Source organism: Molothrus ater, chromosome 21, assembly GCF_012460135.2.
Source record: "Molothrus ater isolate BHLD 08-10-18 breed brown headed cowbird chromosome 21, BPBGC_Mater_1.1, whole genome shotgun sequence".
NCBI lineage: Eukaryota > Metazoa > Chordata > Aves > Passeriformes > Icteridae > Molothrus > Molothrus ater.
Genome location: NC_050498.2, coordinates 5,954,310 through 6,165,511, shown reverse-complemented (window position 1 = coordinate 6,165,511; position 211,202 = coordinate 5,954,310). Strand labels below are relative to the sequence as shown.

Genomic DNA, 211,202 nt, shown 5'->3' with positions numbered 1-211,202 from the left:
AGCGTCAGGCTGGAGCAGGAGCCGGAGGCTGAGCCAGCTGCTGGCACAAACCCCGACTCTGACCCACAGCTGGGTGAAGCGGCCAGGAGAGGAGCGAGGGTGACTCTCTGCCCCTGGAGGGGCAGCTTTAGAAGGAAATTCACATCTTTAGATGAACTCACCTCTCAAAAACCGTGCCCTGAGGCCATCCTGACCCCCTCATTCCCAGTGCTCCTGTGGAAAGGCAGGTTCAGCTCCTCACCAGCAGGAAAACACGTTGAGTTGGACTTGCTAAGGTTAACACAGCAATATGCAAAAGCTAAATCCAACTGCAAACACATTTCTTCTCCACAAACAGAAGCTCAGATGCAGACAAACAGCCTGCAGAGATGTCAGTGCTGCTGCAGGGTCACGGCAAAGGGAACAACCCCACAGGACATTCCCCAGATTTGTGCTGCCTGCCAAGTGGCAGGGGAAAAAATCAGCCAAAGGAATTCAACATCCCAAAATTCGGTCTGGGAAAAGCCACAGTGAAAGAGGAGAAGCATTTCTCTCCAGAGGTGTGCATGGATTAGCTCAGGTGCATTTTATTTGCTAAGAAAATCAATATTTGCCGTGCAAGCAGATACATGTATCCATGACAGGGACAATTATTTTCATTCTTTGAAAAGCTCTGCCCTGCAAGTCCTGAATTTCCAGAGTACCCAGCACTTGAAAACCTTTTAAATATGCTCAGAAAGCTGCTGGGAGCCCAGAGAAACCCACAACTCCTTTCAAAGGTGGCAAAATCCTTGCAAATCTCTTTTCCCTGACAGCTATTGATGAGGAATAAATGTCCTTTGCTCCCAAATGCAGAGGGATTTGAAGCAACGATTTCAGGATGAAACAATCTGTCTCGTGTTTCCAGTAAGTTTGCCTCGATCCATTAAACAGCACTTTTCAGATGGCTTTATTGGTTTTTCTTTTATGGCTTTCACTGTGACTCACACAGATTGTCCCTTTTAAAGCCTTTCCAATCAAACGGTGCCTCGGGGCTGGGGGAAACGCTGCTCTCCGAGGGAAAAGGGGGAAAAGGGCGCTGCTGGAGGGAGCAGCTGGAAATCCAGGCTGCAGAGGGTGCCCCACGCTGGGCTCTGCTTCAATCAAAGCTCACCCAGCAGCCACAGACCAAATAACGCAGCAAATATTGCACAAATCTTGCACCCAGAGCTGGCTGGGTGCACACAAAGACCCCGAGAAGGGAAGGGGGGAATGGCTCGGTGGGACATTGGTTTAGTCCCAGGAAGTGGGGAACGATTCCCCCTGGGCTCAGCAGGGATGAAGGACGAGCCCAGGGGCAGCTCAGGGGGAGCAGGACGGGGCTGCAGGGTCACAGTCTGGGGTTTGCTGGGCCCTGACAGGAGCAGAAGTGGCTGCTTTTCCCTATTTCCCATTGTTTTCCCATTTCCCCCTGTTTTTTCCCTGCTTCCCCGTAGTTTTTCCTTTCCCATTTCCCCCTATTTTTTCCCTGTTTTCCCCTGTGTCACCCCGTTTTCCCCCCTTTTTTCCTTGTTTTCCCCTCTTTTCCCCTGTTTTCCCCATTTCCCCTCTGTTTTCCCCCTCTTTATCCATTTCCCCGTTTTTCCCTGTTTCCTCTGTTTTCCCATTTTTCCCTGTGTCCCCCTGTTTTTTCCTTGTTTTCCCCTGTTTCCCCCATGTTCCCGTTTCCCCGTTTTCCCCCTCTTTTCCCCCTCTTTTTTCCATTTCCCCCTGTTTTTCCCCGTTTCCTCTGTTTTCCCCTGGTTTTTTCCCTGTTTCCCCCTATTTTTCCCATCACTGCCACAGCCCAAGGCTGTTCCCATTCTCTCACTTCCAGCTGTGTCTGGGGTTGCTGGTGGCAGGAGGAAGCAGGAGCATCCCTGAGCTCTGGTGCTATGTAGGAGCTAAAACGATGCTTTTTTTCTCCATCTCATTTCCAGATGTGATCCACAGCACCCACCAGACTTTTCCCCCACATGGCAGAGCCCAGCTGGGCAGTGCAGGATCCTGGGCAGCTCAGACTGTCCCAGCATTATTATTTATTAGATATTTATTAGATATCTAATAAATATCTATCTTTTTATTAGATAATTTAGATTTTGCTGCCCGGCACCACCCCAGGGCTCTCCTGGGGAGCTGCCACATCACCCCAGCTGCTGAGCCAAGGCCCAGCACTGCTGGCCTGACCTCTGCAAGCTGGGATCTGGCTCGTTCACAGCCCAAAATGAGGCTTTTTTCCCCTCCCTGGACTCCCAACCCAACACTCTTCCTGCCACCAACTCCACTCCAAAATATTCCTGAATTCAAGTCCCATGTGATATTTAACAGCTTGCTGCTCCAGATAGCCTGGCCCTCATCCAGGAGTATTTTACCTTAATTCCACCTCCCAATCCCAAGAATGCAAAGAATTTCCCCCTGGCTCTGTCCAGCTCATTCCAGGAGCCCTGAGCAGGGTGAGCTGTTCTTACCAGAAGTGTTAAATATGATTTTTTTTTCCCCCTCAAATCCCTCAGCAGCAGTGGCAGGACCCCATTCTGTGTCTCACATGAGAAGGATCTCTGATCTCTCCTTCATGGAGAAGCAGCTGGAGGAGGTTCAGTGCTTGTGGTTTTCATGTCTGAGGTCACTAAAGGGAGTTTGGAAAGGCAGGGAGGGGTGAGGGGCTCAAAAAAAAAAAAAAATCTCTGTTAGCTCTGTTGTAGAAGTTTGGAGCCTTCAGAGAAGGAACTGAAGGGAGGGATTTGGAGGATATGATAAAGCACACACAAAGGAGCAGGCTTGGATTTCAGCTCGTCCTGTGGAAATTCCTTTGGGTTTTGGGTAAAGTTCCAAAATGCCAAGCCCTGTGTGCCCTGTGCTGGGCATCCTTCCCTGTCCCTGCAGCCCTGGGAGCTCCCTTGGCTCAGGGATGTGCTGAGTCCACCCTGGCATCTGGGCTTTTATGGATGGGAACAAAACCACGGGGAAAACGATGGGATTGGCACCTTCCTGCCAAAGGGAACTGCCAATCCTTGCATCAGCACAGCCCTGGAACCCTCAGTGTGCCTCGGGGGATGCCAGGGCAGGATCCTTGTCCACATGCCAGCTCCGAGATGCCCCTGGGCTGGGGGCGATCCCAGAGCCCTGAAGCAGGGACAGGGAATGGGATTGACCCACAGCTGGCACCCAGCACCACAGATGGACCCCAGCAGTGTCTGCAGGGGCAGGCTGAGCCAAAAAACCCAACCTGGACATTCAGGAAAGACTTCAAATTCCCAGAGGAGGAGAAAAGCCAAGAACTGTGTCCACAAGGCTTTGAGTTCAGGGAAAACCCCCAAGACATGAAGCTGATGAGATTTTGCTGCATCCCAGGAGAATGAGACATTCCTGCACCCAGATCCTGCCTTGAGCCTCACTCAGATGATTTTAGGAGCAGAGCAGACCTGTGAGCCACACAGCCAGCCAGGACAGTGTTTAGCTTGGAAGGATGTTGGTGTCTGGCTCAGCTTTTCCCAGAGGAACACTCATTTTTATTGCTTTTCCCTGCAGAGCCCATGCAGAGCCTGCCCTTGGCAGGGCAAGGTTTGTCCAAAGCCACCCAAACCAAGCCTGGGAATCCCTGTGGGAGCAGAAATCCCATTCCCAGGGTTTGCCAGCAAAACCCCTCAGCTGCCAGCACAGGGATCCCCCAAAACTGCAGGTTTGCATCACCCTGGTGCAAACCTGAGTGCATCTGCAACCTCCAGATTTCCCTGGATTGCCTGCCAGGGATCCCTGGCTCCTGCAGGGTTTGGACTCATCCTGCTCCAGCACCATGTCAGGAGGATTTAAACTGAGGGGATCCAAGTCAGGAGAACAAGGATTTCATTTTTACAACCTGACCTCACCTGCTTGTGGCTCAGAGAGATCAAGGTGATTTTTGCTCCAACCCCAAAAAGCAGAAATTTCTGATAAACAGCTCCATATTCCCCAGGTCTGACTGATCCCTGCTGGCTTCTACATGGGACAGCTGTGAACTGACCTTGCCACACGTCTGGAGAAATAATTCTGGGGGCAGGAACATCTCCATGCTCCCTCATCACAGGCATTTTAGGCATCACACGGATTTATTTCACAGGAAAACTTTTTCCCCCAGCTGCAGGAGCCCCTGGAGGTGCAGATCTTTGGGATTTTCCAGCTGCTAGGAAGTCCAATAAATACAGAAGGAGCTGTTTTTCCAGCCATAGGCATCTCCCCAGTCCTTGGCTTGCAGACAGCTGCTGATGTGGCACGAGGACGTGTGCGGGAGGAGAGCTCATCTCCGGCACGGGGACATCCCACAATAACCCACTGCCTAATTCCTTCCCCTTCCTTAGGCTTTCCTGAGGAAAAAAAAACCCTAAAAAAAACCCCCAAACCAGTATTACAGAGACTGGCTAAGCTGGAGTTTTTATAAAGTCTCTCCTGAAGTGTGATGTGTGATGCTCTCAGCCGACCCTTTAAGAGAAGAGGGATTTCTTATTTATTTCTTATTTATTTCCTATTTATTGTCCCATGAGATTTAAAAGGCTAAAAATTCCCCATGGGTGGCAAGATCAAGGCCTGAGTTTGTAAAGCTTTAGCACACTGGCCTCCTCATGAGATAAATCTCCATCAGCTTGTTCATAAAGAGCTCAAAAGCAATGATCTCATCTGCACCTGGAAAATGGCACAAGGGACTGAAAGCAGATCACAAAGCCCCCAAAAAATAAAATAAAAAACCCCACTGCCAAAGACACGGGATCAAAACTCTGAAGGAAGGTCACTAATGCTGCTGATGGGATGGTGCAGCCCTTTTCTGTGAGGTTCTTAGGGGGAAGTTCAAATTCCCACAGTTAAAGATGAGACAAGGCAGGATTTAAATCCCATCCCCACCGTGGTTCCTGGTTCCAGATGTGTTTTCACCATTCCCTGCCTCCTGCAGGGCTGAGCTTGATGTGCCAGCTGCAAGGAACTGAATTAAACCTGAATTCTTCAGTCAGAGACTCATCCTGTTTTGTCTAAAATGCATTTTCTTATTCACAATATCCACATAAAATGCTCTGGAAGAGGCTCCCCAGGGAAGGGAACTCACCAGAGTTCAAGGGCATCTGGATTCTCCTCTCACATGGAGCACTTTAGGTAGGGGTGAAGAGCAGGGAGTTGGACTCAATGATCTTTAGGGATCCCTTTCAACTCAATCTATTCCATGATTTTATATCCCATTCTATAAACACTCATATAAAAATATAAATTAAATAAATATATAAATATAATTATAAATATAAAATATATATAAATATATAAATATAATTCTGCTCCAGGCTGTTGGTGCCCACCCAGCCTCCCTCACTCCTCTCCTCAACAGGACAGCAAGGAAAAGAAACTGAAAACAAAGCTCAGGGGTCAAGAGAAACTCAGGAGCCACCCAGAGCCACCAAAGCTTCCTGGAAGAGGAGCAGGCACAGCCCCTCCACCACCTGTCCTGCAATTAAAATTCCAAAATTGTCCCAAAACTCCAAAATTGTCCCAAAAGCACCTTTTGGAGCCTGGGCCAGGACACAGCTCCTGCAGGGACTGAGAAAATGGGATCAACCCTCATGAAAGCATTTGGGGAACCCTGCCAGTGCCTGCATCTGATTGTTTGCCTCAACTCCAGCCAGCTTTAATGCAACATCAGCTTGGAAGCTGTAAAACATCAGACAAACAATGTAAACCAATGCAAGCAGCAAGATTTAACAGGAAACAGGCTGTGCTCTTGGTTTTCTGGATGGGAGAGCAGCTGGCTGGGGCAGGGATGATCCCATCCAAAACTCCTCACACCCATTTGCTGATTTGCAAGGAGAAAAAAGGGGGCTGAAGGCTGATTTCATAGGGGGGTTGGTGTAAATCATCTCTTTGTGGCTTCAACTGGGACAAAAGGCAGAAAAGTCACAAAAAGAGACAGATAAAATATTATTAAACTAAAAAAAATAGCAGCAGGAGGAATGGGATGCCTGGAGATGTTGGGATTTCCTGCTTTTCGAAGGATTGGCAGTGGCATCGAGAGGAATAAATGTCTGTGCCCTGGAACTGGAAACAGCTGCACTTAACACCTCTTTGGGGGATTTGAAGGCTGGCAGAAAGCTCCAGGAGGAATTTTCTCCTGCCAGCTGTGGCCAGGGCTGAGCTCTCCAATGGCACCCGGACCCAATGAGGCTCCAAACAACACCAGGGACAGAGCCAAGACCTGCTGGGAGGGCTGGGAGCCAAGGGATGAGTGTGAAGGACAGGCCCTGAGATGGTCATTGGGGTCAGCCCAGCTGATCTAATCCCTGAATCCACTAAAATCCATTCCCATCCCTTTCCTCACCTCCCTGCTCCTGCTGCAAGGCCCCAGCAGCGGAGCCTGCTCCAGGGATACCCCACAGGGGAACGCTGCTGAACCTCACTGCTCCCAAAATTCAGCCTCACCTGGGCTTCCACTTCCATGGATCCCACCCAGCTCCTGGCAGAGCATCCCAATCCTCCCCAGAATCTGACCCAAACTCACAGCACTGCAGGATTTCATCTTTTGAGGCTCCACCGGGTGATTCCAGGCAGATCCAGCCCTTCCCACTGCCCCCACAGATGCTGGAGAAGGGCTCAGACTGGATGATCTCTGTCCAAGCAGAGGCAGGACATGCTTTGGGATTTTGGGGATCTCTTCCTACCAGCTGCTTTTCCATGGATCCCACCCAGCTGCTGGAAGAGCATCCCAATTTCCCCCCAAAATCCAACCTCAACTCACAGCACTGCAGGATTTCATCTTTTGAGGCTCCACTGGGTGACTCCAGACAGATCCAGCCCTTCCCACTGACCCCAGAGATGCTGGAGAAGGGCTCAGCCTCATTTCCAGCGGCTCAGAAGGATCTCTGCACACACTCTGGGATTTTGGAGATCTCCTCCTACCAGCTGCTCCTTCCAGGGATCCCACCCAGCTCTTGGAAGAGCATCCAAATCTCCCCCAAAATCCAACCTCAACTCACAGCACTGCAGGATTTCATCTTTTGAGGCTCCACCGGGTGATTCCAGGCAGATCCAGCCCCTCCCACTGACCCCCAGGGATCAGCAGTGCTGGAGAAGGGCTCAGCCTGATTTCCAGCAGCTCAGGATGATTTCCAGCAGCTCAGGATGATCTCTGCCCAAGCAGAGGCAGCTCAGGACATGCTTTGGGATTTTGGGGATCTCTTCCCACCAGCTGCTTTTCCTTCCCCACCCACTTTTATAGGAGCCTGCTGGCTCCCATTGGCTCAGGACACCCTTTTTATAGCAACCACTCTGCCCCATTTCAACTGCATTCAATAATTCCTCAGCTCATTGTCCTGCAGAGATTAGTTACACATAAGCATATTTGAATGATTAACTCCTGGGCTCTGCTGAGGCCTCAGCAGAAAATGCTGAATCCAAAGGCTCCCTCTGACTCTCCCTGCCTCACCACTGCTCCCAAAATATTGTGGTTTTCCTTGGAGCCTTTGCTCCTGGCCTGCTCCAACCAGCTCAGCTGGCATTGGAGGGAAGATTTCAGCAGGGAAAAGGAGAGGAAAAAGGCTGGAAAAAACTCAAAACCCAAAGAGGAAGAAGCAGTGTTTGAAGAGTCAGTCTCAGTGGCTTCCAAGGGTGACAACGGGGCAGCACAGGGATGGGCCTCCCATGGTAACCCTCCAGCAGCTTTGGGGAGCATGAGGAGCATTTGGGGCCATTTCCAGGGGTTTGAGCTGCTCTTCCCTGTGCTGAGTCTCACACAGGTGGTGAAACAGGCCAGGGGTGCTGTCCCACTTGGAGCAGCCCATGGGGAGGGGAAAGAGACAAATTCCTGCTGAGCCCATGGCTGGAGCCAGGATGCTGAAGAGGGAAAGGGAGAAGGTTTAAATTGGCCTGGATTAGCCCATTTTCATCCCCCAGCCTGCTCACCCAGCATGGGCAGGGGGGAGCAGGAGCTCCTGGGGGGGTTCTGGGTGATGAACAGCAAACCTGCAGGGAGGAAGAGCTGGATCCCATCTGGAGGGGATGATGAACAGCAAACCTGCAGGGAGGAAGAGCTGGATCCCATCTGGAGGGGGTGATGAACAGCAAACCTGCAGGGAGGAAGAGCTGGATCCCACCAGGTTCTGTGTGGGTGTTTCCAGCCCTTCCTTTTCCTTCCCTCTCTCATGGCTGCTGCACCCCTGAGCCAGGCTTTGTGTCAGGACATGCAGGAACCACACAAAAGGGAAAATGCAGATGATTTTGAAGGGTATTAAAAAGCCAGCAGATGATAAAGGGGATTGAGACTGAACACTGCAGCTGGTGAGGCTGGAAGGGCTCCAGAGCCCAGGGCTCAGCCAAGCCCAGGAAGGTGAATCCTGTCCCACTTTCCCCACGGGATAAGGGACACCAGTGCACCCAGATGGGGACTGGCATGTTGCAGAGCATCCAAGGTGCCTGTTCTGCACATTTCTCCAAATCTCACGTGCTTTTTGTCCACCCCAGACATTTCAGAGCTCAGTGTGTGTTGCTCATCCTTGTCCTGGTCTGGGGCACTCAGAAAACTGAAAACATCAAATTAATAAAAATCCAGCAATTTTTTAGAACCCTCTCAACCCTGTACAAGAACAGATACTTGACCCACAGCTGTCAATAAAAGCCCTCAGGCTCCTCCTCCCTCCTTCACAGGCAACAAAAAACTTGGGAGATGCTTTTAGACCTGGCAAAAAATCTCTCTAGTCCACGTTTAAAGCCTCCAGCACATCCCCAGGAGTTAAATTCAACTCTGGTTATGGGTAGCAATGAAAGAAAAAAATAGGAAAAGCCTGATACTGGCCAGCCTGAGGTGCACAAAGCCTTTCCTGAGTCCTCTCTGCCAAAACCCAAAGTGTGTCACAAGTTTAGCTCCCAGCTGAGGCTGCTGCTTCCAAAGGGAAGTGGATGTGGTGCCAAGCAAGGCAGGCAATTTCTGGGATGCAGAACGTGCTCTTTGCACATTGCCCTGGCACAGCTGCCACCCCAGGGCAGGCAGAGGCAATAAAAAGTTTCAGCAGAGAAAATGCAACACAGAAAAAGATCTCTGTGTGTGTGCATGTGTGTTTCAGAAGCAGGATCCAGAATAATCCCAGTTTAGGCTGGGATGGATTGAGCTGGAGGGGCCCAGCACAGCCAGGGGAAGGGGATGGTTCTGGATTGGATCAAATTCAAGGCAGTGGAGTAATTTTTGACCAAATGAATGAAAATTCAAGAGAAAACTGTGGTTAAGATCATCCTGAAGCTCCACATTATCCCAGCAGCATCCTGGGACTCCTCCCTCCCACCAGAGCAGCCTCAGCTGCCCAGAAAGCCCCAATTCCAGCCCCAAGGAAGTGCTGACCCCACAGGCACAACACCAAACCCTGCAGCCTGTCCAGCCTGTCCCTTCCCTCTGTCCACAGCCCAGAAACGAAGGATTTGCAGCCCCTGCCAGCCAGGCTCCCACCTGCCAAGGGCCAGGGAGCAAATCCCAGATTTCTGCATCCCAGCCCTCAGTGAGAGCACCTGAGTGAGGTGAAACACAGAATCCATGGTGGAGGAAGGGAAGGCACTGCCACAAAGGGTGGGAGCTCAGGAGATCACAGGAGCAGCAGCTCCAGCAGGGTCAAGCAAATCTTGTGGAAAAAACCACAAATTTCCAATGGGGTGGAGAGCAAATGAATTAATCAGGTTTGAGCCATTTCAGTGCTGGCTCAAAGAAAAACCCCCAAAGCTCCAAATTCTGTGGGTTTGCTTTTCCTGCCTCAGGCTGCTCACCTTTGAACACCCAGTAAAGTAATAAACACAAAGTAAATGAATTTTTCCTCCCTGCCTGTCCCATTCTGCACTCAGTGGTGGGCACATGCTGGAACCCTGGCTGCTCAGAATTTTAGATTCTCTGTGGGGACAGTCACTGACCCCCAAGAGAAAACTGCATTTCACCTGAGGCTGTGGAGAAAAATTAAATTGAACTAAAATTAAATTCCAAAATTAAATGCTAGAACTGGCATTATAAGTGTGTAGTTTGAATAGAAGTGTGTAATATCACATGGTAGAAAACTTGGAAGTTTAAAGTTTTAGAATATAGCAATATATATTAAAAATATATATATTATATATAGTAAAATGTATATTAATATAATATAATATAATATAATATAAAGTTTGATAAGATAGAAGTATAATATATATAATATAATATAATATAATATAATATAATATAATATAATATATATAATAGAAGTAGAATATATATTATATGTATTTTATATTTATATAGATATAAATACACATACATATACAAAGTTTGATAAAATAGAAGTTTTAGGGTATAGACTGGTCCTTCTTCTTCATCTTCTTCTTCACGAGTTTAGGTAGTTTTGTGTAATTAGATAAAAAAAACCTGCATTGCAGGCCACAAGTAATTAGTTATTAAATTAAAAGTAAAAATAATTTAAGTATAATTTCTTAATTAGACAGTTTATCCTTAAAAAGCCTTGTAAAGAGAGATACAGCTCCATTTTAGTTTGGTAGAATGAAGTAGTGCAGAACTCACAGGCTGTAAGACTATGATATAGAGAAGAAAGTCCAAACAAGAAATATCATCTCACACATTTAATCCCCACCTTAACAAAAAAAAAAAAGTCCCCAAAAATCCCCAGGCACAGCCTCACACACAGCCCTGAGCTCCAGCAGAGCTGCTCAGCTCAGCAGGAGGGATTTCCTGCATCTTCCTCACAGTTCCCTGCGCACATCTGGCTCCAGCAGATCCATTCCCCTTGCCCAGCACCAGAGCACAGGCAGGAGCAGCAGCTCCTTCTCCTCCCATAAAATAAAACCTCTTCTAATAAAATTCTCCAGCAGGGACTGCCAAAGAATCCTCAAGAAATGTGAATTTATGGGAAGAGAAAGCCCAGGTGTTTTGAAGTATCAGATCAGGGATTCTGGCAGCTCGTTCCCCTCTCTCAGCACAAGAGCAGCCCTGAGCAGGGCCAAACACACACACAACAGGGGAAAATAGTGAGGGAGAGATAAGAAATGAGGAAATGAAAAGGAATATCCACTTCTTAAACATTCAGGAAGTGCTGAGTTTCTTCTCAGAACACACATTTACCTTTCTTGCACCCCCAGAGCCACTCAGTGCCACCTTCTCTGTTCCAAGATTAGGAGGGTCCATCTCCTGTGGTTAATTAAAGGGATAATGAAGGGAATAAAAAGCAACGTGGGAGACTGGCAGATCTTCTGTGTGATATTCAGGACATTGGGAAATGGTGTCACATCAGCAAGGTAAAATCTGCATAAATAATTTCTGATCTGGGGGTTCTGACCCAGAAAAGATCAAACAACACAACTCAAACCTGTCCTCAGAGCAAATCCTCACCTGAATTTACAGGTTGAAAACTCATTTCTTGATGCAGTGCATATGCCACAAGCCCAGAGCCTTTCAAATGTTGCTCAGCATTGGATTTTTAGGGGAATCATCGTTTACAAGGCATGGATGGATTCACAGAGGGCTAACAGCTGTTAACATCTGGAACTGATACCGACAGAAAGGTTCACTCCAGCAGCACGTGAGGAGTTCCTGCATCCTGTACAGCACCCCACAAGCACAGAGCTGCTGGCAAAACCCCAGCCCAGCAACAAATCAATTCCCAAGCTGGAACACCCAGCTTCAGGGATCTGTTGAGTTGTTCTTGTTGGCTGAAGGTATTTACAGTCTGCTCCAGCTGCTTTTGATATGTTCAGAACAAATCTCAATAACTTCACTTTAGATCAAAATGTAAACACTTGCTGCCCAAGGCTGCAGCCTGTCAAACAAAATCAGAGGCTGCTGTGAGTAAAAATGTTAATTTTAAAATTAATTGTGTGTCTTTCCATGCTATGATCCACTTACCTCTCTTTTTCTTTCCCTTTTGGAGAGAAAAATATACATTGAGGTATCACAAACCCATCAAGGACTTTCCCCCTCCAACACTAAACAAACCCAGCCCAAATGTACCTTTAGTCTCCAGCCTTGGAAGGCATTTAATGTACGATAAATGATCTTTAAAAGACAACAAATAGATTTTTCCAATAATTTTCTTTCCTCTCCAAACATCAAAGAAGCTTAAATACCATGGAAACAAATATGACAAATCCCCCAGACAGTGGAATTTATCAGTCCCTTTCATACACTGCACAACTGAAGCTCAGAAAGCACAAATTCTCTGCATAAAGACACAAAATAAACCCATGACAGAGCTGAGGGGAGGAAAAGAAGATATTGTGATTTGATCTTGTCTGTGAGTCACAAAACTCCCAGGATGTACTTAAAATTTTATTTCTATTTCCAGTACATCATAATAATTATAAAAGAATGGTCTGCAGCCACAATTTAAACCAGTGGCTGACTTTGTGTGGATATTTACACACAAATGATTTATTATAATCACCAAGGTTTTCAACATGAAATACTTGATCCTGAAATCCTTCATCACACAAAAAAGCTCAGGAAATTCTGCTTCATCCAGGCCTGACTCTCATTTTCCCAAACCAGATCAAGAGCTCAGTGTTGCCTCATTTATTCCTCCCTCTCAGGAGTGCCTTGTCTGGGTGTGAATATTGCAATAAATGTTCAGAGGGCAAAGAGACACCTCAATATTCTGCTGTTTGGGCACTCACAGCTTTGGTTTCACAGCTTCAACCCCCCAGCTCCCTGGTTTCAGTGCAGTTTGCTGAATCTGGATCTCTTTTATTTAGAAGGGACTCTCAGACATCCTTGAGTTGCTGTCCCACAGATCCTCTCAATTCCATGATGCCCAGATTTGGGAGCTCCTGTGCATCCCTGCTCTGCAAACAGCCCAAAATTGGCTTTGCACTGCTCTGGAAGCCACTTGGGCAGCTGCAAAGCTGAAAGGAATTCTCATTGCAGCCCTGCTGTGCTGATGCTGTGGGGAATGGAAAAATCCCCAAAGATGCAGAGCCCCAGCACTCCTGAGGCTGCTCCACTGCAAACCCTGCACTGCCAGCCCCGTTCATGACAGAACCCCCAGACAATAGTGTCCTTTTCCCTGCTTCCTCGTGAACAATTGGTTCCCTCATCACCTCCAAATCATAAAAATCTGAATATATTTTACAGTTATGTCCCATACAGGATTGAACTGGTATCAAACCCAGACTAACAGCAGCTGGTTCTCTTCTGCAAGTGCTGCCTGCTATGCCTGGTCACCTTTGTCTTCTGCTGCCATTGCTGAGTCCCTGTGCTGCTCCTCTGGGTCCCCTGGCAGGATGTTGGTGACTGTGTGCAGGAGGGACTCGATCTGCTCCTCTGTCAGCCTCTCCTCGCTTTCTTCCACCATCTGCAGGTCAAAAAAAAAAAAACCAAACCCCATTGGCATCATCAAATCCACACTTCCTCCCTCAGGGAGAAGGACTCAGCTCAGCAGGGAAGACTTTGTCAAGACACAGCCTGAGCTCATCACAAAAGCATTTTACAAAGCAGAACTCTTGGAATATTTTGAAAAAAAAAAAAAAAAAAGAAAGAACTCCATTGTTCAGCACGACAATTGGCACTGTGTAATGAGATCCTGATTTCCTTACAGCAAGGAAACACCACCCTGGGAACAGCCTGGCTTACCCTAAAGCCTCTCTCAACCTCCACATCCTTGTCCTGAGCCAGGCTTTTCCTTTAACTCAGATGCAGCCTCACTTTCCTGACCTTTCTCCCAAATTTCTGTGTTTTCATGGGATATCCTGAGGGATTCCCTGGACCTTGGCATCTCATCCAGTACCTGCATGAAATAATCAGCCCATAAAAGAAACCACCTCATCCTACAGCAGCAGTACTCCACTGGAATTTGCTTGGACTGGGAGACTCCTGGATATAAAGACACTTAAAAGCTCTGAGCAACATCAAAAACACTGTCATGACTCAACTCCATGATTCCAGGAGATTAATTAGGGACCTACTCCCACTGTGGAGCTGTGGCAGCTTTTCTATCACTGCTACCAGTAAAACAACTGCCCTAATTTATAGGCAGCTGTCAAAAGGAAAAAAAGCTTGTTAGAGGACTGGAAAAGCAAGTCAGAAGAACTCTTCAAACACAAATGAAACCAATTAGGATTGTGGGGCTTGACTTTTCTTTTTTTTACAGCAAGTCCTTGAAAATGGCCTTTGAAGAGGAGTGATTTATAGTCATGATGGTTCCAAGGCAATGCAGGTTTAATCAGCTCTAGCTGTAAACTGCCAGCTCTTGAGATGCCTTCCGAAAAGCAGAGTGGGACTTCGACTCATTTTTGTGCAAAGAGGACTCTGAAGAAAAACAATCTGATCATCTTTCATCAGGATCATCCACAGATCTGCACACACACAGAGAATCCACTCCTCAGCAAAAGGCAGACACTGAATTTCCATTTGTTAATGACTTTCTGGGGACTATCCCCATCAAAGGATGAAAATCCCTGTGGAGCGGCCTTCCAAGCTCAACAACTACTGTAGGACACAGGCTTGAACAGCAGCCCTGGCTCTGTTCCCCAGCAGCTGCTGCTCTGCACTCCCTGTGCTCACACACACTCAGATCCTCCTGCCCTGGCTGGGGGAGCCCCTGGCAGCTGAATCCTGCCAGCAATTCCCCCAGGGAATCATCTCAGCTCACCTTGGAGCATCAGCTCCACACCAGAAGCGTGCAAGTGGAAGATGTCCCTGGAACTAAATGTTCTTTCAAGGTCTCTCCCAGCCCAAACTATTCTGGGATTGTGATTCCATGATCCAATCTGCTCCAGCCACTCCTTGGTGCCAGTGCTGCTGACAAATCCCTCCTCTCCAATGACCTCTGCTGTTCAATCTCACAGAGCATTACCAGCCTGGCTTTCAGACTGGATTCTGGGGATATTCATTTCTGTTACACTCCATTTTCAAGGTGGGGTAGGTGCTGTGGGAGCAGGAGCTGCACAAAGAACCAGCCCAGGTGCTTTGGACACCTGGCTCACTCCAGGTAGGATCACTGAACCAATGTCTCCCAGATTTGGTGCCATCCCTCAGAAAACAGCACTTGGCCTTGTTTAGATTTGATTTTTTGCATCCATAAAGTCCAACCCTTCTTCCCATTTTAATTTTATCTTTATCTGTCTCTCCTCTCCCTTTTCCCCCTCCACTTTCTCCTTTAGGTGCTTGCTCTGCTGACATCAGAACTCCAACAAAACCCAGGGATTTCTGAGCAGCTCTTACCAGCTCCTGACTTTAAGCAGAACACGTGAATTCTAATCCCTGTTTTCTTCTCTGCTCCCCAGTGACTCCAGATGAGTAATGCCCCAACTCCCAGCATGAACAAGGCCTGTGATGTGATTTTTGTGGCCCAGCACGAGGCTGACAGACTGCAGGGACAGACACAGCAGCTCTGGGGGCTGCTCTGCAGCCCCAGAAATCCCAGCTGAGCACGAAGCTGACGAAAGAAAATCATCTCTGCTGTTTCAGATGCTCTGGTGCTCTAAGTGATTTCATTAAAATGTTGGTTTAGAGATGCCAGACCCTGCACTGAGGAGGGGATGGAGCTCCCAAATTCCCTTCTGCTGACACATCCAGAGGAGAAGTGGGAATTCCTTCAATTCCTGCAGCAAAATTCACCTCTTGGTGCCTCTCCAGCAGCTCCCAGCAATCACCAACAGACACAAATCAACACTTAGCAGGATGGACAGACAGCTTCTTAGTCAAGTTGATGTTTCAGCCTTATTTTGTTGTGATAATATTTGAGATTTCAAAGGCTCAAAAGGACAAACTGTGAAAATTAATTTTTTTTCACTCTTTCAGGAAGTGAAAAAACCAGCCTGAGATGATTTATGACAACATAAGCAGTGAGGAAGCAGCAAAGCAACAAGCCAGAAGGAAAATTTCCAAAATTAAGCCCAGACAGCATGTAGATAAAGAGGCAAAGGAAACTGTCCTAAAGGAAAACAGATCTCAGGGGAACAGGAGGTCACTCATTCTACATTCAGCAGATGTTCTCTCAGCCTTCTGATTTACAGCTGAAAGACAAAACACCTTTGATGCTGAGAGCACTGAGAAATGTGGTGCTGAGAAGAGAAATGAGATGTAAGATGCAGCCCAAGAAGCAAAAAAACCCCAACTGGATTCAGGTGCCTCCTTTTCCAGCAGCAATTTTACCAATCTTGGAGAAAATCTCCAGCCAAAATCTCCCTGCCCTGGCTGAAGCTGCTCAAGAGCCAGACTGAGCCCATAAGCAGCCAGGAATGCAAAGTTTATAGCAAAGAAAACAAAAATGCAAATGTTTGAAGGGAGGGGATGAGCTCAGATGTTGATGTTGGCAGTGCCACCCAGCCCTAATGGGAACAGCTCCCCCTCTCAGAGGATGCCATGGGAAAAGTTTGGGGTGTTTCTGACCCAAGTTTGGGGTGTTTCTGACCCAAGTTTGGGGTGTTTCTGACCCAAGTTTGGGGTGTTTCTGACCCAAGTTTGGGCTGTTTCTGACCCAAGTTTGGGGTGTTTCTGACCAAAGTTTGCGCTACTTATGACCCAAGTTTGGGCTATTTTTGACCCAAGTTTGGGCTATTTATGACCCAAGTTTGGGGTGTTTCTGACCCAAGTTTGGGCTATTTCTGACCCAAGTTTGGGGTGTTTCTCACCCAAGTTTGGGCTGTTTCTGACCCAAGTTTGGGCTGTTTCTCACCCAAGTTTGGGCTGTTTCTGACCCAAGTTTGGGCTATTTCTGACCCAAGTTTGGGGTGTTTCTCACCCAAGTTTGGGCTGTTTCTGACCCAAGTTTGGGCTGTTTCTCACCCAAGTGCTGCTGGCCTCAATATCTGCTGATTTGGGTGAGGAGCAGAAGTGGGGAGTGTGACAGAAATATCATTTCTGCATTAAAAGCCCCCTGATTGTCATAAATAATTGTCACTGCTGCTTGTCAGCATTCAAGGCTGTGCTGCCCCAGAATAACTCCAGGGGTTTAGGAAAATTTGCTGCAGCACATCAATGTCATTCACAACCACACCCAGTGTGTGCTACCTGTGAAATGTGATTATTGACTCAGCTCAGGGCTCACTCAGCATTTCTATTCACCCAAATTAGAGCAGTTTGATACTCAATTTCCATTGTAATATATTCATGAAGTCACCATTGCTCCCATTTAGTTTCCACAATGCTCTACTTTAATCAAAGAGGAAAACTTTATAAATGAATTGGTGTAAAATTCTCCCAGCTCAAACTAAAAGCAGCACGTTCCCCCTGCAGCTCAAATTGAATTCTCAGAAATTCACAGCCAGCCCATGAAGATAATCCCAGGGATTAAAGTGTTTATTCATAAATTAAGGTTTAAATCTATGTTCACAGTGCCACAGACAAATGGGAGCACAAAATCACTCAGGACTGTCTAAATTCCTTTTCTTACTCAGTGAAACAAGGACAAACACCCTTAACTCAAACCATACCTATCTTCTGTGCTTACTCAAATAAAAGCAGAATTTAAGAGACTTCATCCTCCTCCCTGTGCTGCTTTCAGTGCTAATGTTTATTTGGTTTAGTCTCCTGAGCCATAACAATAAACCAAGAATGAAGAATAAATAAAGCCACACTGAAGAACCCCAAAAAAGTCCTGAAGGAACTGAGAAATTCTCTCAGCATTTGGTCAACAAACCTCAGCATCAAAGAACAACCTGTGGGTTAAAAGCTATTGTTCATTGGAATAAGAAGCTAAGAATTAGATTTTTAAATCATCAGTTAAGTACAGTAATAAAGGAAATAGGGGCTCTGATCATTTCCAAAGCAATCAAGCACATAATTTACCTCCAGTGGGGGAGGAGATGTTTGATGAGAAAATCACTGTTATTTCCTCCTTTGAGCAGTGATTTGAAACTGCTCAGCACCACATCAATAGGAAAAGAAACACATTAAAAAAGAAATAAAGTAAAAGACTGAATGATTGAATTAATGTCCCTCAGAGATAATTAACCAAAGGCAAGGCAGAATACATTGTTGAGAAAATAAACTGTTTAAACCCCCTTAGGATCTTTCATTTTCCAAAATATTTTCCAGCATAAAAGACAATGTGCCAGCCTTTAAGTATGAAATTCTCCAAGGTAGAAATACATTTTTAAAAAGCACAAAATCAAAATCTGCTTTTCCACTCAGAGAGAATTGTATTTTATATATTTATATTTTATATATTTATATTTTATATATTTATCTATAAATATATATTTATTTCTTTAAATGTATATAAATATATATTTAAATATAGAAATAAAATAAATATTAAATATATAAAACATATATATTTAAATATATCTATTTATATATTATTTTTAATATCATATTTTATGTGTAGGCAGGATAACAATGAAGGTAGGACAGGAGGGAAGAGACAGACAAAGCCATGCAGTGACCTGAGAGCTCCAAAAGGTGACTGCATTTAAAGAAGGGAAGAAAAGCCTGCAGATGGCAATAAAATAAATCTGTCTAAGCATATGAAGCTAACAAAGGTGTGAGACAGGCTCTAATTGTGGTTTCTGTCTGACAAAGCTCCTGCTTGGGCTGCTGGTGGCCACTGATCTCCTCAGCTGCAGTCATTGCTTTCAGCATTGTCAGCTCTGCTCTCTGGTGACACAAGAAAAATGCTCCTATGGTCCCTCTTGAATCCTTCTCCTTTTTTAATAACAAATCTGATCCTGTTCCTCCTCAGCTTGGTTCCAGGGCAAGATTGCAAACAGATGTTCTTAATGCAAGAGATCTTTATTGAAATAATATCCTGAGTGTAACAATCTCTTTATTACCACAGGGGTTTGTACTCCTGAGGAGATGTTTGAGAGAACAGCAGCATTTATTTCTATTTAGTGACAATTCCTCTTTGCAGCTGAATTATTCTTAGACTGACAATGGCTACTTTCCATCAGAAAGTTGATATCCACTTCTCATCCTGCATATTGCTCATTTCTTTTTAGAATTTTTGATTTTAGTGTAACAAAAAACCATTTAAAACAGGGAAGATGTAAAAAAAATAAAGTATTCCATCACAGAGCTGCACAGCAAAAATATGAAATATATTCTTCTTTAAAATACTTTTGTAAGTCACCTTTAATGACTGGATTGGGCATTTTAAATGAAACAAAGAGTGGTGGAGAATTGGTCTGAGAGGGCTCTGAGAGGAAGCTGAGTGGATTTGAAGCTGTGGCTGTAAAATGTGCATAAAATAAAAGGATCCATTCAATCACTGGCCCATGAGGAAGCAATTCCTGAATTATCTCCAAGGTGAAAGCTGCCTGCAGCTCAGTTTGGACAGGCCCATTGGTACTCACCAGCTGGATCTCCACTGCACTCACAGGCCTGTGGTTCAGCAGCTGCAGCTTTTCTGCCCTGGTGAAGTGAAGAAAATCCCCATTAGTGGCTGCTTTGAGGATGCCCTCAGTGGCTGCAGTGATGCAAACACATTCCTGATAACCGAGGGATGAATGTCACTGCCAGGAATGATCCTGGCTGGGGCTGCAGTGTGCCTGAAGGGCCATCATTTGGATATTTTCATGATTTGGGGACTTGGCTGTGCTCAGCCACGCTGCTGCTGGCCCAAGGGGGCAAGCAGAGACCCTCAGATCATTACTGAGCAAGCATTAATTAATTAACTGCTGCTTTGTTAAAGCTCTGCAGAAATGTTCACTCAGCAGACAGCCCAGCCTCCTGCCATCAACACACAACCACAAGAACAATTTCCATACCTAAGGAGTTCCAATCCCACCAAATGGCAGCAACTTGTTTGTTCTTTTAGCTCCTTGCAAATACAAAATTCCAACAGGGAACTACAGTTTGGAAAAAAACCGAAATCTTGGCATTTATTACCTTCTCCAAGGCAGAAATACATTTTAAAAAGCACAAAATTAAAATCTGCTTTTCCATTCAGAGAGAAAAACGTGGAGCAATTTGTTCCTTAAAAAAAGATGATGTTCATCTTCAGCATTAAGTAAAGCTGAACCATTCTCATGGTGAGCTGAACATCCCTGACTTTTTATTATAGGGCTTTTTAAAGCATATTTAAATGGATTCTGGAGGGTTTAAATAAAGCATATTTAATCTGGTTCTGGAGGGTTTTCCCCTGGGGGATTTTAGAAAGGAAACCTCACAGCTTTTAAGAGAACACAGGTCACTCCATGTTTACAACCACCAATTTCTGTGTGTCTGGAGATACCTCAGAGATATAATTTCATTTCAAAAGGCCTCTGCCACTGGCTGCTGGATGATCCAGCTTGAATTTCCATTTTCATCCTCACTTTCAGCTTCAGAAGAAAAGCTTGTGAATTTTCAATCCAGCATTTGTGACATATGAACAGTCCCTAACTGTTAATATGAAAGCTCCAGGATGACCTACTATTTATTTATTTATTTATTAGCTTGCTTTGCTTTTGGAGAGCCAAAACACATTTCCACTGGTGATGGGAAGCAGGGAATCCACCTCCTTTTTCTTCCCCCCCTGTTAATCACTCAAATCCATTTGGTGTTTCCAACATGAGGCCATGGAGAGCAAGGCTGGATTTTGCTCCAAACTCAGAGCACTTTCCAGGCAGAAAGATGAGGTGTTTACAACTGCTGCCATCTACCAGAGTCATAAAAAATCAGGAATAAAACCCCAATAATGACAGGAGATGAGCACTCAAATCCTTGACATGGAAAGCAGGTGACTGGAGGAATCAACCAGAGATAAAACTCACTTGTGTAAAAGCAAAGCTAAAGGCAGCACTGCCATGCAGAGCTGGGGAAAGAATATTAAATAATACCTTTATTCTAGAAAAACCTGGCCAATTCAGCTGGATTTTTGAAAGATTTTTCCTCCAGAGCTGGGAATTCCCTGCCTTGGTGCCTGATGGAGGCAGAGCTGGTGCTTTCAGTGTTCTCTGCTTTGCTCCCTGGCCAAGCAAATGTTGGTGCTCAATTTCCAGAGCTCTCCAACAACTCCTCCCTGTAGAAACCTCCCTCCTCCTCCTCCAGCCCTACTTACAAGGACAGACTGTGATGAATTCATATTTTACCCAAGTTTCTCTCACATGACACTTCAGAGCCTTCTCAAACAACTCTTTCTTCTCTTTTGCAGCAAAACCCATCCCAATCCTCCAGCTCCACACAAAGCACATTATCTGACTTTTATTGAATAAATTTCCTCATCCTCTTCTTTTCAAAGTAATATCCTTGAAATATAAACCCCAGAGCCGAATAAAGAGGATCAAATGGCAAAAGCCATTTTATGCCTGAGCTGAAGAATGCAAACCTGATTTATCCAGAGCTCTTTCCAAGCAGGTAGGGCTGTGTTTATCACAGGAAGATTACTGGCACAGCAGCAAGCAGAAATAAATTAACACCAATTACACATGGTGACTAAAACAATCAATTAGTGCAACTGCTGGTGTTTCCTGAAGAAATTGAGGGGCACAACAAAAAAAAGGTCACCTCTCCAAGAGGTTTTGCTTATAAGCCATGAACAGCACTCCAACTCATTAGGGATAGACAGAAATTTTACACTCAGGCCAAACAGATCCTAAAAGCATCATTTCAGGGGATTTGCAGTTTTTATAAATGTGTACAGAAGGATGAGAGAGAACTGACAGTGATTAACACATTCAGATGTGGCATCTGAAGGATTTCATGGCTGGTTTTGATCAGCAAAGCTCCCTACTGGAAAATGATGCAGAACAACACAAAGGAACAAGCAGCAGGGTGCAAAAAAAAAAAAAGCCCCAAAAGCTGCATAAATGCCATATTTCATCTAGAACTAATTAACACCCTGACACAAGGATCTTTAGACATGGTAATGTGTAATTATGAGGGAAGCAATGAAACAAACACTCCCAAAATGTCTCTAAAATGCATTTTATAGGAAACTGGATTGCTCAGCCCTCAGCAGAAGGCAGAGGTTTGAGTGGGAGCTCAGTACCCACTGCACCTTTTTAATATTGATCCCAAAAACTGACTGCTGGGACCAAGCTCTGGGTCTGATCCCAAAAAACTGACTGCTGGGACCAAGCTCTGGGTCTGATCCCAAAAAACCTGACTGCTGGGATCAGGCTGTGTACCTGGAATTTCCTGATCCCACAAAGTGACTGCTGGGTCCAGGCTCTCTGTGTACCTGGAATTTCCTGATCCCACAAAGTGACTGCTGGGATCAGACTCTCTGTGTACCTGGAATTTCCTGATCCCACAAAGTGACTGCTGGGACCAGGCTCTCTGTGTACCTGGAATTTCCTGACAGCACACACACAAATTAAAACCTGAATAACCACAATTTCATCAGAGATTAGCTTTAAGTAAGGCAACCATGCATTAGGATCAGCCCTGATTGCAGCGTTTGGCTTGGGCACAGACCTAAGCTTGAATTTACTTCATGCTCCATTAAATCTAAAAAGTAAAATTAACTTTTCCCAGCTCCCATGAATTCATCTTTACACTTCCTACAGCACCCAGGGCACGCTGATGCTTGTTAAATAAAAGGGGAAATGTCCCAATCATCCAAACAGAAGGTGAAGAACATTTTCAGCCTCATTGCCCCCAAATTTCAGCATCTGCATTTTCCCTGCCCTGCCTGGATTTCAGTACCAGTTTGGAACACGAAAGCTGCTCACTCAAGAGGAGAATCCATACAAAAGATGAGTGACAGGGAAAGCAATTTTCTCACATAAAAGCAAGATCCCACTAATCAGAGTTAATGGGCCGTGCTGCAGACTTGTACAGGACCTGCCTGCTGAGAAATCCCAACATGGCAATTCCTGCTGAGAAATCCCACATCCTGCAGCCCTGGGGCTCAGCTGCAGCCAGGAGCAGCTTGTCCAGCATGGAAAAATGCTCTGGAGTGGGTTTGGGGACACACACAAAGCTCAGGCTGCAGGGGACAAGAACCTGTGCAGTTATGGGAAGGAAAAGGGGTCTGAGGTCTGTGTGAGGGGAGAGTGCTGGAGGAGGTGAAAATGTTGAGTTCCAACCTAAAGATCCTAAAAAAACATTTCTATAGGACAAAAATCACCTCTGGGACATGTTCAAGATCACAGAGAGAGCAGACAGCACAATCCTACACTGATACATCCAACCTAAAAAATAATATAAATACTTCCATGCTCTTGTGGAAATTCAGACAAAATGCACCATTTTCTGTCAGCACTAAGCAAACTTTTGCAGTTTATATTTAAACCAAAATCTCCTCTGTGTGTTGGTATTGCCCTTTTTTAATCTGCTGAACTCCCAGAGTGTTTTTCCAGCAAGAGGTCTGGGTAAGGAGAGAAGAGTGCCAAGATCCAGCAGAGAGAGCTAAAAAAACCCTTCAAACATCTGTGCCTGAGCAGAAGCAAATTTATCCTGAGGAATGGGTGTCTGAGGGTTACTAGGAAAACCATGAAGTAACAGCTGGACACACAACCAGGGCTTTGATTCCTGCTGGAAACATAAATCCCATGGTCCTCAATCAACCACGGCAACTTTTAATGCCTGAGTGCTGAGCACAGGGCCTGGCTGAGGGAGGATTCCCCCAAAATGGGAAAATTCTCCACAAGGATTCCCACTGGAAAAGCTGAGAATAATCTTCTTAAAATCACTTAAATGGTGCTGCTGTTCAATGAGCACGTTGCTTACTTGCTGCTGAATATTCATTTTGAAAGCTCTGGAGGAGACAAAAATTACCAAGCAAATCCTTCAGCCTTTCATATTGCAGAGGTTTCTATCTGTTGTAGTTTTTGGCAGTCATGAGGGAAAACATTTTCTAGAAGTACTGAAGATTTTCAGCTCAACACTTCCTCAACTGTGTTGATTTAAAGACAAAAAGGGCAATGTTCCTGACCAGTTCTTTTAAAATTATAAAAATATGCAGTGATTGGAAATTTGGTTATCCCAAAATTAGATACAAGATAGGATATCAGTGGCAGGAAGAAGCACAAGTGGAACCAGTTTTCATTGAACCACAATTATAGAACTCCAGTTTAACAAATGTTCTTTTCATGCAATGCAATTCACTATAACTTACAAACATGAAGCCATTCCAGCACTAAGACTGGAAAATGAGCTGCTAGTGGCAAACTCTATTTCCAAGTACAACATGGCTCACTGAACTGGAGCTTCAGCCAAAGTCTGAGGCCTCAGCAAGGTAATAATAAAATTCATTATGTGGGTTCAGAGCTGTAGTTTTAAAAAAATCTCAGTTCTACAGTTTGAATTTTACCAAAGTAATGATTAAAAACTATTGGAAAAACTGTTTTACCACACCTTAGCTGTATCAGTGAAATATCTGGCTTTGAATTTGCTCCATTTAGCAAGGCAGCTTTCTGAAATGACTCTGGAATATTTGTTTGCACACATTGATGTTTTTAAAATCTTTTAAATTGATTTTTTTAAATTCTGCCTTTTAGGAAAGTTTTTTTTTGTGTGTCGATAACACTAAAGAGACAAATCCATCACAAAATGGATGCTGGTCTATTAACTTGGTTTTTTTGAGGAGCAACAATCAGTGATAGCAGAAGGATTTGAGGTGATTTGCCAGGAACTGCAGAATTTGCCAGAATTATGTTACCAGTTCTCTCACTGGAGCACAGACATCACGTGCAGCCTGACATCCTGCAGGGCTGTGGAAGGAAAAAGAAGAATTCCTTTGATTGAAAGCTGTGCTGTGCCTCAATTCCTGCTGCTTCCAGCTGGGGATTCTCCCATCCACGAGCACAGCCTAGTGCTGAGGGCAGCAATCACAGCCTGGGCAGGGAATGGCACAGCCCAGGCAGGGCTGCAAATCCTGGCCTCCAAAGCCCTGGGTTTAGGAATAGGCTAAGCCTAATTAACAGCATCAACACGCTGCTTAATTGTTTCCCCTCTGATCAGAGGTGGAGTCATGAGAGGAATGTAAAGGGCAGGGAAGCAGTTTGGGGTGACTGGGTGCTGCTGACCCTTTAACCAGAGTGAATTGTCTGAGAACAGACCCCAATTCACACAAATTAAATCTAATCAGCCACTGCAGAGAGCTGTTAGCAGCACAGACAGTGTCTGAGCAGCTCAGAGAGCACATTTTGGGGTGCCTTACCCAGAAAGGAAGCAGCAAAGGGAGTCTGGAGCTCATTACTCTTGGTGGGAGGAAAGGTCATTCCAGGGATCACACAAGCAAGGTCCTGAAGAGCAAACACTGCAGCTCTTTCCTCTCCAAGGGAGGGGAGCTCTCTGCACACAGCTGGAATGAAATCCCTGAGCACCACCTCCAGCCCACAGAATGGAAACCATCAAAGCCTTTTTATTTAACAAGAGGAGCAGTGTGGAAATGACCTTGGTCAGGAACCAAAGGCAGCTCCAAACTGCCTTGGAGGCGTCACTGCTTTAAGTGGTTTAACAGAAAGTGCCCTAAAGAGAAATTGCACCCCCTGTGCTCTCTGTGCTTTGGGGTGAAGGGGCTGCCAGGGGGGCCCTGACATCTCTGCCTTCAAATGCTGCATAGAAAAGATCAGAAAACAAGAAATGCCACACAAAACAATTCTGGGTTTTATTCTGTAAAGCACGTGGCAGAGTTGGGAAGTTCTTTACCAGATAAAAGCTGTACAGGATGCTCACAAAACAAATGTGAATTCTCCCAGAGTAAATTTGTCACCTACACCACTGGCTGGCTCTTCACTCTCATCCTGCTGCCATCATGCACAAGAAATGATTTGGGGATAATTCCTTTGCTTCAGTGCCTCAGGAACAGGACACACAGGATGATACCCAACCCCAAAGGCACCTCAGAGCATCCATAAAAGATGGAACAGTCCAAAAGCTCATTTAAAGTTTGCAACTGTTCCAACCTTCCCAGCTCACTGAACAAGCAGCTGTGGGAAGGTGAATATTTGGGCAGAGCTTCTACAAAAGTGCTCAGCACTGTGGGAGACAGAGAATCTGTAGCTGGAAGTTTCTCTGTTATAATTGAAATTGTTCAGTATTCCACTCTAGGAGATCCCATCCAGGGGAGCAGTTACAGTGAAGGTACCTAAAGTGGTAAACTAAGAGTTAATGCTCAGGTTCTGGTCAAATTCTACCTGAAAAAGTTTAGAAATGAGCTTTAAATCAGAATAAACACTTTGATTTTTAATGGGAGTTTTACACCAACATCATTCAGTTTGTTTTATTCTGAAAAATCCTACTCTGCTGGTTCTTCCTAAACTGCTGCCCTGCACTGACAGCAAAGGTTATTTCCCTTCAGAAAGGGCTGGTTTACACCCAGAAGGGGAGGATGCTCACTACTACTCAGGAAATGTTTGCTGCCAATTTTAAGACCTCTCAGTGCCATACTGCCACCTCTTTACACCTCTGGTATTTTTACTGCAGAGTATTTTCTTTTCTCCATGCTTCAACACCTCCAGAAAATAATGAGGATACATAAATGAATATCCTGCTGGATAAAATGAGCTCCAGGAGGGTCAAACACTGATTTAGTGCCCTGGCAAAGAAAGCCCTCCAAGCACAGTTCCAGGGCAGGATTCCCAAGGAGCAGCAGAGCTGCTGCTGGGCTGGATGTGCCTGGCTGTACAGAGGGGGCACTGAAAGTCCTACAAAAAGCTGCCAATCTGCTCCCCCTGCTCTGGACAGCCTAAAAACCTCCCTGCAGCACTGCAGAACTCTCCCTGTGCATCTTGTGGCACAGCCAAATGAGTGGAAAGCCTTTTTCCCAGAGGATGAACTCCTTGGGAGTCCCAGCAGGGAATAAAAACACAGAATAAAAACTCCTGCTCTGAAGGGAAGGAGGAGTCATTTAGAAGCACTAAATAAAAAATTAAGGGTTTTTTCTGCTTTAGAAGTCAGCAGTGATCAGAGCTCTCCAAACAAGTGGCCAACTGATTCCACTTCTATTTACATCAGGCTTCAGTCCCACTCTGCAGAGCTCCAGGAGGATTATGTGCCTGGAGAACAGGCACCCACAGATGGGAAAAAAGCCCTTGGAGCCTTGGAACTGCAAAGGAAATCTTTTTCTTTCCAGGCAGAACTTCCAAAATAACAATTGGATGTTCAGCTCCACAGGAAACTGCTGGGGAGGAGGGGGGTGGTTGATGCAATATTTAAATAACTGAAGTGTAGATCTCAGAGATCCTGGACAAACAGCACATAAAGATGGAAACACCCACAAGTGAAGGAAAATTTAAATAATGGCAGAAAATACTTAAAATCCATGAATCAGATCATCACACCGTCCACAGAGATCAGTTTGGCAGCATTAATTGAGTTTTTACTCCTGTTCAAATGCACAGCTTCACTTACTTGGTTAATTTATGGTCTTTCATTGCTATCAGGAACTCCCTGACAGTCTCAGGACTCTGGTACCTGCAGGGTGTTTTTGAAATGTACTTCAGCGTCTGCAAGGGACAGAAAGAAAATATCTATTATTTAATACATCTTTAACAACCAATTAATTATTAATTACTTAATTAATACTTGTTTTACCAGTTGTGTATGGAACAGGTACTCTGAAAAGTCTTGAGAAAAACTGGAAAATCAGTTCAGGTTTGGAAATCAACTTTATCTGAGCTGTTCAAAGCACAAAACTGCAGTTGAAGAATACAGGAAAGGGCTGAGTTTTAGCTCTGCCTGCTAAAAAACCCCTCTTGTGTTTGTGAGATATTTGCTTGGTTTGCTGCTTCTTTGGATTTTGTCTTTAAAAGCACACAGGAAATTGAATTCATCTTAAACCCAAGTTTTCATGTGCCCAGTGCCAGGAAAATTTTCACTGCCAGCCCAGAAGATCCCTCTTTAAGATCTCTATCCTTGTTTTTATCCTTTACCTGCATTTTTGGCAATTTAAAGATGACAGAAGTAGATTCCACAAGGATATTTTGCTATTCAAAATTAATTGAAACCATTAAACTTTGATCAGTTTTTTTCCATGTAACACCCACCAACCTTGACAGCAAATGTTCTATTATTTGCTTTATTTACAATAACAACATTGAGCAGGTGGATAATGGAATTACATTACACAAAGTAATCTGAACTGAGTAAAAAACCAATTAGTTGATTAAAAACCCCACAAAAATTCCAGTTCATAGCTGACTTTTCACTGGAAGTGATTTTAAGTCTACCTAAATATTTATTGTTGCTTGAATTAAACACCAAAATGAAGAGTTGGAAATAATTGTAATTTATTTTTCCTTTCTTTAAGCCCTGACCTTTCCAGATTAAATGAAACTGTTATTCACCACCAGTGATTGAAATGAAATTATTATATTGTCATGTCATGTAATTATTTCACAGGAGTAATTTCTCTTCCAGATTCATCTTTTTTGGCAACTTCAAATTGATGAGAAAGCCAAAATACAGAAAAGCAAAGCTCCTTTTATGGAGTTACTTCAGTGCCAATGGATCCAAATCTGCAGGCAGCTTGTGAAGAAATCCAAAGACAATCCTATAAAATCAAATTCTGCTTTTCTTTCAGTCAAACCTAGAAAAATCCAGCCAGAATTGACACCAGCTGCACCCCAAGCACCCCATAGATATTTAACAGCTAGAATAACAAAGCAATTCAAGATTTCAGGTGCATCCTGATCAAATTTACTTACGGATCTCCCTCAGCTGTTTCCCAGAGGTGCAGGAAGAGACTGCCAGTCTCCATGAAGATTTAATTCCCATTTTTAGTAAGCCCCTATTTTGTTGAATGCAAGGCTCAGGAATTACAACCTCTGTACCTTTTTCAAACAAAGCCAGAACTAAAACAAAACCAAAGCCTAGGCCAGATCTTATCCACATGAGTGGTTTCAGGGCTCAACAGAATTACTCATGCAAGCAAAGGCAAAGTGCTTTCAGCTGCCTGCCAGTCATTGCTGCTCATGCAATTCTGCAGCACACACACAATGGCTCCCTCTGCAAGGCTCTGAGAGGCTGCTAATTTATTTTAAATACATTTGTATTTGTAGTGTAAGATTTGTATATGTATTTGTATTACAAGATGTTAGAATTCCTTCCCAGCAAGGGATGAAATGTTTATTCCCCCACCTGGCACCCAAGTGATGTTACCTGTACGTGGGGTTTGGCTTTTCTTTGGATCAAAATCCAATTTAGATTATCTGTTTTGGCTGGGAATTATTGATTTAGTTCTGTTAATTAAAAATACCACGTAATCTGTGCCTCAGCTTTGAAATCATCATCTTAATTACCACATTAAGTGATATCACAATTTCATCAGATGATAGCAAGCTCTGCCCTGTGTCTTAAAAGGATGGAATTTTTAGAATTCAAAAAATCCTAACAAAATTAAACAGCTGAAAACCAGGGGGGTTGAAATTTTGGAATTCTTTTATAGATTTTAAAAGCAGCAGCTGCCTAACTTTGCCCTGACAGCACAGTTACCCTACAGCCACAGAAAAGTGGCAGATAAAACATTTTATTATGATCTGAATCAGGGGAAATTTGATACTAAATTATTAATGTACAACTCTAAGGATGTGAATTGTTGCAGCTTGAGCTACCTGGTAAAAGGATTTTCCCAGTGCTGCTCACCTCATACATGATTGTGTTCAGATTCTGCTGCCCAGAGCTCTGCTTGGTTTTGCCACTCACTTTACGCTGCTGCTTGAGATCAGTAAGTAACTGGTACACCTAAAAATAAAAATAAAGAGGTTTAAAGCATCTGAGAGCATTTTACCTACAAATATTACAGCAGGAAATCATAAATGAACAGGAAATTCCTACCAGTCAAACAACAAAAAATGTGAGGTTGCTCTGGTGGATGGACCAACAACTGGAATGAGAAATGTTTTGGCCCCAGAGTGGTGAATAAGGATGTAAATTGTTTTTTTAAAGCTGTGATTATTTTGAACAGATGAATGGAACTTTTTCAGGTGTTTTGCTTCAGGCTTTGCAATATATCCAGAGTCAGTACCCAGAGCAAAGCAACAGAGCCCTTCTCACTGTTCATCCCCTCATTTTTACCTGGCTTCACACAAGATCCAGCCTGGAGAATTACAAACGGACAAATCCAGAGAAATAAAAAACCAGACAGTGAGAAATATGAACATAATCAGCTACAAACCCTCCATGACTTCAGACCTCTATGGAAAAGGAACACCTGTCAATGCTGAAACCAAACTCAGGCTGTGAGCTTTGCCAACAAACACAAAAGGACAACAGAGATGGAACTTGGTGTGCAGAGCATCCCTGGACTCACAGAACGTTGGCTCTGCAGTGGAACTGCCACTGGGAAGAGGAGCAAATGGAAAGGGATCAGCAGTTGGAGGGAATCAGTACTTTTAAAAATCGTATTTGCTATTTTTGGGACATGATTTCAACAGCCAGGCACTGAACAGCAGTTTGGGTGACAGGGCATCCTCTGTTTCTCAGAGGAAATTCAGCAGAGTTCTTCCCAGATGTCTCATTAACACTCCCCAGGTGCTGCTCTGCTGTTTGCAGGATAAAACACTTCAAGATTCATTTCAGAATAGAATGAAACAGCTGCAATAAAAAGCAGCTGCAGCAATACAATAACACAGACAAAATAATCTCAGTTTTTAAAACTGCTCCAAAAATTAAATTAATCAGCAAAGCAAAATATTTCCATTACCTGGCTTAAATTAAACCAGGTAAATTAAACATTTCTTTCTACTCCCCTTAAAATGAGAGAGGAAAATACTTCAGAATAATCTCAAGACCAAACAAACAGTACTACAGCACCCATTACTAGCAAAACCTCTTCCACATCTTCTTTAAAGGTTTTTTTTTCTTGAAACCAAACCAAACACAAGGAAGACTAAACCCCCTGCAGGTTTCAGCTTCCAAAGATTATACAAGGGACTGATGAGAGCTTGGAATTGCTGCTTTTAAAGCAGAATAAAGACAAACTTACCTCAAAGTTACTCAGCAATGCAGCATTTGCATCTTTTCTAAAAGGAAAAATGGAAACAATTTATTATGTTCCAAATGGAACTGTTTGAAGCTTTTCTTTGCACACTCACAGACACTAAAAGAACTTAAAAAAAAAATCTTATTTTGGTGATTCTATAGATGCCATCTCTGGAAAATATTTTCCACGCTGTCAGTAAAACTGTGACATAAATATTGAGCATATTTTGCACACTTTGCCCCATAAATCATTACACACTTGTACAACACACTCCTTTCACTCAGTCACCCTATTTTACCCACTCACCCAATTTCACACACTCAAACCGAATTGCTTTGCTTCTTCCTTAGAAAAAATGCCTCTGATTTTATTAAAATAAAAACTGATGAGAAAAAGAATTTAGATTACAAGCACTATTGTCTTTATCAGTCAAGAGCACCCTGAGTATTTTAGTACCACGGACACGTGTGTGTGTGTGTGTGTGTATAGACACAAAGAGGGCTTTAACTTTTATGTGTTGTACTGAGTGAAAAAAACCAATTTATTGCATTTCCTCTTTATTTATTCTTCCCATCTTCATGTGCCTGTTCCTATATTAGAAGGGCAGGGCTGAGTTTCCCATTTTCTATTTCCTCAGTCCTCATTAAGCAAGAATCCTTATCCAAGGCTGGCAGAACCAAGCACATCATGCCTTTATTCCTCCTGGATATTGTAAATTTATATATTTAAAGTAAAAAGAGGGAGAAAACCTGCCCCAGAACATCCTCTATTCCCTGAACAACACGTTCTGCTGAGCAGTCAGTAGCCACAACAACAGAAAGTTTCCATACAAAAGGAAAAAAAGGCCTTTCTCAGGTCTGTACAGCAGCTTAGGAAAAAGCAAAAATAAATACAACAAAAAAGGTACAATGTGATGTTAAGCACCGAGAATGGCCTGAATAGAACTGTCACGTTCATCACTTTCAAATGGTAAATGCATCCACAAACTTCCACAGGTTCTAGCATTGTTTTTAAATGAAAAGGACCTTCTAAAATACGCTGAGATGAACTTCAACTTCCATTTCGCTGACCCGAGTGAAACTTCAGCAAGTGAGCTCAGGCACGCATTAGTTTTTCATTCATGTTTCACAAACCATATATAGCTTTTGTTGGGAGGTAAATGCGAGTCTTCAGAATGTTTGCATTCAGCAGGGCCCTACAGAAATCCCCGCGGATCAAAGACATTCTATAGGGAGAATTACGTATGGAATTCTTCGGCTGAAACAAACACGCGGCCATGCAAGTGAGGCTGCGGAGGCGAGGGTTGAGAATGAAATTATTTAAGACAACTGCTCTCCTTCTTTCCTTTTTCATTCCAATCAGCTTTGCCATTCAGAAAAAAACCCTTTTTTTTCACTTCTGCCAACGAGTCAGTCTCATATCTTCAACAGCTCTGAAATACCAGAATTATAAACAGATCAATTTTTGCAATAGAAATAAAATTTCCTTCGGTCCTGACTCACATACCAATTTTACAGTCAGGAAACAAGGAATCCTCAATAATGGATTCTAATGTGTATTTTAAAGCAGTCAGCTCAACACTTTGCTTAATTTTTATGTGATTAAGACTTAAGCAGAAAGGTAAAGATTTTCATGGTAACACAAAAAATATAAACACTTTGTAGAGTCTTTAAATAGCTCATATTTGCCCAAATTTTAGTCTGTACCAAAATACTCTTGAGCAGGGCTGCATATATAAAAAATATCTTAGTACAGGGCATCACACCTTTGCAAATATCACTGACACTTCATATTTTTAAGTCTGCTGCTTCACACATGTTGTATATTTAAAGAACACAGTTTTCTGAGTTGCCTTCTCTAATAACAGGTAATTCTGGTAAGAAATACAGAATAATTCCGGTAAGAAAAATCCACAGTAAGAACTTGGAGAGTTGCAAAGCTTCCCTTCCAAATCAGGCAGGAGGCAAAAGAAGATTAATAAAAACTCAGTGGATGTGTAAGAAGCATCACAGATTTTTTTTTATTAATGGTATCAAAACCATTTTTCTCAGTGTACAACAGCCAGAACAGCTCATTTCTCTGCAGGCTGCTATTCATATTAAGACTGTCATACAAACCTGTACTTCAGCAAATGTTTAATACTTTTTATCAACTTCTGTTTTTCATGCTCATAGTAGAGAAGATTTAATGATAATAAAGTATCCCTGCATTACAGGACTGCAGGAGCTCAGTGACTTTGGGCAATACATCCCATGAGTGCTGCCACCCATTAGAGAAATTAAAATTAAATTAAACCTAGAAATTTAACCGGCCCCACAGAACTTGTGAGATTTTAAGCTTCAAAACAGGTCAAATCTTATAGTTTTATACCCAAAACACACAGTAAGAGGGCCTGAAAGAGCCACCAGCCAAAATTCTGACTCTCTGTTTGCAATCTCTCAAAATTCTGTTTGCAATCACTGGCACAAACCCCTCAGGTTTTTTCCTTCTCCAGCATTTCCAGCTCCTACACAAAGCTCACGGGAATTATGAAAAATTCCCATTTTGCCTCTTGCAGGGCAGAGGGAGCTGGAGGGACAGGAGGGGACAGGAGGCGACAAGAGAGAGATTCAGGCCGAGCCACGCTGCTTTTCACCCCAACAGCCTGACAGGAATAAAATAAATTTAATAAAATAAACCCCTCCAACATTGAGCAGAACTCACTGCTGGGGGCAATAAACCTCTCATGGATTTATTGTACCCTCACGGATTTATTGTAACCTCACACCCCTCACGGATCCACTGTACCCTCACACCCTCATGGATTCATTGCACTCTCACACCCCTCACGGATTTATTTGTACCCTCACGGATCCTCACACCCCTCACGGATTTATTTGTACCCTCACGGATCCATTGCACCCTCACACCTCTCACGGATCTATTTGTACCCTCACACCCCTCATGGATTCGTTGTACCCTCACGGATCCATTGCACCCTCACACCTCTCACGGATTTATTGCACCCTCACACCCCTCACGGATTTATTTGTACCCTCACACCCCTGATGGATTCGTTGTACCCTCACGGATCCATTGCACCCTCACACCTCTCACGGATTTATTTGTACCCTCACACCCCTGATGGATTCGTTGTACCCTCACGGATCCATTGCACCCTCACACCCCTCACGCACAGGCCGACATGGATGTAGCCCCACACACCACATACAGATGTACACACACACACACCCCACGCCCACAGAGATGCACCCACACACCCCATGGAGATTTTCCCCGCACAAATCCCGCTGAGATGCCCCGCAGCCCCGCTGTGGCCACAGCAGGGCGGCTCCGAGGCCCGGCCGTGCCCTGTGCTCCCCCCTCAGGCCCGTCCTTACACCTCCATCTTGTCCTCCGCGGCGCGGCCTCCCCGAGGATCCTCCCGCTACCCTCGGGCAGCCGCAGCCCGGCGGGGCACGGCGGGGGAGCAGCGGGCCAAGACCCGGGGGAGCTGAAGGAGGATTTGGCGGCCGCGACGGAAGCGGAAAAGGAAGGAGAAATAAGGAACTTGAAAAAAAAAAAAAAAAAGACGGAGGCGGGAAAAGATCGACTGCATTGGCCGGGAATCGAACCCGGGCCTCCCGCGTGGCAGGCGAGAATTCTACCACTGAACCACCAATGCCGGCGATGAAGAGGTTTCTCTCACCGCAGCTTTGTGCATACATCAAACAGAAAATGGTTTAATTTCTCTCGAAAATCACCCAGATTGGCAATTAGCCGCTATTAACTGTGATAAAGGCAAAACAGTACTGCGAAAGTACTTTCTAATCAAATCTTTAACCACGTGCGGAGTGCTGCAGGGCTGAGGTAGTTGTGTAATACTCCTGCTGTCCTTTAAAGCACCCGTACATCAAATTCATCAGCACCGTGCCTTCCCCAGCTGTCACCGTGACTCTTTCCCATCTAAACCTTGTGCTATTAAATTTTCCAAGAGCTCTTTTCATCCTCAGTAAAACCAGTGAAACTTCAATGGGTGCAAACAGCTGAAAATCCCAATGGAAACAGCAAGGAAAATTACCTGGCCAGGGAAATATTAATTCCTTAATTTTGACATTATCTCTCAGGGAAAATTTCATATGCAGACACAGCACCTCTGACTCCCTAAGCAGTGTCATACAGATATATTTGCTTGCTTGCAGCTGGGATTTAAGATCCTTTTAGGGATTTAGGGAACTGAATGGGTCAGCCTTGTGCCCACAACCTCTGCCTTGCAATTCCAGCACAAAGCCCACCAGCCACTGTTTTCTCCATGACCAAACCAGACAAAATTAAACCTTTTCTTCTCCTTGGGGTGCTGCAAATCCTAAACCAATTCAGAGTAACATGAGCAAACTGCTTTAGGAACAGTCTCCAGTGCCAGGACAGTGGGCAAGGAGCAGCTCCCTGTTTTCCAGAAACTTCCATCACCAGATTTGGAAGTGCTGGGCAAAATTTAAAAGCCAACCGCAAAGGCTTTTCAGCCCTTTTAATTTGAAAACCCCCAAAAAAAAGTTTTGGTGGGCATGTGGACCCATCACAGACAGATAGAAATTTATTTATACCTCAGATTAATTTATTGTGGCGTCCTGTGGAATTAAAAAGAGCCAGGAGAGAGGTCTGAGAGCTGCTGGTGTGACTCAGAGCACAGGATGTGATGGATGCTGCCCTTTTTCATGTCAGGATTAACTGGCCTTGTAAATTGGCCAAAAGTGGCACAGCTAAAGCTCTGTGGCTGCTCTGCCACGTCCCAAACCCTCCACGTGCAGCTGCCTGAAAGAAGGGAAAGGATGGCAGGTTTCATGTGAAAATAGTGCATTTCCAGACAATCATATTTCAGGGCTTCATTCCAGAAATCTGCCAATCCTTGTTTGCCTCTCGCCACTCTCTTCAGCCAAGGGTTCAGGACCTTCAGCACAATAATCCTAATCCTTTACATCTCTTTATATCTCTCCCCCAGCAGCAAATTATTATATTTATTTCCACCATTTCACCAAAATTTCACTTTCCTGACATATTTTTTCCACCCCTTCCCCAAAAATTCATTTTCCTGACTCATTTTTTTCTACCCTGTCACCAAAATTTTGCTTTCCTGACACATTCTTTCCACCTTTTCCCAAAAAATTTCAGTTTCCTGACACATTTTTTCCACTTTTTCCTCAAAATTTCTATTTCCCGACACGTTTTTCCACCCTTTCCCCAAAATTTCGCTTTCATGACACGTTTTTTCCACCCTTTCCCAAAAATTTCACTTTCCTGACATGTTTTTTTCCACTTTCCCCAAAATTTCGCCTTCCTGACACATTCTTTCTATCCTTTCCCAAAAATTTCACTTTCCTGACTTTTTCCCACCCTCTCTGCAGAATTTCGCCTTCCTGATATATATTATCTATCCTTTCCCAAAAATTTCACTTTCCTGACACATATTATCTATCCTTTCTGAAAAATTTCACTTTCCTGACACGTTTTTTTCCACTTTTTCCCCAAATTTTCACTTTCCTGACACTTTTTTTTCCACTTTTCCCCCAAATTTTCATTTCCCTGACACGTTTTTCCAACCAGTGCTGCTTTTTGCAACCCACGACGAAGACTCCGCTGGGGATGAAGGAGCACCACACAAACACCTCTTTTTTTCCAACAGCTTTTTTCCCCCAATGGAGATTTCCTAAACGTTTCCCAGTGGAGACAGGAAACCCGGCAGGCTGTAAATACAAGCACGGCTCAGCTCCATCTCCGCTGAAAGAGGAATATCAAGAGAGAACCCACGGGGCAGGGGCTGAGGTGAGAAGGTCACTTTGGCTCTAATTGCTGCTCTTTAGGTGGTAGACAGTGATGCTACACCATCCATAGGGAATGCAGACATGGGTTTTTCCAAATGTGCTTAGCATGTCAACATTTTAACATTGTGATTGTTGCCAGCAAGGCTTGGGGAGAGAGGGGCCTCTATTAACTATTGAAAGCAGGGGGCCCAGGACTTGCTATTGACAGCAGATCTGCAGGGTATTTGTGTTCTTTGTCATGAAAGATGTTTACTGTGTTCAGCATTTCCCTCAGCACCCTATGGTGGTTATTTTTTTTCTTTTTTTTTTCCCCTTTTTTTTGGTCTTTTACATTTAAAAATTAGTTAAAAACAAAGTTGGAAGTTTTTTGAACAAAAATATGTCAGCAGGGCTCCGTGTCAGCCGAGCTGACGGTGCACGTTCAGCCCATGGAGCTGTTTTCTTTCTCCAAAGCAAAAAGACAGCTAAAAAAAGGATGTTTTTAAAAGAAGGTGCACTGTAGCTGTTTCTGCCATCCTTTTCCTTCACAGTCCTGTTGTGAAAATTGGAGTTCCAGAGCCACCAAAGCTCCTCTGGAGCTGCACTCCCTCAGCATTGCACTCTTCCAGCAAAAAAGTGAAATAGTAGAGAGAGACTGATTGATTAAAGAAGTACAAATAAAGTTCAGATCTTTGAGAATATCTGAACTTTTCCTTCACATTTCTGTTGTGAAAATTGGAGTTCCAGAGCAACTAAAGCTCCTTTGGAGCTGCATTACCTCCGCATTGCACTCTTCCAGCAAAAAATACTAGAGAAAGACTGATCGATTGCAGAAGTACAAATAAAGTTCAGATCTTTGAGAACATTCAAATGTATTTAATTAAACTTCTCTGTGCTGCATAATTGGCAATTTACTCTCCAGTACTTATTTTCACCTCAAAAAGGGAAAATATTTGGAATATTGATGTGGGAATCATTTGCCATCCCTGTGCCAGAAAGGAAAAATTGGGAGACTTTTCCTTCAGAACTTCCCCAGTATTAACTGTGGGATGAGGATTTTGAAGTTAATCTTTCTGGTTCAAATAAATCACTGAGAGGCAATGATGGGAAGTGGAGAGACATCCAAACCAGAACAAATGGAGAAGACAGTAATGACAATGCACTTCAGTTCGCATTAGAAAGTATATTTTGCACTTTTCCCCTCAAAAAAGTTCAACTCTCCAGCTCCAAGATCTTTAAATCCTATTTCTTCAATGTTCATTTTTAAGTTGAGGAATTCTGCTTGTATTTTGGTTTACTTCCACTCTCATGATAAAAATATTCATCTACATCCTACATTGATTATTAGAGAGAAAACATAGTTATTGCCTGTTTGAGCTAAAAATGAAGAGAGAATTCATCATTTCCTAGATACACACTGGGGCAGGAGCTGAGCAGAGCACTCCAAGCCAACTAATCCCTGGGAAGTTTGCTAAATCCACAGTGGCATTGCTCACAGATCCCATGTGGATGGAACATCCCCTGTCACATGTAATATCAGACACAGGCTAGCTAAAAATCTTATTTACACCCCCTCGTTCTAGTTACAAACCCAGTTCTTAATGTTTTCACAACACATTGGCAATCTCCTGACAAAGCCCAGAGTGAGGACAAGGACACTTTGAAAAGGTGAAGACAAGAAAGGTGACAAAAATGAGGGATTTCACAAGAGGAAACAGGACTGCAAAAGAATTGGGAACTGTTTCAGTTTCCCAGTGGAAAAAGGAAAAGGGGATGAGCTGTAGAACTGAGAGAACAGTAGAAAAAGAAGAGGGTCAGTTTAAGGGAGGAAAATCCAACAAAAACGTGGATGAGAAAGCTGGAATATGTTTCCTGAGCTCTGTGAGAGGTTTGGACAACGTACATGGAAAAATATTGCACTGCAGGAGCTCACTTGGAGAAAGCAGCAAATATTGAGCTTTCCGTGGAGGGGCTGCAGAAAATGCTCTCTCTGAGGAGTTAATGAGAAATTCGTGCTGAGCCCCAGCTTTGCTGCTCTGAAAGGTCCCTTGTGCTTTCCACCAGTCACCTCTTTCCATGACATTGAGGGTGTGATGAGTTTAAGATAGAGGCTATTGCCACAAGTAGAACTCCAAGCCCCACAGCCACTGCCCGAGGCTCTCAGGTGACCCCACAACCTGGGGACAGCAGGGGAGCCCCAAATCTGGGGCTGCAGCATCTTTCCAGGTGGGGTGAACACTTTCATCCATGCAGAGATGGGAAACAAGAGGCTCCCGTCTGTTTTTCTGTGTTTGCTGGGTGTCCATGGGCACAGAACACCGCATCAGTTCTGTTTATATTGAAGATTGCTCGTTAGAGGGGTGTGACACAGAGAGATGGATGCTGCCAGAAAAGCATTCCAAGGATGTTCCTGGTCTCTCCACAGCTCGGGAGCTACGCCAGGTGAGAAGCACCACTCGAGCATCCCTCCCAAGCTTCCCTGTCCAAAGCACCCCCAGTGCCCGAGCAGCGCAGGGGTGGGAAGGGACACGGGGGACACGGGGGGGACCCGAGCGGGGCCGGCCCCGGGCACACCCCGCCCCGGCGGGGCGGGCCGAGCCGCCAGCCCCGAGCCGAGGGCTGTAAAAGCGGGGCAGCGGGGCCGGGGAGCAGCGAGCCACAGAGCGGCCGGGGCTGCGTGCGGAGCAGGTGAGCGGTGCCCGGGGAACCGGGAGCGCACCGGGAGCTGGGCAGGGAGCCATGCCCGGGGAACCGGGAGCTGGGCAGGGAGTGATGCCCGGAGAACCGGGAGCGGGGCAGGGAGTGATGCCCGGGGAACCGGGAGCGGGGCAGGGAGCCGTGCCGGGAGCCGTGCCCGGGGGAACCGGGAAAGCACCGGGAGCGGGGCAGGGAGTGATGCCCGGGGAGCCGGGAGCGCACCTGGAACGATGCCCGGGGAATTGGGAGCGCACCGGGAGCGGTGCCCGGGAAATTGGGAGCACACCGGGAGCGCACCAGGAGTGATGCTCAGGGAACAGGGAGCGCACCAGGAGTGATGCTCAGGGAACAGGGAGCGCACCGGGAGTGATGCACGGGGAACAGGGAGCGCACTGGGAGTGATGCTCAGGGAACCGGGAGCGCACCGGGAGGGGTGTCTGGGGAACCGAGAGCACACCGGGAGAGATGCCCGGGAACCGGGAGGGGCACGGCGGCAGCTGAGCATCTCCGCGCTGTCCCGCAGGTTGCACCAAGTGCCAGCATCGCTGCACAAACGAGCAAAACGTCGTCCGAAATGGCAGCCGAGGTGAGGGAGAGCTTGGCTTTCTCTGCTCCCTTTGGAACGGGTGGGATCAGCATCCCTGGTGTGGTTCTGAGGGATGTGGGTTCGGGTGGTCCTGGCAGCGTTGGACTCACTGATCTTGGAGGTCTTTTCCAACCTTCACGATTCTGTGAGTGGTTTTCCGTGGAAAAGAGCACAGCGAACGTCTTTGCTGCAATAATCCACAGTCCCAGCTCTGATCCCGGCAGTGAAGATGTACCTGGACACCTCTTCCCACCCCAGCCCTTCCCTCCAGCAGCACCATTCACTCCCTGTCCCCTCTGCCCATCACGGCGGGTCCAGCGAGGAGATGCCAAACTTTGGGTTTTTTCCCCCCATTTCCCCCCCGCGGCAGCTCCTGCGGACAAATTCAGAGCTCCGGCACCCCGAGCCCTCATCCTGCCCCTCAGGCTCCCTCCTGCCCTTCCCTGCGCCAGTCCCTGGGGAAAGGAGCCGCTGCTGCCGGTCCCTGCCCGCTGTCCATGGTAGCTCCGCCGCCCGCCCGCCGAGCCCTTCTGGGGCTGCTCTGGGGTTTTCTCTTCCCTTTGCATCTCATTCGAACATTTGTAACACCGAAAGACACCCAGGCCTCCCTTTCTGCAGCCTGCTCCTTTATCCTGATTTTACGTGAAAACGTCGTGGGCTCTGGAGCTGCTTCAAACGCTGACTTCAGACACTTTGTAGTTACAGGAGTGGCTTAGGTGGCTTGTGCTGGCCCACAGCTCCTTGTCAGCTGAATATTTTCTTCCAGTCTCCCTAAAAGAGTGGGATTGTTTCGATTTTTTTCACTTTATCCCTGACTCCTTTACCTCTTTTTTTTTCTTTTTTTTCCTTTTTTTTTTCTTTTCTTTCTTTCTTTCTTTTTTTTTTTTTTTTTTGGTCAGAGTCCATCAAAGGGTCAGAGATCAGCAGCTGCCTTAAAATAGAGTTCCATGCTGGTCTTGCACCACATGCCCTGATGTTTATTTTCAGAGAGTCCTGCAGAAGTCAAATATCTTGGAGGATCCCCCCCCAAGCCAGGCCTGTAACCTCAAGGGCTAAATTCTAGTGACAGTGACATGCTCTAAGTCCAGGGTATAGACTGAATAAAACCATTCCTGAGATGCTCCTCAGTTTTACTCTGACAAGGATGACATGAATTGATTTTTAGGGGATATATCCATAAATCTGTGTCTCTTCCCTTCATTTCTTGCAGGGGGACAAAATGATGGCAGGAAGGTTTGTGGGGAGCACAGATCCCATCATGGAGATGCTCAGCGCTTCCATTACTGTTGATCAGAGACTGTCTGAGGTGGACATCCAGGGGAGCATGGCTTATGCCAAAGCCTTGGAGAAGGCTGGAATCCTGTCCAAAACTGAGCTGGAGAAGATCCTGAGTGGCCTGGAAAAGGTATTTCTTCCCTTCACAACTTCTTGTATGTGCTGGAATGAATCTTTCCTTACCTGACAGCATCTTGCTGTTTTAAAGAGTGCCTTTAAATGTCCTCGTGTCCTCTTCAGACTGAGCAGTCACTAGGAATCATTTCAGTGGGAACTGAGAACATCCTTTTCCTGCTGGCACGTGGAATTTTGAGTCTGGCTGCCCAGCTTGGCAGGAGGCAATGCATAGCAGGTGTAGGGGGGAAGAGGAGGCAGGAGAGAAGTGCTTTTATAAAATATCCATTGTTGTTGCTCACCCACCTTGGACAATGGTGAGTCTGTACAATGCTTTATAGGAAAGGTTTTGTGGATGATGCTAAAGAAATCACTGATATTTAACTACAATTTTTCCTTGCAATGCTTAAATCCTCCATAACACTGCAGGGTTATCATGGATAGAGAGGTGAATCCCACCAATAGCATGGACTATCAGGATGCAGTGAGCAGCCTGAATGCCAGAGTTTGCATGAGACTTCTGGGAATGCCAGGAGCTGGGATTTGCTGGGGACACTCACAGCCCCAGGCACAGCAGGGTAACTGTGATGTTTGTGCTGCTTGCAGATCTCTGAGGAATGGTCCAAGGGAGTCTTTGGTGTGATCCAGACTGATGAGGACATCCACACTGCCAACGAGCGCAGGCTGAAGGTTTGGCTCCTCCAGCCTCCTCTTCCTGATCCTCCTCTGCCTGACATTCAGGCCTTGTCCCTCTGGGAAATCCCTTTAGAGCTGCTGGCACTGAACACCCTGGGGCACAGCCAAGGGTCTCCAAGCCCCCTTTTGGGGCTGTACAAGCCCAGAACCCAAAGCTGCCCTTCCCCAGAACACATCCCAGGGTTACTCACAGGATCCCGGAGCTGAGTCCCTTCCAGGCAGGGAGATGTGCTCCTGTGGATTGTCCTGTTTAGAACACAGAGATGCTGACAGAAATCCTGCTCTTGTCTTCAGGAGCTGATTGGAGATGTAGCTGGGAAGTTGCACACTGGCAGAAGCAGGAATGATCAGGTATGGACAGAATATTTTTGTTTCTCCTTCTGTATTCCTCCTCTACCTCATTTCAGGAGACCTCAGCCCAGAGTGACCTCTGGAACTGGAGAGCAAGAAATGCTGACACGACCACAGAAATACAACCAAATGATGAGGAGAAGATACACATCCCCACCACAAAGGACAAGGAGGGGTTTGCCTTGCTGTCACTGCATATGTGACATTCTTTGTGGCCAATCCCCCACAGGTTGTGACTGACCTGAAGCTGTTCATGAAGAATTCCCTCTCCATCATCTCCACGCACCTCCTGCAGCTCATTAAGACCCTGGTGGAACGTGCTGCCATGTGAGTCCTTTCCTCAGTCCCTGTTTTCCATTACTTTGGCCTTTTTGGGGCAGCAGATTCTTTGGTTTCTCCTTTGTCTGACCCCACTGGGCAGCAGCAGGGTCTCCTGTGCAGGGAGTTACAGCCAGGCAGGTTGGGGTAGCCCAGGGGACACAGCAGCCCCTTTTTCTCTAGAGTTCACCTCACAGAAACTTTCCTCATCCCTCAGAGAAACTTTCCTTCATGTCTGGCAAAGGAGTTGAGGCGGGAGGTCCACACAAGATTCTGGAAGGCACCAAACCCATCTGAAGGAGTGGAAAAAATGTTTCAGGTTTTTCTGTAGGAGAAAAAGCTCAGCTGTGTTACCTCCCTGTCTGGCTCTGCTCCTCACACTCCAGAGCTGGGGTGGGCTGGAGAATCCTTGCCTGCCCTGAGGGGTTGCTGCTCCAGGCAACTTTCCAGGAGAGTTTCACCGCTCTGGAATAGCTAAACCCAGTGTGCTTGGTTTGAAGGCTGACAGGAGATGGACCAGCACAGGCTAAAGATGCTCAGTTTGTGCAGCACAGGCTAAAGATGCTCAGTTTGTGACCTTGCCAGGAGCCCTGGTGTGGCCCTGTCCTCCTGCTGTCCCTGCTGCTCACCTCTCTGTCCCTTCCCTCCCAGAGAAATCGATGTGATCCTGCCTGGCTACACCCACCTGCAGAAAGCTCAGCCCATCCGATGGAGCCAGTTCTTGCTCAGGTGAGCACCTCCCACCCTCCCCACCCTCGGGGCCCTGCTCTGCTGAGGGGACAGCCAGGGCTGGGGACAACCCCGAGGGAGCCCTGCAAACTGGAACAGGAACTCCCTGTGTCCCCTGGCTCTGTCCAGGCTCCACTCCAACCTCATGTTTGAAGGGGGATCCCAGGCTCCAGGCATGGCAGGATAATGACTGGAAAGGGAAGAGCCATTCCCTGTTTCATGTGCTCTCTCCCCCTTGTCCTTCCCCAGCCATGCTGTTGCTCTGACCCGCGATTCTGAGCGCCTGGGAGAGATAAAAAAGAGGATCAATGTCTTGCCTTTGGGAAGGTAAGATCTACTGTTTGTGTGATCATTTGGCCTTGCTTTGCTCTGCAAAGACTTCAGGGGTGCCTTCCCTGCTTCCCAGAGCTCAGCTTTGCATGGATATGAAAGGAGGATTGCTTGATTTCTGTTTCTCTCTCCCCTGGCAGTGGAGCTCTGGCTGGAAACCCCCTGGAAATCGACAGGGAGCTGCTGCGCAGTGGTAAATGTCATCCTGGGCCTGAGGGGCATGGGAGTGCCTGTCCCAGCTGGGAGGGAGGGATTGGCACCACAGTGCCCCATCCTGGAGCCAGAGCCTTTCGTTTTCAGGATTTTTGATGCAGAGACAGGCAGTGCCAGTGAGGTGGGAGGAAGAGCAGCCCCTGCTGCACTCTGCCTGTCTGGGATCATAACAAAACCCCCACTAAACATGTTTGTGTTGCTGGGACTGCTCCAGGGCTCACAGTCACCTCCTCTGGGGCAGCCTGGTGCATTCAGGCTCCTGCCAGGGCCAGTGTGAGCTCCTGTGTCCATCCCCTTCCTTGCAGAGCTGGACTTTGCCTCCATCAGCCTGAACAGCATGGATGCCGTCAGCGAGAGGGACTTTGTGGGTAAGCACAGCCAAAGCTTCCCAGCATGGGGGGAAGCAGCTCCTGACACCTTTGCAGTTCCCTTCCTTAATAAGGGACCTGAAATCCGTCACTAGGATGTAAAGCCCCAGTCAGGGCTCCCTGGCTTGTCCAAGCACCTTTTCCCCTCCTGATTTCCTGCCTTCCCTGCAGTGGAATTCCTCTCTGCTGCCACCCTGCTGATGATCCACCTCAGCAAGATGGCTGAGGATCTCATCATCTACAGCACCAGCGAGTTTGGCTTCCTGACCCTCTCTGATACCTACTGGTAGGTTTTTGGTCTCTGGTGAGGGATTCTCCTCAGCTCCCTGTGCTGGGTGAGGCAGTGCTTGGGGTCTGTCTGTGCATGAGGCTGACCCAGCACCAAGAGCCTGGCACAAAGGCAGCCTCAGGGTGAATATTCCTCAGCAATGGACACTAATTTGTCATTCTGGTAACTTAACCAAGCTTACATTCACCAGCAACTCCTGTCCAGGACCTGCTGGCAGAGAGAACTTCCTCCTGTGCTGGGAATGCTGCCAAGGCCCTTCCTTGCAATCCCAACAGACTCCTTGTCTGCAGGGTGGCACAGCCACAGCCCTCCCTCCCTGGGATCACTTAGTCTGGCCTGCAGACACCACCCTTGCAGTGGCTTGGAGGGGGAGCCTCCTTTTCCTTTCTCTGTGAGAGGTGGGACAGTGTGGGAGCTCCAGACAAGGTGCAAAACCAAAGGCTTTGCTGTGGGAAACATGAGAAACTCGGCACCCTCTGTTCACTGATTTCCTACACCCTAAAGAGGAGTACAAGGAAAGGGGATTTAGAGGTTCCTTTCAGAGGGCAGGAACAGGGATTTCAGCCAGAGGGTTTTGCTCACCAGTGCACTCCACACACCTTCCCTGCAGCTCTGGCAGCAGCCTGATGCCTCAGAAGAAGAACCCCGACAGTCTGGAGCTGATCCGCAGCAAAGCCGGGCGAGTGTTCGGACGGGTGAGCCCCAAAAAGGAGGAGGAGGAGGGAGAGGAAACTGCTCCTGCTGGGGCTGGACAATCTCCTTTCTCTTTGCCTTTTTCTTTGAAAAGAGCTGTGGGTTCTGGGGCTGTGCTTTGCTCTGTGGCTCACTCCCTGCCTCTGCTGTTCCCTCTGCAGTTGGCTGCAATTCTGATGGTCCTCAAAGGACTCCCGAGCACCTACAACAAGGACCTGCAGGTAGAGCCCTTGTTCCTCTCCACAGCATCTCTCCTGCTGGCTGGAGGAGTCAGCAGAGCTGGCTGGGGGGTTTTTGGGCTGCACTCAGGCTGGCTCAGAGCCATTTCCATCACTGTTCCACCACAGGAGGACAAGGAGGCTGTCTTTGATGTTGTGGACACCCTGAATGCTGTGCTCCAGGTTGCCACTGGAGTGATTTCTACCCTCCAGGTAAAGCTTCATCGTTTAAGTATTAAACATGGAGCACATTCTGTGAGTAACACAGGGGATGGGGCTCCAGACTGATCCTAAAATGAAAATTCTTCAGTGCCTCACCCACACTGCTCATTTTGGTCCCTCTTAGAGCTCATGTGCCCCAGGAGGAGCTGATGGTAGATAACATCTCCCTCTGCCCCTCCTTTCTGCAGATCAACAAGGAGAACATGGAGAAGGCACTGAGCCCTGAGATCCTGTCATCTGACCTGGCTCTCTACTTGGTTCACAAAGGAGTAAGTGCCAGAGGGAGAGCTGGAGCTGGGATTTCTGTGGATGCAGAACTGCTCAGTGAGGAGCTGGGATGAGACCCCAGGGTGATGAGCAGTCAACAGCCATGAGAGCTGAAAACACATCCTTTACATGCATCTCAAGCAGTGCTACCTGGGGGACTTCATAGGAATTTACACCCAAATTACTTGATCATAATTTATTCCTAAATCCTCCCCTCTTCCACGCCAGCACTGCCAGATTCAGCTTGCATTGCCCTAAGGGAAAACAGGCCCAGCTGAGAAAGCAGCACATGCATTTTCCTCATGGAAAAGCAGCCCAGCTGCCTGGTCACTGAGTGCCACCTCTGCTTCCCCCTGCAGATGCCCTTCAGACAAGCCCATATTGCTGCTGGCAAGGCCGTCCACCTCGCCGAGACCAAAGGCCTCACCATCAACAATCTCAGCCTGGAGGACCTGAAGAGCATCAGGTTTGTACCTCTGTTATTTCATTTCCCGGCACAGGCAGGGCTCAGCCTCCCTGATCTGCCTTCCCCAAAGTGCCTGGGCTGGGCAGCACCTCAACATCCTCCTGTCCTCAATATATCCCAGCTGCTCCTGCTGGGGCTGAAACACTGGAGGGGAACAATTCCAGCAGGGCTGGAATGGCCATGGCCATGGGCAGGAGCTCTTGGGAAGGGCTGGGAGACACCTCTGCCCTGAGCAGGAAGCCCCCAGAGGGCTTTGGCTCTGAAGTTCCTCGGTATCCCCATGGCGCCAGCAGAAGCTCAGGAGCGTTTCCCCTGGGGCAGAGGCTCCATCCTCACTCCCTCAGCCTCTCCCCGGGCTCTGGGCACGGGGAGCAGCCCCTGAGAGCCCCCGCTGTGCCCCCAGCCCCCTGTTTGGCAGCGACGTGGCGCAGGTGTTCAGCGTGCTGAGCAGCGTGGAGCAGTACACGGCCGCGGGCGGCACCGCCAAGAGCAGCGTCTCTGCCCAGATCGAGCAGCTGCGGGAGCTGCTCAAGAGGCTCAAGGAGCAGGCTTAGAGTGTGGGGAGAGATCCCGTGCCTGCAGCAAGCAGAGTGCCTGTGCCACTGGTCTGGAGTTAATAAACACTGCGGTGTCTGTAGTTCACTGAAATCCTGCTCTTGCGTCTTGGTTCTTCAAGAGTTCACCCTCCCTTTTCTCCCCAAGAAGCCACCAGCGCTGCTTTTGCCATTCCTATAACTTTTAACCTTCACACTTCAACAAGTGACTCTGAATATAAATAGAAGTCAGCAAGCAGGCAATAAAGAAACAACCAAAAGGTTAATAAAAGAACTCAGACTCACTACCCAGTGGTAAAATAGCTTAGACACTTAATAAATAAAAGTAGCTAGAAAACCAACCATGAGAAAATTGCAAGAATTTTATTCATTCTCCCTCCCTCTTCAAAGAGAGAGATCAGAAAATTACCTAGATTATTGAAATATTATAGATTTAGGGATACGCACAAGTAGCAAAATTTGTGTATGAAAAAAATTGACAGAAGGAGATGATATAAAGCAGACCAAAGAAGATATTGTTAAACTAAAAGAGTTAAGTTAAAACTAGCCTAAGTACCAGCTTTAAGCTTACCTTTGTTAGAAAAATCCTTTATCATTTATACATAAATACAGAAAATGGAGTAGCTCATAAAATTTTAATTCAAGAGTAAGGAAGAGTAAAAAAATATCTGGTAGCCTATATATCAAAGATGTTAGACTCAGTAAGCCACAGCAGAATCAAAGGACTTGTGAAGAAACCTGAGGAATGGACTATCACATTTAAACTGGGTGATACTGAACTGACTTTCCAATGGGGACTGAGTGGTAATAGTTTGGAAAAAGGCAAATGATCCAAGAAATGTACAAAGAATAACACTGAATTAAGAATTAAGACAACGCTTATACCACTGGTTTCAAGCACTGCCTGAATAAAACACTTCATTTGGGGAGGAATACTCCAGACAGAAGGATCAAAACTGTTTTTGTGTTCCGACCTTAGCCTGAGAATTGTACAGGGGAGAAGGGGAATTACCATTTCCATCAGTAAACTTTATTTGATTCATTCCAATACTGGACATGCTAGCTGGGTTATAAGTAAATGCTTGAATTGTGAGAATAATTAATATTGTAGTTCACAAAATTTATGCTCTTATTGCAAAAAGTGTTAAAGTAATAACTTAGCTTTGTGGATGGGAATTATTAGTGCCTGGTGAATGAGAGATACCTGAAGAACAGTAAGAGACCACAGTTAAAGGGTGTCAAAACCAATTTGCCTGGAAATTAGTTAAGAGAAAGTGACAAGGAAATAGAGGGCAAGACCAGATTGGCCTCTGTATTTTGCCACCAAGATCAAATACACCTGCTGTGGGCTGCAACCTCACAGGCCTGGGAGGTGGGAGTATGAGCCATACTGGGCCTCTGTTATTCCTGTTTCTGGCACTCATTTGTGGTCTTTTCCCTTTTGGGATACCAGCAAGATTGTGTCACAAATGCTGCAGAAAGCATCACGTGGAAAGAAACCAAAGTTCCTCTTTTATTACACACAGCTATGTCAACTGCCACTGTTATAACCCATCCAAATTAAGAACCTGTAGGCAAAACGGAGTAAATTATTGGATTACAAGAAGCTTAGGAAAAAGTGGTAATAGATTTGGAATTGAATGTCCAAAAGGAGAGAGATGGATTTGTTTTAAATTTAATCTTGAAGATATGGTTCAAGATTTGGTAAAAAAACAAATAATAAACAAAAAGGTAAAACCAGCACAGCAATTTAACTTTGTATTGACCCCAAATTATCTATTGAGTCGTATTACAAGACTCCAAGCAGTTATGATAGCAAATGGAGCCACCCAGGCTTAGAGTTATTATCAAGTCAGCTAAGCCAAACAAAACCTGTAGTGTATCAGAATAGGATGGTTTTAGACTATTTATTGGCCAAAGAAAGGGGTGTTTGTGGAAAGTTTAATATATCAGATTGTTGAAAATTGATGAGCACAGAAAAGTCATTCTAGAAAAAGCAAAAGAAATCAAAGAAGAAAAAAAATATATATGCATGTAATAACCGAGGTACCAGTCCAAAAATTAGAAAACAATGTTAAAACCTAGCTGGTAGGGTAATGTATTAGAAGAAATTAAGATCTTTCATTTTATGTGTTACAACTGTTTTTTATATTTCTTCCTTGTGCAATCCCCTGTTTTATTTTGCCAGCACAGTCCAGAAGATGCAAGTAGATAAGAAATATTGCTCAAGCCAAATGATTTACAAAGAATAAGAGTGGGGATTGTGAAAAATGCATGTATTTTATGATTGGCTTTTCAGAAATAATAAAATTAATATTATATGTGTTGTGTTAGAAAGTAATGCTGTATTAATTCTCTTAAGTAGTGTGGTAAATACAGTTTTAGGTTACAAAAACTGTTAAAATAGAAACTATGCTGTGTAAGATACTTTTTTAAAAGAAAGGACTTGCAGTGAATTAGCAGCCACAGGACACCTGAATCTTCCAGAGAAAGAGAATTTATTGCTCCATTATCAGAAGAAATGAACTTCTTCCTACCTCCAAGGCGCTGTTAGGATTAGAAGGAAGAAGTTGATGATGAGCAGACAGAATCCTGTGTTTGAGTGGATTTATGCATCATGTATGAAGTGTATGACTGTGCAACAGGCTGTTGCTTTTAAGGGTTAATCCTCTGTTAACGTGGGTCCTTTTTCGGGCTGGTGCTGCCCAGAAAAAGGTACCCGGACGTCTGTAACTCTTTGTTTTTGTTATCTCATATTGTCCTAATTCAAATTGTCCAAATTATTATTACTCTAATTGTATTACTATTTTTATAACCATTTTATTACTATTAAACTTTCAAAAATTTCAAAAACAAGTGATTGGTGTTTTTCAAACCAGTCTGTTAGCTGAAAATTATTAAAAGATTTTTGTGAGTTTTCTAATTTTGGCATTAATGCTGTCGAATTTTCAGGATTTACTGTCTCATTTTGGGTCGAGAAATCTGTCCCAAACACTGGGGGGACTCTGGGGGTGTTTGGTAACAGTTCTTTATCGAAATTCTTTTGCGTTGGGATCAAAGGGTTGGCATTTGCAGGGGCAAAAGAATTCTCTGTCTGTCCTGTACTTATTAAAGCAGCTGTCATATTCCAACCTCCTCCTCCTCGTCGCACGGTTTGTGTGCATGGATGTGGCTGTGCAGACGAATCGTGACACAAAGTAGTCACACTCGGTGCTAGGGGTGTGGGAGGCGAAAACGCGGAGGCACACCCGCTATCGGTTGTGCGAACTTACGCGCTGCGGAGGGATCTCTCGGTGCCCGGCAGAGGGAGAGATGCGGAAGGATACATGCAAGGCGCTGCAGTTTTCGCCTGCCGCGGTGCTGTGTACAGACCTGGTGGCGGCAGAAGTGGCGTGACAGGGCACAGGGATGCCGGCTGTGGCCGGACAGCGGCACACAGCAGCTCGGAACCGGGACCGCGCTGTATCAAAGCTGCGGCGAAAGCAGTGGGGGGTGGCAGCGGGGCCGTGGAGATAGAACTGCGCATGCGTGCGGCTGATCCCAGAAGCAGCGCTGTGGTTCGATGAGTCGGCGCGGAGTGATATCATTGGTGCTGGGGTTGTAGCAATTGCGCATGCGTGGGTTGAGTCACTCGATCAGCGCGGGCAGTCATCATGGCGGGTGGGCGGGCCGGGGGGTGCGGGAGGTGGCGGAGCTGCGGGAACGGGGCTGCGGCTGCGGAAGGGAACGCTGGGACGTCCGTGGTTGCAGGAGGCGGCGGAGCCGCGCCATCCAGCAGCTCTGAAGCGGGAGGGTGCGGGGGGGAAGGCGCGGCTCGACCCACCATGAAGCGGCGGCGGCAGGAGCGGGGAAGCGACCGCGGGCGGCGCTGACGGGAGGCTGCGCTGGAGGGCGCGGCGCCGGCACGGGGTGGCTGGGCGAGCTGGGGCGCCCCGGTCCCAGCGCAAGCGGTGCTGTGCCGGGACCGGGGGATTGCGCCGAAACGCCGGCAGGGACAGGGTTTGCCGTGGGCGTTTCCCCTGCCGCGGGGCCCGTGGGCAGCTCGGGGTGCGCTGCGTGCGCTTAAACGCCAGGGTGGGGGGGCGGCAACGTGCACAAGGGGCAGGCGTGCTCGGCACCGCAGATCCGGGAGCCGCAGGGGACTGCAAAGACGCAGCAGAGGCGGGACTTGGGCCACCACCGGCCCCGCTGTGTCGGCAAAGGGGGCGGGAGGGACGTAGGGGGCGGCAGGAGCGGCCGCACTCGCGGGTAACGGGGGAAAAAAGCGGCGGGATCCACGGGGGCGGGAGGGGGCGGGGCCGCGGTGACGCCGGTGGGCGGGCTCGTAGAGGCGGGATTAGGGGGCGGGGCCGCAGTGACCGGGACAGCAGGGACCAACGGGATGGCAAAGGCGGGGATGGCGGGAGCGGTGGGAGGGGCCGCGAGGTCCGGAAGGGGAGCGGGGGCGGGGCGGCAGGGGTCAGCGGGACCGCGGGTACCGGAGCCGTGGCGTCCGATGGGGGGCGTGTCCCGTTGGAGACTCGCGGCAGCAAGGGGCGGAGTCGCGGCAGGAGCAGAGCTCGGCACGGCAGCTGCTGCGGGCATTCCCCGTGCAGCAAAGAGCTCAACCAGCGCCCAGCAAGCTGGGACCAGCTCCGCGGCAGCCAAATCGCGGCGGGAGATACTAATAAAGTGCTTTATGACACCTTTTGTGACAGTTGTGCTTTATGTAATATTTTGCGACAGTCGCGATTTACGGCACCTTTTACGACAGTCGCGCTTCACGGCACCTTTTAACGACAGCTCTGCTTTACGGCATCTTTTACGACAGTCGCGCTTTACGGCAGTTTTTGCGACAGTCGCGCTTTACGGCGCCTTTTACGACAGTCGCGCTTAACGGCAATTTTGCGACAGTGTTGCTTTACGGCACCTTTTACGACAGTCGCGATTTACAGCACCTTTTGCGACAGTGTTGCTTTACGGCACCTTTTACGACAGTCGCGCTTTACGGCACCTTTTACGACAGTCGCGCTTTACGGCACCTTTTGCGACAGTGTTGCTTTACGGCACCTTTTACGACAGTCGCGCTTTACGGCACCTTTTACGACAGTCGCGCTTTACGGCACCTTTTACGACAGTCGCGCTTTACGGCAGTTTTGCGACAGTCGCGCTTTACGGCACCTTTTGCGACAGTCGCGCTTTACGGCAGCTTTTACGACAGTCGCGCTTTACGGCAGTTTTGCGACAGTCGCGCTTTACGGCACCTTTTGCGACAGTCGCGCTTTACGGCCCCTTTTACGACAGTCGCGCTTTACGGCAGTTTTGCGACAGTCGCGCTTTACGGCACCTTTTGCGACAGTCGCGCTTTACGGCCGCTTTTACGACAGTCGCGCTTTACGGCAGCTTTGCGACAGTCGCGCTTTACGGCCGCTTTTACGACAGTCGCGCTTTACGGCAATTTTGCGACAGTGTTGCTTTACGGCATCTTTTACGACAGCCGCGCTTTACGGCCGCTTTTACGACAGTCGCGCTTTACGGCAGCTTTGCGACAGTCGCGCTTTGCGGCCCCTTTTGCGACAGTCGCGCTTTACGGCAGCTTTGCGACAGTCGCGCTTTACTGCACCTTTTACGACAGTCGCGCTTTACGGCACCATTTACGACAGTGTTGCTTTACGGCAATTTTGCGACAGTGTTGCTTTACGGCATCTTTTACGACAGCCGCGCTTTACGGCCGCTTTTACGACAGCCGCGCTTTACGGCACCTTTTACGACAGTCGCGCTTTACGGCCGTTTTGCGACACTGTTCCTTTACGGCCCCTTTTGCGACAGTGTTGCTTTACGGCAGTTTTGTGACCGTCGCGCTTTACGGCACTACCTTTTATGGAACTTTTATGGTACTTTACAGCACTTTACGGTTTTTATTTTGTTTTTCATTTATTTTTAATTAATTTAATTATTTTAATTTTATTTTTTATTTTGTTTTTATTTTTATTTTTCTATTTTTAAAGCGTTTCATTTTACTTTTTAAATTTTATTTTAATTTAATTTTTAGTTTTAATTTTTCTATATTTAAAGCTTTTTATTTTATTTTTTAAGTTTTATTTTTATTTTTTTATTTTTAATTTTTCTATTTTGAAAGCATTTATTTTATATTTTAGTTTTATTTTTTATTTAATTTTTATTTTTATTTTTAATTTTTAAAGCTTTTTAGTTTTTAATTTTATTTTTATTCAATTTTTTAAATTTTTCTCTTTTTAAAGCATTCATTTTATTTTTGTTATTTAATTTTTATTTTTAATTTCTCTATTTTTACAGCTTTTTATTTTTTAAATTTTATTTTAATTTAATTTTAATTTTTTATTTTTTATTTAATTTTGTTTTTTATTTATTTTTTTTATTTTTAATTTTTCTCTTTTTAAAGCCTTTCTTTTATTTTTTAATTTTGTTTTTTTAAATTTTTTATTTTTAATTTTTCTATTTTTAAAGCTTTTTATTATTTAATTTTATTTTTTATTTAATTTTTATTTTTAATTTTTTTATTTCTACAGCTTTTTATTTTATTTTATTTGGTGCTGCCCAGACCAACTCAAGCTGGTGATTGTGGTGGTGTTTAAGGGTCTTGCATTACGGCACTACCTTTTATGGAACTTTTACGGCACTTTACAGCACTTTACATTTCTTATTTTATTTTTCATTTATTTTAAATTAATTTTTTTATTTTTAATTTTTCTATTTTTAAAGCATTTATTTTATTTTTTAATTTTATTTTTTATTTAATTTTTATTTTTAATTTTTCTATTTTTAAAGCTTTTTATTTTTTTAATTTTATTTTTATTTAATTTTTAAAATTTTTCTATTTTTAAAGCATTTATTTTATTTTTTAATTTTATTTTTAATTTAATTTATATTTTTAATTTTTCTATTTTTAAAGCATTTTATTTTTTAAATTTTATTTTTATTTAATTTTTAAAATTTTTCTATTTTTAAAGCATTTATTTAATTTTTTAATTTTGTTTTTTATTTAATTTTTATTTTCAATTTTTCTATTTTTAAAGCATTTTATTTTTTTAATTTTATTTTTATTTAATTTTTAAAATTTTTCTATTTTTAAAGCATTTATTTTATTTTTTAATTTTGTTTTTGATTTAATTTTTATTTTTCTATTTTTCTATTTTTAATGCATTTTATTTTTTTAATTTTATTTTTATTTAATTTTTTACATTTTTCTATTTTTAAAGCATTTATTTTATTTTTTAATTTTGTTTTTTTATTTAATTTTTATTTTCAATTTTTCTCAATTCTTATTTTCAATTTTTCTATTTTTAAAGCATTTTATTAATTTTATTTTTATTTAATTTTTAAAATTTTTCTATTTTTAAAGCATTTATTTTATTTTTTATTTAATTTTGTTTTTTTATTTAATTTTTATTTTCAATTTTTCTATTTTTAAAGCATTTTATTTTTTTAATTTTATTTTTATTTAATTTTTATTTTTAATTTTTCTATTTTTAAAGCATTTTATTTTTTTAATTTTATTTTTATTTAAATTTTTTACATTTTTCTATTTTTAAAGCATTTATTTTATTTTTTAATTTTGTTTTTTATTTAATTTTTATTTTCAATTTTTCTATTTTTAAAGCATTTTATTTTTTTAATTTTATTTTTATTTAATTTTTTTACATTTTTCTATTTTTAAAGCACTTATTTTATTTTTTAATTTTGTTTTTTATTTAATTTTTATTTTTAATTTTTCTATTTTTAAAGCATTTTATTTTTTAAATTTTATTTTTATTTAATTTTTAAAATTTTTCTATTTTTAAAGCATTTATTTTATTTTTTAATTTTGTTTTTTATTTAATTTTTATTTTCAATTTTTCTCAATTCTTATTTTCAATTTTTCTATTTTTAAAGCATTTTAATTTTTTAATTTTATTTTTATTTAATTTTTTTTAATTTTTCTATTTTTAAAGCATTTATTTTATTTTATTTGGTGCTGCCCAGACCAATTGACGCTGGTGATTGTGGTGGTGTTTGAGGGTCCCCAGGATGAGGGAAGAGACGAGAATCTTGACTCCACCTTTCAGAAGGCTGAAATATTATTTTATGATCTCTATTATATTAAAAGAAAATGAGATATTAGAACTATACTAAAAGAGCAAGGAGACATCAGAAAGCTGGAAAGGAATGAATAATAAATACCTGGGACTGCTCACAGCCCTGACACTGCTGGACTGTGATTGGTCATCAAGTAGAAACAATGCACAGGAGACCAACCCAAGATGCCCCTGTTGCTAAACCATCTCCAGCCCACACTCACAGCCAGCAGATTGTTACTGGTTCCATTTCTGTTCTGAGGCTTCTCAGGAGAAAAATCCCAGCGAAAGGATTTTCATCAAACACGTCAGTGCCAGGTGATGGCACAGGCAGCATCGGCCGGCCGAGGGCACTGTGTCATCCCTGCCAGCCCAGGTGTCACAGCAAGGAGGAGAGAGTTCAGCCTGTGCTCACACTGCAATACAGAGCAATACAACACAACACACACATTAACACAAGATTATAACCTTTTTCTATTTTCATTACACGTGGATTTATTGTTACAGGAAACCCAGAACAACAAAAGCACCCAAAAAACAACACTCATCTACCATTAACACCCCCTTCACATTACACATAAACTCACCATCCCTCCCATCACAACTGCTAAATTACACCCCAGCAATCATTGGTCCTCGGAACGTGGTTCCTGGCAGCCTCCAAAAAATCCTCCTGCCTGACCAAAACCCCGGTCCCTGGACGGTCCACACCCAAACTTAGGCGATGAACGTCGCCTCACAGACTGACCGGGACTGAGGATAAAAAACCCAGCCGGGGGGAAAAAAAAAAAAAGAAAAAAAAAACCTAGCTGGGGATCTTTTATTCTAAATTTAAAAATGAGTTGAAAAGCTTGAAAAGCAAAAGTCACACAAGGTTAAATCCAGTCAGCATGCGCTCACACACAGAGACGAGCAGACGCAGATAGACACAGGCACATGCTCTCACACACGCTCACACACTCTTCCCAGTTAAACGTTCCCTGCGGCCCGTACTCGAGACGTGGATGAAGAACGTGCTTCGACACATCTTCTGGCTGCGCTCCTTGACGTCAAATGGTAGATTCTGGGGAAATCGGTAGCCTCAGGGACCTGTGAGACAACAGGAAGCAGTCAGCGAGTGGCTATCTGAGCACTAGGACTTGTCCCCACTCTGGACCAATAAATTTTCTACCCAAAATCCCATAAAAGACAGATGAACAGTAAAGTTTTTATAACTGTTCGACCTAATGTGACTACGTGCCAGGGCAGGGCAGCTCCAACCATAAGTGGTACAACATGGGTACACACAATACAAGCCGACGCATACAGTGCAAGTGTACATAGAGTGTAAGTACATACAGTATAAGCCAGCATAGGTACACTCAGTGTAAGTACATACAGTGTAAGTCAGCATAGGTACACGCAGTGTAAGTACATACAGTGTAAGTCAGCATAGGTACACTCAGTGTAAGTACATACAGTATAAACCAGCATAGGTACACTCAGTGTAAGTACATACAGTATAAGCCAGCATAGGTACACTCAGTGTAAGTACATACAGTGTAAGTCAGCATAGGTACACGCAGTGTAAGTACATACAGTATAAACCAGCATAGGTACACTCAGTGTAAGTACATACAGTATAAACCAGCATAGGTACACGCAGTGTAAGTACATACAGTATAAGCCAGCATAGGTACACTCAGTGTAAGTACATACAGTGTAAGTCAGCATAGGTACACGCAGTGTAAGTACATACAGTATAAACCAGCATAGGTACACTCAGTGTAAGTACATACAGTATAAACCAGCATAGGTACACGCAGTGTAAGTACATACATTGTAAGTCAGCATAGGTACACTCAGTGTAAGTACATACAGTATAAGCCAGCATAGGTACACGCAGTGTAAGTACATACAGTATAAACCAGCATAGGTACACTCAGTGTAAGTACATACAGTATAAACCAGCATAGGTACACGCAGTGTAAGTACATACAGTGTAAGTCAGCATAGGTACATGCAGTGTAAGTACATACAGTATAAACCAGCATAGGTACACGCAGTGTAAGTACATACAGTATAAGCCAGCATAGGTACATGCAGTGTAAGTACATACAGTGTAAGTCAGCATAGGTACACGCAGTGTAAGTACATACAGTATAAACCAGTATAGGTACATGCAGTGTAAGTACATACAGTGTAAGCCAGCATAGGTACACGCAGTGTAAGTACATACAGTATAAACCAGCATAGGTACACTCAGTGTAAGTACATACAGTATAAACCAGCATAGGTACACTCAGTGTAAGTACATACAGTATAAACCAGCATGGGTACACGCAGTGTAAGTACATACAGTGTAAGTCAGCACAGGTACACGCAGTGTAAGTACATACAGTATAAACCAGCATAGGTACATGCAGTGTAAGTACATACAGTATAAACCAGCATAGGTACACGCAGTGTAAGTACATACAGTATAAGCCAGCATAGGTACACGCAGTGTAAGTACATACAGTGTAAGTCAGCATAGGTACACGCAGTGTAAGTACATCCAGTATAAGCCAGCATAGATGCACACAATATAGGTACATACAATATAAGCTAGGACTTGAGGTAACTCTCTGGAAGATACTAATTCTTGAGCCCTATACCCTTTGAGAAGATGGAACCTATAGAACTACTGCAGTCACGTGAGGAGGGTGTAAGACGCTTCCTCCAGAAGTCCAAGAGAATGGCATGGAAAAAAAGACACTACCAAAGCTGGTAGTGAGAAGGAAGACAGATGAGAACATCTTGTCCCCTGGAGTTTATAAACACTGGGGTGTCTGTAGTTCACTGAAATCCTGCTCTCATGTCTTGGTTCTTTGGGGTGAGGATGGGCTGAGCTCAGCCCATGGGAAGGGTGTGGGCTCTCCTCCCTTCCTGCAGGGGATGTGTCTCTTGCAGGGGAGGCTGGCAGATGGGGATTGTCCCTTCTTACTCAGCAAAATTCCTTTCCCACCCCAGCCTTTCAAAGCTGGAGTTTTGCTCAGCCCCTTGTCCCCATGCTGAGGCAGCAGCATGTTGTTGACTCAGAGCTGCAGGTCTGGAACACACAGGGAACAGAAATAACAAAGGTGTTACCTCACCAACTTTGGGACAAGGGCTGCAGCACAGACAGGACAAACTGTCTGCAGCTCAATCTCCAGCCAAAGTACCCCAGGAGACACAGAGTGCTTGCACCTTTGGAGCATTTGTGCTTTTAACACATGGAAGAAGGATCAGCAACAGCAAAATTCCCTTTTACCAACTTCTCACCACTCAATCTCTCCTTGTTCTGGCCGTAAAACAAATCCATTCACCTGGCATTTAAACAGCACATTTCAATTACCTTTCCACAAACCTCTTTGGTGTTTGCTCCCTTCCTCCCTGCTGTGTTCCTGTTTTGGCCCATGTCTCACTCTCCAGACTGGTCACCTGGCCAGGAAATCACTTTTGCACTCTCAGCTGCCAGGCTAAAGGAATAAGAAAGCCACAGGTAACACCAGTGCTCAACACCTGCAGTCAGAAGAACAGAGATTTTCCCCTCAAAGTTCTTTTTCCTCCCATAAACTTTCTTGATTCATGCCACTCCCCTTATTTTTCCTGTTTGTATCTTCTGGTTCCTTCTCTTCAGATCCTCAGCTGAGCAGATTTTCTCTTGCTCCCAGCAGCAAAAGTCTGGCATTGTCCCTCATGGTGGCACAGAGCCAAAATGAAAGGAAAGGGGAAGCAGCAGACTACCACATTTTAGTCTCTTACTTAAATAAGCAGTTTACAGTCACTGGTACTCCCCACCCATCCACCCTTTTCTTAAAATTGTGAAATATTTCAGATTGGAGGACCCTGTGGAGCTCCACAGACATTACAGAGTGTGGTCCTTCAGATTTTCACCACCACCCTCCTCTGACTCACTGGGATTTGGGTTTTGGTCTCAATGCCCTGCTCATTACAGGCCACAGGAAGGTGCTTGATCCAGGAATTCACTTAGGCTGATTATCAGCTGGGTCATTCTGGATGTGAATCTCGTGCTCAACATTCTTCCAAACCCTCAGCAACCTCCTGTCAAGGCTGGAGTATGGACATCCATAAAGGATGAACATGAAAAAAGGAAACATTACAAGTGAGGAACTCCAGAAGGAGAAGGAACCTGGCAACAAAATGGTTCAGAGTTTTTCTCAGTGCAGACAGTGTGATGGTCTGTGCATTCTTAAGTCTGCAAGTCTGAAGGAGAAAAATAAATAATCATGGGTGGAAATGTTTGAGAAGCAGTGAATTAATTGGTGGCTACATAGAGAGTCTGAGCCTTGCTCCGGATGGATACTGAGGGCACTACATGGGAAATGCAGCTGCGAAAGGACCTTGTGGGGCCGCCAGAGGCAGCTGGGTGTCACCGGCAGTGTCCTGCTGCTCCAGACAAGGACCCGAGGACCTGGATTAGGCTCCATCCCAGCTGTATGGCACCAAGGCTGGTTAAAGGACAGCAAACCCCGACAGGGGACAGGAAAGCGGGGAAGCCGTTCCTGAGTGTGCTGTGAGGCACAGGGACAAGCCCGTGCCGCTGCACAGCAGGACCAGGAGCGGGGCTGGCCCGGGGACTCCCCGCCCCGGCGGGCGGGACGAACTGCGGGGCGCCGGGAGCGCGGCGGGATTGGAGCTGGGACCGGGACCGGGACCGGGACTGGAGCTGGGATCGCTACCGGGGCTGCGATCGGGACCAGGAATCCAGCTGGGATCGCTACCGGGGCTGGGATCGGGACCAGGAATCCAGCTGGGATCGGGACCAGGATTGCAGCTGGGATCGGCACCGAGATTGGAGCTGGGATAGGGATTGGAGCTGAAATCAGGATCAGGACAGAGCTGGGATCGGAACCGGAGCTGGGTTTGGGATCGGGACCGAGACCGTGACTGGATTCGGGGCTGGAGCTGTGATCAGGACCAGAGCCGGGACTGGGACCGGAGCTGGGATTCTGACTGTGACCAGGATCGGGACCGGGACCGGAGCTGGGACGGGGATCGGGATTAGAGCTGGGATCAGAACCGGGAGTGGATCCGGTATCGAAGTCGTGACTGTGACCAGGAGCGGGACCAGGACCGTGCCCGGAGCCGCCCCGCAGCGTCCCCGGCGCACACGGAGCCGGCCCGGCCGCGATGGCAGCAGCAGCCGAGGTGAGCGAACTTTGCATCCCGGGGGTGTCGGGGGTGCTCAGCCGAGCGGAGCTGACCCGGGGCCTCCGCGTTCTTGCCTCTGTCTCCTGGGAAAGGCCGATCCTTGTGCCTGGGACTCGTGCTCAGGCACTTCCCAGCAGCTTGTGCAAACAAACACTGCTCGGCACAAAAGCTGCATTTTCAGTTTCCTTCCCTGCCCAGACGTGACCGGGCATCGTGGCGAGTTCACTTTCCGCTCTCCAAATCGCTGCTCCACGTTCCCGGCAGTGTTTGTCATTGCCAGGCTGCACAGCCACTGCTCCAAAGAGTCCTGGAGATGTCCGAAATGAACCTTTCAGCTTTGATTTCTGGATTGTAAATGTGTATGTTGCAATGTTTCTGCTGACACCCTTCTTGCTTTGATGGGAAGGTTTAAGTACCTGGATACTCCTGATCCCCAGTCAAGTGCTGAGGCTCTGGAATGGCCTTTAATTTAGCATTCATTTTGCTCCTGGGTGCACCAAATGAGTGTTGAGGAGCTCTAACACTTCTTTTTCAATTCTGATTCCCCTCCCTGTCCTCCCTCAGCTTTCTAACAAAGCTGCCTTTTACACATGGCTACTCCTGACCTCTGCAGGCTCTCTCCTGTTGTCCTTCCATGCATAGGGACATGGAAACAGTCACCAGGGAAAACTTTTTTGAGGTTACTCAACAGTGTTTTGTCTGGCTGGTAAAGCCCTGGCACAGATCAGCTTCCAGCTCCTTGCTGTCCATGGTAGTTATAGTGACCAGCATGAGAAGAAACTTGGCCAGTGGTGATTAAAAAATCGAGTAGATTAGTAATTATCCACTCTGCAATGCAGCTGTATTTAGTCCCTTCCTTCAGGTGTCCTCCAATTCCTTTTTGTGCCTGGTAGCACTGGAAAGTTGTTTTTGAAATCTTGGATAAATTGTCTCTGCCCAAGTAAAATTCTTACCCACTTCAGTGCAAGCCTGGCAGAATGAAAACTTCTTGGGTTGTCTTACCTGGGCAAGAAAAAATCTGAGCTGACACAGCTCAGGTGAGGCCAGGCAGGCTCTGAATCACTGCTGGAGAAGCTCCCACACAACACACACCCCACACACCCTGCTGTGGGCACAGCTGAACCCTGCACGAGCCTTTGGGCACGGGCTGAAGTGGGTGACACATTCCAGGGCGTGAGGTCACCACAGGAATACTGGCTTGGATAGGAAAACTCCACTTTTGCTTCAGCGCTGAAACACAGCTCTTTGTCAATCAAAGAAGAATCTGTTAGTTAAACAGCCCCAAAAGGATATAGAGGATATTAATTTCACTCTAATCCTACTGACTGTTTAGTTTCTCCTCCCTTTACAAGGCCTCAAAACAGAAATCTGTGCTAGTCTTGCTTTGTTCCCTGATATCAATTTCAAGGACTCCCAGCAGAGTCCTGCAAATGTAAAAAATCTTGGAGGGTTCCTGGGCCAGATCTCAGAAACACTGACAGTGATGTGTTCTCCAGCTCTTCCACCACTTGCCAGAGGTCCTGAAGTCCAGGGGACTTTCTGGTCAGTGCTGTCCCACAGAAAGGAGTTGAGCATGGGCTCTGTATCAGACAAATGGACCACAGGATGTCGTTTACTGCACAGGATTTATCTGGAGTCATTAGGCCTCTTTAATTGGCTTTTTTCTCTCTCAGGGGAATAAGCTTTGGGGTGGAAGATTCAGTGGAAGCACAGATCCCATCATGGAGATGCTCAATGCTTCCATCAGCTATGACCAGAGGCTGGCTGAGGTGGACATCCAGGGGAGCATGGCTTATGCCAAAGCCTTGGAGAAATCTGGGATCCTGTCTAAAGCTGAGCTGGAGAAGATCCTGGGAGGCCTGGAAAAGGTAATTTCTCTCATTCAAAAACCTCAGGTGAATGAGTAGCTCCTGAGAGCAGCCTCCCTGGATTTGGTAACTCCTGTGGCTGACTGGTGTTTGTGCTGCTTGCAGATCTCTGAGGAATGGTCCAAGGGAGTCTTTGGTGTGATCCAGACTGATGAGGACATCCACACTGCCAACGAGCGCAGGCTGAAGGTTTGGCTCTCCAGCCTCCTCTTCCTGATTCTCTGCCTGACATTCAGGCCTTGTCCCTCTGGGAAATCCCTTTAGAGCTGCTGGCACTGAACCCCCTGGGGCACAGCCAAGGGTCTCCAAGCCCCCTTTTGGGGCTGTACAAGCCCAGAACCCAAAGCTGCCCTTCCCCAGAACACATCCCAGGGTTACTCACAGGATCCCGGAGCTGAGTCCCTTCCAGGCAGGGAGATGTGCTCCTGTGGATTGTCCTGTTTAGAACACAGAGATGCTGACAGAAATCCTGCTCTTGTCTTCAGGAGCTGATTGGAGATGTAGCTGGGAAGTTGCACACTGGCAGAAGCAGGAATGATCAGGTATGGACAGAATATTTTCTTCTTCTTTTGTATTCCTCCACCAAAATATTGAATTCTTTAATTCAATATTTTTATGCCATCTCTCTCATGCCCTGACACACTCCAGCCTGAATTCCCTTTAAATTAAAGATGGCTTTAAACTAATGATGCTGCAGTGACTCATCCACCCAGGGGAGTGGGATCTGCAGGGCTGCATTCTGCTGGTAAAAGGCCACAAAATTCCACTGACATCTCTGAAAGCCTTCAGAACCCCTGACTCTGCTGGCTGGGTGATCTTTCAGGATCAGTCTTCCTCAGGATGATCAACTTGTGTTGGTTGGTTGGGAATTTTCTGCTTCAAATTTGACAATATCTGAGAAGCCCACTGAAAATAACAGATTTTGGTTCTGTCCATGTAAAGCAGCAGCAGCTTTCACAAATCAGTGACCAGGGATGCATCCCACAGGAGGAAGATTTCCCTTCCCATCACACAGAACCAGGAGGGGATAATGGTGCCAGGGGGTTGTGCTGAGCAATATTTGGTCACTAAATCTGTCCTGTTGTGCTTGGCCTGGCTGTGGCCAATCCCCCACAGGTTGTGACTGACCTGAAGCTGTTCATGAAGAATTCCCTCTCCATCATCTCCACGCACCTCCTGCGGCTCATTGAGACCCTGGTGGAACGTGCTACCATGTGAGTCCTTTCCCTCAGTCCCTGTTTTCCATAATTTTGGCTTTTTGGGGCAGGACACTCCTAGGCTTGTTGTGTGACTGTGCAGCTGCAGGATCTTCTGTGGCCCTGTCCTCCTGCTGTCCCTGCTGCTCACCTCTCTGTCCCTTCCCTCCCAGAGAAATCGATGTGATCCTGCCTGGCTACACCCACCTGCAGAAAGCTCAGCCCATCCGATGGAGCCAGTTCTTGCTCAGGTGAGCACCTCCCACCCTCCCCACCCTCGGGGCCCTGCTCTGCTGAGGGGACAGCCAGGGCTGGGGACAACCCCGAGGGAGCCCTGCAAACTGGAACAGGAGCTCCCTGTGTGGCTCTGACCAGCTGGGAATCCAAACATGGATTGGACAACTCCCTGTTCTCCATCCTTTGGCCATTCTCACCTCCTGGAGTGGGATGTTCCATTTCCATTTTCCAGCTTCATCTCCCTGTTCCATCTCTCCTGTCCTTCCCCAGCCATGCTGTTGCTCTGACCCGCGATTCTGAGCGCCTGGGAGAGGTGAAGAGGAGGATCAATGTCTTGCCTTTGGGAAGGTAAAGTTTATTTTTTATTGTGATCCTCAGGCATCAGTTTGCTCTGAGATAAAGACAAGAGGCAGATCTGTCCATCCCCTGAGACATTGGGGTTTCTATTCCGTGGACACTGCAGCCCAGTTTGCCTCTCCAAAGACTCTCACCATAGAAATACTTCTCTATTTCCTGAAAATCAAGGATTACAAGGCTTCAATTAAGAAAATCTTCCTCTTTTGGAGGGAAAATCTGGTTTAGTCCAGACTTCAGGGTTTGATGAGCCTCAGACCACACTGTGAAATCAAAGTGAACTGGGGGAGGGAAATCTTCAGACAGGTGTCATCACTAGGGCTCAGTTTTGGTCAGATATCAGTTTGGATATCATGGGTGAATTCTGGTTCTTTCTCCCCTGGCAGTGGAGCTCTGGCTGGAAACCCCCTGGGAATCGACAGAGAGCTGCTGTGCAGTGGTAAATGTTATCTTTTTAATAAAAAATAATAAAAAATGATTACTCATAATATCTGGGATTTTGGGAAGCATCAGCACATTGTCCTAATGTTATTTGGATGTGCTGCAGCACTTGAACAAGGGGGTGGAGGGAAATGAATAGATAAAAAGTCACCTCCTCTGGGGCAGCCTGGTGCATTCAGGCTCCTGTCAGGGCCAGTGTGAGCTCCTGTGTCCATCCCCTTCCTTGCAGAGCTGGACTTTGCCTCCATCAGCCTGAACAGCATGGATGCCGTCAGCGAGAGGGACTTTGTGGGTAAGCACAGCCAAAGCTTCCCAGCATGGGGGGAAGCAGCTCCTGACACCTTTGCAGTTCCCTTCCTTAATAAGGGACTGAAATCCGTCACTAGGATGTAAAGCCCCAGTCAGGGCTCCCTGGCTTGTCCAAGCACCTTTTCCCCTCCTGATTTCCTGCCTTCCCTGCAGTGGAATTCCTCTCTGCTGCCACCCTGCTGATGATCCACCTCAGCAAGATGGCTGAGGATCTCATCATCTACAGCACCAGCGAGTTTGGCTTCCTGACCCTCTCTGATGCCTACAGGTCGGTCTCAGCTCTGGGCAGGGAGCTCCTCCCTCAGCCTCTCCTCCTCAGCTCCCTGTGCTGGGTGAGGCAGTGCTTGGGGTCTGTCTGTGCACGAGGCTGACCCAGCACCAAGAGCCTGGCACAAAGGCACCATCAGGGTGAATATTCCTCAGCAATGGGCACTAATTTGTGATTCCCTCAACTCAGCCAAGCCTGTGTTCAGTCCAGCTCCTGTCCAGGACCTGCTGGCAGAGAGAACTTCCTCCTGTGCTGGGAATGCTGCCAGAGGCCTTCCTTGCGTGGCTGGGTTTGCAATCCCAACAGACTCCTTGTCTGCAGGGTGGCACAGCCACAGCCCTCCCTCCATGAAGTTGCACTAATACTTAAGTCTGACCTGCTGATACGATCCTGGAGGGGGAGGCCCCTTTTAAGTTTCTCTGTGAGAGGTGGGACAGTGTGGGAGCTCCAGACAAAGTGCAAAATCAAAGAGCAACTCAGTCAGTTCACTGACTTCCTTCACCCTGAAACACAAATACAGTGAAGAGGGTCCTACATGTTCCTTTTATAGGGCTGGGTCAGTGATGATGAGTGTGTATGGATGAAGGTTTTGCTCACCAGTGCACTCCATGTCCCACCCAGCACTGGCAGCAGCCTGATGCCTCAGAAGAAGAACCCCGACAGTCTGGAGCTGATCCGCAGCAAAGCCGGGCGAGTGTTCGGACGGGTGAGCCCCAAAAAGGAGGAGGAGGAGGGAGAGGAAACTGCTCCTGTTGGGGCTGGACAATCTCCTTTCTCTTTGCCTTTTTCTTTGAAAACTGCTCCTGTTGGGGCTGGACAATCTCCTTTTTCTTTGCCTTTTTCTTTGAAAAGAGCTGTGGGTTCTGGGGCTGTGCTTTGCTCTGTGGCTCACTCCCTGCCTCTGCTGTTCCCTCTGCAGTTGGCTGCAATTCTGATGGTCCTCAAAGGACTCCCGAGCACCTACAACAAGGACCTGCAGGTACAGCCCTTGTTCCTCTCCACAGCATCTCTCCTGCTGGCTGGAGGAGTCAGCAGAGCTGGGCTGCTCAGCCTGGGGGTTTTTTGGGCTGCACTCAGGCTGGCTCAGAGCCATTTCCATCACTGTTCCACCACAGGAGGACAAGGAGGCTGTCTTTGATGTCGTGGACACCCTGAATGCTGTGCTCCAGGTTGCCACTGGAGTGATTTCCACCCTCCAGGTAAGGATTCTTCTCATCCTCTCACTATTCAACATTATCATGGTGCATATTGTGTGAGTAACACAGCTCCAGATTGTTCCCAAATAAAAACTCTTCAGTGCCTCACCCACACTGCTCATTTTGGTCCCCTCTGCCAGCTGCTCAGAGCATTCTCTTAGAGCTCCAGATGAATTCCCCTCACCCTGCCACTAACATGCCCCAAGGAGGAGCTGATGGGAACGTGTCCCTGGGATTCTCCTCCTGCAGATCAACAAGGAGAGCATGGAGAGGGCGCTGAACCCAGAGATGTTGGCTACGGACCTGGCTCTGTACCTGGTTCGGAAGGGAGTAAGTGCCAGAGGGAGAGCTGGAGCTGGGATTTCTTTGGATGCAGAGGAACTGAGCTGAGTCCCCTCTGCTCTGTCCCCTTCCCCTTGCAGATGCCCTTCAGACAAGCCCACGTGGCCTCTGGCAAGGCTGTCCAGCTGGCTGAGACCAAAGGCATCACCATCAACCACCTCAGCCTGGAGGAGCCTGAAGAGCATCAGGTTTGTACCTCTGTTATTTCACTTCCCTGCACAGACAGGGCTCAGCCTCCCTGATCTGCCTTCCCCAAAGTGCCTGGGCTGGGCAGCACCTCAACATTTCTGAGGTGACAGAATATCCCTGAATATCCCAGCTGCTCCTGCTTGGGCTGAAACACTGGAGGGGGACAATTCCAGCAGGGTGGAATGGCCATGGCCATGGGCAGGAGCTCTTGGGAAGGGCTGGGAGACACCTCTGCCCTGAGCAGGAAGCCCCCAGAGGGCTTTGGCTCTGAAGTTCCTCGGTATCCCCACGGCGCCAGCAGAAGCTCAGGAGCGTTTCCCCTGGGGCAGAGGCTCCATCCTCACTCCCTCAGCCTCTCCCCGGGCTCTGGGCACGGGGAGCAGCCCCTGAGAGCCCCCGCTGTGCCCCCAGCCCCCTGTTTGGCAGCGACGTGGCGCAGGTGTTCAGCGTGCTGAGCAGCGTGGAGCAGTACACGGCCGCGGGCGGCACCGCCAAGAGCAGCGTCTCTGCCCAGATCGAGCAGCTGCGGGAGCTGCTCAAGAGGCTCAAGGAGCAGGCTTAGAGTGTGGGGAGAGATCCCGTGGCACTCGTCTGGAGTTCACTGAAATCCTGCTCTTGCGTCTTGGTTCTTCAAGAGTTCACCCTCCCTTTTCTCCCCCAGAAGCCACCAGGGCTCCTTTTGCCATTTCCTATAACTTTTAACCTTCACACTTCTGAATATAACTAGAAGTCAGCAAGCAGGCAATAAAGAAACAACCAAAAGTAAGCAGGCAACAATAATAAACCTAAGCTGCGCTTAAGGGGAGGTTTAGTTTGGACATCAGGAGGAATTTTTCCCAGAAAGAGTGACCAAACATCAGAACGGGTTGTGCAGGGAGGTGGAATCACCATCCCTGGAGGTGTTTAAGGTAAGAATTTATGTGGCACTCAGTGCCCTGATGTGGGTGACAGGGGCGTGTTGGGTCACAGGTTGGACTTGGTGACCTCAGAGGCCCTTTCCAACCTAAATGATTCTGTGTCAAACAAACAAACAAACAAACAAATAGTGTAAATAAGTAAGCAAATGAATAAATAAGTAAAAGTAGGTGATAAATACATTTAAACACCTAAATAATAAATAAGATAGGAGGGGAGGGGACCACTCACCTCTCGATGAAATCCAGCTATCCAGAGCCTGAAAGTTCCTGGAGGCGCCTTTACACCGGGACACTGGTGGCTTTGTCCGGAGGCGACCGTGGGACAGAGCCTGTCGGGCTCTGCAGTCGCTCATCGCGCTGGGGCGGGACCGGGACCGTGACAGGGACCGGGACTGTGACAGAGATCGTGACAGGACCGGGATCGCGACAGGGATCGTGACAGGGATCGGGACCGTGACAGAGATCGTGACAGGACCGGGATCGCGACAGGGATCGTGACAGGGATCGGGACCGTGACAGGGATCGTGACAGGACCGGGATCGCGACAGGGACAGGAACGGGGCGCCCCTCAGCCGCGGCCCCGCCCCTCTCCCTCAGCCCCGCCCCTCTCCCTCAGCGGGCCCTGCCCACAGCCAAGATGGCGCTGGCGGCCGCAGGCGGCGGCGGGGCCGGTCTGTGCACGCTGCTGATGCTGCCGGTGCTGCTGCTGTTCCTCCCGGGCCTGGCGGCCGGTGCCGCCGGGATGCTGCAGCCCCGGGACACCCCCTCCCGCGAGCGCAGGGAGCTCGGCGGCCTCTGGAGCTTCCGCGCCGATCTGTCTCCGGGCAGGGACGCCGGGTTCGCGCAGCGCTGGTACCGGCGGCCGCTCCGGCAGGTAGCGGGGAGCGGGGCGGGCGCTGCCCACCCCGGGCACGGGCTGCGCTCCTTCTCCTCAGAACCGGGCTCCGGCCCGCTGTAGGGGCTCCTCTTCTTTCTTCCTCTTTTCCTCTTTCCCTGCTTTCCTCCCCACCGGGCTGCCGTTCTCCTCACGGTGCTGGCCCTGCGCAGGTTGTTCTTGAGGCAGCTCCTAATTAGCAGCTGACCCTGCTCCGAACTGTTCTTGGGGCAGTTCCTAATTCGCAGCCCCTGATGATGCCCCCGGTGCTTCTCCGAAGGTGGACACCCTTTGAATGAGCCCCATTCACCTCCAGGAGCCTTGCACAGCTCTGAGCTTCCAGCAGCACAGAATCACCACAAATGTGCCTGGAAAGGCACTGGGAATTGTTTATTCCAAAGTTTCAGGGTGCTGGTAGAAAAGTTTTGGTGTGACTGAGATCTGCTTGGAAATAACTGCATTGCCTGACAGAAAGGAGTTAGGGATTTTATGCATAAAATATATAAGTCGTTCATTATTTCTGTTTTAGCCTTTTGGCCGATTTTGTTGCTGGATTGTGGAAGGAGAGAAGAGCTGAAGGGCACTGTGCTGCTGGAGGTTTTGCAGAGGAGAGGAATCCTGAGCTGTGTCCCTTCAAAGAGAGGCTTAGATGAGTGCACTCAGCCTGTTTTAGAGCTCAGAGAATCTCCCTGAAGGACACTCAGGTTCTGGCCAGCCCAGGCAAGGGTTTTCCTGCACCACATACTAGAAAATCCTCTTGCCCATCCAAGGATTTTCCCACTTGGATTTTCTGATGAGGGCACCGGGCTCTGCAGTGGCAGTGCTGAGTCAGCCACGCACATGATGCCCACCCTGGGTGCCCAGACCTTCCTCATTCCATTTCCTGAGGCTTCCTCAAGGAAGGAGAACTGCAGAACTCCTTTGTGCAACATCCTGAGTGCAGAAAGTGCTGAAAATGAACAGCTCTGTTTGGCAACAGCATCTGGATTCCTCAATATTCAATGTACTGTGACACTGCCTCCCTCTAATCTTCATGTTGAAATAAGCAACTGAATGGATTCTCTTGTAATTCCAAGGAATCTCTGTTGTTTCATGCAGTGAGAAAGGCTGGGCTGATCCCAAACAGTCTCCACGGGGAGAAAAATATCCCAAAATATCGGTTACTGCCCAAAATATCTATTATTTTGTTACACTTTTACTACAGCTCTTAGCTGACAAACAGCACCACAACTCCCCCGTTGCTCTGGAGCTGTGCAGGAAAAAATTGCACTGAAACAACAACCTGGGCTTGGGTTTTTCCCTCCTCACTTCTGTGATTCCACGATGCCAGGGCCATTAATGAAAACATTTCATTGTACAGCAGGAGGGGAATAGAAAGCTGCAGCTGCTTCCTGTAGGAACAGGCAGGTTCATGTGCCTGGTGCTAATCAGGGCTTGTATAGGAGCTGTGAGAGATCTCAGCAGTTTTTAAACAGCTTTTCCCAAGTATTTTCCCCTTGGCAAAGGCACTGTAAGGCTGTCACTGGAAGGGGGCACCTCCAGTAGTAAAATTCATTTTTAAAAACTCTCTGTTCCTTCCTTTGCCACGCAATTCCTGCCAGACCGGCCCCGTGATTGACATGCCGGTGCCTGCCAGCTTCAACGACATCACGCAGGACCCCAGCCTGGAGAACTACATCGGCTGGGTGTGGTACGAGAAGGAGGTGCTGCTCCCCCTGCGCTGGCTGCAGGGCGATCCCGCCCCCAGGGTGGTGCTGCGCTTTGGGAGCGCCCATTACTACTCCATCGTGGTACGTGCCGGGGGATCGGCCCTAAATTGGGGCCTATTACTGCTTCCTAAATTAGGCTGGACTAAAGGCAGGTTTATGGTTTGTCAGCAAATGCGTCCCTGCCTCGATTTTGCATCCCCTTCTGAGCTTGTGCCCGTTTTCCCCCAGCAAGAATGAATTCCAGTTTCTCTGATGCTGCAGTTTTGGGGTTGGTAATTAACATTTCCTGATTAATGGATCTGCCCCACACTGTGTTGTGGTGGTGTTCACAGGGGTCTGAGGCTGAGGGAAGAGATGAGGATCTGACTCCATGTTTCAAAAAGCTGGTTTATTATTTTATGATATATATTATATTAAAGCTATACTAAAAGAATAGAAGGTAGGATTTCATCAGAAGGCTGGCTAAGAATAGAAAAAGAATGATAACAGAATCTCAAGACTGACTGAGACAGTAAGGACAGCTGGGCTGTGATTGGCCATTAATTAGAAACAACCACATGAGCCCAATCCCAGATGCACCTGTTGCATTCCACAGCAGCAGATAACCATTGCTTACATTTTGTTCCTGAGGCCTCTCAGCTTCTCAGGAGCAAAAAATCCTAAGGAAAGGATTTTTCATAAAACATCTGTGACACTGTGTCCCTCAGTGACACTTGATGTGACCCAGACCTAGCTCCCAGCAGAGGGAATCTCTCAAAGATCAAGGCTGATCCCTCAAAGACCCTCTGAGGATCAAGAGCCCAGGTGTTCCTCATAACCAGGCTTCCCTTCCCCGTGCTCTGCTGACCCCAAATTCCCAATAACCCTTTTTTTTTGTGTTTTTCCTTGTAGTGGGTGAACGGGGTGCAGGTGGTGGAGCACGAAGGGGGGCACCTGCCCTTTGAGGCTGACATCAGCAGCGTGGTGCAGGGCAGCCCAGGCTCCCTGTGCCGCATCACTGTGGCCCTCAACAACACCCTGACCCCCCACACGCTGCCCCCGGGCTCCATCCAGTACATGGCTGACAAATCAAGGTGAGTTCTGGGCTGCTTTACTGCTGGGTGTGGGAGAGGGGGGCAGTTTGTTCAGCTGCTGGTTCAGAAATGCCTCCATGGGGTTGTCTTTATGGTGGAGCTGTGAGGAGTTTAAGCTGTGGTGTTGTGAGGAATCAGCAGTGAGCTATTGCATCTGTTTTGTGCCCAGGGGGCTCCGATTGGGTGATTTGCCAGGCTGAATCCAGGGCAGGTGTGAGAAGCTTGGATTCAGCTGGGAGCTGCAACTCTCCTGAAGGATGAAGATCTTTGTTAACTTCTTTGTTAACTGCAAAATCCTTCAGCGTAGCAGCTGACAGACAGATCCAGCCTGTCATAAAGATATTTTACATTATTATTATTATTTTGCACTGCCTTCTGCTGTGTAGTGAAGTGTAATGCAGCCTTGCTCCTGTCTTGCTCACTCAGGTACCCCAAGAACTATTTTGTGCAGAACACCAAGTTTGATTTCTTCAATTATGCTGGGATCCACCGCCCAGTTGTGCTTTACACCACTCCTGCTGCCTACATCGATGACATCACTGTGACAACCACTTCATCAGACAGTGTGGGTAGGTCCAGAGCAGCTCCCTCAGGCTCCAAATGGAGGTGCCAAGGGCAGCCAAAGGGAAAACATCCTGCACTGGTCTGATTGAATTTGTTTCCTAGTGGCTTTTCGTGAGGCTGAGCTGTCTCCTGCAGTCTCTGATTGTTTTTTGTTTCCTCTGAGCCAGCCAGGGTGCAGTATCAGGTGTCAGTGGCTGGCAGCACAGCCAATTCCTTGTCCCTGAGCTTACGTGACCAAGAGGGGAAGGTGGTGGCTACAGGTGATGGCCCAGTGGGAGAGCTCAAAGTCCTCAGCCCCAACCTCTGGTGGCCTTACCTGATGCACGAGAACCCTGGATACCTGTACTCCTTGGAGGTAAAGTGGCATTTCCTCCTCTGGGGGTGTGTTTAATGGGGTTAAGGCACTGCCATATGGCCTGTCCTCTTCTCAGGGGCCCTGTGCGTGTGACCAGAGTGGCTCTGCTAATTAAGCACTAATCAAATCAAGCTTTGGCAGCTTCTGAAGGGGCTGGCAGGGAGAAGGGCATTGCTGGAGTGTGCTCTGAGCTGCTGACTGAGGGTCCAGTCCATCCCCTCTGGGGAGATGATGAGTTAACAGCTGGAGCCTGGGAGATGCTGTGGGAGTTAAGGATCAGTGGTGATGTTCAGGTGCAGAAATCAGGGAGGATGAGCTGCTCTGATGTTCAGGTGCAGAAATCAGGGAGGATGAGCTGCTCTGAGTTTCCAGGGACTCAGGGTCACACCTGGGAGCAGGGGATGTGGCAGTCATTGCCTGGCATCAAGGTGCAGGGCACAGAAATGGCCTGGGGGGATGCCATGGGGAAAAGACACTGAAGTTTTTTGGGATGAGCAAAAAGGGACATCCAGGGGGCTCATCCTTCATCCTCCAGCTTCCACACCTTGGATTTGTATTTTTGTTCAGTCAGATCCAGCTCCCCCAGCAGCAGCAGTGAGGAGCAGGCTGTGTGCTGAGGGCTGGGAAGGGATGTGGGGCCAGAATCTCCCTCCCAGACAGGGGAGGGAGCCCTGGGCATCCCTGTGAGGGCTCCCCCTGTTGCTCCCTGGACACACAGGTGAGGATGCAGGCCCAGCTGGATGGGGCCCTGCTGGAGGATGTGTACACGCTGCCCGTGGGCATCCGCACCGTGCACGTCACCAGCAGCCAGTTCCTCATCAACGGCCGGCCCTTCTACTTCCACGGGGTCAACAAGCACGAGGATGCAGACGTGAGTGTGACACCCAGGGCCACCTCAGCTCACACTGCCCAGGTGGCACCTGTGCTGCCTCCCCTCCCCTCTCCTCTCACACCCTCCTGCCAGGCTAAGCACTAAGGGGACACCCACACCATGCCCGGTCCTGCCATCCCTCAGGGCACATGGATGTGCTGGTGGAGACACTGAAACATCTCCCAGCACAGCTTTCAGCCAGACATGCTGACAGACAGACAGACAGACAGTCTGCTGTGAGGGTGGGGAGGCCCTGGCACAGATTGCACAGAGAAGCTGTGGCTGCCCCATCCCTGCAAGCCTTTCAGGCCAGTTGGACAGGGCTTGGAGCAACCATGGCAGGGGTGGAATGATAAGAGCTTTAAGGTCCCCTCTGACTGTGGCAGTGGCTGTCGGGTTCCCCGCCCTGGGCAGGGGAGCTCTGTTCACAAGGGCTGGTTGCTCTCTCTCCCCCCAGATCCGTGGCAAAGGCCTGGACTGGCCCCTGATTGTGAAGGATTTCAACCTGCTGCGCTGGCTGGGGGCCAACTCGTTCCGCACCAGCCACTACCCCTACGCTGAGGAGATCATGGACCTGTGCGACGCCTACGGCATCGCCGTCATCGACGAGAGCCCGGGGGTGGGCATCAAACTGCCGTAAGAGCTGCCAGCACGCCCTGCCCTCGCCCCTCTGCTCCCCTCTCAGCTGCTCCCCAGTGTCCCTTTACTGCTTTTACACTTCTGTCCTCAGTGCTGATAATGGGAGTACTTTGTTCTGTTTGGAAATGTCCCATTGCGCCACCGGTGGTGCCTCATGATGTTGGGCAATGCCTCATGATGAGGGCACTTTGCCACATTTTGCCACATGGCTCCATTAATGAGCCCAAACCATGGCCCTGAACTGTGCAGTAAACTTTGGGGAAATGAGGCAGAAGCCATCTGTCACTTTGATTTTTTAAGATTTTTTAAGCTTTCTGATGTTAACATTTTTGTAGTGAACTTCTCACACGCTTTCTGTAAATAACTCATTGTTTTGCATTCCTTTATAGAGGAGGAGAAATTTGATGGACTGTTAGTTTGTCCAGTGTCACTGGAGAGGTGGCACTGTCACCCTCCAATCCACTGTCACTTTTGGAAAACTATACATGTTGGAGTCAGAAAATAATCCTCCCTTCTTTTTCTTCACCCGGAGAGCAGCGGTGTGCGCTTGTGCTCTTTCGTGTCCTATAGTGACAGCCATCCCCAGCACCTGCTGTGCTGAGTTTTCCCAGGGAAATGGATGGATTTCACACCCTCACCTCCTTCTGCCTTGCAGAGAGAGCTTTGGGAACAGGTCCCTGCAGCACCACCTGGCAGTGATGGAGGAGCTGGTGCGCAGGGATAAGAACAGGCCCTCCGTGGTCATGTGGTCAGTGGCCAACGAGCCGGCCTCAGAGCTGCCCCCAGCTGCTCACTACTTCAAGTAAGTGCCTCTGCTCCTCATCTCTAGGCAGATGATGCCTCTTCTTCCTTTGGGATGGCTCAGAGAGGTAGTAAAGGGAGGGCAGGCATTTTTTGGGAACCCTGGAATTTTTTGGGAACCTGTGGATGCAAACTAAAATGGAACTGCTGCACGTGTGAAACCGATGCTCATAACTGTCCCAACGTGTTGGTTCAGACCCACCAAGTCTCCACAAAATTCCCAGGAGTCACTTGGTTTGAGCATCTCTTCTTGAGCTGAGGGTTGAGTAAAACCAGACCTGGTGAGAATGGAATGTTCCTTGTTAGCACTGGAAGGTGAGTGCTGAGTCCTGTGAGATTTCCAGCAAAGCTGTAAAATAACTGGCCTTTCATTCTGAACACAAGGGTCTGCAGTCAATGCTGCTTGTTTGTCCTGTGGCTTCCCACTTCAAAGCCACTGCTTTGAGTCCCTGCAGCCCCCTTGGTTTGTTTCTAAAGAGATTTAAGCTTTGGGTAGCCCAGAGGCAGCTGTATAATCAGCAGCAGACTGTCCCTGGGAGCTGAGGTGCATTAAGAGAGAACTGTGAGTTTCATTCTTCAGGAGGTTCCACCACCCTCCTGCAATGCCAGGGCAGCAGCAGAGCTTGACTCTCCCATTCTGTCCCATCTCCCTCACTCAGGGCTTCCTCAGAAACATCCCAGGAGTTGTTCAGAGACTTCCTATTGCCCTTTTTACAGTTTTGTCCTCAAACTCAACTGTCCCTCCACCTTCTGAGCTGCTGGCACCACCCATGTGCCTGTGCTTGGTGTGCTTCCACTCTGCTCCTTTTCAGGTGCCGTAGCAACCACTTGGTGACAGATATTCTCTTCATTTCATTCCAACTCTGGCTGCTAAATCAAAAGCAGCTCAGTCTGGGGGGTGGAAGGACAGAGAGCCTGGGGAGAGGGGGCTGTGCTGCTCCATGCTGTTGTTGAACTCTTGCTTTACTGTTTGCAAACAGGACAGTGATAGCTCACACTAAAGCTCTCGACCCCTCCAGACCAGTCACCTTTGTGACAGATGCTAATTACGCTCTTGATCATGGTGTAAGTTTGCTTTATTTTCTAGCTTTTTCTTTCTTTCTTTTTTTTAAAATTCACACATTAAATTTCCTTCTCTTGTCACTTGTTTTGTATTCCTTTCCCCCCACTCCTATCTAAATTTACTGGAGATATTTAGCAGGGAAAGGCTAAAGAAAAATTACATTTTTGTTTCTAGTAGAAATCACCTTATCCTGTAGTTGTAGTCCAGCTTGGAAAAAAAAAAAGGATCTGTAAGACAGAACAATTCTTTGTGTGCAGGATTATGCCCCTGGATTCCATTAATATTGTCATGCTTTGCTATGCCATTGATTCTGTTTACTAATGCTCAGGATTTTCACTTGCAATTAAGCCAAAGCTTAAACCTCTTTAAAATGCTCACAACCCTTGTGGAAGTCTAAAGGAAGGAAGCTTTGCTTTAATTCCTGCTTTCAACTGCTCTAGATCTTCTTTGGCAGATGTCTGTTCGTGTTGAATAATCTAAAGGCTCCTCCAGCTCCACAATTAAAGCCCTGGAGCTGGATAAATGATCACAATGCACTTTCCTTGCATTTTTGGGCCTTTCATAGCATGCACCAAGGATTTTTAACACCTGTATTTGTTTCCAGGGTAGAGGTAGATCCTTGTACAATAATCCCTTCTAGCAGGTGAGTTGGTGCTGCCACACATCCCTGATCCAGGTTACACTTGGATTTCTTCTAAAATGTCCTCTAATTAGCAGGAATGGCTGCAACTCTGAGGTTTTTCCTCCCCACTCCAGAAAAGAAAACAAACCTCTGATGGTTTTAAATATGAAGGAGCCCAGCAGGAATCTGCTTTTGGATATCCCATTCCCACTCTGCCCAACTGGAGGAGCTCAGGCAAACAAACCCAGAGAACAGATCTCTCATACACTGATGTGATATTAGAACTTTTTTTTTCTTTTATTACAAAACATGTTAAGAGAACATTGAACAAGTTACATACAACATCACTTTATTTTGAGGGGGCTTTGTGCCCTTTTATCACACTGTCCATGTGGTAGAAATGGCAAATAACTTGCAGAATGCTTTAGTCTTAGTATTGCACCATTGATGCACAAAATTTAGTTGCTAGTCAAAATATTTGACCACTCACTTGATAATCACATTCCAATACTCAAAAGAAAAGTACATCTAAATGTACCAGCAAGCCAGAGACATCTTGGAAACAAAAAAACTTCTAACAAACCTGAGAATGAAACGTGTTGATCTTGTCTAACTCTTTGCTGTGACTTCCTAATCTGTAAGAAAAATGCCAAATTAATGCTGTTAGCTCATTAAATTTATCCTTTCTTTTTTTTTTTTTTCTGGGAAAGAGATTATATTTGGAGAGCCTGAGTGATGGGGGAAACAATTAGTTCTATGTGTAATAAACCTGGATTCCATTAATTGAACCCAAAGGAGGATTTAGCTTTACAAGAGAAGGTTGAAGTCTGTGCCAAAACACTCTCACCTTGTTTTTTGCAGGCTCCCTATGTGGATGTGATTTGTGTGAACAGCTACTTCTCCTGGTACCATGACCCAGGCCACCTGGAAGTGATCCCACTCCAACTCACAGCCCAGTTTGAGAACTGGTATAAAACCTACCAAAAACCCATTATCCAGAGTGAATATGGAGCAGACTCAGTGCCTGGGCTGCACAGTGTGAGTGTTGTGGTGGGAACAGCTCTTAGAAGGCAGAAAATGGTAACTGGGAGAGGCTGGCACCACTGGGCCTGGCTTTGCTGGGAGATGCTTTAGCTGGGAGTGTCCAAAAGGCTCCAGGATTGGGATCCTGCTCCACCAAAACCAGGGAGCTCTGCCACTCGCTCTGTCTGCTAAAGAGGACTCCAAAATCTGTCCTTGGAAGTGCTAGAAAATGCTTAAATGAAAGCAGAGCCTGGAGAATGGAGGTTCCTGGTGCTGTCCCATGCAGGGGGGTGGCACTCCTGTCCCTGTCATGACAAAGGCCACCAGGGGAATTCCCCCTGGGACCACCTGGAGCTCTGTGTTTGCTGATGGTCACAACAGCCAGGTTAATGCAGCCCAGCCAGCAGAGCAGGCAGCCCCAGAGCTGCTGGTCAGGAATAGTTGTGAGTGGGACTGTTTGTGCCCTGAGCCTCTCTCCTGGCTGCAGGACCCTCCCCTGATGTTCAGTGAGGAGTACCAGCAGGCCCTGCTCAGGGAGTACCACTCTGTGCTGGACAAGAAGAGGAAGGAGTACGTGGTTGGGGAGCTCATCTGGAATTTTGCTGATTTCATGACCAATCAAGGTGAGATTTTATTTATATTCTAAACCTTTCCATCCTCCCTGGGAGTTTAGTGGTTGTGCCACACAAACACTGTGCTGAAGGCCCTGTGTTCACCAGGTTTTGTCACAAAATCCAGCATGACCTGGGAAGGTCCTGCCTGTGCTTAATTCACCCTTTCTCCTGCACAGATGCTCCCAGGAACATGGGACAATGCACAGGGGAAGCTTGTGAGGACCCAGTTGCTCCTGGTTTTTAGCCACCATTCAGAGCTTCAGGCAGCTGTCAGGGACATCTCACTTGCTTCCAGTGTCCCCTGCAGCTGCCCTGGGAACAGAGCACCTTAAATAATCATAATTTACTTGGTAGAGGTTCAGCAGCAGAGGAGCAGATACCACACTGGCACACAGCTGGCTCACCATGACACCCCATCCATTATTAATAGATAAGTGCAGTCACAAAGGAAGGGAAATTCCTTAATTCACAGAAATGAAACAGTCTCAACTCAGATCTAACAATGAACCTGTTCTGCAGTGGGTTGGGTGGTGAGCAGTCAGGGAGAAGGAGGAACAGCACTAAAATACCCTGCAGAGCACCAGGACAGGCATTGGAAAGCTCAGGGATGGCAGTGCCCAGAAAAGCAGCATCAAAAAGAACTGAGAAAACGTAGACAAGGTCAGACACAGATGCAGTTCCAGGCTCTCTACCTGTTGCAATCCTTTTCTATAATTTCCTACAAAAACTGAAACAGGAAGAAGGGATCTAGACACCACACAGGACAGTAAACAGTCACCACCATTTCCTCCATCCAATCTGAAGGTGGAGCCAATCTCCAGCAGATGTAACTCTGAGGATTGGGCACACCCCAGTGAGTGTCCCAGCCCAGCAGCTGTAAAACAGGAGCTGCAGCTGGGCTGCCCTGTCCCATCCACGGATCCTGCCAGGATCCCTGACTGTGCAGACAAAGTGCAGAGGTCTCTTCCACGTGGCCTGATTTAGTACCTACATTGTAACAGCTCCCAGCAGAGCCTGCTTTATACATTTCTGTATTTTCTAACTTCTCTGCAGGCACCACACGAGTTCTGGGGAACAAGAAGGGAATCTTCACCCGCCAGCGCCAGCCCAAAGCCGCTGCCTTTGTCCTTAGGGACAGGTACTGGAGGATTGCAAATGAATCAAGCTGTCTTCCTCCTGCAATAACATCACATTCCCTCTTCCTAAAATGAAAACAAAAGGTTTAGTGCCTGGGGATTATGCTGGATTCGTTATTAAATCTCTGTTTAAATAAGTTTTATGCCTGATTGAAGTCTTGCAAGTCCAGTGCGATTTCTAGTCCACCTGAAGTAGTTACTGTGATGCAAAAGCAGATCAGAAACTTTTGTTTCCTCTGCTCAGCCACCTCTGGAGGCTTCTTGTTTCCAGGCAGGAAAACAAATATTCACTTTCAAGGAGCTGAAGTTAAGAAATCCTGACTGAGGTATCTGTTTATGACAAAAAAAAAATTACAAATATTACATGATACAACTCAATGCTGAACTTAAAAAAATCTAAGTTACTCTAAATGAACATCAAATCCCTCTAAAGCAAATGAGGTTTTCCAGTTAAAGTCCCCTAAGAGTTAACACTATTGAGATCACAGCAAACTGTCCACAGGGTTGCAGAGGAGCACAGTGTGTGCAGCTGCTCTGGCCTGACAGGATGGATGTGTGAGAAATCCTGAGCATTCCAGCAGCCAGGAGGGCTGTGAGCCACCCACCACCCTCCAACAGAGAGTTTGGAATTCCTGTTCCAGCAGCAAGGTGGAATGTTACAGAGGGAGGGACTACATCAAATCAACTTGAAATCTATTTATTTTACAGTACCAAAACTGCCACTGTCAGACACAAACTGTGTCCAACAATGCCACTTCCATGTGGAAGGGCTTCCTTCATATTAAATATCACCACAGGAAGAGCAGCCCAGAGGGAAATTCTGTTCCAAAGCTTTCTGAGAGTGGCCTGAAGCCCTCTGGGGCAGGGCCAGGTGTAGATAAATCCCTGTGCTGCTGCAGTGCTGTCCCTTTAGGCCTGCACAGCAGCCTAGGCCAGGCTTTAGCCGGGCATGGATCTCACCAGCACTCAGCAAAACTCAGAATATTAAATCTGCAAACTTCCCAAAAGCAGCAGCACAAGGAGCAGAATAACAAAAGCAGAGGCTGCCCAATGCATTTGGGAAGTTCCAATTCTGGAGTTTGGTTATTGGAATTCACAGATTCTGGGTGGAAGTGGTGCCATGGCTCCTGCTCTGCAGCTGCCTCTCTGTGCCTCAGGGAAGTGACCAAATCTGACCATAAAAAGGAAATATTTGCTTTTCTCTTGTGTGCTGGCCAAATTCTGTTCCCTTCAGAGGTGGTACACGAGGAACCAACAGCACCTTCCACCCTGCCCCAGCACAATAAGGACACAGATGTTCACTGCAGACTCCACAACAATTTTTCTTGTGTTTTTAAGGGAAAAGAAACAACATTACAGCATTCCTCACACTGTGCTAGGCCTAGATTTTCTCTAGAACTAAACCCCCAGAATATAAAACTCTATGCACAATAAAAGGACATTTGTTCAAACACACCATGGTACTGCCAACTAGCAGTGTTTGAAAGTCATTTCAACTTCTCCATCATCCTTTAAAAACTCATTTTCTTCAATTTCAACAAACCTGACCAAAACACAGATGAGGATTTGACATTGGTCACTCCTTACAAAGCAGGGCTCAGCTCAGCCCCCCCAAAATCTGAGCACACATCTGAGGGTTAATTCCTGCTTGTTCTCAACGAACCCAACCCTGCCAGCAGCTCCCTCCCCAATTCCAGGGACACTCCAGCCCTTTTTCCAGGGATCTTGTGGTCTGTGGGACCAGCTTTGAGCAGCCCCAATAAAGCAGAAAGTGATAAAAATCACAAGATTGGGTGGGTTGTTTTTTTTGTTTTGTTTCTTTTTTTGCTTAAAGAACTGTAAACATTGAAAGCCTCAAGTCAACGCTGCTCAGCCTTTACACACAATGCTCAGCCAGACAAAAGCTGCAGGAATTCTACTGGGAAAACTGGGATCTGGGGAGAATCAAGTGCTTTAACCCTTCTACTGCTAAACACACACAAGGGCTTGGGGAAAAACCACACGACTTGGTACAATTTCTAGAAACAGAAGTACAGTACTGACATTAAAAACAGTTTCTAAGGCTCAGACTGAGTCCAAAAAGGCCTCTGGTTGGGTTCATTCAAGCTCTTATGTTTGGACTGCATGAATGCAGCATAAGAATGATTGCAGCAAGACATCCACAGGTAATTTCTACATTTATTTTTGTTGGTGTTTTTTTTTTTCTTTTCTTTTTTTTTTTTACCAAAAAAGTTATGTGCAACAAATAGAATTCATACATATTTACATGGTTTTTTTTTACTTGTTAGCAAAATTGTATCCTAAACCTCCAGTAGAGAATCTCTCAGCCTATATTGAGAAAAGGAACATCTGCCCAATGACTCCATTTTAAATGGGTGTTGGATTTGAAAGCACTGGGAATAAATAGTTGATGGAACATACTATACAGAACAAACACCTAATATTTAGGCCATGCTTAACACAGTTTTGTGGTAACAGAATACTTCATATCTTTTCTGGACCAGTTTAAACAACATTGGCAGAACCAAAGCCAAGCTCTGATCTCAGCCCACATAAATGAGGAGCAGAACTGCCTGAAGCACCTCACCAACCTCCTGGAACAACTGAGACTACAGCAGCACAAAAATGCCAACTCCAGCATTCAGAAACCTCCTCAGCAGAGATCTGCTGTCCCTTCAGATCCCAAAGGTGCTCAGGAATGTTTCACTGGCCTCAGTGCCACAAATGTTTCACTGGGAGAAACTCCCAAGAATATTCATTTCCTCCCTGGCCTTAAAGAGTAGCAAGTACCTTACAGTAAGAGGATTTCAGGAATGGTAAATTCCTAAGCAGGGTTTGGGATGAGGTTTTGTTGCCTTTCCAATCCGCCCCTCACTGTCAAATTTCCAACTCAGAATATTCCATGATCCTAAAGGAATTTTGGGATTCTGAGAGAGCCAAAGAGGGGCAGGAAGAGCCCAAATTCAGAACCTCTGTTTGGATACTGTGAATTTTATCCCTTCCATTCTCCTGAGTGCTGAAACCACAACAAGGATCTCTGTAACACCCCCTGTCCCTTACCAGCCCAAATATCGTTCACCTGCCTTTACCCAGACTCCTGCATCCTTGGGAAATTTTAGGATTTGCCTTTGGATTTGGAAGGATTAAAACCAGTATCAAGCACACATTTGCCACCATATTTTGGCTGGGGCAGGCAGGGGGGCACAGCTGCACTCCTGATTTCAATCACAGCCCATTTTCCTGGAAGGAAAATGCTGTTTCTATCATTGGGAGCAGCAAGGAAAGTGTCAAAAGAACTGGAAGCAGAAAGGTCCAAATTTCTCCTGCTAAGATAATTCTGCCCTTTATTCAGGCCAACTGCATTTCTGAAGCACGAGAGAGAAAGAGAAGAAATCAGGGCCATTTCTAGCAAATCACTTCCAGTAAAAAGGAACTGCAAGGGAAGCACACAAGACAAGAGAGTTCACAATTAAGGATCAGATTTGCAAAGCTGTGCACAAAGTGTGGCTGCAAATTCTCCCAGAGCCCAAACTCCAGCTCCATTTGCTCCCTATGTGCACACTAACAAGGACTGCTGGAAATCTGGCCCTAAACATTTTTACTAAACAAACTGAATCAACAGACTATGCCCACACAAACAAGCACAAGACACAGTGAAGTCAACACAATACTTTCAGCTGATGGGGCTTTTTCTCCTCTTTTTTTTCCCAGAATTGGACCAAGTACTCATGGATTAGACTTGTCTCCATGGCTGCTTGCTCTGAGACAGGAGCAACTTTCAGGCAGCACATGTTCACCTCTTCCTTGGATGAAAAGAAGATGCCTTTAGTGTAGATCACAGGAATGCATCGAAATAAAATCTATACAACACATGAAACACTGCTACTGCCTCAGGGCTTGGGAGAAAACAAAGCCAAGCCTTGAGGGACCAATTCAACATCATTCATTCCCCTTAATATCAAAGTGGAAGGCATTTGAGAGACAGAACTAAACATCAAGACAAGCTTTAACTATACTCTGGTCAATACAAAACTCATTTAATGGATTGTTGGCTAAAACTGTCAGACGAGGGACAAGTCATTTAGTGTTACATGCAACAGATGTTACTCACACCACACAACTCTGTACAGAAAAGCAGTTTCCACCTCTACCCTTGGTGCAAACCAGAATTATTTCAGTAGTAATTTAAATATTAATTTTGTGAATTTGATCTCCAACCTTGTTTTGCTCTATGGAAACACTGCTCGTTTCACAGTCAAGTTTATCCTTAGTGTTTAAAATCACTTACAATGGAAGTGTCTCTCTGACATTCATGTTTGAGAATGAAAATGCTAAAATGAGTTAAATTAGTTCTTTAAATAAATGGGTATGCAGTTGGAATTGTTCATATTTCGAACTGACAAGGGCAAAAAGCAGCACAGCACCAATTACAGAAAGTAGCTGAACCCACACATTTTGGTATCACACAGTCTGAAACACAAATATTTCACTTTTCCAAATCACATCAACCTTTTAAATTAAACTGAAAACAATACTGCTACCACTTCTCAGTCTAAAAACTAAAACCAGATCTCTTAATACTCTTCTATCCCCAGCAAGTTTGCTGGGAATTTTGTTTGTTCATTTTTAAAGCAAGGACACTTCTGCCTGCCAAGTTCAACACAAAGTATTTGGTTTAAGATTTGAAGACAGAAGGCACTTTTAACATTCAGCCTTAGAATACTGAGTGCAGAAACAATGTGTACAATTTTGTTCCTTTGTTTAAATCTGCAGTTTAATATTTTTTTCCCCCAATTAGTTCTTAGAAAGAGCAATGATAGCACTATATCACATTTCATTTTCAGGAGCACATTGACTTACTTATCCCATTAAACAGGTTGCCCTTCCAAGAGATCTTCTCTGTGTGTGTGTGTCAGGCCTAAAGTTCATTTCCCAATATAGCACAAACCAAAGATCCTGACCAAGATCAATTAAGGAACTGCTTTTTCAGTGCACTGCTTGGTTATCCTGCTCACTCAGTGGTTTCCACTGCAAATTGCAATTCTATACTGCAGCATTCACAGAACATCAAACATTAGTAACACTGGGTGGCTGAGCACAGCTTCAAATGGAACAGCTCTGCTTGGAAATGGAGTCCTCTCAAAGAACACTTCATCCAACCCCCAATCTGCAAATCAGCTTTTCATTGACCACATGAAGCTATTTTTGTTCTGTACAGAAATTAATGAGGTTGTCGTTTAATCAGCATACTTCAGGTTTCAGCTTTAATTCCATTTTTGTTACTGGAGACAAAAAAAAAAAAAAAAGGAAAAAAAAAAAAAGAAAAAAAAAAGAAGAAAAAAAATGGAACCAACCCCAAGCATCATTCTTGTGAAAGCACAACAGTGAGAGCAGCAACTCCATGTTCTTTAGAGGTCACTTCTTCCATCGTGTCAGTCGACTCTGAGCTGAACCCTCTGACAGCTCCTAACCAAACCCATGGGACAGTGAGTTCTCCAAGGATGAAACCAAGAGTTCTAATTTTATTTACAGTATAAGTCCTAGTCAAATCTAAGTCCATCAGCTAAAAAAAAAAAAAGAAAAAAAAAAGAAAAAAAAAGAAAAAATACACTTATTGTAAACATGGCAACATTAAATATGGTGATGCTAGTCTAGAATATTTCATGTCATGATCACATCTTGTTATACCTGAATTTATATACAGGATATTTTATAGCAAGTGTTACCCACTTCACAAGTGGAGGGGGAAGAGAGAGAGTCTAGGTTTTGCTGTGGCTAAAACTCCTTCAAAGTAAAGTTAAAGCTTGTCTTTGATTGTTATAGAGCTTTCTTTCATAACCGCATTGAAACTGAAGATTAGCACAGAGAAATTATCTGGGGCCCCTTGAAATTTATAATTCAAAATTTCCATTATGATTCTCGTGAGGGGGGAAAGGGGGAGGGGGGGGCAAAAAGTGTCTGATATGGAGAATAAAAAAATTACTGCAAAATAAACTTAATGGAAGTTGGGTCTTCAGACTGTCAGTCAAAAGTTCCAGCAGGGGTTATTCCTGTTTGGGTTGGAGTTGCCTCTTCCAGGCCTCGTTCAAATAAACTAGTCGTTTGTAGTTGATGATAAAGAGAATGAAGTTCAGCAAATATGTGAGCACGCAGACAATGCAAAATTCCTTCAGCACGAAGTACAGAATGTATGCCAAGTACAGGGACCCTACTACAGACACTATGGAGGATGTCATGAGGATTAGAGCTGCTACTGCACTTGCTGTCATACCTGCAACAAGAGAGACACAGTTACTCACCCCTCTCCACACAGGGCAAAACTGAATTCAAGCTCAGCCACTCAGCAACAGTTCCACGAAATTCTGGTTAAAACACCACCTGGGTATTTGGAGAGGAATATCTAAAGCTCTGCCTGACAGCCCTGTGATAAGGAGTGTGTGTAGGATTAACCATCCTCATATTCCTGAGTTATAGGGAAATTCGTGGTCAGGTTATTTCTGTCAGGATTAACAGCTTTGTAGCAAACCATAGAGTTACCAAGAAATATATAAAATTATATTTCATGCACTTTTTTGCCTGCTCTCTCCATTACTCCTCCAAAACTTGCCCATTTCATTTTTATTCCCTCTTTTCCACCATGCAATCCAATGCCAAATATACTGGAGTGAAAATACCAGCACAGAAACTGTCTTCACACTTAGATTATTAATAGCATATCAGGAGAAAATGCAATTACTCTTGTTATCAGTTGGGTTTTAAGCCCTTTGGACAGATGTATCATTAGAGTGCTGCTAAAAAAACCCCGAGATAGAAAAATCAGAAGCATTTATCTGGTTTCCTGCAGATTGTGCAATGGATATTGCTCTCCTCCTCCATCCCCACAGCCCTGCTTTGAGGCTCTGAAGTGAATGAATACTTACCAAGTAGCATTTGTAGTATATAAAACACCAGGCCAAAAACACTGTTGGACTGATTTATTGCACTGTCCTTTCCAAAGATGGAACCCAAGAGACCGAATCCTCGACCCCATCTGTAAAACAGGGAAACTAATTAACTCTTATGTGGTAGGCATAGGGACAGGCGTTCGGAAGATTTCGGGCTGTGACGGAAAAGTACAGGACTCCTTCTGCCCCCCTCCCCATAGATAAGGATCACACTTGGAATGTAGCCAGATGTGTAGCCCCCCTAACCTATGGATGCCAGTAACTTTCCACTCCATACTAACCCTAGAAAGTATAGCCAAAGCCCTGTCTGACGTAGAGAAGCCCCTTAGTCCATAAATACCCTCGAGACCCCTCAATAAAGGCCTTTAACCGTCCACCACATTGGTGTCAGCGTCCGTTATTGGCCCCGAGGGATCCCAAGGAGGAGATCGCCGTGCTGGACTCCGATACCAGGTCACCGCGGCCTTCACAAGAAGGCAACAATCTTATTTGCCCACCTCCTGCTTTCCAGCAGCATTTCCAGTTCAGGGCTCTTGGGGAAAGAAAAGGACACAAATTCTGACATGATTTATGTGGTGTTCTCCTGGAAAACCAAGCAGCAACAGGGGGAGCACTGGGCACAGCTTTATCCCACACTTGCTGATTAAAGTTGTTTGACACACCAGGAACTGCTGAGGGAACTGCACTGAACACCAGCTCTGCTTCCCAGGGCTGGAGTTTGGAGCTGTTTTGTCACAGAAACATTTCCTTCCCCCAATGACAGCTTTAGCAGCTCTCTGCACCACAGTCACCTGGACACAAGGTCACTACAAAGCTGAGGCAAGGATTTGTTCCACTCACTTTGTCTGCATCAGAGCAGGAGAAGAATCAGGACATAAATCTGTGGCTCAGCTGCTCCTCAAACAGCTCAGGAGGAACCCAAATCTGTCAAGCACACGAGCTGAGCGTGGCACCATCACAAGATCCCCAGCTCTTGCACAGTGTGACACTTTGAACCAACACCTGAAATCCCTACAAAGTGACTTTCAACTTCCCAGTGATAAGGCAGAAAGCAGCACAAGCCCTACAAAACTGCTGCTGCAAAAGGAGGAGGAAAGATTAAATTAGCAATTGTGTTTGTGCCAGAAACCATTAATTCCATGCCCTAAGGCAGATCATGCCATTATTTGTAAAAGCAAAGTGAGAACCCTATTTATTAGTGTCACTTGAAAATATGAAGTTATTTTGTTACTCCAAGGTAATTTAACTCACAAGAGCACACTGGGATATCTGCCAGCAGATTTTTGGAGCATCAAGCCAAGCCAACAAATGTAAGGTTTGCTTCACATTAGCAGCTTAACCGAGCAAGGTAACAAAGTGCCAATCCTCATCCTGCAGCAGCAGGAAACTCCAAGGAAAGTGCAATTTTCAGGAAGTTTCCTGCCCTAGAGGCGATGGCCCTGCTGAACCAGGACACAGCTCAGGTTTGTCCCTGCACATGGCAGGAATGGTGCTGATGTCACTCACCTGGGACCTGCCATCACCACATCACAAGCAGTTTTCTCACAGAAAGAGGCACCACAATGAGGATAATTTCATATCATCTCCAAAACACTTTCTAGTCTCACAGCCATCTGTGCAAAACCCATCATTTTAATTGCAGACTAATTCTGAATTTACTATTAATACTCTTGTGCTCTTCTCCCCAAGAAACCCAGCAGGTCCCAATTCTTAGAAAGCAGATTTGCTGTACAAACAGTCAAAAATTAAACATACTTTCAGCTAGTTTGGTTACAAATCTTTTAAAAGTGGAACTTTTGTGCCAATCTTAAGCTTCAAGGCAGCACAGACAATGAGGGGACAGAGCCTCAGCATCCCAGAGCTGCCAGGAAAAGCAGAGCAGAACTGCCTGGCCCTCTGCTCTCACGCCAGGGCAACTCTGGGGCTATGGAAGTTACAAAGAATTACAAAGAATCTCAGTTATGGTGAGATTTCCTTCCACACCTCAAAGGTTATCTGGATTTTAAGTGAGAACTGTTAATTTTTTAGCCTTCCTGATGGTCACAGCACATGTAACAATTGTCTTGTGTTGTCCAAATTCCAAAGGCTGTATTAAAGAGCCACACAAATACATTAAAGAAATTATCATAGTAGTATATAAAACTACTTTAGTATATATACTTTAGTAGTATACACTACTAAAACTACATAGTTGTATATAAAACTTCTACTTTCTACATTGAATAGTTTATTTTTCTGTATTATTACATTTATAGATGCTTCAGCCTGCCATCCCCAACTTCAGTTTATTGTTGAGAATTCATGTCAGGGTGACATTAAAATGATTTGAACACACTCAGGTTTTCTTGCACAACCCAAAGTGGGCAAAGGCTCAGCATCAGCCCAACTCCAACCAAGTGCAGGATGCTGAATGTGCTCTCACATCCTGTGATCTGTCTGAGAGCAAACTCCAGCTTAAAATATCAGAAATGGCATTTGAGAGAACCTGCCCCTGCAGCTGTTCTGCAGGAGAATAGTCCAATGTTGCCAGTGGAAGGATGATGAGTTCCAGCCCTTCCCAGGAGTCAGAGTCCTGGAGGGATCTGTGCAGAGCTGCAAGGTCAGAGCACAGGGAAAGCTTTTTCCACATGCAGGAGTTCATTAAGTGTCTCGTTGGCCTTGTAGCAGCTTTGAGGACATCAAGTATTAAATTTCAGCCCATGGAGTTCAGGTCTAATCTCAAATCTTATTCCACACACTTGGAGCCAGCTCAGCAGCACAGAACACTTTTCCCAGCCTTATAAGGTTTGGAGTGGGAGCAAGTGTTCTGCATCAAATGAAAAGCAAAGTATTTAGACTTTATAGATTTACTTTGTACACTCCCATTCCCATCTCATTTCCCTGCTGAAAAGCCTAAATTGTCCCCTAATTTTATTAAGGTTGTAAAACTCACAATGAACCAGGAACTTCTGCCAGCAAATGGAAGAAGGATAATAACTGAGTAGAGAGTGTTCATTTTCTCACCAGACTCAGGTGTGAATTGCCTGACTGATGAAAACTTCAAAGTCTAAAAAAATATGGCAAACAAATAGCAAGAAGTCCTAATAGCAAGATAAGCTGCAAAAAAATAAACTCAGAACTATTTCATGTAACCTGCATTTTACAAAAAAACCTAACTTAGAAGAAGTGTTATCATTTGCATTATTTATTTTTTTTAAATACAGAATGTAAACAAAATGACCTGCAGGAGTACAGAGCTGCTTGCAGAGCAAGATAAAAGCAGAGCCTGATTTCTGCAGGCTCTTCCTGGTTCTGCCTGGTGGCTCCATCCCTGAGGAGCAGGAGCTCCGTGCTGAGATCCAGGTCACTGTCACCCCAGGTGACTCAGAGCACTCTGACACACACAGGGGCCAAACCCACTCTCACCACGCCCGAGTTTCACTGCCATTAAAAATCTAAAGCAATCTGAGCTAATTACAAGGAACAAACCTTTAAGACATCTTTGTAAACTCAGTTCCCCCTCCCTATCTGCATGTACCACTCTGAATGTTCTTTAAAATGTTAAAAAGTGATTCAAGAAATTGAAAATGAAGTGATTCATCTCTTTTCCCAACATCTACAATTGAACACTGCAGTGATTTTTCAGTCCTCTTTTATCAAAAGGAGGTTTTGAAAGTTATTACCCACCCTCTAAACAATGCCCCTTTTGGTTTGAGGTACTTCACAAAGCTCAGCAATGTTGCATTTTCAGGAGTTTGAAGCAGTATTTGTGTGCAATTGTTACTTCTTAACAGGAAGACAAAAAGAACTGAGGTCACTGTGCTCAACAAGTGATGTACCTCCAATAAAATCTTACACTTTTACATCACTAAAATCATTTCAATCTCTTTTGCACAATTGTGAACATCCTCTGTGTCCAAAACAGGACACACTTGAAACATTTTAGCATAATTTAGCAGAAAAAATGCTAAAAGGGAACACAAGAACCTCATTTAGTCCACCAGCATCTCCAACATTTTAGAGGACAAGCAAACAACCTTCCAGTTTAACAAGTTACAAGTTCTGAGCTGTCAGCACTGGCTCCAAAAGCAGCAGAATTCCAAACCTGCCAAACCCACCAAGTCAAACAAACCAAGCAGAAAGTGTTTGTTTAGCCAGGAGTTGGATCCGTGTCCCCTGCAGCCCCTGTAGGAAATGCTGGAGTGTTTCTGTAGCCAAGCCCCGGCTCTGACAGTTGCCTGCAGATGTTTTGAGCAGTTTTCTCAAAGACAATTCCCAAGAATGATCCTCCTTGTTATCCTTCCTTGGCCTCCACTGTCCTTAAGCCTGATCATGTGCACAGGGTTCTGAGGATGAGGGAAGAGACGAGGATCTGACTCCATGTTTCAGAAGGTTGATTTATTATTTTATGATGTATATTACATTAAAACTATACTGAAAGAATAGAAGAAAGGATTTCATCAGAAGGCTGGCTAAGGATAGAATAGCAAGGAATGATAACAAATCTTTGTGTCCCAGACAGAGTCCGAGCCAGCTGGGCTGTGATTGGCCATTAGTTAGAAACAACCACATGAGACCAACCCCAGCCCCACCTGTTGCATTCCACAGCAGCAGATAACCATTGGTTACATGTTGTTCCTGAGGCCTCTCAGCTTCTCAGGAGGAAAAATCCTAAGGAAAGGCTTTTCCATAAAATGTCATGGCTACACTTAAGGATCAGCTGAAACTTCTGAACTGGGGTTTCACCTGCACCAACACTTGGCAGCCTCCCCTGAGGCCTTCCCGGGTGTCCCAGATGTTTTCTGAGCATTTCTGACCTCAACCACCACCCCTGGTGATGAGCAGAACCACATCCCCTGGATTTCACCTGGAAACCCCCCTGGGTTTTATGCCCAGAACGGAACCAAGCCCTGGATTTCCAGTTTAACATGGAAAGAACCACACTGGCTCAGCACAGGTACAGCATGCCTTGGAAAAAGGACAATTCCAGGTCTCATTCCAGTGTCCCCAAGGAGTGCTTGGAAATGCAATCAAATCCCTCAGGGGACCAGATTATTCAAAGGCTTCTCTGATCCCAGATCTCTGCATTTGTGCAGCAGCAGCTTCGCCAACACAATTCTCTCTCAGTTGTTGGGTTTGGTGCAAAAGTGCAAACAATAACCAAGATTCTGTGCTCAAACTGCAAGGAAAGAACTCAAATTTGGGTGGTTTTTGGGTAGTAGTAGTAGTTACTTAAGCAGTAGTTACTTCCTCTCATTTCAGGATTATTTCTCACCCCATGAGCATTATTTTGTTATCAACAGCAAGCACCCCTTACCACTTTGTAACCTAGAGGAAACAATAAATCTAATTTTATCAAAAACAAATAACAAAAAAAGCCTACACTTGATAAGTGATGTGCACATTTCCTTGAGCACCACTGGGTTTCTGAGATCATTTCTGGTCCAGAATGAAAGTTCTCAGAGAGGAGCAGAGCTCACCCCCTGCCCTCAGTGAAAAGCTCATAGAAAGGTCAAAGGATCTGTTAAGAAACTTTGGTTGCAACTTCTTTCCAGCTTCACCAGAGGATTTTGGATTAAATCTAATTCATGGCTTCGAGGCCACTCTTAACAGCCTTAATAAATTAAGTAAAAGCCTTCAATTAGAAGCCACAAAAAAGAAGATTAAAAATTCCCATTTGTAAACTTGCCAGGAGTGCTCAAAAACGTTGATACACTTAATTTCATGTTTAAATCTATTAGCAGCATTTAGCATAACCAAATGAGGTTTTCTTCTATATATCCTCCAGCTCTACTTCAGATAGTCTGTAAAAACTCTCAGGGTCTAGATCAGCAAAATATTAAGCAGACAGTGGATAATTATTTTATAGCAGCCTTTACAGAAGCACTGGCTATTCAAGATACAGGGCAACAGCACTGATTCCTTCCTTAATAATCTTTTCTATTAAGCTACCATAAATGAAGCCCAAGTCTGAATTATAAGCACTTTGTTAAATTTACTGTGCATGAGGCAGAATAATTCCTAACCCTATTACAAATTCCAGTGAAGCTGGAAATTACATATTTATGAAAAGCAAAAATTAACATGTTTGTGTGAGCACTGTAAGGATGGAAAAGAAAATCTTACCACAGCAGGGGCACTGCTGTGTTTTATAAAAGATGTGCCTCAGTCAATAGGTGTTGTATCAGTATTAAACATCAATTTTCTACTAGAAAGATGGAAAAAAAAAACCCAAAATATTTGAGTTTTCAGCTTCTGCAGCTTTAAGAGCAACTTTAAGACTCCAGGCTGGTTTCTACCAGCATTCCTGCACCGTCCCCTGTCCAGCCCATGGGATCAGCTCTGGATGCTCCCAGCTCACACCCTCTGCTCCCCTGTGCCCTGCCCGCAGTGCCAGCCCAGCTGGGGACAAGGGACACAGGACCTTGGCTCCAGGGCAGGGCTTCCCTTCAGCACAGGAGTGACTCTGGCTTTCCCTCCCCTCCCCTGTGGCACCAATTTGGCTCCTCCAATTTCTCCCTGCCCAATTCCAAACCAGAGATTTTCCAAGCTTCCCTCAGACAGCCAACTCACTAAATCCAGAATCCCTTTTTCGTCTCCTAACACCTTACACCAGTCACTAACACTTGCAGCTGAAAACCTCAAACATTTCTGGATATCTGCTTGCAGGGGCAGCAAGGAAAAGAGCTCCTGGGATATCAGGAATTTATTACTATAAACATGAATAACTGCCACATAATGTTCTTTACTTGGAATTAAGCAAACTTGACAGACAACACAACAGAACCTGTTTAAACATCAGCTTAGGGAGGTCTGGGAATTTTTCTCCATGCCTCATTTCCTTGGACAATGGGGTTGTTCTTGTCACTTTGATCCCTGTAAAGATGCACCAGAGCAGTTCTAGCAAGGTGTGCTCTGCTGAGAAACCAGCACGGGGCAGTTCTTTACCTGCAATTCACACCCACTCTGCAGAGGAACAGCTCTACAGCAGGACAAGCAACCAAACAGAACACAGGGTGTAAATTCAGTGTTTAAAGTGATTTATGAATGTGGCAGAACCATACAATAACAGTACACCTGTCACAGGCCACCCTTTCAGAGCTGCCCACAACACACCCCACGTTTAACAGGCATTTTCAGGAGCTACCAGGTGAATATTTTGGTGCATCCACAGAAAACACAAGGTGGATGTGAAACTTTTATAGAGGGAAGTGTCCCCACCCATGGCAGGGGCTGGGACAGGATGACCTTGAAGGTCCCTTCCAACCCAAACCATCCTGTCACATCACACTTTTCAAAGTGCCTCAAACACAAGACACCAATCCAAAACTCTGCCCATGAACAGAACAGGGAATTCCTAAAATCCCAATGACATCCAGATTCTCCAAATGCTATTTTGACTCTAGAACTCCTTCAGCAACCAGGCAAAGATCAATATTGACTATTGCCAAAGCCCTTCAGTGACGCAGCTGCAAATATTGCTAAAGATACACATGTGCCCTTTGCTCGTTTGTGCTGCTGTCTTGAGGCTCTTACAGCGTTCATTAATGCATGCCAGGCTGCTAAAGTCATTTAAAACCACTCTTTTATCCTCCAATTCATCAAGACAGAAAGGAAACATGTATTAGCAGATCCCAAAATCTCTCAGGGTATGGAAAAGAGCAAAGCCAAAGGCTCTGAGTCTCTGCATTACCACTTAAAGGTCACATTTTATTTCAAGCTGTAGCATGACCTGCAGGACTTGAAATGTGTTTTATTACTTTAATTCCCACTGTGAAAATACAGCAAGACCAAAAATATTTTTCAGTGGAAAACTATTAGCCAGTTTATAAAACAGTCAGTTTGTAAATGAAGCCATTTTTGACCCTTAATAATTCTCAACTATCAGACAGCAATTAATTTAAAGTAAATACAGCAATTAGGGAGGTATTGCCCTAATACCTGCCATTATCAGCCACTCCTTAGCAAATTCTATTTTTAAACTATTTCATGAACTTTCCCCTTGATAAAAATTTGAAATATGCTGACCATTCATGTTTTGGGTAAGGGATACTGGGCAGGGATCTCTCCAACATAACCTTCTGCATGAGTCAGGCTCTGATAGGAGATTTTGTGTGCTCCTCCCTCTGCATGCTGGCAGTCTTTACATTTCTGTTCTTGCTCTTGTGCCAATGCCAGATCTGGCTTAAAAGCAAGACTTGGAAATACCAACAGCTGGTGAGGAAAACTCCGCCCAAAATACCAGAAAGTCAGCTCAGGAAGGAATAAACTAATTCTAATTATTCTATGCATTTAAAATGAATCCTAACAGCATTGAGTGCTTTTTAAAGTTCAGCCCACTCTTGGAGTCAAAACTCAAGATGTGAAGATTGTAACATTCCAAATTCCATCAGCAAATCCAGCTTAAATAAAAAGTCACATAACCCAAGGAACCACCTAAAAGCCAAAGTAGGAGCAGAAGTTTCTCACCCAGTTAACTCTGCAGAGTTAACCCTAATCATTAGCTAATCAATTAATTTCTGACTGTCAGTGAAACAGCTCAATGAGAAAAGAAATATGGAAGTTAAATCTGAATTACCTGAGAAAAAGCTGGAACACAAATTTGAAACTTTACAACCCCAGTGAAATCTAAAATGTGCTTAAAAGCTCCTTTTAGAAATGAAGTTCCTGAGAAACTTTGGTGATGTGGGAACAAGGAACACTCAGCTGGAGAAAGTGACAGAGAACAGTGGATGGGGAGCTGTGGCCACATGGAAAATAAGATTAATTTCTTTGCAACTTCAATGCCTTGCCCTCCTGCATTACTGTTAAAGCCGAACTCCCCCTCTGTGCCCTGCACAGCCTGGAAAGCAAATTCTTCTCCAAATATGGTTGGAGTGAGCAGAACTTGCACGTTCCTTTTGCACAAACTCCTTTTACCACCTGCTCACACGATCACGAGCTCTCCTGGCATTTGCAGTGCTTCACTCCAGGCATGGTTCTCCTAGCAACTGCTGGGAGATCTGAGAGCATTTTATCCCCAACTCCTCACATTATCATCCAGAATTCCTCCAGCCAAGGATTCCCAGGTCTTACTCAATGTGTCAGCTGCAGCATTGCTAATGAACGCTGTAATTACCGAGCTCGGTTCCATAATTAGAAATAATTCCAATTATATCTTTAGGTAATTTCCTTCTCCCAAGTGTTCAGTAAACACGCATCAAAATTGTGACATGCAATCCCCTGTCACAACAGCAGCACAAAAAGCTGTTGGAGGACCAAGTCTGTACAAGAACAGGCTTCAGTCTCTGTTATTGTCTTTTTACCCCTTCATCTGTTACTTAATCCTTGAATTTCTGTTATTCTCTTTTTACCCTATATCTGTGATCAAAGTTAAATGCCTGATGAGAGTCACGTGCTTTAATTTCAGTAGCCTGAGCATAATTTAATCTATATTATTTGAATTTATCTGGTGAGTTTATTGAAGCTTTCTCCCTAGTTAGAGCCAAACTTCTCATTTCAGGTCACTTTCCAAGCAGAGATATGAACAAGCACCTTCACAAACTAAAGATGACCTGAGGCAGACAGAAAAGCAGAGTTAAAGCCTTCACTCAACCACAACATCAGGTGGCCAGAGATACAGATCTCTGTCACACAATCTCACTTCTGTCACCACAGAAGAGGATTTAGGAAAAAGAGCTTCCTGGATGTTTTGCCTCAAAAATTTCACAGCTCCCAGCTTGATAGAGGATGAGAATACTCCATCAAACTGGCTTGTTATGATGATACAGCAAGTACGTCTGTAAAAGCTGTGACAGCTTTTGCACAGGTTACACTGAGAGGGGAAAAAGGAAATCTCAAGTATTCATTCAGCTGAAGGCACTAACACAATAGTAACAAAATTCTCATTAAAACAAAGAGGAAGGATTTAATACATAGATTTGCTTAAGAACCAGATTCATACAATGACTCTCCTAACAGAAATAAGAGCTCTTGGCCTTTAGAAAACAACTGCTGAACTGGCTGGACATCTGCAAAATAAGTCAGGATTTGGACTGGGCTTGTGCTGCAGAGGCATCCAAGCCTCCTTTGAATGAAGCACTTCCTCTGGATCACCAAAGCATCTCCTGTGCTGCCAGGGTTCGTCCCAATGAGAACGCAAAACAGATACTGCAATTAAAGCTAACAAAGCGAACCACCCGCAACCGCACTTGTTTATGTTGTCCTTAACCACGGCTCACAGACACAGCACTCCACTCTGCCCAGCTTTTACCACTGAAACGCCTGTCACTCCACCTAATTGCCACTGATTACAACACAGCAATTGCGGGTGCCTCACCCTGCAGCCGTAGCGATCCCGAAAATACCCGTTCCCACAGGGGCCCTCCAGCCCCGGGACTGCCCCACACCGGGAGCGCTGCCCCGTCCCCGGCAGCCCCGGCCCCTCCGTGCCCCCGCCCGCCCCGCAGCCCCTCCGAGCACCGGCCCGGCCCCCAGCACGCCCCGAGGCATGGGAGGCAGCGCTCCGGGACCCTTCCCCAGCGCTCCCGCAGCCCTCAGCCCCTTCCCCCCGCGGGGGCGGCAGGCGGGTCCCACCCGCGCCTCACCTGGAGGTGATGGCGGCGGAGCAGCGCACCCGCTCGCTGAGGTCGCACAGGGCCTGGTAGTGGCTGTCGCGGCCCTTCTCGCGCTCCAGGTGGCAGGCGTACAGGGACAGCAGGATGCCGGCGGCGCACACGGCGGACCGCGCCACCCGCTCCCAGCGCGGCACCGACACCCGCAGCAGGACGGGCGCCGCCATCTTGGCCCCGTCCCTCCGCCTCAGCCCGCGACGCGCGCCCGGCGCGGCCCCGCCCCGCGCACGCGCGCGCTCCTCATTGGCCGGCCGCGCACGCGCGCGCGCTCCTCATTGGCCGGCCGGGCGGGCGCGCCACAACCCCCTCCCCTTTCCCCCCTCGCTGGCCACGCCCCTCGCCGCTCGCGCCAGACGTGGCGCCTCGCGACGACGTCACGTCAGGCCTGAGCGGGGGTGGGGGGGGGGGGCCTGGCATAGCGTCCCCTGGCGGCCGCCGCGAGCCCGGCAGAGTCCCCTCACACCGCCGCCCCCGCCCCGCCGGAATCCAGAGAGAAAACCGGGCTTTTCCAGCAGGAAAATTAGATTTTCCAAAAGGAAAATGGGATTTTGTAGCAGGAAAATGGGCATTTCCAGCAGGAAAATGGGCTTTTCAGCAGAAAATTGGGCTTTCCAAAAGGAAAATGGGCATTTCCAAAAGTAAAATGGGCTTTTCCTCACGTTTTTTCCCTCCAGTCTGGGACACGAGGAGACCGGGCAATTCCCAAAAATGCGAGAAAAGTCTCCCTGGCTGAGCTGACCCTCAGGGATGATGTGTCACTTCATGGAGCTCAGGTGATGTGAGCCTCAGCCCCGTTCTCCAGAGGTTTTTCCGTGATTTTGGGCAGAACGCACCAAACTCCCACACCCTGCCCAGAGCCCATCTGGTGTGCAGAGGGCCTGCTGCACTCCCAAACTCACCACGAGCTTGTCTGGGATGTGTCATTTGGACAAACAATAGAAGAAATCTATTAAAAGTTTGATTTTCACACCACAGCCTCGTGTTCCACTTGGCTCGGGAGCAGCTGCTGATGGTTCCCCCAGAGCTCGCTCAGCCTTGTGCTTGTGCAATGGGATTTCATCACTTATTTCCCAGATCTGGGATCCCATTCTGCCACACTGGGTCACAATCAGATGGACACAACCCAAAATCAAGGCTGGATCTTGTTTCTTTCACACCTTTCTATCAAAAGAAGCATCAGCACCTGACTGGTGGTTAAAGAACCACTTAATCCCTGTGGTGAACCCACATCAAAACAGCTGAAATAAACCAATATTTGCTTGCTGTGAACATCACCACAACCACCATTATTGCGGATTTTTTTGGGGATGGCCATCAGCTACTGGTTCTTGTGTCCTTCCCCAAATCCTTGTGAGCTGTGGGCATTAGCAGATGCGAGGGTGAGCCGGTACAAAAGGGAGCTCTGGAGTTTTCCCAAGGAAAGCAGCAGGACAAAGCACAATGGCAGCATTCATCCTGCCTGCAGTGCCATCCTGCCCTCATTGTTCTGCAAAACAAAACAAATCCAAGAGGGACGCGGTCACAAAATGACTTCAAGCGTCAAGAATCGCCCTGCCAGCAAAGAAAAAAAGAGTGAAAATTGAAAACTATTAATTAAAAAGCATTGAGAAAACCACTCATTAAGAAACGAGTTGCTTGAACTCTAGAAAAGCAAAATTATTGCTCAATTATTGCTCTCAGAGATGGAGAGAGGCCAAGAGCCAGGGAGAAGAAGCTGTCCTGCAGCAACACTAGTGGTCTGAGCTTCTGCAGATGTCCCTGTTCTGAGCATGGTTTATCATTTATATTTATCTCCTGATAATTCTCTCGTCAGCAACTGCTTTTCTGAGCTGTACTCCTGCTCTATAAACTCACAATGTTAGCTCTTCTTTCATCAGGCAACAGTTACATCCCCTGATGTAAAAGATGTTGAAATATCTGGTCTTTCGCCTCCTTTTTAAGTGAAGAAATTGCCAACAAGCAATTTTTTAACATGAATTATCATAACTGTTGACAGTGGTATCCCTTATCATTGCTGCTGGGTGTAGAAACAGCTTCATTAATACAATAGCTAATAAATTCATTTAAAAATTCATTTCTCTGAGTAGACAGTGTCTCTAAAGCAAGGAGACTCAGCCCCTGAGTAGGGATGAGGGGACAGGAGGGATCCTGGCTTTTTTTTTGGGGTGAAAATCCCATAGTCACAGAATGGTTGGGGTTGGAAGGGACTTCTGGAGATCATCCAAGGCAGGGTCACCTGGACCAAATCCAGGTGGGGCAGGAATGTCTCCAGAGAGGGACACTGCAGGTTCACAGCTCTGCCACCCCAACATAAAGAAATTCTTTCTTGTGTTGAGGTGAAACTTGTTGTGTTTTAGTTTATTACTCCTTGTCCTGTTGCTGGGCATCACCAAAAAGAATCCAGGATCATCCTCTGGCACCTCTTGGAGATGTTTCTATGGATTGATGGGATCTCCTCTTTGCTCCAGAGAAACCCATGAATCCATAGAAATAAAATAAAATCTGTAACTCTACCAAAGGGCTGAATTCTGAGAGGTTTTTGAGGCTCCTTTTCCTCAGAGAACGATTCCCTGAAGGCTGGAACACTTTCCATGGCGATTTAGGTGTTTATGGTGCCTGAAGATGCCAGGGGTGCAGGTTTATTGTGCTTTAGGTGTTTCTTGTGACCGACTGTCCCTCACAGATTTAGGAGTTTATTATTGTGGCCAACTGTCCCTCACAGATTTAGGTGTTTATTGTGACCGACTGTCCCTCACAGATTCAGGTGTTTATTATTGTGACCGACTGTCCCTCACAGATTTAGGAGTTTATTATTGTGACTGACTGTCCCTGAGAAATTTAGGAGTTTATTGTGGCTCAGGATCCTACAATAGCAGATTTATCGCTATTTAGGTGCTTATTATGGCTGGAGGTCCCACAAAGACGAGGGTTTAACACTATTTAGATGTTTATTATGACCGAGGATCCTACAAAGGCGGGTTTACGCGATGTGTTTATTATGACGGAGGTTCCTGCACGCACATATTTATCAAAATTCAGCTGCTTATTGCGGCTGAAGATCGGACAGACGCAGTTCTATCGCTATTTAAGCGTTTATTATGACCAACAGTCCCCGGAGCACGGGTTTAACCGCACTTTAGATGTTTATTTATTTACTGCCACCGCCGCCATCGCGGCCGCTCCCGCGCGGCGCCTCAGGCGGAGGAGGGGGCGTGGTCTCCGCTCAGCCCCGCCCCGTGCGCGCCGTCCCGGAAGTGACGCAGCCCGCGGTGACCTTCAGAGGCGGCGTGCCGGTATCAGACCAGGCCGTGCCGCTCGGGGCTTCCTCCGCTTCCCTCCGCGCCGCTCGGGGCTTCCTCCGCCTCGCTCCGCTCCCCGCCGCCATGCCCAGGGGCAACCGCAGCCGCACGTCCCGCGTGCCGCCCCCCGCTAGGTGAGGGCGGCCGGGGCCCCCTCTCTTTCTCCCCTCTCCCCCGTGCAGGCCGCAGTGGCCTGGCCGCCATTGTGCGGGCGGGTGACGCACCGGGGTGGTGGCAGCGCCCGGCTGGTTTGAGTTGGGCTGGCTGTGGGTAGCGGAGCGGGGTTGGGCGATTTGGGGGATGGAAATGGGTCTGCTCGACCGGCAGGGACAGGACACCAGCATCGTGGTGATCAGCCGCTTTTGGGGCAGATTGTATTTTTCCCCAAAACAGCTGTGTGAGCAGAAAAAAGCCTGTAATTCTGACCCTGTCTTGCATAAGACGCTCACCAGAACACCGAGTTTACTCTTTCAGTGTGTAACAGCGGTGTGTGTAATCCCAGCGTGATCCTTGGGGCCTCCTGTCTAGCACGCTCTGTGGCACTGTGTGTCCCTTCCAGCTCGGGACATTCCGTGCCTCACAGGAGGAACCCTGCAGCCGTGTGGCCTCTGCCCGGCATGGTTTGAGATGATGATGATGGTGAAGTGATGTTTCTCCTTGTGTCCCTGCAGCCGGGCACCCCCGAGGAGAGTCGCGTCTCCAGCACCGGCTCCTCGGGCCTCTGTCCCCGCAGCGGCTCCGCCTTCGGCCGTGGCGTCCCCGGCCCCGAAGCAGCCGGGGCTGATGGCCCAGATGGCCACGACTGCTGCCGGGGTGGCCGTGGGCTCGGCCGTGGGACACACCATTGGCCACGCCATCACCGGAGGATTCAGTGGAGGGGGCAGCTCTGAAGCTGCCAGGCCTGATGTCACTTACCAGGTGAGGGGAAGCACGGCTGGACACTGACTGATGGCAGCTCAGCTCCATGCTGAGGGAGTTACTGGAGCCTTAAACACCACATGAGTCACAGCTGGGGTGCTTACAGTCTTTATTTAATCTATATATATATATATATATATAACTATATAGAGAGTATAACTACAGACTGAATCTCCAAGGTAACTCGCCATGAGTCATCTTAAAAAGAGTTCATAGGGATGCAGGAGGGATGTGTGGCAAGGTGTTGGTGTTATTTTCTACTGTATTCCTCTGATTCCATGTTCCAGGTCTGATGTTGGGGAGACCTTTGCTCAGGTGCCATCCAGAGTTACTTGAATGTATCAAAACCACTCAAGTATTTGTAATTTAAAAAACTACTCTGAAAGTGATAATTCTCTGCTGGAAAATTGTTTTGTACTTTAGCCCTTCACTTGTTTTTCATTTAAAAAAATGAAGGTTTTGACTGAAATGCAGGGAAGAACCCTCAGCAAGCAGTGTTGGGGGTGCTTTGGCTTTGTTGGAAGGGTCTTTACAGAGCCATTTGGTGTTTCAGGAGCCCCAGGGTGCTCAGGCTGCCCAGCAGCAGCAAGGCCCTTGCCAGTATGAGATGAAACAATTCCTGGAGTGTGCCCAGAGGCAGACCGACCTCAAGCTGTGTGAGGGCTTCAGTGAGGTGCTCAAGCAGTGCAGGATTTCCAATGGTAAGTACACAGTGCTGGCAGGCAGCTCTTAAATGGGATAATCAGTAAAATTATTGTGGGAATGATGTCCTGGGGCTTTGATGCAGCTGGGGAGTCATGAAGGTGCTCTGAAGTCAGGTAAAGCAGCTGCTGTTCTGTTGGGCTTTGTGTTTGGGTCCTGTGGGGTGGAGAGGGGGGGAATTCCTGATGCTTTGTGCTGGTGCATGGCCTGAAGGTGACTGGAAAAGTGGCAGCAGCACATTTGGGGCATTAGCAGAGCTCTAAGGATAACAAAACCATCCTGTCCTGGGAGGGAGGAGGCAGCTGTGCAAAAGAGGCATGGAAAAAAAAAAAAAATTGCATGCAAGACATCATCACCAGTGCTCATGACTGCAGCTCAGCATATCCCAGCAAATGCATGAGGGAAGGGGGAACACCCTGACAAATCTGTCCTGTGGCAGGGAAAACACCTTCCATTCAGGGACCCAAAATTGACTGAAATACCTCCTTACCCTTCTATTCAGGGGTCCAAATCTCACTGAAATTAACTCCTTCCCTTTCAGGTTTGGCCTAAGCCTGCACAAGGAGGCTGCTGAAGATAATCTTGCAAGAACTGACCTATGAATGAAAAACAAAAAGCTTCAGTAATAAAGTTTAAAGCTGTCTGGTATCTTGTTAGTTCATATATTCACACTATCAGCTCTGTGGCTTGACTCCTGCCATAGCTGCCTCTGATGTGATCCAACTTCACAGCCGCAATTTAATTATTTAGCACAGAATGGAAGGGTGAATAATAAAGCAGAATGAGCTAACGTGGGTTTTTCTGGTTTTGCTGATTGTTGTGTTGAATGTATGTAATGTCTATAAATAAACTTCTCTCTCTAGAAGTACCTTGCTTTGGTTGAGTTTGAGTGCTGGAGTAGAAGGGTGAGGAGGTGAGAATTGATTTTGGCAGGGTGTTCTGCAGGTGTTTCTTTTTGTGGTGTAATAGGCCTGAACCATGAGATGATGTTCCTGTAGCCTTCCCTCCTGCCTGGCTCAAGCATGTGACAAAGCCACTGCTGCTACATGAAAATAATAATTATTTTTAAAGTATTTACCGATGTAAAGTGCAAACCCTCCTTTTCCCATCGGAGGGAGCTGCCACATCACACCTTGCTCAAATCCTTGGGGCTGATAAAGTAAACACCCTCCTGGACATCACTGGAAAAGCCTGGATAAGCAGGAACTGTGGTGGGGAATAACCCTGCTCTGAGAAGCGCAGTTCTGTTAAAAATACTTTCCCTAGCATTACCTGTTTTCCCTGATGTGCTGTTATGCTGTTGGGTGTTCTGCCTGCTCCTAAAGCACTTCGCCTCTCACTTGCAGTTCTGAAAGTGAAAAGATTAAAGCAGTGTTCAGAAGGGAGAGGAGTCACCTCACACAGTGGGGATGAGAACAGAACTGTGACAGGAGCAGCTTCGCGTCTGCCGATCAAGCTCCCATCTCATTTCTGGGGTGTTTTACCTTCCTGGTGAAACTGAAATAAAACCAGTGGGCAGTTTGGGCCAATCCGTGACAAGAGGAAGTGGGCAGGGGAAATTCGGTTAGATATTAGGAGGAAAAAAAAAAAATTACTGTTTGGGTGGTCAGGCACTGGAACAATTTTCCAGAGAAGTTGTGGAGGTGTCCAAGAGGCGCCCGGACCTGGCGCTGGGTGCGCAGAGAGCGGTTCGGTGCTCACGGCCGCAGTTCTGGGCCCGGCTGCCCTTCAAGCTCCCTCCCGCCGTCCCCATTCCCCGTCCCGCAGCCCCTCCCGGCCGAGCTTCCCCATGCCCGGGGCAGCCGCAGCTCCCGGCGGCCCCTCAGCAACGCCCCCGGGGAGGAGGAGCCGGGGCCGCGCCGTGCTCGGCGGCGCAGGGGTTAAACCGGGGAAGCTCCGCAGCAGCTCCGGGGCGGCCCCCGGCCCCCCCCTTGCCCGTTGCCCGGCCATGCCCGCCCGGCTCCTGCCGCTGCCAAGTCGCGCTGCGCTTTCTCCGGGGCCGGGCGGCGGCGGCCGGCCCTGAGCGCTCGGCTCCCGGCGGCTCCCAGGCCCGGGCCCGGCCCGGCGCTGCCCTCAGCGAGGTGAGGAGCGGGCGGCGCTGAGGGAGGGAGGGTTGTGAGGGGGGTCCTGCCCCGGGAATCTCCCGTGCTCAGCGTTCTTTGGCTCCGGGTCAGCGCCGGAGGGTCTGAGGGAGAGGGGCCGCGTTCCCCTGCCGGCCTGAAAGCTTGGTTTTTCTTGAGCTTTGCGGGTTTATTCCAACTGATATTTGAATATCTTTGTTGTGCTCGGAGATCCTCCCAGCTGCGGGCGGGGGGCGATGCCCAGCGCCTCACCCTCGGCGTTCCCCCCGGCAGAAAATCCCCTCAGGACCCCCCTTGCACTCTGCTCGTGAACCCAGAGTGTCCCGTTAGAGCCCTGCACCTGCTGCTTTTATAATTCCAGGGTGTTCTAAGCAAACTCCCGGGTTCTTCCCTGGCAGGATAAGGCAGCGCGCAGATTCCAGGCAGTGCTCCGTGGATGCTCCCCAGCCCTTCCCCACAACACCAACCCCCAGGACCTGGATTTTCAGAAATAATCAGATTTATCAGATTTTGGTGACACCCCCCCCCCTCCACCTCAGAGATATTTTATTTTCTCTACTTCCTGGTCCTGCCTCTCCTTTGTGATTTCAGCTTGGTTTGGCATTACTCACAATATTTCCAATAACTAAAACTCTGTAAGTTAAGTTCATGGTTGTTTAGAAATGTTAGAAATGTCCTTTTTAGACATCACCGGCAGCAGCAGCCAGTCACCCAAAACACACTTTGGTCCTTAAAACCAGGTCAGGAGAGATAACATATTGCTAATGAGATTTAAATGTATTTAGAGCTGCCAGTGCCCTGGCAGAGCTATTGAGAGGAGGGCAAAGGGAAGCTCACAGAACTGGGGATCTCCTGCCCACCTCTGTCCCCTCCCCAGCAACAACCTGTCATCCCAAAGGGACAATTTTGCTGCCCAGGCTTGTAAGAACTGCTTTCCATCCTAACTGCCCAGACTCCGTGTATGGGCACAGAAATGAGCTGTATAAAAATCCCTCCAAGCCTGAAATAGGAAAAAGAAATGGGACAAGAGCCTTTCAGGAGTTGTGGAGGCTGCTGGCAGCTGCACAGGAGTGTCTGAGGGAGCTCTTTGAGCTGCTGTCCTCACGCTGGCTCAGCTCCCACTGTCCCCAGTCCCTCTGTCCCCACCTGCACCCTGACCCGCCCAGCCCCTCTTGCTGCTTAAAAATAATAAGGAAAAGAAAGAGAAAAACAACAGGGGCAGATTCCAGCCTCCACTTGGGGTGGTGTTGGTGTGGGGTGCTGTTTCTGGAGGCTGCTGCTGTGAGCTGGGCACAGGGAAGGGATGAGGTTTTGGGGTGCTGCAGCATTTCCCAAAGCCTTGGCCCCAGCCAGGCTGGTTCTGCCCCTGGGGACAGCCAGGCTATGAGGGAATCCAGTGGAGTTTCTCCTGTTCCCAGTGGGATCTCTGCAGCATCCCAAGGGCAAAGCTTGGCTTTTCCAAGCAGCAAAACACTCCCTTTGGTTGGTCCAGGATCTTCCTTCTCTTCCTTCCTCCTAAATGGTTTTTTCTTCCATGAGGGATTGTTGATCCCAGCTCTGGGGGCAGTGTGTGCCCATCCTGGCTCTTTTTTCCTTGCAGCTCCTTTCTGCCCTTAGACAAGCCCAGAGTGCTGCCCTGACAGGAGCCAGAGATGACCAAGGAAGAAGATCTACCAGACTGGAACTCATCCAAGGAGTTTTATGAAAAATATGAGCCGAAGGAGGTTTTGGGCAGGTAAAGCTTTATTTTTGGCAAGCAGCTTGTTTTGGTTTCACATCCCCCAGTGCCACATAGGAACAGTGTTCCCTGGGAATCTGATACAAACAGGGCCCACAGCAGCATGGGGCTAAAAATAGCATGGAACAGCACTTTCCATCAGCTCAAAACCTTCTGTCCCACCGAGACAGGGTGACAGAGCGAGACCTGCTGGTGCATGAAAATCCCAGCCAGCCCAGGTGCCGGTGGCTGGGCAGGCAGGGATGCAACCCCCCCTTTTGTCCCTGGCAGGGGGGTGAGCAGCGTGGTCCGGAGGTGCATCCACAAAACCACGAGGCAGGAATATGCCGTGAAGATCATCGACATCACGGCGGGGAACATCTCCCCCAAGGAGGTGCAGGAGCTGCGCGAAGCCACCACCAAGGAGATCGACATCCTCCGCAAGGTCTCGGGCCACCCCAACGTCAGTAAGTCAGGCCTTGAGCATCCCCTCAAGGGCAATTTCTGCCCTGTGTGTTCCTCAGGGCAGAGGGGACCCCAAAACCAATCCCCAGGAAGGGTTTTTGGGGTGAAATGCCTGGATGATGCCAGGCACCTGCTCAGAGCGTTGTTTGCTCTCCCTCCACACACAGACTCCAGCAGTGCCCCCCAGGTTGTCTCCCAAGCACAACACTTGTGAAGATCAGCTCCTCATTAACTCAGTTAGCAATTTCTGCCCTGTGTGTTCCTCAGGGCAGAGGGGACCCCAAAACCAATCCCCAGAAGGGTTTTGGGGTGAAATGCCAGGCACCTGCTCAGAGCGTTGTTTGCTCTCCCTCCACACACAGACTCCAGCAGTGCCCCCCAGGTTGTCTCCCAAGCACAACACTTGTGAAGATCAGCTCCTCATTAACTCAGTTAGCAGTTTAACTGGATTGTTAGTCCATTGATGGACTCACACTGTGCTCACAGCCCCTGTGCTTTATTACAGTCCAGCTGAAGGACAGCTATGAATCCAGCACCTTCTTCTTCTTGGTGTTTGACCTGTAAGTATCAGCTGGCTCAGCACCCTGGGCCCACTCTCTCTCTGCAGATTGGTCCCAGCTTTTTATGGCCCAAAAATGGCAAAGTGGAGGGACAAGCAGCCCTTAAGGTAGAATCAAGCCCCAATTACTGCAAGCTCATTGTAGCTCTGCTGCCAGCAGTGTTTTCCCTCTGTCAGCGGCTCAGCACTGCTCGGGTTTCCCTGTAACCTTTGGTGGGAGCTGTCACACACCCCTGAGGGTTATTTATATGCTCAGTGGGACCAGGGTGTCTGCAAAGTCACAATTCCCAATGCCAGGACAGTGAAGTGGATGTCAGAGGAGTGGGATGGCACTGGGAGAGGCCCATCCCTGCCCCATCTTTGATGGTTGGACTTGGTGATCTTAGAGATCTTTTTCAACCTTAACAATTGTGCATCCAAAACCTGGCACAGCTTCTTCTCATTCTGCCTGATATTTGACTGAAATACATAAAGGCACTTTTACCCCTTGTTATGAAAGTTATTTTGGGCTGTTAAGTGGCACAAACCCCTGACTGATCCTCCCCAGGGACTCAGGGCTGGTTTGCTGTTGCAGCTCAGCCTCTGCCTGACTCTGTGTCCCCTCCCTCATGCAGGATGAAGAGAGGGGAGCTCTTTGACTACCTCACTGAGAAAGTCACCTTGAGCGAGAAAGAAACCAGGTAAGGCCAGGTGCACAAATCACCTTGCAAGAGCAGAGTGTGCTTAGAGGGGAGAGCACAGCACCCTGGGCTGTGTCCCTGTGCACTGTCCCTGTCCCCTTCCCTGGGATGGTGGTGCCAGTGGGTGTTTGGGACTGGGAATGAGCTGTCCCCATCCCCAGGAAGATCATGCGAGCGCTGCTGGAAGTGATCCAGTACCTGCACTCCATCAACATCGTCCACCGGGACCTGAAGCCGGAGAACATCCTGCTGGATGATGACATGAACATCAAGCTGACAGATTTTGGCTTCTCCTGCCAGCTGAATGAGAATGAGAAGCTCAAAGGTAAGGGGCTGGTGAGGTAGGGGGATGCTGGGCTGGTGAGTTTTTCCAGCCCCACTCTCTCCTTGTCACCAGTCTCACCTGGGGGTGCAAATTGGTGCTGTTTGGCTGCTTTTGTTGTCCTCACACACAAGTTCTGCCTGCACACAGTCTCCACGCCTCTCTCCTTGCCATGAAAAAGTTGCTGATCTTTAGGAAAACCATCCTAATCCATTCCACTTCTTTTTTCCTCCAGCTGATCCCCATTACCTCATCCACTTTCTGCCCCATTGTTTTACCCAACTCCTACATGCAAAGAGCCACATACCCAACAACAAGCATCCCCTCTCAGAAGCATCCATATAATTTTCTTTTGCTCCCTTTTAAGCCACAATAATTCACCAAAAAAGTCACCAGTGAGATGCACACAAGTTGCAATTCCTCCCTATGAGCACCATCCCTGCAAAGATCCCACCATGGGCAGCCTGGAGTGGGTGGGAATGGCACCTGGGTTGATGCTGTGCCCTGTGTCCCTGTCCCCACAGAGATCTGTGGCACTCCTGGCTACCTGGCCCCCGAGATCCTGCAGTGCTCCATGGATGATGAGCACCAAGGCTACGGGAAGGAGGTGGACATGTGAGTGAGCAGCTGTTCCCTAAACACACACACGTGGTTTGAGGCACAGCCAGGACTGTGCCCATGGGGACCTGTTGGCGTGTTTGGAAAGAATGAAATGATGCACCAAAAGCCAATATTGGTGGCTGTGAGGGGCTGTCTGGGTCACCAGGGGGTTCTGGCAGAGAGCAGGGGGAGCACCAGCCTGGGGACAAACCCATCCCCTCACTTTGTCCCCTTGTGGGAGCGAAAGCAACACTCCCTTTTCATGGAAGTCAGCTTGGGCTGAGCTCCAAGACATGGGGGTTTTAAACACCTTGTGCAGCCCCTGAGAGAGCAGCCAGCTCAGGGCAGCTCACCAGAGCTCTGCAGGGACTTTGCCACCACTTCTGGTGGCTTCAGGCTGCAGTGGTCAGAGTTGTGACACACACCAGGGCATTTCATCCCCTTTCCAGTCTGAGCCAGGACACCTGGCACTGCACAGCCTGAGCTCATCCAGCCTGGCTGGCACCACCAAACCCCACTCCCTTCCCTAAAAATCTCTGCAAGGCCCAAATACTCCATCTCAAGGCATCCTTCTGCAGCATCCAGGGAACAATTCCCCACCAGCTCAGCTCAAAACCCCCCTGCAGCTCAGCTCAGCTCAGCTCAGCTCATCCCCCCTCCCCAGGCACACGCAGGGCAGTTCCCTGCTGGTTTTCCAGGAGCACGGGGGTGATCATGTACACCCTGCTGCCCACACCTGGAGCACGGGGGTGATGGAGCATGGGGGTGATCGTGTACACCCTGCTGCCCACAGGTGGAGCATGGGGTGACCATGCGCACCCTGCTGCCCACAGGTGGAGCACGGGGTGATCGTGTACACCCTGCTGCCCACGGGGGTGATCATGCACACCCTGCTGCCCACAGGTGGAGCACTGGGGTGATCATGTACACCCTGCTGGCCGGCTCGCCGCCCTTCTGGCACCGCAAGCAGATGCTGATGCTGCGCATGATCATGAACGGCGATTACCAGTTCGGCTCCCCGGAGTGGGATGACCGCTCGGACACCGTCAAGGACCTGGTAGGTGCTCGGGCTGAGAAAACCTGGAGTGCAGGGGGCGTTGCAGAGCCCTGGGATAGCCCAGAGTGAGCGGCTCCCCCTGCAGATCTCGCGGTTCCTGGTGGTGGACCCGCGGCAGCGGTACACGGCGGGCGAGGCGCTGGCACACCCCTTCTTCCAGCAGTACGACGTGGAGGAGGTCCGGCACTTCAGCCCCTTCCGCAAATTCAAGGTGGGGATGAGGCTGGGAGCTGCAGGAGCCAGCAGTGGGATGGGTTTGGGAGAAACTGGGGGTTTGGGTAAGGCTGATGGGGATGGCTCTGCAGCCTGGGTGCAGACCAGGCACTCCCTCGCAGGAGGGAGTTAAGGGAGAAACTGCCTCTCACCTCCAAGAACATTGAAGGAGCTGCAGAGTTCAGCCTGGAGAAGAGAAGGCTCCAGGGAGACCTTAGAGCACCTTCCATTGCCTAAAGGGGCTCCAAGAGAGCTGGAGAGGAACTTTGGACAAAGGATGGAGTGACAGGGCAAGGGGAATGGCTTCCCACTGCCAGAGGCCAGGGTCAGATGGGATAGTGGGGAGAAATTCTTGGCTGTGAGGGTGCTGAGGCCCTGGCAGAGGTTTCCCAGAGAACCTGACTGCCCATCCCTGGAAGGTTCCAAGGCCAGGTCAGACAGGGCTTGGAGCAACCTGGGATAGGTGAAGACTGCCCATGCCAGGGAGTAAAATGGGCTTTAAATTCCCCTTTAACTCAAACCATGCTGTGACTCTGTGATTCCCTGGCATGAACCCCTGCCCTTTGCCAGCCCTGCAGAAACTAAACTGTGCCAGGCACTGAGCTCCTCCTGACTCCCCCACGTGGGGGGATGCATTGGGACCACCCCATTGTGGGGATTTCCTTGAATGCCAGGCTGTTCTGGGAGAATTCCCCTGAATGCCAGGCTGTTGTGGGGAAAATTCCCCTGAATGCCAGGCTGTTGTGGGGAAAATTCCCCTAAATGCCAGGCTGTTGTGGGGAAAATTCCCCTGAATGCCAGGCTGTTGTGGGGAAAATTCCCCTAAATGCCAGGCTGTTGTGGGAGAATTCCCCTGACTGCCAGGCTGTTGTGGAAGGATTCCCCTGAATCCCAGGACTGTTGAGACTCCTCTGAATCCCAGACTGTTGTGGGAGAATTCCTCTGAATCCCAGGCTGTTGTGGGAATTCCTGGCTGTTGTGGTGAGAATTCCCCTGAATGCCAGGCTGTTGTGGGAGGATTCCCCTGAATCCCAGGACTGTTGAGATTCCCCTGAATCCCAGGCTTTTGTGGGAGGATTCCCTTGAATCCCAGGCTGTTGTGGGAGGATTCCCCTGACTGCCAGGCTGTTGTGGGAATCCCAGGCTGTTGTGGGAATTCCCTTGAACCCCAGGCTGCTCTGGGAGGATTCCCCTGACTGCCAGGCTGTTCCCTGTGCCCCAGGTGATCTGCCTGACCGTGCTGGCCTCGGTGAGGATTTACTACCAGTACAGGCAGGTGAAGTCAGTGACCAGGGAGTTGGTGATCAGGGACCCCTACGCCCTCAAGCCCGTCCGCAAGCTCATCGACGCCTGCGCCTTCCGCACCTACCGCCACTGGGTGAAGAAGGGGGAGGCCCAGAACAGAGCTGCCCTCTTTGAGAACACCTGCAAGGCCATCCTGCTCACCCTGGCCACCGAGGAGGGGCTGTTCTGATCCCTGCCCCAGCCCCTGGTTTGGCTCACAGTAAGGCGAGTAAAATCTTGGAAAACAACATGGCGATTTCTGGGGTTTTTAAATTTTTTTTTTTCAAATACAAACCCAGGAAATAATTTGCTCCTGGGGTGTGTCTCGCTGGAGGAATGGGTTTGGAGGAGCCCCATTTAACAGAGCCAGAACCAGCTGCAGCTCTCCATGGGGAAGGCTCAGCCCTCAGGCACCTGCAGTGCCTGTTTTGGGACAGCTGGAGGTGGATGAGGGATCCCTGAGCAGTGTTCTTGCCCACCCTTGTTGTCGAGGCTCCTGGTCAGGTTTGGTGCAGAGCTCGTGTACAGAGGGTTTGTACTGGTTGTAACTCCTGGGAGAGGTGGGGCACTGCTTTGTCACACACATCTGTCACACACAGCATTTTGTCACTGCTCCAATGCCAATCAAGGTGCCTTGTTGTGCTTCTGGGAAGGCTCAGAACTGCTCCAAAGCTGTGAATTCCCAAGGGAATGGGGACTGATTATGTGCCCACATCACTTCCCCCCCTGGCAGCCCCACCCTGATGGTCACAGGGGGCTCTGGGTGTCCCCTCACTGGGGCTGGAGGTCAGAGCAGCTCTGGCCCAGTCCCACACATGCCTCCTCTGCTTTACATGGACAACAACAGGAGAGCTGGAGCATCTCCCACACCAAAAGGACACCAAAGACAAACCCCCCCTTCCTGCCTTCCCAATCACTGCTCCCACCCAGACATCCCAGCACTGAAAAGGTTGAAATTATTTTTAACTTTAGAAACAATTGGGGTTTAATGGAAGTGACAGCTGGGAGTTATTGTTCATCTCCACAGGAGAAAATGCCTCAGGTGTTCCCAGGGAGCCCTCAGAGCTCAGCTTTGCTCTGGCTTTTCCAGGCTGGCACGGGCGCGATGTCGGCAGCGCAGCGGAAGCTGAGGTTGTCAGAGGCAGAATCTGGTGTGTTCCCCATCCTCACAGGGGAAAAAGAGACCCAAAATTAGGGATCCTTCCTCATTACACGTATCCCTAATATGTTACAACACTTACAACCCTAATGTGACCTGCTAGAATAGCCTAGAAACATCATTCAATTCCCCATAATAACTTAGGGAAAAAGCATTTCATTATTAATACCTGTTGGAAAACACATGATTTGAGAAGCATTTAGGAATGGATTTATAGCAGGGGTGGTTTTAGCCATATTTGTAGTGTGCTCTCCCAACTGCTTCTCAAAAAAATCGTGTAGGAACAAACAAACATCTTTTAAAATAAAACCAACCCAGAGAAAATCCTTGTGCAGCAACACCTGGGCTCTGGCCAGACCTACCTGGTGGTGACACGAGCTCTGTGGTTTGCAGAGCCATCTGCAGTGTCAATCCACGAGGCCCCTCTCAGCACCTGCATCTTCTGAGCCCTGGCTGCCCTTCCTGGAGCTGGGAATTCTGATGCTGTCCATTCCCAGGTGTTTCCCAGCAGGTCATAGAGCCCTGAGATGGTTTTGTGTCAGCATTAGGAGAGCAGATGGACAAGAAAGGTAAATTTGGTGAATAGGAGGGGGAACAACATTCAAAGGAGCTGTTCAAGAGCGCGGTTTAATGGTGAGGCTGAAGAAATTCCTCACTTATTTTAAACTTAAATGTGTCATCATTTCCCATGTGCACAAGGACATGGCAGTCAGAAAATGTCCTTGGAATTGTTTTACATCCCACTGAGTTGTAAAACAACCCAGTTTTAATTGAAAGGAGGTGCTTTGGTGCCTGAAGCGCAGCAGGTGCACCTCAGCCAACTCCAGCCCCAACCATCGATGCTTTTCCTCTGCTCCAGATCCCACACATCTAAACCCTGCCCAGCTCCAGGATCTGATAATTAACATGAGTGGAGGGGGCCATCCCCAGAGCAGGGTGAGGGTGCTGTGTACCGTAGCTGTTCTGGGCAGGGAAGGCTGTCACCGGGGAGACGCCGTGGTAGCCGTCCTCAGCCGTGTCCCCCCGAGGGAAATCACCCTGGGGGCACAGAGATCACTGCCAGCAAAGAACCACCCCAGGAACAACCCCAAATCCTGCTCCTCACAGGGCTGTGCCACACTCCAAGCAGGCAAATAACTCTCTGGTGGCAATTTATGTTGCTCAAGAGAGATCAACCACCTGAAGTTGTCCCAAGTTCCCTCTTCAGACAAATTTATGTGTGAATTTTTAGAAGCAGTAAAATCCTGGTTTCCCAGGGAAGATGGGCTGAGCCTGCTCCCTCTGAGAGTATTTTTACACCCCCTCAGAAGCTCAGTTTCAGTACCCCCAGTGTTTCCCAGGACACCCTCACTCAGTGGCTGAGTGAAACCCTCCCTGAGGACAGCCCAGCATGGATGGGATGATCTTTAGGCTCTTACCTGCCACAGGTTTGTACGGTTTGGCTGGAACTTGTTTCCCCAGGGATACATCCTTTCTGCCAGGGAGGAAAAGGCAATTGTTAACCCTGGGTCACTCCAGCCAGGCTTTTAGGATTGTCCTTTTCTACTCAGCTTAAGACACTGAAGTTTTATTAATTTATTTTAATAATTATTAATATTACCACCCTCTCAGGCCAAAAGAAGTGGTTCAAACCCCCCTAGACCAACATCTGAAAACATCCCTGGAGAGAGGTTTGGATCTGGTGAAGTAATAGCACCCCATGCCTGCTTTGGGAAAAGCTCAGAGCCTGTGCTACGTACGCTGCAGGCCTCCCCTGGCAGCAAACTCCCACTCCTCCTCCGACGGGAGCCGCTTCCCCTGCCACGCACAGAAGGCCTGAGCATCGTTCCAGCTCACGTGCAGCACGGGGTAATCCAGCCTGTTCTTGATGCTGGAGCCAGGGCCTGAGGGCTGGGAGGGATTGAAGCACATTGGAATTCATTTTATGTAGTTTTCATTACAAAGGGAATAAGGGGTGGAAGAGGTGAAAGGATGGAAAATGGTTTTTCACTTGTTTTTAGTCAATAAGGTTTAGCACACACAACACACATGAACTACCAGCATGGAGAGGAGTCATTTTATCAGGATTTTACCACACCAGGATTTTACCACACCAAGATTTTATCACACCAGGATTTTATCACACCAAGATTTTATCACACTAGAATTTTACCACACCAGGATTTTATCACACCAGGATTTTACCACCAGATTCACACCAGGATTTTACCCACACCAGGATTTTACCACACCAGGATTTTACTCACTTGTCTCCAAAAAGCCTTCTCGATGGGCAGCCACCACGGGGCTGACTGGGGAAAGAAATGACACCAGGATTAAAGGTGAACTGGTGACACCTGGGCTGGTGACACCGTCCCACAGCAGGGTGTGTTAGTCTGGGAAATGCTGCAGTTTGAGCTGGGTTATCACAGACATTTAGATGCTGCTTTTGCACAGAGCAGAGGCATCTGCTTTTAAAAGTGAAAACAGATCAAGAGGCTCATGCTGTCCAGTTTTTCTGTATTAAAGCTGGATTACTGAAGTACTTTGAAACACATTTTACTTCCTCCCAGCTCCCTGGAGTCCAGACTGACAGCTCACAGAGCATGGAAACAGAGGAGTACACGAATCAACCCCAGCTCAGTCCTGCTGAGGTTCAAAAGCAAAACAACCCCAGACTAAAGAAAAACCTCTGAGAACAGCAGGCTCTGCAAAGAGGCAGCTGCTCCTCAGTGGAAAAGCAACACCAAACTCATCATAGGATTCAGATTTACCTCCAGTTTTTGGGTGACTTTTTTTTTCAGCTCTTCAGATACGAAATCCTCAAAGACAAAGCTCCAGCCAAATGCTTCTGCTTCTGTTTTGTATTTCTTTTCTCTAACAAACTCCCTGGCATAAACACAACATGCTCTGGGTGAGAGTTCTTCAAGCTCTGCCTCACAAATCTGCTCGTGCAATGAGTTCAGAGCAAAGCAAAAGGTACAAAACTTACAGACCCCCCCAGCTCCAGATGGTTTAATTTAGATTTAACAGATAAAACACTCCAGTGAGCATCTTTGCACAGATTTGATAGTTTTTATGTCACCTGTGCAGGTAAACTCAGCCTGCACTCAGGTTTCTATAGTTGTGGAGAGAAAAAAATCCCTTAAAAGCCAATAAAAGCTGTGGCTGCTGTTAGTGGAAGAGGAGAAGAAGAGAGGAAGAGAAGAGAGGGATGAGAGAAAAAGAGAGGAGAAGAGCAGAGAGAGAAGAAGAGAGGGAAAGAATAGGGAGAGGAGAAGGACAGGAGGAGGAGGAGAAGAAAAAGAGGAAGAGAGGAGGAGAAAAGGAGGAGAAAAAAAGGAAGATATGAAAAAGAGAAGAAAAAAAAAAGAGGAAAGAGAGGGGGAAAAGGACAAAAAATAGGAAATAAAAGTATGTCTGTAAGCTACACTGCCACGATGGTTCAGCTTGCACCTGTGACAATGATTTCCTATTGACAGACACATTTTTTTTTTCCAACGAGCACCCAAGCATTGGCTTTCAGACGCCAGGAACCAGCCCCAGAACAGCTGGCACCACATCTGGCCCTGCCCCTCCTCACGGGCACCCGAGGCTCGGCGGGCTCACCTGAAGTCCCTGTTTGTCACCGGGTGTTTGTCCAGAGCAAAGGGCTTCACTGTCACCTCCCTGGCGGGCACCTCCTCGCCGCTCCTCTGCAGGGATCCCATCTGGAAGGTGCCCCCGGGCAGCTGCACCATGCTCCCCCCATCCTCTCCGAGCGCTGAAAATGGAGAAATGCGCTACAAGGTTCATTTTTAAACACTGCCCAGGCGCAGATAGTGACGGGATGGCCCTGCGTGTGCTGCAAGAGGTGACAACAATCGGTGTCCGCACAGCTCAGAGCGTTTAAAATCCCATTGTCGGGAAGGGAGCGATCCCAGGCTGGGGGAGCAGCAGGGGCTGCGGGAGGGGGGATACGAGCGGGGATTCCGGGGGTGCCAGGGAGGATTTTGGAGATACCAGGGGGGATTTTGCGGACGCCAGGGAGGATTTAGGGGAAGACAGGGGAGGATTTTGGGGATACGAGGGGGGATTTCGGGGCTCTCACCGCGCTGGGCCCCCAGCACCCCGCAGCACAGCAGCACCAGCCCCGCCGCCGCTCCCATCCCGGGGCCCGACCCGGAGGCGCTGCGGGCTCGGGAAGCGCTTCCGGGGCATCGCTTCTGTACGAACGGGGATTTCTGCCGGGGCTAAAACTGCCGGGCACCGGGGCCACACTAAAGAGGCTTTTTGGGTAGTTGGGGGGGTTTTGTAAGGTTTTGTGTGTGACAGAGGAAGGAGGTTCCTCTTAACACAAAGCACGCTGTTTTAGGGAAAATCATCGCAGAGGGCAGGAGGCTCTCCCCCTGCCACAAACGCACTGGAAGCTCTGCCCAGAGCTGCTCTGGCACTCGTGATCCATAAATAACGTAGAACCACCACTATTAACCTTATAACAGGTCCTTCACACCCCTCAGACCATTCTACAGTGAACTCAGTTTTATTCATAAGCAAGTACAAAACTATTAAGCGATTGCCTTAATCCAGTATTTTTTTTTAATTTACTGAACAAATTCCAGGCCTGATCCCACCCCGTTCCCAGAGCAGCAGTAGCAGTAATTTCACAAAAGTCTTGAGTAGTAATTTCACACAATTGCCAAGAGTAGGACTCAGGAATGCAGCCCCCACTGCAGAATGTGAAGGTTTAAAGAACAGACACCCAAAGCACAGAACAGAACAGTTTATTGGGTAAAAATGGAAAGCAACTGCAGCCACACAGTTCAGTGAAATCAAAAATAAATAACTCCTTTTTAGAGCCAATCTTTGATTAAGTTGCTGAGATTTTGAGTGGCCGTGGTACCAAGGGGGCTGCCCCTCATGGCAGAGTGACTCCTGGTGCTGGGACATCCACCACAGCCAAGGCCAGGGCCCTGGGATGGATTCCCTGGAGAAATTCCACAGGGAGCAGCTCCAGCTCAGCCCTTTAGGGAGGACATCCCAGCTCTCATGATTTCATCCACCAGGAGAATGTTGCTGGCAATCACCGTGCTGGAAACAGGGAAACAGCAAATAAATATTGTTACAATTGCCAAACTGAGCTTCATTTTTGTGTTTCAAGACATCTTCCTGTACATGGGATCCCCAGTTCTACATCACTTGAACACACACACAGAGTAATGGTACAAGTGAAATCCTGCCAGCCTTACCATGAATGAAGCAGCTGCTTTTTGACATTGTAATTATCCCAGATTCCAGCTGCTGCAGCCACCATGGGTTCCCCTGCAACAGAAGTGAAGAGCCTTTAAGAACAGTTTACACAGAGAGTTTCTGCTGGCTGACATCTGATATCACTCACTAACTGTATCCAACAGTGTTACCATGTGCTTTATCCTCAAATCAGCACACACTGAACTACAGCAGCCTGACTGCCACGGCTTCTGTGCAGCTTTTCATCAATAAACTTTCTGCACTCAGAGCACTTTGTGCTTCAGAGCTGAGCCAGGTTCTTACTGGAGCATCAGCCTGTGGCTGAGTGAGTCCTTACCAGTGTTGAGATCAACCCCAGCGAGCTGCCCCGACTCCACGTGCTCTGCCTGCACCTTCACCAGCGTCTCCTGGGGATCATAGCCCGAGTTCTGAGCAAGCACCTGGCACAGAACAGAGGGATTGCCTTCACTTTGCTGATTACAGAGCCCTCCAGCAGAAAAAGCACTGAGTCTGTGTGTGCTTTAAAGCCACTTTATCACCCAGAACTCCTTTTACCTTAGGAATGATGAGCAGAGCATCAGCAAAAGCCTGAACTCCAAGCTGGGCTCTTCCTTTCACGTTGGGTTTGTGTTTCACAAGAGCATTGGCTACTGCCACCTCCAGGGCCCCTGCTCCTGGCACCACACATCCTGCAAGGGAAAATCACCTGTTTCAGTTTAAGCAGCTCGTTTTTAGTGCAGTTTGATCTCTTCCCTCCATATCCTGCACCTGAACAGGTGAGTCATCAACCACAGAACTATAAAATCACCTCACCCTGAACTCAGGCTTGGAGCAGGAACCAAGGGAGCTGATACCTAACTCCCTAATTTTGGGATGAGCTTCTAGAATCCTAATGATGATTACCAGGGAGGGCACTCACCATCCTCAATGGCGTTTTTGACAGCCCGCAGCCCATCCCTCACTGCATCCTTGATCTGGGTCAGCGTGTGCTTGTTGGGGCCCCTGATGAGCAGGGTCACCGAGCGGGGGTTCTCACACTTCTCAATGAAGGTGTACTTCTCCTCCCCCTGGGGAAAACACAATCAGGTTTGCCTCTCAGCCACTTGTTTCAGCAATTTGTCGACACAAATTAATAAACTGGATGCTTTCAGGCTGGGTTCTGCACTGACAGCACTCCAAGAAGTGATGAGAAACAGCAGAACTTGATTTCTGTTTTCTCAGCCTATGACAGGAGCAAACATCCAGGCAGATGTTCACACCCAAGTGGATTTTAAGTGTTTTATTTCAATACTCCAGCTTTACCCTTCAAACACTTGGTCACTCACCAGGGTGTACTCATAGACCAGCCCTGCATGTCCCAGGCAGTCAGGAGTGAGATCCTCCACAGAATTCATGGCAGTGCCACCACAGGCCAGGGTCAGTCTGACAGAGAACAGGCACAGCTCAGCTTTATGTTCAATAAAACCCAAAGTCACAACAAGTGCAGTTTTCCAAGCCTAGGCTTGCAACAGTTTGGTTCTGTTCATGGAAGAGCTCTTTAAAAAAATGACTTCTAGAATTAAGGCTCCTCTGTAGGTGTCTGCATTTAAAGCATCCAGAGAGCTCAAACTGCCCTTTCTGCACTTTGTCCAAACTGCCCTGAGTTACACCAGAAGAGCTGCACAGATTGAAGTGGAACTTCACTCCACAGATTGAGTGGAACTCAAGCCTTTAAAGATGGATTTAAGCCAGGCTTGACTGACTGTCTCAGTTTGGAGGAGCAGATTATTGTATCCTCTCCTCTCCCCAAAACTGACCTTTCCATGTTCCTCCTTTTAGCTCTCCTCAAAGCAACAATTCCTTCTTTGGCAAGGGCATCCAAGGAAAATGGGTCAATTCCCTGCAAACACAAAGTGACCATCAACATAAGGACAAAACTAAAAACACCTCCTCTCTCTCTGACACTTAGAAGTTCTTCCTCAAGGCTCAAAGAAGATCTCAAGTAGGAACTGTACATTATATTCAGAACTATCAGCCTAAATTTAGCTAATTCTGGCATTACAAATAATTTTTAGTTATTCTCTTCATCTCACCTTCTGGTTGATCACAACAAATCCTTTGTCTGAGTCGCCACAGACTTTTCTTTTCAACTCTATGATTTTGTTAACTCTGTCTTCAATGAACTTTCTCTCTGCTTTCACCAACTTCTCCCTCTCCTCAGCACTTTTGTAGAAGAATCCAGAGCTCACCTCCCTGAGGGGGAAAAAACCCACAAAAAAGCAGTGAGAAAACTTCCTCTCTGCTGTAGAAATAAACTTGAGCATAAGGAATGAGCTTTTCAGTAACATTCTGAAGAAATCAACCCAGAACAAACCAGTCCCTCCAACCCACACTGCTGTTCCTGCTCTCTGGTTCAAAGCTTTTCCACTTCAGAGTTCTCTCAGTTTCAAGTGTCTGCCTTATTTTTTGAAGTGCATTGATGTGTTTGCTCTACAATACCAAATTGTGCCAAGAAAGGAAGGACTTTCAACCTTGCTGTGATCACACAACAAAATAAAACCCACTGTGAAGCTCTGCCTCTCACAGATTTGTTCACCCATCATCTTTCCCAAAAGGGCTGCAGAAGGGGCATCACCTTTCCCCTTCACAGCCTTGGTTGGTATTTAAGCACATTTTAAGTAAAAGTCCTCATGACAGGAGCATGTGCTGGGTACTCACGTTTTCTCATACTCCAGAGAGACATTGCAGGTAAGAATAAAAGCATCTTCCACTCTTTTCTTCATGTCAGGGTGGCGAGCTCCATGATCCAGCACCAGCCCCCTGATCAGCCTGCAAGGTTAAAAACTCCTCTGGGTGTCCATGGACACAAGTACAGGAATCCATGGAGTGCAGAGAGTGGAACTGCTCCAACCCAAACTGCCTGGGCACTGGTGGCAGATGTGTTCCCCTTCCAAGGGCATGCTCATTCCCATCAAAAAGCACACCAGGCACAGTGGAAAAAAGGAATTTGCTCTGGCATGGTGTCTGACTGCACCAGCTACTGAGGAAAGCTAGGGCAGAATTCATCCATGCACTGAGGGAAAGGGAAATCCTATTGAATATCCAATCCACAGCCCAGTTTCCATTTATCAAATGCTGCTTTGTATTTAACAGATGCCAACCTAAAGCAACATCAAGCCACAGACACTAAGAAAAAAAAGTACTTATCCAACATTGTTAAGCCAGTGTTGCTTTTTGCTGTTTGATAATTTTATCAAGAAATCAATTCAGTGAGTGAGAAACTTCTGCCAAGATATTTGTGGCTGAAATTTGTATTTCAGCTCCTCCTGTGGTAGCTCTAGGACACCCTAAAGAGAAACCAACCCCCCCCCCGACTCCTCAAAGCTCAGGGTTCCATTAAACTGAATCCCAAGGATCCTCCTGACTTACGTTGTGTCAGTCTCTGATTTGTGCTTCATCTCCATGATTTCCACCATGTACAGGTCAATGGGCTCCCCTGGTTTTCTGACTGTCAGGACAGAATCTACCACAGCCTGCAGCACAGGGGAGGGAAACATCCCAAAATGACCATCAGTCTTCCAAAGTGCAAGTTCACATCTTTCACACCTCAAATGACAGTTCCAGCACTTTCACAGCTGGATCTCTCCACCCACAGAGGCAGAGGTGACAGGGACACTCACCTCTGTCAGGATGTCAGCAAGCTCAGCGTGCACTTTAGTCCTGAGGGATGTCCTGGCAACATCGATGAGGGTCTCCCTGTCCATCTCCTTGGACACTTTGACCTGATCCAAAACCTCAAGTGCTTTTTCCTTGGCAATCTCAAATCCTTCTGCTACTATTCTAGGGTGCAAACCCTAAGGCAAGGGAAGAGAAATCATTGGACAATGGAAGGGAAAATGGTTCTTTTTTCACAAACAGAACCTGCAGTTTCAACATTCCAAGGAATGGTAAAGCACAGGGAATATGTTACCCAGGCCATGTGTTCTGTCCTTCTGAATACATATAAAAGGAATGCAAATCCTTCCAATGCAGAGGAAAAGCACAGATTAATTTAGCACAGACTGAAACCAAGGGAACTACAGAGCACACTTGGGTGTTCGCTGTGCAATATCCACGTTTACCAGCCCTCAGGGAGGAGCTCCTTCCAAACACCCCAGAAGTGCTTTGACTCACACAAAACAAAATAACAGCAGGTATCACACAAAACCTTAAAAGCTACAGTATCCACAATAAGTGGGTTTGATTTTGAACACGGTTTAAGTCCTCTCCTCCAGCTTTTCCCCCTTTTTATAACTTCTCATTTTAAGCAGAACAATGTATTTATGTTCCACTCCTGTTAAACATTTAACAAAAATAAAAACCACTGAGAGGTCTCAGTGAAGGTTTTAACTTGCCCACCTACAAATGAAACGCTGCATACACACCTCAGAAATATAAAGATCTGCCTGCTTTAGGAGCTCTCCAATGATGAGGACATTCGAGGTGGTGCCATCTCCAGTGATGTCATCTTGTGCTGTTGCTACTTTTGCTATCAAGGAGGCTGTGGGGTGTTGGATTTGCTAGACAAAAATAAGAAGCTGAGCAGTTAAGTTTCACTGCAGTGGTACAGCAAATAAAAATCTGAGATCAGCTAAGAAAGAACCGAAGGTGATGTTCTAATGGTTTACCTTAACTGGTTTGCTGCTCCTTTGGCTGCTTATTTTACTCATTCTCATGGTGCCGTTTATATTTTTAACATTATTTTCTTTACAGTATTGCCTTAACCTACATTTATTTCTTCAGCCTCCTCCCAAGGCCCATTTTGCTTCAATGGATAAGGGTGGCTGGGGCAGGGGGGACGCGATTCCCCCTCACCCAAAGGCGCTCGTCCCTCCCTAAACCCCCTGCTCGGACCAGCCCCAGCTCACCATTTCCTGCAGCAGCACGTTGCCATCTTTGGTCAGCTTGATGTCTCCGGAGCCCGACACGAGCCTGCGGGCGGCACGGGCCGGGTGAGCAGCGCCCCGGCCCCAGCACACGTGTGAGGCCGCGGGCCCGCCCCGCTCCTTCCCCATCCATTCATCCACCCGGCCCGGCCCCGGCCCCAAAACACGTGCGGGGCCGCGGGCCCAGCCGCTCCCTCCCCATCCCTCAGCCATGCACCCCTCCCGCCTCCGCCTTTGTTCCCCTCCGCCCCTCCCGGACCCCGCCGCTTCCCCTCAGGCCGTGCTCCCGCCCAACCCCACCCGCGGCGAGAGGCGCGGGGGCTCTCTCACATCTTCATGGTGCCCTTGGGGCCCAGGTTGGTCCTCAGCACGTCCTGCAGCCCGCGGGCCGCGCTGATGTTGACGGCCAGCGCGGCCTGGGCACGGGCCACCTCGGCCTTGGGGTTGAGCGCCTTCACCGCCATGACTGCACTCCGCTCTGGGCCGCGCCGGGCGGGGCGGGGCACCGCAGTCCCGCCTCCTGCCCGCCCCTTCTAGAACACTCCGGGCTCGCCCATTGGCCATCCGGCGCGATGCCGCATGTCTATTGGTTAATATGCCTGTCGCTCATCCCGCCTGCTCCCGCCGCCGAGGCGTCCCGGTTCTCATTGGTTCCTTGGCGCGCTAGCCGCGTTCCCATTGGCTACGGTGCCTGTCGCTCCAGCTGGTCCCTCCCTCTCCCCGTCGCTGAGGAGTGGGCGCGGCGCTACCCTCAGAGTGGGCCGTGAGGGGAGAGTGGGGTGGGTGAGGGTGGTTTGTGAGCGGGCGGGGATGGTCGGTGTTTAATCCGCCCTCTACTGTCCCGGACACTCCCAGCAACTCCGCAGAACCGTCAGAATAAATAATTAAACCCGGTGATTTCACATTAGACCGATAAAATTAATAGTTAAGTGGACTGGATTAATAATCAATGGTTCTTGGTTAAATTCGGGATTGAGGTTAATAAAAACTCATTTTTTCATAGCACACAAGCTGATGTGTGGGGAGCCGGGGCCTCCATACCTCCCAGTGCACACCCTCTGCCCGGGGCTTTCCTGGACTGAATCCCTCCCAGGGATTCTAAGGATGGGGATGGTCCATGCAGAGGTTTCTGTGTAGAATAAAACCAGAAATATTAATGTCAAGACAGCCTTGGTGGGTGCTGAAACGTTTCCCTGCGTGGCCTGTCCGGGCTTACTTCTGGTGACATTAAAATATTTGTGTCTTTGGACTCTGAAATGGAAGGACAAGTGAGTTTCCCGGAGAGGAGCTGGAGAAGGAGCTCCTGCCATAGTCCCTCACACCCTGCGGGCACTGATTGCACCAGGTTTGAATCCCAAATTGCTCCGTCTGGGCTTGTCCCCTCCAACACCCACCGGAGCACAGGGCAACACCAGGTGTGACACAACCTCTTCTTATTCCAGGTGTTGAATGAGGCCCCACAGCAATCCCCAGGCAGTTCCCTCTGCAGCCCAGCTGCTGCAGAGGCTGCTGACCACAGGCACAAGTGGCCCTGAGGCCAGGATTTTGTCAGAATTTGGTGCAGGCAAGGCAGAGACCCTTCCCCAGCCCTCTCCTACCGGGTGTGAAGATGCCCAGAGAAGCTGGAAGTGCCCAAGGCCAGGTTGGACAGGGCTTGGAGCAGCCTGGGATAGTGGAAAGTGTTCCTGCCCATGGCAGGGGGTGAAACAAGATGCTCCTTAAGTTCCCTTCCAACCAAGCCTATGGATTCTATAAAATCCTTCCCTCTCCATCCCACTTTTTGCAGCAGGGAGCTCTGGATGCAGCCCTGGATTGCTCCAGCAATGCAGAGACCTGGATGTATTTCCACACCACCTCCAGGAGTAGAGTCTGAGCCTGCTGCTGGGTCCAGTTTGGCTGCACAGGACTTCTGGGGGAGCTTGATGGGAAATGTCAGTGTCAAGTGTCAGGGCAGCCGGGCTGGATTGGCTGCAGGCTGTGGCACCTGCTTTGGGTGAGGATCTCAGGTTTCTGGGCAAAATGCCACGCTGTGCACAAGAGGAGGACTCCCACATGTGGTCTGTCTGTCTCCCTGGAGGGGACAGCTGCTGATATCATTGGGATTCTGGTTTTTAATGTTTTAGGTGATGTTTGGACATCCTACAAGCTTGGAGACCTATTGCTGAGCAGTGTCTTGTGAAATATTTTGACGCTGACTCCAGTGGAATGGCTGGGCTTTCTCCTCTGTGGTTGCAATCATTAGAAATAAACATTAAACATTGCAAAATGCAGGGAATCACAGTTGCCATTTCAATATTGGCTCTGGAACTCTGTAAAAATGTTGTCTGCACTTCACTGGGATGCTGAAACCATAACAAAACAAACCACCAAACCTGGCCCAAGGCTGCTGTGCAAATATCTGAGATGCAATGTCCAGTCAAAACACCCGGATCCCCAGCTCTGCCCTGGATTCTGGCACTCCCAGATCAAATATTTTGTTGCCTTTGCTTCTCTGGTTTTTTTTGTTTGTTTTTTTTTTTTTTTTTTTGCCTGTTCCTCTCAGGGCTGTTCTCAGCAGAGGGCAGCCTTGTCAAACCCATCCCAGGCTCGTTAAATTTCATGTTTTCCTTGCTGATGCCTATGGAAAGGCAGGAACTGCCCATGCTGGAAAATAAAGAGAAAATTAAATTTTGAGATTTTTTTTTTAGGAGAAGAAGGGGGAAAAGGGAAAAGCTGTTTTCAAAGACATTCTAATCCTCCATGCAGGTGGTTTCTGCTTGCTTTTTTTTTTTTTTTTTTTTTACAAATGGAGAGGTTCTGTAGTACAAGAATTGGGTGCTGTGTTTGGATCAAGTTTGTATTTTTACTCCTGAGCATCCTCCTACAGCTCCCAGGCAGAGCTCTCTGTGTTTCCTTGCTGGCTCACATTCCTCAGGATAGTTATTTTGTATTATAGTAACATTTCTCACGAGCATCTTCACATTAAAATCCCATTTTGCAGCATTTTTCAGCCATCAAGACAAGCTTTTTTTTTTTTTTTTTTTTTTTAGTCTTAGCTGTAGGATTGTTCTATTTGTTTTTTATGTGTAATGAAAATAAAGGGCAAATGCTTACCAGACTTAAATTGCCCTATGAATTCAATGGATTACACCAGGTTAAAATCAAAATATTTAACTAAATTAAAGCCAACACGTCCATTAAACTAAGCCAAATAAAGGCAATATCCTTCATGAAATATTCAGCAGCAATTCTCTTAGTCAAGCCAGGCACTGCTTATCTTGGCAAAAACCCCTCTGAGATTCTCAGTAAAAGCCATTTTCTTTCATCTTTATCAAGATGGGTTTTCCTTTAACCTTATTCACAGAAATGATTTCTAAATCTGCTTTAAACAACATCCTGTCCTGCCACGATAAAACTGACAAACAGCACCGGGCTGCTGATCCCTGGCACCAGTTTGGCAGCACAGGGGCTTGGTGCCATCTTTTCCTGACTCAAGAAGCTCCTGAGAGATGATCCTGTCATGTACTGAGAAATTCTGAAAAAACATAAGGGGAGGAGGGGCACAAAAGGTGATGGGATTTAATTAATAAATGGAATTTTGAGGGGTGACACTGCCAGGATGGCAGAAGAGGTCATGCACAGAGCACGACTGGAGCATCCAGCAGTGCAGAACAGACGGGCAGCAGTCACAGGACTCCTGGCACAAGTGGACAAAAGCAGCTAAATCAGCTAAATCAGCTTTTCTTGACCTTGAACCAAACAACTCCTGGCCTGGCACTGTCCCATTTTCCAAGCCATGGCAGCGAGCGAGGGCAGCTCTTCCGTGGGATGCCAAAAGGACAAGCACGGGCAACTTTGGCAATTTTTCCACAGCTTTTGGGGACACAACACAGAGCCCTTCCCACGCCTTTCCCCTTTGCTGCTGAGCTTTTGCCAGCTTTGGATGGGATTTGTGTGTGTAGCTTCACTCAGGGATGCACTAACAGCTTAAGCCAAGAGGAGATATTGCAACTTAAATTCCTGAAAGGTGGCTGTGCTCAGGTGGGGTTGGTCTCTTTTTCCAGGCAGCACTGACAGAACCAGAGGACACAGCGTTAAGCTGTGCCAAGAGAAATATAGGTTGGATGTTAGGAGAAATTTTTTCACAGAAAGAGTGATAAAGTCCTGGAATGGCTGCCCAGGGAGGTGGTGGAGTCCCCATCCCTGGGCGTGTTTAACAAAGCCTGGATGTGGCACTGGGTGCCAGGGTTTAACAAAGCCTGGATGTGGCACTGGGTGCCAGGGTTTAACAAAGCCTGGATGTGGCACTGGGTGCCAGGGTTTAGTTGGGGTTTTGGGGCTGGGTTGGACTCGATGATCTTAAAGGTCTCTTCCAACCTGGTGATTCTGTGATCCCAGCTCACAAATCCTCCCTTCTCTCCCGAAAACAGGACATCTCCTCGCTGATTTCAGCCAGGAGAAGCTCCCGATTGCCGCTGCCCGGAGCTGCCTGCCCGGCCTGGCCCGGCCCGGCTCCTCCCCTGCCCCGGGGCGGTCACACCTCTGCCGCCCTCGCTGGCAGCGAACAGCTGCCCTGCTCTGCTCCCATGTGTGCGAGCACCTCAAACAAACCCCCCGGGCCGCCTGACTCAGCGCTTTATCAGGGGCCGAGCGGCAAAATGCGGCTCTCGTCCAGCGCAGCCCGTGCGCGGGGCTTGTGCCGCTGAGGGCTCAGCTGATCCCTCCCTGCCAGGCGCAGCCCGGAGCCTCCCGGCGGCAGCAGCAGCCACGGCCGCTTCCCTTCTGTGTTCTGTAAGTCACCGGCATCGTGCTTTTCTCGCAGCTCGGAAGGGGTTGGAGTTTGGCTCGCAGCTCCGTAACACAAGGGGGGTTTTTCCAGCAGGGAAAATGAGGAGGATCTTGTGCCTTGTGCTGCCCGGCTGGTTTATAACAGCAGCGTGAATGAATGATGCAATCGGGCGCGGGGGGAGCAGCAGCGTTTTGGCAGCACGGGCGAGAGGGGATTGGAGAGTTGGGAGGTGGATGTCAACATCCAACAGGTTCCTTCTGGCCTTTTTCACCTGCTTTTGGCGAGGTGTTTGAGTGAGTTCGCTGTGAGGCACTGCTGTGCAGATAATCGTGCGGAGCTGCGAGCAGCTCGTCTCTTGACTCGCAGGCAGCTTTGTGCCGCTGCCTTTGCAAACTGAGCGGGAGGTTAAAGCAAAACCTAACATGAAATAGAAAACCCAGGAGGTTTAATAAAAACCTGGAAAAAAAGAAGAAAACCCAGGAGGTTAAGGACCGAATCTTCCTATTCTCACCCTGCAAACCACAGAAAGTTACGTGTGGATGGGTTGAACTTCTAAAACTTATATAAAACACAAACACAATTTCCTTAAATATAACTAATCTGCTTAAATGTATCAGCTTTCCTCTAAAGCTTTCAAGACGTTGCTAATTCTGAGGATGAAAGCTCAGCACAGAAAAGCTGTGCCACTGTATTATTCCCATTTTACAGACACAGGACTGGAAACAATGAGGATTAAGTGGTTTGTTTCAACTCATACCATGGAAACACTCCTGGGAATGTTCTTAGAAGCTGTAGGAGGAAAAGGTCCTGAAAAAAACTTTCAAGAACTATTTTCTCCAAATCCTTTGCTCTGAGCAGCAGTTTCCCTTCAAGGCAAAAGAAACAGTTTAATGTGGTTGAACTTCTGCTGCTGTTCAGTACAATGTTAAATGGGGAAGTGAATCAGAAATTGTTTGCAAACAAGGATATTCTTGAGTGCTGGGTAATAGTTCATTAAGATTCACTTAATCTTCATTTTTAACAGCAATAAATGTGAACATCATGCAAAGTAGCAGCGTGGCAGCACTTCTGAAAGCTGAAATATGACAACAAGGGAGGTTTAGTCACAATGAGGGGTTTGAGATCTCATTAGAACCTTGCAGCCCCAGAACACCTGCAGTTCTGAGCTCCACTTACTGCTTCCATTTGCATTTCCAATTTCCTGTGGATACAGAGGATGGGGCAGTTTTTCCCTGTGAGGCAAGTGCCCTTCTTTGAAGGGACAGTAAACAGAGAGGATTTCAGTTGTTTTCCTTTCCCATGTGCTCTTACATAATTCCCCTGTTTGTGACTCCACCCTGTCTATTATGAAAGAGAATTATTTCTTGTGAAAATGTCTTTATTTTTTTTTAAACAGCCTAATGAAACTCTTCATAGTCTGGAGGCAAGGAGATCTCATGGGAATTCCCCTTTTCTCTTGTCATTTTCTTTTATCTCCATTTTTATCTCAAGTTTCACCCTACCTGTCTCTCTCTCACTCTGTTGTCTTCTTTAGCCACTTTGCCCATTGTTCTTCTTTTCCCCATATTCTTCTTTCCACCTTTTCCCCATGGTATTTTATTCCAGACCTCTTGAAATGTTTGCTGCTTGGATGCTTTTCAGGCTAGGAATTGATTACCTTCCTGAAATTCAGGGTAGGAAGATCAGAGATTCCCTATCAGTGTTCTTCATATGGAAACAGAACCCATTATTTGTGGGAATTTCATTTTTCTTCCTATCTCATTAAAACATTTACACTTTTAAGCAATCAGATGCTCTGTATTTAGAATAATTAATCTCTGCCACTTATACAGGCCTGGACCACTCTGGAATACAAAATTGCTTTTTCCTGACTGCAACTGAGATTTGTCCATAGAAGGGTTTTACACAACTTTAATTCTTTTTGCTCTAATGTGCTACTGATGATTTTTGCAATTCTTCCCTTCCAGTTTGTCATTTTTAGACAACATAAACCATAGTTTGAAACTATTTTCAAATAGGAATAAAGAGAGGACAGGGTTAATTCCAACTATGACTCCACAATAATTCTTCTTTATTTGTCCATCAAAGTGCAAAGTCCAGCACAGCTTTCATGCCATCATTGTCAGCTCATTCAGCAGGGAAAGGAGCATGGGAAATGTGGACATCAGAGAGAAGGAAAAGTGAACATTTCATCACTCCCAGCACACCTGTGGAGAGATAACATTTTTCTGGGACAGATTAAAGTCTTGCATGCAGACCCAAATTGCAGCTTGTCACCGAGCAGTCACGTCACAGAGCAGTGTCCCTGTGGTCTTTGTGAGATCCCCAGGATGAGGGAAGAGATGAATCTGACTCCATGTTCTCAGAAGGCTGATTTATTATTTTATGATATTATATTATGTTAAAGAATAATATACTAACACTATAGTAAAGAATACAGAAAGGATACAGACAGAAGGCTGAACAAGAATGATAATGAAAGCTGGTGACTGACTCCTCAGAGTCTGACACAGCTGATGGTGATTGGTCATTAAGTAAAAACAATTCACATGGAACCAATCAAACATGCACCTGTTGGTAAACAATGTCCAGACCACATTCCAAAGCAGCCAAACACAGGAGAAGCAAATCAGATAATTATGATTTACATTTTTCTCTGAGGCTTCTCAGCTTCCCAGGAGAAGAAATCCCAGCAAAGGGATTTTTCAGGAAATATGACAGTGCCATCTCCCCACACGGTGCCATTGCCTCACGGGGTTACAGAGCAGCCCCAGGTGTGGCAATGGTGGCTTTGCATCAGCAGCGTGGCTGCTGGGACACACACTGGTGACGCCAATGTCACAGCTGCCCTGGAACACGGCCCTGCTGCCTGGAAATCTGGGAGCTTTCACTGCAAACACAAGCACGGCTCTGCAGCCCAGGGCAAGTCAAGGCTGAAACAAACGTGCAATTCACGTGGCACCTGCCCAGCCAGTGCCAAGCCTGAGCTCAGAGCTGGCCTCTGGCCACCAGGCCTCACCTCAGAGCTGGGTGCTGGCAGAGGGAGGCTCTGATGTCCATGAAGTTCTGATGTCCATGAAGTTCTGATGTCCACCTTTCTTTTACATGCTGTGCTGATGGCTGATGACTCATTTAACTAATTATGACTATTATATAACTATTATATAACTATCAGTTACTCATGATAGCTAATTTTTCTTACATGTCCGGTGCAGTCTTTGTAGAAAAAGATAAAACCCCACATGGCCTGCAGCAAATAATCCTTTAGCCATGATCCTAAAGCTGGACTGGGGTTTATGGTGTGTCCATGCACCAAGGGCAGGGTTGTGCCAAACTGCAGTTCAGAGGGGCTCTGGAAAAGCCCTTTTCTGGGAAACCTCCTCTAGTGCCACCAACCCCTCAAAGGCAGCAGAATAAACCTCAAAATGTCCTGTCTGAGGGCTGCCTGTGCCTCTCGTGTCACTCATTGTCTCTGTCCCTTGCTCATTGACACCTGTCAGGCAGACACAGCTCCTGGCTGTTCACAACAGGTTTCACCACTCAGGCTGGGTGCTGCCTTCAGACAGATCTCCACCTCCCCACAACAGATTGGAGCGTTCTCTTTTATTCCATGCAAAGAGCACATAAGAGAGGTGTGTGCTCTACATTTGTAGTGAGGATGGGACTTTTTCATAAAGCTCTTTGTGTATCCCAATATTCATCATGTCCTGGGAATAAACCCAAAGGTTCTTGTTCCTGCTTTGACCATTAGTGAGAGGAAAACAAAAGATGAAAGGTTGTAAAGACATCCATAATTCTTTAGAATGTGCTGTTTGATGGTGTTTTTCCCTTATCCCAGGAAAAGAACCTGCAACCCAGATCAATCATACAAGACATGTCCTGAGAGATGTCTGAGAGATTGGAAGAAACAAAAACTTCTACAAAAATCTGAGAAGTGAGATAAATAGGCAGGTGTTGTTTGTGTCTAAATTATAGATTAGTACTCAGTAAAATCCACACTGAATTAATTCCCCTGTGAAAGCACAAGGTGAGTAGGGATGAGTAAGAAGATATTTAACTCCTTAAGCTTCTGATCTGCAGAAGTGCTCAACATGTTGAAGTGGGCAGATCTAAAAGGGTAGGAAAGAAACTTTTGTCAACAAAAGGGGTAGAAAATGGGACTATTATGGAAAGGGATTAAAATTAATTTTTAGGGACTGTTATAGAAAATGTGATGTCTTGATGGGTTGAGTGAAGTTCTCGAGGGCCAGGCATTTGATGGGTTTGTAAAAGGCTAATCCCCAATGTTAATGGTCCAATCTTTTATTAATGAAGATGTAGGACAGGATCTAAACCTTCCTGATTTAGGGCCAACCACTCATTGATAGGTTTAGGATAGTTTGTAATCAATCCTTAGGACCTGGGTGTCCAGCCTGGGAGAGATGAGAAACCAAGACCCCCCCTGAGCTGAACCAGAGCCCTGCAACCCCACAGAGCTCTTGGCAGCCTGGTGCCTCAGGCAATGCCAAGGATTGCAACCTTGAACCCACGGATGGGCTGAGGCAGCAGGCAACAAATCAGCAGCAGCCCAGGGCTCCACGGCCCACCTGGAGCACGAGGTGACCATCAGTAGGCAGCAACAGCAGGAGCAAATCAGCAGCTGGGGCAGACCTCCACCACCATTGCCCTCAGGATAAAAGCCCTGAGCCGCCTGCGCTCGGCCCTTCTCGCCCGCGCCGCAGCAGCAGCAGCACCAATGGCTCAGGAAACAGTGCACTACTCCCACTCAGAGAAAGATTTCATCTTGTCCCCTCACAGTAAGAAGGCTCCCAAAAGGATGGCATCCCTGATGGAGCTGAAGGAGATCTTCCGCAGCGCCGACGCCGTGTGCTTCGACGTGGACAGCACCGTCATCAGGGAGGAGGGCATCGACGAGCTGGCCAAGTTCTGCGGGGTCGGGGACGCCGTGGCAGAGATGTGAGTGAGCCTGGGGAGCTCAGGTCAGGCAGAGTGAGCCATGGCTGGGGAGCTCACACAGGTCAGGCAGGCAGAGTGAGCCATGGCAGAGATGTACATAAGGCTGGGGAGTTCATACAGGTCAGGCAGAATGAGCCAGAGATGATTGAGCTGTGAGCATGGATTGGTCTGTGAGCATAGAATTGTCATTTACAGTCATTTGGTTCTGTTTGTCATATGGTTACAGTTTGTAAAGGGGTTGGGATAATAAGTGGATGAGGATGGGGTAATAAGGATGACATGACTTGGTTTGGGAATTGTGAGGCTGCCCAACAAAACTATCCTGGAATTAAATCTCTATTGGTAATTCTGAATTAAATCTCTATTGTAATTCTGAATTAAATCTCTATTGGTAATTTTGAATTAAATCTCTATTAGTAATTTTGATAGACCAAGAGCAGTCCTCATCATTAAACTTGGCTAAGCACTACCAAACCCTGTTCTGAATGAGAAAACCTTACCATGAGGTGGAGGAGAGGGGACAGCACTCCCAGCCCATGGCTGAGGCTGGGAAGCAGCACAAGCTGAAGCTTTTAGCCAAAGCTCTGTTGGATCCAGCTCAGCAATATGGTCACAGAGGGAGTGGAGCCCTTCTCCTGTGCTCCACTGGTTCCCCCATCCATGGAGATCCCGTAGCCACCAATCTTTGGGGTTCAGCACAACCTCTCCTGCCTGGCTCCCTGTCACTCCTCATTAATGCTGTGTGGTTGGGAGCAGCCCCAGCTGGTGAAGTGTCCCTGATTTGATTTTTGGTTGTCCCTCAGGACCCGCAGAGCCATGGGTGGCACTGTGACGTTCAAGGCAGCTCTCACAGCACGGTTAGGTCTCATCAGACCCTCCTATGAACAAGTGCAGAAATTAATATCTGACAACCCACCTCAGCTAACTCCAGGAATAAGGTAAGAAGAATTGAATTTTTATTTTTTTTTGAAGTATTCAGGAAGCAGATGGAGTAAATAAAGCAAATCCTGTGTCATTAGTGATGCTGTACAGCCACTGAGCTGGTTTGTGTTGCCTTTCCTGCCCCATCTCCATGCTGGGTGTGTACAGAGCTTGGATCAGGAGCCTGGCTCCTTAAACATCCATGGAAAAAGAAAAGATTCTTAGATATTAACTGGCACCTTGGCTGCCAAGCTCAGATCCTGGTTGGAGGATTAAATGGGAATGGAAAGGATCTGTTCAACCACTGGTTTTTCAGGGGTGATGGGGCTGGGAGGAGATTTAATACCTCCTTAAATTTGGTCTATTCTGCAACTCTGTTACCTCTCTCTGCAGTTTGGGGGATCCATTGCTTAGAGCTACACATTCTGCAGTCCCTAAAAACATTAAAATTAAAGCAAACACACATAAATATGTGTATTCATTCATCCTGAGGTTTGGAATGACCATGAACTATTTAAACTGAAAAGCTCTGGGGATATTTTCCCTATTCAAATTGTTTCTATCCATTGAAAAGAATTTCTTTACTACAAAATCTGACCATAGCTTCAAGTCTGAAATATTTTTAGCATATAAAAAGAGTTTTAGATGATCCTGTGCTTGTATTTTTTTCTGTAGAAGACAGCTAGAGGTAACTACAAAGAGAACATTGTTTCCCTGTTCAGGATCATGTGATTTTCCTTTTCATTCCTTCCCTTTCTTCCTCCTTTTCATTCCTTCCCTTTCTTCCTCATTTCTGTGTCCTGCTTTAAGGCTCTGCTTTGCTTTTCAGTCTTTAGTGTTTCTGCTGCTCCTGCCACCCCTTCCCTGCTCCCTGTGCTGCTCCCCTGATCTTCTGCCTCCAGAGCCAAATCCCCAGAACTCTGCACTGCCTTCGAGTCCTGCTGGCATTACTGGAGTCACAAAGTTCTTTTTTGGATTCCTTTTCTGTAGCTGGTGCCCTCTTCTAAAGATGGCATCAATGTCCAGTGCCTGGTGAACCAACTCTGAGCTAGAAAACATTTGCATTTTTCACTTTTCAGCCTACTTAGCATTTTGGAGCAGTGATTTTATCTCATCCCCTGCTTTTTGCTGCATTCCAGATTCATTTTCTTGCTGAGAAAAAAAAAAAACAACATTGAACTGGACCTGCTCTCACTTGTTCAAGGGAACTAATGTGAAAGTGGAAAGAAAAAAATTTAAGGAGTGTTTGTTTTTGAGGAATGAAATGATGGTTTTGTCAGCTCTTGCCAGCCAGGTGTGAGCACAAACACAGAGGGAAAAGCTTTGGGCAGCAGAGATGGAAGCAGCAGCCCCCAAACCAAGCTGGACTAGCACAGAGCCTGGCTCAGGGAGGATCTCTGACCTGTGTGTGTGTGTGTGTGTTCCCAGGGAGCTGGTGAGCAGACTCCACCAACGAGGGGTTCAGGTGTTCCTGGTCTCGGGGGGCTTTCAGAGCATCGTGGAACACGTGGCCCTGCAGCTGAACATCCCCACAGCAAACGTCTTCGCCAACAGGCTCAAGTTCTACTTCAACGGTGAGAGCCCCTCCAGACTCCTCCCTCTGCTGATTAACGGCACTTTCCTGCCTCCAGCTCTCAGATACTGGGCTGCAGGCACTGTCCTGTTACCAATCCGTGGAGGAAAAGCTACAAAACCCTACCAAAAACCAGCTCAGGGCATGCTCAGTGTAAGGAATAGAGCTGCAGTTACTTTTTAATTGCAAGCTGTGCCAAAGGTGAAACTCTGTACAGCTGCTGAGAGCAGAGTTTCATTTTCTCCTCTCCTTCAAGTTAAAGAGTCCATGACCTGAGGTGCTCTCACAGCCCTCCCTTTCAGGACCTTCTGGAGCAGAGCTGCTCTGGGTTGGAAGCTCTGGGTTGGAAGCTCTGTCCCAGCAGAGCTGTAGGTGCTGAGGTTGTTCTTACTCAGGGTTTTCTACTCTGTCTCTGCATCATCCTGGTTGCTGTTTTGGGATGTTCACACCAGAGTGGCTGGGAATGGATTGGTGGCATTGCCCCACACAGTTTCTGGTTTTCTCTGAAAATGTCTCTATTTTTCTTTGAAAGATTTGGGTGAAATCCCAGCCTTAAACTTACCTTGGAATGACTGATTTGGGATGCTGTGCTGTGAGTTTTACAGGGCTGCATGCACTGAAATCGAGACCACAGACAGAGATTTTCCTTCATTTACCAGAAAACATCTGTATTTCCAACTTGTCCTTCCTTTGTTTTCTAGGAGAATATGCAGGATTTGATGAAACACAACCAACAGCTGAATCAGGGGGGAAAGGAAAGGTTATCACTCATCTGAAAGAACAGTTCCATTTCAAGAAAGTGGTTATGATTGGAGATGGAGCTACAGACATGGAAGCCTGCCCCCCTGGAGTGAGTATTACAGAAACCCTGAATTCCTTTTGAGCAAATCCTTGGGGCAAAGAGAAGAGTAAGGTTTGGATTCTTTAATCAAAAAATCAACAGGAAGATAACTTTTATAAATGCTCATATCTCAGGGAGAGATTTTAATTCCATCTCCCCTTCAGTTCCTTTCCCCACACAAAAGTCTCCCAATACCCCAAAACTGCTCAGGATTTGTTTAATGCTTCCCACCTCAAGGCAAAAAAAAAAGAAAAAAAAAAGAAAAAAAGAAAAAAAAACTGCAGTGGAAATTTTAAACCCTGCACTTTCACTGCAGGGGGTTTTGTGACATGTAGAAATGATGATTGCTCTGGTTAATGATTGAGGACAGGGTTAAAGTTTGCTTTTGGTATCTCTGAGATGAGGCAAACAGAGGTAAGACAAACAGGAGAGGGGTAATTGTGGGATGCTTATGCATGAGCCAATGTTTACCTGCTCTTGAATGGAATTGCATCACATTTACATCAGATTCTCAGTAAAATCTCAGGAAAATCTGAACAATCTGGAAGCTACAAGGCACCGAGAAAACACCCCAGTAACCAAAATGCTGCAGAATGAATCATTAATAAATCTGAAAAATGAACATGCAAAGGAAAACAGGGCAGGGGTTTTAAAATCCAATCTCAAAAGCAAATTTAATTACTGAGAACTGCCCCTCATGCAATAACCCATGTGCCCATTCCTTGTGTTTTTCCAGGATTGCTTCATTGGGTTTGGAGGCAATGTGGTCAGAAAGCAAGTGAAGGAGAAAGCCAAGTGGTACATCACCCACTTTGATGAACTGCTAAAGGAGCTGGAAGAGCGATAAATCCTCCTGTAAAATAATCTATTTAACACCTGTAAATTCATTATACGATGCCATTAAACATTTATTTGTTTGCAAACCTGTGGGCTGGAGTTTTTTAATGATTCTGGGGGTTGGGGACCTTCCACTCTGGCTCGTGTGGCAAATGGCACCATGCTGCTCAAATAGGTTGGAATGAAAATGGGGGAGATTTTCAATAAAACTTTCCTATGGTGGAAGAAATAAATTATTTACTTCCAAGGGAAGACTAAACATAGAAAATCAAAAGTTAAAAATACCTGAAGAGATTATCTCTTGGTCAATATTGCACATCTGTTGTTTCATCAGTAATGCCTCTTCTTATTTTGGGTGACCAAAAAAGAACAAGGTCACAAACAAGAACTTTGCCTAATCAATAATAATAATAATAATAATAATAATAATAATAATAATAATAATAATAATAATAATAATAATAATAATATGTAATTCAGGCTGCAGTTTGGCAAGTACCTTTCACTGCACAGAATCCCAGCTGCAGATAAGCAGTGAACAGGTGGAAAACATTCCTAAATATCTCTGACTGCATTAAAATTATGGTTCCAGAGAACCTGTGGTGTCATCTGTTACTCAACATCAGTTACTCAACCTGTCTGGACAGGAGGTGCAGGGAAATCTGAGATCCAATGCTCATCCCTGGCCAAGAAATATTTTCAGGTGAGGGACAGAGTGGTTCCCATTCTTCATCAAAATATTCCAATCAAACTCCAAGCTATTGATTTTGGGAAGTGGTCCCAGTGTTTGTGGAATGTTTTATTCATTTCCAACCCACCCCCAGCAGCTGTAGTGGGATGGGAGTGAATTCATCAACCTTTAAAGGAAATTCTGGGAGACTTCAGCCCCTTCCTCTGCCTCCCGTGTGGATTAACCACCCCTAAACTCTGCCAGAGCTAAGCCTGACCTGTTCTAAGAACTCCTCTGAGCTCCAGCTGGTGGATCCTGGTTTTTTAAGGATTCTCTTAAGTGTTTGACCCAAGAGAACACACCTGGTAAATGCTGACAACTCTCCTGAGTGTTCTTCCCATTGTGGGAATTTTATTAAGAATCTTCACCTGTGAGGATGTGAAAAGCTTTACCAATGTTAAAATCCATCACACCTGCCCCTTCCTTCAATCCCCACCTCACACAGGAGAAAGATGGGTAATATGACATTATTTGATATTAAAAACATTTAATATCTGCTGAGGTTTTTATCCTCTAAGTGCTTACAAAGACCCCCAGTATTTTTCCAGAAAGAGAAATGTGGCAATTCTCTTTCACCCCACCACATATTTCAGAAACAGAAACAAGTGATGTCCCTACCCTCCAAAATTTCCCATTTTCTCATAATAATCACTGCTTTTCACAATTAGCACTGAATTTCTTTAATTTATGATGATTAAACCATGAGACAGCTGCTGTCCAATCTTTAAAGCATCGCCAGCAATTAAAGCAAACACTGGTTCTGTTCATTCTGTGAGGAGGAGATGGGGACAGAGGAGTCCCCACAGCCCACAGTGAGGGCTGCAGCTCTCAGTGATGCTGAAAAATGTTTTTGGCTTGAAGTTACAACAGCATTTAAATAGTAGAGAAGTAGAAGGGTTAAAAGAAAACAAACCCAGAACCAAACTTGGGATGGTTTTTGGAGCAAGGCAGACGCGTAAGAGCCCCAGAGGAGCTGCAGAGGCTTCAGCAAACCCCACAAAAGCCAAGCAGACAATGGCTGGCAGCGCTCCCCACAACTTCTGGGAGTGTTCAAGATGGAAATCCTCCCTGAGGGAAATCCCAGCCAGCTCCCAGGGCAGCTCCTGGACAGTCCTGCTTCTGTTCAGGCAGGGCTGCATGAGCAGGGCACACCTGAGGAGTTTCTGCTCCCACTTTTCCCTGTGCAATGCCACAGTTAGGAAGTGAAGTTTATTTGCTGTTTTTAATGGAATTAAAAGGTCACAAAGGAAAGAAATCTGCCATGGAGCTGATCAGCTGGAGGGCACTGGGGCATGGCTCAGGGCTCTGGCAGAGCCCTGGAGATGAAGTTAACATTCACAGCAGGAGCTGCTGCCACTCGGGGCTCTATGGAAACGTGGGGCTGTGCCAGGCATTTCACAACAGCTCTTTAGGTCACACTGCCTTGGAGAAAAAAAAATAAAAAATGCCCCCCTCCCCTTCCACTGGGCAAATGTGGAGCTGACCTCTAGCCCAGGAGGCAGCAGGAGCATTGCTGAGCTCAGGAGAGGCTCAGCTGTTTTGTCTGTGAAATAGTGGAAAATTCCCAGCAGGGAATGGAGCAGGGGGAGGAAAAGTTTCAGTGTCACAGATTTTGCCTGGACACATCCCAGCACAGAGGGGCAAAGTCTGGGGAGCAGCACAGGGCATACAGGGAGGACCTGGGCTCCAGGTGGGTCTTTTGATCACCAGCCTTTACAAAAAGGCTTTTAATGTGATTATTCAATGAGGCAGAATTGCTTTAAATTATGTATTTGCATGTGGGACAGTTTGCAGCCTTCTCCAGGACAATTAAATCTTAAGTTTTAATTGTGTCATTGCAGTGGAATAAGAGTTGAGATTTGCCAGAGGCTTTTCCAAGCACTGTCCCCACTTTCCAACCTTTGGGAAGTGACTTCAGCTCTGAACTGCAGCAGCTGTGCTGTGAGAGATGCTGAGGGATTGCTCACCTAAGGAGAACTTGAACTCAGCCATGGAATCAAGAGGGAAAATCCCAAGAGTTCACAGAACCAGGGAAAACCCAGCTCAGGCAACGGGAAGCCAAGGAAAAATTGGCATTGCCCATTTCCATTGGAGCTTACACTGATACCTGTAAGGAAAATAACAGGAACTGCTTTAGCTGCAGGTAAAATAAGGAGTTTTATCAGTTTTATCAGTTATATCTGTCCCTGAGGGCAGCCACAGCAGAGCAGGAGGCTCAGAATGAGGGGAGGCTCATCCCTAACACCTCAGGACAGGGGAATTCAGAATTGCAGGGGGAATTCAGATCCTGGCAGTGGGTGAGGGACCTGCACTCTGTGATCTCACCCCATAGGACACCCAGTTACTCCTCTGATTCCTCACCCAGGCAAAACTTTGTGGTCTTTGGACAACAAGAGCTGTGCCAGGCAGAACTGAATTCCTGGTGAAGGTAAAACACATGGAGAGCATCAGAACACAAAAAATCCTGGGGCTCCATAAATGGTTTTTTGCTGTTTGTCTCTGGCTGAGTTTGCTGGGTGGGAGCTACAAGGACAATTCTCCAGGGAAAAGAGATCTGGGAGAGATCAAAGGGCCTGGAAGGTGATATTGGAATCCCTTTTTTCCTTCTGCAGCTGAAGAGCAGCCCCAAAAATCAGATAAAATGGCAGCCCCAGGTGATATCAGTGCTCAGGGCTGACTTACAAGGAGGATCAGCTCAAATGATTTCCTTGGCCCACTGAGCAACTTCAAGCTGATACAGCACAGAATGTGCCTCAGTAAAATCCCATCACCACTTGGCAACAGGAGGAAAATATAAAACCAGACAAGAACCAGATCAAATATTGACTTTGTTCAAGGGGAAACTCAAGGGGAGGCACGAGTGCAAGTAGGAAAGAAACCACACCTGAAAAATGAAGCATCATCATTTGTGGAGAAAAATCCTAAGGAAAAGTGTTTTGTATTTATCATCACAGGACACTCAGCAGAATGGGATGTGATGGAGAAATTGTAAATTCACTTTGGAGAAGGACAGCAGAAAATTGGAAATGCTGTCCCCAACGCAGAGAAGTGATATTGGTTAATGAAGCTGAAATATTCTCAATTTTCCAGACTTAACACTGCAAGAGGAGAGAAAACACAAGTGGTGCAATACATAGGAGATTCCAGCAAAAGGTGAAAATTAAAAGGTTTTTATTGACTGATATGTTCTTCCTGAAAACTTCTTGAAATGTACAAACTGGACATTCAGAACTGATTTGTACATTCAGTATGTTACACTGATTCTTGGAGCCACTTGAGAGAGAGAGAGAGAGAATATTATTGTCACTTACAGGATGTTCACATCGTTGCAGACACCAAAAAGTGTGGATACATTCTAGCCTAAAAGTGAAACCAAAACAGAACTGGACACCATGGTACACAGAAATGCCATGCCCAGCTTCACACACCAACCCAGCCACGGGGACTGCAGCCCCCCTCCGAGGCTGAACCAGCACTGCTTATTAAATTCAACCCCTTTTCCCAGAGTTTGGAGCTGTTTGGGGAGGGAAATGCTTTGGGGTGGGGTGGTTCCCTGCAGGGTGTTCAGGCAGTGTCTGTCTGTGGGGGGAGCGTGGCTCACCCTGCCCGGGATCCATTCCAGGGGGAGGCTGCACTCAAATGTGTGCTCAGAGACCCTGCAGAGCCCCTGCTGTCCCAAAGCCATCCCCTGCCACACAGCACTGTCCCAAATTAATGACTGCCTGCTTGCAAGTGGGGATCTGCTGATTTCAGGCCTGCTCCACCAGCCAGGGGTGATTTCACAGCAACCCCAGAGCTGCTGGTTTCACAACTCGAAATGAAATTCTCGTTTCTCCGGAGCTTCTGATTTCACTCCCACGTTTGTTTTGGAGAGCTGCAGTCATTAAATGCTCACAGCAATGCTGCTCCTGAGCTCTGGGCAGTGCCTGTGGAGCAGGAGATTTCCAATCCTGTAGGTCACACATTCCCTGGGCACCTGGCCCACAGATCTGGACTTGTTTTCAATTCACCAACCTTTTAATCACAGTCTTGTTTTTGTTTTGTTTTTTCCCCTAAGAGCAGAAGGTGGTGGGTTCTGAAGAAAAGAGGTCTCTTTTATAAGCTCAATACAGTACTTTTATATTTCAGACTATGATATACAGTGTATACCATAAATTAAGACAAATACTTGTCACTTCATCTATGTAGGCACAAGAAAATCAGTGACTTTACTGAAGTGGAGAAATCTTCAAGGGTATCATGATTCTGGACTCCATCTCCTGAATAAGGGGCACTGAAAAAAATGGAGAGAGCTTTGAATTTCACTGACAGAGTTCAGCACATTCAGCAATCATCCCTCCAGCATGGTGGCTGTGGGAAAAAATGATTTTAATACCATCTCTCTGCTCATTTGAAGACAAATATTTTCATTTTTCCACCAAAATGGAAGTGATCCTACATTTTTGTGGTGTAACTTCCTTTGAAATGTGCCCCATGGAGCCCAAATCTGACATCTTGGCACACTTCTGGGAGTTCTGCTGTGACAGCTTTCTTTGATCTCAAAGATCTCCTGGCTTCTTGTTCCCAAGTCTAAATTCCCTTTTCCCAGCAATGCATTTAACAAGGCTCCTGTATTTCATTAAATATCAGGAGTAATCATTTAATATCAAGCTAAATTTCACTCCTGGCTCCTTAATTCTTTGGACAAGCACTTACATAAATCTGTTCTTTCACATTCCACAGAAATGCTGCTCTAAAAATTCAGCATTAATGCAGCAATTTTTTAGCACTTGGGCAACTTTTCCATGTACAACCAGCTACAAAATTCACTTTACAGCTCAGTGCAACACCCCTCTGCTCCTTTACAGACTAAAAACTGACCCAGACCCACATTTCCCCCTGAGATACAGAACTTTTTCTGCCAGAGGGATGTTCTGAGGAGCAGAGAGGGTGGCACAAAGCCCAAAGTCTGCCCCCAGCATTCCAGAGAAGTTAATGGGTTACCTGTGTAATAAACCAGTTCATCCCAGCCAGGTTTATGCCACGCTGCATTCCTTATATCTTCCCTGGTTTGCAGGTCTTTGTAAGCTGGGAAAACAAGCACAAAGTGACTCCTTTCCCTCCTGAACAGGAAGAGATTCCTTAAAATAATCCCAAGGAGGAATTAGGAGGCTGGGAAAGCAGGAAGGAAAAAAAAAAAAAAAATCAGGAGTTCTCTGCCAGGAGGAAAAGCTCCCAGAGCAGCAGAAAAAGAAGGAGCTGGGGAAGACAGAAAATGCCTGGGCACAGGTAAGATAAAGCAGGGGCACAGCTCCACATGAGGGCTGCCAGATTGCTGAAATCTAAAATTCTGGATTGTTGGGATGTGAAAAAAAACCAAACCTGAGTAATTTCTAACAAATTCTTGTTTTTCAAGTTGAAACAATCCTAAGGTGTTTATGAGTATGAATGTACAGAGAGAGCCAAAACACCCCCATGCAGGAATGGAAATAAATGCCTGATTTTGCTTTCTGCAGGTGTGGTGAATGTGAGGTTTGAAATGAAACTGTAAAAAAGCTGATTTCAGCGTGGGTTGGGACAGCAGACTCATGGCTGTGGGACTGAGAGCAAACACTGAGCTCCTAATGAGAAAGGGACAGCAGAAACTGGGGGGAAAACAGAACAAAACAGGAAATAATCATTTCTTGTTTGGTGAAGAATAAATTTATCTACACAAAATTATTAAAAAAATCAGCAAATTAAGAAATTAAAAAATTGGGAAAATAATAATAAAAAAAAAAACTTTAAAACCCAACTTTTAAGACATTTCCCTTGCCTTTTGTAAAAATATTTGTCAAACTTTTGTAAAACGATTTCCTCCTGGGCAAAGTGATTGGGTTGGCTCAGTGGGAGAAGAAAGCAGAAAGAGGAATTTACCCCAAAGGTGATGGACCATGTAGAGCTGTCCAATCTGGGAGAAAAATCCCCCAACTGCTTCATTGCTGTCCTGTCTGAACCGAATGGCACGAGCCCTGCAGGGAGCAAGGAGACATCAGAGCCTGCACACCTGGGCAGGAAATCAGGGAAAATGGGGAAAAACCACTGGAAAATGGGAAAAAAACAGAGTGGAAGGGAAGCTGGAATGGTAAACTGCATTTTGCTGTGCACTTCAGCAATTCAAAGTGTAAGGAAAGAGCTGCAGCATGCTCGTTTTCAGCACTAAGGAAAATTAAAATTGGAGGCTACATTCTCACTAAATTTTGTATTCATCATTTTTTCAACCAAAGTCAGGATAAAGATAATTGTTGGGACATCAGGGCAAATGGGGAAAAACCATTGGAAAATGGGAAAAAACAGAGTGGAAGGGAAGCTGGAATGGTAAACTCCATGTACTGGGCATTTCAGCAATTAAAAGTGAGAAAAAAGCTGCAGCATGCTCGTTTTCAGCACTAAATAATTAAGATTTACCTCTGTGTCTTGTCAGGATGCATTAAAACTGGAGGCTACATTTTCACTACATTTTGTATTAATTTTTTCAACCAAAGTCAGGATAAAGATAATTGTTGGGACATCAGGGAAAATGGGGAAAAACCATTGGAAAATGGGAAAAAACAGACTGGAAGAGAAACTGGAATGTTAAACTGCATTTTTGTGCATTTCAGCAATTCAAAGTGAGGAAAAAGCTGCAGCATGCTCGTTTCCAGCACTAAATAATTAAGATTTACCTCTGTGTCTTGTTAGGATGCATTAAAACTGGAGGCTACATTTTCACTAAATTTTGCATTAATCATTTTTACAGCCAAATTCAGGACAAAGAGAATTGCTGGGACAGTGAAATCCAGCAGTTAACCTTTATAGTTAACCAGTTAACCTTTATAGAAGGTTTTATCACTAAATCTTTAAGTTTTAGTCATGTCAGCTTTGCCACGTTAATTTTCCACAGATTTTGTGGTAGTGGAATACAACTTTTTATTCATGCAGATCTTTGCATAAATTAAGATAAATATTTCTCTTGTTGTATCTTATAAAACAGATTTTCTACCAGTAGAGATGTGCCTATTTTATATAAAAAAAGATCTAAATTTGATTTGTTCAAATGACTGTAATTGAAAAAAATTATATCAATGACAAGGCTGAAAATCGAACTCCTCACCTTTGTCCAAATAATTGAAAATACTTCAAATTGTTTAACTATCAACCACTAGAACTGCAAGGACAGTGAGTGTAAATTGAAATAAACTTACACTGGTTAAAAATAAGACAAGCCCACAAGCATATAATCAATAGAAAACTATCTCAAATACTTCTAACCCATCTATTAAAATACAAACGTGCTGCTCAGCAGCTTTTCAGAAGTAACTTGACTTTGAAAGCTCAAAGAGCCAAGATTTCAGCTGGAAGTGGTTTGGGAAGGATGAACCAAGCCCCCCAGAAGAATTGCCACTCTTCCCAAGCAGCTTTCTGCTGAAAATCCAGGTTTTTGCAGCAAACTAAAAGGGTTTTGGGGAGCAAAGCCAAACCACAGAGGGTTGTTTGTGCACAAAATTGCTTTTTTCCCCTCAGAGGGTCACAGGACTGTCTGAGCAGGGGTGCAAGTGCAGCAGCAGCCCCTGGACTGGGGGTTTGGTGGCTTTGGTGCCACCCTGGCACCTCCTGTCCTGCTTTTTCCAACCAGGAGCAGCCCAGGGCCGAAGGCAACACTTAGATTAATTAATTAACACTTACCAGTAATTGCCCCATTCAATCATTGTTCCAGGCTGCAGAAACAGAACACACTGTTAAAGCTGCAGTTTAAAATAAAATATTATACAATTTTCACACCCTTTCTGTATGGAAACCACCCTGTATTGACACAACCCCTTCCTGGGAGTGATAAGAATATTCAAATAATCTCTAATTGCTTTGTTTACCACCTCTTAGTCATCTCTGAAGCATCCCTCAAAGCACCCACAGGGTTTCAGCCCTGCAGACATCAGGATCTTGTTGGAGCCTGCCCTCACCTCAGACCCCACACTCTGAGAGCAGCCCTGGCTCAGACACCACCCTGGATAAAAATCAGATTTTTCAGATAAGCTCTGTTTGCCATAAAAACCTCCCAAAGCTTTTAGGACAGCACAAAACTTCAAAAATCAGAAAAGAAATCAAATCTGGACTTACTCTGAGTTGGTAGGATCTCAGTTCATAAATATTAGGGCCATCTCTGGGAACTGGCTCATTCCAGAAGCTGAACTCCAGCAGGAGCTGGTTCTTACGGGACAGGAGCATGTTGCCCCTCTCCTTCCGGAATTCTGTAAATTCCTAAAAAATAATGTGCTAAAATGGGTCAAATTCTGCAACAACAAACAGCAGGACACCAGATGTGCCTTAAATTGTTTGTTTTTTTTAATGCTATCAGGGTTGTGGGACAGTGAAATGCTGAAAGGAATTTGAATTCTCTCTGGTGAATTTGAGAATTCCAAGGATTTACAGGGGAAGTATTCAGGAATGAAACATTAATGTGACAATAAATCCTCTCTCCAAGAGGTTTCTGGACTTGTACAGGAAGGGAGGAGACACTTTGGTATCTAAATCTGCTTTTTTTTTTAAATTGTTCTGCCTGTTCTTTGCTCTTTTCTGAGAAACAAAATCGGCGTTTTTTACCTTATTTTGACGAAGTTTGCTCATGACCTCATTGAGAGCTGGGTAACCTCCCTCATATCTCCACAAATGAACTGAAACAGAGAAAATTTCAGTTTTTTCAGGCATGTCCCAGACCTGAAGATGGTAAATCTTATGGAAAAATCACAGTATAAAATGCTCTTCACACTACAAAATTACACAAAAATAGAAACCAGGCAGCAGGTTTGAAAATAGATTTTCATTAATGAAAATCACATTGGATTATTTTAGGGATAATGGAATCATCTGCTTTTTGAAAGGGGTTCTCTTGGAAAATTTTGCAATTCACTCTGAGGATAACAGAGGAATTTCTGCAGGGCCTTTTTGCTGCCATGCTAGTAAGATGTGATGACTTCTCATGACTGTTATTGAAATTAAGATTCAGCTGAAGAGGATGACTTAGTTCCAAAATTGTGCTTTGTACCAATTTCATCTAAGAGCAGCAGAGGGGCAGATTTTCAGTTCAGTGAATTACTCCAGCACACAAGCAAGACACTTTCTGTAGCACATGAAAAAATGATGCAAATGTTATTTCTGAGCTCAACATGAATAAAAGCAGAGGAAAGCTGAATATTTGCTGGGACTTCCCCTATAAAAACAATTCCAGTATCTATGTTTGTATCTATTTTTTTTTCAAAGTATTCACTCTTTAATAAATCAGAATAAAGCCCTTTAATAAATCACTCAACTATGTATTTACAAGCATTTAGTATAGCAAGGCAATAATTTCACCTCACAGAAAATAAAACCTATTTTCTGCCCTCTTAAGCAGCTCTGTGCCTTTTCCACAGGCTGATGGGAGAGCAGATTTCTCCTCCTGCTCCTGCTGCCTCACCCCCAGGGCAGATTTGATGGATCCACCTGATATTAACCCAGCACTGAACACTAATCATTCATTATTATTGTTCATTTTCTCATTATGTTGATATTTTCTCACTAGCCAGTGTAAACAATATGCTAACAAGTCAAACCCCACAATCTGCTTTACTCCAGTGCTGCAAGAACATTTCCAAAGCAGGCTGGGGATGCAGCGACAAACCCAGCCTGTGTTCATCTGTTCCAAAAGCAGCCACTGGGACCTGCCTGAGGAATTCCCATTTCAATTGTCCTCATTCCCCAATTCCCCTTCAACTTCCAGGGTTGGTCTCAGACATTGTTTGGTTCATCTGCTGTTAATTGTCTGCATTTGTTCAGTGTCAATACTGCAATATGCTGGCAGTGCAGGGAGAATTGCTGTGTGCAGGAGTTGATTTTTTGAATTAGGAAGCCCCAGCACTGAGCCTGGCACAGCTCTCACAGAACCTCTATGGATTTGGATCTGTGGCTTCCCATTCCTTCCAATTCCCAGGGCATTTTCCAGGTTTTCTCTCTGCACTGGGCTCTTTGGAGTTACCTCTGTAGCAGCTCTTCAGCCATGTCTAGCTCCAGTTTGTTTTCATAGTTAGGCAGTATCCTTGTATGAACATGAACAGAAAGATTTTTACTTTCCCCCAGTAAAGTTTAATGTGAAGTTTACAGTGCAGATGGTTTGGAATGATTTGCAATTTATTATCATACAGCAATTACAGCCTGAAAGGCTGAGCAAAGCTTTAATAGTGCCCAAGGAAGGACAAACTCTGCCTTTGCAAGATTCACCCATAAATAGTCAGGTTCCCAAAGGAGTGTATTTTACAAATATATCCCCAAAACCTCTTTAATTTTTACCAACCATCACCACCTGGAAAACATGAAAATACATCAACAACGAGACAAACCCGAAGGGATGAATGCTCTGCTGTCCAACCCAGCACAAACAGCAAGCAGTGCACATTTACAACAGCTGAGGAGTGATGCACACATCCCCTCAGCGCACACAGGGGAGGTGATTTCAGAAGAAGAAAACCTGCCAAGCACATGGGTGTACATTGGGTTGCACTTCTATCTCCTACCAGCCTGATCCTGCTCTCCGTACCACGTGTTCCAAGTCCCCACCAGAGCACAAGGGTAGTGTTTCTCTTCATGAATCTTTGGCAGCACCTCTTGACTTGAAAACAAGGAACACACAGACACTGGGTTGCATTGCCTTCAGGGAGGCCACACTTGATCAATGTATAACACAGCATCATGCTAGGAACATTCACAAGCTTTATTTTGCAGAGGAGAAAGAGGAAACAGCAAATTCTGTTATGCAGGGGGAAGGTGGCTGCACCCCCATGGAGAATTAAGGTGAGTGTTACCATTTTTTTAGAAATTTATAATAAAGATCTATAATATTTCTATAATATATAACATATACTGCATTTCTGGATGCAGTAAATGAGGTGTATCTAAACAATTATGTCTGTCTAAAAGGTTATCCAACACATCAGGAAAAGAAATATCAGGATATCTCACTGAAAACTCAGCCTACATGGGTGATTTGTTTGAGGAAAAGCTTTTCTTTGCTTGAGGAAAAGCTCCCCTCAGGGGAGAACAACTCAGAAATATGAAAGCAAACAAACTCTTCTAAACCAGTTACAGCTGCTGGGCTGAATGAATAAAAATCATTTGATAAATGAAATAGTGGCTGTAGCTCACAGTATTGATTTTTGATTTCAGAAAGTGCTCTTACTTTGAGGCAACTCACCCACTAATGAACACTGGGACAGCCTTAGAAATACCTCCAACACAAAATTCCTGTCTGACTCTTCCCAGGATTTCTAACACTCTTTCAAACTTTAGCAGGGGCCCACATTAGCATGAGGAAATTAAGTTTTGCTGATTGCTGACTCAGTCAAGACAGCTTTCCCTGCACTGTGCCTTGATGAATAAGTCAATTAGTCTGGTTGAACTCTGCCTTTTCTATTTTTCCCTGAATAATTACCCTTCTTCCTCAGTTTGGCTCACAGGCAGAGTCTCTGCACAGGATCAAGGAATAAAAAGTAGGCTGGCGGGCTGGGAGTCATTGGAGATGAGTTTTCTTCTGGATTCTGCCACTGACTTTCCAGACAACCTTGAGCAAATCTCATTACCAATTTGTACCTCGACGTTTTCTCACTAGCCAGTGTAAATAATATGATAAAATGACTCTCCAAGGATATTCTCAAGGATAGTTCATTTTTTGCAAAGCAGAATGAGATCCTGGAAAGGCAGCTTTGAAGAGGAATGGGAAATTATTGCATAATTCTACCATATATTGCTGTAAATTAGAGAAAAGATGCCCACAGAACATCTTTTTAAAAAACCTGTCCCTAGTTCTTCAGAAGGGCTCCTAAACCACAGTGATTCATGAAATATTCTTGTAATTGTCTTCATTACATTATTTATGAATACCTGATGATGATGATGATGACTAATCCTCATTTTGATATGATACAGAATTAACCTGTTCCTTTTTATTCTTTAGGGAGAGGCAGGAGGGAAGTTCAGAGAGGCTTAATTTTGTTTATTACTTTATTCAAGTTGTCTCCTTGCCTGAAATGCTTCAATTTGCTTTGGAAAGAATCAATCCAAGCACAGATATTTCATCTGGCTGCTGTCAGCAGTTTCTTTCTCTGCTGTTTGTCTCTTTCCTTGAAAACAGAAATCTCTGCTCTCACTCAACATTCAGGCAGCTCATGAAATACTGCAGAGAAGTGATTCCCTGGCTTGCATAATTGGACATGTTTATATTCAGCTTTTAAACAGCAAGCTGGCTGAATGCTAAATTGTCCTTTACTGTGTATCTATTTTTTAAACAAAAAAGAGCTAAAAATACCTTGATTGAATATTATTCTAGTGGCTTTTTATGCTTCTACAGCAGGGAGAAAAGTTCTGGGTTATCCAGCCCAACACAGAGGTGAGAGATGAGCTGAGGACATGACCTGGGAGCTGGGATTTCCTCCTCTCCCTCCAGCCCAGCTGCTGTGCTCACACCTCAGGGCTGGTTGCAGGAAGGTGTCATTATTGTCATTCTGCTGAGAATGTTTGTATTGTCAGGGAGAAAAGCACTGCTGGCTGCCAGGCTCACTCCAGCCCCAAATTTGAACACACACTTCTTTCAGGGCTCCAGAGGGGGGGTTGTGGAGGCAGAAAAGGAACAATATTTCTGCAGTTTTACTCTCAGAGCAGTCAATTTCAAATGTGAGCAATTCCTAAAGCTGTAACTGTCTGGGAAAGCTGTCCCAGTACTGCTCCCTCTGGAGGGAATCACCCCAATGCACAAACCCCATCCAAGGGTTTCTGTAACTCCTTGAGCTCTGCAGCAGGAATTGTGCAGAGGGATCTAAATGAGCTGAGAGGAAATCAGCCCCTGGGTTTTTAATATCTGAGTTTAACACTGGTGTAGTTTTATTTAGCAGTGATCTCTCTTTCCTTCCAGTGTGCACATAAAACCCATCCTGAACCTGGCAGCTGCAGTGGGAATGCCAACATTCCACCTCTCCCTGCAGGGATCAGAACTTTAAGATCACTCAGGGAAGGGGTAAAGCTGCTCCAGCAAATGCACCAAAGCTCTCAGGACAGGAATCATCCTCAACTGCAGCTCAGGAAATGGCAATGCCAAGAGGGAGGTGGGGTGAACTGAGCACAGGACTTTTGGCTCTTTCATAGGATCTATTTAATACCAAATCCTAAAAAAGCAGAATTTTTGTCACCTCCCCTCTACATAACTCAGATATAACTACAATATCTGCCAAATCAACATGGCTAAAAGGTGAAAAGAGAACTCACACACTTACCAGAGCTTGTTGTAGGCCTCTAGACATTCGGGTTTGACATTGTGAACTGCAACAACAACAAGAGAGCCGTGAGACAGGCAGGGACAGCAGTGGTGCTGAGCACAGAGCCATCAGTCACTGACTGCAGTTTGTGCAGACAGGGACAGGGACAGGGACAGGAGCACAGAGCCATCACTCACACTGCAGTTTGTACAGGCAGGAACAGGGACAGGAGCACAGAGCCATCACTCACACTGCAGTTTGTACAGGCAGGGACAGGGACAGGGCCAGGGCCATCACTCACACTGCAGTTTGTACAGGCAGGAACAGGGACAGGGACAGGAGCTCAGAGCCATCACTCACACTGCAGTTTGTACAGGCAGGGACAGGGACAGGGGCACAGGGCCATCACTCACACTGCAGTTTGTACAGGCAGGGACAGGGACAGGGACAGGGGCACAGGGCCATCACTCACACTGCAGTTTGTACAGGCAGGGACAGGGACAGGGGCACAGGGCCATCACTCACACTGCAGTTTGTACAGGCAGGGACAGGGACAGGGCCATCACTCACACTGCAGTTTGTACAGACAGGGACAGGGACAGGGACAGGGGCACAGGGCCATCACTCACACTGCAGTTTGTACAGGCAGGGACAGGAGCACAGAGCCATCACTCACACTGCAGTTTGTACAGGCTGCTGGTCTCTCTTTTGGCCAGCAGGTTGGAGTGGGCGTCTTTCCTGGGGTCCACCTTGCGCACAAAGAGCGATTTCAGCCAGCTGTCCTCACGGGCACTGCGGGCTGAGGAGCCCAGCCCCCTGCAGGAACAGCGACAGCCCTGAGCACAGGCAGGAACTGATGGCACTGCATGGCAGAGATCACAGCACAACCAGAAACTGTGATGGCACAAGGGACACTCACACACTGCTGAAACCGCCCTGCCAGTGTCTCCCAGCAAGGCAAAGGTGGCTCATCCCCAGTGAGATTGATAATTTCGCTATATTAATTATATTAATTATATTAATTATATTATATTATATTATAATCATATAAAATTAATATACTATATACAACAATATAATATAATAATAGTTGTATAATTGATTATAATTATAATTAATTATTAATATTTTACCATAATACAATCAAAATATAATATAATATAATATAATATAATATAATATAATATAATATAATATAATATAATATAATATAATATAATATAATATAATATAATATAATATAATATAATATAATATAATATAATATAATATATTTAGACATAATTCTATTATTTCACTAGACATTAGAGATTATCATTTCACAGAGATTATCATCCCATAGTTATCCACTGTGGGATTATGCTTTTTTTTTGACCCAGAGATGTTTTAAAAACTTTTTTTCTATTTTCTGTCTCATGTGAAGGGTGAGAAAATATGCTATATTATAATATGATGTTATAATTAACTATATTAAAATATATAAGTAACATATATTATAATATAATATAATATAATGTTATAATGATGTTGTAATTCACATCATCACAATCAGAAGCTGTTTTTAAATTACAATACATTATAACCTTTATTACATTATAACTTTATAATTACATATTATATAAGTAATATAAAATTTTTATTACATTACAAATTGCTTGGCCTATCAGCTCTAGCCACACCATGCTGTAAATGCCTTAAAGCCAATCATCTAAAGTTACCCCTCTGTGGGTCCCACTCCAATGCATCTTTCATAGTTTATTTCTCCAAAGTATCTCGTCTGATTTGCAAGGCCATCCTTTAAAACTTGTTTCTGGTTCCATTTCTCTCTCAGCAATGTCTGTTCTGTTTTATGGCATTTCTAAGTCAGCATTTTTATCTCCAAGTTTGCACACAGCTGCACACACTGTGTGAGCCTTCTGCCAGGCTTGGAGAATTCTCTACAAATCCATTTCCCACATTTCCCCCTCTCTCCTGAACAGAAAAAAACTTCTTTGATGGCCTTGTTCATCATTTGCTGTGTGCAGTGAGGTACACAAGGTATTAACATTGTCACTGTAACAATTAATGTATATAAAATCTTCTATGAAACTTTAAAAATTCCCAACAAATCCATTTCCCACGATGCACATTGTCCATGGTAATTCCCTGGGCAATGGCAGCTTCTGCTGCTATTTCTCCTCTTTTTAAGCCACTGTCTTTGCCCAGGGCTGGGTCTGGCCTGGTGTAAACAGTCAGGAGTGAAAAAGAGCAAAAAAGGTGCAGAAAGAAAACTGCACAGTGTAAAAGGGAAAGGAACTGCCATATGTTCCTGTGCTGCTTAAAGACAGCTCTACAAAAGGGAAAGGGAAATGTCTTTCAAGAGGAAAAATAGCATGAAAGGCTAATTTGGGAAAGAAGATGAGTGGTAGGAAATAACCAGCCAGGAAATGTTTCAGTTCCAGATTCCAGCAACACACAGGGGCTCAGAGCCAGGCTCTCTGCACAACATCCACGTTCCCTTGCCTCAAAACACAAGATTCTCACTCTCTTTTCTTATCTAATCTTTATTCAGCTTCTCCAAGTGCACCTTCAGAATAGTGTCACCTCCCTTTACATCAGAGCACCCAGACCAAGGGATAACTGTGCTGTTTAAAGTGATGTGTTAAAGGAATTATTCCTCTTTTCCAGATGAGCAGGACAAGGAATCTGATGCATTTAACTGATCCTCTACAATGTCTGAGAAGCTCAAATGGTTTTGCTTCTTTCCCTTCCTTCAGTTTGCCTTTTTTTGACAGCCTCATAGTAGTCACAGTGAAAAAAATTAATTCTGTCACAAGCTTCTCCTGAAATTAAAATATTAAATGTGGTATTTATATTTACAACATGTATTTACTTCTAAGCTGGAAATTTCAGCCTTTTCCTGCCTCAGATGTCAACTTTTCACCCTTAATTACTGATTTAGGGATCCAGAAGACAGCTGGATCTCCAGCCCAAAGCCTTCTACCAGGAAAAAAAAAATAGGGAAATAAAAATCTCAATTTCCTTTGGGAAAACATCCCCCTGGACACACCTGTATTACACAAAAGCAGTTCCTTACAACAATCCACCTTTTAATCCCAGTGTCAGAAAAGAACATAATGACCTGGTTCTGCCCATGGGAGCGGGATGGAGGAGAGGGAGAGTATTTCACAGCAGAGAAACAACAACCACAGCTGAAATGACCTTCAGCAGGAAGAAACAATGTCTAAATCTTGGTGTGTTTATTGAAAATGGTGCCTCCCCTGCTCTGGGCACACACACAGACATGTGGCTGTGCTGGAAGCCAAGCAGCTATTCCTGAGGCAGGCATTTGAAGGGCATTCCATGATAGGGCTGCTGCTGGAGTGGAGCTTTCTCTGAGCTCAGAGCACAGGGGTGATCCCCACCTCAGAAATTCAAGGTTTTGTTTCAAAAAGCTCCCTCAAATGAAGCCCTCACTGGCTCCAGGAGGCAGAAGTCAAGCCCACTCCTGCAATACTCAGACCTGTAAATTCTCATTTTAAACCGTTCCTTTCTCTTTATTCAATAAAGTTAGCAAAGTAATATTTAGAAAACTCATCTACAAGGATCATTGTTTGCAGCAAACTTTGAAGAGGAAAGAGAAATAATCCTGATGCTTTTTGTGAACTTAATCAGCAGCAGGAGTAAGCTGGAGCTACAGGGATAACTCTGAAAAACAAATTTCTTTGCTGTGAGGGGAATCTCATGATTTGAATGTTCAACTGCACCTAAACCTGGAGGTCTGGTTAAATTTCAAAGCAATGACATGAGTAATACTTTACATTTATGGAAAATCTTCTCCCCAGCAGCTGTAAAGCTCCTCATGAGCACTGATTAACAAATCACAACTAAATACACACCTCACACAGAACAAAGGTAACAGGCTGAGTTTATTAAAGCAGATGCTCACTGCACCCAAACTGAGATTCAAGGGCCTGATTTTTAATCAATATCCTAAAATACCACTGAACTGAGAAGCCCTGAACTGATCACGGGTTCCATTCTTTGGGCAATCTGTACCCAAAATGAGCTCTGGAGGAACAGGGACTGAATTCAGGTCTTTCAACAGCTGTGAGCACCAGCTTGTCTTTGGCAGCAAGTTCTCAAGCTGCAAATATTAACTGTGGGCTTTGCTTTCTTGCTGCAAAGGTTGGGCTCTGAACACAAAGGCTAACACTGAACAGCTTGATTAGATTAGATTAAAAATATAAGGGAAAACACTTCTTTACACTTAGCTCCTGCTTCAGCATAAAATATAACCGGGGTGGGACACACCAGGTCAAGTATTTAGATTCTGTAGTAAATCAAATCTGCCTGGAAGAGTAAGAAAACCAATTTGTCTATATTTGACAGTTTTTGATCTGTGGTCTAACCAAAGTTTATTTGAAACTAAAATAACCTCAAAACATGCACATAAAACCTCACAACATATTCCCTGAACAGCTGCTTGCAGGGATGCTTTTAGTTTTGCCCGTTCTGAGGCTCGAAGCAGCAGCTTTGCCTGTTTCAAAGAAAGGGAGGAAAAACTGTGCAGATCCATCCCAGCTTGGGAATTCCCGTGTTTCCATCACCCTGTGCCTGCTTCCTACACCTGGGAGGCGCCCCAGGAGCTCTGTGTGTGTGTGTGTGTGTCACCCCTGCACACAGAAATGCTCATGTGCGCACCCCAAACCTTGCGGGATGCGCCTCTCTGTGCGCCCTGGCACCGGCAGAGGGGTGCAGATCCCAGCTCCCATGGGGACATGGAAACACCAGCCGTGACTCCCTGCGAGTGGCCGTGAACGGTGAAGGCAGGAAGATGTCGGGATGTGCAGCCAGGCAGCCCAGCCCTGGGGAAACGCAGGTTTTGGGCTGTGCGTGCTGACAGGATCCGCTGCTGGCTGTGCACCCTGTTGCTCGGAGGAGTTGGGCTGCACGCCCCGATCCCGGAGGGCCAGCGAGCATCCAGAAATTTAAATGCAGCAATGCACGTGTGCAGGGCGCCCCGAAAGTCGCGGGGTGCCCGGTTCCGTGTGTTCCATGCGGGGGTGTCCATGCAGGGCTGCGGGGCTGAGGCGGCGGTGCAGGGAACGGCTCTCGCTGCCCCCCGAGCCCGGGCACCGGCCCGGCCATGGCCACGCTCCCACCCAGGGGCGGACTGGGAGGAGGGAAGGAAGGGGCCGGCCTTGCGGCCCGTGACCTTGAGGGACACCCCGGCGCCTCCTCGCACTCCCCGCCCCAGGCCCGGCCGCTGCCCCGCCAGCGGGGCGCCATTTCCAGCCTGGCAAGGGGACGCTCTGCGCGGCGGGGCTCCGGGTGGCTCGGGCGGCGCCGGCTCCGCGTGCGGCTCCCCCCGGGCGGCCCCGTCCCGCCCGCCTCGCCCCCCTCAGGGCTCACCTGAGGGTCAGCCCGGCGCCGGGCTGCAGGCGCGGCACGGCGGGCGCTCCCGCCAGGCTCCCCCGCAGCAGCACTCGCGCCGCCATCTTGCTCCCGCCGCCTCCCTCCTGGGCCGGGGGCTGCGGCCACGCCCCCTGGCGGGCAGCGCCGCCTGCGCATGCGCGGCCCTGGCGGCCCCGGGACCCTCTCACGGCCCCTCAGCTGAGGGGGGACTCCCAGGGCTCGGTTTGGGGAGACCAAGTCGGATTTAGGGGGACCCTGCCCCGGTTTGGGAACCGCTACTCAGATACAGCGGACCTAGCTCTAGTTTTGGGGTCCTCCAGCACAGGTTTGGGGGCACCAAGCCAGGTTTAGAGGGACCCTGCCCAGCTTTGGGGACCGCTACTCAGGTACAGCGGACCTAGCTCTAGTCTTGGGGTCCTAAGTCGGGTTTAGGGGGACCCTGCCCAGCTTTGGGGACTGCTACTCAGATATAGGGAACCCAGCTCTAGTTTTGGGGTCCCCCAGCATCGGTTTGGGGGCACCAAGTCGGGTTTAGGGGAACCCAGCTCTAGTTTTGGGGTTCTGAGTCGGGTTTATGAACACCTTGTCAGACACAGAGGAACCGCAGTCCCAGTATGGGAAGACTCTGTCAAATTTATCCTGGTTTGGGGGGATCTAGCTGTATTTGGGGGGACCCCACTCACAGTTTTGGAGGATCCCCAGCCTGGTTTAGGGCTGCCCAAGCCCCGGTTTTGAGAGAGACTCCAGGCCCAGTTTGGGGGGACCTTGGTCCCAGTTTGGGGCCCCCAGTCAGATTTAGGGGGATCACAGCCCCAATTTTGGGAATCCCAGCCCTGGTTTTAGGGGACACAACTGGATTTAGGGACCCCCAGCCCCGGTTTGTTGCTCTCCTGGTACATTTCTCACTTGCTGGCAGCTGAAGGGTTTTCCTCATGCTGCTCCTCTGTACTCAGAAATTTTGGCTGAGGAGGAGGTGTGTGCTGGCACCAAATCCTTAAATCACTTCAAACTGAGGATAAAGTGATAATTAGGGTAATAATTAAAGGGCAGTTCTAAAAGCAACAAGCCAATAAACACAGAAAGCAGTCAGTGACTAATCTTTATCATTCCACGTAACACCTATAATGATTCTATCTTGGCCCTATAAACTTTCCCTTCCCATTTTATGATTTTTCTATCAGCACTCGCAGACTAATCCAGAAGATAGCACATATGATGTGCTTTAACATCACAAAAGTACAATCTTGGTACTTTAAAACAATTTAACCTACAATTGTCATCACTCTATTAAATAACGCAGTCTGATATGTAATTTGGTTTTAGTCACATTTTGATCTGACAGTGTGGCAAGTTCTTGAGCAATCCTCCCAGAGCCTACACTGGAAAAATTATAACCTTTTGTGATGAATCAATCTTATAGGAAAAAAAAGGCATTTTCACAGCTACTCAAGGGGAATTACAAGAAAAGAAAATATTAATTCCCCTAATTAGATGTAGATGCAACCTATTAAGCAAACAGGAAACCTTATCTATTTTTTGTAATTATGTAGTTATTACAACGCTTATTTCTCATATATTGAGGGTCAAGTTCTGCTTGGGTACAACTTCAGTGCATTTCCTACAGCCCAGGACCAAACTCTACTCTGTATCCAAGTTCTCCCAATCTCTGCTTGGATGAAGTTTCTCATTTTGCATTCACCTGGGCAGAAATCAGAGCTCGGGTTTTTTCTTTCCTTTGATCAGCCAGCTCCAGTTCCTCAGGAATTTACATAAACCTAAACCTCTGCCACAAACAACAAGAAAAACCCTACAGCCACATGTTTAAGGCACTTCCTCCACCTCAGAGCCTGTGCCCACAGAGTTTTACACAGAGACATTTCAGTGAAAGTTTCTTGACATCCCACATGAACACTGGCATGCAAAGAGCAGCATTTTTTACTTTGAAGCACCAAAAGAACTTTAAGTTTCTCATTCCTCTGTCCCAAATAATTTGCTGAGTTCAGTCAGGCTTTTTAGGCAGCCAGAACTGATTTTGTGCAGGAAGATCGAGGGCAAATGATCTTTAATAATGTGACAACAGCAGAAAACACAACTGGAAGCTACTCAGTTGCTTAAAATAAGATATTTTGGGTCAGAGGAGAAGATTTTAGGTCTGATAGACCTTGTTTTGCTTCCTAAAGACCAACAAACACTTTGGAAAGGATTTCTCACAGCTCTCATATGCCACTATCCCCTCCCACACCTACAAATTTTAAGGCAGATGCCCTTTTAGATCCAAAGTCAGAACTTGAGGCTGCTGCAACAGCTGCAGGCTCTCAGCTTGCTGCATGTCCTGGAGGAGAGGACACGAGATCCCCTGAGCTGTACCAGGATAAAGTCATCTTTCATCACCAACTGCTCTGGCCTTCAGCTCCACACTAAAGCAAGCAGCAAAGCAGCCCCTCTAGCTCCCCAAAATGTGTTATTTTAATTAGCTTTTCTGATGAGAATAAATCTAATCACTTTTAGGCTTTGTATTCTCATCAGCTCAAAGAGATCCAGCTCTCCCAGAATGAAATTCTGCCTTTGGACAGGGACAGAGCCACCCACACTCAGCTGCCCAAAGCTTTGATTCTCACCTCTCTGCCACTATAAAGGCAAAGGGGCTGTGTTTTTGTCAAGAGTCTGGAAGTCAGAAGGCACTGTAAGAGGAAATAAGGACACAAGCATGCAGCTGGTTTTAAAATTCTACACTTCCTTTCAAAAGCTTTAATAGCATCATCTCCAGTAACCCTACAAACCACAAAAGACTGCCTGAAATACAGAACAATCAAAGAATACAACGACCCTCCCACCAAAATGAAACATCACACAGCTGAAGTCTTGTCTTAACACAGAGAGGTCATTCCAGGAGGGCAGCTGCCTTTGGGAACTGTCACTGGGGCAAAACTACAGGCAACAAAACAGAGTGTGAACACTGAACTTGCATTTTTCTCTGGATTTCCATTCAAAGCTCCAGGTGCCCATCAATCTGCAGCATCTCTTTGCATAAGCAACTACATTTACTATTTATTTTGACTACAATTTTCACTGAAACATTTAACACATCACAGCAGGGCCTCAAACATCCCTGACAGAGAGACACAAAAGCTGGAAGCCCTCTGCTTAAAAGATTTCCCCCCACTATTTGTCTGTTGAACAAACTTTAAGTTCCTGAAGTTTCTCACTTAGATAGGTGGTATCTGCCTCGGTGAGATTTTCTGAATCTGACAGGTTTTCCAGGAATCTGGTTCCTGCACAGGGCTTTCCTGTGATGGGATCTATGACATTGCCAACCTTGAACACAATTTCAGCCAGTTCGTGTTTCACGTGTTTGCTCCTTCTCTCAGGCAGAGCTTTCAGAAGAACAATGTCTCCAACAACACACTGCTGCAGTGGGTCATGGGCAAAATAGGTTTTTCTTTTGTTAAAGAACTGTAAAAGGAACAAAAAAAAGAAAAAAAAAAGAAAACCTCGGTATTATATTTCAAAGTTATGTGATGGGTAAATATGTAGCTAATATCAAATAAATGAATTTCACTAAAGTCTTATGTATGTTTTCAAGTGAGATTCAGTTTGGATCATGAAGAGAAATGCAACTGTGCACTCTACAGGTTCTCCACAGACAGCACAGCACTGCCCTTCCCAAGCTCTTGCCAGGATAGTGTTGCCAACTGAGCCTGGAGGAAAGGAGATGGGGAAGAAAAGGCTCTGAAATCTGTATTTTGATGGTTTTTATGTGAGAGTTTTCTTGCTGAAATAATTTTTTTAACATAAAAAGACTTTTTTTTTCTTATTAGAAAAGCAGAATTCAGAATCCTTTAAGAAATAAATTAGGTTAAGAAATAAATAAAGGTTCTTTGACTGAATAGAATATTGAAATGGGTTCCACAAGACCCATTTTCCAATCCTGACTCTATCCTTAACCTTTTGGTGACCTCCATGTACCACTGTTTTCCTATTTAAAATGGAGAAAGTACAATTTTTAACCTTCTTGTTTGAAGAGCATCCATAAGGGCTATATCCAAGATCACAGTAATGTTACAATTACACATACAGAAAAAAACAGCTAGAAAATTTATCCTACAAGTGACTAAAAAACTGTCAAGTCTCCAAAGCATGCTCCACATCGACATGAAAAATTAAATCTAAAGTGTGAAACAACAAAAGCTTACCTTCCCAAAAAGATCAAATGAAGTGCATTAACAAGGCACTTCAAAGAAATACATTTAGCAGGTGATTTGTAAGTCCTCACCACTCAGTGCTTTTCATCCTCTGCAGTCATCCCCACAGCCAGATTAAAGAGTTTGATTAGTAAAGAGTCATCAAAACTTTTAAGAGTTGAATCAGCAGAACATTTCTGCAGAAAATACAAAACCCACCAGGCAGGAGAGGTTGTTCACTGGTGTTACCTTTAGCAAGTAGGGATCCAGCACAAGCCTTGTCACTCTCACTTTTGCAGTTTTCTGCATTTTGGTCCCAATTACCTTCCCCACTATCCATTTTGCATGGACAGCTCCACGTGGGACAGACATTGTTCAGTTATGGTCATGCAGTGCCTGGCAGCAAGAAAAGCAGATGTGTTATTGTGACAAAGTAAAAAACATAAATGTTTTTCTGATGAATACCAAAAATTCCCTTATTTTAGACTAACAGCTTCATTAGGTCATTTTGTTGGAAGAACAGTTAAAAATCTCCATTTATTGCACTAGCTCAGCCTTTTTGACAATACAGAAGGGATGTCACTGTGTCCTTTTTATCAGTGAAACTTCCTTCAGGACAGCAGCAAAACTGGACAGAACAGCACGAGGAGGAGACCTTACCCCACAAAAATGAATCATTCCAATTGTCACAAACACAACAGAGAAAAGTGTAGCTGTGGAAATTATTCATTTAATAATGAATTACACACACTCCAGCAGCTGTTTTGGCTGGAAACCTGTTCATCAGAACGAGTGCACCCAAACAAGGGAGCAGCCTACAGCTTTTGTTCAAAGTCATTTGCTTCTGTGCCTCTCATTATCAGCACAGCTGATGGAACCTAAGGAAGGTAATGAGCTTCTCAAGCAATAAATGACACATCAAAGAGCTGTCTGATCCATACTACACGTATTTGCTTTTCAGTTCTTTCCTGCAAGTAAATTCTATTCCATTCCCTTATTTGGTTTAATTAGGGAGAGGTTTCTGTACCACTCTCGCAAGAATCAGGGGAAAAGCCAACAGAAGCCTTAAATCAATATTAAAACTAATGGAGATTAATGGCCATTTTCTCTCCCACTCAGATTGGCTAAGCACAACCCACACCTGTGAACTCTCCATGCCCCCCAATTTGTAAGACACAGGCTTTGATGTCCTAACACATCAAAGGCAGAGTTTAGGGACACAGCCAGAGGATGAAACACTTCAGCAAACACTCGGGGGCTGCAAGGAATCAGCGTGGGGGGCCCTCCTGCACCCCACGGCTAAACACCCCGGGCAGCCAGGCGTGTGCAGCGCGGGCAACACCCACGGAGCACCGGCAGGCAGGAGAAAAGAAGAATTTAAGAGACGGAGCCCTGAGCACCCCCCCAGCGCTCCGCACCAGGCCCTGCCCCGGCGCCTCCGTGCCAGCAGGGCCGCGCAGGCAGCGGGGCTCAGCCGGGCGGGTCATGCAGCACCCAGAGCGCAGCCACGGCACGGGGGAAGAACCCGCACAAGCGAGCCCGAGCCCCGGGCAGCCCCGTCCCCTCTCACCGCCGCTACCGCCGCCGCGCCTCGGGGGCCTTAAAGAGACGGGCCCGGAACGGGCGGCGCCGAGCACGGAAGCGCCGCGCGGCGGGAAGGGGCGGGGCCTGGGGCGGGGCCTAGGGGCGGGGCTTACCAGGGGTATTTAAAGGCGCAGGCGGTGGCCGCCCCCTCAGAAGCGGTGAAGGGGATGCGGGTGTGTGTTGCTTCTGTGCAGAGATTGATTAAAGTTAGAAAAGATCTCTAAGAGCGCTTTAAAGATCCTTTAATGGTGGTAGAGGGGAAGCCTTAAGGGGAGTGGCTTAGGTCGCTTCATTTGTTCACCTTTGAGAAGATGAAACTGAGGTCACACCCCATTGTGGTCCTCAATATTCTCATGAGGGGAAGAGGTGGAGCAGGTTCTGATCTCTTCTGTCTCATATGTGACAGGATTTGACGAAATGGCTGGAGCTGAGTTAGCAGAGGTTTGTGTTGGATATCAGGGAAAGTTTTTTTTTTAATTTTTTTCACACCGAGCATGGTGAATTTATTTTTTCACTCAGGAGCATTGGAGTAGGCTCCTTGGTGCAGTGGTGATGACACCAAACCTGACAGAGCTCAGGAACTCTGATAGGTGCTGGGATTCCTGGAGCATTCTGTGCACTGTCAGGAGTCGGACTTGATGTTCCTGATGGGTCTCTTCTAACTCAGGATATTCCAATTCTTTGATTGTTGAATCCAGCTGTGTATCCATCACTGCCACCATAACCCCAAACCACATCACCCAGCACTCAATCCAGACGTTTCCAGGGATGGTAACCCCACCGTGGCAACCTATTCCCACCCCTGACCACCCAAACAGTGAAAACCCTTTTTCCTAATATCTAATCTGAATCTTCCATCTCAGTTTAAAGCTGTTTTTCTCGTCTTCTCACTGCAGTAGAAAAAAAATGACCCTACCTCACCACAACCTCCCATCAGGTAATTGTGGGGAGGGATAAGGTTCTTCCCTGATCCTCCTCTTCCAAACAAATGCAGGCTGTGGGTGCTGAGGGATCCTTCACATTTTGGGGATGGAGCTGACTCTCAGTGCAGCCTCTTTGAGGTTTCTGCACATCAGCAAGTGCTGTGCTCTCCCCCCTGCTGATAATTGATGGACGTGAGACAGATCTTGAAGGTTTTCCATATAAATCCAGAATAATTATAGTAGATATGGCGTAAGAGCTGGCCTGTCCTTGCTATCTGTAACCTGGATATATATCCATAACCTGGAGGATACTTCAGTTTCTGTTAGCAAAAAAAACCCCAAACCACTTAGAAACTGAATAATGGCAAAATTATTGGACTTTGAGGTAACATGCTCCTGTTTTTTCCCTGTGACTTCAGGCTGAGACCATCCCTTTTTTAATTTAAATGTGCTCACTTACCCCTTTCTGCTGATATTTTGGCTGCTGCCCAGTTTAGAGCCTTGTTCTCTTTTTGCTGTGGGTGTCCCATCATCTCTCACGGCAGGAAGAGGCCAGGTAGGGAATTATATTTAATTAACAGCACAACTCCAGGCAGTCTCTCTTGTTAAGGTGGCTGATATGGGCAGAACAGGAGATGCTGTTGAAATAATTTGATCAGATACCATCCAAGGAATTATTCACAAGTTCATTATCAATTTTTACAGCTATCCAAGCGAAAACTCGCGGCTTTCTCTTATTTTAGTGCCTGGTTATTTAAAATACAGAGCAGGGAGTGGGGAGGAGCCGTGGTGCAGGCAGGAAATGGTTAAAGAGTTCCTATCACCTGGGAAAGCAATCCTTTGATTTTTCAGAGGGCGCTAACATGCTGCAGCTCATGGAAACAAAGGGAAGGAGATCAAGTAGAAAAGTTGTTCTTGGATTTTATTCTCAGTGGCAAAACTTGTGAGGGATGCATATTGATGTCTGCGGGGAAAATACGGAGCTTTTGGATTAAAAGGGATTTTTTTCCCCCTTTCTTATCATCATTCAAAAAAGGATCCGTGAGGTAAGTCTTGATCCAACTGGTGACTTTAGAGAACTTCTTTTAAGAGTGAGGGGTAAAAAAAAAACAACCAAAAAACCTTTATCTTGCTGACCCATTTTTTAAAACAATGAATTCTTTGCTGAAATCGCTCCTCGGGCAGGGAGCAGAGGCAGGAGCGTGAGTCAACAACTGCACGGAGCCCACGACGCTCTCTCGCCTGTGTTGTCTGCGTTCACATCGTTTGCATTCATTCCCGAGCTGGAGTATGGAAATTCAGGAACCGGGAGGAACGTAATGAGTCAGGGGAATTCGCCCCTCGGAGTTGCAGTAAATATTTCAGCGCTGACACTCTTTCAAGCTGCAGTGCTGGCTGTGCTAATGCGATTTTGCAGTGGGGTGCTTCAAGCATCTTCTGGTGGTGGCTCTTAAGTCATTCCCAAGCTTTGTCTCTTCAATCCTCGCTGCTGTCCCAAAGGTTTTGTGTTTCCAGCTCCTGTAAGGACCCTGCTGATCCTTTCAAGGCTGATTCATTATGAAGGTGTAAGAGGGGTCTCGATTGCCATTAATTCTTTGCCTGTCTGCACCTGAGTTCTCACCTTAAAAAGTGCTGCTGGGTTTTGTGTGTGTGTGTGTGTGGAAACAGATGATTTTTCACCCCAGTGTGGCTGCCCCGAGGGTGATGGATGGTCATGACTGTCACTGAGAGCCGGTGCCACCCGAAGGGAAGTTTTTACACCCCGTGGAGAACCCTACAAACCCCATCCATTCACCTCGAGCATAAATTGCTCCCAAAATTCACTGAGCGTAAATTGCTCCCAAAATTCACTGAGCGTAAACTGCACCCTCACTCTTGGGCAGCTATTTGCCTCCAAGGTGCTGAGTTCTGGTGGATTTCTGGAGCTCGGTGAGTGTGTGTGGCGCTGCTGGTTTCACTTTTCCCTCCCTGGCTGCCCGTGAGCGGGTGCTGTGCGCTCTGTGGGTGCCTCCCCACGTGGATCAAAGCTTCAGGGCTGTGCTGGGACACAGCAGCACGGCTGGGACACAGCCACCTGGCCAGTTCTTCCTGCTCTTCCCCACGCTTTGCTCCTGCTTTCTCATTCTCCGGGAGGGAGAACACTCAAACCCAGAGCTGCTGGATGTCCCTCCTTTCATCTTGGGCACCAACAGAGTCTTCTTGGGTTGTTGTTTTTTTGTTCCTCGCGTTTTATTCCCCATCTCTGCCTTGCTGCTCCCCTCACCACACCGAGCTTTTATCACTCATCTCCCTGTGCTTGTTCCCAGCTCCTGAACTCTCTGTTCCCAGGTTCTGGCTGGGCAGGAGTCTTTCATCACCCTGCCCTGTTTTGCATTCATGCTCTGATCCATCACGTTTTGCTCCTTCTGGATTCCCTGTGGCACCTGCAGGAATAAATCACTGGAGCTGGGTGTCAGGAGCCTTGGAGCACTTGATTCCCTGTTGTTAGAAGGAATTGCTTTTACATTTACGCAAAAAATTGTAAATCCTTGTCCTTTTTTTTTCTTTATCTTGTCTTTTTTCAGCCAGATTTCTCTTATTTTGAAAAAGTTCTTTTTCTAAAATCTCGTCTGCTAAGTGCTCTTGCTTCTGTTGTCAGGATCTGACATTCATTTCAGCTATTCAGTGTGAAAACCCTTTCCAATTTCTTTACCAGTGCTATTGATTAAAATGCAGTTTACTTTTCTGGGGAAAATTTGATATTCAAAAATGTCTTTTTGCTGTGAGTCAGAATGTACTTTTCCATGGAATAAAAATTCTGGAAAGAACAAAAAAAAATGCTATTGGAAATGTTGAACAAATTATATTGTCGTTTCAACCTGGTTATATAAGAAAAAAAGAAATAACTTCAAAGTCCAAATGAAAAGCTCTGGTATTTTTCTCATATTTTGAGAAAATGAGTACATTTTTCTCCAGCTGTTCAATTTTATCTGTTCAGAATTTTCCATATGAAACTCTGAGAATGTTCTGTACTGGCCTTAACTCCAAGTTCCTGTTTAACCCAGCTGGCTGTTTCAGGTTACATATTAAAAATGAATTATGAAGCTTTTTTCTCCTTAGTTTTCAACCATTGATGTTTCTTCTAGAAACTAATAAAACTATTTCCATTTTTGTGTAGAAGTCTGTAGTTCTCCGGCTATAACTGCTGTATGGTACAATAATTTACAGTTTTGAAGAAAAACTGATGGAAAAGATCTTTGGAATGCAACAGGTTAAAATTTAATTTTGCAGATTAAAGATCAGACGATGTCTCTGGTAATTTACTGCTGGTTTGGATGCCCTCACATGATGCTCTCCCTGTCAACATTGCTGTGGTCACTTTGGGGATTTTCAATATTTTTCCTTAATTGAAAACTCTTTGCTGTGCTAAGTAGAGAAGACCTGAGCTCTGCTCAGCTGAGCTGCCTAAATTATAGAGGAAAGTCTGTGGCAAGATCTGGTTTTCACTCTACAATATAATCCCTGAGGGGAAAGGTGCCCTGGCGGTGGTGGGATTTGGGCTCTAGGTGTGCTGTTCTTAATTGCACTGGTTTTGGGTGGTGTGGCCACTGCCAGGAGGGACCAGCTTTGTGGGTGTCCTTTGAGGGTTTAGGTGCCTCCAGTCTCCAGGACAATGCTGGCACATTGTTTTGGGGGGAAGTTCAGAAAGAGAAATGCTTTTCCATAATATCCTCGAATTCTCCTCAGTCTGTGACTTCATTAATCCCATTATTCCTTGTCCTGAAGAGCAGCTCATAACCACGTCTCACCACTCATCCTTTCTCTGTTCCAACCTGTGCTTTCATCTCCCCACAGATGATTTTCTAGCCCTTGGACCTCTCCCTTGGACTCCAGTTGTCTTCCCAGCTCCAGAAGTGGTGACCCAAACCCGAACAAGCCTTCAGCAGAAGCTCCACCTGGAGGAGAGGACTCCCCAGTGGTGTCAGAAGATGAATTTCCTCCTGAGCTCCTCTTCCCCACTCTGAGTTGTCTCCCTCCCTTGTTCTCAGCTCTGCCTCTGCTATCCCTATGATTTGGTAACTATTTTATCTATTCCCTGCCTCTGCTTCCCTATAATCTCTAAAGAAAAACTTCCATATCTGTTTCACCTCAAAAAAAAAAACAACCTTCCATATCTATTTCACCTCCTATTTAACCCCTCAAAATTTGTGGGAGGGTGGCACAAACAAAGTAAGTGGAAAAATCAATACGTTTGCAAGCCAATTTAGAGCTCAGCAGAAAAAAAAAAAAGGAGCAAAATATTTTATGAAATCCTGGAAGGTGCAGGCAAATGGAAATTTTCAGTTTCAACTAGAGCTTTATTTTGGAATTCCTCAAGGGGAGGTTGGAATTCTGCCACACTGTAATAGTTTTGTATTGCAGGAAACCAGTCTCTTGCCTCAGTCTCTTGCCCTGTGCAGTTCACAGATTCTCACTACATTATACAAGTTTGACCTGTTAATTTTATAAAGTAAAAAGAAGCAAAAACCTTTACAGGCTGATTTCCTGTGCTCAGAAAGAAATGCCTGAGAACTGCCTGGAGCAGATTCACACCATCATTTAACTCCAGCTTTCAATATTGGGTTTCCACAAGACTCTTGTGCCTGTGGAAGCAGCATCCCCTCAATTTTTTGGGTGTCATGGAGGTGATTACGTTTAGAATAGAAGATTTCTGATGGAATTTTCTGTCAGTTTCTGCAAAATTAAATTAATTTCATGAGAACATCACTGGGAAAATTCTTGTTCTAAAAACCTTTTATTATTGTGAGTGAGTAGCACATGGGAATGTGGTAAATTCAGCTGAATTTCATTGCATAAAATCTTGGTATTAGTATAATTTCAGGGAGTTTAAACCTCATGTTAAAAGAAATCCAATAGTTTAGTTGCTGAAGGAGCCATAACTGATGGGAAAGGATTGTGCTGGATTTGGTAGAATAAAGTTTAGCTGCATTTTCTGGTGTTCTACTGAGTGGAGATGCTGCAGAGAAAGAGAATTTTATTTATGATAGCCAAAATCTGAGAAAAGACAGCAATAACATTTTTCTGAGCAACTTCCTTTAAGGAGCAAACTAATTTAAAAGGTTTTTCTTTCAACATCCTTGTTAGCCACAAAAAATGCATCTCTAACGGTGAATTTATTCTGCATGTTTGGACTCATCCTAGTTTGGAATCTAACCAAGAAAATGCTGCTGAATTTCCATCCTTCAATGTTGAATTTCAGGTGTGGCTGCCCTCATCAGCTGAAAAATATGTCCATCAGAGGCCTGAAGAAGAAACAACCAAAGACTTTTAAAGTCAGAATTATAACAGTGGATGCTGAGATGGAGTTCAGCTGTGAGGTGAGAGGGTCAGCAAATGCTGGGGAGTGCCCTTTGTGTTAGCAAGAAATTGGAAAAAATTCAGATTATCAGCTCGTGATGGTCTTAAAACTGATGTGTTATTTTTATAAATGATGAATTATTTAATCTCAGGTGTGTTCTCTTAACTCTGTTTAGAATTTAAAGCTGTTTGCATGAAATCCATTTGACTGACACAGCTGAATTAATACTAAACCTGCTTTCTTCATTCCAATTGTTTGCAAGGGTTCCTACTTCTCCATAAAATTATTATTATTTTTTTTTTGGAACTGACACAGCTCTTTAAGACACTTCCAGCTTGGTCAGAGCTGGTGCTAAGATGTTGATAAAATAATTTATAAACTGGTTCTTTTGTTGAGCTGGGACATTCTCTTCCAATTTTCCATTTATAAACTCCAGTTCTTTACCTGCAACGGGTGTTTGGGTCTCTGGGCAGAAGGGAAAAAAGGATTGATGAAAAAGCTGGCAGTTCTATTAATTATGGCTGATAAATTAATTAGGGAAATCATGGCTGGGGAAAAAGAAATGATCAATTGCTAAATAAATTTGGCTTCACTATTGAAGGGACAGAGCTGTCCCTGATTAATTAATTCCTAATCCAGCAAAAGCAGAACAAGACACACAGGTGTTTTGGGGAGTTAGAAAATTCAGTTGCAGTGGGACTGGCAGTTTTAGTGAGACCTGACTGCTCTGTGAGCCATTTCATGTAATTTATTAGGTCCTTCAGAAACAGGATCGATTAATCTTGCATGACTTACTGCTCTGCAGTACTTGCAGGCAGAATTGTGAAAATAAGGGATTTGGAAAATCTGATTTAGAGATCAGAGTCCTTGTTAACAAATAGTGTGTTCCTTCCTTTGCTACCTCTCCTTTCTCCCCAGACACTGCTCTTTTGCTGGGATAATTTCCAGCTTTCCACTCAAATACTGCCTAAAAGTTCCCCCCCCTTTTTTTTTTTTTTTTTTTTTTTGCCATTCAGTTTTTAATTTTAGCAATTAGCTCAAATCATCTTTCTGAACTGTGGTGGAACAGATGAGCAGCCTCTTTGGTGAAGGGAACAAGGCATCAGACTTGTGTGAATTTGGGACCTTGAATCAAAGTTTGCTCTCTGTGGCTGCTAAATTGAAATGAAAATATTGAAGAAGACTCATTTAAATCAGAGCAGGATAAAGGCTTGGCCTGGTGCCACTGAAATACCTGAGGGGTGTTGAAAGGTGGATCTGTTCTCATTGTTCAGCATTCCTACCCCATGTCCTGATTTGATTTCCCCTGGCTTTCTCTCAGTCTCTCCAATTTGTATAAACCATTGAGTGAAAATTTTGGACAAATTATTAATAAAGACTTGCCACATCCCAGGGAATCAATAATACAATCCTCATTCCCTCCAGTGCTGGGTGGTGAAATGACTCCAGCTGCTCTCTGGATGTGTCTGCAGAGGGAGAGGAGGTGGAACACAGCAGCAAGAATATTTCATTAAAAACCTAAAGATGAAATAAGATTTCATAGGAGAAAGGGCTCAAATGGAGCAAGTTCATTTAGGATACACGTGTTTTGTCTTGATTTTTCTCTCCCTCAGATGAAGTGGAAGGGGAAGGATTTGTTTGACCTGGTGTGCCGAGCCCTTGGTTTAAGGGAGACCTGGTTCTTTGGCTTGCAGTACACAATTAAAGGAATGTGCACCTGGTTAAAGATGGACAAAAAGGTACAGGAGACAAAATGGGTGGCAATGAATTATTTACTTCTATAAATATTGACTTTCTGGAGCGGGAGAGCTAAAGGGATGTGTTCCATGACAACTGAGAATTTGACATGGTGGCTTTTTTTAAAGGTGAAAATAGGATTATTTGCTCTGATTGCTTCTATCCCATTTGACCTGCAGCATCCCACACTAATCACCACTGATTGCTGTTAGATTAAAGCTCAGAATTCCCCTTCCCTCTCAAATATGGGGAGGCTTTAAGTGGATTATTGGCTGCTTTCTGATTTTCCTTGGGAATATTATCTTGAGACACTCATGTATCCTTTTTGCTGCTGATTTGATTTTATTTTATCTGTAAACAGGTTTTAGATCAAGAAATCCCTAAAGAAGATCCCATTAGCTTTCATTTTTTGGCTAAATTCTACCCAGAGAAGGTAGAAGAGGAACTCTTACAGGAAATTACCCAGCATTTATTCTTCCTTCAGGTCAGGAAAAGTTTTGAACCATGAATTCCTTCTGTATTTCCCCCAGTCCTTTTGCATTGTCTTTGATCTTGTTGGCAGCTCAGGATAATTTTGCTTGCTTCAGCTGTATCAAGAACTTTGTAGGCATTATTTTTATGAAATACAGACATTTCTCCTGCCTGCTGTGGGTTTGTGTCCAGGTAAGCTGAATGCTTCATCTTCTGCACGTTTTTGTGACAACACTCAGCAGTTTGGGGGATAATTCCAAATCTGGATATTCCAGGCTTGTTTTGCTCCTTAATATGTGTTAAAAAAATTAAAATTCCATGCAAAGCTGGAACTGCTGGAAGAACTGTGAGGCTTTTAGAGAAATTTTGTGCTGGAGAGCAAAACCTCTAGAAAACAAGGACTCCTTAAAACTTCATTTTGGATTGTAGGGATAAAAGATCATGGGATTTGATAGGCATTCTGAAATCCAGGTTTGTTCTCATGGCAAGGTTTGAGAGGAGCAGAGCAGCAAACACCATTTGAGCTCCATCAAAAAGCAGATGAAGGAGCAAATTCTTGGAGCTTTATCAAAAATAAAGATGGATCAAGCAGGAAAAAGCTGAGTTTGGGATGGTCACTTCCCATGTCTGGGACATCCAGCCTCTCTCCTGAGTTGCTCTGGAGTCCCTCTGGAAGTTTCAGCCCCTGGAGTGTTGCTTTATTCCAGCAGGATGAGTCTGTGCAGGTAACTGGGATAAATTCAGTCTGCAGCTGGAAATAAACCCAGTAAATTCCCTTGTTCCTTGAGGAGGATGTGCTAATGAAATATTGGAGAAATGCTGCAGCTCTGAGGGCTCATAAACCCACCAGAACCTCATCCAGAACCTTCAAGCACTTGGCAATTTATTTCTTCAGCTAATTTTGGAAAGGAGTGAGGACAGCAGAACTCTTTTAATCCTGATTTTTCCACTTTTTTTTCTTTCTTTTCTGCTTGAACCTGCCTTAACTAGCAGATATGCAATTAGCAAATTCTTCTCATTCCAAAGTAGGAAAACAAGGCTGAAACAAATTGGAACTTGCAAAGTTTCCTGACTTTAAGAACTTCAGCTCACACCTGGATGCTAATAGGAAAAACATGTTCAGACATCTGGATGCCTGAAGATTTCAGCTCTCCTGACTCTTCAGACCTTTGCAAATTAATGTGGCAGAAATGCCTGAATAAATGTCAATGACTAAAGCTAAATATTGTCTGCTTAAAGATGAGGTAATTTATTGCTTCTTCATGAAGTTCAGCAAAAAGTCCTTGTAAAAACTGATCAGAAACAAACAAACAAACAAAACAAACCAGACACTTATGGGGGATTTATCCACATTGTTCTAAATTCTGGAGCGTGATTTGCACTCTGGAGAATGAAAGCTGGAGCTTCCCAAATTGGAAGAAAAATCTTTTCATTCTTTCCATTTTAACAGCTTAGAAAGAATGTTCCCTGCACTGTAACTCAGCTTCACAGATTGTGCTCACCAGGGACTAAATTTAAGAGCAAAAACTTTCTTGGTGGCTCATTTCAGTTCCCAGCACCTCCAGAGGTGTGTTTGTGAACAGAACTTGTGCTAGCTCAAGTCATTTTTCTATTTGGAAATGTTTAAGACTGTGAGCTATGCAAAATTTTGTTGCCTTGTGCTTGTTCCTAAGCTGAATACACCTGAGAGGAGGATTTGGGAAGATTAATTTCCCCTTCCCTCTTTGGGTTTTCAAACAGAAATTGCACAACCGATTTAAAATCAAACACCACCTTACAAACTATAACACCTCTGCTCTTGGTAGCACCACAGGTTATTAAAATGAAAAGAATGTTGAAAGACTCTTTAGCATTGTCTGATTGTGCTTAGACCATTGGAAATGAATAAATGAAGTGCTTTGTTATTCAGCTTCTCTTTTGAGAATCTCCTTCATTCTCTCATTCTGGAAAGCTGCAGAACATTTATTATGGTTTTTATATGGCAGCTGCACAGCCCTGGGTCTGCTCTGCTTGGACCTGACCTCCAGAGCTCCCTCCCAACCTAAAATCTGAAGGCTGATGTGATGCAAAGCTGACTTTTCCAAAGGCAGGAAAAAGAAAAAAAGAAGGATTGTTAAAAGAAATGAAGCGCAGACAATAAAATTGATGTTTTATAGGATTTTCTTTTATAGGACTCCTTATGGAAGTGTGTGGAGAGAGCTGACTGGCATTTTTGGTCTCATTAAATGCAATGCTAACTAAAGGCTTCCTGTGTTCCTGAATGCCAATTTCTTGTTGCTGTTATTAACTGCTAAAAGTGATATTTGGTGCCAAGTTCTAGTCTGGGCATGTCTGCTTTCATTTCAAGCCTGACTTAAGTCCTGACTTTGAGCTTTTTGAACTTCCCCCTTTTTCCTGTTGGTTTAGGTTAAGAAGCAGATCCTGGATGAGGAAATCTATTGCTCACCTGAAGCTACAGTTTTACTTGCTTCTTATGCTGTTCAGGCCAAGGTTTGTGCATAGAAAATCTCCTTTTTAATTGACTTGTTTCTGGTTTAACCAACACATCTACATGATGGTGTGTAAAACACAGCAGGGGTAAAATTTGCTGGTAAAGTTGGTCATCCTGGGAGGTACAAGCACAGCTAGAAAAAAAAAAAACCAACATTAAATGCCACTACAAGGATTTTTTCCTATGCTTCTGCAATTTAAGGGATGTATTTGGTCCTAACATTTTAGTGTAATCTTTCTGGAAGGATCTTCCATGGACTGCTCAGACTGAGGGGATGTGTGCAGTGGAACCAAAATAAAATCTGCATTAAGCTTTCACTTCAAACTATTCAAGGAACAACTCCCTCAGCATTCTGCCTCTAACTGAAATAACTTTTCTTTTTTGGGACAGTATGGTGACTACGACCCAAATTTCCATGAGCCAGGTTTTTTAGCCCATGATGAGCTGTTGCCCAAAAGGGTGAGTCTTAATTTTGTACAAAACCAAATATTTGAATCTCCTTTTTTGAACCTCCTTTTTTGCAGTGCAAAAATCTTTGAGTCTCCTCTTTTGCAGTGCAAAATATTTGAATCTCCTTTTTGCAGTGGAAAATGTTTGAATCTCCTTTTTGCAATGCAAAATATTTGAACCTCCTTTTTGCAGTGGAAAATATTTGAATCTCCTTTTTGCAGTGCAAAACTTTTCAGTCTCCTTTTTGCAGCGCAGCTATTGCTGGGGATTAATTTACAAACATTTAAACCATTAATTAATGTTAAACTAATTAAAAAACTCTGCAAAATGCCCAGGCTGTGAGCTGCACCTCTGCATTCACTTTGCTTGGGAGAGGCAGAACTTGAATTTGGATTTTCCCGGGGATCCAACCTCCCTCCTTGTCCTGCAGGTGCTCAGGCAGTACCAGCTGACAGCAGAGATGTGGGAAGAGAAGATCACTGCCTGGTATGCTGAGCACAGGGGCATTGCCAGGTGGGAAACCTTTGCATTTCTTGGAAAATTTCTTTATTTATGGGATTTGTTGTTCTCAGTGTAATTCAGCCTGTCTGGAAATCCAATTAAGCAATAAATAAGAACTGTTGGCACCCAGAGGCAGCTTTTTCTAATATTTGGGTTCTGTTTCTTTCTGTTCTGGAGGCTTCTTAGCATTGTTTTTATTGACTGTTCCTCAAGATTTACTGATTTACTTTGAAGGGAGAAGAAAAGTGGGTAGAGAGATTCTCACTCTTCTTTGGCCTTGGACAAAAGCTCTGTCCAATACTCATTTCTCAATGAACTCTATTTCCTGAAAGAAATATATTCATGGAAAACAATGGAAGGATGGTTTTCCAAGACATGGAGTGGCAAAACTAACACAAGGATAAGACTTTTAATGAATTTTAATGAAGATTACACTATCCATGAGTCATCTTTTGAAATGGATGCATCTGTTATTCTTTATTATTCTTTATTTTATTCTTTATTCTGTCCAGATGATGTTTTTATTATCTTTTTTTTTTCCTATTACTGAGAGCAAGATGGCAAAACTAAGTTTGTACAAAGGGTCAGATTGCCTGTTCTTTTCTAAGTGGGAAATGGAGAGTCAGCCAGGAGAGAAAGGCTGGAAAGGCATTTCATAATCATGGCTTTATTCTCCAGGGATGAAGCTGAGATGAACTATCTGAAAATTGCCCAAGACTTGGAAATGTATGGTGTCAATTATTTCCCAATTGCTGTAAGTGCCTTATTTTAGCAGTTTTGACTTGCTGCAGATAATGGTGCTGTCCTTTTCAAGTCCTCCAGGGAGTTTGGAACTGGGACTCCTGACTTCTGGTTTTTTCTAACTTGGTTTTCTTGCCTGCTAAATAAGCAGGTGAATAAAACAGTTAAGATTAATATTTTACAACCTGACAAAAGTTTTGAGTAACTCCAGGTGTGGAATAGGAAGGAGAAATAGTTTGAGCTGCTATAAGCAGCCTAGAGGACTGAGTTTATTATTACCAGTGACAGCACTCATAATATTTTATATAAATACCAATTGCCTAAATTCAAGCAAATGTCAATATATTAAAAGAGGTGCTTCTTGTCTGTGGTTGTTTAATGTCACCAAAAATGCCATTTACTCATCTCTCTTGTTTTTTAGCAAAATAAAAACCACACAGATCTCCTGCTTGGAGTTGATGCCAAAGGTATTCATATCTACAGCATTAATAACAGGTTCTCCCCCAATAAATCCTTTGAGTGGAGCTCTATCAGAAACATTTCCTGTAGTGAGAAAGAGGTATGATGGCTTTGATGTATTATTCTTTTTCCATGGGCAGGGGTGTGGACTGGGATTCTTGGAACAGGCTGAAAGCTTCCTCTGTTGAAATAATTTTGGGGGAGAAGGGGAAAATCCTGGGGAGCTTTGTTACAAAACTAAAAATAACAGCCCTGCCTTGCAGATGAGCTCTAAACCTCAGTTCCCTGAGGCTGCTCTGAGATCTGACTCTGTTCTGGCTCCTTCCCTGCTGCTTGGCCTTTGCAAAACAAATGTGTTGATCTCTGAAAAAGACAGATATTATGAATGCCACCGTGCCTGCCTTCCTCAGTTATCCCAGCAGGAATCCCATGATCCATAAAAACCTAAATGCTGTTTGCACACACAGAAGTCCTTGCAGCTGGGCCTTGGAGCCCAGTGGCAAGAGGAGACATGCAGGGAGGTATTAATGGTTTTCTGCCTCACTTCTGCCAGTTTGCTGGGACATGATTGCACTCCCCAGCACTGCAGTTTCACTGTGAAGCCCAGCTTTTGCTTCTAGAAAGGGAAGGAGTGGGGAAAATTTATTCTCAGTCCAAATCATTGGCTGTGTGGAAGGGTATAATCAGAAAAAACAAACCCAGGGAAACTACAGTGCTACTGGAATACCTGGAATTTGTCAGCCAAAGGACAGCACAGCCTGTTCTGTTTTCTGTGGGGCTTTTGGAAAACAGCCCACAGAAACTGAGATGTAAAATTGAGATGAGATTTTAGATTCATATCCATTAAATCACAAGGGGACTGCAGGTTTGCTGCCTCCAAAACGGTTTTGGTCTCTGATATCATCAAACTGCCCCTGAGATGTGTGAATAAACTGCTTTAACTCCCTTTTGGGGGGAAATTTTGTGTTTAAGGTTCACTTTATTCAGTGATACATCACAGCCTTGCTCCTCAAAAGGCTGCCAGTCATTACCTAGAGGGTGAGAGGAGCTCCAGGACATGATCCTGGTGACTCAGATGCCCTGGAATTATACAGGAATTACCTTGCAAATGAGTTAGAGGAATTAAATGTCGGGGAACTTGTGAGGAACAGAATACAGGGCCCTAAAAAAAATAAAAAAAAAGGGACATATTTTGTTCTGCAGCCAGACAGAGCACAAGGAATGGAGGGAAGCACTGAGCTGGCAGCAGGAAAACCCTGCCTGGCCTCTGGGAACAGCTTGGGACTGAGAAAGTGAGGAAGTCTCCAGGACTTTGACCTGCTGCTCTGAAGAACAAGCCCTTAGGCCCTTGACACATTTGTTTATCCCTTCAATTGTTGCTGCTCTGAGAGGTGTTTGGCATTTCCCTGGCTTTAAGGCCATGCCTGCTTCTAGGGATGGCTGCTGTTCTCCTGATAGCCAGGGCTTGTTCCAGAGCTCTGGGCACAGTGCACAGGTGGCTTCAGGAAAATCCCCATCCACACTGGCACTGAGCTGGGCCTGGGGGTTTAGCCTCCAACACAGCTTGATTCTATGGACAGAATCAGTTTTACATCACTCTGCCCCTATTTGTGGCATAAATCACTGCCTTCCCAGAGAGAAGTGGAGATGAGCTCAAGTCTGCATTGGTTTTAATACATTGGTTTTAATAGTTCCAACTTGCTTTCCTCCTCACTGTGCTTCCTTTCTTTTTTTTTTTTCCATTTTGTAGTTAACTATTAAACCCCTTGACAAAAAAGCAGAAGTTTTCAAGTTCTTCTCCTCTCAGCTCAAAGTGAACAAACTGGTGAGTGAACTGTTTTGCTGCTTTAAAGCTGAGCCTGGTGATACTGACTGAGAAATATTGTTTGGAAACAAAATTGTGATCTTGGGATCTCAGCCTGTGTAATTCAGGAAAATGGGATCAGAGGGAGATGAAGGACAGGAGGAATCTCCATCCTGTTACAAATTTACCTGAGCTGTTGTGTGCCTGGCTGTGAGCCTGCCCTGGCTGCTGATTTTTCTTGGAGCTGCCAGCACTTGTGCTGAAGTCAGAATTGTCCTGTGAGGCCAGAGTGGGCCTTTTGTCCCTCTGGCAGGGGCACAAATCCATCAAACCCCCATTTGCTTTGCCTTTCCCATCCAGATTTTCCAGTTGTGCATTGGAAACCATGACCTATTTATGAGGAGGAGAAAAGTGGACTCCATAGAGATCCAGCAAATGAAAGCACAAGCCAGGGAAGAAAAAGCTAGAAAAAAGGTAGAATTTTCCTGCTTCTCTGTTGTTGAAGACAGTGATTATCACTGCAGCTCTGGATTCCATCAGCGTGTGTGTGGGAGGTGAGGAAGTGCAGCAGGATTGAACGTGGGAACAGCTCTGGCATCTGAGGAGGTCAGAGGTGTTTGTGTGGAGAGGGGTGATCCCAAAGATTTGGGGCACAAACCAGATCAATCCAAGGGCTCTCCCAGCAGCCTGAAATAACCAGGAGTGCCTGCCTGAGGAGTTTAGTGCTGCAAAGTTCAGGCAGCTTCAGCATCTCTGGTGAGCTGGAGAGCAGCCCCTTCTCCATTTGATGCATTTCACTCAGGCCCAGGTGAGGTTCTGCTGCAATCCCACTCTCACTGGGATTTCTCACATTTTCTGAAAAATCCCTTCACCAGGATTTTCTCCTGGGAAGCTGAGAAGCTTCAGAGAAAAAGGGAAACAATAATTATCTCATTTGCTTCTCCTGTGTTTTGCTGCTTTGGAATATGTTTGGAGATTGTTTATCCAACAAGTGGTTGTTTCATTAGTTTCATGTCAATTATTTTAACTTAATGACCAATCACAATCAAGCTGTGTCAGGACTCTGGAAGGAGTCAGTATCCTTTTTCTATTCTTTATAGTTTAGTTTAGTATTCTTTAATATAATATAGTATAATAAAATAATAAATTAATAATAATCATAAATTATAATATAGTATAAATAATACAATTAATAATAAATAATGATATAAAACGAATAAATATAATAATAAATAATATAATTAATAATAATAAAAATAATAGATAATAAATTGTTTACCAACAGGTGGTTGTTTCATTGGTTTCATGTGAATTGTTTTAACTTAATCACCAATCACTGTCAAGCTGTGTTGGGACTCTGGAAAGAGTCACAAATTTTTCATTAATATCTTTTAGCCTTCTGTCTGTATCCTTTCTCTATTCTTTAGTATATTTTAGCTTAGTATTCTTTAATATAATATAGTATAAAATAATAATAATAATAATAATAATAATAATAATAATAATAATAATAATAATAATAATAATAATAATAATAATAACAATTTTACCAACAGGTGGTTGTTTCATTGGTTTCATGTGAATTGTTTTAACTTAATCACCAATCACTGTCAAGCTGTGTCTGGACTCTGGAAGGAATCACAAGTTTTTCATTAGTATCTTATTAACCTTCTATAAAGATCCTTTCTGTATTCTTTAGTATAGTTTAGTTTAGTATTCTTTAATATAATATATTATCATAAAACAATAAATTAGCCTTCTGAGAACATGGAGTCAGATTCATCATTCCTCCTTTCCTTGGGGGTCCCTGAAAACACAACATCCCACCAACTATTGCTCATCCTGCTTCCAGATGGAGAACCAGAGGCTGGCCAGGGAGAAGCAGCTCAGAGAAGAAGCTGAGAGAGCCAAAGAAGAGCTGGAGAGGCGCCTTTTCCAGCTGGAAGATGAAGCCAGGCAGGCCAATGAGGCCCTGGTGAATATTCTTGTGCTTGATGGGCTTTCTTGGTTTGGAAGCAGGATTTTTTTTGACACAGGAATTGGAGCTCAGACAAGGCTGGGGAGTTTCTGATCACTGGTGGAAAGGGCATGCAGGAATCCCTGGGAAAACCCTGATCTGCCATAATCTGTGAGCCATTCCCTCCCTGTGTTTGGCTCACAGTGCTCTCTTCAGCCTAAGAGGAGGGGAAAAGAAACAATTTTGGAGCTCAAACTGGGAGAGAGAGGCAGTTGAAGGGGCTGGCTTCAGCTTTGTCCTGCTCTAAGATTTTTCTCCTTGCTTTGTAGAGGTGAAACACAGGAAATTCTGGAGCAGAGGAGAGGAGCATTAGACCCTTAAATTATCTGGTTGTTATTTAAGAAATAATATTTTATCACTTGGTAAATTATGTCTTCTGCCTGCAGGGGTGATTTTGGAGGTTCTAGACAAGGAACTAAGGAAAATTCTTTCTCCTCAGCTCCGATCCCAGGAAGCAGCAGAGCTGCTGGCTGAGAAAGCCCAGATTGCAGAGGAAGAGGCCAAGCTGCTGGCCCAGAATGCTGCAGAGGCCGAGCAGGAACGCCAGAGGCTGGAGATCACAGCTCTGAAAAGCAAGGAGGAGAAGCGGCTGATGGAGCAGAAGATGCGGGAGGCGGAGCTGATCGCCGTGAAGCTGGTGAAGGAGTCAGACCGGAGGTGGGGTTTGCTTCCCCGGCTCTCTGTGATCCCAGCTGGGCTGCAGGGAGGGCTGCTTTCCCCAGAGCCCAGCCCTGGAAGGGGGAATTATTGCTGAAGTGCCACTTCAGAGAGACTAAGCCTCCTTGTGCCTTGTTTGTTCCACCTGGATGCTGTTGTTGTATTGCAGGTCAAGTTTACAGAGGATCAGATGCAAAGCTTGTTTGGCAAGAAAGAGAATGTTTAGCAAGAAAGATCCAGAGTGCTGAAATGTCTTCTGTTTAGTGTTATCAAATGAGGACTGGCTACCTATCTAAATTTACTCTTTGTACCCTGTGAGATATGAGGCTGTTTTCATTCATTAGTACCAAGTGAATGGTCTCTTGTTTCCCTTTCAGATCTTTAAGAAGTGTAAAGCCAGGTAAACTCATGTGGAATATAAACAACTCTGAGTGTTTGCATGTTCCCTGAGCATGCAGAGCAGGCCAGTGTTGACAGAGGATTTTTAACCCTGTTATTAAGAAATCCTGCTCCTTGTTTCAGGAAACTTGCCAAAATAAAGAGCAACCTCTCCCCACCTCAGGGAGGATCTGATGGCCTGGAGAGAGTCTGTATCAGCAGGTTGTAACTGAGCCCATGGAAATTAGGAGTAGGAAAATTCAGCCACTCTGTGCAGCAGTGTCTCTGTGCTGCTGTGCCCAGTCAGGAGCATCCTCCCACGAGTGCCTTGGTGTAAAGATAACACAGTAATGGACTTCTCTGGAAGGTAGTGAGCCCTGAAATCCCTGTGTTGGTTGGAAACCATCAGCCATTGCCCTCAGGATGTTTCTCTTGCAGAGCCAAGGAAGCAGAGCACCTGAAGCAAGACCTGCACGAAGCCCGCGAGGCCGAACGCAAAGCCAAGCAGAAGCTCTTAGACATAACCAGGCTTAATTATCCTGTAAGTTCTGCTCCACAGGGCACCACTTCATCCTCAGAGATAGTCAGGTGTTGATGGCATTTTTCTAGCCCCCATCAAGCTGAATAGTGGCATGGCTGCCTCCAGCTGGGGGACAAACTGGTGTGGAAAAAGCAGAGTGTGGAAGCTGGGTTTGTTCAGGGTGGTAAGAAAGGCAAGGCAAGAGTTAAAACCAGAACTGGTGATGCACTTAGCCTCTGCTGCCTTGCCTTCATGTCTAACTCATGGTGCCATTGCAGCCAGGCAGTTTTTGTGGACGTGGTTGTGCTGAGCCAGCTGTGTCATCCTGGCACGTCCATCTGTCTTTAGGCAAAGCAGGTGAAGTTGTCCCCAGCAAGAAGGCACTGCTGAAGGTCTGTGCCCCAACTCCCTGTTCTGCCCCAGCCCTGCTGAGGCTGGGTTTTCATTCTCTGCTGTAATAGGAGCACTGCAGCCAGGATAAATCTCTGCTCTTGGATTTGTGGGTTGTGGACTCCAGCTGGGTGCAAGGGAAGGGCTGCAGGAGCATCTGTGTGTCTCAGAAAATAGCTCAACATGGCACTCTTGCAGAACAGAGGAGAGAAATCCCAAGTCCACCAGATCTGACTGACAGTGCTTGTGTTGCCTCTTCCAGCACATGGCCAAGTACCCCCAGTACTCCCCAGGTGACAGCAGAGATGCCAACTTTGACAAAGGATCCATCAAGCTGGATTTGAAGGACATTGACCTCAAGAGACTCTCCTTTGAGATAGAGAGAGAGAGGTATCAGCATGCCTGTGGTGCAAATGGATGAGAAAGGCAATGAAATCTTTGGGAATCAGTTAATTTTTAACTAATTTGGGATGTGCATGTGGCTGGCAGCCTTTTACTGAGCTGATGTGGGTAATGTCTGTGTCACACTGGCTTTTCACACAGGGGAAGGGGTTTTGGTGGCATCAAGCTATGATAAATCCAGAACCTTCTGTCTTGGGGAGGGACAAAGCACCTTGCTGAACTAACAGCATGTGAGAGGACAGAAGTTTCCCTCTAGTGCTAAAGTGTGGAATTGCTGGGGGCTGATCCATCAGCCATCCCTAAAGCTGGAAGGAAATGCTTGGTGCAAAGTTAGGAAGCAAAAAGAAAAGAAATGAACTTGTCACCGGGTCAGGGGAGCCAGGCTGGCATTGCCAGAGTTCATTTTACTTATAAAACATAAAAGAAAACAAAAACCAGCACTCCTCCTTCCACAAACACCTGTTCTTGAGTTAAATTGTGCCACCCTAAACCTTTTGCCTCCAATGTGTGGACTCAGGCTGGACTACTTAGAAAACAGCAGGAAATTTGAAGATCGGCTGAAAGAACTGAAATCTGAAATTCGTGCTCTGAAGCTGGAGGAAAAACAGGCTGGGCTTTACAGTCACTGGAATGAAGTCCTGGGCTCCTTGGATCGCTCCTTAGGAAGTGTAAGAACCCCAAATCCCTGCCCCTTTCTCCAGCATGAACCCCAAAATGGAACAGTGTGGGTGTGCCAGAGGGAGCTGCTCTATTCCAGTCCAAGCCTTCACTACCCTTGATGATAAAATATTAGAAGCATGAGCATTTTTAGAGGAAAATTCATGTCAAAATCTTAAGGCCTTTTTTCCTGCACTGAATACCAGGACCATCAGCAAAAAATAATCATCTCATTTTATGATTATGAAATCACAGTCAGGGTTTAAGGTCTTGGAGCAAATGAAATTGTTGTGACTAACACATTTAAATGTGGTTTCTTACAGTTTGCTTCACATTCTCATTAATGTGCTTTGTGGTTGCTGAAAGTCATAAAAGCCTTGGTGTGTTTCTTTTTTTTTTTGAGGGCAATGAGGAACTAGACCCAAATTTTTGTCATAAGTTGCTTGTTATTTAAATAAACTCTTTGGCTTCTTCCTGCAGCAGGGCAGGAATAGGGCTGGCTTTGTCTGCAGGTTTTTCCTCATGTAGCAAAAATGGCTCTGAGTCAATGGTTTTTTAGAGACAGAAGGGAGGCTTGAAAAATGATGAGGAAAGATGGTCTTTATTTTCTGACTACTCATCTGATGTTCTTTTTGGCTTGATGAGTGTTGATATAGAGAGGGCATTAAATTTCCATGTGCTCTGTTCTTTTAAAGGCCCCATCATGGATGGAAACCTTCGAAACTGGAGATGCAGTGGATGTAAATCTGCAAAGACCTTTCCCTGCTTACTTGTTAAACACTGCAAGCAGCTGGCCCTGCACCAACAAAATTCAGCACATGGTGCCAGTGGAAAAGTCATCTTCCCAAGCCAATTCCCTGGCTGCCAACAGTGTGGGCACAGGAACCAGAAAACAGATTATCAAGGTAATCAGATTCATAAATAAATTCCGAAATGTTGCCTAAAAGTTGAGAGTTCAGAGAGGGTGGCTGCCTGTAGGGACCTGGTTTGTCCTGCTCTGTCCCAGCCTCAGAGCTGACAAGGATTTTGCAGTATTTTGGAGCCCCTGGTGCTGGCACATCATTTGGGAATGTTTATAACTCGAGGCTGCCTGTTTTTTCTCACTTCTGATCTAAGCTGGAGTGCAAAGCTGTAAGCCTTGGTAAATGAAGCAGAGATGTCTGTACACAGTAGGAGGATCTGTGTTAAATTTTATTTGTACCAGCCAGACTTGGAAATGAGAAATGTGCTCCCAGGTATAGAGAGCTTAAAACATACTGTGCCTGTCTCCTGCTTTTAAAAAGCAGGGAGGAAGAGACCAATAAATCCCCAGGCTCCCAACAGCTCAGTTCTCTTCCATGTGCTCCCTGTCAAAGAGGCCTGAAGAGCAATGAGCTGGGTGGCAGGAGAAAACAACCTGCTTTGAAATGTCACTGGGCTGGAGAATGAGGAAGAGCTGGAAGGAAATGTGGTCTGGAGCAGTGGGGAGGAAATCAGCTGTCTGTGGGCAATGCTAATTGGGCAAGGTGCTGGGAATGGAGAAAGCCTTGATGGATTTGTTGTGGTTCAGCTGAACAAAACTGGAGGGGTTTAGGATCAATTAAAAGCTCCTGAATATAACATTCAATACCTCCTTCAGGGTTGGTGTGTTTAGAGCTAAAGGACACAGCTGAGTGCAGCAGCAGCTGAGGGAGCAGCTCCTTCTGAGGCAACAAAAACAGCTTTTAAGACTAAACTCAGGGGTGAGGCAAATTTGTTTAAAGAAGGAAGAAAAAGCTATTGCAGAGCATCTTGCAAAAGGCTCCAGAGTTGGAGGAGAGGAAGACCTAGAGCAAAGGGAGCTACTTTCAGCCAGCACTAATTCTCCCTCTTTGATTTGCCTGCAGGTTCAGCAGCATGACTCAGATGTGATCTACATTTGAAGCCCCTCATTTCCTTGCCAGCCTGGTGGGACTGGTGTCCTTTTTACCTCTGTGGGGACACTTGGGCAGCTCTGGCTGCTGCCAGGTGTGAGAGACAAGGCACTGTGGATCCAGAGCTGCCATCCAGCTCCCAGGCAGGGGCCAGCAGCTGGGAATGCCACAAGTGCCCCCAGTGTGGCTGGGAGCAGTGCAAAGCCAGAGGAAATGTTGTTTATTGCCTGTGCACTTTGGAAGGAACACTTCACACTTGGCTAAAACTCTTCCTCCCCCAGGTGTTTCACACACTTAGAGCTCTGCTGCTGGAGGAAGGATGTGAGGCAGCAAGTGCCCAGGAGGTGTTTGGGATGAGAAAACAGAACACAAGCTTGGTGTTTATCTCCACAACAGACTAATTATGGTTTTGGTCCAGTCCCTGGGACATGACTCCCACAGAGCTACTTGATGTTTTAGTGTTTGCCTGCCAAGTATTTTCCTTCTCCTCCCCAAACATTTCTTGGTTCACTTAATTGATTTGCATTTCTCTGTGAGAAATCTCAGCTTTTAATTCCAGATGCAGAAGTGGACATCTTCAAGTACCTCCCATTCCTGGGGGAATCCTTTGTTTGGAATGCAAAGCTTCTGTTCTTCCAGTCCCTGACCAGATCAAGCATTTTCTGCTTGAGCAAACTTTGCATACATTAACTGCCTTCCCACTTCTGTGCAGCACAGCTCCCAAATTAGACAAAGACAAAAGATGCTGTTGGTGTCTGCTAAAGTGGGACTTGTTTCTGGTGGGGAGAAGTGCATGCAGCAAAGTGCCTGCCTCATTAGTAAAACCCACTTGCATTTTCTGGTTTTGTGTGTGTTTAAGTGTCTGCTTCTCCATAAATCTTCACTCTGGGGACTTCTGGGGAAGCAGACAACATTCAGCTGTAGCTAAAGCAGGAGCCCAGCTGAACTTGTGACATGTGACATAAAAATGAAAAGTAATGTCGTTAAATGTCTTGTTCTAAAAGCTGAGATTAAAGAAAAAAACCAGGTTCAACAATGAGCTTCAATTTCCACTTGCTTCGAAGGGAGCATTGTGTCAATATTCCTCCAGCATTAACAAGGCAGCTTTGGAGAACAAACACCCAAATCTGCTCTGTACACATCTGCAGCAGGCTGAGCACACAGGGGGATGGCCACTGCCTGTGGAGGGGACAGGAGAGCTCTGCGGGGCTGCCCTGCCTTGCCTGGGTGGCTTGGGCTGTGTCCATTCTCTGCCAGCCCAATCTGGCACGAGATGTTTGCAGAATATTGGCTGGTGCACACAATTCCTGAGCTGTCTGCAGAAACCTGGTGTGTGAAGCTGTCAGAAATGCCAGAATGATGAGGCAGATGCTGTCATGGTCCCAAGGCTGGGGAGGGGGCATGGGCCAGGATTTGGGACAGTGAACCATCTCCTGTATCAGCCAGGAAATGCTGCAGCATTTTTGAATGTGGCATTCTCGGATTTGAGGTTGAGGTGAAATACTGGGATTCCCCTGGTTCTTCTTTTCCTGTTCCCTCTTTCTTCTGGCATGTGCCTTCCCACAGCCAAGGCAGCCTGTGCCCTCATTCTCCACACGTGCTGCTTCTTCCTTCTGCTCTTGGGCCTCAGCTGCCCTGTGGAGCAGGGCCCAGAGGAAGAGACCTGCTCCATGTGCACCTTTGATTTATTTCTTTGGACTTAGTCCTGTAAATCCCAGTGAAGAAAAGGGCAAGGTCACACTCCTGCCAGCTCAAATACAAACCCTGCCTTTACATGCTGTTCTCAGCCTGCTGTGCCCTTGCTGGGCCTTGCTCCTGTGCAGCACCACCTTCCTGCAGGCTGGGATGGGTGTTTGGGCTCTGAGGTGGGCCAGGAGGAGCTGGGGTCTCCTGTGAGCCTTTTAGATGGAGAAAGAGGACCTGGAATCTCCTGTGAACCTTTTGGATGGAGAAAGAGGAGCTGGGATCTCCTGTGAGCCTTTCAGATGGAGAAAGAGGAGCTGGGAACTGTTGTGAGCCTTTCAGATGGAGAAAGAGGAGCTGGGAACTGCTGTGAGCCTTTCAGATGGGTCAGGAGGAGCTGGAATCTCCTGTGAACCCTTCAGATGTGTCAGGAGGAGCTGGAATCAGCTTGAGAAATGCCCAGCCACACATGGAGTCAGGTGTGCTGTGCCCTCACAGGGAGGCTGCTGCAAAGAGAAGTGCCAGCAGGGTGTTAATTTGCTGAAACCCTGAGTAAATATTTGCAGCAATTAAACTCTGTAAGTTGGTGCTTCTGCTGCCCACACTCACCTGCAGTATTGACCACAGGATCTGAGACTGTGCCTCAGCTGAGGGAGCTCTGAGGAGCCTGAGCCCTGATCTCCCCCCAGAAGAGAAGACAGATCCACGTTCTCATCGGTGACTGCAGGATTTGTCACCCTGAGGGGTGAGTGAGGGATTTCTCAGCTGCCTCTGAGGAGCTGGGGAGCAGCAGGCAGCAGATGGTGCTGCAATGCTGCTCTGCAGCAGCTTGAGAAGAGCTGCCTGGGAAATCCTTGGGAAACTCTGCCCAGCCCTGTGTTCCCACACCAGCAGGCTCCTGTTCTTCTCCTGGAGTTTAACCTGACGTCATTTTTGACAGGGATTCAAAATCTGAGAGTGCTGTGCTCTGGGAAGGGATTATTGCATGAGCAGCTCGGTGCTGTGCAGCTCCCCACATTGCAAAAAAGTCCCCTCATGCTTCTGACACCTCATTGTCATTGTCAGCCTGTGGAAATGGCCTGGGTGGGTTTCACCCCTGGCTGCCAGGAGTCTGTGGGACCCCACAGCTCTGCTGCTATGTGATATTTTTATTAATGCTGCTTGAAACAAGCGGGGATTTGTTAAATTGGCAGAGCGTGGAAGAATTGTGGTGTGCAGTGCAAGGAGGGTGAGAGAGGCCTCAGAATGGGCCACAGGGGTCACTGAACAATTTCATCCTTTGTTTTCCTGCTGGAAAGGACATGGTGTTCTGATCTCAAACAGCAAAAAAAAAAAGGGGAGAAAAAATCCTGCAGCAGTGAGGAGCTGCTGGGAGATCACCTGGGGAGAGGGAAGTCTGTTCCTAGAGTGACACAGCGAGTGGAAGTTGTGTTTCCTCAGGCCTGCTTGCTCTGTTTCTCTGAAAAACCATGTGCTCTAAGCCCAAGGGCCTCTCCCTTCCCTCAGAAGCCCTGGGAAGGGGAACTGTGCAGATGGGAAACTCCTCAGGGTGCCCCTGAGCTGTGGAGGGCAGCCAACGTTCAATCCTTGGAGACAGCACATCCTCTGCTGGGACCCATCTCTCAAAAACCAATTTATTTCCACCTCCTGCATGATGCAGGCTTGACCTGGCCCTGGAATGTGGGCACCACCAGACACATGTGCTGAGCCCTGACTCATCCTGACCCTTTCCTGCCCGTGCTGCTGCTCTGGAGCCACTTCCCAGCAGCAGGATGAGTTCACATCTTGCCTCTTGCAGAATCACACCCAGAGCGAATTCCTTCCTCTTCCTCCTTGCAGAGATCCCTGTGTCTGGCTTGTTCCTCTGCTTGTGCCCTCTGAGGCACCCAGGGCTGCTGCCTCTCGTGCCCAAGGTGTTTGCTGGGTCCTTCCCAGAGCGTCCCCTGCCACTTGTGCCCCAACCTCAGGGCTGTGCATGGAGCTCCAGGCTGGCACCTGTCATTTGTCATGGTCACCTGAGCTCCCAGCCTGCTGCTCTTGGTGATGGGGACACAGTCCTGCTGTGCTGAGTCCTTGCTTGCAAAATCACCTTTTTTTTCACTCGGCTTTATATACAAAAGGCAGCCCCAGGTGCAAAACTTGCCTGCGTTTTGTTATTTCTGGTTCTCTGCACTGTCTGGGCTCTTCCCCACCTTCCTGCAAGGCATTTTTGGGGGTGGCAGGGTCAGCTCTTTGGAGGGACACAGGGGAGCCCATCCTGGGGCTGCTCTGAGGCATTTAGCCCAGGTAAAAAGCAGATTTCACACCAGAAAGCATTTTGAATCAGGAGTGATGACCCTCTGGGAGGAGGAAGAGGCATTGTCATGCTGAATTACACCCAGCAGGGTGCAGGCATGGAGGCTGCCGGGGAAAAAAGTGACTCTGAAAAGGATGGGAAAGGGCTGATGGGTGCCATTACTCCTGGCTTGGTCCTAAAAGCAAAGCAAAGGTTTCACAGCTGGGGAATTCACAGAAGGAAAATTCAGGAGAAAGGCAGGAGAGAGTGTCCAGAGCGACAGCTTTGGCTGGCATTTGGGGGTGGAGGGATGCTGTTGGTGCTGGGATTCACAGATCAGGGGGGATAGGAATAGTTCTCCCTAAAATGTGAGTCAGTCCCACATCCTGTGGTTGAAAAGGAAAGGGATCCAAGCAGAGCCCAGGATTAGTCTTGTCCCTGTTAAATCGAAAGAGAAATTCCAGAGAAAGAGGAAGTTGACAGAAAAAGCCTGAAAATTTCAAATAGTGCTATAAAAATCTTTCAACTCAGCAGTGAGGTGGCCCAGGAAGCTCTGAGGGATTTGGTCAGAGATGAGGATGTGGAGGAGACCAAAAGGAGAGAAAGAAAGAACTAGAAACCCCTGATGATCCCAGAGGAGAATTGATGTCCTGAAGCACTGCAGAGATGGTGGCACATCCCAAGGACAGTGAGCTGGGATGGACACACACAGGGAATGTGGAGAGTGAAAGGCTGGAACCACAAAATGAATCCAGCCCTGAGGAGCAGCAAAGGGTCAGCGTAGGCAATGGGGGTGTCTGCACCCAGGCTGCCTCAGCTCTGCTCCTTCAGGGCACAGAATGAGGGCTGTTAGAGGTGGGAGTGTCCAAAAAGGATATTCTGGAGGAAATGGGGCAGAAGTGCTGTTATCCTGCTGCTCCAGACTGAAGGGATGAGCTGAGCAGTGCCAGGGTGAGGCAGCTCACACCGAAACCACCTCCAGGCCCGCAGGGGAACGAGTGAAGCTTGTCCTGGGAAGGAGTTTCCTGGTTTGCTGGTGCTTGGACAGCCTTGGAGAACATTGGATTCCACGGCAATGCTGCTTTGAGGGACACCTTGGGCTCTGAAAGGCCTCTGGGAATTGGTCCATGTGAACACAGGGCAGCTCTCCTGGGAAGGAATCTTAGCTGCAGGATGGCTGTGGAACGTGCTGGCGGTGATGCCTTGAGAAGGCTGAGCTAGAACAGAGACCAGACAGAGCTAAAGAATAAAGCAGGGATTTATTAAAGGGATCTCCTCAATGGATCCACCTTGGGCAGCACAAGAGCCCAGCCAGGGCTGCATCCAAGATGAACCAAAATGGGCACAAAATGAACCCAAGATGGACCCAAAATGGTCACAAAATGAACCCAAGATGAACCAAAATGGCCCCAAAATGCACGAGCACTCCCGGGGTCTCTCCCTGGGATCAGTTCTGCTCCATTTCCATCTTGCAGTTCATTGTCCCATTCCAGCTTTAGCCCATGCAGTCCCACCCTGCTTGTTTTTCTCTCTCCAGCCCACGGTGTTTGTGCTCCTGGGCTGAGATTTGGATCATTTGTCCTTGGTGCCCAGCTGGAGCAGGAATTGTTTTGTCTCCCTGCTCTGTGCACAGAGCTCACCATCCCCTCATATGCAGCCCAGACCAACACACTAAAGCAGCACAGAATCTGAAAAATAGAAAAGCCAAAACCTGTGGCATAGTGGGACTGGTGTCCATGGGAGCAGTGCTTGGTTTTTATCTTGGCTCAGAATCCTGCATGAGAACATTGCAACATCCCTGTGCAAACCTGCTTTCCTCTCCGTTGATTTCCAGCCTGTCCTCACGCCAGCAGCACCTCCTCCCAACCCCTGGTGCCTTCACATGGACCAGTCCCTCATTTTTCAACCCAAACCTTTTGCATGTAACTCTTTTCATGGGAACATCAGTCCTGTGATGTGTGCCGAGGGCTTTTCCCTGCCCCAGCCATTCCCAGCTCCCAAACTGGAGTTCCTATTCCTGTCATCTCTGTCCCCACCAGCAGGATCCTGCTCTGCACTGCTGCCTTGGATCCTCCTCCAGCCCTCAAGGTCGTTGGAATCCCTCTGTGTGATGTCCTGGCCTGCTCCAGATTGATGATCCCATCTCATTTTGCCTCATCAGCACATTTCCTCTGCCTTCTCCTGCTTTGTGTGCCAAGGTCATTAATGCAAATGTCAAGCAGGAAATTTTTTGAGGCAGAAACTCAAGGAACTGTGTGGGTAAGCCCCTGTGAGTGTGACACAGCCCCTTTGAGCTGAAGCAATTACCATGCCCCTTTCAGGCAGCTCTTGACCAAATTTACTTTTCACATGCCAGTCACATCTTCTCTGCCTTTGCTCATAATTTACTATCTGGCCTTAATTCAAGTGTCTTCCTGGAGCCCAGATGAGTGAAATCTACTGCATTTCCTTCAGCACAAATACCTCTGAACTTACAAAAGGCTGCTATTAGGTATGGTATTTCAAATATGTCAGGATAATAAGTTCACACAAAAATAGTTTCCATTATATCAATGTGCCTGTAGATGGAGAGTTGGGTGGCACAGAAATTTGGGTCTGCTGTCCCCATGTCCTGTGTCCTGTTTGCTGGGTGACAAACTGGCTGGTGGTGTCACCAGTGGTGTGGGACAATGGATCTGCAGCTCAATTTTATTGTTTTTTTAGCTATTTGCTGATGGATTCAGCAAATGAGAATATTGGTGATGTTTTAGCTGTTCCTAAGTGGTGTTTTCCTTCATCAAAGACACAGGAGCTGCTGTGAGGGGACGAGTCAGGCCAGGTGATCCAAGCTGACCAAAGGATTTTCCATCCCATAGAAAATCCTACCCCAGCTCTCCTGTGGCACCACAGGTGCTTCCAGAACATTCCCCAAAAAAGAGCCTCCACTGCCAGCCCCAGGTGAGACACAGGTGTCACCTGTGGGGACAAACTGGGTGGCACCAGAGCTGGACCCAGGCTGGGAACAGCAAACCCAGGGGTCCCCCATGGTCCCTTCTCCCACCTTGGTGCAAGGAGGCATCAAAACTGATCCCTCATTAACAGACACGTGGATATGATTGAAATTATCTTTATTTTAGTGTATTATTCTGACATAGTTTAAATAGTTTTTAGAAATTATTTAAAAATAATGCTTAGAAAAACAATATTTAGTTTAACTTAAATAAGTTAAATAAAATAATTTTCTCCTTTGAAGAAGGCTGGGGGTCAAATCCTCTCTGTTGTGCCGGAGTCTGGAAGCTGTGCAGGGGTGGGATTGTGGCTGTCAGCAGGGAAGGCTCAGTTTCCCAGGCTCTGGAAGTGCTTCTGGAGCTCCTGCACCCATTTTTCCTGCGGATCTGCACACAGCTCTCTCTTCTTCAGGGTGATCATACTGCCAGGACAAAACCTGCCTTGAGCTGCTGGGCTGGGGCAGGGGGATCTGAGTGCCAGCAGCAGCACCCTGAGTGTCCCATGTGTGTCCCCTGGCACCCCAGGGAGTGCTGGGTGCTCACATCACACCCCTGTGTGTCCCCTGGGAGTTCTGGGTGCTCACATCACACCCCTGTGTGTCCCCAGGTCCCCCCTGGCCCTGCTGGGTACTCACATCACTCCTGGCTTGCTGCAGGAGCTGCTGCTGTCGAACACAGATCTGACAAGGCGCTGAGGGATGGGGTTCTTCTGGTAGGTGAAGCAGCACTTGGTGGGGACACCATCTGTGAGGGCAGGGGACACACACATGGCTCTGGTGAGAGCCCAGCACAGCCTCTGCCCCCTCCAGGGATTTCCACATCTCCTGGCAGAACCCCCTCTGGGCAAACCCCAGCTCCAAACCTGCATCCCCCAATGTGGCACAGACCCCCCAACCCTCCCCAGAGCCACCCTGCCAGGGCTGGGGCTCTGCAGGAGGACACAGCGATGCTGGACTCACCAAGGTGACCTTCAGCTGGGGAGCAGGTGGCCAGGAGGAGCAGAGAGGCCAGGGTGGCTGCCAGGACCTTCATGGTGCTGTGGGCTCTGAGAGGAGCTGGGGCTGGAGCTGGGGAGGCTGCAGGACTCTGTCTGTGGCCCTGGGGCTGTGCTCCCCTTTTATCCCCATCCCAGGGGCGGGTGCAGGGTTTCAGAGAAGGAAAGTGAGGACATCATACTAGGAAATCATGCCTAAAAATTATGTTAGGATCATTCATTTTTGCTGAGCTGGAAAAGGCAGCGAAACCGCAGAAGGGGAAGCGCCGTCCACGAGGCTGCAGCTTCCGAGGTGCTCCTTGGGTGCCTGGTGCTCCCAAACCGTGTCAGGGCTCTGCAGCAGCTCTGGGGGTGCTGGCAGAAAAGCCATGCCAGGAGAGAGATGCCAGCTTCTCCCTGGGTTTGCCACAAATGCCACTTCTCACCCTGCTCCACCATGGGGATCCAGAGCGAGATCCACAACCACTGCACGCACATTCGTGCCCACTGAAAACACCAACTCCTGCTTGGACAGGGAAAATCATGAGGGAATGAGGTTGTGTCGAGCTAGAAGTCACTGTGGGCCTCACATTTGTCCCTTTTTGCTGGTGGTTGGTCAAAAGAATAATTTCCTTACTGGAAAGGCTGCAGAGACATGGAGTCCCTGCAGGTGCAGGTGCAGGGCCTGGACTCTGGTGCCCTGCTCCAGGCCAGCAGCCACCCTGACACCCTCCCCTGTCCCCTGGCTGGATTTACACCTCTCTAAGGGTTTCATTTTTTGCTGCAGCCCACCCTGCCACCCTCCCCTGTCCCCTGGCTGGATTTACACCTCTCTAAGGGTTTCATTTTTGGCTGCAGCTGACCCTTTCCTCCCTTTCCTCTGACTGAAGAGTTTCAGTTTTGGCTGCAGCCTCTCAAGGCTGAAGCTGTTGCAATAACTGCTCGCCCACTTCTTCCCAAGCAGGATCATTTAATCCAATTTAATCTCTCCTGATTTAGCCCCAGCAAGCAGAGACTCCCATGGCAGGACACAGCATGGAGGGTTGGAGGCAGAGGGAGGAGAGGATCCTGCTGGTACCCACTGGGATCAGCTCATTGCACACAAAGTCTCCAGAAAACTGCAGAGTGACTGAAAAAGAGCAGCATTTGCAATTCCAGAGGGTAATTCCCCAAACACCCCCCTCTGCTGCACACCCAAACAGAGTGAGCTGCCAAAATCATTCCTTCCTCCATTTTTTTTTGCCTTTCCCAGCCTTTTCCTGATGCTGCCACAGAGGGTTTGCAGTTACCAAGCAAACCCCAGCTTCCCCTGGCCCTGCTGCTGAACCTGCCTGGGCTATGACTAATTCCTGACTGATTCAAGGGAAAAGTCCAACTGCCCAAAATGCTGAGCCATGGCACTGCCTGTTCTTGTCCAGAAAAGCTTCCCCAGCCACCAGGTCCTGCCTGGTGTCAGCAGGACAGGGAATGGGTGCAAATCATCTCCTGGAGCTGCTCAGGAGAAGCTGGGCAGGGCTGATCTGGCCTTGGGCTGGTGGAAGAACAGGTCCAGCTGTTCCAGCTGTTCCAGCTCTTTCTCCACCTCCCAATTTTCAGCTCTTTCTGTTTCAGCCACTCTGTGCATGGGGCTACAAATTAATAAATAAATTAATAAATCCTTTGGATTTGCCAATAACCATTTGTGGTGGTTGAGGAAGGCTTGGAAAATTCACCTGCTGTAAAGGCACCTGCTTGTGACATCTCCCTGGATGCACAAAGGCAAAAGGCTCAATTCCCCAGAGTAATCCAGATCTGCATTAATTTATTCTGTTTTCCTGCCCTGCTGATTGCAAAGACACTGACAGTTTTCTCTAGAGCTCAAAGCACCCTCTGTGTGCAGAGGAATCCCAAGTTCAGGGCAAGCCAGTGGAAGTTTTTTGTGTTTTCATGACCCTCTCTGCCTGTAAACCCACAGAGATCTCCCCACAGCTCTGCCCTGCAGCCACCCTTGGAATTCTGGAATTCCCTCCTGGAATTCTGGCACTTCTCCTGCCTCACCAGGGCCAGCTGGGTTTGTGCATGGGGGAGAAGTGGGAGAGGGACTGACAGGAGGAAAGCAAGCAGGAATTGCTGTCTGGGTCCACCACAGGAATGAGATCCTGAGCTGTCCAAAGCCTGGATGGATTTTTTTCTGGAGAGAGCAGCCCTGAGCTAGGGATGAGCTGAGCTTGGCTTGGTGGGTGCCCAAACAGAGGGAAAAGGGGCAGGATGGGCAAGAGAGCAGCACTGGGGACCAACAAACACCAGGAGCAGGGTGAGGAATATCCCACAGCCAAAAAAGCCTGGAAACTGAAATCAGGGCTCTGTGGGCGCTGCAGTTTCCAAAGGATGAATTCTCATCTGGCAGGAACCACAGAAAATCTCACAATTAATAGATTATTTCTGATGGAAAAAGCAAAAACATTTCCTCTTTGCTGCAGAAGTGACTGGCCAAGCTTTCAGTTCTCCATTCAGCTGAGGGCCGGATGGGACTTCTTACTGGACGCTGATGAAATACTTTCCATTGTGACTGGAACTGAGGATATTACAGAGAATTGCACAAAAGTTCAGCTCAGCAAGAGCAGGCAGTTGGTGTTTAATTCTGTTTAAGGAATTAGATAGCAGGAACTGATATAAAGGGAGAGTGAAGAAATGACTTGTGGTTTTATTTCTCCTGCTGTGGAAGATCTCTGTGAGCAGGTGATGTTGGAATCCAGCAGAGGAACAAGAACTTGGAGGGGAGGAAACATAGGGGAAGGAGAAACTTCAGCTTTGCAAATTCAAATTTGAAAAATTGAAGAAAGAAAAAGCCCATTAGTTAATGGGGGGAGTAAAGACCCAAAGATGCCACTTCTTTTTTGGCTTGTCTGGTTATGGTTGAGTACTCAATACCACCAAAATTTTGTGCACCCAGGAAAGAAAAGTGAAAAAAGAACAAATAATAAATAAGGAATAATAAATAAGGAATAAATAAGGAAGGAAGAGGCAAATAATGAAGAGGCAAATAATAAAGAGAACAAATAATAAATAAGGAATAAATAAAGAAGGAACAGGCAGTTGAGGCAGGTGCAACCAAAACAAAAAGGGCTACAAAGATTCCCATAAATTGCTCCTGAGCCAGGCTGTGGCCTTCTCACCACCAGATAAACTCACATGGGGAGGAGGAGCAAATACGGCACTGGTCTCACAAAATCTGATGATTTTGGCACTGCCTTGCATGAGTATCCCAAAGAAAAGGAGGGAATTAGGTGTGAAACCCCCTCACCCCCTGGGGCTGTGCAGAGGGACCATCCCTGACTGAGGGCAGGACAAGGGGGAGCAGCAGGGACAGTGTGGGGCCAGAGCAGACCCCAAATTTGCTGAGTGCCAGGATGAGGAACCTCTCCCTTTGGGCTCTTATCCCAGAAATAAGGCATAAGAGGAGAATCCCAGAATATTATTGATCTGGAAGGGATCCATCAGCATCATTAAGCCCAGCTGCTGGCCCTGAGGCAGAGGATGCTCTGGGGAGCACCAAAGGGATCAAAGCAACCTCTGCCTTCCCCAAGGCAGGAACCCACAGCAGGAAGAAATGAAAGTCACCGCCGGCACCTCGATCCCGTGCAAGTGCAGAGGAAGCCACAGGGGTTGTGCAACGTCCCCCTGGAAGTGACACTCATTGATAAAAATGCTGCAAAGGGCTCCTGTGGCTCAGGGTTGTGGGGAGAGCACGTGGCAGCCTCATGAGCTGGCCCTGACCCCACTGTGTGGGGTTTTCTGGGAATAACTCTGCTTTCAAAGCACAGTTCCTACAGCAGGCCCTGCTGATGGATTTGTAGCTCGAATTTCCAAAAGTTCCTTCCCTCCCTGAGGATCCTGTGGTAAGACCCCTGTCACATTCATATTTTTGGAAAAATCCCCTTGCCCAGGATTCTTCTCCTAGGGAGCTGAGAAGCCTCAGAGAAAAAGGAAAACATTATTATCTGATTTGCTTCTCCTGTGTTTTGCTGCTCTGGAATGTGGTTGGAGATTGTTTATCCAACGTGTGAATTGTTGGATAAACAATTGATAAACTTGTTAAATTGATAATTGATAAATAATAAATTGTAAATTGATAAACTTAAGTTGGATAAACTTAATGACCAATCACAGCCAGCTGTGTCAGGACTCTGGAAGAGAGAGTCACAAGTTATTCATTATTATATTTTAGCCTTCTGTCTGTATCCTTTCTCTATTCTTTAGTATAGTTTTAGTATAGCATTAATATAATATAATATAATATAATATAATATAATATAATATAATACAATACAATACAATACAATACAATACAATACAATATAATATAATATAATATAATATAATATAATATAATATAATATAATATAATATAATATAATACAATATAAATTAGCCTTCTGAGAACATGGAGTCAGATTCATCATTCCTCTCTTTCATGGGGGTCTCAGAAAATACCACAGACCCCCAGCCCAGGACAGGTTTTCAGTGGTCAGAGTGGCTTTAGCACCAGACTGAGAGGAAGAATGGTAGGGAAAAGAACAACCTCTCCCAGGCAGGAAGCTGCAGCACACCTGGCATTCCAGAAAATCCCCCTTAAATTAATTCTTAAATTAATTAAATTAATTAAGGAATTATTAAACATTTCTGTGCTGACAGGCACTGATCCCCAAGAGAGCACTGCATTTAACCTGAGGCTGTAGAGAAGGCTTCCAAAATTGAACTGAGATTATGAGGTGTGTAGTTTGAATAGAAATGTGTAATGTCACGTAGTAAAAAACTTAGGGTTTGAAGTTTTAAATATAGTAAGATATATAAAACAAAATTGAAGTTTTAAGGCAAAAGCTAGTCCTTCTTCTTCTTCACCTTCTTCTTCATAGGTTTGAGTGGTACTGTATAATTAAATCAGAAAATCCTCATTGTGGGCCACGAGTAATTAGTTGCTAAGTTAAAAGTAAAAATAATTTAAGCGTCATTTTTTAATTAGACAGTTTGTCCTTAAAAAGCTTTGGAGAGAGAGAGAGAGAGAGAGAGAGATACAGCTTCATTTTTAGTTTATTTTTAACTCTCCATTTAGTTTCTTTTTGGTGCTGCAGAACTCACAGTTTGTAAGACTGTAATATAAATAAGAATTAATAAACATCTAAGTCCAAACAAAAAAATACCATCCCACACATTTAATTCCAATCTTTAGTGGGATCAGAGGGGGATGATGTCCATCCTTCCTGCAGGGGGGTGATTTGGCACTGCAGCCACACGTGCCTGATGCCCTGGGAAGGCTGGCCTAGAACAGAGCTAAAGAATAAAGCAGGGATTTATTCAAAGGATCTCCTCAATGGATCCATCTTGGGCAGCACAAGAGCCCAGCCAGGGCTGCACCCACGATGGACCAAAAGGGGCACAAAATGCACAACCGGGCACGGGGTCTCTCACTTTGATCAGTTCTGCTCCATTTGCATATTGGAGTTAATTGTTCAATTGCAGCTTTAGCCCATGCAGTCCCACCCTGCTTGTTTTTCTCTCTTCAATTCACCATTATTAATATAATTATAATATAATATAATATAATATAATATAATATAATATAATATAATATAACATATAACATTATATAATATAACATTATATTATATTACATTACATTATTATCACCATTATCTAAGAGCATTATTTATGCTCTTGGGCCTGAGATTTGGATCATTTGTCCTTGGTCCCCAGTTGGAGCAAGAATTGTTTTGTCTCCCTGCTCTGTGCACAGAGCTCAGCATCCCCTGATATGAAGCTCAGAAATACACACTAGAGCAGCACAGAATCTGAAAAATATCAAAGCTAAAACCTGAGGCATCATGCCTGCCACCTTCCTGCCACCCAGCACCACCGGAGGCACCGAGCTGGTGCCCTCAGCCCCACCCTTGGCAATGTTTCATCTCCAAGGGGTTCAGCTCTTCACCATCTGGCACCTCTGTGTGGGCTCCATGTCTGAGTCAGATTCTTGGGGTGCATGTGGCATTTGGGTGTGATCCCCACCCCTGGGGGTGTTCCAAAGATGTGTCACCTGGGGATGTGGTTTGGTGCTGGGTTAGTGCTTGGACTTGACCTTAAAGGTCTTTTCCTTAATGCTGCTATGATTTAGAGAACCAATTCCTGCCCTGTCCGTCACACATCCCAAATATTCTGCTGAATCCTGGGATTTCCAGCACCAAAGAGCAACTAGAAAAGTCTGGTTAACTCTCATTTTCTCTGCAAAAATTGAGAATTGCAGTTACACAGTCCTAGGAAAGAATATTCCTTCTATTTCCAGACCAGTTCCAGGTGATGTAGTCCTGTGGGCATTGTGGCAGATTGATTGTCCATTGATCATTGATTGTACAAAATTGGCCATTGATTGTACAAAAAATGCCCTAAATGGGGGCAGATAAATGACAACAAATCTGGCAATGTGTGTAAAGGCGTCTTTAAGAGTGAGGCATGTCCTAGCTCATCAAAAAGATGATTCAAGTGAGTCACAAACTAACAGGGAAGTGAATAATGCAGCGTTTTTCTGGAGAAACTGCCTGCCCATAGCTGGGACGGGTGCCCTGTTTGGGTGACAAGCTGGCTGATGGCCCAGGGGTGCTGGGACACCCAGCTGGGGCTGTCACCAGTGCTGCTGCCCAGAGACTGAGCCAAGCCAACCCCTAAACACCCTCAAACACCCCAGAGGGAAATTTTCTCACATTTATCCCCATCCCATGGGCATCCTTAAAGCCCACAGCTGGGCAGGGCTGCTCCACCTTGGAGGGGAGCTGGGCCCTTTGGGTTTCCTGGACTATTCCTGGGGAAATTGAGCCTGGATATGATCCATTGTCTGCCCAGGATTGACATCTCACTCCAGCTACAGGTTTATTTACAAGAGGGTTTATTGAGTGCAGGGGGAGGGGACAGAGCCAGCTCTGTAAATTAATGACACAAAAACCACACAGAGAATCACGGGGTACAATTAAATAGAGGTTTGGGGAAGGCAGCTTCACGTGGAGGTGCTGTTTGGCTCCTTCTGCTTCCTCAGGTACTCCTGGAACCATTTCTTCTTTGGGTCCACACAGACCATCCCCGTCAGCAGCTTCACACTTGGAGGGGAAAGAAAATCCCGAGTCAGCCTGGGAGTGCAGGATCCCCCAGGGGATTCCTGCAGCATCCTGCCCCCCTTTCCCTGCCAGGGCTGGCTCCTGGCCTGCTGGCAGCACAAATGGGGCCGTTTGGGGCAGAGCATCACCCCTGGGGCTGTTTGGGTCAAGCAGGGAGGGAGGTGAGTGTGAAGAGCCGGGTGAGGACAGCCCCACCATGGGCAGGGGACTCATTCTGGGGAGTGCCCAGAAATGGGGATTGCTGGGGAAGGAGGGTGAGTGAGGTGAGGATGGGGTGGAGGGCAGGAAGGCTGGCTGGGAGCTGGGGTTACTCACAGAACAGCCCTGTGGGTGCAGGTGGATGGTGTTTCCTGGTAGCCCAGGATCCTGAACTCCGGGATTTTCCGGCGGGAGAACATTTCCTTGGAGCAGCACTTGGGTCTGGAGCTGCGGACTGAGAGCAGGAGGGAGGGTTCAGTGCTCTCCCACCCCTGGCATGAGGGCTATGAGCTCTGCTCCTGCTCCCTCATCCCACAAAGGGAGCATCTTGCAGCCCCAGGGGTGATGCTCTGCCCCAGGGTGTGAGCACTCTGCCCTTAGAGCTCCCCAGCTGGGACTTTGGGGCTGAACCAACCCCATTTTTACTCATTTGGAACAAATCCAGGCCAGCCCCATGCTCAGGCAGCTGCTGATGCCCCACAACCCCACAGGAGCTGAGCTCTCCTCCCTTTCCCCAGCCCCAAATCCCGTCAGAGGAAAATCTCAGAAGGGAGAATCTCCCTGCTGGTACTTACAGGACATCCCCTGGCTTCCAGTCCAGGCAGCTGCCAGCAGCAGGATGAGCAGGGCCAAGGAGATCTTCATGTCCACCCCGAGCTTCTGTCAGCACCAGCAGCTCTGGTTCTGCTCTGCCCACCAGGAGCTTGCCTGCCCTGCTGCCTGCAGCCCTGTGGGATTTATAACAACCCCTGCCAGGCTTTCCATGACAGCTCTGGACCCTCCCCGTGGAAAGAACCGCTTGGATCTCTCCATGAGGGGCGAGTGGTGAGGGGAAATTCCTCCTGGCAGCCACTCTGGCCACCGTGACACCCCAGGGCTGCTGAGAGGTGTGGGAGAGGCTGGTGATGCTGGGCTGGGAGTCTATTTTGGGTTGGGTTGTGGCCACCAGCAAAGAGCACAGGATGATGCTCACACTTGTGAGTTCCTGTGCAAAAACCACTCCTTGCCATTGGCTCTGGGGCCTCTGCTTGCTCTGGGGTGGTGGCTGGGTTTGTTTCTCCATCTGTCACACACATCTTTCATGGAAAATCATTTCCTTGGGATTTTTCCTCCTGAGAAGCTGAGAGGCCTCAGGAACAACATGTAACCAATGGTTATCTGCTGCTGTGGAATGCAACAGGTGGATCTGGGATTGGCCCATGTTGGATGTTCCTAATTAATGGCCAATCACAGCCCAGCTGGCTCAGACAGAGAGTCTGAGCCACAAACCTTTGTTATCATTCTTTCCTATTCTATTCTTAGCCAGCCTTCTGATGAAATCCTTTCTTCTATTCTTTTAGTATAGTTTTAATATAATATACATCATAAAATAATAAATCAAGCCTTCTGAAACATGGAGTCAGATCCTCGTCTCTTCCCTCATCCTCAGACCCCTGTGAACGCTGTCACATCCATCACCCACTGCAGGCTGGCTCTGCCACTGTCACAGCACCCATCACATTTCCTGGTGGCATTCCTGGGGTTTTGGGCTGGCTCAGGCGTCCCTGAGTTCCCTCTCTAATGGAATTTGGGCTGTTAATTAGGATGGTGGATGAGGAGAACAGGAAGCCCCCTCCTCCCAGCCATGTTGTCCCTCTGGTTCTTCCCCAGAGCCCTCCTGGGTTTTGTTTGGCCCCATTCACCCCTGGACACCCTCACAGAGACCTGGCTGAGGCTCCAGCTGCTGCTGGCTCCTTGCTGATCCCAACACCTGGGCAGGAAAGGCGGCAGCAGGACCTGCCCAGGCCCCAGAGACTCAGACAGACAGATGTTTGCATGTGGGAATCGCATTTAATTCTGCTTAGAGTCGACAAAAAACAACTGTGGAGCTGCTCCCCCTTCACCCCCCGCCTGCTGCAGCCTCTCCATGGGCCACAGAGGGTCTGGGTATTCCATCCTGCTGGGCTGGCAAAGGCTGGAAAAGGCCCCCTCCTGTGGTGAGGGTCATGGTGATGGGGAGGATGTCCCTTGTGAGCTGCTCCATGCAGAAGTGTCCCCTCTGCCCGGGTGGTGTCCCCCTCAGGGCTGTCCCCAGCCTCCCCACTAGCTGGGGATGGAGAAGGAGCTGACTTGGAAGCTCTGCTGGTACCTCTTGACCCATGCTCTGCTGGCCTGGGTGCAGATCTCCTTCCCGTTCCTCACCTTGAAGCTGGGGCACAGAGAGGCTGGGGTCAGTGGGGACCCTAACACTGAGCTTCTGGGGGGCTCAGGGGGTCAGGATGGAGCCAGCAGAGCGAGGCAGGGGTGGGTTTGGGGTACTCACATCACAGCCTGGTGCGGGCACTCGGGGCTGGTGGGGTAGCAGGCCACCACGTTGTCCCTCTTGATCCTTCTGGTCTGGAAGTTGAAGCAGCACTTGTCTGGCATGGCTGGAGCTCCTGGGGGGCAGCACAAGCCTGGCTCAGCCTGGAGACCCCCAGCCCCTCCTCAGCCCTCCTGCCATGGCAGTGGCAGCTCTTTGGGGGGGATCCCCCTGCACCCCATGCATGAAGCAAACCCGACCCCACAGCCCTGGCTTCTGTCCCCATCCCTGAGTTCTGTCCCTGTCCCCCATCCCTGAGTTCTGTCCCTGTCCCCCATCCCTGGGTTCTGTCCCCATCCCACAGCCCTGGGTTCTGTCCCAAGTTCCCCAGCCCTGGGTTCTGTCCCTATCCCTGGGTTCTGTCCCCATCCCACAGCCCTGGATTCTGTCCCTGTTCCCCCCATCCCTCGGTTCTGTGCCCCCCAAGCTCTGAGTTCTGTCCCTGTCCCCCAGCCCTGGGTTCTGTCTCCATCCTCCATCCCTGGGTTCTGTTCCCATCCCACAGCCCTGGATTCTATCCCTGTTCCCCCCATCCCTGGGTTCTGTCCCCATCCCTGGGTTCTGTCCCCATCCCCAGCCCCTGGGCTGGGGGCAATGCTCACTCTGAGCCAGGCTGTGCCAGCACAGCGTGCAGAGGACGAGGAGGGCACAGACCACCCTGGAGGCCGTCCCCATGCTGGGCTGTGGCAGTGGCTGAGCCGCCTGTGCTGGGGCCAGCCTGCCCCGGCTGCTTTTATGGGGGATCTTCCCCCAGGGACAAGGGGGAGGGCCTGGCCCCTGCCACGTCCCAAAGCACAGAGGGAAAGTGATACTTCATCTCCTCATTCCCTCCCCAGCCCTGGGAAAGGAAAAATGTGCTCCCAGGCCGTGCTTCTGGCACTGATGGGCTTGGGATTTTTCCTGAGCTCGGGCCCCCAGCGTTGGGGCTGATGGACAGGCTGTTCCCAAAGCCTGGCTCTGCACCCTCAGTCCCTGGGCAGGCTGTGCCCAGGCCTCGTGGAGGGGAGGTGAGAGGGTTTGGGATGTCCTGTGGATGGGTCAAGGGACAGGCACAGCATCCTGCAGGGTCTCCCATTGTCCCTGTCCTCCCCCTGCCCTGCAGTTTTGTATCCTGGCCCTGGGGACCACCAGCCAAAAACCCCCCAAAAAACTCAGCCATAGAGAAAATAAAGCTATAGAGAAAAACTACAAAACATCGAGAAACAGCTTCTGCCCGGTTGCATCAGGCGCACAAACCCCTGTGCATTTTTGGGGGTGTTTGGGGCCCAGGGGGAGGACGGGCAGGTGGCTGCACTTCCCCACTCTCGGTGCCAAAGCAGCAGCTCATGTTCTTGGCCGTGCTGGGCTGGGAAAGGCAGAGGCCAGCGAGGGAATCCCTGGTGGATTTTGCCTGGCTGCAGCTGTCAAAAAATCCCCTTCTCCCCCCAGCCCTGCAGATCCCAGGGCGCCTCCCAGCTGCCTGCAGCTGGCGCAGGAAGGGGAGCAGAGGGGAGAGGCGGAGGCTGCGCTGGGAAGGCTGAGGGATCCCGGGGTGCTGGGGACACAGCCCTGCACAGAATCACAGATCCACCAGGCGGAAGAGACCTTAAAGATCGAGTTCAACCCAGCCCAAACACCTCGGCTAAAACCCTGGCACCCAGTGCCACATCCAGGCTTTGTTGAACACACCCAGGGATGGGGACTCCACCACCTCCCCGGGCAGCCATTCCAGGATTTTATCTCTCTCTCTTTAAAAAGTTCTAATGTCCAACCTGTATTTCCCTTGGTGCAGCTTGAGACTGCGTCCTGGACTGCCTTGGGGTGCTTCTCCTGGGAGGGGAATCTGTGACCGTGTTCACAGGGGTCTGAGGATGAGGGAAGAGACGAGGATCTGACTCCATGTTTCAGAAGGCTGATTTATTATTTTATGATATATATTATATTAAAACTATACTAAAAGAATAGAAGAAAGGATTTCATCAGAAGGCTGGCTAAGAATAGAATAGCAAAGAATGATAACAAAGGTTTGTGGCTCGGACAGAGAGTCTGAGCCAGCTGGGCTGTGATTGGCCATTAATTAGAAACAACCAACGCAGGTCAATCACAGACCCACCTGTTGCACTCCACAGCAGCAGATAACCATTGGTTACATGTTGTTCCTGAGGCCTCTCAGCTTCTCAGGAGAAAAATTCCTAAGGAAATGATTTCTCATAAAAGATGTCTGTGACAGGAATGGGAATTCGCTCTTCTCCAAAGCCACTTCCCAGAAACCAGCCTCCGTTTGTTTGGGGTGACAGGGAGGTGCCAGGGCATGCCCCAAGGGTGGTGGGAGCAGATAAGTGGGGTTTGTGTTTGTCTGGCAGAGCTGAGCACCTTTTGTCATCCCCCAAATTCCCAATTCGTCCCTCCCGGGGGAGCAGAGACGTCTCTGGCTTGGCCCTGGCCCAGCCCTTGGCTCTTGGCCTTTCCCTGACTGGATCCATCTTTTTCCTCATTCCTTTTCCTACCCCTACGCACCACAGAGCTCCTGCTGCAGCTGGGGCAAACACGGCCCTCTAAGGGTAGAAAATGTTCCCTGGAAAACAAAAGGAAGGACAACAAAACAGGGTTTATCGTTCTGGGAAAACCCCTTTTAATGACTCCAAGGTAAAATTCCATTGCAGGAATTTTAAAAATTACAGCAGGAAAAGAAGGCCGGGAATGACATTCCCAGCTCATCAGTGTTTGATGCAGAGAAGGGCACGGGACATGGGCAGAATCTCTGCTCTGGGGTGGCCCCAAAAGTCCACTGATCCCACAAATCATCTGGGCTGGAAAACATCTTCTTCCTCCCTTTCTTCCCCTGTTTCTGTTGCTATAGAACACAAAATAAAACAACGCGGACACGCAGCTCTCTAAAGTAAAAAAAGAAGAAAGTTTAGTTTCTAACTTTAATATTTACAGATTTCCAAAAGCGACAGTAGATTAGAAGATGACAGTGCTACCTCTCCAATGACACTAAACAAATTAACAGTTTATTAATTTTTTTCTCACCCCGTAAAAAAATACCAAACAATAAGCTATTTACATAAAGCACATAAAAAAATCATTACAAAAATATAAACATCAGAAGGCTTAGAAAAAAATTAAAGAAAAAACCAAAGCAGCACTGTTTCTCTGTGGGGGCTCTGTGCCTGCACTCCCAGCTCTGATACAGCCCGGGACACACAGGGACAGCCCGGGACAGCCCGGGACAGCCCGGGACACACCGGGACAGCCCGGGACACACAGGAATACCCCGGGACACACCGGGACACACCGGGACAGCCCTGGAATGCCGCTTGCCCCTGGGGCAGAGCTGCTTTTCCAGCCTGATGCTTTATTGATGCTGCATTTCCCTCTCAGCCGATCAATAACCCCCGGGGCAGCTGCTGCAGCTGGGGCAGCCAAAGTCAGCCCGGGAGCGGAGCTGCTTTGTCAGGTCAGGGCTGTTTCCAACAAGGATTTGTTTGATTTCTTCTTCTCCCTCTGCTTTGTTTCTTCTTCTCCCTTTTCAAGCGTGGTCGGGTCAGCTTTTCCATCTGACGCGGAGGTAACCACTGAATTCACACCCCGTTCGTGCCATTTCCTTTTTAAAAGTCCTTGTCCGGCCCCAGCCACCCAGGACTTCCCCAGCTGCTGCAGAGATGGTTTCTATCAGATTGGGTCACCAAAAAAAAATGTCCCCAAAAATAGGTGTCCCCTTTGCTACCAACATCCCTGCGGAGCCCAGCTGGATTCTGCTCCCAGAAAGCAGAAAGTGGAGATGTTTTGGGGTATTCTTTTGTCCAAGGCATTGCCTGGCACCCAGCTGGCCTGAGACTCCTTCCTCCTGTGGAATTGAGATGGAATGAGTGCTGCCATCCTTTTCCAGGGGAGATTTTAACAGGAACATCACAGCTAAATCCAATTTCAGACATGTCTCCTGTGGGAGGAATGCTGAGCATGCCCCAGGTGTTGCTGGAAGAAGCTGGTCCAGGCTTGGACCAGCCCATGTCACCCTTACTTCCCTAATTCAGGCCCAGGGAAAGGTTGGGAGTGATGCTCCCACCTGTAGGAAGTGGAAACACCGTGAAAAACATGGCTTTGTGTGGCTTTGGTGTAAATCTCTGGGGATTTGGGCTCTTCTCTTGATTATGGAGCTGTGTCCCCACATCCTGCTGGCCCAGAGGGAGAGAAGCCCCAAAGGGAAGGAGTTTGAGCCCAAAACAGAGGTGGGGACCTCAGAGAGGTGAAAAGTTCCCATTTGGGATGACAAACTCTTTCCTCATCTCCTGAGTGAAGGGGTTTTGTGGTTGCCCTACTGTCCCTGGGCACAGAGAAGGGGTTTTGTGGCTGTCCCCTTGTCCCTGGGCACATGGAAGGGATTTTGGTGGTTGTCCTTTTGTCCCTAGGCACAGGGAATGGGTTTTGGTGGTTGTCCTTTTGTCCCTGGGCACAGGGCAGAGGTTTGATGGTTGTCCCTGGGCACAGGAAAGGAATTTTGCGGTTGTCCCCTTGTCCCTGGGCACAGGGCAGGGGTTTGGTGGCTGTCCCCTTGTCCCTGGGCACAGGGCAGGGGTTTGGTGGCTGTCCCCTTGTCCCTGGGCATTTCATCCTCTCTCAGCTGTCCCGAGGTGAACTCTCCCCGTTCCCCGCACATCTCCGGGTGCTCACTGACTCATTTCCCGTGTCCTTTGGCCCCGGCATCCTGGCTGCCCCCGCAGGGACGGCCCCGGCTCAAACGCTGATTTCACACCCAACTCCTCTGCCTGAGATTGCGATCAGGGCTGGGCTGCTCGAGCTGAGCGAGCTCTCCCCAGCCCTGGCCTTTGAAAACCCCGAGTTCAGAACTCAAATAAACCCAAAGCCTCCTCTGACTCCTGATCTGCAGCCCCATTCCTGATCTGCAGCCCCATTCCTGATCTGCACCCCCATTCCTGCAGTTTCCACTCTCCTCATCATTTCCCAGCAACCTGAAAGGCACAAAACACGAAAAAGAAGGATAAATCCCAAACCAGCAAGGAAGATGCTCGCAAAATCCCCTGCACCCAGGTGCTGGGATCAAAACTAATCCCGACAATCCACACTGGGAGCTCTCTGGGTTTTCTCCAGGCTCCAGCCCCAAGGCTGGGCAGTGCCCGTGGGATGCAGGTGATGGGTAAGGGCGATCAGCATCACCAGGGTTTGGGGAATTCTGTTTCAGCCCACCCGAATCCCCCTCCCCGAGCTGGCCCCGGCTTCCCGCGGTGCTTTCCCAGCTATCAGCAGCTCCGATCTGCCTTTGTGGCCTCGGTGACCTTTTTCACACGTATTTTCTGCCACCGCCTGACCAGGGAGGAAAAGACACCCCAGGGGAGATGAATTCATTTCCTCCAGGCCCACCCCGGGGTGTTTTCCTTGAGAATCTTCCCCTGGCATCGCTCCGAGCAGGTGGGGTGGGTGGAGCCCCGGTGGGGTCTCCCCTTCCCCCGTTCTGGAAATTCCCCTAAAATCCTTCCAGAAATATTTCCTGGGCTGGGAGTGGGGAAGGACCTTCCTGATGTCCTCGGGAGTTTGCTGCAGGGAGAACCTTCCAGTTGGGAAATGCTGGAATAGGACAGCTCAAAGGGGATGAGGGAGATGGTGGGGGTGAAGATGGGGGCGAGGATGGGGATGAAGCTGGGGATGATGATGGAGATGGTGAAGGGGATGAAGATGGGGATAATGGGGATGAAAATGAGGGTGAAGATGGGGATAATGATGGAGATGGTGAAAGGGATGAAGATGGGGATGATGAAAAGGATGAAGATGGGGATGATGAAGGGGGTGATGAAGGGGGTGAAGACAGGGGTGAAGATGGAGATGATGAAGGGGATGAAGATGGAGATGAAAATGGGGATGAAGCTGGGGATGATGATGGAGATGAAGATGGGGATGATGAAGGGGATGAAGATGGGGATGAAGATGGGGATGATGAAGAAGATGAAGAGATGGGGATGAAGATGGAGATGAAGATGGAGATGAAGATGGGGATGAGCACCAGCTGTGCAGGGCTGGGTGAGCCCCGGGTCCCTCTGTCCTTTTTGGCCCCTCAGGGTGTTCATGGCAGCGGCCCAGCCCTGATCTGGGTGCGGTGCCAGCCCCGGGTGGGCACCAGCAGGGTTTGGGGCACGGCGGCAGCGCCGGAGCTCCTGCCTCCATCCCAGCAATCCCTGGATGTTGTTTTCCCGGCGCCTGGCACAAGATGTCAGTGCTGCCCCACGAACGGCTCTCGGTGCTGCTCCTCCGCACGGCCTGGCCGGGTCACGGTGCTCACTGGGGGTCCCAAACCGGGGTGCAGCACCCCGGGGTCCGGACGTGCGCCCCTGTACCCGCGGGGACCCACCTGGGCCTCTCCCTGCTGATGGAGAGGCTCCCAGAGCAGTGGGCGATGCTCAGCCTCCCCTGTGGAGGCACCACGAGGCTCCCGGACACCTCCAGAACCACAGGAATCATCTGGGGAGAGATCCAGGAGGAAAGAGGATGCAAAAGGGAAAAGAAGCTGGGGATGAAAGAACCCAAACCCTCTCCCAGCAACACGTGGCAAAAAGGGGGGGGGGGGGGAAACCTCCCTCAAAAGAGTGTTGACAAGTCTGGAGGCTTCTGGGACCTTGGCTGACCAGGAAAATAACACATCAAAGACCCCACGTCCGCCTGAAGACAGAGAAAAACTCCGAGCCAAATGTTCTATGAATATTTAACTACCATCAATATTTAATGAGCAGACAGAGGGAGATTAAGAGCAGAGGGATCCATTCTCCCCGTTTGCTCCAGCCCCGCTCTCGGGGTGCTGGGGGACTCTTGGAGTCACACTCTGTGCCAAAATCGGGGTGCAGGGACGCCAAAGGAAGGGATAGAGCCCCCCCAAAAGGGAGGTTTTGTTTTCCAAGCCTCACTCTGGGAGAGGGCAGAGAGAACTCTCGCATGACCTGGGTGTTGTAAATCCAAACCAACCAGCCAAGGAAACAGCTAAAAGTCTTTTTGGAGATTCAGGATCCAAAAAAGCATCACTGCCCATCAATGGATTGGCTGCTGAGGGCAGCAAACGCAGCTGGAGAGTGCAGAGGGTGGGTCAGGATCCAAGCTTCAGCTTTTCCAGGGGGCAGGGAAAGCTTTGTGGGATCGTGGTGCTGCTGGAAGTGCTCAGTTTGGGATGCTCTGTGGGGCTGACCTCGGTGGGGGTGAGCTGGAGGTGACTTCTCTTGCTCTGGATCCATGCAGGTCCATGGATCCATCCATGCTCTGGATCCACCCAAGTCCATCATGGATCCATCCAGGTCCATGGATCCATCCACGCTCTGGATCCATCCAGGTCCATGGATCCATCCACACTCTGGTTCCTACCAGGTCCATCATGGATCTATCCTGCTCTGGATCCATCCATGCTCTGGATCCATCCAAGTCCATCATGGATCCATCCAGGTCCATGGATCCATCCATGCTCTGGATCCATCCAAGTCCATCATGGATCCATCCAGGTCCATGGATTCATCCTGCCCTGGATCCATCCAGGTCCATCAGGGATCCATCCTGGTCCATGGATCCATCCAGGTCCATCATGGATCTCTCTTTCTCTGGATCCATCCAGGTTCTTCCGGGGTTCATCCTGCTCTGGATCCCTCTTTCTCTGGATCTATCCAGGTCCATCATGGATCCATTCAGATCCATCCTGCTCTGGATCCATCCAGGTCCATCTTGGATCTGTCCTGCTCTGGATCCATCCAGGTCCATGTTTGTCCCTTTTTGGGCTTCAAATCCCCTTCCTGCCCCGGTGCCTGGGGACCCCTCCAGCTCTCAGCCACAGCCATGGGGACAGGGAGGTGCCTGCCCGTCCCCAGGTGTCCCCCAGTCTGTCCCTCTCAGCCACAGCCACGGGGACAGGGAGGTGCTGCCCATCCCCAGGTGTCCCCTGGCTGTCCCAGCCCGTCCCTCCCCAGGATTTTCCTGCTGATGCCTTGCCCGGGGTGTTGAAGCCATCTGGGGCTGGGTGCCCAATCCACCATGAATCCCTAATGACAAATCCTTCTAGGTGGCAGCCGGGGAGGGGAGGGACGCTCCGTGTGCACTCCTGGGCTGTGTGTCCTCATTGTCCCCTGGGGCACATCTCTGCAGCCCCCGGCGCTGAGAGGGGTAGAGGATCAGGGATGGAGGGATTTCTCCTGTTTCTCATCTCTTACCCACTCAGCTTGGATTTAGAGCCCATTTTTTGGGGGGATTTGGGGATTTTAGGGGACTTTGGGAGCTGCCTTGGCTGGAGGGGGCTGGAGAGGGCAGTGAGAGCCAAGCTGGGATGGTTTTCCAAGGGTTTTCCCTGTGCTGTGGCCAGGACATGAGGGATGATGTTGTCATCTGATGGCAGGGGTTCCACACTCCTGTCTCCTTATCACAAAAGTTTCACACCTTGGTTTCGCGTGGGCAGCTCCTCAGAGCACTGACTCTTTCTTTTTCCAAGGATGTTCCAAGGAATATTCCAAGGGATATTCCAAGGGATATTCCAAGGGATGATGTAAGGGATATTCCATGGGATATTTCAAGGATGATCCATGGGATATTCCAAGGATGTTCCAAGGCATGTTCCAAGGGATATCCCAAGGGATATTCCAAGGGATATTCCTAGGATATTCCAAGGGACGTTCCGAGGGATGTCCCAAGGGACGTTCCAAGGGATATTCCAAGGGATATTCCAAGGATATTCCAAGGATATTCCAAGGGATATTCCAAAGGATATTCCAAGGGATATTCCAAGGGATGTTCCAAAGGATATTCCAAGAGATGTTCCAAGGTTGTCCCAATGGACAACCAATGGATAGTCCAAGGTTGTCCCAAGGGATGTTCCAAGGGATATGCCAATGGATAGTCCAAGGATGTTCCAAGGGATGTTCCGAGGGATATTCCAAGGGACGTTCCAAGGGATATTCCAAGGGATGTTCAGCTGGCTGCTGAAACACTGCATCAGCTGCTTTGCCACCAGCCCAGGCCGGGCTTTATTCCCCCCTCTTGCTTTCCATGGATTTCATTTTGGTTTTGATGGAAATAGATTTTTTTATTTTTTTCCCCCACCACAGCACGCAGAGCTGGGTGAGCAGCGGGAACGATCCTGGGGGGGACCCTCACCCTTCACAGGGAATCCAACCAACCCCAAACCTCCTTTAGCCACCAAACCCAGCCCAGCCCCCGCCGTGCCCGGGGGGGACGGGCATTTCTCGGGATCACTGGGGTATAAAATCGCTCCTGGGGCGGGGAGGGGAGCGGGGCTGGGCGTGCGGGACCTGCTGAGCCCTGCCCCGCTCCCAGATCTGGGCCATTCACCACCACTCGAGACTTTTAGCGCCCCGAGCAACGGCGTGTTCTGCTGATGAGTTCTTTCTGCTCCAGTAATTACAGTGAGGAATTTGTCAGAACGGAGCTTTCGAAAAGCCTTCTCATCTTGCTCTGATTTTACCTGGAGTGTAAAAAGTCATTAGTACAGTAAAACAGAGGCTGGGCTCGGGCGGAGAGAGCGGCACACTCAATATGCACAAAAAAAAAAAAAAAAAAATTAAATTATTGTTTTTCTCTTCTCCTCAGATGGAGTTTTCCTTGATTGGAGTTAGCAGGATGAGGAGGAGAGGCTGGAAGCTGGGGATGTGCTTTGTCTTTCCTGGGGTCTGCTGGTCCCCTCTGTTAGGAAAATTAATCCACAAACACCAGAGGTTTATGTCTAAAAAGGAGACAGAGGAGTCCTTTCTGGCTTTATTTGAATAAAGGGAGAGGCCATGGGGCATTTCCCTGGGATCTCTTGAATTTTTGGAGGATGCAGCCTCCTTTTTATCCCAATTTCCCAGCCACATTTCCCTTCTCTCTTTCCCCATTGCCTGAGGTGTTTGAGAGGTTCAGACTTCTCAATACGCCTGATACCAAAGATTTCCCTCAAATGTATAACCCTCCCTTTTCATTTTTAATTCTTACAGAATTTAGGGTTTTTTCTTCCTCATTGTTTCTTTCATCTCTCAATGTCTAATTTCGTTTACCAGCAAACCTAAAGTTTATTTGTAAAAGCAAATACCTTTTTCCATTCATCAACCAGTGGAATCCTTCCCATTGTTTATCTCCCAGTGCTGGTTTTATCTCCCAGCAGACCCAGAGCTTGTTTGTAAAGACAAATCCGCCATTCCTCTCACCTCTGTCCCCGCTATTGGGGACAATTTTGGTTTCACCCTCTCCCAGCAGCTTTTCCACCTTCTCTGGTGCCTGTACAGTCCCTGGAGAGCAAATCCAGTGGAAAACCCAGCGGGCTGATGTCCTGGATCGCCTGGGGCTGCCAGCGAGCCCAGGGTGGGGGAAACTCCTCCTGATCCCAGCACGGCCTGAAAATAGCAGCAGTCGTGGTTTCAAAGCCTTGGGGCTCGGGTTTCAGGATATTAACAGATGTCAGCCGGAGTCTGGGGAGCTCAGGATTGAAATGGGCCAGGAGAAAGAGAAAAATCATATCAATAGCACAAAAAAATGTGGAACTGAGGACGGGAGGAGTCGTGGAGTGGGTGTCAGCAGCCTCCCTATTTTCGGCAGGGAGCTGCTACTCTCCAGGAAGGTGTTAAAAACCAGGGTTTTTTAAAAAGTTTATGGTCGAAAAATAATCAAAATTTAGCAAAATAGAGGTGGGGTAAAGAGGATTTCTCATCCAGAGCTCTCCTCCATCTGCCTCTGTGGCACCACATCCATTCCTGGTGCTGCTTTATCCCTGTTCTGCCTAAAACTGATGGGAATTTCCACCCCCATGGCTTTTGGGGTTTTTAATTTTTTAATAGGTTTGAAAAAAGAGGCATATCAGTCTTGGGCCCTAATCAAAGCATTTTGGGTTGTATTTAATTAAATGATAACTTTGAGGGCTGAAAGGAAGGGATTTTAGAGGGGCTGCTTGGATTTCAGGGCATTTCCAGCATCCCTGAAGGCAACTTGGAAGTGAAGAAGGGATTTCAGGACAAAGCCTCTCCCTCTGCCAGTGTGAAACCCAAACTGTCAGATTTCCTCTCTCTCCTTATTTCATGAGCAACTTGGCCAAGTTTGATCGAGCTTGCAAATGGTTTTGGTGTCCCCAGATCTGGTTTTAGGGCTCAGAAATCCTGGGGACTGGGAGAACATTCCCTGGAGACTCTCAGGTGCCAGGCTGGAGTTTTGGATGCTTAGGGAATTATGTTAATTTTTAAATT

The 211,202-nt window shown here is 46.8% G+C and overlaps 16 protein-coding genes and 3 non-coding genes across 22 annotated transcripts; 7 read left to right on the top strand and 12 right to left on the bottom strand.

Moving 5' to 3' along the window:
* Window positions 1-11,968: 11,968 nt before the first annotated feature.
* Window positions 11,969-34,287, bottom strand: CRCP (CGRP receptor component). Its single transcript, XM_036395226.2, has 6 exons — window positions 34,136-34,287; window positions 30,759-30,795; window positions 29,417-29,515; window positions 27,185-27,279; window positions 19,255-19,312; window positions 11,969-13,310 (listed from the first exon to the last, which is right to left on the bottom strand). Exons 1-6 carry the CDS (start codon window positions 34,141-34,143, stop codon window positions 13,167-13,169), a joined length of 441 nt encoding a protein of 146 aa, XP_036251119.1. The 5' UTR covers window positions 34,144-34,287; the 3' UTR covers window positions 11,969-13,166.
* A 61-nt stretch (window positions 34,288-34,348) lies between these two features.
* Window positions 34,349-34,419, bottom strand: TRNAG-GCC (transfer RNA glycine (anticodon GCC)). The gene has a single exon. It is a non-coding gene; the product is annotated as a tRNA-Gly (tRNA).
* A 4,719-nt stretch (window positions 34,420-39,138) lies between these two features.
* On the top strand, window positions 39,139-47,012 carry LOC118694222 (argininosuccinate lyase). The gene is made up of 17 exons (XM_036395224.1): window positions 39,139-39,220; window positions 39,753-39,815; window positions 41,026-41,220; window positions 41,811-41,894; window positions 42,195-42,251; window positions 42,481-42,578; window positions 43,221-43,298; window positions 43,548-43,625; window positions 43,769-43,821; window positions 44,147-44,209; window positions 44,381-44,495; window positions 45,109-45,193; window positions 45,353-45,412; window positions 45,539-45,622; window positions 45,820-45,900; window positions 46,258-46,364; window positions 46,768-47,012. Exons 2-17 carry the CDS (start codon window positions 39,804-39,806, stop codon window positions 46,916-46,918), a joined length of 1,401 nt encoding a protein of 466 aa, XP_036251117.1. The 5' UTR covers window positions 39,139-39,220; window positions 39,753-39,803; the 3' UTR covers window positions 46,919-47,012.
* A 12,586-nt stretch (window positions 47,013-59,598) lies between these two features.
* Window positions 59,599-67,331, top strand: LOC118694364 (argininosuccinate lyase-like). Its single transcript, XM_036395399.2, is given in 17 exon segments — window positions 59,599-60,162; window positions 61,839-62,033; window positions 62,139-62,222; window positions 62,519-62,575; window positions 63,150-63,247; window positions 63,403-63,480; window positions 63,737-63,814; window positions 64,207-64,259; window positions 64,491-64,553; window positions 64,724-64,838; window positions 65,460-65,544; window positions 65,758-65,817; window positions 65,954-66,037; window positions 66,284-66,364; window positions 66,457-66,549; window positions 66,551-66,564; window positions 66,977-67,331. Coding segments are annotated over 17 exon segments (1,407 nt in total). The 5' UTR covers window positions 59,599-60,144; the 3' UTR covers window positions 67,128-67,331.
* A 788-nt stretch (window positions 67,332-68,119) lies between these two features.
* Window positions 68,120-78,963, top strand: GUSB (glucuronidase beta). Its single transcript, XM_036394948.1, has 12 exons — window positions 68,120-68,356; window positions 69,958-70,146; window positions 70,957-71,138; window positions 71,565-71,707; window positions 71,870-72,057; window positions 72,776-72,928; window positions 73,386-73,564; window positions 74,223-74,369; window positions 75,349-75,433; window positions 76,915-77,091; window positions 77,564-77,699; window positions 78,744-78,963. Exons 1-12 carry the CDS (start codon window positions 68,120-68,122, stop codon window positions 78,899-78,901), a joined length of 1,974 nt encoding a protein of 657 aa, XP_036250841.1. The 3' UTR covers window positions 78,902-78,963.
* A 5,432-nt stretch (window positions 78,964-84,395) lies between these two features.
* Window positions 84,396-96,529, bottom strand: VKORC1L1 (vitamin K epoxide reductase complex subunit 1 like 1). Its single transcript, XM_036394949.2, has 3 exons — window positions 96,336-96,529; window positions 85,747-85,856; window positions 84,396-85,097 (listed from the first exon to the last, which is right to left on the bottom strand). The coding sequence occupies exons 1-3, from the start codon at window positions 96,527-96,529 to the stop codon at window positions 84,871-84,873; spliced, it is 531 nt and encodes a 176-aa protein (XP_036250842.1). The 3' UTR covers window positions 84,396-84,870.
* A 3,101-nt stretch (window positions 96,530-99,630) lies between these two features.
* On the top strand, window positions 99,631-102,149 carry CHCHD2 (coiled-coil-helix-coiled-coil-helix domain containing 2). Its single transcript, XM_036395215.2, has 4 exons — window positions 99,631-99,795; window positions 100,333-100,579; window positions 101,133-101,280; window positions 101,823-102,149. The coding sequence occupies exons 1-4, from the start codon at window positions 99,746-99,748 to the stop codon at window positions 101,831-101,833; spliced, it is 456 nt and encodes a 151-aa protein (XP_036251108.1). The 5' UTR covers window positions 99,631-99,745; the 3' UTR covers window positions 101,834-102,149.
* Window positions 102,150-103,178: 1,029 nt separating this feature from the next.
* On the top strand, window positions 103,179-110,507 carry PHKG1 (phosphorylase kinase catalytic subunit gamma 1). 2 transcript variants are annotated; one of them, XM_036395049.2, is made up of 10 exons: window positions 103,179-103,362; window positions 104,980-105,097; window positions 105,371-105,546; window positions 106,050-106,104; window positions 106,718-106,783; window positions 106,945-107,108; window positions 107,630-107,720; window positions 108,609-108,762; window positions 108,848-108,973; window positions 110,198-110,507. In XM_036395049.2, the coding sequence occupies exons 2-10, from the start codon at window positions 105,015-105,017 to the stop codon at window positions 110,447-110,449; spliced, it is 1,167 nt and encodes a 388-aa protein (XP_036250942.1). In that variant the 5' UTR covers window positions 103,179-103,362; window positions 104,980-105,014; the 3' UTR covers window positions 110,450-110,507. The 2 variants fall into 2 exon arrangements, with proteins under 2 accessions (XP_036250942.1, XP_036250941.1); XM_036395048.2 differs by having other exon boundaries at window positions 103,181-103,362; window positions 104,963-105,097.
* Window positions 110,508-111,215: 708 nt separating this feature from the next.
* Window positions 111,216-115,556, bottom strand: SUMF2 (sulfatase modifying factor 2). Of its 2 annotated transcripts, XM_036395050.2 has the most exons (9): window positions 115,488-115,556; window positions 115,007-115,160; window positions 114,172-114,286; window positions 113,665-113,709; window positions 113,158-113,308; window positions 112,837-112,892; window positions 112,372-112,456; window positions 111,781-111,940; window positions 111,216-111,424 (listed from the first exon to the last, which is right to left on the bottom strand). In XM_036395050.2, exons 1-9 carry the CDS (start codon window positions 115,543-115,545, stop codon window positions 111,319-111,321), a joined length of 930 nt encoding a protein of 309 aa, XP_036250943.1. In that variant the 5' UTR covers window positions 115,546-115,556; the 3' UTR covers window positions 111,216-111,318. The 2 variants fall into 2 exon arrangements, with proteins under 2 accessions (XP_036250943.1, XP_036250944.1); XM_036395051.2 differs by lacking the exons at window positions 114,172-114,286; window positions 115,488-115,556 and having other exon boundaries at window positions 115,007-115,458.
* A 588-nt stretch (window positions 115,557-116,144) lies between these two features.
* On the bottom strand, window positions 116,145-122,024 carry CCT6A (chaperonin containing TCP1 subunit 6A). Its single transcript, XM_036395250.2, has 14 exons — window positions 121,861-122,024; window positions 121,513-121,576; window positions 121,030-121,164; window positions 120,286-120,459; window positions 120,035-120,138; window positions 119,324-119,434; window positions 118,699-118,858; window positions 118,423-118,505; window positions 117,952-118,048; window positions 117,546-117,693; window positions 117,182-117,315; window positions 116,964-117,066; window positions 116,626-116,698; window positions 116,145-116,467 (listed from the first exon to the last, which is right to left on the bottom strand). Exons 1-14 carry the CDS (start codon window positions 121,992-121,994, stop codon window positions 116,395-116,397), a joined length of 1,593 nt encoding a protein of 530 aa, XP_036251143.1. The 5' UTR covers window positions 121,995-122,024; the 3' UTR covers window positions 116,145-116,394.
* LOC118694387 (small nucleolar RNA SNORA15) lies at window positions 119,541-119,677 on the bottom strand. The gene has a single exon (XR_004981414.1). It is a non-coding gene; the product is annotated as a small nucleolar RNA SNORA15 (small nucleolar RNA).
* On the bottom strand, window positions 120,583-120,713 carry LOC118694388 (small nucleolar RNA SNORA22). The gene has a single exon (XR_004981415.1). It is a non-coding gene; the product is annotated as a small nucleolar RNA SNORA22 (small nucleolar RNA).
* Window positions 122,025-126,061: 4,037 nt separating the features above from the next.
* Window positions 126,062-135,512, top strand: PSPH (phosphoserine phosphatase). Of its 2 annotated transcripts, XM_036395357.2 has the most exons (6): window positions 126,062-126,300; window positions 131,096-131,254; window positions 132,058-132,192; window positions 133,604-133,749; window positions 134,450-134,598; window positions 135,326-135,512. In XM_036395357.2, exons 2-6 carry the CDS (start codon window positions 131,115-131,117, stop codon window positions 135,434-135,436), a joined length of 681 nt encoding a protein of 226 aa, XP_036251250.1. In that variant the 5' UTR covers window positions 126,062-126,300; window positions 131,096-131,114; the 3' UTR covers window positions 135,437-135,512. The 2 variants fall into 2 exon arrangements, with proteins under 2 accessions (XP_036251250.1, XP_036251249.1); XM_036395356.2 differs by lacking the exon at window positions 126,062-126,300 and having other exon boundaries at window positions 131,026-131,254.
* A 3,798-nt stretch (window positions 135,513-139,310) lies between these two features.
* NIPSNAP2 (nipsnap homolog 2) lies at window positions 139,311-154,933 on the bottom strand. The gene is made up of 10 exons (XM_036395038.2): window positions 154,825-154,933; window positions 150,107-150,246; window positions 149,449-149,494; window positions 146,701-146,795; window positions 144,755-144,825; window positions 144,272-144,412; window positions 143,840-143,871; window positions 142,052-142,146; window positions 141,140-141,223; window positions 139,311-140,429 (listed from the first exon to the last, which is right to left on the bottom strand). The coding sequence occupies exons 1-10, from the start codon at window positions 154,908-154,910 to the stop codon at window positions 140,365-140,367; spliced, it is 855 nt and encodes a 284-aa protein (XP_036250931.1). The 5' UTR covers window positions 154,911-154,933; the 3' UTR covers window positions 139,311-140,364.
* A 2,611-nt stretch (window positions 154,934-157,544) lies between these two features.
* MRPS17 (mitochondrial ribosomal protein S17) lies at window positions 157,545-160,672 on the bottom strand. The gene is made up of 3 exons (XM_036395317.2): window positions 160,579-160,672; window positions 159,258-159,404; window positions 157,545-158,280 (listed from the first exon to the last, which is right to left on the bottom strand). The coding sequence occupies exons 2-3, from the start codon at window positions 159,378-159,380 to the stop codon at window positions 157,990-157,992; spliced, it is 414 nt and encodes a 137-aa protein (XP_036251210.1). The 5' UTR covers window positions 159,381-159,404; window positions 160,579-160,672; the 3' UTR covers window positions 157,545-157,989.
* A 1,802-nt stretch (window positions 160,673-162,474) lies between these two features.
* LOC118694168 (merlin-like) lies at window positions 162,475-183,472 on the top strand. The gene is made up of 19 exons (XM_036395146.1): window positions 162,475-162,561; window positions 165,350-165,570; window positions 166,755-166,872; window positions 168,467-168,592; window positions 168,952-169,074; window positions 171,468-171,551; window positions 171,943-172,011; window positions 172,433-172,515; window positions 173,182-173,257; window positions 173,666-173,803; window positions 175,454-175,528; window positions 175,868-175,981; window positions 177,360-177,482; window positions 177,964-178,181; window positions 178,998-179,100; window positions 179,732-179,859; window positions 180,389-180,539; window positions 181,224-181,433; window positions 182,394-183,472. The coding sequence occupies exons 2-19, from the start codon at window positions 165,563-165,565 to the stop codon at window positions 182,427-182,429; spliced, it is 1,983 nt and encodes a 660-aa protein (XP_036251039.1). The 5' UTR covers window positions 162,475-162,561; window positions 165,350-165,562; the 3' UTR covers window positions 182,430-183,472.
* Window positions 183,473-189,468: 5,996 nt separating this feature from the next.
* On the bottom strand, window positions 189,469-190,463 carry LOC118694229 (C-C motif chemokine 3-like). The gene is made up of 3 exons (XM_036395235.1): window positions 190,325-190,463; window positions 190,001-190,109; window positions 189,469-189,787 (listed from the first exon to the last, which is right to left on the bottom strand). The coding sequence occupies exons 1-3, from the start codon at window positions 190,395-190,397 to the stop codon at window positions 189,694-189,696; spliced, it is 276 nt and encodes a 91-aa protein (XP_036251128.1). The 5' UTR covers window positions 190,398-190,463; the 3' UTR covers window positions 189,469-189,693.
* Window positions 190,464-197,359: 6,896 nt separating this feature from the next.
* On the bottom strand, window positions 197,360-198,320 carry LOC118694344 (eotaxin-like). The gene is made up of 3 exons (XM_036395378.1): window positions 198,251-198,320; window positions 197,793-197,910; window positions 197,360-197,459 (listed from the first exon to the last, which is right to left on the bottom strand). The coding sequence occupies exons 1-3, from the start codon at window positions 198,318-198,320 to the stop codon at window positions 197,360-197,362; spliced, it is 288 nt and encodes a 95-aa protein (XP_036251271.1).
* A 1,179-nt stretch (window positions 198,321-199,499) lies between these two features.
* Window positions 199,500-200,702, bottom strand: LOC118694269 (C-C motif chemokine 4-like). Its single transcript, XM_036395281.2, has 3 exons — window positions 200,619-200,702; window positions 199,978-200,092; window positions 199,500-199,863 (listed from the first exon to the last, which is right to left on the bottom strand). The coding sequence occupies exons 1-3, from the start codon at window positions 200,689-200,691 to the stop codon at window positions 199,758-199,760; spliced, it is 294 nt and encodes a 97-aa protein (XP_036251174.1). The 5' UTR covers window positions 200,692-200,702; the 3' UTR covers window positions 199,500-199,757.
* Window positions 200,703-211,202: the final 10,500 nt, after the last annotated feature.

Bases quoted from the DNA above. Each gene is read 5' to 3' on its own strand.
- CRCP (XM_036395226.2), bottom strand. The intron at 29,516-30,758 runs GTAAGTTTGTCT...TTTTATTTTTAG, and splicing joins CATTGCTGAGTAACTTTGAG to GTGTACCAGTTACTTACTGA. The intron at 19,313-27,184 runs GTAAGTGAAGCT...TCACTTCACCAG, and splicing joins AAAGACCATAAATTAACCAA to GGCAGAAAAGCTGCAGCTGC.
- LOC118694222 (XM_036395224.1), top strand. The intron at 43,822-44,146 runs GTAAATGTCATC...CCTTCCTTGCAG, and splicing joins CAGGGAGCTGCTGCGCAGTG to AGCTGGACTTTGCCTCCATC. The intron at 45,194-45,352 runs GTGAGCCCCAAA...TTCCCTCTGCAG, and splicing joins CCGGGCGAGTGTTCGGACGG to TTGGCTGCAATTCTGATGGT.
- GUSB (XM_036394948.1), top strand. From the start codon at position 68,120: ATGGCGCTGGCGGCCGCAGGCGGCGGCGGGGCCGGTCTGTGCACGCTG. The intron at 71,708-71,869 runs GTAGGTCCAGAG...CCTCTGAGCCAG, and splicing joins CACTTCATCAGACAGTGTGG to CCAGGGTGCAGTATCAGGTG. The intron at 72,929-73,385 runs GTGAGTGTGACA...CTCTCCCCCCAG, and splicing joins ACAAGCACGAGGATGCAGAC to ATCCGTGGCAAAGGCCTGGA.
- VKORC1L1 (XM_036394949.2), bottom strand. From the start codon at position 96,529: ATGGCGGCGCCCGTCCTGCTGCGGGTGTCGGTGCCGCGCTGGGAGCGG. The intron at 85,857-96,335 runs GTGAGGCGCGGG...CCTGTTTTACAG, and splicing joins TCCGCCGCCATCACCTCCAG to ATGGGGTCGAGGATTCGGTC. The intron at 85,098-85,746 runs GTAAGTATTCAT...CTCTTGTTGCAG, and splicing joins TATACTACAAATGCTACTTG to GTATGACAGCAAGTGCAGTA.
- CHCHD2 (XM_036395215.2), top strand. From the start codon at position 99,746: ATGCCCAGGGGCAACCGCAGCCGCACGTCCCGCGTGCCGCCCCCCGCT. The intron at 99,796-100,332 runs GTGAGGGCGGCC...GTGTCCCTGCAG, and splicing joins CGCGTGCCGCCCCCCGCTAG to CCGGGCACCCCCGAGGAGAG. The intron at 100,580-101,132 runs GTGAGGGGAAGC...TTGGTGTTTCAG, and splicing joins GGCCTGATGTCACTTACCAG to GAGCCCCAGGGTGCTCAGGC.
- PHKG1 (XM_036395049.2), top strand. From the start codon at position 105,015: ATGACCAAGGAAGAAGATCTACCAGACTGGAACTCATCCAAGGAGTTT. The intron at 105,098-105,370 runs GTAAAGCTTTAT...TGTCCCTGGCAG, and splicing joins CCGAAGGAGGTTTTGGGCAG to GGGGGTGAGCAGCGTGGTCC. The intron at 107,721-108,608 runs GTGAGTGAGCAG...TGCTGCCCACAG, and splicing joins TACGGGAAGGAGGTGGACAT to GTGGAGCACTGGGGTGATCA.
- SUMF2 (XM_036395050.2), bottom strand. From the start codon at position 115,545: ATGGGAGCGGCGGCGGGGCTGGTGCTGCTGTGCTGCGGGGTGCTGGGG. The intron at 113,710-114,171 runs GTAAATCTGAAT...TTCTTTCCCCAG, and splicing joins AAGTCACCCAAAAACTGGAG to TCAGCCCCGTGGTGGCTGCC. The intron at 112,457-112,836 runs GTAAGAGCCTAA...CTGTGCCCCCAG, and splicing joins ACCGTACAAACCTGTGGCAG to GGTGATTTCCCTCGGGGGGA.
- CCT6A (XM_036395250.2), bottom strand. From the start codon at position 121,994: ATGGCGGTGAAGGCGCTCAACCCCAAGGCCGAGGTGGCCCGTGCCCAG. The intron at 118,506-118,698 runs GTGAGATGAAGA...TTGTGTTTGCAG, and splicing joins TTGTTGTGATCAACCAGAAG to GGAATTGACCCATTTTCCTT. The intron at 116,468-116,625 runs GTAAGGCTGGCA...CCCTGTTTCCAG, and splicing joins AAGCAGCTGCTTCATTCATG to CACGGTGATTGCCAGCAACA.
- PSPH (XM_036395356.2), top strand. From the start codon at position 131,034: ATGGCTCAGGAAACAGTGCACTACTCCCACTCAGAGAAAGATTTCATC. The intron at 132,193-133,603 runs GTAAGAAGAATT...GTGTGTTCCCAG, and splicing joins CAGCTAACTCCAGGAATAAG to GGAGCTGGTGAGCAGACTCC. The intron at 133,750-134,449 runs GTGAGAGCCCCT...TTTGTTTTCTAG, and splicing joins GCTCAAGTTCTACTTCAACG to GAGAATATGCAGGATTTGAT.
- NIPSNAP2 (XM_036395038.2), bottom strand. From the start codon at position 154,910: ATGGCGGCGCGAGTGCTGCTGCGGGGGAGCCTGGCGGGAGCGCCCGCC. The intron at 150,247-154,824 runs GTGAGCCCTGAG...CTGTTCCTGCAG, and splicing joins GGCGCCGGGCTGACCCTCAG to GGGGCTGGGCTCCTCAGCCC. The intron at 146,796-149,448 runs GTAAGTGTGTGA...CTTGTTTTCAAG, and splicing joins GAGGCCTACAACAAGCTCTG to TCAAGAGGTGCTGCCAAAGA.
- MRPS17 (XM_036395317.2), bottom strand. From the start codon at position 159,380: ATGTCTGTCCCACGTGGAGCTGTCCATGCAAAATGGATAGTGGGGAAG. The intron at 158,281-159,257 runs GTAACACCAGTG...TTCCTTTTACAG, and splicing joins TGGATCCCTACTTGCTAAAG to TTCTTTAACAAAAGAAAAAC.
- LOC118694168 (XM_036395146.1), top strand. The intron at 166,873-168,466 runs GTGAGAGGGTCA...TCTCTCCCTCAG, and splicing joins AGATGGAGTTCAGCTGTGAG to ATGAAGTGGAAGGGGAAGGA. The intron at 175,529-175,867 runs GTGAGTGAACTG...TTTCCCATCCAG, and splicing joins AGCTCAAAGTGAACAAACTG to ATTTTCCAGTTGTGCATTGG.
- LOC118694229 (XM_036395235.1), bottom strand. From the start codon at position 190,397: ATGAAGGTCCTGGCAGCCACCCTGGCCTCTCTGCTCCTCCTGGCCACC. The intron at 190,110-190,324 runs GTGAGTCCAGCA...CTGCCCTCACAG, and splicing joins CCCAGCTGAAGGTCACCTTG to ATGGTGTCCCCACCAAGTGC. The intron at 189,788-190,000 runs GTGAGTACCCAG...TTGTCCTGGCAG, and splicing joins TGCAGCAAGCCAGGAGTGAT to TATGATCACCCTGAAGAAGA.
- LOC118694344 (XM_036395378.1), bottom strand. From the start codon at position 198,320: ATGAAGATCTCCTTGGCCCTGCTCATCCTGCTGCTGGCAGCTGCCTGG. The intron at 197,911-198,250 runs GTAAGTACCAGC...TCCTGCTCTCAG, and splicing joins TGGAAGCCAGGGGATGTCCT to TCCGCAGCTCCAGACCCAAG. The intron at 197,460-197,792 runs GTGAGTAACCCC...TTCCCCTCCAAG, and splicing joins TGCACCCACAGGGCTGTTCT to TGTGAAGCTGCTGACGGGGA.
- LOC118694269 (XM_036395281.2), bottom strand. From the start codon at position 200,691: ATGGGGACGGCCTCCAGGGTGGTCTGTGCCCTCCTCGTCCTCTGCACG. The intron at 200,093-200,618 runs GTGAGCATTGCC...GCTGCCCCCCAG, and splicing joins CTGGCACAGCCTGGCTCAGA to GAGCTCCAGCCATGCCAGAC. The intron at 199,864-199,977 runs GTGAGTACCCCA...TCTGTGCCCCAG, and splicing joins TGCCCGCACCAGGCTGTGAT to CTTCAAGGTGAGGAACGGGA.